The following is a 288,358-nucleotide window of genomic DNA, read 5'->3' on the forward strand; positions in this document are numbered from 1 at the left end:
TCTAATTCTAATTGAATCCATCTTTCTTTCACTAATATCTCGTTAGTACGGGAGTGCATGCTTATCATCCTTCCGTTTACACTTGATGACTAAAAATGGACAATTTTTGACCCGAATGTGCCTCAAAAACTGTATTGAGTAACACGAGTCTTCTCGTCTTTTATTTTTCGTTTTTATTGTCTTTTAAACTTCAATTATTTACGATCCTATTTTCATAAATAGCGGCTGTCATTAATTTGTTAGCATTTTGGAATTCGATTTAATTGATAGATCGTATTTAATTTGCTATTTTGCCTAACTCATTTTATAAGTCATTTTGGTCAACTTAGAATTAGTTAGTTTTACCTTATTTATTTTTTAAGTCAGATGTTTTTAACAAAACCTTGTTTTATTTAGTTAGACTTGGATAACGCCTAATTCTATAAAACTGAGCGATGTGCATGCAATACGAGGAATGACCTAAGGCCGATTCAGGCCATGAGCTGTCCCCCAAAATGAACGTTTTTTGAGGCCTAAGGCCATGTACCACATCGTGTGTCGTAGGTTATTTTCTACTTGTTTTTATGCGTTAACCACTAACATTTGCTCACATATCTTATGCTAAGCGTAAGCCTTTCTATCCCTCTCTTTGTTTGCGTTCTCTACTTTCTTATGAACTCACATGCTAAATCACTCGACAAGTTATGTGCATTAAAACGACTTAAAAACTCAATTCACATGTTAAGAATTAACACAACGGTTGCATTTCTCACATGTGCTTATAACCAAAATAGCCATCTTTTTCCATTAGTAGAAGTCGTTATTGCAACAGGCGGAGTTGGGTGTTTTTCTAATGAAATAATTTAAGCTTTCTAACACGTAATCTTACACGAATCCGAAATATCTAAAATTTGTTTCTAAATTCCATTTAAAAATTTAGTGGCGACTCTTTCAAAATGTAAAAAAATGATTTTTTTTTAAAAGAAACATTACGTGGATGAATTTCCCTTGTCCACATCTCCCATTGTTGGAGGAGTCAAGGATGTATCGAGACTCGGAATAACATCCATTGTAGAAGGTGACAGCCGAAAACCAAAGGTCTAAGCCATGATGAGGGAACTCTCTTTGCAATTCCTTATACCTCTCCCATGATTCAAATATGCTCTCATCACCCCCTATTTTAGCTCGTTTTATTTGAATATTACTCTTTTATTAGTGTATTTGTGAGCTAATTCCGTGTTCTAGTATCTTTGCTTGTTTTCATTGTATTTTGTAGGAAATGAAGCATTTTTAGCTTTTTCCCATCCAAAGTGCAAGAACTAAGAGTTCACGAGGCTAAAAGAAATGAGATCATGTAAAAGAAAGGGCATTTTGGAGAAATCCGAGTAAAGAAATCCCGAGCATGAAAGATGACATGGGTTGTTGCAAGAAAAAGAAATGACATGAAGCCCAAAAGAAAGTCCAAAAAGACCAAGTCAACTGGCAAGGATAGGATGCCAAATGATGCTCTAACTTAGGGAAATTAAGGAGCTTAATGACCAACTTTGGATGCCCTATGCTAATTAATCAATGATTAATAGATTTAACCGAGAAACAAGCGTCCCCGATCGGGGTGGTCTGTCCCCGATCGGGCTTTATCCCCCATTGAATTTTACGTTTCACCCATTTATCACTATTTATAGGGTGCTTAATCCGTCATTAAGGCATATCTTTTATCATCTTTTATCACATTCCTATACTCTTAAGCACACATATTCTCTTAGTTTTCAAATTAGTTTACATTTCATTAAGCAATTCTATTGTTATAAACAATTTACATAAGCACTTTGTTCTTAATAATACAAGCTTTCCATTCAAGTTATTTGGGTTTGTTATTTGAGTTCTTCTTATTAAAGTTCCAAGTTCTCTTGTGGCGGTAATTTCGTTTCTCGTTTATCTCGTTAAATCATTCTTCATTATCGTTATTTCGTAGTTTACATTATTGTCATTAGCATTTTCATATTAGTTTATTACTTTGCATTATCAAGTTACTATCACCATAGTTTATTTCTAGCAATTTCCTTTACATTTCTTATCATTAGCAATTACACTAATTCATATGTTATCACTATTTAGTTTACTCATAATTCTTATAATTTCATTTAGTTATATTTCGATTAGAATCATGTTTAATAATTCATACATCATTAGTTTAATTTCAAACATAAGTGAGTAGTCTATTTGTCTAGGGATTAGGGAAGCTATGAATAAATAATATTTGTAAATGTTAGATTAGGATGATATAATATTGTCTAATAGTTTCTATCACATGCTTGTTTTATTTGCTAATCTTTGGTAATTGATCACTATCTTATATTAATTTGTTAAGTCACTTTTAGAAGTCGAGAGGTACGAAAATGAATTTGTCTAAGCATGTTTTAGTAGACCGACCTAGCGATAGCGAGAGCTCGTTAGGACCCGTTATATGCTTGACAATAAGGCCAAGAGGTGGTGGTTATAAGACTAAAACAATTGACAATATTATCTAGTTCTAGTTTAGCGTGATCATCTATATGTTTGCATGTGTGACCCGACTCCCCTAGACTCTTTTATCATATTTAATCTACATCATTTTATTTACAAGTTTAACAACCAAACCAACCAAAAAATTGAATCGATCTAGATAGAATATGTAACACCCCCGTACGCCAGAATGCCTTACCAAGGACCATCCCAGTGTATGACGGTGTCACCATCTCGGTTTCCCGAGGAGGTAGATCAAATTAGACAATAAAAGAACAATTATAAATATTAATATATCTTATACAATACAACTAAATACAACGTCTTTATAATAAAGGTACAACCATAACACTCATGACACTGCCTCTCTAGACCGGTAGCGTGATGACTCGATCCCTCCAATCCTAGAAGCCACAATCATCAATACCTGCTAAGCAAACTGCTCACCATCCCCGAATGGATCACCGTAGGTTTTACAAAACAACAACAACGGGGTCAGTACTGACTAATCAAATATAAGACAGAGTAACAATGTCAACAGCTGATCATCCTCTATCCCAGTCTCATGACCTCGCACAGTAACCGACTACACCCCGAAGGGTGTAGCCCTGCCAGATTACCCATCGCAACAGGTAATCCTCGCCGCAGCCCATCCCACCTAGTCCAGCTCATCAACGAGCGACTAACAATCCCTGTCCCTTAATGTGCACATCCCCTTCCGTGGCGGGTTCCACGGAGGGCGAACTAGGGTGTGAAGTCACTCCCGCAAGTGACTCCACCACCATCACAACACACACAGCCTCACAGCTGTCACAATACCACAACCACACCACCGTCACCACTACACTAATACTCCGATGATCAGCAGATAACAATCATACACAGTACAATCACAATCTTAAATCAATTAACAGTAAACTGAGTAGGGAAACCCTACCTCATCGCAAAGCATGTAAGACTTCCATTTACAGCCACGCACGACTCTAATAAGCATCCTAACAATGATAACCATCTCCTATTACACGACTATACTCAAAGAATCACTCAAAAGAACACAAGGCAGAAACTTACCTAACCTTACACATCGGCGGTGACATAGACGACCACCACACACGTCATCCTTCCCCAGCGAATCCCGTCCTTCCCATGGTGGAGGTTTAGGCTAAAGCACTAGAGTGTGAAGATATGGGGTGATAGGAGAGGGAGATAGGCTAGGGTTAGAGAAAGAGAAACTGTCGAGGAAATGAGAAAATGAAATGAATCTCGCGAACTTGCGTTTATGTTAAGGTGTCGACAGCAGCCATACTCGGTCGAGTACGGGAGTACTCGGCCGAGTAGGCTCTACTCGGTCGAGTATGGGTGATACTCGGCCGAGTAGCCTCAGCTAGGTCGAGTAAACAATCCTATAAAACTCATGTTACAAACCTGATCCCTCACCCATTCATCCCTAAGGTCTGTTTGGTCAACAAGATCGGTCAACAGCGTTCTTAAATATCCTGGGTATTACAGTCTTCCCCCCTTAAAAAGAACTTCGTCCCCGAAGTTCAGCCCGCACGCCACTCCCCTCAGGGTTACGCACCGTGACACAACCACTTACACCAAAACGCACTACTCACACCAACCTGACATCACCGTCATACCACATTACCCAAAAAACAATCACCTATCACAGCTACTCCTCCAACAATACTAATCACCAGCTTTCACATATACTTACGGAAATTAATGAATTCATATGCATTCTTTTCCCAAAAGCGACACAACTACTATCAACCATACACAAATGCGAAGCAATACTCAAAACAGTACTCAACCACCACATTCCGTACGCTTATATCAAATATACAAATGCAAAAAAATACACAAATGTAAAGCAATACTAAAAAACAGTACTCAACCACCACATTCCGTACACCTATACCAATTATGATAAAATGAATTGAGACACCCGTGCACAGTACAATCTTCATATTACTTGAATACAACATGGATACAGCTTTAAGGAAACATAAATGTAATTCTGAATGCTAACATGCCTAACATACATGTGATTCCAAATATCATAGTTATAATTAAATACACATTTCACATAAATAAATACTTATTTCCGCGACATTACTCTTCCCCTCTTAAAGGAACTTCATCCCCGAAGTTCACCAGTAGCCACATCGCATGCCCAGAGCCAATACACATATGACATTACTCATAAACTCTTGTAGCACAACTTACTTTATGACATTATACGCTTGCGACTTGTATAGACAGAATTTCTATGTAGTGTATAAAAATAAAAAATTATGGGGTTAACACCAAAATAGCAGCTTAATTCGTGACCAGCTGGGGCGATTATAACCGTCACCAAACATATCCATGCATAAGGCTGGTGACAGTTACAGCACTGTATATTTATGGCAAACTACATCATTTTCTGAGATTTAGAGCCTTATAACTGGTGTCATTCATGACCAGTTCATTTAGAAATTTGAGTAGTTACTCCTTATGAGACATGTTACATAAGTATGCATAAATATGAACTTAATCTACTTAATACCTGTATGCATTCGGGTTCGTGGTTAGTTGACACATGTGGAAGAGGTCGCCCCTTATTCATTTTGCCCATAAGCTCCACACTGCCAAAAATAGCTTTTTTGTCCCGTTACTACATCCTACATTTAGCCTACCCTTGTCAAGCTAGTAGTTTATGTTCTCGGGATTTTTATTTCGTTTTTGGTAGCTAGTGCTCATTTTGAGATGATGTTGGGAAGATGAAAAGGTAAAGAAAATAAAAAGAAAGAAAAAAAAGAAAAAGAGTTCGGAAAAAAAGAGGTCAGTCTATCGACCGGCTACATTGGTCGATCGACTAAGTACTGCAGCAGAAAAAAGAAAATTCGAAAAATCACATGTTGCAATTGTTATGAGTTGGTGATTTTGTACTCCCATGTATTATATGTATCTTATGGGGAGTTTACTAATTGTGGAAATTGTGAGATTCGTGCTTACTATTAAGCACCGTTTAGATTGAAATCTTGAGCAAGAAGTCGGATGTTGTTATTAATTTGGTTCTCTCAGTTACTAGCTTGGCTTTTAACTCTGGTTTTATCCAAATTTATCTTAGCCCTTCCTGCCCATAGCCTCACATATCCATATTTACCTCGGCATGTGTCATGGTCATTAAATGGTTGGAATGCATATGTACGGTTGTAGAGATATTATTCATGTTAGATTGCAGGCATGTTTTTAAGGGTCGTATTTAGGTGAGAGACTTGTTTCGTTCATTCTTCTATCTTGCACAATTAAATTCTCACCCTATTCTTAAATTGAGTGAATGAGCGACCCGTGAGAGTCCGATATACACGAGTCTTGAAGGTCGAAAGTTTGGTAAATTCTTGAACATGTTCAACTCGTTTGCGCTTGACAAAATACTTTAATATTATTTGTTGCATTAAATTGGTTGGGCAAGATAATACGTTCTTGTTTTGAGAAAGAAATTCGTTCCATTAGGTGTTTATATTGAGTCTTAGTGCTTGCTTGGGGACAAGCAAGGTTTGGTTTGGGGAGATTTGATACGTGCATATTCTATACACTTTATTAGCGTTTTTGGCACGTATTTCTATGCGTAATTATTAGCTTTAAGCTATTATTTCTCCCGAAACGGTTTACTTTGTCTTTCCTATGTCATTATTGCAGGAATGACCGAAAGTACGCTAAATCGAGCCTTTATCCGTTCCCGGGGGCATTTTATGGAAACTATGAAGTAGAAGCTCGGAACTAGATCGTCTTGGGATGCGTGCATGAAGATTTGAGGCTGGAATCTGCTGCAGCGTCTCTGGTCAATCGACCAGAGACCCCAGTCTATCGACCGTGGAGTTCAGAAGAGGAAGCACTGTAGCCTGCACTGTACTGGCTGGTCGATCGACTGTGCCACCTGGTCGATCGACCAGGTCTCGAAACTGTGATTTCTTTTACGCGTTTGATCGAGTCCATTTCGTGTTCACAATTAAGCATATGTGGTCGTTGGTCAATGGTCGATACAAAACACAATTTATACTCCACAAACAATTCTACAATTAGTAAAGAGGCAAGTAAAGGTCGGATCCCAAGGGACGGGTATTGAAATGAGAATTCTATTGTAACTAGTAGTGTCTAGGGGGTGTCACAAATTGGGTTGATGTAGAAGGTTACTAAACTAAAATAGCAATGAAAATAAACTAGCAAGATGAATAAAATAAGGGGTGTAAACAATTGGTTAAAAGCACTAGGGTGTCATGGGTTCATAGGGGAATCATGGGATATGATCATACAAACATGTTCTCAAATTATAAGCAAGCAATTATTGTTGTGATGGATTGAGTTGGGTTATATCTTACAATCCTAGGAAAGTTTGGGTCCCGGAGCCGAATCGATTAGATTGTACAACACCTACAAGTCGACTTAATCTTTCCTACTCAACACATGCATGGTCTAACAAGACTCGAGTTGGGTTATGTCTTACAAGTCAAGTTGAAAGGATAGAAGATGATAGTAAATGCAAGGATTCATAGGCTTAGCATTTCATCAAATATAACATGTGCATGTATTAAGATCAAAACAAGCAAGCAAATAAGATATGAAAGCATATGAATTTAAGCATGAATCATTCCCCATGTTGGTTTCCCCTAATCACCCATTAAACCCTAGCTAAGAGACTACTCACTCATTATCATATTGATCATGCTAGAAAGGTTGTCAATCATACTAACATAATGAAACATGATGAATAAATGAAAGTAATTAGCAATAATTAAAAAGGGATTAAGAGATTATACCTACTAATGATTCCAATAATAAAGCAAGAATAATAGAAGTACTTGAATCCTAGATTGAGAGGTTGTCAATCTCTCAATAATAACCCAAATAATCTTCAATTACCCAAAATAAAGTAAGAACAAGAGAGAGATTAAAGAACTAAAACTTGGATTAAAACTTGATTAATACTTGATTACAATATTAAAGAGAGATTTGATTGATATTAACTACACTAATTATTGATAAGAAGAACATGCTCCTCTAATTAGACTAATGGGGTATTTATAGTGAAAATTAGGGAGGATGCATTAGGGTTAACTAAGGGCTAAACTAGTAATTACACTTTTTAAGTTGAGCAAGGAGACTCCGGTATTTTCTGAGATAAGGGCTTCTCTAATCGTAGCTTGAAGAATGAAAACGTCTTTGTCATCAAATCCGTGCGGATGGGAGTCGGGACGGCGGATCTGGGGCTGAGGAATCCGAGCGGATCCTTGGGCAAGACGCTCGGATTGGCGATGGGGAATCCGAGCGGATTCCTTTGAGGGACGCTCGGATTGGGCTGGACGGACGGGCGGATTGTATACAATCCGTTCGGATTGTCCGCAGCGTCAATTCTTCTTCTTTTCTTCCCTTTTCTTCATGAATTCCTTGGCGATTTCCTTGGGGACTCAAGGATCCTTTCTCAACAATGGTCTTCTACTATGCTATGTACAAAGGCCTTCTAGTCTTGTCTCTCCTTGATGCTTGGTCATTGAATACGATCAATTTAGCCTCGTTTTGCCATGAAAATGCAAGATTCTTACTCCTTTCCTACCAAGGGATCAAAATCTCAAAGAATATGCAAAACAAAGAACTAAAGATAAGAAATGACCCAAATAGGCACTAAAAAGCATGGAAACAATGGTAATTCGGGGGCTAAATATGCGCCAATTATGGTCACATCAAATATCCCCAAACCGAACCTTTGCTCGTCCCGAGTAAAGAGGTGACAAAGACTAGGACCAATACTAACCTAACCTAATAATAATAGCCGATATGAGACAATTAGCGGGTCTCACTCCGCCCCTTCAACTCACAACAAGACAACCATGAGGTAGGATGCCTTCTTGCAAGGCAAGGTGGGTCTTGCCAAAATGGCGACACATCCAAACATTAAGCACACAAAAATCACATAATGGATGCATCTACAAAAAGAATAGCCACTTTCCTCATCTAAGTGGCGGAAATTATCTACAAGGGAAGCAATTCAAGGGTACACAATCCTTCATAGATGCAATTTGTTCAAACTACTAAGCCTAGAAGGATACCAATAAATCACCTCCAAAAGGTGTCAAGCTAGGGTACCTTTGTCCTCAATCGTTAAATGCTTTTGTCAAGAGTAGACTCCCTATGGTGTTAGAAACACTGGAGGATCGCGGAATTCCCCCTCTTGCCTAGACAAGAAGAAGGGTCGTCCCCTCTCTACCATGCACAAAAATGGATACGATGGATAAAGGGATCGATAGATATTTGAGTTTCACTTTGGGAGTTTGCTTTTATTTTTGTTTTTTCCCCCAATTTCATTGGCATTTGACATTTGAGAACACTTTCTTGCCATTTCTTTTGATTTTTGGCATTTCAATACTTGACAACTTTTTGCATTTCTTTTTGAACATTTTCAAAGTCACCCCAATTAGTAACGAGGGTGCCTTGTATTTGAAGCTTTAGGAGTTCTATTTTTGCTCCTCTTTTCATTTGATGCATTTTTGCAAACTTTCTTTCACTTTTCATTTCATTGAACTCAAATTGATTTCTTTTTGTGCCCATTCCCTTTGATGACAAAAATGTGGTAGAACATGGATGAATGATAGAAGTATGCATGGTTTCAAGGATCACCTTGGAATAAACGGTAGCCAAGGAGTTATCACACCACAAGGTACTCTTGACTAGGCCTTAAACCATGGGTCAAAGGATACTAGCATGACACATCCTAGGGTGTTTTACAAGCATTCTAACAAGCAAAGTCTTAAGAATAAAAAGCATCTACTAGGGCCTATATACACTTGTCAAGCTTCCCAAATAGACGGTTTTGCAAACTTTTCCTAACATGCAAACTACATGCCGTGATGCAACTAACATATACACATCCTAATGCAAATGATTCTACCTACTAATATGACGTATAATCTAAATGCAAGTCCTAAGTTCACATTGTTTTTACCGCATCAATCAAAATAAAGCCACATAGTCATTAACATAAAGAGGAAAAAGGAGATTGGAAAGATCATACCATGCGGTCTTCAATATCCTCATGTCTCGGATGTGGCGTAGTCAATCAAAGTGAACAAGGATAAACAAACACAATATATACAAGACAATATATATAAAGGAAATGAACTTGTTTTTGGTTTTTCAATTTTTCAAATTTTTATGATTTTTGAAATTTTTCAATTTTTATGGGTTTTTGAATAAAAGTTAAGTGTTAGAATTCCCATCCCCACACTAATATGGGCATTGTCCTCAATGGCCAAAATGATGGAAATTATGCAAAGATGATGCATGATTTCTATACTAAATGCAATTCTACACAAAGCTATACTACATGATGCATGGTTTTTGTTATGACGGAGAGGATAATTTAGATTACCTCCCGTTGTGTATGCATTAACTTCCCCAAACCAAATAAGACACTATTGCTAATGTCAAAGCATGGGTATAGTTCATGCACACACTATGCTATGCATGAAACTAGATTGTCATTTTGGATTTTCAAAAATGGGAACAATAAAGAACACCTCAATGGAACCGAGGTGTGAGTCCTTTGATGTTGCTAGGACTAAACCAACAATGATCAAAATGAAATAGAATACAAAGAGATATAGACAAACCATGGGAGTGTAGGAGTCTCCAAGGCTAGTCTTCCATCATGCTATCATCATCACCACTTCCCTCATGAGAAGTGGTCACATTGCCACTTTCCTTGGCACTTTCTTTATTATCTTTCTCATCATCATCTTCACCATCTTCACCATCTCTTTCTTCATCTCCACTTGCTTCTTCCTCAATATTATCATCAATTTCTTCACCATTTCCAACAACCTCGTTGTCTTCCACCACGTCCCTAGATGCACCCGGAAACAAGGCTTCTCTATTCGCCTAACTAGGCAAAGGACAAGATTGATCAAGGAGTCCTTGCCTAGCTAGATGTAAGAGGGGAGGATATTGAGCCAAATAAGCATTCTTCCGATCTTCATAAGCTTGCTTGTGCATGGCTTGCATAAGAAGAGTGACATAGTCTTTCCCAATTTCAACTCCTTGCGGTTTGAACTCTTCATACACAAAGGGGTAAGGCGGTTTAACAATGGAAGAGGAGGGAATTTCATGATCACCCTTTTGTTGTTGAATGATGTACTCGGCTTCCTTGGATAGGGGAAGTAAATAGTTGGTCCGGTGGACACTTAGACGGCAAATCTTTGCGGGTAAAGTGAATGATCGAGCCTCACTAGTAAGCCACCCATACTTGGTGTCAAGGGGATTGTGAGCAACCCACTTGAACTTGTTAATCATGATGGACATATCAATAAGATGGCCACCTTCCTTTGCCTTGTACTTGTTATCCTTATTGAAATTAGGATCAAAGTGCTTGGCTAGGACCGTGACTAGGCCGCCATTAACAATAACGGTTGTACCCTTCTTCCCACTATCAACATGAAGCCATCTATCAACCAATAGCCTCAAAGAATTGTAAGGCTTGGTGTGAATTCTTCCAATATTCAAAGTTGATTCAAGGAGAATAAAATCGAGTCCTGTGAAATGATTGGTGTCTTTCCTAGCAATTATGGTATTTCCCACAACTTTGTGCCATACTCTTATGCCCGGATGATGGACCAAAAGAGCACGACAAGCATGGAAATCTTCAAATTTCTTTCCGGAGATTGCCTCCCAAAGAGGCTCGGGGTCATACTTCCCATATTGCTTATAATATTTATGTTCATCGCTAAGACCCAAAATTTCACCCAATTCCGGAAAGGTAATGCGTCTACTAGTGTTAGCTAGACGAAACTCAATATTTTCCCTATTCTCAACTTTTGTCACTTTTAAAGAACTTAAGAATTCCAAGACAAGGGAGGGGTATGTTACTTCCTTCATTTCAAACAATTTCTTCAAACCCATGGCATTGAAAAAGGCTTTTGTTTGTTCAAGAACACCCAATTTCTCCAAAGCATCTTTACATATGAATTTGGTGGATTGAATTTGTTTCATAGCAAACTTGACAAATGTATTTCTATGGGTATCGGAAATGAAAGTTACCTCCGGATAATGCAAGAGTTGATCGATTACCGGAGTAGAAGGTGATGCTTCCATAGAAATTTGTTGTTGTTGTACTTCCAAGTTTGGTGTCGATACCACCATTGCCAAAGCTTTCTTTGCTTGTAGAGCTTTTTGCCTTTGAGAGAGAGCCTTTGCTTTTGGTGCCTTTGTTGCCTTTGTTGCTCCCTTTGTTCTTGCCATTTGATGAACTAACCAAGTAAAGAGTCAAAAATCTTCAATTTGTAGAATGCCCAAATCGATCTTGAAGGTGAAAGGCTTTGCCTTTATGAGAACAAAAATCGACTCAAAGGGTGAAGATTTTGTGCTTGGTTTTGATTGTTGTTGAAGATGGAGTGATTGATTTGTTGTTTGAAGGATGGTTTGATTTGATTTTGGTGGATTTTGTTGAGGGTTTTTGTTTTTGAGATGGAGAGGATGAGGGTTTTGATGTTGTGGGTAGTGTTTATGAATGAATGAATGAAGGTGGGATGGGTTATAAAGAAGTCGAGATTTTTCAAGACGCAGGGACAATCCGTGCGGATTGGGCGCAATCCGTGCGGATTCTACAGCTTCAAAATTTTCAAAATCCCGCCTAGAGACGGGCGGATTCTGGGGAATCCGCTCGGATTCTTCTGTGATGGGACGGGCGGATTTCGTGCAGGACGGACGGATTTAGTCCAGAGATTTTTCTTTGTTTTTCTCAGCTGCAAAGACGGGCGTCTTCTCCAAAAGACGGACGGATTCTATGAGACGGGCGTCTTTCCAGAAATCCGCTCGGATTCTTTGACAGTCAAGAAAATTGCAATTTCAGCACAGCCCAAGACGGGCGTCTTCTCAGCAGGACGCTCGGATCTTCTTCAGACGGGCGGATTCTCAGGAATCCGCTCGGATTGGTCCTTGTGTACACGGATTCAGTTCCATCCGTGCACAAACGCATTCCCTTATCATTCCTTCTTTCTTTCTTTCAAATCTTGTGTTCTTCATTGTGGGGGCACTACTAAGGCATGAATAGCCTAGGCAATTGCCATCCCCACACTAAGGTAAAGCACTACACATCAATTAAAATTGTTAATCCCTCCCTCACTTTTCTCTTTGCGTGACAATTATTTTGATCAAAGTAAATAAAATCCAAAAATGACAAAAATGCAATACAAAAATTGAAAAGTAAGTTAGGGAGTTAGAAATATTTACAAGTGGTGGTTTAGGGAGGACTCCACCAAACTCTCATTCTTGATGAGATGTCAAGGGGGCATGTTCAAGGTGTTGTTGATGTTGCTCAACACCTTGAAGAAGTAATCAAAAGCTTGTTCATTGTTATGGTAGAGGTCCTCAATAGACCGTGGCCCTTGTTGTTGATCATGATCGATGGCATGCCCAATGTAGGGATTAAAGATCCCTTCAAATTCGTCGTCCCAAAGACCACAAACTTCATTGAGTTGATCATTGAAAATCTCTTGCTTAGATGGAGACAATTCTCCCAATTTCTTCTCTTGGCCAATGAGGCCATCCTCTTCTTCCTTGGTTGATTTTGATGAGCTTTGCAAGCTCTCCTTGTCACAATTCACTTGCTCTTTGTATGGAGCATCTTCAATTTTCTTCCTCCATTGGGGTTCCGATTTCTTCCTTTCATCTTTTCGGCTATAATGATCAATCATAAAACATGGCTCATGTAAACGAGGAGCTCTCATGGTCTTGTCAAGATTAAAAGTTATGCTTTCATCTCCCACTTCTAGAGTGAGCTCTCCATGTTTCACATCAATCATCGCACCCGCGGTGTGTAGGAAAGGTCTTCCTAAGATGATTGGAATGTTGGAATCTTCCTCCATATCAACAATGACAAAGTCCACCGGGATGAAAAACTTCCCAATTCGCACGGGGACATCTTCCCATATCCCTAATGGTGTCTTCGTCGATCTATCGGCCATTTGAAGTGTGATATTGGTGCATTTAAGCTCTCCCATTCCTAACCTTTTACTCACCGAGTACGGCATGACACTCACACTAGCCCCTAGATCACATAAGGCTTTGTTGATCGTTGTGTCGCCAATGGTACACGGTATTGAGAAGCTTCCCGGATCCTTTAACTTTGGAGGTGAACTCCCTTGAAGTATTGCACTACTCACCTTAGTGAAGGCGATAGTCTCAAGTTTCCGGATCGACTTCTTCTTTGTGAGGATATCTTTCATGTACTTTGCATAGGCCGGAACGTGATTGATTAATTCCGTGAAAGGAATTGAGACTTCTAAGTTCTTCACAATTTCCATGAACTTTCCAAGTTGATCATCAAATTTGGGCTTGGCTTGACGACTTGGAAAAGGAAGTCTAATCACAATGGGCTCCTTCTCTTTGGCTTTGTCTTCATTTTTCTTTGAACTTTCTTCTTTTGATGATTCCCCTTCTTTGGGACTTTGCACAATTTCTTCCTTTTCACTAGCTTTCACAACTTCATTCTCAACTTGCTCCTACGGTGCTTCATATCTTGTACCACTTCTCAAGTGACTGGCACTAACCGTTTCATGTCTAGGGGGATTACTTTGAGGTGGTAATTGCCCCTTTTGTCTTTGTGAGCTTGAAGATGCTAGTTGGGTCAATTGTGTTTCCAACATCTTGGTGTGAGCTAGAATGTTGTTGATGGTGGTGTCTTTTGCTTGGCTATCTTTTTGCATTTGAGTGAAAAATTCTTGTTGATTCTTTTGCATTTGGAGGACCGCTTTTTGGACATCAAAACCTTGGTCATTTTGGTGATTGTATGGATTTTGATTTTGGTAGCCTTGGTTTTGATTGTAAAAGGGTCTTTGATTTTGATTTCTCATGGGTGGTGGAGTGTATGTTGTTTGAGGGTTTTGAACATTTTGGCTTTTGTACGAGAGATTTGGATGGAACTTGGTGTTTTCATTGTAAAAATTTGAATAAGGGGTACCACTTTTGTAAGCTTGGAAAGCATTAACTTGTTCAGTTGTTCCCCTACATTCACTTGAGTCATGACCCAAGGTTCCACAATTCTCACATATCCCACTTGGGATTGATGAGGATGCCGTCATGGCATTGACATGATGCTTTGATGTTCTTGAGTTTTCCTCAAGTCTAGCCATAGCTTGTTCAAACTTCAAGTTGATTGTGTCAATGTGAGCACTAAGTTGAGCACCCAATTGAGTAACGGAGTCCACTTCATACTTTCCTCCTCTAGTAGCCTTGCGAGGTCTACTATATTGTGAATTATGGACCGCCATTTCCTCAATCTTGTTCCATGTTTGATTGTCATCAACTTCGGTGAACATTCCATTTGATCCCATATTGAGAATGTTCCTTGAATCTTCATATAAACCATTCCAAAATTGTTGCACTAAAAACCATTCGCTAAGTCCATGGTGAGGACATGAGCGACAAATACCTTTGAACCGCTCCCAAGATTCATACAAAGATTCTTCATCCCTTTGCTTAAAACCCGTAATTTGAGCTCTTAGCATGTTAGTCTTTTCCGGTGGGTAGAATTTTTTGTAGAAAGCTAGAGCTAACTTCTTCCAAGAATCTATTCCAAGGGTGGCCTTATCAAGGCTCTTCAACCATTGCTTTGCGGTGCCGATTAACGAAAAAGGAAATAAGACCCATCTTATTTGGTCTTGAGTCACGCCCGTTTGAGAGATAGCTTCACAATAATCGCAAAAGGTTTCCATATGAGAATGAGGGTCCTCACTAGGCATTCCCCCGAATTGGCTCCTCTCAACTAGTTGGATGAAGGCGGACTTGGCAATAAAGTTTCCGGTGAGATATTGTGGTGTAGGAGTACCATTTGGTAGATCCTCCTCGGTGGGTATAGAGTGTGACGAGAATTTAGGCATTGTAGGTGGATTTTGTGTGGTATTGTTTAATGGGTTTTCTTCTCCTTCTATTGCGAAAGGATTGACAAACTCACTAGTGGGTTGAACAACTTCACCAACACCTCCCAAATTCCTCCTAACAAGTCTCCTATTATTCGTCAAGGTTCTTTCGATTTCACGGTCAAAAGGTAACAAATCTCTTTGTAACCTTCTAGACATGCAAAATATCAAACAGCTCGAAAACAATTAGAACAAACCTTGAGGAGTTTTACTTCCCCAAGGTGAAAAAGACACAACTAATAACAATAAAAGAAATCTTAAATCAATTAAACACCGTCCCCGGCAACGGCGCCATTTTTGATCGAGTCCATTTCGTGTTCACAATTAAGCATATGTGGTCGTTGGTCAATGGTCGATACAAAACACAATTTATACTCCACAAACAACTCTACAATTAGTAAAGAGGCAAGTAAAGGTCGGATCCCAAGGGACGGGTATTGAAATGAGAATTCTATTGTAACTAGTAGTGTCTAGGGGGTGTCACAAATTGGGTTGATGTAGAAGGTTACTAAACTAAAATAGCAATGAAAATAAACTAGCAAGATGAATAAAATAAGGGGTGTAAACAATTGGTTAAAAGCACTAGGGTGTCATGGGTTCATAGGGGAATCATGGGATATGATCATACAAACATGTTCTCAAATTATAAGCAAGCAATTATTGTTGTGATGGATTGAGTTGGGTTATATCTTACAATCCTAGGAAAGTTTGGGTCCCGGAGCCGAATCGATTAGATTGTACAACACCTACAAGTCGACTTAATCTTTCCTACTCAACACATGCATGGTCTAACAAGACTCGAGTTGGGTTATGTCTTACAAGTCAAGTTGAAAGGATAGAAGATGATAGTAAATGCAAGGATTCATAGGCTTAGCATTTCATCAAATATAACATGTGCATGTATTAAGATCAAAACAAGCAAGCAAATAAGATATGAAAGCATATTAATTTAAGCATGAATCATTCCCCATGTTGGTTTCCCCTAATCACCCATTAAACCCTAGCTAAGAGACTACTCACTCATTATCATATTGATCATGCTAGAAAGGTTACTAACATAATGAAACATGATGAATAAATGAAAGTAATTAGCAATAATTAAAAAGGGATTAAGAGATTATACCTACTAATGATTCCAATAATAAAGCAAGAATAATAGAAGTACTTAAATCCTAGATTGAGAGGTTGTCAATCTCTCAATAATAACCCAAATAATCTTCAATTACCCAAAATAAAGTAAGAACAAGAGAGAGATTAAAGAACTAAAACTTGGATTAAAACTTGATTAATACTTGATTACAATATTAAAGAGAGATTTGATTGATATTAACTACACTAATTATTGATAAGAAGAACATGCTCCTCTAATTAGACTAATGGGGTATTTATAGTGAAAATTAGGGAGGATGCATTAGGGTTAACTAAGGGCTAAACTAGTAATTACACTTTTTATGTTGAGCAAGGAGACTCCGGTATTTTCTGAGATAAGGGCTTCTCTAATCGTAGCTTGAAGAATGAAAACGTCTTTGTCTTGAAATCCGTGCGGATGGGAGTCGGGACGGCCGGATCTGGTGAGAATCCGAGCGGATCCTTGGGCAAGACGCTCGGATTGGCGAGGGGGAATCCGAGCGGATTCCTTTGAGGGACGCTCGGATTGGGCTGGACGGACGGGCGGATTGTATACAATCCGTTCGGATTGTCTGGCAGCGTCAATTCTTCTTCTTTTCTTCCCTTTTCTTCATGAATTCCTTGGCGATTTCCTTGGGGACTCAAGGATCCTTTCTCAACAATGCTCTTCTACTATGCTATGTACAAAGGCCTTCTAGTCTTGTCTCTCCTTGATGCTTGGTCATTGAATACGATCAATTTAGCCTCGTTTTGCCATGAAAATGCAAGATTCTTACTCCTTTCCTACCAAGGGATCAAAATCTCAAAGAATATGCAAAACAAAGAACTAAAGATAAGAAATGACCCAAATAGGCACTAAAAAGCATGGAAACAATGGTAATTCGGGGCTAAATATGCGCCAATTATGGTCACATCAAATATCCCCAAACCTAACCTTTGCTCGTCCCGAGTAAAGAGGTGACAAAGACTAGGACCAATACTAACCTAACCTAATAATAATAGCCGATATGAGACAATTAGCGGGTCTCACTCCGCCCCTTCAACTCACAACAAGACAACCATGAGGTAGGATGCCTTCTTGCAAGGCAAGGTGGGTCTTGCCAAAATGGCGACACATCCAAACATTAAGCACACAAAAATCACATAATGGATGCATCTACAAAAAGAATAGCCACTTTCCTCATCTAAGTGGCGGAAATTATCTACAAGGGAAGCAATTCAAGGGTACACAATCCTTCATAGATGCAATTTGTTCAAACTACTAAGCCTAGAAGGATACCAATAAATCACCTCCAAAAGGTGTCAAGCTAGGGTACCTTTGTCCTCAATCGTTAAATGCTTTTGTCAAGAGTAGACTCCCTATGGTGTTAGAAACACTGGAGGATCGCGGAATTCCCCCTCTTGCCTAGACAAGAAGAAGGGTCGTCCCCTCTCTACCATGCACAAAAATGGATACGATGGATAAAGGGATCGATAGATATTTGAGTTTCACTTTGGGAGTTTGCTTTCATTTTTGTTTTTCCCCCCAATTTCATTGGCATTTGACATTTGAGAACACTTTCTTGCCATTTCTTTTGATTTTTGGCATTTCAATACTTGACAACTTTTTGCATTTCTTTTTGAACATTTTCAAAGTCACCCCAATTAGTAACGAGGGTGCCTTGTATTTGAAGCTTTAGGAGTTCTATTTTTGCTCCTCTTTTCATTTGATGCATTTTTGCAAACTTTCTTTCACTTTTCATTTCATTGAACTCAAATTGATTTCTTTTTGTGCCCATTCCCTTTGATGACAAAAATGTGGTAGAACATGGATGAATGATAGAAGTATGCATGGTTTCAAGGGTCACCTTGGAATAAACGGTAGCCAAGGAGTTATCACACCACAAGGTACTCTTGACTAGGCCTTAAACCATGGGTCAAAGGATACTAGCATGACACATCCTAGGGTGTTTTACAAGCATTCTAACAAGCAAAGTCTTAAGAATAAAAAGCATCTACTAGGGCCTATATACACTTGTCAAGCTTCCCAAATAGACGGTTTCGCAAACTTTTCCTAACATGCAAACTACATGCCATGATGCAACTAACATATACACATCCTAATGCAAATGATTCTACCTACTAATATGACGTATAATCTAAATGCAAGTCCTAAGTTCACATTGTTTTTACCGCATCAATCAAAATAAAGCCACATAGTCATTAACATAAAGAGGAAAAAGGAGATTGGAAAGATCATACCATGCGGTCTTCAATATCCTCATGTCTCGGATGTGGCGTAGTCAATCAAAGTGAACAAGGATAAACAAACACAATATATACAAGACAATATATATAAAGGAAATGAACTTGTTTTTGGTTTTTCAATTTTTCAAATTTTTATGATTTTTGAAATTTTTCAATTTTTATGGGTTTTTGAATAAAAGTTAAGTGTTAGAATTCCCATCCCCACACTAATATGGGCATTGTCCTCAATGGCCAAAATGATGGAAATTATGCAAAGATGATGCATGATTTCTATACTAAATGCAATTCTACACAAAGCTATACTACATGATGCATGGTTTTTGTTATGACGGAGAGGATAATTTAGATTACCTCCCGTTGTGTATGCATTAACTTCCCCAAACCAAATAAGACACTATTGCTAATGTCAAAGCATGGGTATAGTTCATGCACACACTATGCTATGCATGAAACTAGATTGTCATTTTGGATTTTCAAAAATGGGAACAATAAAGAACACCTCAATGGAACCGAGGTGTGAGTCCTTTGATGTTGCTAGGACTAAACCAACAATGATCAAAATGAAATAGAATACAAAGAGATATAGACAAACCATGGGAATGTAGGAGTCTCCAAGGCTAGTCTTCCATCATGTTATCATCATCACCACTTCCCTCATGAGAAGTGGTCACATTGCCACTTTCCTTGGCACTTTCTTTATTATCTTTCTCATCATCATCTTCACCATCTTCACCATCTCTTTCTTCATCTCCACTTGCTTCTTCCTCAATATTATCATCAATTTCTTCACCATTTCCAACAACCTCGTTGTCTTCCACCACGTCCCTAGATGCACCCGGAAACAAGGCTTCTCTATTCGCCTAACTAGGCAAAGGACAAGATGGATCAAGGAGTCCTTGCCTAGCTAGATGTAAGAGGGGAGGATATTGAGCCAAATAAGCATTCTTCCGATCTTCATAAGCTTGCTTGTGCATGGCTTGCATAAGAAGAGTGACATAGTCTTTCCCAATTTCAACTCCTTGCGGTTTGAACTCTTCATACACAAAGGGGTAAGGCTGTTTAACAATGGAAGAGGAGGGAGTTTCATGATCACCCTTTTGTTGTTGAATGATGTACTCGGCTTCCTTGGATAGGGGAAGTAAATAGTTGGTCTGGTGGACACTTAGACGGCAAATCTTTGCGGGTAAAGTGAATGATCGAGCCTCACTAGTAAGCCACCCATACTTGGTGTCAAGGGGATTGTGAGCAACCCACTTGAACTTGTTAATCATGATGGACATATCAATAAGATGGCCACCTTCCTTTGCCTTGTACTTGTTATCCTTATTTAAATTAGGATCAAAGTGCTTGGCTAGGACCGTGACTAGGCCGCCATTAACAATAACGGTTGTACCCTTCTTCCCACTATCAACATGAAGCCATCTATCAACCAATAGCCTCAAAGAATTGTAAGGCTTGGTGTGAATTCTTCCAATATTCAAAGTTGATTCAAGGAGAATAAAATCGAGTCCTGTGAAATGATTGGTGTCTTTCCTAGCAATTATGGTATTTCCCACAACTTTGTGCCATACTCTTATGCCCGGATGATGGACCAAAAGAGCACGACAAGCATGAAAATCTTCAAATTTCTTCCCGGAGATTGCCTCCCAAAGAGGCTCGGGGTCATACTTCCCATATTGCTTATAATATTTATGTTCATCGCTAAGACCCAAAATTTCACCCAATTCCGGAAAGGTAATGCGTCTACTAGTGTTAGCTAGACGAAACTCAATATTTTCCCTATTCTCAACTTTTGTCACTTTTAAAGAACTTAAGAATTCCAAGACAAGGGAGGGGTATGTTACTTCCTTCATTTCAAACAATTTCTTCAAACCCATGGCATTGAAAAAGGCTTTCGTTTGTTCAAGAACACCCAATTTCTCCAAAGCATCTTTACATATGAATTTGGTGGATTGAATTTGTTTCATAGCAAACTTGACAAATGTATTTCTATGGGTATCGGAAATGAAAGTTACCTCCGGATAATGCAAGAGTTGATCGATTACCGGAGTAGAAGGTGATGCTTCCATAGAAATTTGTTGTTGTTGTACTTCCAAGTTTGGTGTCGATACCACCATTGCCAAAGCTTTCTTTGCTTGTAGAGCTTTTTGCCTTTGAGAGAGAGACTTTGCTTTTGGTGCCTTTGTTGCCTTTGTTGCTCCCTTTGTTCTTGCCATTTGATGAACTAACCAAGTAAAGAGTCAAAAATCTTCAATTTGTAGAATGCCCAAATCGATCTTGAAGGTGAAAGGCTTTGCCTTTATGAGAACAAAAATCGACTCAAAGGGTGAAGATTTTGTGCTTGGTTTTGATTGTTGTTGAAGATGGAGTGATTGATTTGTTGTTTGAAGGATTGTTTGATTTGATTTTGGTGGATTTTGTTGAGGGTTTTTGTTTTTGAGATGGAGAGGATGAGGGTTTTGATGTTGTGGGTAGTGTTTATGAATGAATGAATGAATGAATGAAGGTGGGATGGGTTATAAAGAAGTCGAGATTTTTCAAGACGCAGGGACAATCCGTGCGGATTGGGCGCAATCCGTGCGGATTCTACAGCTTCAAAATTTTCAAAATCCCGCCTAGAGACGGGCGGATTAAGGGAATCCGCTCGGATTCTTCCGTGATGGGACGGGCGGATTTCGTGCGGACGGACGGATTCTAGTCCGAGATTTTCTTTGTTTTTCTCGGTACAGCAAAGATGGGCGTCTTCTCCAAAAGACGGACGAATTCTATGAGACGGGCGTCTTTCCAGAAATCCGCTCGGATTCTTTGACAGTCAAGAAAATTGCAATTTCAGCACAGCCCAAGACGGGCGTCTTCTCAGCAGGACGCTCGGATCTTCTTCAGACGGGCGGATTCTCAGGAATCCGCTCGGATTGGTCCTTGTGTACACGGATTCAGTTCCATCCGTGCACAAACGCATTCCCTTATCATTCCTTCTTTCTTTCTTTCAAATCTTGTGTTCTTCATTGTGGGGGCACTACTAAGGCATGAATAGCCTAGGCAATTGCCATCCCCACATAGGGGAGAAAGCAAATGAAGTGTATGGTCTATAGGATGATGAATATGAATTTGAAGGATTGGTTAATCCCTACATTGGGAATGCTATGACTCTAGACCAAGGGCTTGATGGATCCTTGCCAACACTTTGAATCGGATTACAACAATGAAGACAATAATGTACAAGGGTCTATGCAAGACCTTTACCATGAAAATGAACAAGCCTTTGACTACTTCTACAAGGTGTTGAGCAACATCAACAACACCTTGGCTTTGCCCCCTTGAAACCTCTCAAGAGAAGGAGAGTTTGGTGGATTCCTCCCTAAACCACCATTTGTAAATATTCTAACCTCTTAACTTGCATTTCATATTAACTTGAACATTACTCAATTTTTGCATTGCAATCTACATGCTTTGTTTGACGAATTTGTGTAACATGAGAGCAAGTGAGGGAGGGATTTTAATGTGCATTAAATGTGTAGTGCTTGATGATCAAGTGTGGGGAAGCACATGCCTAGCCTAAACCAAGCCTTTGTAATGCTACCCAAGAAGAAATGAAGAAAGAAAGAAGAAGATTTAACACGGGGAGAAGATCCCCACTAGCAGACCGGAGCTCAAGGGGACTGGGAAAGGGATACAATGTGAAGTTTTAATCTGGAAGTAATTCTGCCCGAGTCGACCTCAACCCGAGCGACCCACTGCTAAAGTCACTCGACCTCAGCTCAAGTCGTGGGGACTGCAAGAGCTCTCAATTGTCATATTTTTCACTGGAAGACAATCTACCCGTCTCAGGCACAAGTCGAGCGAGCCAAGCAACAATCCGCCTGACTTGCCCTCAAGACGGCCGTCTCCAAAGCCCTGCGGATAGTTGATTTTTCACTGGATGAAAATCCGCTCGACCCTAGCCCTGTCCGCCCGTCCCTACCTGTTCTATCACCAAAACACAGGACCAAACCCTCTTCTTCATTCCATTTCATTTCATTCAAACACAAACATAATATTTTCCCCCTCACTTCAACCTTCAAACCCTCATCCAAAAACAACAATCTCTCATCTAAATTCACCACAATCAAGTCCAAACTTGCTCAAATAAAAAACAAATCACTCCTTTATCAACAATAATACCATTTAAACAACAATTTCTTCTCAAAATCAATCAATTCCTCTAGGATTAGGAGAAATCCGAAAATCAAATTGATTGGGCATTCAATTGAAACTTGAAGAAAAAAGGAGCATTTAAGCATCAACTTGGCGGGCAAGCCAAGACCGTCATCAAACAACAACGAAATCCAAGAGAAGAGCCCTCCTCCTCCATTGTTACACCACCATATCGCTTTGCCTACCACGAGTTCAAATCGAGTAATGCTATGGCGGGCAATGACTAATTGACCCAACTAATGCAACATATGCATAAAGAAGCATACAATGATCAGGTGAATGCCTATTATGCCTAATATCCACCCCTTTACCATCTTGCTAGGCAAGGAATCCTTGATCCTTTGAGTTCTTTGCCAAATTGGGTGGATAGGAAAGTATTCTTTCATAATGCTTCTCAAGATGAAGAAAGGGATGATCGGGAAACAAGGAGAGAGAGAGGGAAGTTGATGATGAGAGCGGGGAAGGTAGTGGGTCTTGCCAAGATGATGAGGAAGAAGATCAAAGTTCAAGTGAAGAAGATGATGGTAAAAACTCTTGTTCAATGGAGGTAGATGATGATGAGGATGTCGCGATGAGCGAAAATTGATAGTTGACTAAGCTTGAAGGAGGGCACTACAATGCGGGGTTGATCACTAATGCTAGTACCAACCTATTCCATTGTGAGTCTCCCACCCCTCTTTTTTCTTTGTTTTTGTCTCATGTTTCCATGACTTGTATAATATTTAACTTGTATCTTTTAGAGAGTCACTTTGGACTCTTGGTAGTTTTGAGTTTGGAGTCCTAGCCCCACTCAAAGAACTCCCACCTCGGTCACATTGAGGTGTTTATCTTTTTGCTCCCACTACAAGAATCCAAAATGACAATCTTCATTTATGCGTTGCATTTCATGCCTTGTGAATGAACTTCCCTTTCTTTTTGCACTAACAATAGTGTTTTGTCCGGTTTGGGGAAGTTCACTCATAAGGAATGCGAGTTAATTCAACTTAGCTCTTCGAACAATAGAAAGTATGCACTATATAGTCTAGCTTAGTTTGCATCACTTGTATATCTTTATCACATGTAAATTTTTCACATATAGTTTGCATCTAGTGTAGAATCATGCATCTTTCATTTCATTGCATTTGCACAATTCGCTATTGTTTTGTCCATTTGTGACAATGTCCATTCTAAGTGTGGGGATGGGGAATTCTAACACTATCTAACTCAAAAAATTCAAAAATGATAAAAATTTTAAAAATCCAAAAACATGCTCTTCCCTTTGTAGTGTAGAAATGTTTATATTGTATATATATTTGTTTGTTTGTGTCCACCCCTATCACTTGGGACCGACTACGCCACATTCGAGGCATGAGAAATATGAATACCACATGGTATGATCTTCCCAAATCTCCTTTTTCTTCTTATATGTTAATGACAATGCGGCTTCTTTTTGTTTGATGCGGTACAAACCAATGTTATCTTAGGAGTTGCATTTAGATTATATGGCATACTAGTGATAATAGCATTTGCATTAGGTTGTATATATGCTAGTTGCATCATGGCATGTCGTTGCATTTTAGGAAAAAATTTGTGAAAATGTCAAGTTGGGAAACTTGGCAAGTGTATATAGGCCATTGTAGATAATTTTTCTTCTTGAGACTTTGTTTGCTAGAATACCCTCAAGACACCTTAGGATGTGTCATACTAGTATCTTTTGACCCATGTGCTAAGACCTAGTCAAGAGTACCTTGTGGTGTGATGACTCCTTGGCTACCGTTTATTCCGAGATGATCCTTGATGCCATGCAATCGTTCTTTCATTTCTATCATCATGTTTTGCCAATACAAAGGGAATGGGCACAATAATCTCCAATTTGAGTTCAAGTACCAAAGTGAAAGCCAACAAGTTTGAAAAACAAAATTGCATCAATGAAAAGAGGAGCAAAAATAGCCTCCTATGCTTCAATAAAAGTGCCCTTGCTACGAAATGGGGTTAATTTGAAAATGTTCAAAGAGAATGCAAAGAATTGCCAAGTATCAAAATTGCCAAACATAAAAAATGGCAAAGAAATGTTCTCAAAAGACAAATGCCACAAGAAATTGAGGGGAAAACAAAACAAAAGCAAACCACCATTGTGAAACTCAAAGCATATTGATCCCTTTTATCCATTAATGATTCTTTCTTTGTTGCATGGTGGAGAGGGGACGACCCTTCTTCTTGTCTAGGCAAGATGGGGAATTCCACGATCCTACAGTGTTTCTAACACTATAGGGAACCTACTCTTGACAAAAGCATTTAGCGATTGAGGATAAAAGTACCCTAGTTTGACACAACTTGGAGGTGATTTGTTGGTATCCTTTTAAACTTAGTAGCTTGGAGAAATGATATCTACAATGGAATGTGTATCCTTTAATTGCTTCCTCTTTAGATGATTTCCGCCACTTAGATGAGGAAAGTGGCTATTCTTTTGTAGATGCATCCATTACTTATCTTGTGTGCTTAATGCTTGGATGTCTCGCCATTTTGGCAATCCCCGCCTTGCCTTGAAAGAAGGCATCTTACCTCATAGATGTCTTGTTGTGAGTTGAAGGGGCGAAGTGAGACCCACTAATTGTCTCACATCGGCTAGTTATTAATAAGTGTCATAGTTTTAGTCACCTCTTTACTCGGGACGAGCAAAGGTTCGGTTTGGGGATATTTGATGTTACTCATATTTGTGCACATTTAGTCCCCGAACTAGCCTCGTTCCTATGCTTTCTAGTGCTTATTAGGGTCGTTTCTTATCTTTAGTTCCCTACTTTGCATATTCTTTGAGGTTTTGTGTCCTTGGTAGGAGAGGATTGCTATCCTTGCATTTATGTAGCAAAGTAGAGCTAAATGGAGTGCATCTAATGACCAAGCATCAAAGAGGAGACCATTAATAAAGACCTAAGTGAATAAATGAAGTACAATGGGCAATGATGAAGACCCCCATGACCTCCAAACGATCCCCAAGGATCCTTAGGCAGTCAAAGAAGAAGAAGACGAGCTGATCAAAGATCCGGGCGTCCCGAGCCCAGGTCAGGCGTCTCAAGCCTCAAACCGGGCGTCTCACCTTCACATCGAGCGGATCCCTGGGCAGCACGAGTTTGCTTCAATGTCAATCCGGACGGCTCCTTATGGGACTTGCAAAGCACTAATCTTCTTCTTAGGAACTTAATCGCCATTTAAGCCCTTAGTTACCCTAATACTTGTACTTATATAAATACCCTATTGTGTTAGGGGATTAATCACCAAGTTATAATTTAGCATTAATCAAGTTTAGAGATTACTAATTAAGTTGTATTCACTCATTTCAATATTAATCAAATCTTAATTCCTCTTTAATCATTCAAGTGATCTTAGTTTGAGTTGGGTAATTTGAAGACTATTTGGTTTTATTGAAGACTTGACAACTCTTCCTCATTCATCAAGTGTTCTTCTATTATTTTGCTTATTATTTGGACCATCCTTAAGTTGGTATAATTCCTTTTGCCCTTGCTTAATTAATTATTGCTTACTCATTCATCATGTTTAACTTTGCTAATATTTGAGAGATGATAAAATCTAGAGAGAGAAACGATTTAGGTTAACTTCATCTTTGATTAGCAATGGCTCGTCAAAAAAGAAATCAATCTAGATATAGTAGAGTAATTAGAGTAGTAAATCATAATAATCCTCAAAAAACTCCCAAAAAAACACAGATTAGTAATAGTATTTCACATAATAATAAATCTGGTTCTAGGTTTCAACATCTCGATCAGGAAATTGACGATTCTCAGGTTGATATTCAGGTTGAGGATTGCGTTCTTGATGAGGAATGGGGAAATCAGGCCATTCAATTTCAGTAATGGTATGGATTCAATCGTTGAAGAAGATTCAGATGATGGGAGCAATTGGACGGAGGTGAATTCGCGATCAAGGTCAAGTTCTGAAAGAGTAAGTCCTCTTCGTTTGACTTCTGATGATACTGAATCTGAGTTAGCATATTGGTCGACTGCTGTCTATTGTTCCGTGCTTGGTGCGAATCCTCCGTTTAAGACCATTGATGGGTTTGTAAAGCGGGTTTGGGTATATACTGAATATGATCAGATTTCTTTTCATTCCAATGGCATATTTCTAGTTCGTTTCAAACCTGAGGCTATGAAGTTACGAGTCTTACAGTCTGGGCCTGTCTTTTTTGATAACAAACCTGTGGTTGTCAAAGAATGGACACCGAATTCTAAGTTGATTCGTGAGGCTGTTGATATGGTACCAATCTGGATCAGGTTCTATGGATTAGCTCTCAAGTTTTGGGGGAATGAGTTGAACAAGATTGCATGTCTGGTAGGGGTTCATGTGAGGTGTGATAGCAATACACAACTGAAAACCTTCATAGGGCATGCGAGGGTGATAGTTGAAGTCAAAATGGGGGCAGATCTGCCTGATGTGATAGAATTCACTAATGAGTTGGATGTCTTGCACAGGCAGATTGTGCACTATGAATGGAAGCCTATCATTTGTACGGAGTGTAAGGGTGTGGGTCATGTGGCTAGAGATTGCAGGACTAAGCAGCACAAGGGGCAAAGGTAGGTCAGACAAAAGTGGGTTCCAAAGGGGAGGGTTCAGCAACAACATGTTGTTGTACCTGAGCCTGATGTGATTCCACCACCTGCTAGTTCTTTAAGGGTCCAACCCAGGAACAATTTTAGCCTTTCCAGAGGCTTTGTTACTCCAATCCCTGTGTCATTTACTCCTTTCTCTCCAGCAGGAGTTCTGACTAAATTTACTAGGCAAGGGGGCATGAGCATGGGTAGTGGCAGGAGAACTTTTTTGGAGGTTCTTGAGCATTCTGTGCAGTATAAAGTGATTGAGGAGGAGACAGGGGAGCAAGGCCTTGTCATTGAGAATGGGCAGTATTGAGTTCTGGAACGTGCGTGGTATGAATAGTGTAAATAAGCATAAAGGTATTAGGTGGTTTTTGCATTTAAATAATTTAGGAGTATGTGGGCTTTTAGAAACTAGAGTTAAAACTTTTGCAATTAAGAAAGTACATCAAGGGATTAGTTCTCATTGGTCTTTGGTTCAAAATAATGACAGCCATGATGGGGGCAGGATATGGATTCTCTGGGATGCAAGTAATTATGATGTGGAGGTTTTGAGAAGTGAGGCTCAGGTGGTGCATACCAGACTTACGTTTCTACCAACTGGGAATGTTTGGTGGTTATCAATGGTATATGGGTATAACAGATTGGTTGATCGTTCTACTTTATGGCAATCTATTAAGTGTATGAAGAATTCTATTAGGGGTCCTTGGGTTGTTATGGGTGACTTTAACAATGTGTTGGCTATGAATGAGAGAATTGGGTCAGAGATTACTGATGTTGAGGTAAGGGATTTTCAGGAGTGTGTTGACTATTGTGGTTTGTGTGACATTCCTACTCAAGGAGCTTGTTTCACATGGACAAACAAACATGAGATTGGGGACTTGAAATTCAACAGAATTGATAGAACACTAGTCAATGATAGCTGGCTAGTAGAGTATCCAAATACCATTACTATGTATCACCCTGAGGGAGTTTTTGATCATTGCCCGTGCACAATGAAGCTCACCTCTGAAGTAGGACTACAGAAAAGATGCTTTAAATACTTCAACATGTGGGGGAAGAATCCTGAATTTCTTGATACTGTTCAGGCTATTTGGAGGGTTCCTTTGTATGGGTATAAAATGTTTCAGTTAGTTAAGAAACTTAAACTATTGAAACAACCATTGAAAGAGCTTAACAGTGCTGGATATGCCAACATTGAGACCACTACTAAGGTTGCACTGAAGCATCTTCACAGCATGCAGACTCAGTTGCAGGTTGACCCTACTAATATTGGACTACAGCAGGCAGTTAAGGATGTTGATCTCCTCTATAAAGAACGTGAGATAGCTATGAGAAGTTTTCTTGCACAAAAGGCTAAAACTCAATGGCTTAGTGATGGAGATGACAATACTCATTACTTCCATAGGTTCATCAAAGCTCGCAGGATGCAGAATAGGATCCTTGGAATATATGACATGGATGGTAATAATCATACTACTCCTGCTTCTATTGAAGAAGCATTTCTAAAATACTACAAGAAACTTCTGGGAACTCAAACTAAAGTGGTTAAGGTGCATAGGGGTATAGTCCAGAAAGGCAACTTGGTAACTAATGAGCATAAATTGAGGTTAATTAGTGATGTGACTGATAATGAGATCAAAGAGGCTTTGTTCTCTATACCTGCTGATAAAGCACCTGGACCTGATGGGTATAACTCTCAATTTTTTAAAGATTCTTTTGAAATTATTCGAGATGATTTATGCTGTGCTGTGAAATAATTTTTTTCTGCTGGAAGAATGCTTAAGCAAGTCAACTCTACCACCTTGACTCTAATTCCTAAGAAGGACAGACCCTTGACAGTGGCTGATTTCAGACCAATTGCATGTTGCAATGTGGTCTATAAGATAATTTCTAAAGTGATATATGCCAGATTAGCAACTGTGCTGCCAGATATCATTAGTGAGAATCAGAGTGCGTTTTTAAAGGGGAGGGACATTGTTGATAACATTATGATTTGTCATGATTTGGTGAGGCTATACAAGAGAAAAGCATGTTCCTCTAGGCGTCTAATTAAGGTGGATCTCAAGAAGGCATATGACTCTGTTGAATGAGATTTCATTAGACAAATGCTGGTTGCTATGGAGTTCCCTCAGAAGATGATTCAGTGGATTATGGAGTGCATTTCTACTCCTTGGTTTACGTTGTCACTTAATGGCTCCACCTTTGGGTACATTCAGGGGAAAAGAGGGATTAGACAAGGAGATCCCATGTCTCCTCTACTTTTTACCCTTAGCATGGAATACCTTAGTATGATTTTGAATTCAGTGACCAGCACCTTGGAGTTCAATTACCATCCTATGTGTGGAGCACTTAGGTTGACTCACCTGTGCTTTGCAGATGATCTCCTAATGTTTTGCAGTGGGGATAAATATTCTATTTGCACCATTCTAAGAGCTTTTGCCACTTTCTCTTGGGCTTCTGGGATGGTAATGAATAGAGAGAAATCAGATATTTATTTTAATGGTATGAGTAATGAGGATAGCCAGTATGTGATAAGAGTTTCAGGTTTCAGAGAAAGAAATTTTCCCTTCAGGTATCTTGGTATTCCCATTTCTTATAAGAGACTGGCTGTAAGGGATTGTTCCAAGCTTGTTGAGAGGGTGGTTATGAGAATACGTGGATGGGGAGCTAGAAAGCTCAGTTATGCAGGTTGACTTGTACTTGTTCAGCCTGTTCTTTCCCAGCTGCATAGTTTTTGGTCTCGTATATTTATTATTCATGTTACTGTGATGGATAGAATTGAGCTTATTTGCAGGAATTATTTGTGGAGTGGGTCTGAGGAATTTCTTAAAACTTCCCCTGTTGCGTGGACTAAGGTTTGCACTGCTAAAAAGTCTGGTGGACTTGGTATTATAAACTGTAAACTGTGGAATGTAGCAATGCTGGGCAAATATGTATGGTGGCTAACATTGAAGGCAGATCATCTAGGGATTAGATAGGTGAATCACATGTACATTAAAGACCATAATTGGCTGGATTATGTGTAACACCCATGAATTTCCCATTTTGACATTTAAAATTTATTAAACCGTTTGATTACTTTATTATATGTTTTTGAATTATTCAATTTAATTAATTTTATGTCAAACACGATTTTTATAAAAGTAATATATGAAAGCTCATTTATATGAAAATATGTATTATTAAATTATAGTTTTGAGGCATAACTTATATAAGAATTTATGTATACATATTTTTAGTCGGACAGTAATAATAAGTGGCAGTAATAATAATAATCTCCGTCTTAATTTCCGTCTAAACCTTAGACCGTCACATTTCATTTTATACCTACTTTAGTCCGGACCAACCAAAAACCAACAACACATTCACCTACCTATACTCTACTTTTATACTTTATATATGTATATTATTATATTATTATTATTATTATTATTATATTATTATTATATATTATTATTATAATAAGATGTGTGTGGTTGTTGTTGTTGTTACACGCCCCCACCCCGCACTCCCTTCTTCCTCTTTCTTTCGAAAAACATGAGTAACAGCAGCAATGAACAACAGAGACCGTACAAACACCATTTTCGACCTCCAAAAACCCAGATTTCTCTCTTATTTCTCAACCTTTTCCTCTTATTTTTACACCATTAGCTTCCTCTCTTCTTCCTCCTCATTTCTAGGTAAGAAAGTCTTAATCTTGTTGAATTTTCGAAATGGACATCTTATGACAAACTCGGTTTTGGTGACTCAAACAACTCGTTTTTCCTCCCTTTTAGTTGAAGACCTCGAATACTGAAGAAAAGCTCGTGCTTTGGACGTTTTCCATCGTGAATTCAAGAGTTAAAGGTAACGGTGATAGGTTACTCGACAATGAGTCGATATTTCCGTCTTGTTGTGTCGTTTTATATGTTCCTTTCGAATAATGTTTAATTCTTTACTTTTATTTCGTTTGTATGATAAATTTTGCGTATCATTTTGGCGATGGATTGAGGTTGTTTGAGTCCCGAACTCCATCGTGAGCTTTGTTGGTTTGAGCTCGGATGATGGCTCTCAATGACGGATAAAAATTGGCTGCTTTACACGATAAACTCGAGTATTGTTGGAGTAACTGCAGTGACCGTTAATCATGTAATTGACGTGCTTTATTTCCGTCTCAACCCTGCTTTCATTTTCGTATAAACTTTGAGTCGACATGACTATTTTTGGGACTCTATTTTGTGGCCGTGAAAGGGCTGTTTGGACTCTATTTTGGGTGGTCGACATGGTGCTTGTTGGTCGGCTAGTTACGGCCTGCCCTGGGGCTCTTATAGCCTGCTTTTAGTGGTGGTTGTAGACCGTGTTGGCGGTGTTCGCAGCCGCTATGGTGACCTATTTCAACCTGCTCTTGGAACTGTTTTGACTCGACTTGTGGGACTGTTTTGCAGTCTGTGTGGTGGCCGTGTGAGGGTATTTGGGAGGACTGAGTTGCGCTGCCTTTGGAGGCTGAGGTGGTCACGGTTCACTTTGATTGTTCGGGGTATAGAATGGTTAATATGTGTGGTATAATTAGTGTATACGATATCCGTCTTAAGCTTGGCCATATGTCCGTCTTTTGGGTTCACATGTTGGATTCGGGTGAGTTGTGGTGGTTGTGAGGAGGGGCCTGAGGCCGGGCAGGAGCTGGCCGTGGGCTGAGATGCTGGCCAGGGTTGGTTGGGCGTAGTTCTGATCATGGTTGGTGAGTTAAGTGGTTGGCGCTAGTTAATTTATTTGAAACATTTGAATTTCCATCTCGTGTCTTTATAAAACGCAATTCGTTAAATTCGTTCGTTTAAATACTTTCCTTTTATGGTTTATACTTATATAATCCCATTATTTAATTATTTAAATTACCGTCTCAAATATGCTCATATACTCGTCTCGTTATTTAGTAATGTGTCAAATTGGGCTTGTTCTATATTATATGTTATTGGGCCATATAGGTGTGGTATGGTATTTTAATAGGGCTTGTCATGGTGATTTAGTTGGACTCGTTTACATATTTTTTGATTAATTGGGCCACATTTATATTATAGGAACTTTTGGAGCCAACTTTGCTTCATTTGTGTAATTAAATTCCCGTCTCATATTCTACATAACGTAATTAGTTAATATCGTGCATTTACTTATTTATTCAGTTGGGCTTGTTGCATCTTATCTATTGGCCTTGACTTGTTAAATCAATTGGACTTGTCACATGTTTATAATTGGGCTTATCCTAGTCCATTTATTGGATTTCACATGATTTACTTATTGGGCTCATGAATGAGTCATGTGGGCTTGGTCACATTTTATTCCGTAATTTTCATATAACGTAAATTATTCTTTATCATTCATTATATCTTATCTAATCGGCATGTTAAATTATAAAAATGGAATTTGTAGTAATATAACACAAGAATGAGACATTTATTATAAGTACTGGTAAGAGTAATATTCTTGACAATGTCTTGTATTGTTTTGTTGTGAGAGTCTTGGTCCTATCGGATACTAGAGGTGAGCTATAAGCCCTCTAGTTGCAATATGATCGTCGGGATTGATGTTCCCATCCGTTCTCATGGTGAGATGCAAGCCATAAGTATGAATGTGACATTAGTGATTCCGTGATATATGACATTCTATCGTGTTTATATTCGCATGATCATTCCTACTCTTATTGTGACTCAAGTGTGACATTTTACATTGTGTGACGACTTGACATTCCTTATTTACCTCTTTTGGACCTTTGGTCACGAGTGTGAGCCATGTTTCCGGATTGGGTTATCTTTCCCCTTTCGGACCTTTGGTTACGAGTGCGTGCCATGTTTTCGATTAGAGGTTACTCGACCTTTGGATACGAGTGCGTGCCATGTTTCGAGTCTTGGATACGATTTGGTATCGTATGTCGAATCAGGTGTCGCCCATCCCGAGAGTCTGGATCCAGGTTTAGACTAGGACCGTATTATGATCGTCGTCCTACCAAGAGGTTGGAGTCTAGATGTTTTGTCTTGTGAGTTCATACTAAGTATATATCTACACTTGTTGAGTCGAGTCAATATGAGTTGGTTGACTTGATTGTTCTATTTCTTTGAGTGCATATTTATTCTAATGTGTCATGCATATTTCATCAAGAAAGTATTATGTATATCTAATCATGATTAACCATTTTATATTCTCTTGTTCTTTATTGTCCATATATTTTGCATGATCAATATGTTAATTAAGTGTTTGTTTACTTGCATTTCGACATATTGTGGCTGGGAGAACCTTGAGTTACTCCCCACTGACTATGGCGTTCATGTTTACATGAATGACAGGTGGTGTAGATGCTTAAGTGGGGAAGACGTGTGGGCTATCTAGAACTAAACCCTTGGACCTTAGTTTGCTAGTTTAGAAACCCTTTATTTGTTTATTCGTGGGATATCTTTTCCCCGCTTTCTAGACTTGGGTTGTAATAACCTAAGTTTGCCTATTATTGTATTTGTTTCATTTCGTTTTTGGCACTCGCGTGGTAATCTTTAACTGGTAATTTAAAAGTTTTTAAAATCTCCTAAATTCCGCTTTAATTTATTAGTTATATTTTTCGCTTTATCGCAGGGTGTCACATTATGTCCCTACTTCTAGCTCAAGCTAGACATGGAGGAAGCTTTGCCAGGTCAAGGACCAATTCAAACCTGCATACTCTAATGGTCAGTGGAGGACTAATGCAGAGAGATATACTATCTCTAAGGGTTACTCTTGGCTTCAAGGAGATCAGACTAAGGTTCCATGGTATCCAGTTATCTGGAATCGTTTCAATGTGCCGAAGCACTCGTTTATTGGTTGGTTGGCTATCCAAGGCAGGCTACTGACTAAGGATAGACTAGTGCGTTTTGGTGTTATTCAGGATAGCACCTGTGATATGTGTCTAGTTTAACCTGAAGATCAGTCCCATCTATTATACCAGTGCAGTTTTAGTAGACAATGCTGGGAATTGCTTGCTGCTTGGTTGGGTATTGATCTGCCTGGCAATGGGATTATAGAATGGTGTAGCTCATGGAGATGTAGATCCTTAATGAAAAAGAGGATTGTAAATGCTGCCATTTTGGCCATGGTTTATCATTTGTGGATGGTACGCAATGTGTGCAGGGTGGATTGTCTTCTCCCGTTTCCTGCAGCTGTTGTCAAGACTATGCAAAATATAGTGCAAAGCAGAGGTCAAAAGTAGAAATTGACTTCTAAGTATCAATGTATGAGCTGGTCCCCTTGGATGTAAAAATTTATTTTTGGTAATTTGTAGTAGGGGTGCTATGATATTCTTCTATTGGTGAATGTACGACACTATTTTAATTATTAATATAATTTTCACATTTCACCCAAAAAAAAACTTTGCTTATATGATTCACACCTTTATTAGTATGTTTACCATAATCATGAGTGAGTAGTCTCTTAGATAGGGTTAATGGGGGATTAGGGGAACTAAAACATGGGGGTAGATCCATACTTAATATAATATATTTTCATAAAGATTGCTTGCATATTGTAGTGTCAACTTATGCACATGTTATGCTTGATAAATTGCTTGATTGAAAACCTTGCATGCATACATTTCTTATCTATTCAACAAGACTTGTAAGATATAAACTAACTCGAGTCTTGTTAGACCATGCATAAAAGTGAATAGGAAGAAACTAAGTCGACTTGTACGTGCTGTACAGTCTTGACCGACTCGGCTCCGGGACCCAAATCTTCCTAGGAATTGTAAGGCATAAACTAACTCGATTCCACTATAACAATAATTTGCTTGCAACTATGTAAACATGTTTGTATGATCACCACCATAAATCCCCTATAAACCCATGATACCCTAGTGCCTTAATATATTGTTTACACACCTCTACTTTACTTGCTTATTTTGTTTTCATTTCTTTACATTTCATTGTTAAGTAGTGTAGTTTGATACCTCAAATCTAAACCCAATTTGTGACACCCTAAGACATAACTTTCTACAACCGATAACTTAATTCAATACCCATCCTTTGGGATCCGACCTTTACTTACCACTCTAATAAGATTAGTTTGTTTAGTCTATAAATATTTTTTTGATTGGTTAGCTTAGAGGACAAAGTTTGGACCGAATTAAAGAAGTACGAATGCTTTTGCTCAAGCCCCGCCGCATAATACGTACATTATTCCTCCAAATCGTGGTAACCAACCACAAGGAAACTTTGTTCAGCAAAATCAGGGGGTTTTCAACAGATACAACCTCCTCCTCAAGCTCCAAGTAATGAGATGGCCGAGATGAAAACTCTCTTACAATAAAGTTTGTTGATTCAACAAAGGAAAATGGCTCAGATCTCCGAACTAATGGCTTATAACAAGATATTGCACACTCAAGTTGCTCAAATGGCGGCTCAAAACCCTTCAAAACAGTCCGGCAATCTTCCTCCTCAAGGTAAACAAGCACATGAACAAGTTAATGTTATTTCTTTGAGGAGCGGTACTTTTTATCAAAGTCCGAACGTGCCCACTAATGAAGATGAAGTTCCCTATATACATCCTAAGGGATTGGGTAATCTCGAGTTGAGTGATGACGAGAAAGAAATTTGCAAACATCAAACATGGGATAAGCAAAAAGACGAGAAAAAGGGGACTGACGTGCGTACTCAATCGAGCCAGTCCATGATTGCTCAAAGATCCAGCGTACTCGATCGAGTGCTACATGGGCTCGATCGAGGCACCCCCCATGTTGATGATATTTCACGTGTTTCAGCTACGGCATTAGACAAAAGTAGGTACCTCGATCGAGTACACCCAAGGCTCGATCGAGTCACCAAAGAACTCGATCGAGTGCCCACTGAACTCGATCGAGTCACCCCTATAGCTGACGACGGTGCTTCTAAAAATATTTCTAAAGCAAAAGAAGCTGAGCCAATTAAAATTCAACTACCTATTCCTCAAAGATTGCAGAAATCTAAACTTGAACAACAGTTTGGAAGATTCATGGAGGTAGTAAAGAATCTTCAAGTGACAGTGCCATTTACTGAATTGGTAACTCAAGTGCTGGCTTATGCTAAGTTTTTGAGAGAAATTTTGTCAAAGAAGTGGTCTTTTGATGAAATGGAGACTGCTGTGTTCCCTCATGAATGTTACGCCGCATTACAAGCCAATTCTCCACCTAAGCTTAAGGATCCATAGAGTTTTTCTATTCCTTGTAATATAGGCCCTTTAACTATTGACAATGCTTTATGTGATTTAGGAGCGAGCGTCAGTGTCATGCCATATAAAATTTGCAATCAATTAAACATGACTAAGATTAAATGTAATAACATGACTATTTAATTGGCTGACAGGTCTATTAAGCACCCTATGGGTATCTTAGAAGATGTGCCAGTTAGAATAGGGAAATTTTTCATTCTAGTTGACTTTGTAGTGATAGATATAGCTGAAGATTCTCTTGTTCCTCTTATTCTAGGGTGACCATTCTTGCATACAGCAGGGGCGGTTATAGATGTTAGGCATGGGAGTCTTACGTTCAATATTGGAGATGATACTATCACTTTTGGTCTTGACAAAGCATCAAGTCCTCCTGTTTTAAAAGCTTCTTGTCATATGATTAATGCTCTTGATCCTACAATTCGTGATTCCTTTGCTTATTGTTTTGACATGAATCCATCTGATGCTCCTACTGTTGCGTCATATCCATGGAGCAAGGAAATGGATAAGATAGAGAAGTTGATATATGGAGATGAGTCTCCTCCTGAGATGGTTTACAGCTGTGAGGAGAGTGTTGACTTGGAGGCCGAGTTTGATGCTTTGGAAGCAGAGATATTCATAGGGGAGCCAGTCAAAGTTTTTCATGAAGCTCCTATGACGGATGAAGTGCCTTATGTCCTTCCTCAAGATGATGACTTGAAGAACGATGAACATTGCTCATATATTACATTAGACTTAGAGTTTGATGAGCAAGAACTTTATTTCTCATTTATTTTCTCTTACACTATTTATTAGTGCTACTTATGCTTGTGTGTAGCACATGCACTACTTTTTGATTTACTATTACGTGCTTTCATTTATATTGATTGTGCCTTGTATGGGCATTTGTTTTAAATGCAGAATATTTGTTCGCCAGAAGAGTACTTGATCGAGTGCTGGCAGGCTCGATCGAGTACCTAAGTGTTTTGGGTCAGAAACGTGACCAGATGATAGGAATTGCGCAGTTGATTATTTTTCCCCTATTTTTGCAACTGGTTTGGGGGAACTTCTACGCTCTTACCCAGTATTCTCTTCCCTTGTATCTACTTTTGTTGTATTATCTCTATTTCTTTTTCCATTCCTTTTGTTAGTTGTGTCCTTTAGGTTGCTGGAACTTTTTGTTGTGTGATTGCTATGTTGTAGGGTTCAAAATGAGGACACTGTGACATTTAGGTTTGGGGGAGGAGTTTAATTATGTTGTGTTCTTTTAGTTTATTGTTGTGTTCATTTATATCAAAAATCCCATATAAAAATAAAATAAAAATCAAAATACAAAAACATGTTTTTCCTTTGTTTTAGGTAGAGTCTTGGTGAATTAAATAAAAATGATGTTAAATTGCATTGTTTTTGCATTTGAATCCCAATTAGTTATCCATGTACATTATTTTGACCCGTTATTCATGAAAACAAAGCTCATTTCAAGTCTTGACCGTATTGACATGCCTTATACTAATAGGATTAGACAAAATTATGTTGGTAAACTACTTAAATTCTGAGATCTAAAGAGCTTCCTAGGCCAGGAACATCAATAAACCGGTCTCATTATTATTTAGGCTTGAGTGTGGTTTCTAATTGTGGAATGTGTAATATCAAACTGCATAAGTGTGACATTGATTTCTTGATACTTTGATTGCTTTCATTTAACTAAGTACATGTGGATAGGTGGTTCTTACCATTCAAATAAGCCTTACATTACCTTTTGTTTAGCCTGTTTAAACCCTTGTAGCCAACCTTAAATTACATCCTTTGAGCTACAATCCAAGAATTTGCCTACCTTATCGGGACAGTCGCAGTTGCTTGTTTATCATGTCTATTTTACTATTATGGTTGGGATTGGAACTATTATTGTCAATTGTGGGTGTAGTAGAATTATTTAGCAATTGTGTTGGAAAAAGAAAAATATGAAGCAAAGGAGAAAAAGAAAAAAATTTGAAAAAAGAGATTTAAAAAAGAAGAAAAAAAAAGAAATTGATTGCTTCATTAGGTTTTGTCTGGATCAAAAGGATAGTCGTTAGAGTCTAATGCATATTAGGAGAGTACTTCATTCGCTCTCATGTGTTGTAAAGTTGAGATTATTTCTCTAGGTTGGGTTCATTTGTATTTGTTATCATAGATTTGGTTTTGGTTTAGCGCAGCGACTACCGTCTTAGCTCCACATATCCATAACGTGATTTGGCACAAACCATTTCTATCCCTTTAACCCATTTGCCACCCTTATTGTCCTTGATACATGTACTTTTGTCTACATTGTGAATGCATATTAGTTGCGGAGATCTCTATCACATTAGATTGCATGCATGTTTCATAAGTTGAATGAGTATTTCTAGTTCTTTCTATCTTCACATATAACTCACCCGTACATACTTATGAGTGCATGAGTGAAATCCGCGAGAATCCGACTAACTTATCTTGCAAGATCAAAAGGTATTTGCCATTTGTCTATAGTATGGCGACTTGAGACTTGAGCTACGTTTTCTATTTCCCGTACCTTTGAATTTGTTTTATTGGTACACTTTGGCCATTGCTTTGTTATAGATATGGATAGTTTGGGATTTGTATATGCATCAACATTAGCTCTGAGTTGTTTATTTGCCATTTGTATGATTGCCTTTTGTAATTGTGTGATACTTTGCTTGAGGGCAAGCAAAGACATGGTTTGGGGGAGTTTGATGGGTCATAAATATATACATATTTATGCCTCCCCTTAATTGCTTTTGATACTGTTTTCGTGCTAAATTATATTTGTTTACATGCCTTTTATGTTAGAATGTCGACACTTTCGCTATTTGATGTTTAATGCATGAATGATGCATTTGAGGATCCAAGGAATGAAATGGGCATCGTGGAGTAGGCATGAAGTAATATGTTGGACCATATTGATATATGTTTAAGTTTTGATAATGACAAGTGTGTGCTTCGTTTTATATATACTCTTGCTCGTAATCGTTTGTTTAGTCTTTACTAGATTGACTTAGGTTTACAAGTTAAGCAAGTAATGTTATAGCATCCGTGGCTATAACATTGAAGATTTGTGAAGCATCATTCAAGTAATGTTATAGCAGCTTGAGCTATAACATTGAAGATTCCTAAAGCATCATAGCAACTGTAACAAGTTTCAAGTATGATGATCACTCAAGCAAAATTCTCGATCAAGTCTATAACAAGATAAAGATGAAGAGCTTATGATCAAGATAAAGAGATGATTCTACTACTAAAGATCTCCAAGAAGATTAGCTAGTATAGGTCATCATTCGATAACGGTAATTTTAGAAGTAATCTTGACAAGTAATGTTATAGCTGTTTTACTTATAACTTTACTAGTTGAACTCAAAGTTATAAGTGATTCTACTATAACTTTGAGCTGCAATATAAAGAACACGATTTTAATGTTTTTAAAATATATTTTTCAAAGCTTAAATAATAAAATCTTTAAAGAAAAGTATGTTTATAGTAGAGTGAGATTTGAGACATGATTAGATCAAATGAGTTTGAGATTATCCTGTTGATTAGTAAAACAACTTATGAGTTGTCATGCTATCTAGGGTTTTCCTTTAATTCATATCTAAACCCTAATTATCTAACCTAATATCTTAGCTAGGGTTTCGGTTTGGGTGGTCGGCCTATGAGTCGGGTTTCCTCCTTATTCGAATACTCTTTGTGCAAGTTAGGGTTTGGAATAAATCTTAGTAATAATATTTGGTTAAGATATTTTATCTTCATATATTATTTGATTTATTCTTTTCCATTATATAAAGATATTATTAGGTTAAAATTAGATCTCCTACTTACTATATACTTCACACGTGATCTATATAGTATCTAGGGTTTTATGGTAAAGATCTTAAATAAATATTTGTTAGAGATATTTTATCTCCTTATATTTATTTTGTATCTTTTATCTAAAATAGTGTTGGATTAAAATAGGAAAAAGATAGATCTTATTCTTTTCCTAATCTACACGAGATCTAGGGTTTAGGTAAAGATCTTAGATAAAATATTTGTTAAATATATTTTATCTCCTTATATTTATTCCATATCTTTTGGTAAGATATTATTAGAATAAATAAATGGATTAAGATATTTTTCTTACTTGGATAAGAACTAAAATAGATCAAAATAATATTTGTTAGAGATTTCTTATCTCCTTATATTATTTTTATTCCTTCTTACTTTCCAAGATTAAGGAAGATTTGACCTAATCTCTTTCTTGCCTCTCACAACACACACACACACACACACACACACACACACACACGGCATCTAGGGTTTTCTTCCTAAACCTAGATCTCCTCTCTACTATAAATAAAAGCACTTATTCATTCTTTCAAATCACTTTTCAACTTTGAGCATTAAAATATCCTTGCAAACAAATTAAGTATATCATTATTTTGCAATCAAAAATTGTTTTGAAAAGTCGTATTTTTCTTTATTGCAATTACTTTCTAAAGTTACGTTATTGGATAATAGTGCTTCATATTGTTTCTTACTCGTTCAATTATGTGAACACCTAGAAGAACAATCAAGTGCTTTCTTAGTAACTTAAGATAGTCAAAACCGAATATCTAGTGATATTCAAATTGAGTTATAGTTAGAGTTAGCTATACGAGTGGGTTGATAATTTTGTAATCCGGATAGAGGTACTAAAATTATTAATCGAGAATAGTGGACGTAGGCTTCGACGTGTGAAGTTGAACCACTTCAAATATCGTGTGTCCTTGCAGTTTTTCTTTTCACTCATTTCATTACGTTCATAAGCACTTAGTTAATTAGTTAAAGTTTAATCAATAAACTTTAAGTAATTAATTATTGATATAAAATAAAAAGTAGGCATAAGTTTTTAAATACTCAATTCACCCCCCCCCCCCCCTTCTCGAGTATTTCGGGTGCGATAGACTCTTCAATTGGTATCAGAGCCTCGTGCTATTGATTGCCTAACCGAAAAGAGGTTAGATCCGTCTATCTTTTTATTTTATTCCGCTGCCTTACACATGTGAAATGGATTCCAAGTATCTTAAGTGTCCCGTCTTTGATGGAAAGAATTATGGACTTTGGAAAAACATGATGACACACTATATAAAAGGACATGATTGGGAGTGCTGGACGATTATCAAGAATGGACCAAACAAAATTTTATTTGCATCTTCGGAAGGCACTACCTATGAGAAAAAGGAAGAAGACTATATTGAGGTTGATTACAAGAAGGCTGAGAAAAACTCGAAAGCGATAAGCCTGTTACAAAACGGCATGACATCGACTGAATTCGATCGTTTTTCCTCTTGCACTTCGGCCAAGGAAATATGGGATGGTCTTGAGTTGGCCTATGAAGGAACGTCGACTGTAAGGAAATATCGCATTAACCTGCTGATTCAAAAATATGAACTTTTTAGAATGAAAAAGAATGAATCACTTGATAGCATGTCAGCACGATTTTCTACTATAGTCAATGAGCTCAAAAATCTTGGTAAAACTTTTGACTCCGAGGATATTGCTAGAAAAGTACTTAGGAGTCTAACCAAGAAATGGCGTCCCAAGGTCACGGTTATGGAAGAAGTCAGAGATCTCACTTCTCTTCCTTATGCAGAACTTATTGGTGCTCTCATGGCTCATGAACTCGTCTTGGAAGACGATGAGGCCGAGGCCAGTAACACTAAGAGCATAGCTCTACAAGATTCTGCTAAGGAAGAAGAAGATGTTGAAATAGAGGACGAAACGGTTTTGTTTGTTAAACGATTTAATAAACGCATCTTCAGAAATAAGCAAGCAAAATCGTTCAACAACAATAACAACAAGTTCTCTAATAAGAAAACTTCTGAGTCAAAGAATACGTTTGCTAATAGAGGATGCTTCAAGTATGGAGAATCCAGTCATATGATTAAGGATTGTCCCACATGGGAGAAAATTAAAGATAAAGCAAAACGTGAGAAGACCAAGAAGGAATTCAAGAAAGTGATGATGGCATCATGATGGGGAGATCTCGACCCTGAGGACGACAAAGCATCAGAAGAAGAAGAAGTTGCTAACCTATGTCTAAGCAACGTTAGTCTTGACCTCTTCTCAGACAATGATAAAGATAGCGTGGACTCCTACTGCAGCTTCCTAGGAGACTCCGATTCAGAAGAAGAAGAAGTAGAGGTAATTATCTTGAACTTAAGAAAAGTGTTAAGAAATTGCCTAAGAATGCTTTAATTGAATATTTTGAGCAATCTCTTGATAAGTGTCACGAACAAGAGATGGAATTGAAAGACTTGAAAGAACAAATTCTCGATATTGCTGAAGAGAATCATCTCCTTAAAGCAAAGGCCAAAAAGCTCAAATCTAAAGTTACAGCTAATATGGCTACAACTTCAGATACGACAAATGCTGAGAAGAAGGCTCTTGAGTCTAAAGTTATAGCTAATGAAGCTATAACCTCATACCTGAAACTCAACATTAAGCATCTTCAAGCCACAGTTATAGCTAGTGAAGCTATAACATTAGAATTGAGGAAAGTCAAGAAGCTTCTTGAGTCCAAGGCTACGGCTAGAGAAGCCGTGATCTCAGATCAAAAGAAGGAGATTGAGACTCTAACTCAGCAATTAAAGGAATCTAAAACCGTTCGTTTCAATACTAAAAGAACGCATACCGAGACGGTACGAGTTCTTAATGATAGATTCCAGAACTTTCGTGACAATTATGAAGAGACTCATCCTACCAAAGTCGTAGAGTCAGACCATTCCAAATGCAACAAAGAAATACAATCCTTAAAAGAATTACTCTTGCACGCTAGAAAGGTTCACAAAAAATGGGAACGTAGCACGCGTGTTCTAAATTTCCTAACTGAGCAATCAGATAATAACATGAAAATGGGATTAGGGCACGAGTGCTATGGTCATAGAGATCACTCTAAATGCAAATCAACCACTTCCAAACGAGATTTCAGAAGGAGAAAATATACAAATTTACCAGAATATTTGATTTGCAATTACTGTGGTCATACTGGACATATCCAAGAAAATTTTGTCAAATATGCTCAGGATTTAAGAAAAGGAATCAATTTTGTTAAAGCATCTGACACTGCTTTCGAGGAAAGTAATTGTACCCCATCTTAACCATGTACCAATGAAGAACGCAACAATGATCATTGTTGGTTCTACGATATGAGCTTCGATTTCAAGAAGGCTACCAAATCAAAACAAACACCTAAACCTAAAGAGCCCTTCAAAACCAAAGCTCCTCCAAAACAACCTGAAAGACCACGACATAAGGAACCCACAACTAAACCTAAGACGGTTCCTAAACAAACCCATTCGCATCCAAAACGTAAAGTTATAAAAAAGGTTTGGGTTAGAAAAGATCTAGTTTTTGTTAAGATTCATTAATCTCATTAGTATACATACTCATAGTATGATTTTAATTTATTCATAAAATTAAAACAAGATCTTATGCATGCAAACATAAAACAAAGTAGAGAAGAAATCGACACTTCTTACATTGGTGTTTCGGATTTATTGGGCACCAACAAGATCTCCTACTTGTTAGTTCTTGAGCTTTCCAATAATGGATGAACTAAGATTCAAATTAGAATCTCTCCCAAAAGTTTAAACCCAAGGAACACCCTTAATAACTAATATTATTACGAACTAGTAATAATACTAATCTTACTTAAAATTTGGACACAAAAATGGTGTTTTTGTTCTCTTGTATTTCGGTCAAGAGAAGAGGATTTTGTGAGCTTTCTTTCTCTAAAATTATTTCACAAATGTAGAGAGTTAATCATTTCTAACACTAGAAAATAATATAATGAAGTAGTGAATAATTATAGAGGAAAACCATTGGCATTCTTCTAGTGGAAAAACCGGTTGGGGGGTGGGATAAATGGGGAGCCAATGCATGCAAAAGATGCTCTTCATAAAAGCTTATAAGGTTGGATGGCTATAAACTAGAGTGATCATTGTGTTTTCTATTTAAAATAATCAACACAATTTAAAACCCTAACCCTCCCCATTTTCGGTACACCCATCATAAAATGGAAGGTCCATTTTATTTTGTCATTTGTCAATTTTGTCATGTGTCACATGTTACATGACATGTTACACAATAATGTATTTTTAACATATTAAAAATCAGCATGTTAATAAAATATTTCACATACAAAATTTAACTAGTAATTCTTGATTACTTGTACCAATATGGTTTATCAAATTATAAATTACAACAACTTGTATTTATAATAAATTATTCATTCTGTTTCGATTGTTTCGTAAACAATATTTTATTCTAAGTAATAAAACAATTCGATTACTTAGACCGTATCTAATTTAATCGAATTACAATAGGACACGTTAACTTTACTCACAAAATCATCCGTCAATTTTAAACAATTTAATTAACTCGTATCGGCATACGATTAATTAAATAATCAATTAAGAGTATTTCCCTATAGGTATGACCTAAGAGGATCAACTGATCACCACCGTTGCACGACAGTAATGTCAAACTCTAGTCAGCCAATCATTACCGATATGTGTGGACCAGTTGACAGTAAAATATTACTTCCCAATTGTATTCTTAAAATGAGACTTAAACATGTGATCATCATGATCGACAGTTGTGATCGCATTATTGTCGGAGGACACATATTTCAACAATCTCCCACTTGTCCTCGACAAGTGTGCATCACCAATTCTCTTGTCCTATTACTATCTCCCACTCAATGCAAGGTGTCTTTCAGGTCGTACTTGCAAGTGATCATATCGAGGGTGGTTTCCTCGATCTGGAGAATAACTGGTTGACCGGATTCATCTACCATAGATATCTTCCGAGCGTGGCCACGCATTTCCAGTTCATTACTCCTCGAGTGGCTCTGAGATATTTTTATAACCCTAACTAGGGGTGGACAATTCCTATCGCACTATTCCCTTCGATTAGCCACAACCATCATAACCCAAAATATGCCCATTTGACACCATTTACGAAGGTCGTAGTAACATAAATCAAAGTTAATCTGAAACTGTGCTACCTTAGGCAAATATTCTTTAGTCAAAGAATTGACTCATTAGAATACTATAGTAGCTCTCGCCACTACCAGGCTATAAAAATTTGGCAGAACTCTATAAGCGGTCATTAGCCCGACAAAGTGTTCCTAACAGTCTGTTAGAAATCTATATCTCATTATAGTCAACATATTCATATATGTTTCAAATTTAATTTAATCATAAAATTAATTGGATCTTATGCATGCAAACATAAGTAAATATAGAAAAGAAATCATCATTCTTACATTGATATTTCGGATCAAAGGGCACAAGAGAGTTCTCCTACTCACTTGTTCTTGAACTCTCCTAATATGGATGAACAAAGGATTCAAGTATAGAATCTCTCCCAAGGAATAATACCCAAGATAACCTCTTAATAAAATTAATATTATTAATACTAGATCAAAATTAATTTAAATAAAATTGACCCAAAATACTTTTGTCCTCTTGGAATTTCGGTCAAGAGGAAGAAGAAGAAGGAAGAAATTTTTTATCTCTCTAAAACTATATTTTAGATGTTATTTTTGAATGAATATTACACTAACTATTGAAGTAGTGTAATAGGTAAAATTATAGAGAAAACCCATGGCCTTTCTCTATAGACAAAACCGGGTGTGGGGGGGGGTTGTTATGACCAATGCATGAGCAAGGTGTTCTTAACAAGAGGCACTAGGTTTGCATGGCTAGGTTTAGGTAAAATGATTATGTTTTCCACTCAATTAATCAACAAAATTTTTATCCTAAATCACCCCATATTTCGGTCCATTTAAGATAAAATGGATTCCATTTTATCTTTGTCAATTTGTCAATTTGTCACATGTCACAAGTCATGTAAAATTGTTATGCATTTTGAACATATTAAAAATCAACGCATTAATAAAAATACGTCATATACAAAATCGACTTAGTAATTCATAATTACTTGTACCAAAATAATTTACCAATTATAAATCACAACATCTTGTATTTATAATAAATTATTCATTCAGTTCAATTGCTTCCGTAAACAATAATTTCATCTAAGCAATAAAACAATTCGATTACTTAGACCGTATCTCATTTAATCAAATTACAATGAGACACGTAAATATTATTTCCAAAATTGACCGCCAATTTCAAGTAATTTAATTAACCCGTATCGTCATACGATCAATTAAATAATCAATTAAGAGTGTTACCCTTTAGGTATGACCTAAGGGGATCAACTGATCACCACCGTCGCACGACAGTAATGTCAAACTCTAGTCAGCCAATCATTACCGATATGTGTGGACCATTGACAAAGAAAATATTACTTCCCAATTATATTCTTAAAATGAGACTTAAACATGTGATCATCATGATCGACAGTTGTGATCGCATTATTGTCGGAGGACACATATTTCAACAATCTCCCACTTGTCCTCGACTAGTGTGCGTCACCAATTCTCTTGTCCTATTACTATCTCCCACTCAATGCAAGGTGTCTTGCAGGTCGTACTTGCAAGTGATCATATCGAGAGTGGTTTCCTCGATCTGGAGAATAACTGATTGACCGGATTCATCTACCATAGATATCTTCCGAGCGTGGCCACGCATTTCCAGTTCATTACTCCTCGAGTGGCCCTGAGATATTTTTATAACCCTGACTAGGGGTGGACAATTCCTATCGCACATATTCCCTTCGACTAGCCACAGCCATCATAACCCAAAATATGCCCATCTGACTCCATTTACAAAGGTCATAGTAACACAAATCAAAGTTAATCTGAAACTGTGCCATCTTAGGCGAACAGTCTTTAGTCAACAGAATCGACTCATTAGTATACTATAGTAGCTCTCGCCACGACCAGGCTATAAAAATTTGCAAGAACTCTATAAGTGGTCATAAGGCCCGACATAGTGTTCATAACAGTCTGCCTATGTGATCGACTAGTCATTCTCATATGACTCCATGGCACTCGAACTTGCCATCAATCGCATCACATTCTAGTCACTTCGAGACGTCACCTCATACAAGTGACTATGGGCGAATACTATGTTAATCCGTGTTCACTTTAACGGGGTTCAATTGTCACTATAACCCGTTTGGATGTAACAATGTATAAAGAAAAGATAAAAGACAAATGCGATTGTGAATATGAACAAAAACAGCACTTTTATTTCATTTCAAAATCTAACATAAACTTGGTACACGTTTAAGTCCCATGGACGCAACATGTCCATCATGCTTGGCCTGCGATAAAGGCTTGGTGAGCGGATCAGCTATATTGTCATCCGTCCCAACCTTACAAATTGCAATTTCCTTTCTTTCAATGAAATCTCTAATTACATGATATTTTCTAAGTACATATCTAGATCTATTACTAGACTTTGGCTCTTTAGCTTGGAAGATCATCCCACTATTATCACAATAGAGACTGATGGGATCATTGGCGATAGGTACTACTCTTAGACCTTCCGTGAATTGCCTGATCCACACAGGTTCCTTGGCAGCTTCTTATGTTGCAATATACTCAGCCTCCGTAGTTGAATCCGCAATCACAGCTTCCTTGAAGCTTCTCCAGCTAACGGCACCACCATTGAGCATGAAAACGAAACCAGCTTGTGATTTTATGTCATCTCTATCCATTTGGAAACTTGAGTCCGTGTATCCATTAACACGTAGCTCGGTGTCTCCTCCAAACACTAAGATAGAATCCTTAGTTCTTCTCAAGTACTTAAGGATGTTCTTGACGGCGATCCAGTGACTCTCTCCTGGATTTCCTTGATATCTACTCGTCATGCTCAAGGCATACGAGACATCAAGACATGTGCATATCATGGCGTACATAATTGATCCAACAACGGAAGCATAAGGGATCATCTTCATGTGTTCAACATCATGGGGTTCGGAGGGAGATTGAGACTTGCTCAATATTGTCCCAGTTACCATAGGTACCAATCCCCTTTTTGATTTGTCCATGTTGAACCGTCGAAGAATCTTATCAACATAAGACTCTTGACTTAGTGCCAATATCCTCTTGAATCTATCTCTATTGATCCGGATACCTAATATGCGTTGTGCTTCTCCTAAATCCTTCATTTGGAAGTGGTTACCTAACCAATTCTTGACAGAAGACAACATCGGAATATCATTTCCAATGAGTAGTATGTCATCGACATACAAGATTAGGAACACAACATTACTCCCACTAAATTTCATATATAAACATGGTTCCTCAACACTTCTAGTGAAACCATTCTCTTTTATAACATGATCGAATCGATGATTCCAACTTCTAGATTCTTTCTTAAGACCATAAATGGATCTCTTAAGTTTGCACACTTTGCTAGGATTTTTAGCATCAACAAAACCTTCAGGTTGTATCATGTACACCGCCTCTTCTAAATGCCCATTTAGAAAAGCTGTTTTGACATCCATTTGCCATATTTCATAATCATGAAATGCGGCAATCGCTAAAAAAATCCGTATGGATCTTAGCATGGCTACGGGGGCGAAGGTCTCATCATAATGGAGACCTTGGACTTGGGTAAATCCTTTTGCCACTAGCCTAGCTTTGTAGACATCATCATATCCTTCTATGCCATTCTGGACTTTGAAGATCCATTTGCATTGAAGGGGTCTTGCCCCTTTAGGCAAATCTACCAAGTTCCAAACTTGGTTTTCATGCATAGAATTCATTTCGGACTTCATGGCTTCAAGCCATAAGGAGGAATTTGGACTAAAGATTGAGGCCTTGTAGGTGGCGGGCTCGTCACTTTCTAAAAGCGACACATCGAGTGTTCCATCTTCTTCGATAAGTCCCACATATCGATCGGGATGGCGAATAACACAGCCCGTTCTTCTAAGCGGAGGAGGGACAACCGCGTTAGATGGCGAAGGAACATCTTCTTGCGTCTCTACTTCGGTTTGTGGCTCTTGAACTTCATCAAGTTCAAAATTTCTCCCACTCTGTCTCTTAGAAATAAATTCTCTTTCTAAGAAGACAGCCTCGCAAGACACAAACACTTTGTTTTCTTGTGGTTTGTAGAAGTACTATCCTCGAGAGGTCGAGTGGTAACCTACAAAGATGCATTTTTCGGATCTTGGGGCAAGCTTGTTGCCGGTCTTTGCCTTGACGTAAGCATCACATCCCCAAATCTTCATATAGGATATATTGGGAACCCTTCCCGTCCACATCTCACATGGAGTCTTTTCGGTTGTCTTTGTGGGACTATTGTTCAAAGATCTAATTGTGGTTTGAATCGCAAATCCCCAAAACGAGTTTGGTAGCTCGGTTTGACTCATCATTGATCGAACCATATCAAGTAGGGTTTGATTTGTCCTTTCGGCAACACCATTGAGTTGTGGTGTTCCGGGTGAATAAAGTTGTGATATAATACCACAACCTTTCAAATGTGAATCGAATTCAAGGCTAAGATATTCTCCACCACAATCGGATCGTAGTGCTTTTATCTTTTTGTTCAATTGGTTCTCTACTTCATTTTGAAGGAATTTCTCAAAAGCTTCACTCTTATATTTCATTAAATATACATGCCCATGTCTACTCAAGTCATCGGTGAAGGTTATGAAGTAGTCATAATTTCCTCGAGCGGTGATACTCATTGGTCCACATACATCGGTGTGTATGAGTCCCAATAGTTCACTAGCTCGTGTCCCTTTACCACTAAAAGGATTCCGAGTCATTTTGCCAAGAAGGCAATATTCGCATGTACCATATGATTGATAATCAAATGGTGTAATCACATTACTTGAAATTAATCTTTTGATGCAATTCTCGTTTATGTGACCTAATCGACAATGCCAAATGAATGATTCACTTGGGTCACTTGATTTGAGTTTCTTTGATTGAATGTTATAGATATCATTAGTCGGATTCGAGGTTTCTAAAATGTAAATGCCATTAATGGAAGAAGCTTGGCCTATAATCAAGTCGTTCCTTGAAATAGTACAACGATTGTTCTTAATAACAAAACAAAATCCGTCCATGTCTAACATAGCGATAGAAATAATGTTTTTAGAGAGTGTAGGCACATAAAAACAATTATGTAAATACAACTCAAATCCATTTGGCAAAGCTAATACATAAGTTCCTTTGGATTCGGCCGCTACTCGAGCTCCATTTCCAAGGCGTAGATCCACATATCCTTTGCTAAGCCTCTTCACGTCTCTTAAACCCTGTAAATGATTACAAAGGTAAGAACCACAACTGGTATCCATTACCCATGTCGTAGTGGAAGTATAATTTATATCAATAACATAAATTTCCTTAGGAATTTTACCTTTTGGAACGATGATTCCTTCCCTTATATTTCGCAAATATACGGGACAATTCCTAAGCCAATGTCCCATGCCATAGCAATAATGGCACTCATTTTCAACTTGCTTGAAGTTTTTCACATTCTTTCCCTTCTTCTTGAACTTTTTGCCCTTTGAAGCAAGAACTTGATTGCTTGAGCTCCCACTAGTTTTGGCATCTTTATCTTCCAAAGACAAAGATCCTATAGATTTTATGAGGCAGTCTTCCTGAGACCGGCTCACAAGACATCTAGTACTAGTAGGTGGTGTATTAGAAGTGATGAAGTTAAGGTTTCCATCCGAACCTATCCAAAAATGAAGTTCTCTAGTAGTGTCGAAATCATTGTTGGAGCAAAGGTCGTCAAAAATATTATGGCATGACTCAATAATTATCGCTGCGGTAGCGTTTGATGGATTCATTGTAATGAACTACAAGTATTTAGGAAAAGGAAATATTAACATTTGTCTTTTTAGTCATACTTGTAAATAAAATTTAAACAAGATATGAGCAATTATAAAGTGACCTCTATCCAACTATTATAAATAATTCCAAGATCCAAATTCATATTAACTTGGGCACGGTAGGGCCGATTCATCCCTTATTAATATAACTCGGTGGATTAACACTTTAATCGATTCTACTTTTAGAACTCTTGGTCGATAAAATTACATTAACATTTATCTTTAGCTCGGAACACATGCGACTACGGTCACGAAAACTTCCGTTGAGCTCAATCCAAATTTCGAATAAATGTGTCCATGATCCAAATCCACATCAACTTGGGCACGGTATGGCCGATTCATCTCTTATCAACATGAATGGTGTATAGACATTTATCACCCACTTCCCCTACGTAACAAGGTTTGTACCCCGGTAGGTCCGAGTGAACTCCCTCGCGAAATAGGTTTTCATGGTTTCTACTTTTTGGTAAGGCTAAGTCTCAATTGTTTATTTTTAGCGAGAGGTCATGTCAATTTATTATCTATCACGTTTTAAGTGAACTAAAGCGGTGAACTACGATAATTATAATTGACACGGTCGATAAACTCGATTAAAATGACAATGCATGTTTTAGTTATGGCGATTTAGCGATGCATGCAACATATAAATAAAATGCAAAACATAAATAGAATCCTAGTATGACCTTCCTAAAATACAAAATCTAATTAACTATTACATATTCTGAAACAAACTCCATTGGTCCCTTGAACTTCGGTTTTTGGCACGCATCTCGAGGTAACACCGTCTTTAATGGATCGCCTTCTCGAGTGACACGGTCTTGAAGGATCTCCGGAATAAATAAATTACATAACAAATTACATAACTTCCTATTATACATTTGTAATTAAAATAAAAATAAATCTATTAAATTACAAAACGGTGATACGAGATCACAATAAATTACAACCGAATCGATATTCTCATACATTTCGGGTAATACCAACTAAAAAACTAAGGCCATACTAAGTAAAATTACATAATTCAAAATTTACATAAAATAAAATTATGACAATCATAAATAAAATGCAGCATTATAATATGTATGAACATGCCCAATTTTATGCTAAATCGCCTTTCAGGAGCCAATATCGTATATTAAACGATTTTTACGGATTTGCGTGATTCAACCTTTTAAAATCACAATAAATTACATAAAATCATATTTATGCACAAGTTAATTACCCTAACCAACTTAGGACTCAAAATTAGTCTCCACTAACATATTGACAATAATTAACTTATATTTCTTAAAATCGTTTATTAATGGACTCAAAATTATAATAAAATGCCATAAACTCATGAACATTCTGGAAAAATACCATGACACTCATAATGTTCATAAACTTAGGTTAAAAATTTCGAAAATTATCAAGGAAAAACTATGTTGCGATTTACCGGATTTATCAATAACAACCATAAAACAAAATGAGAAAAAATATATATATTAACTTTTCACTGTTATATCTAAAATATATGATAAAATGCAACATATGACGTTTTTCCTTAGTCATGAAGTATGTTTTAGCAATTTTCACTAATTAAAGTCACTATTTATGTTATTTTTCATCAAAAATTCATAAATCATGCATAAAGACTTCATTATAGCCTATTATTTTACACACATCTTGTAAAATTGCATGTGACAATATACTAAATTTTTATGACCAGATTCGAAATTTATCTCATATTAACCTATTTTTCAATTAAATTCATTTTTTATCATGAAAAATCCATATTCCGAGCATAAGAACTCAAAAAATTATGAAAATTTACAGGTCATATAAAAATAATATATGTGAAAACATATACAAAAACCACTGGAAAAATCAAAGCTTAGCTAATTTTAGTCCGAAAATAACATTTTTGACATAAAATCACATTTTTAATGCCATTATTATATAAAATGAACAATAAAAATCCATAAATTAACCAAAATATCCTAAATACATTTTAGGATCGGAAACTTTAACATGCAAAATTGATTTCTTAATATATCATAATAAACACAAATTTATAAGTTTTATATGTTAATCGTATAATTCGGAAAAACTATAACCGATTTGCATGCAAACAACCTAAGGCTCATGATACCGCTTGTTAGAAATCTATATCTCATTATAGTCAACATATTCATATATGTTTCAAATTTAATTTAGTCATAAAATTAATTGGATCTTATGCATGCAAACATAAGTAAATATAGAAAAGAAATCATCATTCTTACATTGATATTTCAGATCAAAGGGCACAAGAGAGTTCTCCTAATCACTTGTTCTTGAGCTCTCCTAATATGGATGAACAAAGGATTCAAGTATAGAATCCCTCCCAAGGAATAATACCCAAGATAACCTCTTAATAAAATTAATATTATTAATACTAGAACAATATTAATTTAAATAAAATTGACCCAAAATATTTTTGTCCTCTTGGAATTTCGGTCAAGAGGAGGAAGAAGAAGGAAGAAATTTTTTATCTCTCTAAAACTATATGTTAGATGTTATTTTTGAATGAATATTACACTAACTATTGAAGTAGTGTAATAGGTAAAATTATAGAGAAAACCCATGGCCTTTCTCTATAGACAAAACCGAGTAGGGGGGGGGGGGAGTTTTTTATGGCCAATGCATGAGCAAGGTGTTCTTAACAAGAGGCACTAGGTTTGCATGGCTAGGTTTAGGTAAAATGATTATGTTTTCCACTCAATTAATCAACACAATTTTTATCCTAAATCACCCCATATTTCGGTCCATTTAAGATAAAATGGATTCCATTTTATCTTTGTCAATTTGTCACATGTCACAAGTCATGTAAAATTGTTATGCATTTTTAACATAATAAAAATCAACGCATTAATAAAAATACGTCATATACAAAATCGACTTAGTAATTCATAATTACTTGTACCAAAATAATTTACCAATTATAAATCATAACATCTTGTATTTATAATAAATTATTCATTCAGTTCAATTGCTTCCGTAAACAATAATTTCATCTAAGCAATAAAACAATTCGATTACTTAGACCGTATCTCATTTAATCAAATTACAATGAGACACGTAAATATTAATTCCAAAATCGTCCGTCAATTTCAAGTAATTTAATTAACGTGTATCGTCATACGATCAATTAAATAATCAATTAAGAGTGTTACCCTTTAGGTATGACCTAAGGGGATCAACTGATCACCACCGTCGCACGACAGTAATGTTATACTCTAGTCAGCCAATCATTACCGATATGTGTGGACCAGTTGACAGTAAAATATTACTTCCCAATTGTATTCTTAAAATGAGACTTAAACATGTGATCATCATGATCGATAGTTGTGATCGCATTATTATCGGAGGACACATATTCCATCACAGTCTGCCTATGTGATCGACTAGTCATCTCACATGACTCCATGGCTTTTGAACTTGCCATCAATCGCTTCATACTCTAGTCACTTCGAGACGTCACCTCATGTAAGTGACTATGGGCGAATACAATGTTAATCCGTGTTCACTTTAACGGGGTTCAATTGTCTCTACAACCCGTTTGGATGTAACAAAGTATAAGGTGAGTTAATAATAACTCAAACGACAAATGTGGACATCACATTCGGATAGTCAATACCATATTACCACCTTGTGATGTATATTGTAAGTGTGTAAACACTAGTCATTTGCAACATGAGTTTAACATACCATGTGTCCATGTGTTCAAACTCTTGAATTGAATTTTCCTTTATTTTCATGTTTGTCTTACATGGCATGAATCTCACCAAGTACATATCTAGTTTCCCAAATTAGGTTTAGGATCTTTATTTTGAGAGAACTTTCTTGTTGTTTATCACATAACAAACGAATTATGGTGGGCGACATAACTTGCACTAGTCAAGTGTTCTTCCAACTCATAATGTACCAGGTATATGTTTTGAAGGATCTTGCAAAAATTGTTAAGATGATTAGCCTAGCACTTCTCATAAGTCCTAGCAAATTTGAAAATACTAATTTTGAGTAACTTCTTACTATAACCAAGTATCTTTTCAAACTTCTTATTTCTCCTTTTAGTTTAATAAGCTTAGGATTTTCATAAATCTTTACGCGTTTTCGAAACTTCAATATGTGCAACTTCTTGTCACATAACAGAGTGTTCTATCAAACACTAGAACAACTCATTTGTTCTTCTCGAGAATTCATGACTATTCTTATATGGCTTACCAATGACTCATCATGCTCTTAAGCATATGATTCATTATAGGACATGTGCATGATTATTCTAATGGCGGAAACATTAGTAATTTTTAATCATGTAATCAACCATTCTTAGGTTCAATGAATGACCGTGACTGCTTATGGTAATTCCATTTTCATCGATATGAATAACCTACGTTTTTCGTTGATTTGATGTGCATATCTCAATGCATATCCAACATCCCATGTTGTGATTGGATTCATCTTAGTCCATTTTCATCCAGAATTGAAAACTCAAATACTTCTTTGTGAAAGACAGTATTAGCTCGTCATTCTCAATGAGTAATGAGTTATAAATTTTACAAGATGATTGCTCCCACTAAATTTCATGTCTTCACATGAAAATTTCAAACTCCCACTCAATTCCACATGTTTCGAATTTGACTACTCAATCGAAACATTTCAAGAATTGAAATCAATTTTGCTTTGCCAAGTTATTAAGGTAAAACTATATATGTTTCCAACATATCTTTTCAAAATACCTACTTTGAAAAGGTTTCAATCTTAAACTTATGGAAAGAGATTTTAATCTCTAACTCATTCATTTTTATAATGATGCATAGCAATGTCTTTACTTAAATGTGAAATCCCATTTAATACACGTCCTTCTCAAAATACCCTTTTCGGAAGGAGGTTTAACCATTTCATTTTCATAATGAGGTTAAGTAACGACACTAGCGTGGTTAACAATTAACTTAGCCCTTGTAGACATCGGCATATATTTCTTTGCAACTTTTAATCATAAATCTCATTTATATTCAAGGATGCAACTTTGTTTCATTTAGGCTCTTAAGTAAATATCAATATTGAAACTCTATTTAAATCTAGGTCATAAACTAGCAAAAACTCTTGTTGAGACTTTTTTTTAGTCATTTTCTTTCAAGAACTTTCTTTTGGTCTCCTCGTGTAGTTATGTTAAGAACATACTCTTTTGATTACTTTACTTATCTTAAGAACATATTCTTTCGATTACTTCACTTGGTCTGTTTTGTCATGTAGATCTCATCTATTCATGTATACTATCTATTTTGGTATACAAATCATTCTTTCTTTCGTAGATGTCATTTCTCAAGCATACAAATTATTCTTTGTGTCTTCATTTTTCTCCCACTCTATCTTTAGAATAAAGACACTAGATATTCAAAGATAGCTTATGAGATACAAATAATGATTTTGAAGTAGAAGGAGGACTATCTCATAGATTGACTAATAGATTTTAGATTTGATGAGTGTACTTGGTAATTGACATTCCTTTAGGAGAGTTCATCAACTCAACATAACTTTATAATTGATCATACACAAGTTTCAAGCTTGTGGACATATAATGAATCCTATCATTATAATTGTCAATTGGTTCACTTTAAGTAGATGTTCATATGTTTCTATGTGCAAGCATATAAAGACGAATTTTTAGAACAAACAAATAAGCTAAAAGGGGTGACTTGGGTTGCAACACAAGCCACCAAAATCCAAAATACAACCATTGTTTAAAAGGATCACACATTTCTATGTCGAACACGGAAATCAAAATAGTTCTAAAATCCATAACATTAAAATAAAGACAAAAATAAAAGTCAAGCTTCATTGGTAGCTACTCCTAGCTCCTTCATGATTTCTTAAGCTTGCTTCTCTTTTCCCTTGTCTTTGCTTGGAGGAGGCCCTATTTACAATAAAAGGGGGATACATTATCATAACTTGTATCAAAATACCATAGTTGAATTAGAAACATAAAAGAAAGGATAGTCATTTACCTACTTGAGTGATCTTTCCAGCTTTGATGTCACCAAGATACTTGGAACAATTCCTCTTCCAATGTCCAACACCATTACAATAATGGCATTTATCAAGAGGACCCTTCTTGGGTTTGGAAGTGCTAGCTTCAAAAGTCCTAGCCTTGGTGTTCATGGGAGCTTGCCTCTTACTCTTTTTCCCATTCTTCTTGAACTTCTCCTTGCTCTTAGTGCTTATATTTAGCACATCCTTAGGTGGGCTAACATTTAGCCCCATGTCTCTTTCGGCTTGCATAAGTAACTTGTGCAACTCCTCAAGAGACACGTCCTTGTCTTGCATATTGAAATTCACCCGGAATTGCACATATGCTTTAACTTTGGATAAGGAGTAAAGAATCCTATCAACAATGAGCTCCTTGGGGATTTTAACCTTTTGAATTTTCAATGTCTCGACTAGCTCCAACAATTTGAGCACGTGAGGGCTAATCTTTTGGCCCTCCTTGAAATCGAGATCAAAGAATGCCGAGGACGCCTCATATTGGACGATCCTCGGTGTTTGTGAGAACATTGTCACAAGTTTGGAATAGATTTCATAAGCGGTGCCCATTTTAAAGGCTCTCCTTTGGAGATCCGCCTCCATAGCAAAAATCAACACATTTTTGATAGCGGCGGACTCTTTGTGGTAAGCCTCATATGCTTCACTAGTGGCGGCACTCGACCTAGCAATAGGTTCAGGTGGAGAGGCCTCAATGAGGTAACGAAGCTTGTCGTCAACTTGAGCGGCTAATTTGAGTTGGGCATCCCAATCGGAGAAATTTGACCCATTCTTTTCAACTTTACAACGATCTATGAAGGATTGGAGCCATGAAACATTAGTGAGACCGTGAGCGTTGTTGTTTGGTGCGGCCATTTGTTATGAGAAATAAAAGTGGTCTACAAAACAAAAATAAAAAGAATAAAATACTTGTCGTTTTTTAAATAATAATAATACTCGTAAATTTTAATTTAAACAAGTTTTATTGCATTTATCTAGTGACCTCTACCCAACTTTGATAAGTGATTCTAAGACCCAAATTCATATTAACTTGGGCACGCTTTGGCCATACATCCCTTATCAATATAACTCGGTGGATTAACCTTTTAATCGATTCTACTTTTAGAACTCTTGGTCGATAAAATTACATTAATTTTTATCTTTAGCCCAAAATACATCCGAGTATGGTCGAGAATACTTTTGTTGAGTACAGCCCAAATTTCGAATAAATGTGTCCATGATTCAAATTCACATTAACTTGGGCACGCTTTGGCGATACAACCCTCATCAACATGAATTTGGTGGATAGACATTTATCACCCACTTCCCCTACGTAACAAGGTTTGTACCCCGGTTTGGCCGAGCGCACTCCCTCACGAAATAGGTTTTCATGGTTTCTAATTTTTGGTAAGGCTAAGTCTCAATTGTTTATTTAACGAGAGGTCATGTCAATTTATTATCTATCACGTTTTAAGTGAACTAAAGCGGTGAACTACGATAATTATAATTGACAGGGTCGATAAACTCGATTTAAAATGCATGTTTAGCTATGGCGATTTAGCGATGCATGCAACATATAAATAAAATGCAAAGCATAAATATAAAGTCCTAGTATGGCCTTCCTAAAATAGTAAATCTAATAAACTATTACAAATTCGGAAACCAACTCCTTTGGTCCCTTGAACTTCGGTCTTGGTACGCATCTCGAGGTAACACCGTCTTCATGGGAAACTCCGAGAAAATTACAAATAATAAATAAAAATTACATAATTTCCTATTATACATTTGTAATAAAAATAAATCTATTAAATTACAAAACGGTGATACGAGAACACAATAATTACAACCGAATCGATATTCCCATACATTTCGGGTAATACCAATTAAAAACTAATGCCATACTAAGTAAAATTACATAATTCAAAAATTATATAAAAATAAAAAAACATGACAATCATAAATAAAATGCAGCATTATAATATGTATGAACATGCTTAATTTATGCTAAATCGCCTTTTAAGAGCCAATATCGTATAAGTTATCGGTTTTTATGGATTTGCGTGATTATAACTTGTTAAAATCACAAAATGTCTCATAAATTCATATTTATGTTCAAGTTAATTACCCTAACCATTTAGGACTCAAAACTTAGTGTTCACTAATATTTTGACAATAACTCAACTTGATTTCTTAATATTGTTCATTATGGACCAAAAATACAAAATTATGCTATAAACTTCAAATTAAATTATAAAAATTTCAAATAATTCCAAATTTTGAAATTTAAACTCATGAACATTCTGAAAAAATACCATGACACTCATAATGTTCAAAACTTCGGTTAAATATTTCGAAAAAATATCGAGAAAAACAATGTTGCGGTTTATCGGTTTTAACAAATATGACCATAAAATATGAGAAAAAAAATAATTCATCAACTTTTCACTTCTAGATCTGAAATATTTGATAAAATACAACATGTGACGTTTTTCTTTAGTCATGAAATATGTTTTAGCATTATATACTAAATAAAGTCACTATTTATTGAATTTTTACTCAAAAATTCATAAATCATGCTAAATGAGTCCAATACCTCAAAGATTTTTACACACACTGAGTAAAAATGCATGTGACAACATATTAAATTTCCATACCCATATTCAAAATATAACTCATATTAACCTAATAAACCCTTTAAATTCTATTTAAGCTTATAAAATCCATATTTCATGCAAAATAATTTAGTTTATCACGAGATTTAACATGCCATTAATAGTTAATATATCTAAAAACATATCCAAAAACCACTGAAAAATTTGAAGTTTAGCTATTTTTCGTCCAAAAATGACATTTTTCTCATAAAAATCACATTTTAATGCCAATAATATATAAAATGAACAATAAAATCCATAAATGAACCAAAATATCCCAAATACATTTTAGAACCAGAAACTTTAACATGCAAAGTAATTTCGTGATATATCATAATAAACACAAAATTACAAGTTTTACTTGTTAATAAGATTAACTCGGAAAAACAATAAACCGATTTGCATGCAAACAACCTAAGGCTCATGATACCACCTGTTAAGATTCATTAATCTCATTAGTATACATATTCATAGTATGATAGTTTAATTTAGTCATAAAATTAAAACAAGATCATATGCATGCAAACATAAAACAAAGTAGAGAAGAAATCGTCACTTCTTACATTGGTGTTTCGGATTTATTGGGCACCAACAAGATCTCATACTTGTTAGTTCTTGAGCTTTCCAACAATGGATGAACTAAGATTCAAATTAGAATCTCTCCCAAAAGTTTATACCCAAGGAACACCCTTAATAACTAATATTATTATGAACTAGTAATAATACTAATCTTACTTAAAATTTGGAAACAAAAATGGTGTTTTTGTTCTCTTGTATTTCGGTCAAGAGAAGAGGATTTTGTGAGCTTTCTTTCTCTAAAATTATTTCACAAATGTAGAGATTTAATCATTCTAACACTAGAAAATAATATGATGAAGTAGTGAATAATTATAGAGGAAAACCATTGGCATTTTTCTAGTGCAAAAACCGGTTGGGGGGTGGGATAAATGGAGAGCCAATGCATGCAAAAGATGCTCTTCACAAAAGCTTGTAGGGTTACATGGCTATAAACTAGAGTGATCATTGTGTTTTCTATTTAAAATAATCAACACAATTTAAAACCCTAACCCTCCCCATTTTCGGTACACCCATCATAAAATGGAAGGTCCATTTTATTTTGTCATTTGTTAATTTTGTCATGTGTCACATGTTACATGACATGTTACACCATAATGTATTTTTAACATATTAAAAATCAACATATTAATAAAATATGTCACATAAAAAATTTAACTAGTAATTCTTGACTACTTGTACCAAAATGGTTTATCAAATTATAAATTACAACAACTTGTATTTATAATAAATTATTCATTCTGTTTCAATTGTTTCGTAAACATTATTTTATTCTAAGTAATAAAATAATTCGATTACTTAGACCGTATCTAATTTAATCGAATTACAATAAGACACGTTAACTTTACTCACAAAATCATCCGTTAATTTTAAGCAATTTAATTAACTCGTATCGGCATACGATTAATTAAATAATCAATTAAGAGTATTTCCCTATAGGTATGACCTAAGGGGATCAATCGATCACCACCGTCGCATCTACAACGACATAATGTCAAACTCTAGTCAGTCAATCATTACCGATATGTGTGGACCAGTTGACTGTAAAATATTACTTCCCACATGTATTCTTAAATATGAGATTTAAACATGTGATCATTATGATCGACAGTTGTGATCGCATTATTGTCGGAGGACGCTTATTCCAACAGTTTTTAGAGTGACTAACGTCAAAGGACCCAACTTAGCTTGGGTACCTAAAAACTGTATCTAATTATTTTGCAGGTTGTGGTGAAACAAAATAACCTATGGTACCTTGATAGTGGATGCTCAAGGCACATGACTGGAGATGTAAATTTATTTCTTTCACTTGAACCCATCGATGGAGGTAAGGTCACATTTTGTGATAACAAGAAGGGTAAGATCATCGGTGTTGGTAAAGTTGGAATATCCTCTTCTCATGCTATTAGTGATGTTTATCTTGTCAGTGGTCTCAAACACAATTTACTGAGTATCTCTCAATTATGCGATAAAGGAAATAAAGTTGTCTTTCATTCAGATTCGTGTCGAATAATTATTGAAGGAACAAGTAGTGTTGTGCTTGAAGGACATCGTAGAAGGAATGTTTATATGATAGATCTAAATAATATTCCTACTAATTCATTCACGTGCATGAAAGTAACGACAGATGATCCGTGCCTTTGGCACAAAACATTTGCTCACATAAATTAAACAACGTTGAATAAACTAAAGAAATGGGATTTGGTTGAAGGACTTCCCTCAATCAAATTTGATCAAGAAACATTATGCGAATCGTGTGCTCGTTGCAAACATGTGAGATCATCGTTCAAACCCAAGAGAATGGTAAGTACCAAGGAACCACTAGAACTCGTGCATATGGATCTTTGTGGCCCAATGAAGGTAAGAAATAGAGGTGGATCCAGGTAAGTCTTCGTTCTAGTTGATGATTACTCTAGATATGTTTGGCCTATATTTCTCAATTCAAAGGATGAAACTTTCGAAGAGTTTGCAGTTCTAATGAAGTTGCCCAAAATAAGTATAAATCAAAATTAGTTTCCATTCGTACGGATCATGGCACCGAATTTGATAACCATGCTTTTATAGAATACTATAGAAAGAATGGTGTTGGGCATAACTTCTCAGCACCACGAACCCCACAGTAAAACGGTGTTGTTGAACATTTGAATAGAACATTGGAGGATATGGCATGCACGATGTTGTTGTGTAGCAGCCTACCTAGAAATTTCTGGGCCGAGGCTATTTGTACTGCATGATATGTTCATAATCGAGATTTGATTAGACCCATTCTCAAGAAGACTCCTTATGAGCTTCTTAGGGGACGTAAACCTAACATATCACATCTACGTTGTTTCGGGAGTAAATGTTTTGTCCATAATAATGACAATATAGATTAACCAAATTCAATCCCAGAAGTGACGAAGTGGTGTTTGTCGGTTATTCTAATCATAGTAAGGCATATAAGGTTTTCAATAAAAGAACCTTATGCATCGAAGAAAGTGTTCATATTGTTTTTGATGAGAATAATATGTTTGACAAAGCTGAACAGGATGAGGAAGAAGATTTGAACGAACCTGATTTCCGACTATCCAGGGATGAACTTCCAGAATTGGATGAAGTAGATAAAAAAATTGAGGGCACAAATGATGAACAAGGAAGTCCTTCGAATGATAAAGGAAAGAGAACTGAGAGTTTTGTTGATGATACTAAAACCTCTTCTCAATCTAAGCAATTGGAGGATAAAGTTATAACTGATGAAGCTATAACTTCAACTCCAAATCAACGAATTAGATCCAATGTTATAACTGATTCTGTTATAACTCCAGGATTGGATTCAGGGGGAACAATGCTTGAACCCCAATCATTCGAAGAAGGCGAGACTAGTTCAGATGAAGATGTGCCTCCTGTTTCTAAGAAATGGAAATATAAGGATTCTCATCCAATGGAAACCATCCTAGGAAATTTGAATGAAAGTGTTCGAACTCATAGAAGACTTAACAACTTTTGTTTGTTCTACTCCTTTCTCTCAACCATTGAGCCAACAAATATCAAAGAAGCACTTGCCGAACCAGATTGGATCGTTGCTATGCAAGAAGAGCTCCAACAGTTCGAACGGAACAAAGTGTGACATTTGGTTCCAAGACCTAAAGACCGAACGGTTATTGGTACAAGATGGATTTTTAGAAACAAGCTGGACGATACAGGAGTTATTGTACGAAATAAAGCTAGATTGGTTGTACAAGGGTTTAATCAATAAGAAGGAATTGACTATGATGAGACCTTCGCTCCTGTAGCCAAACTTGAAGCTATTAGACTATTAATAGCATTTGCTGCTCATAAAGAAATTAAAGTTTATCAAATGGACGTTAAGACAGCATTTCTTAACGGTTATTTGAATGAGGAGGTCTTCGCCGAACAACCTCCAGGATTTCTCGATAACAAGTTTCAAAACCACGTTTTTAAACTAGATAAGGCTTTGTATGGTTTGAAACAAGCTCCGAGGTCATGGTACGACAGATTGTCAAAATATCTTCTTAAATGTGGTTTTAAAAGAGGATCTATCGACAAAACCCTATTTCTGAAAACTGAGGATTCCGATTTATTAGCTGTACAAATTTACGTTGATGATATTATTTTTTGTTCAACTAATGGTCGTTTATGTAAGTATTTTTCAGAATTAATGACATCAGAATTCGAGATGAGCATGATGGGAGAACTTAAGTTCTTCCTTGGACTCCAGATTCAACAAACACCTGAAGGGATTATGATATACCAACAGAAATACATCAAGGAGCTAATAAAGAAATTCGGTATGGAAAACTCTAATTCTAAACCTACTTCTATGGGTATGGATAAGAAGTTGAGCTTGGATGAAAACGGTAAGTGTGTCGATGAGACGTCTTATCAAGGTATGATTGGCTCACTTATTTATTTAACTGCAAGTCGTCCGGATATTATGTTTAGTGTATGCGTATGTGCTCGATTCCAATCGTGCCCTAAAGAATCGCATATGATTGCAATTAAGAGAATCTTGAAATATTTAATCGGTACATGTAAATTATATCTGTGGTATCCTCTTGAGTGTAATTTCGATCTCATAGGGTATTCAGATGCAGATTATGCAGGTTGTTCACTTGACAGAAAAAGTACTTCCGGCATAGCCACGTTTGTTGGACCGTGTATCATTACGTGGGGGTCAAAGAAGCAAAATTCCGTTGCGTTATCTCAAACCGCCGAATCCATTCTTCTTTGGATTGGTATGTTCTCAACTTTTATGGCTTAAGCAACAATTATGTGATTACGGTGTCAATGTTGGGTGTATACCTATTTTGTGCGACAACACGAGTGCTATAATCATATCTAAGAACCCGGCACAACACTCACGAACTAAGCATATAGACATCAGACAGCATTTTCTACGTGATCATATAGATAAGGGCAACATAAGACTGGAATTTTGTAGTACAGAAAAACAATGGGCTGACATTTTTACCAAAGCATTGGCTAGAGAACGTTTTGAGATTTTACGGTTGGAAATTGGTTCAATTGGTGGCAACTAAACTTGTCACAAATATTTCATTTCCCGTATGACTGACTAGATTTGACGAGATTGTATGTCTATGTTCGTTTTTTCCGTTGCAAGTACATTCTTATATAGTATTTTATTATCCTATAAGAATATTCCGTTTGCTAGTATATTATATTTTGTGTTGTATACAACCCATATCTTTCATCACTTATATATTCTAAGGTTTAGAGCTTCATAAACCAATGACATTCATGATTGGTTTCATTTAGGATGTGAGTAGTACTCCTTACATGGCATGTAACATCAAATTGCATAAGCATGAAATTTGTCTCTTATTACCTGTATACACTCAGTTTGTGGTGGTGACACATGTGGAGAGGCAACCCTTCCCTTACGTTTTACCTACTAACCTCACGATAGCCAAATTTGCCTCGTTTTGACCCATTTATTCTACTACATTCCATATGGCCTACCCTTGTCAAGCTAGTCTTGTTGGTAAGTTTGGAAGTCTTGTTGTGGTTAATTTTGTTGATGTTATGATGGATATTGGAAGGAAGGAAGAAAAAGCTGAACTGAAAAAATGAACAAAAAAAAAAAAAAAAAATGATACTATCAAAGATGGAAAAGCAGAACTCTCTTATTACTCCTATTCTTATCATTTCCATATTACTTAAGGATAAGTACTTGTTGATGTGAGTAAGTTTATGCCATACTTGGCATGGTGCATCATCTTTCATGTTGGGTTGGAAAGTGGAATATGGCTACTTTTGATTGTGATCGGTTCTAGCTTGGCTTTTACCTCCACATATCCAATTATTCTGCCCCTTCTTACCCAATTACCTCATCTCACATTCATATGTAAGTCCTCGGCATGTGTTTTGGACCTCAATTGGTTGGAGTGTGTATTTACGGTCACTATAGATATCTATCATGTTAGATTGCATGCATGCTTTTGTAGGTCATAGTTAAGTGAGTGACTATTTACATTCTCTCTTACAAAAATCTATACTCATCTTGGTTTGTATTACACACTCTATATTTAGAGCTTGCTTATGTTGAAGTTGTTCTTATGCTATAATATATGCTTTGATTAATATATATTTCTTGCCTCGGTTGATATCATTCTAGTCGTTTTATGTCTGTTCTCGTCTTTTCGATGATGTCAAGAGGGGGAAGAAATGATCGTGACTTAAGTATTTGCCTAAGCTTGCTCCTTCTCAGAACCTTTAATCTCTTAAAGTCCTTAGATGCTATACTTTGTATATAAGTGGATTGTTCTTGCGTTCAACTGACTATGACTTTTATAGTATTATTTTGAGGGGGAACTTACACTTAGTCACAAATCGTAAGAGACTTGTCATCATAAAAAAGGGAATTTGTTGGACCATATTGATATATGTTTAAGTTTTGATAATGACAAGTGTGTGCTTCGTTTTATATATACTCTTGCTCGTAATCATTTGTTTAGTCTTTACTAGATTGACTTAGGTTTACAAGTTAAGCAAGTAATGTTATAGCATCCTTGGCTATAACATTGAAGATTTGTGAAGCATCGTTCAAGTAATGTTATAGCAGCTTGAGCTATAATATTGAAGATTCCTAAAGCATCACAGCAACTGTAACAAATTTCAAGTATGATGATCACTCAAGCAAAAGGCTCGATCAAGTCTATAACAAGCTCAAGATGAAGAGCTTATGATCAAGATAAAGAGATGATTCTACTACTGAAGATCTCCAGGAAGATTAGCTAGTATAGGTCATCATTCGATAACGGTAATTTTAGAAGTAATCTTGACAAGTAATGTTATAGCTGTTTTAGTTATAACTTTACTAGTTGAACTCAAAGTTATAAGTGATTCTACTATAACTTTGAGCTGCAATATAAAGAACACGATTTTAATGTTTTTAAAATATATTTTTCAAAGCTTAAATAATAAAATCTTTAAAGAAAAGTCTGTTTATAGTAGAGTGAGATTTGGGACATGATTAGATCAAATGAGTTTGAGATTATCCTATTGATTAGTAAAACAACTTATGAGTTGTCATGCTATCTAGAGTTTTCCTTTAATTCATATCTAAACCCTAATTATCTAACCTAATTGAAGGAAATGTAGATCTATATACATACTAACATACTCATATATGTTTTAATTTAATTTGTCATAAAATTAAAGTTGGATTTTATGCATGCAAACTAAAACAAAAGAAGATAAGAAAACATTTTCTCACCATATGAAATTCGGTCATATTGGGCACCAACAAGATCTCCTTCTTGTTAGTTCTTGAGCTTTCCAATAATGGATGAACATACAAAAATCCCAAAGTAGAGATTCTCCAATTAGTAGCACCCAAGACAATCCCTTAATCCCACAAATAAACATGTACTAGATGTTTGTATTGTAGTTTACCTTAAAATCTAATACTAATACTCATATACTACTTCTAGTAATCTTAGTAATTTATATGAACAATTTGAATCAAATACTCATCTTTTTAATGAATATTAAGGAGAGAGAAGAGAGAATATTCATGAACATTTTGCATGTTGATTGAATGGTAGTGTAAGAAGAATAGAAAAGAACCAACACTACTCAATTAAGAGTAGTGTGGCCGCCCAACTCAAGCCCAAGGAGCATCATTGCTTTTCTTTTTCTCTTATCAAAAATATAGGTGTGTAAGAAAGTGGTGTAGGTTGTAAGGCTAGTCAAGAGTAGTCATCATTATGTTTATTTTATCAAATAAAATAAAACAACCAAAACCCACTAACACACCCTCCATTTTCGGTCCAATTACTTAAAATGGACTACCATTTTATTTTGTCAATTTGTCATTTGTTACACAATATGTCACATGTAGTATGCTACATGTTATTAATTAATTTTAATGCATATTTATCACATAAATATCATTTCATGAATTAATTAAATTACATACAACAAATTGATTAGTGATACTTGATCACATAAATAAAAATGGGTCATATAGTTATAATTCACAACTTCTTGTAATTATAATTGACCATTCATTTTTATCTTTATTGCTTCTCAAACAATTTTTTAATTTTAGCAACAAAGCATTTTATTACTAAAATAAATCTTATTTAATCCCATTACAATAAGATATCAATATTCTCTTTCACAAATCGAATTGTTCAATTTTAAGGAATTAATTAATCTGTATCGGTATACAACTAATTAACCTTTTCAATTAAGGGAATCGTCCTTTAGGTGTGACCTCAAGGGATCAACTGATCACCACCGTCGCACGACAGTAATGTCAAACTCTAGCCAGCCAATCATTACCGATATGTGTGGACCAGTTGACTATATATGTAATGTATCATCCCTTTCGTATTCTTGGCATGAGATTTAATAATGATATTTAAATCATGTGATCGCACTATTGTTGAGGACACATTTCCCAAGAATCTCCCACTTGTCCTCGACAAGTGTGCGTCACCAATTCTCTTGTCCTATTACTATCTCCCACTCAATGCAAGGTGTCTTTCGGGTCGTACTTGCAAGTGATCATATCGAGAGTGGTTTCCTCGATCTGGAGAATAACTGATTGACCGGAATTTATCCACCATGGATACCTTCCGAGCGTGGCCACGCATTTCCAGTTCATTACTCCTCGAGTGGCCCTGAGATATTGTTCTAACCCTGACAAGGGGGTGGACAATTCCTATCGCACTTATTCTTCGACTAGCCACAGCCATCATAACCCAAAATATGCCCATTTGACCCCATTTACGAAGGTCGTAGTAACACAAATCAAAGTTAATCTGAAACTGTGCCATCTTAGGTGAACAGCCTTTAGTCAAAAGAATCGACTCATTAGAATACTATAGTAGCTCTCGCCACGACCAGGCTTTATAAATTTGCCAGAACTCTATAAGAGGTCACTGCCCGACAAAGTGTTCCTAACAGTCTGCCTATGTGATCGACTAGTCATCTCACATGACTCTATGGCACTTGAACTTGCCATCAATCGCATCACACTCTAGTCACTTCGAGACGTCACCTCATATAAGTGACTATGGGCGAATACAATGCTAATCCGTGTTCCCTTTAACGGGGTTCAATTGTCTCTACAACCCGTTTGGATGTAACAAAGTATAATAAAAGAGTTTTAAAGTAAAACTCGAACGACAAATGCGATTATCACATATGAATAGTCAATGCCTGATTACTATTTCATGTTCTATAATCTAATTTGATCTTGTACATAGTTGTTCATTTCAATTCAATTGAAATGACATGACTCATCATGTTTAGCCTTTGAGAAGGCTTTGGTTAGTAGGTTTTATCAATTTCTTGTACCTTACTCAACCTCACTACATACTCGTTTTCCTTTATAATGTATACATTTACATTACAAAACTTTCTGAGTACGTGTCGAGATCCAATCAAGACATAGGCCCTCTAGCCTAAGAATAGCTCCCACTGTTTTCACAGTGTGCGGGACTCATCTTTCTTGCACATCTCATGATCGCAAGTGTACTCAATTTCCGTTATAAAAATCTCTCATTGTTCTTTATTGCCTAGAACGATTCTAGAAAATCTACTTCTTAATTAACATTGCCACAATGGTATCTTAACCATCCTAGTGTGTTTTGATTATGGTTTTGTCGGAAACCATGCGCAATCTCAATTGTCAATTGTCACTTGTGTAACACCCTTACACAATATTGCATCATAAACACTTTGCTTTACTTCCTTAATGCTTCTGCAAGCAGCTAAGGGTAATCTTTATAGCTTACTTGGTAAAGATTACTTAAATTCGATTTTTGAAAACAATTCATCATACTCAAAGCATATGAAGTGTTATACATCATTTCTTTTTAATTGATTCGGCAGCGGAAGCAAATGAAATCAATCAAATATGTTCAATTTAATTGGACTAGTCATGAATCTTATCAACATAAGACTTCTTACTGACGCTAATATCATGTGGATTTATCTTCATAAATCCGGATATTCAAGATGTATTATAATACTCCAAAAGTCTTAAATCATACGCAATGATCAATATGTCATCCACATATCGGACTAATTAAAATTTCCGTAACTCCCACTAAACTCCATGTATAAACACAACTTCTCGACTTATCGAGAAATGTTTTATCACATGATCAAAATGTTGATTCTAACTCATTGATGTCCTACTTAAGACCCTCTCTCAAGTTTCACATTATCTTAGGGTTGCAAGAATCTACTAAACTCAAGACATGTATTGAATACATTCCTTCTATTGAAGAAGTGGGTTTTAGATTCACTCGCTATGTATTTCATAACCTCATAATGAAACACAATCCCTAAGAAGATCCAAATAGACTTAATCATTTCAATTAGTGCAAAACCCTTTGCAACCAATTTTGCTTTGAAATATCTCTTTATTAGTGCAAAACCCTTTGTCACTAATCAAGCCCTTTTGATTCGGATTTTTATGATTCTAAGCCTTGTATTGAGTTGTGACTTAAACACTCTTATGTAAGTCATATGTTCATTACTTTCTAGAAGTAATCAACTTGAATCAAACAATTTCTTTTGTAAGTTATAAGCTCTTTTCTTTCTTAAAAGTAGCATGAATTCATCATTTTTAACAAGTGACGAATTTAACCTCCTAGGTTTTAAAGAAACAATATTTTACACAAAACGTCTCATGTAGCCAAGAAATACCAGTTTCTTGCGACATAACATTCTTTGTGGCTCTTGAATAATTTTCTCCCACTCTGTCTTCTAGAAATAAACTTGCATTTTAGAAAGACAGCTTCACGAGCCACAAACCCGGTGTACTCGTGATAATTGAAAAGGGAAAAATGAGCATTTGTTTCTTGTGAAAACTTACAAACATGGTACCCTTACCATTTCATATCTCATATGATTCGATTTAGTGGAAAAATAATTTAGACAAAAATGATAAAATCCCCAAAAGAATCAAGTAACTCAAAGTAACTTGATTGAAGTCCAAACCATATCGAATAGCGTTTGATTTCTTATCCAATCACACATTATTTCATAATGCGTGCTAAGAGAGATTAACTTGTGATATCACATTTCCATTGGCTTATATCAAAGTCTTCACTTTGATAATCCCATCACGATTAAATCGTGATTTCTTTAACTCTTTAAACTTGTTTAAAGATTTTTTTTATTTACCTTATTAAGTTAACACATTAGCGTCAACTTAAATCGTTGGTAAAAGAGAATGATCAACCTATTATGGATCAATGATTTATAACCTCGATCTCCTTTTCAACCAAAAGGCACGAGACATCTTGCTTTGAATACAAGATAAGCATATACCATTAACAATCTAGTGGTTTCAAGAGTACTCGATAACTCTTGCGTTCATCATTCCAAAATTTTAAGGTTTAATCTTGGGTTACCAATTTTGAGTCTTGCATCATCTTCATGATATATTATTCTAGTTTGGTTTAGAATATAATCACCTTGATGATGGGCCAGCCATACATCAAATCATGGTGTATAGGGTCACAAAAGTGAAACCTCTTTTGTATCTTTAACAAATTGTATTCTTATTTAGAGTTTATGTACATAATAGTCACAATTAAGTACAACTCCAAACCCGAAAACTAGATTTAGTACACAATGACTCTATCTCTTGACTTCATTGTTGCTAGTCGTCATATTCTAATCATCCTATGTATCAAACATAATGATGAAAACCACCACCGGTTTCTAATATTGACGAAGTAATACTAGCAAAATTATGTTTAATCGAATAAACATTTAACGAAGAAGGTCCCATTAGATGTCCCACAACTAACTTGTTGATTCTTCAATAATTTGGGGTAGTTTCCTTTCTTGTGTCAAACATTTAGGACAATGGAAACTTTATCGGTCGGGATTGATAGGTTTAGTATCGTCATTCTCAACAACTTTACCTTTAACATTACCTTGTATCAATTCCATTATAATCCTTACTTCTTGAACCTCGTCCTCATATTAACGGTTTAAGAGAATGCTCCCATTTAATTCAATGAGTCTTTGCTTTGAGAAGCAAAATTGAATTCATGAAGATTCACTCTTCATTTGTTCGTTTTAGTCTTAAAACATTCATTGAAGTGGTTGCGTTATTTTGGTCAATTACGAATTCTTGACAAAACTAATTACCAAAACAATTTATCGCTTCAAGGTACTTAATTCATTTAAGTACATGAAAAATAATCCATTGTAAGTAGATGTGTTAGTCAAGAATCAAAAACCTGTTTGATAATGAATAACTTTAATCTATACTCTTTACAAGAGATCCTTAGCAATGGTTCATATGAGGTTTTAGAAGCAATTTCATATTTGTCTTTAGTTACGATGTTTTAATGGAGTTTTGAATAAAAAACGAAATGATATCGTATATGAATTGTGGTAAAGAAATAGAACAATATAATAACGGAATAGTGGGAAAAACTTAACATTTATCGTTTTATTAATACTTGTAAACAACAAGTAAAGCATTTACATAGTGACCTCTACCCAACTATGATAAATGATTCCAAGACCCAAATTCATATCGACTTAGGCACGGTGGGGCCGATACATCCTTTATCAATATAACTCGGTGGATTAACGTTTAATCGATTCTACTTTTAGAACTCTTGGTCGATAATATTACATTAACAATTATCTTTAGCCCAAAACACATCCGACAAGGGCACGGTGGGGCCGATACATCCCTTATCAAAAACTTTTGTTGAGTTCAATACAAATTTCGAATAAATGTGTCCATGATCCAAACCCACATTAACTTGGGCACGGTGTGGCCGATACATCCCTTATCAACATGAATTCGGTGGATTAACATTCATCACCCACTTCCCCTACGTAACAAGGTTTGTACCCCGGTGGGGCCGAGCGCACTCCCTCGCGAAATAGGTTTTCATGGTTTCTACTATTTGGTAAGGCTATGTCTCAATTAATTGTTTTAGCGAGAGGTCATGTCAATTTATTATCTATCACGTTTTAAGTGAACTATAGCGATGAACTACGATAATTTTAATTGACACGGTCGATAAACTCGATAAAATAAGGATGCATGTTTAGTTATGGCGATTTAGCAATGCATGTGACATAAAATAAAATGCAAGTATAAAGATAAATAAATCCTAGTATGGCCTTTCCTAAAATAGAAAAACTATTTAACTATTACATATTCGGAAACCAACTCCATTGGTCCCTTTATCTTCGGTTGTGGCACGCATCTCGAGGTAACACCGTCTTTATGTATCGTCATTCTTGAAGAAATCCGTCTTCGGGAACTCCGGAAGGAATAAAATTACATAATAAATTACATAATTTCCTATTATACATTTGTAACTAAAATAAAATAAATCTATTAAATTACAAAACGGTGATACGAGATCACAATAAAAATTACAACCGAATCGATATTCCCATACATTTCGGGAAATACCAATTAAAATCTAAGGCCATACTAAGTAAAATTACATAATTCAAAATTACATAAAATAAAATTATGACAATCATAAAGAAAAATGCAGCATAATAATATGTATGAACATGCTCAATTTTATGCTAAATCGCCTTTAATTAGCCAATATCGTATATTACTTCGGTTTTTACGGATTTGCGTGATTTCAACATTTTATAATCACAAAAATACATAAACTCATATTTATGCATAAGTTAATTACCCTAATCTCTTAGGACTCAAAATTTAGTCTTCACTAATAATTTGACCATAATTAACCCATATTTTATAAAATTGTTCATAAATGGACCAAAAAATTACAAAAATAAGCCACAAACTTCAAATAAATCACAAAATTTCAAATAAATTCAAAATTTGAAATTTAAACTCGTGAACATTCTGGAAAATTACCATGACACTCATAATGTTCAAAATCTTAGGTTAAAAATTTCGAAATTTTTCCCGGAAAAACAATGTTGCGGTTTATCGATTTTTAATAAAATAATCATAAAACATGGAAAAAATTATTTTCATTAACTTTTCAATTTTAGATCTGAAAAAGATAATAAAATGCAACATTAGACGTTTTTCCTAAGTCATAGATTATGATTTATTAATTTTCCACTAATAATGTCACTATTTATGCTATTTTTCTTCAAAAATCCATAAATCATGCAAAAAGACTTCTTTATAGCCAATTATTTTACACACATCTTGTAAAATTGCATGTGACAACTTATTAATTGTCTATGACCATATTCCAAATTTAACTCATATTAACTTATTTTTCACCTAAATCCGAATTTAATAATGAAAAATTCATTTTTCGAGCATAACACGTCCAAAAATTATGAAACTTTACAGGTTATATCAAAATAATATATGTGACAACATATCCAAAAATCAATGGAAAATTCGAAGTATAGCTAATTTTAGACCAAAAATGACATTTTTACTCATAAAATCACATTTAAATGCCATTATTGTAAATTATGAACAATAAAAATTCGAAAAATTAACCAAAATATCCTAAAACATTTTAGGACCAGAAATATTAACATGCATGGATTATTTTCGTGATATCTCATAATAACACAAATTTTACAAGTTTTATTTGTTATTCTTATAACTCGGAAAAACTTTTAACCGATTTGCATGCAAACAACTGTGGCTCTAGTACCAATTGAAGGAAATATAGATCTATATACATACTAACATACTCATATATGTTTTAATTTAATTTGTCATAAAATTAAAGTTGGATTTTATGCATGCAAACTAAAACAAAAGAAGATAAGAAAACATTTTCTCACCATATGAAATTCGGTCATATTGGGCACCAACAAGATCTCCTTCTTGTTAGTTCTTGAGCTTTCCAATAATGGATGAACATACAAAAATCCCAAAGTAGATATTCTCCAATTAGTAGCACCCAAGACAATCCCTTAATCCCACAAATAAACATGTACTAGATGTTTGTATTGTAGTTTACCTTAAAATCTATTACTAATACTCATATACTACTTCTAGTGCTCTTAGTAATTTATATGAACAATTTGAATCAAATACTCATCTTTTTAATGAATATTAAGGAGAGAGAAGAGAGAATATTCATGAACATTTTGCATGTTGATTGAATGGTAGTGTAAGAAGAATAGAAAAGAACCAACACTACTCAATCAGAGTAGTGTGGCCGCCCAACTCAAGCCCAAGGAGCATCATTGCTTTTCTTTTTCTGTTATCAAAAATATAGGTGTGTAAGAAAGTGGTGTAGGTTGTAAGGCTAGTCAAGAGTAGTCATCATTATGTTTATTTTATCAAATAAAATAAAACAACCAAAACCCACTAACACACCCTCCATTTTCGGTCCATTTACTTAAAATGGACTACCATTTTATTTTGTCAATTTGTCATTTGTTACACAATATGTCACATGTAGTATGCTACATGTTATTAATTAATTTTAATGCATATTTATCACATAAATATCATTTCATGAATTAATTAAATTACATACAACAAATTAATTAGTGATACTTGATCACATAAATAAAAATGGGTCATATAGTTATAATTCACAATTTCTTGTAATTATAATTGACCATTCATTCTTATCTTTATTGTTTCTCAAACAATAGATAATTTTAGCAACAAAGCATTTTATTACTAAAATAAATCTTATTTAATCCCATTACAATAAGATATCAATATTCTCTCTCACAAATCGAATTGTTCAATTTTAAGGAATTAATTAATCTGTATCGGTATACAACTAATTAACCTTTTCAATTAAGGGAATCGTCCTTTAGGGGTCACTTCAAGGGATCAACTGATCACCACCGTCGCACGACAGTAATGTCAAACTCTAGCCAGCCAATCATTACCGATATGTGTGGACCAGTTGACTATATATGTAATGTATCATCCCTTTCGTATTCTTGGCATGAGATTTAATAATGATATTTAAATCATGTGATCGCACTATTGTTGAGGACACATTTCCCAACAACCTAATATCTTAGCTAGGGTTTCGGTTTGGGTGGCCGGCCAATGAGCCGTTTTTCCTCCTTATACGAATACTCTTTGTGCAAGTTAGGGTTTGGAATAAATCTTAGTAATAATATTTGATTAAGATATTTTATCTTCATATATTATTTGATTTATTCTTTTCCATTATATAAATATATTATTAGGTTAAAATTAGATCTCCTACTTACTATATACTTCACACGTGATCTATATTGTATCTAGGGTTTTATGGTAAAGATCTTTTTTTTTTTTTGGTCGAATGTTAGTAATATTATAAGCACGGTCCAACTGGACAAACCATTACATCAATTGCTATATAGCAAAGTTTGTGACTTCAAACGAATCAGGCTAATAAGAAGCATACAGACATTATAAACTTAGACCTATGCCATTACACCATTGTCTATCTACTGCTTTCATGACTCCATGATACACACCCAACACTCTACGCTTGCACACCAATTTGACCTGTTGTATTAACTGCTCAGGAAGCTGGACATAACCATCAACCCTACAATGATTCCTATTTTGCCAAATTCCATAAACTACTCCTGCCACAGCAGCTTGGATGATTCTCTTACTCAGGAGTGAATGACTTCTCAACTTCAGTAACAAATTCAGATCAATGAGATTCCCAACTGGAATATGCAGCCAGTCTGCAAGAAGCTGAAAACATCTAATTGCATAAGTGCACTCAGTAAACAGATGAGTGTGATTCTCTGGATCCAGGCCACACACAAAACAGATATCTTGATCTGTGATGCCCATTTTCTGAAGTCTATCAAGAGTGAGCAGTCTCTGATGCTGCTTGAGCCACATTATAAAACACCATTTAGGAAGATTATATCTATTCCAAACCAGCGTGTGCCATGGAACCTTATGAGTAGTCCCCTGCATCAGCCAACAATAACCATCTGCAATATGATAAAGAGTATCAAGGCCTCTCCATTTACCATTCACATACCCCACTTTGAAAGTATCCTTAACATCGCAAATCTTCCTCCAGGACCAGGAACTGTATTCAGTAGGCTTATAAGACATCCAGGGCACTCCTTTCAAGTAAATATTATCCACCCACCGTATCCATAGATGATCTTGCTTTGTTGCTAACCACCAGACAAGCTTTCCAATGGCAGCAACATTCCAAATATGGCTATCAAGAAGTCCCAATCCCCCAGCATCTTTAGGCTTACAATGGTAAAGATCTTAAATAAATATTTGTTAGAGATATTTTATTTCCTTATATTTATTTTGTATCTTTTATCTAAAATAGTGTTGGATTAAAATAGGAAAAAGATAGATCTTATTCATTTCCTAATCTACACGAGATCTAGAGTTTAGGTAAAGATCTTAGATAAAATATTTTTTAAATATATTTTATCTCCTTATATTTATTCCATACCTTTTGGTAAGATATTATTAGAATAAATAACTGGATTAAGATTTTTTCTTACTTGGATAAGAACTAAAATAGATCAAAATAATATTTGTTAGTGATTTCTTATCTCCTTATATTATTTTTATTCCTTCTTTCTTTCTAAAATTAAGGAAGATTTGACCTAATCTCTTTCTTGCCTCTCACGACACACACACACACGGCATCTAGGGTTTTCTTCCTAAACCTAGATCTCCTCTCTACTATTGTGGACATGGGCCACGGGGGCGCTTGGGAAACAAGAGTTTGCATTTGTGGAGTCGCCACCAATTTTTATAGGAAATTGGAACAGTTCGAATACCTTGTGTCATGTCAAGACACAAAGTAGTGACATGAACACTAAGAACTCGTTACCCTTAGCATTCTATGTCTAGAATTACTCTCGTGGATGCCAATGAACACGGATGTTCACAGAGATCTGGAGTAAGGGGTGAGGGTACGTATTAGGAAGCTCTTTTGATCGAACACCTAATCCCGCCCGCCTCGATAGCGGCCTCTACTAATAATTAGTGAAAATCGTCTATACTCGTTATATCGTCGATTATATGCATGCAATGCAACATCCAAGTTTTAATCCTAACATGTGAAGATTTAACTAAGTCGGTGAACAATTAATTTAACAAACAATTGGGTCGAAGTTGGGATTAAGGTTCAATTACATGTGAAAAATACAAATGATACAAAATACAATGATAAATACAACAAAGAATACAATAATTACATCGGGTTTAGCGATTTATGTCGAAAATACTCCTAAAACGAATAATTTGAGAAAAAGAATAAAAGAATGAATCAACGAATAAATCAGTAGGCGATAATACGGTTAATAGTTAATTATACGTAAACTAATTAAACTAGGTCAAGGCAGAACGGAAGTTCAGAGACAGAAATCAACCTGGAACAGGCGCAACAGGACTGCGCCTTTTGGAAGAGGCGCAGCAGTTGCTGCGTGTGTTCCAAGGGTGAGTTCTGGCTGTGAAGCCAGAACTGCAAATTGTTAATATTCTTGGGTTAATTTAATGATTGATTACGATATTTGACTCGGATGAAAGTGACTTAATACATTAATTACATATGAATGAGTCATAAAAGCAATAAAACATGGATGAGACGAATACGAACGAATTATTTACATGGATGAAAGATTGATTAGTGACATAGGTGAACTAAATAGTTTAAACATGATGAATTAATGACGAACTAATGACGAATACGACAATAAACAGATGGAAATATATCAAAGGTCGAATTCCAGATACTCAATATGAACAAATTGAATTTCTACAACCCGGATTGAGTTTAATGACGAAAACTCGCAAATGTCGGATTATAAGGGATTTAAGTCGAATTTAATGATTAAATTACATGCTAATGAATGATAAATAGTGTACATGTGAAATTATTATGCTATTACGTCAAAGAATTGAGGAAAACAATCGAAAACAAATGAAAGAAAACGAATTTACAGAGGACGAAGGAGGAAGAAAGGAAGCAGGAACCGCGGCAGCCTCACGAAGAGGCGCAGCAGGTACCGCGCTTCTTCGAAGAGGCGTAGCAGTTGCTGCGTCCTTTCTCGACGGTTATCTTCTGGTAATCCGTAAAAAGGGTTTTAAAGCACGGTTTTAGAAATCGGTTTTAACAAGTATTTTCGACATAAACCTTACATTAATGATACAAAAGTAAATAACAATAAACAAAAGGAGAGATTTACACCCTCAGACTTACATGTTTGACGAAACGAGATGAACTAAGTTTACGATTAGTGATGCTCGACTCGAATGTAACGAAAGTGCCCTCGTAGGAGGAAAACGATTAAGATTAGTTAAGTTGATTAATGTGGAGTTGGTCAAATTGGTCGGTCATGCAAACGAGGCTGGTACTCTAAAAGATCCGAGCTTACGTGGTCGAATGTTCAAGCACGTAGACGCCAAAAAGTAAGAACGTGGTCAAGAATGCAAAGGGAGAAGAGAAGGGCGGACACTTGCATGAGAAATATGAGGAGCGAAGGCTCCTATTTATACTAATCACGTGAAGGAATAGGGTTTTCGGAGAGACTTTGGAAGTGAATCTCGAAAAGATATGAAAAAGATACGAAAAATACGCAGAAAAGGACCTAGGAAGAAGCGCAGCAGTCACTGCGTCTCTTGGAAGAGGGGCAGCACCTGGTGCGTCTGTTCCCAAGTGGTTTCCTCCTGCGGAAGAAATATTTCCGTGTTTGGTTTATGGAATGACGGGATAATCTTATTTTCCTTAATATTTTGTATGAATATTACGGGAAATTGTTTACCAAAGAATAAAAGATTGTGAAAGATTTATAAAATATGGAATAGAAATATCCGGAACATTCCAGAACATTCTGACTCGGGATTTAGCGGTTATCAGAAAATGAAGACGATTTTAGGCCCGGATTCCAAATGTACTCTAATTACTGTCAAAACGACCGTATCGGCGCGTAGATGACAACTAAGAGGTAGACATCAGTGTTTGAACAATCACTTGACGATAAACTTATAAACTGTCACAAATCGTTCCGCGTACCAAACATGCGGCCCAATCATCACCGAGTGGTTTGCGGGAGGTGCAGAAATGAGGTATCTACAGAGCCCTCACTTTGACTGAGGCTTGGACAAGGCGAAAGTCAAAGTATAGCTTTCAGGTCAATCGAAGATTACAACCTGACGACTATGGCGACGTGAGGCGGCTCAAGGGGTCTGAACCAAGGATCTGTCGTCGGGAACATTTTAGAGTCTGTCGACTATCGGGGAGGGTCGTTTAAAGTCCATTAGACTACGTAAGGAGGCTCGCCAGCCATAAGAAGAGATCATACCTAAAACTTCTTGAGAGACGCTTCTGGGGGTGCATAGGAGCTAAGGGTAAGCGTAGGAGCTAAAGGGTAAGATCTAAAAGATATATAAGGATTTGTGCTAGGGTGTGGGGCCCTACAATTTCAAACTAGGGGTAACTAAGGCTTGAGTGTAGGAACTCCACTGGTTTGGGACTTCTGGAGAACGACACTTTATCGCACTCCGCGAGGAAACAAGAAACATTGTAAGTAGCAGGACACGGGCGGGAACTGCTGGGAGAAATCTGCTTGGGTCGTCTTCAAACAAACTTCGGGGGGACTTGAGAAGGACGATTGTATGTCGTGAACTCTCGTGTTGGGAAACCTTATCAGGAATGTATCTCCATGTCTCGAGAGGGATTGTCGATCCGCTTACTCTCGCTGGGGGAATACAATGAAGGCGTGTCGAAACACCTGTGGAGGAATACCTCCTCGTTGTGACAAGAAAGGTCTTTGGAGCAATAAATAATGTATAATAGTCTACAGTTGGCTTAGAAATACGGGTCTGAACGAAGAATTATCGTCAAACGGACCAAAAAGATAAAATGGCATCGGGGAAGAGGCGCACCAAAGATGGCCCCACAAATAACGAACTCATAACGAATTTTTGAAAACTCTTATGGAGGGAAGCTAAGGAAGAGGCGCAGCAAGAGCTGCGTCTCTTGGAATAGGCGCAGCACCTGCTGCGTCTGTTCCTTAGTGTGTCTTTTCTGCGTAAAAACGCGATAAACAGAGGCTCATTTCATTTGTTCGAAATACAAATTATCAATTTCTCTCAAATTTCAACCATTTTTGCCAAACTTTGATCCAAAAGCTTGCATTCGCCATGACTAATCAAGGTATGTATATCATTCTTGCATTAATCTTCTATAAAGGACGAATTGGATCGACAAAATTAGGGTTCCCAACCCTAAAGTGTCGATAATTTGGGGCTTTTCCCCCAAATGATCTTGCCCTGTAAAATTGATCATGTAAATGGCTAATTGGTAGTATAAGGATCATAACCATGTATTTGTTTCGAATTTTCGTTGAGTTTTGAGCATTTGAGTGAAATTGAGACGGTTTCACAGTTAAACCGTAAATTGCTTCAAAAATGGCCTTAGGATTGCCCAATTACGATGAAACTTGATATTTGGAATCCTTGTATGATGGGTAAACTTCCTACCATCTCGAAATTTTTTTTTGTGACGGCTTTTTCAGGATACTTTTCTAGGGCATAATCGCCGTTATAACGAAATGCTGCCGAAATTTCGACTTGAACCCATGACTAGGCTTGAACTTAGGCTTGACTTGACCCAAATTACCACATGAGTGATCGGGTTTGTGGGAATACGGCCAAAGATGGCGAGAAAAGAGCGATTTCAGAGCGTTGAAAACTCGAAGCTCCTTAATCAAGGCCCGTCGTCACTTGACGCGGCCTAAAATTACTTTAATTTTGCAGGTGACGAGGCTTCTACTTCTGGGAGGGCTCCCATGGACGTAGACACCAATGTTGACGCTTCTCGTGCTCTCGAGGAGGCTTTTGCTGCGGCTAGGGCAGTCGGGGAGGTTGCTGAGGACGAGATCCTCGAGGAGCAGGTTTCTGAGGAGGAGGAGGAGGCCCCGAGACGGGCCAACGTGGGACGAGGAGGTCGTCAGCTGAGGGGAGCACCCGCGTGGGCTGAGACCTAGGATAGCCGGCACTTGCTTTGGGCTGCGGAGGGTCACCTGTCCTATAGGACGGTGAAGAGCTTGGTACTCTCGAATTCATTATTCATCACTCATATGCTTTCGTTTTACTTGCTCATATCTCTTCCAATTTTATTCACACTAAAGATAGCTTTTGTTTCAAATCACAATAAGAGACCGGGAACATCAGATCGTTCTCGGGCTACACGATGGCCATGGAGTGCTACAAGAGGCTGTCGGCGGAGGAGCGCGCCATGATCGAGCGGGGAGCGTTTGGTGCCTTGGTGCACGCTTGGAGGGATATCGCGAAGAGGAAGCTGCGGGCTAACCTTAGCCTGGTCCGCGCTTTCTTGGACCGATTCTGGGACACGACTTCCACTTTTCACATGCCTTTTGGTGAGATGGGAGTCACGTTGGAGGACTACGGCATGATCTCTGGTCTTCCGTGTGGGACCGAGGAGGTGGAGTGGCCGGAGACTGCCATGAGGGTGGACTCGGCCGAGGCTAGGAGGTTGATCGGTTGGAACTTGTCGCCGAAGGCTGTTACAGTGCCTGGTTTGATGCCAAGTTCTTATGTCCGAGACTACTTTGCGGGGAAGACCCCGGCGCTGGTGGTGATCGATGGGAGAGAGACGGCTCCTCCTCCTTGTACAGCTGAGCAGAGAGTCCGCTTGTGGCTCTGGTGGTTCTTATCTTCGATCTACCTCGGAGACAAGGGAGAGAGGCTGTCGACGAAGCGTCTTCCCTTCCTTTCTGACCTGAGCTCCCTAGGACGTTGGGACTGGGTCACTGCTAGCTTTGCGGTCCTCATCCGCTCCATGAGGGCCATGGTTCGTCTGGAGTTGATGGAGAAGGGGACTTCTCCTGGTGCTGTCGACCCTGGACTACTGTTGGAGGTATGAACCTTCATTTAGAATAATAATCATTTCTTTTCCTTACTGAATCACGAAATATCGTCATTGACTATCTTGCTTCAAAGGCGTGGGTGTACTCCTACTTTCCGAGCCTCTCGCTCAAGAGGACGGAGCCGCTGGAGAAGGCCTATCGCGTCGTGAGAGATTGGGTGATGTGTCGGACGAGGAGCAAGTGCTCCTCTCACGGTGTCTATCGGCGAGACGTGAATGCTCTTCAGCTGGACAGCGAAAGCATCACACTTATATTTGTTTTGCTTCTTTATCACTTTTTTAAACCGTTCATAAGAATGATTCCTTGTTTATCTTTTCCCAGTGGGTGCCCAGGCCTTGGGCGGAGTACGCTGGCGCACCTCCTTTTGTGGCTGAGGTCCTTCGACCTAGAAGCTCGAGCCGGCTGCTGTTGAGGACGTCGATGGGTCTTGTGTGGTACTTGGGCGAGCGCTTGGCTCGTCAGTGCTCTCGGGATGTTTTGACGGTTCCCATCGATCCTCCTAGGACGATGTTCAGGGAGCCTTCTGAGGCTGAGAGGGAGGCTGACTTGGCTGGCGTTGGTGGTGACGCCCTCCTTCTTCCTGGCGAGGACTACTCAGCGTTCCTCTACGGGAGGTTGGCGTACTGGCCGGTTGTGGTAAGTACTTTATCCTTCTTTATTTTTGCTGATTTTGAGAATACGATGAAAGATCATCGATTAAAAGGAATCATTTGACTTTGCAGAAGGTCGAGGCGGCGGGCATCGAGCCCCCAGAGTACCCCGAGACCCTTGAGTACACCGATGTGACCGGGAGGACGACGATCTCCGAGCAGCGTGACTTTGACGTAGCTATGACGGATGCTGGCCTGGATGACTGGCAGCATCTGATTCGGAGGGTGAGCCTCCAATTTGCATGGTTTTTTTTTGTGTAAGAACACGTTTGATTGCATTTATCCAATTATTGATAACCTCTTTTTTGAAAATGCAGGTTGCGCCGTCCAGGTTTGTGGCGTTATGGAGGGTGACCAACCGGTTGAGAGCTACTGCCATCGAGGCACTTGTTGGCGGTCGAGGTCGTCAGGTATGAACCTTTCGTTTATGTCTTTTCTTCCTAATTTTGATTTTTTAACTTTTCTTGTAATTGCTTGAAATGATTGACATGAGCCAATTTTTTTGCTTGCAGGGGAGGAGTGAGCTGGAGCGAGAGTTGGCCCAGTCTCGGGAGGAGACGGCTCGCTTGTTGAGGGAGCTCGAGGTTCGTGACGTCGAGGTTGCCGCTCTCGAGGCGAGAGTTGCGGAGTTAGAGGGCGACTGGCAGTAGCCTCGTTTTGTTGTTGTTTGTATCTTGCACATTTGTACATTTTAGGACCTACATTTTTGGACATTTTGGATTTTGTTTGGGGCTCGAGCCCCAAGTTTGTTGTACATTTCCTTTTTGCTGTATATATGATGACCTGAGTGCCTTTGCTGCTGGGTTGTGTTGCTTGTACCTGCAGGTTAGCTTTGGACAGGTTTGTTAGATGACGGTTTACGCCATCATGCCGCCGAAATTTACATAGAAATCACGCAAAATATACATTTGTATATACATATAGCCTAAATTAGCGCAAAACAAATGACTCAAAAGTACTAAAAATGTAGAAAAATGCAAAAATTTACCGGAAATGACCGGACGGTAAGGAGGGTTGCCCCTTAAAAAATAGAAAAATAGAAATCTATAAGTTAGAAATGTAGTATAGGATGGGAGCGAAATGATTCGCCAGAAAAGAAATAAATAAAAGAAATATATAAGTTTGAAATAGATTATATTAAATTGGAGAAATGATTCTCCAAAAAAGAAAAATAGAAATAACTATGTAAGTGTGCTAAAATGACGAAAATGCTGATATTGCCTCGAAATGCGCATCCGCGAAATTAGGAAACACGAATTATGGTAATTTTGACGTGTTTACCAAAACAATAACCCGTAGGAATAGGAAATTATTCGTTAAAGGATTTAGGAAAGATCCAACGCGGAAATTCACAGAAACAAAGCTGAGGAAGAGGCGCAGCAGGAGCTGCATCCCTTTAAAGAGGCGCAGCAGGTGCTGCGCCTATTCCCAAGTGTATCCGTTCTGGCGGATTTTTGGAAACAGATTTTAGTATAGAGACGTCGATGGAGGTTTTATTCACACAATTCTTCCGTCTCTTCTTCGTCTTATTACATAAAATTCTCAATATAATCACTCATCGTGAATACTTTGGAGATTCGTCTAAAAGAGTGGACCAACGAGTTTTCCAACATGGAGAAGCACGATATGGGTGCTTATAATCTTGGATCTTTGTTGAGTTTGAAGCTTATCAAGGTTGTCAAACCATTCCTAGATGCTTGTCTTGATTATTGGGACCCGAATTATCATGTTTTCGCGTTCCCCGGAGGTGACATTTGTCCATTTCCTGAAGAAATTGCTGCGGTTGGTGGGTGGGATCCAGAACACTTGCCTGCTATTCCTTCTACTTCACAAGGGTATAAGAACAAATTTAGAGATTTGCTTGGATTGTCTAGAATTGAGGTGGACCGTCTAGTGACCTCGAAAGAAGTGCGAATGTTGGACTTTATTGATCGATTCATTAACAAGGCCGACCCCACCGTTTCTTATGTTGCCAGGCGAAGGGCATTTGGATTTTGCTTGTTGCATGTATATGTCCTTCAAGGGCATGTTGATGAAGACTTGAGAGGTGATCCCCATCTCCTGGGCCTAGTTGAGCAAATGGAGCTGCGCAGGAGCCCAGCTTGTTTATGTTTAGAAGAGATCCTATTGGGCTTGGATAATAGGAAAGCCAATCGCGACCTACCGTATTTGGGAAGTCCCATTATTTTGCAGGTAAAAGAACACTTTTTCTTTTTCTTTCTTTCTTTTTTTGTTTCGTTTTTTTTTCGTTCGTTTTTTTTTGTTTCGTTTTTTTTTGTTTTTCGTTTTTTTTTGTTTTTTTAATACCCGCTTTTGGTAGGTCTGGCTTATGGAGCGCCTTCGATTGATCGAGCCCCCAGTTCATGTTCCTTCTTATCATGCTCGCTCGATTGTAATGAGGACTAGGCTTTACATGGTGGACTTCACTCGGGTCTGCAATTACTGGGAAAACAAACTGAAGAGTAATGATGGCCTTTTGATTAGATAGGTTGTACCATGGTGGCATCTCAAATTTGTCACTAGAGTATCTTCCTTGGATCCTACCCGGTCTGCGCACATTCCTGGCTTGGAATTCATGGTATGCATCTTCCCGAAGAGGTTGATGAGACAAGTTGGAATGAAGCAGATGATCCCAAAGCTTGACACTGTCCCGCAGACTGCCATGGCGCTTTCTACTGAGAGTCGAAGGGAGTGGGCCATTAAATGGGCTCAAAGAAATGTGTGGTTCTTGAACTCTTCTGTTAGTGCCTTATGAGTGTCGGACTCCTATCGGCGATGGAGGAAAGCTACTACTCCAGAGGAACGCGAGAGATTGAGGAAACGCGAGCCCGTTGACTACAAGATGCGCGAGGTGGAAAAGGAGAAAGAGAAGCATCTGACTGAGGGAGAGGAAGAAGTCGTGTTTCGAGTTGTTCATCCTTCGAAGAAACCGAAGACCTCTCCTGTCGTGGACAAAGTGGTTGACAAGAATGGTAAGGCTAGGCCTCGAGAAAGACTGTTGGTGATTAGGTCCGAAATGGCACAAGAGCGTCCGGCTCGAGGTCGTGACAAGAAGTATGACAAAAATGACAAGGGCAAAGGTAAGATGGAAGAATAGCACATGTCTTTATTATTATTTATTATTATTATTACTGTAATAAGAAGGTGGGGTTTTTAGAATCCTAGCCTATTTTTATTTTTTGTTTTAGCATTATTATTATTATGTGACGTATTATTATTAGAAATGAATAAAAGAGGTTAATTGGTTATGAAACCGTTGTGACTTTCCATTTATTATTCTTGTCGAATTCCAAATGCGATTGCAAATGTCCTTCTATTTACATTTTGAAATTAATGGGTTGTATCCTGTGAAGGATTGCCTACGTATTCATTTAAAAATGAAATCAAACCCTTGCGCATAGTTCGAGTAAATGTAAAAGAATAATTGTTCTAAGCAAGAGCTTGTAATGAACTTAGAAGATAAGCATGAGCTTTTTACTTACTCTTAAGGTGCAAATTTAGTTTATTTGATGATATGAGGTTGACAAATTGTCAAAATGCAAGAGCAGAGTGACATTACCTTATTTCAGCTTGGCCAGGGGCCGTTTATTTAGTGCCACAAGAGCGACACGTGAGGTTACGCGAGGCGCGTTTTTGTTCCTATTCTAGGCATAATACCGTTTTAGTTGGTCAAGGTTTGTCGGGTTGGCAATTTCATTCTCATCTAGGTCTGTAATTCTAACCGCACTCCCTGGATGTATGGACTTGACTATAAATGGCCCGGCCCAATTAGGTTTGAGTTTTCCCCGTGGATCGACAGGTAAAAGAGCTCCAACCGACTTGAGTACTAAGTCTCCTTCCTTGATGTTCCTTGGCTTGACCCTTTTGTTGAAGACTCGTTTGATACGTGCTTGATAGATTTGGACATTCTGCAATGCGCGTAGCCTACGTTCATCCAGGAGGATGAGTTCTTCATATCTATCCCTCTTCCAATCGGCTTCCGGGATTTGACTTTAGAGTAAGATACGTAAGGATGGTATTTCTAACTCGACTGGCTGTACAGCTTCCATGCCATAGGTCAAACAGAAAGGGGTGGCCCCAGTGGGCGTCATAACTGATGTGCGATACCCCCATAAAGCAAAGGGTATTTTGCTTGGCCAATCTCGATAGTTGTCAATCATTTTCTTGAGAATCGTGACAACGTTCTTGTTTGACGCCTCTACCGCGCCATTAGTCTGTGGTCTGTATGGCGAAGAGTGGTGATGCCTAATTTTGTACTTGGCTAGCAATTGCTCAGTCTCGGCTTGGAAATGTGATCCATTATCACTAATGATCTCATGTGGGCAACCGTATCGACAGATGATGTTGTTCTGTATGAACTTTGCCACGTTTTTAGCCGTGAGACTAGTGTAGGAAGCCGCTTCTACCCATTTGGTGAAATAGTAGATTGCCACCAATATGAAACAGTGACCTCCTGTTCCGGCCGGAGTTATCTTCCCGATTATATCAATTCCCCAGGCAAAAAATGGCCAAGAGATGTCATTGTATAGAGCAATGAAGGAGGGACATGCTGTACATTCCCGAAGATTTGGCAGTTGTGACAATGCCTTACGTATTTGATGCAATCGGATTCCATTGTGGTCCAATAGTACCCCAAACGTGTGATTTTCTTTGCCATCATGGGCCCACTCATGTGAGGACCGCATTCTCCATCGTGAACTTCTTCCATTACTTTACGCGCCTGTGAATGATCAAGGCAACGTAGGATTACACCAAGAGGTGTTCTTTTGTATAGTTCTCCTTGCATGAGAACGTATTGGGAAGCTAGTAGACGTATAGCACGTTCTCCCCTTTTGTCCATATCTGGTGGATAGGTACCGTTGAGCTTGAAATTTAGGATTGCTTGAAACCAAGGCTCCTCTGTGACTTCCTCTTCGTCGGTGATTTGGTGGACATAAGCTGGCTCTAATCGTCGTTCGATACACAAAGGCATTTCCACCATGTCATCTGGCATATTAATCAAAGATGCGAGTTTTGCAAGAGCATCCGCAAATTGATTTTCTTCCCGAGGTAGGTGTAGATAGGTCACATGATCAAAGAATTGGGCAACTTGGTCTATCCTGGCTTGATAAGGTGCTAGGCTTTCGCTTCAGATTTTCCAAGATCCCGTAACTTGATTGATGATCAGGGATTAATCCCCATGTACTTGGAGGTTTTTAATGCCTAAGCTTATTGCCGCTTCTAGTCTAATGAGACAAGCTTCGTATTCTGCAGCATTGTTTGTCACCTCGAAGTCGAGTTTGACAGAAATTGGTGTATGCTCGCCTTCAGGAGAAATGAGCAACACTCCTATTACAAATCCTCTTAAGTTTGATGCTCCATCGAAGTAAAGGTCCCAGGAGTCTACATCAGTTTGGAGTATATCCTCGTCTGGAAATGACCAAGTATCTATTGTTTGTGCATCATTGATGGATTTTCTGCAAAGAATTCGGCGACGGCGCGCCCTTTTATAACTTTCAGGGGCACGTACTTGAGATCGTACTCTGAGAGCATCAAAGTCCATCTTGCTAATCGTCCGTTGAGGACGGGTTTTTCCAAGAGGTATTTGACTGGATCCATATTGGAGTATATTTTGACGGAGTAGCTAAGCATGTAGTGGCGTAGCTTCTTCGTTGCCCACACAAGAGCGAGGCATGTCTTTTCGAGTTGGGAGTACTTACACTCGTACTCCAGGAACTTCTTACTAAGGTAGTAGATAGCCCTTTCTTCCTTTCATACGGTTTGAGCTAGCATGGCGCCCATGGCTGTTTCAGTCACTGTGAGATATAAACCAAGAGGTTGATCTCGTTGAGGTGGCATGAGCACGGGTGGGTTAGCTAATATCTCCTTGATTCGGTCAAATGCCTTCTGACAGTCCTCATCCCACATGGTGTGATCTGTTTTCTTTAGCTTCTTGAATATAGGTTCACAAATCATGGTGAGTTTCGATATGAATCGACTTATGTATTGTACTTTACCCAGGAATCCTCTGACTTCTTTTTCTGTTTGAGGTTGTGGCATTTCGATCAGAGACTTGATTTTGGAAGGGTCTATTTCTATACCTCGTTGGCTTACGACGTATCCCAGGAGTTTGCCAGATGTTACTCCGAATGCGCACTTCTGAGGATTGAGTCTCATGTTGTACTTTCGTAGCCTTGCGGAAAATTTGCGAAGGTTCGCAATATGCCCTTCTCTATCCTTGGACTTGACAATCATGTCGTCTACATATACCTCAAATTCTTTATGCATCATATCATGTAGGAGTGTGGTTGCGGTGCGTTGATATGTAGCTCCGGCATTGATTAACCCAAACGGCATGACCGTATAGCAATAGGTTCCCCATTGAGTGACAAAGGCGGTCTTATGCATGTCTTCTATGGCCATTTTGATTTGGTTATAGCCCGCGTACCCATCCATGAAGGATAGTAACGCGTGGTCTGCGGTATTGTCCACCAATATGTCGATATGTGGTAGAGGAAAGTCATATTTAGGACTTGCTTTGTTTAAGTCTCTAAAATCAACACAAACACGGATTCTCCCATCCTTTTTGGGTACAGGTACTATGTTGGCTACCCAGTCCGAGTACTCGGAAACTTTGATGAATCCATCTTTGAATTGCTTATCGACTTCTTCCTTGATCTTGAGAGCCCATTCTGTCCTCATTCGACGAAGCTTCTGTTTTACGGGCTTCAAACCTGGCATAATTGGGATTCTGTGTTCAGCGATATCCCTGTCGATCCCTGGCATGTCTTTATAGGACCAAGTGAAAACGTCTTTGAACTCGTTTAGGAGGTCTATGAAACTGGCCCTTTCGGTGGGGCTCAAGATAGTCCATATCCTAAGTTCTTGGGGTTCTAGTTCGGTTCCTACATTGATGGGTTCGGTGTTCTCTATTACTGGTCCCCCTTCCCCCTCTTGTAGTATTTCTTTGGCTATGTAGAGAGGTATCTCAATTGAGTCTGGGTTTGGGCCATCCTCAGTATCATCGTAAACAGAATTGCACTCAAGATAACACAATGAGTAAGCAGAACCTGATTTATTCATATTAAAGTTTGAGAAAAGTTCAAACAAAGAAGCCATCTGATCTGGGGTCAGTGGCGGTAAAGGGACAGTTGTTGGGACATTTCTCGAATTACTGTTACTATTTGAGACTAAGCTAGGAGAAACAAAGGGAATGGGGATGACGACAGGAGGAGACTCCTTAGTGACTTCTCTAGACTCTGACTCTGACTCCGACTCTAACTCTGACTCGAATTCATCGTCTTCTGGTTCTCCTTTGAACATCTCTCCTTCTCCAGTGGTGAGCTTGAAGAGTCTTCCTTGATTGTTGGTCCACTTGATTGACTTTCTCCATCCTTTCTGCTGATTCGCGTTTGTTTCTGTGATTAACGCGGCAGGGTTGAAGTGGTCGTCTTGAAGTATCATAGTAATGATCTCATCCTGCGCGGCTCTAACAAATCGATCTTCTCCAAACAATAGACTAACAGCTTGTTCGTCTAAGCAAGGTGCTTGACGAGCTTTGACGGTAGGAACCGTTTCTGGAGGAATGAAGTAGCAATAGTGAAAGATCTCGATTCCGGCTAGCTTCCTTTCGAGATAGTGCCAAGGTTTGGGAAATCCGTGAAAGAGTTATAGACTTCCTTCCTTAACAAAGTATCCATTTAGGGTAGGGAGATAGGGTCGCATTTGGACTCCTACGTACTTACGGTTTTGAACTTGAGCAAGCATCTCGAGAACTTCCTCTTTAGTGGGTTTGTACCCTAGTCCAAGTGGTATTCTTTTTTAGTTGCCCTCCTTGTAGGGTGCGAAGGTGTTTCTTCGGATAGGGTTCAAAGACATTCCAGGGAAGTATCCCTGGGATTTGAGTATGTGGTTGACCACCAAGTTGGAATAGGGATCGTAGTATAGGGGTGCCAATTCACTTTCTATGACACTTATGCTTTGAAAGCCCCCAAGTTCGTATACTGGATCCACAAGGACTTAATTATTTGACTTCTTTTCGATTATCGCCTTAATGGGTGACGAAGTGATCGTCACCACTTTGCCTTTTAGTGGAATTTTGATCTTTTGGTGAAGGGTGGATGTTACCGCTTTGGAAGCGTGAATCCAAGGTCTTCCTAGAAGTATGTTGAAAGAAGCTTCGATGTCCACTATTTGGAAATTAACCTTTCGCTCAATTGACCATGTGGCTATGGTTAGGTTAACCAGTCCTACGACCTTTCGTCGTGTTCCATCATATGCACGGACACCTTGATTGGTAGGGGTCCAATCCGACTCTTTCATGCCTAGTTTGTATGCCGTTTTGAGGGGTATGATGTTGACCGCGGAGCCATCATCAACCAAGGTCATTGGAACATTATTCTTTTGACAAACGACGGTGATGTAAAGAGCCAAGTTGTGACTAGCGCCAAAGGGTGGCAAATCTTCGTCCGAGAAAGTAATAGAATTACTTAGCTTCGGTGATTCTTGGAAGAACAAGTTGACTACATCGTCGGGTGTGGAGTTATGTGCTACATTTAGCTTGGCCAAAGCTTGCAGTAAAGCTTAGCGATGTGGGAATGAGCTTGCTACTAGTTGCCAGACTGAAAGATCAGCCTTTGTCTTCAGTAATTGCTTGAGCAAATGATTAGTGGAGTCATCTTCATTATCATTTGGTGTGATAACGTTAGTTGGACCATTTTGAGTAGTACTTTGATATGGACGCCCCGAACGAGTTAGGTGGTCCACATCTTGGTCTTCACCTTTTTGGACTATTTCCTTGACTAGGGAGTGTTCAATGAGATACTCGTTTTCATCATCATCGGCCCATACTCCATTGATTGTAGCTAGTTCCCTCATTCTTATGATCTCGTCCTCTAGTCGTGTGATTTGATCGACTAGTTTCTCAACCACGGCGACTATTTCTTGCATAATGGCATTTTGAGAAAAGATTAATGGCGCATGTTCTTTGGGTGTCGCATTGGGGTTATGTAAATTTGTTACCACATTTTCTAATTCCCAAACTTTCCTATCCACACTTCTTGCCCATGCGATGGAAGTCGGCGATGGTAGGGGAAATGGTAGAGTAGAACCCTTCATTCTCGATTGCGTGGATCTTGTCTTTGACTGGAGAAATGAGATGTGAATAATCTAAGGTAGATTCTTTACTTGTGATCACTAGAATTCCAAGAGGATTCTGAGTGATCGTGGGCTTACCTCCCGGCGGTATTGGTAGTCGACCATCCTCTATCATGTCTTGAAGCACATTTTTCAATTTGTAGCATTTTTCTGTGTCGTGCCCCTTGCCCCTATGATATTCACAGTATGAGTTCTCGTCCCAGAACTTGGACTTCTTTTCAGGTTCGGGAGTAGGTCCTATGGGTTGGAGTTTGCCTTGTTTCATTAGCCTTTTTAGAGCATTGGAGTATGTGTCCCCAAGATTTGTAAATTTCCTTGGTGGAGCACTCTTCTTGGATAGCTCGAGGAGGTTAACTTCATCGGTCTTGCTAGTGGAGCCGTAAGAACGACTTGTTGAGCCTTGATATCCTCGACCTACCGTTTTAGACAAGAGCCCTTTACGGATGTCATCTTCGATCCTTGTTCCTAGTACGGTTAAGTCCTTGAAAGTTTTAATGTTTTGGTACCTCAAATGGTTGGCATAGATGGGCTTTAAGTTGTCCACAAATTTCTCCACAAGGGTAGCCTCATCCAAGCGTTCAACTAGTTGGGTACTAGTCTTCCTCCACCTACTTAGGAAGTCGCTGAAACCTTCTTTGTCATTTTGGGTAAGAACCTCTAGAGTGCGCATGTTAACTAGGATCTCAGCATTACCGCATATTGCTTAGCAAACTCGATCGCGGCATCTTCCCAAGTAGCGATCTTCTTGTGTTCTAGAAAGTAGAACCATTGCTTTGGGATGGTGTCAAGAGATGAAGGAAAGATCCTTAAGAATATCTCGGGTTTGATGCCTTTTATAGACATGTAATCCTTGAAGGCACGGATATGGTTCAAAGGGTTCTCATGCCCCTTAAATTTAGGGATATCCATCATGTTGAAGTTGGTTGGCAACTTGGAATTTACGGCCTCATACTTGCGATTATTCTCCCTATAAATGTCATCCCCTTTAAGGTACATCAATTGCTCCTCTAAGTATTGGAGTCGTTTTTCAGCTGCAGTCACACCCAAGGGAGGGCTGTCGTCCCTGAAATCATTCACGAAGTCATCAACGACTTCACTTTCTCGAGGATGAATCCTTGTTTCTACAGTATAGATCCGGCCCTCGATGGTGTCAAGGCGATCATGCACTTGGTCTTGAGTAACTTGGATTTGAGCCAGCGCGGCTAGGATTCGATCATTACTATCTTGGAGTTGATTGAAGTTCGCGTCGCTTGTTTCAGGCATCTTGGAAACTGGATAAGAGATCGACGATGAATCAAAACACGATCGACCATTCTAGCACACTTACTAAGAAAGAAAAGTTTTGACTCGTGAAGTGGGTGTGTGCCACTTGTGTCAGTGAGCTTTTGAAGAAGAGACCAAGTTTGAAAATGTGTGTCCTAGTCAACTATAGTGTAGTTGTAGGAGTGGACTCGAAGAGAGGTTTTTGAAATGGGCTTGGGCCCGAAATTTGACTCGACAAATGGACAGAGTTTTGACTTGGTTTTGCGCTAATGATGGGCCTTTTTTCGAAATTTACAATTTAAAAGGGGTTTTGATTTTACAAAAATCGTCATGATTTTGTTTAGAAATGGTGATCACGTAAGGTACAAACATTTATACAAGCATTATAACGGGATGCTGAGTGCATTTAAAAGGGTTTTGGTTTAAAGGGTGGGTTGCCATACCGAACAATCAAACCCGAAGTCTGTGGAGAGGCTCGTACCAAACAAGAGTAAGGCCGATTCCTAGTCCATTTCCTCAAGTAGTGAAGGTCCTTGATACAAACAAGAGTAAGCATCATGGTATGGGTGGCGTCAATAGCTATCCATCCTTAGGCCCAAATAAGAATTAGGACCGTTTAGACGGGACGATTGGTTGAATGGGTTGGGTTGGGCCTAGGAAGGCCGAATGAAACGATCTAGGAAGACCGAGTTATGAAAACCGACAATTATCTTGTACAAACTATTCCCTAACCTTGTTCAAGTTTCACCCTTTTGGCTACACGTAAGTGTATTATCCCCAGCGGAGTCGCCAAACTGTGGACATGGGCCACGGGGGCACTTGGGAAACAAGCGTTTGCATTTGTGGAGTCGCCACCAATTTTTATGGGAAATTGGAACCGTTCGAATACCTCGTGTCATGTCAAGACACAAAGTAGTGACATGAACACTAAGAACTCGTTACCCTTAGCATTCTATGTCTAGAATTACTCTTGTGGATGCCAATGAACACAGATGTTCACATAGATCTGGAGTAAGGGGTGAGGGTACGTATTAGGAAGCTCTTTTGATCGAACACCTAATCCCGCCCGCCTCGATAGCGGCCTCTACTAATGATTAGGGAAAATCGTCTATACTCGATATATCATCGATTATATGCATGCAATGCAACATCCAAGTTTTAATCCTAACATGTGAAGATTTAACTAAGTCGGTGAACAATTAATTTAACAAACAATTGGGTCGAAGTTGGGATTAAGGTTCAATTACATGTGAAAAATACAAATGATACAAAATACAATGATAAATACAACAAAGAATACAATAATTACATCGGGTTTAGCGATTTATGTCGAAAATACTCCTAAAACGAATAATTTGAGAAAAAGAATAAAAGAATGAATCAACGAACAAATCAGTAGGCGATAATACGGTTAATAGTTAATTATACGTAAACTAATTAAACTAGGTCAAGGCGAACGGAAGTTGAGCGAAATCAACACTGAACAGCGCAGCAGATCGCGCCCTTTGGAAGAGGCGCAGCAGTTGTTGCGTCTGTTCCAAGGATGATTTCTGGCTGTGAAGCGGGAACTGCAAATCGTTAATATTCTTGGGTTAATTTAATGATTGATTACGATATTTGACTCGGATGAAAGTGACTTAATACATTAATTACATATGAATGAGTCATAAAAGCAATAAAACATGGATGAGACAAATACGAACGAATTATTTACATGGATGAAAGATTGATTAGTGACATAGGTTAACTAAATAGGTTAAACATGATGAATTAATGACGAACTAATGACGAATACGACAATAGACAAATGGAAATATATCAAAGGTCGAATTCCAGAAACTCAATATGAACAAATCGAATTTCTACAACCCGGATTGAATTTAATGACGAAAACCCGCAAATATCGGATTATAAGGGATTTAAGTCTAATTTAATGATTAAATTACATGCTAATGAATGATAAATAGTGTACATGTGAAATTATTATGCTATTACGTCAAAGAATTGAGGAAAACAATCGAAAACAACTGAAAGAAAACGAATTTACAGAGGACGAAGGAAGAAGAAAGGAAGCAGGAACTGCGGCAGCCTCACGAAGAGGCGCAGTAGGTACTGCGCTCCTTCGAAGAGGCGCAGTAGTTGCTGCGTCCTTTCTCTACGGTTATCTTCTGGTAATCCGTAAAAAGGGTTTTAAAGCACGGTTTTAGAAATCGGTTTTAACAATTATTTTCGACATAAACCTTACATTAATGATACAAAAGTAAATAACAATAAATAAAAGGAGAGATTTACACCCTCAGACTTACATGTTTGACGAAATGAGATGAACTAAGTTTACGATTAGTGATGCTCGACTCGAATGTAACGAAAGTGCCCTCGTAGGAGGAAAACGATTAAGATTAGTTAAGTTGATTAATGTGGAGTTGGTCAAATTGGTCGGTCATGCAAACGAGGCTGGTACTCAGAAGGATCCGAGCTTACGTTGTCGAATGTTCAAGCACGTAGACACCAAAAAGTAAGAACGTGGTCTAGAATTCAAAGGGAGAAGAGAAGGGCGGACACTCGCGTGAGAAATATGAGGAGCGAAGGCTCCTATTTATACTAATCACGTGAAGGAATAGGGTTTTCGGAGAGACTTTGGAAGTAAATCTCGAAAAGATATGAAAAAGATACGAAAAATACGCAGAAAAGGACCTGGGAAGAGGCGCAGCAGTCACTGCGTCTCTTGGAAGAGGCGGAGCATCTGCTGCGTCTGTTCCCAAGTGGTTTCCTCCTGCGGAAGAAAGATTTCCGTGTTTGGTTTATGGAATGACGGGATAATCTTATTTTCCTTAATATTTTGTATGAATATTACGGGAAATTGTTTACCAAAGAATAAGAGATTGTGAAAGATTTATAAAATATGGAATAGAAATATCCGGAACATTCCAGAACATTCTGACTCGGGATTTAGCGGTTATCAGAAAATGAAGACGGTTTTAGGCCCGGACTCCAAATGTACTCTAATTACTGTCAAAACGACCGTATCGGCGCGTAGATCACAACTAAGAGGTAGACATCAGTGTTTGAGCAATCACTTGACGATAAACTTACGAACTGTCACAAATCGTTCCGCGTACCAAACATGCGGCCCAATCATCACCGGGTGGTTTGCGGGAGGTGCAGAAATGAGGTATCTACAACTATAAATACAAGCACTTATTCATTCTTTCAAATAACTTTTCAACTTTGAGCTTTAAAATATCCTTGGAAACTAATTAAGTTTATCATTATTTTGCAATCGAAAATTGTTTTGAAAAGTCGTATTGTTCTTTATTACAATTACTTTCTAAAGTTACGTTATTGGATAATAGTTCTTCATATTGTTTCTTACTCGTTCAATTGTGTGAACACCTAGAAGAACATTCAAGTGCTTTCTTTTTTTGGTGAAAATGTGAATATCATTAAATCAATCATAGTACACCATACACCTTTCATACCCATCTTAATCAAAGCCACTAATTTATTACATCGATTTGTTTTAGCCAAGCCTTACATTTCACTCGTTCCTTATCAAAGCCTACTTTGTTCAATCGTATTTTCAACAACTGATGCACTCCTTTCACTACTCGGATTGGTTGGGTGATATAGTGCTCCAACCTACACTTATTCCTGCAATCCCAAATGCTGTAAATTAGTCCAGAGATAGCCGCCATTATCACCTGCTTTTTCAATAGTGATCTGCACCTCCAACGAAGAATCCAATCCAGCACATTCCCCTGCCACTGAACCTGTAACCTGGTCTGCAGATGCATCAGACACTGCAAACTAAAAGAGCAATCAAAAAACAAATGACTGTGTGTTTCCATATGCAGTCCACACAGATAGCAAACACCAACAGTGCTAACACCAAACTTCTGTAGCCTATCCTGCGTTAAAAACGATGTTGCACATATATCCAAGTACTGAAGTTGTGCTTGGGCACGCATACTCTATTCCAGACCATAGGTACCCAGTCCTTCTTCGGGTAGGGACCAAGTAACCACCGATAACCCATCTGAATAGAATATTTTCCATTCCAAGCACCATTCAAGAACCCTGACTTAAGAATGTCCTTAACTTTACAAATCTGTCTCCATGTCCAACTGGAATGCTGAGTGGGTTCATACATCCACCAATCACATTTCTTTATATAAATGTGATGCACCCATTGAACCCAGAGACTCTCCTTCTTAATATGAATCCACCACACATACTTGCCAATCAGAGCAACATTCCACAAATGGCAATTTATAATACCCAATCCCCCATGTTCCTTAGGTAAGCAACAAGTCTCCCAAGCAACAAAGGGAGTATGTTTAAACTCAGCATGCCCAGCCCACAGATAGTTCCTGCAAATGCTCTCCACCTTGTGAATGACTTCTTTTGGCAATAGAAAAATCCTAGCCCAATAAGCATGCATCTGAGTTAGGACAGCCTTAACCAAAACCAGCCTCCCAGCATAGCTTAAGTGTTTAGCTCCTCAACCTCTAATCCTTGTTACAATTTTGTCCACCACCCTGTTACAATCAGCAACACTCAGCCTCTTGAAGGAAATTGGGACACCCAAATATCTGATTGGGAATTGCCCCAACTTAAACCCTGCAAGCCTGACAATTTGAGTAGCTAAGTTGGCATCTACACCATTCAGGTACATATCTGACTTTGCCTTATTCATACAAAGACCTGAGGCTTCAGAGAAAGTCAGGAACGCTCTCAAAATGATTGTGATGGAAGCCATATCAGACCTGCAGAACAACAGCAAATCATCTGCAAATGCAAGATGGCTTAACTTCAATCCTCTACACAGAGAGTGATACTTAAACTCAGGTTTCTCAGTAACAACTCTGAGAATTCTTGATAAATACTCTAAGCATAATGTGAACAGCAAAGGAGACATGGGGTCCCCTTGTCTCAACCCCGTTGCCCCTTGAAATAGCTAAATTGTGACCCATTCAAAGAAATGGTGAAGGAGGTAGTGGTAACACACACCATAATCCACTTAATCATCTGATCAGGAAATTCAAGACCAATCAACATATCCCTAAGAAAGGCCCATTAAATAGAGTCATAAGCCTTTTTAAGGTCAATTTTAAGCAAGGCCGTAGGTGTGCAGCATTTCCTCCTATAAAGCCTCACAAAATCCTGACAAATGAGTATGTTATCAACAATCTCTCTATCTTTAACAAACACACTCTGCTTCATACTAATAATGTCTACCAGCACTCCAGAAAGCCTTTTACAAATGATTTTGGAAATACATTTGTATATGACATTGCAGCAAGCAATGGGACGAAAGTCATGGACAGAACTAGGACAGTCCACCTTGGGTATAAGGGTAAGCACAGTAGCATTAACTTGTTGTAAGAGTCTGCCAGTATTGAAGAATTCCTTTACAGAGTTGATCACATCACCTCCAATAATGTCATAAGAATCTCTAAAGAACCCAGCAGAGTAGCCATCTGAGCCAGGAGCCTTCTCCACAGGAATAGAAAAAAGACCCTCCTTAATCTCAGCATCAGTCACCTGCTGAATCAAACAGTTTGTATGCTCAGAAGTCACTACCCTTCCCCTTTTAACAACTGCAGGACACACTAGAACTACCTGAGTAGAACTACCTAACAGAACCTGGTATTAATCTACAAAAGCCTGTTCAATGGTAGCAACCTCAGAACAAATCACCCCATGCATATCTTTAATCTTAAGGACCTTATTCTGAGCACGTCTAGCCTTAATGGTACTATGAAAGTACCTAGTGTTGTCATCAGCTAAATTAACCCACTGAGATTTAGCTTTTTGTGCTAGGAACAAAAGTCTGGCATCATCAAGCTCTTTGTAGGTCTTTGCTGCAACTCTCTCCTCAGCTTGTAAATGCACATTCCTAGGATCATTATGCAACTGTTTTTGGATAATTTCCAGCAGAAATTTAGCAACCATAGCAGTGTTCTCAATATCCCCATACCCTCCATTATTCAGCTTTTTCAAAGGATGTTTTAGATGTTTAAACTTTTTAACCAACTGAAACATACAGCAACCATGAATAGGCTTTCTCCAAGTCTCATTAACAATGTTCTTAAAGTTAGCATGCTTCCCCCACATATTAAAATATTTATAAGAACCTTTCCTTCTCACAATATCCTCCCCTAACTCAATCAAACAAGGATTATGATCATATAGCCCCTCAGGTAGAAAAGTAACAACACCATTAGGACCATTTAGAATCCACTCATCATTTGCCAGTACCCTGTCAATCCTACTAAACACCCTAGCATCACCCTCTTGCTTATTATTCCAGGTGAAATAGGCACCAGTAGAGACCAAATCATACAAGCCACACACATCCACACAATTCTGAAACCCCCTTACCTGAGAATCAGTAACCTGAGACCCAATTCTTTCATCCACATACAAAACATTATTAAAATCTCCTATTACAAGCCAAGGACCATTGACATTAGCTTTTAGAGCTATCATAGAATCCCAAAGAGCAACTCTATTAGAATCAAAATTGCACCCATACACCAAAGAGCAAATACATCCAAACCCAGTCACCAAATTAGTAACCTGAGCATGAATGACCTGCAAATCCTTCCTAATACAAGTAACCGCAAACTGTGAAGAATCCCAAAGTAACCATATTCTACCACTATCTTTCACCTCACTATTGTCAATTATTTGCCAGGGACTACTAAACCCAGCTTGAATTCTATTTTTATTCTTAATTTTAACCCTGGTTTCTACCAAACCAAACAGGCCAATTTTATTAATGTGCAAGAATCTCCTTATATCACCTTGCTTATTCCATTTATTAAGGCCTCTTACATTCCAAAAGCCAATATTAACCATTTTGAAAGGTTGGTGATCTCCCCTTCCCTATACTATTCAATATGCTTTGTCTCAGAGATTGCTGAATGACCTCTAACACAGTAGGTCCCCCCTGGCTGCTTCCTCTCCCTAGTCTAGACATGCGATGAACCAGGCTACCTGGTGAAGCCATCAGATTGCTTCTGAAAGGAATGGGGGTAACCACCACAGAAGGATCAAGGTGAGGCAGCACCTCTGCTTCCTGCACAGGTTCCACACATTGAACAGGAGCAACCTGCACAGGCACAGCAGCTGGTTTAACTGGAGCCTGAGCTTTAGGCCTCCACACTTTCTGAGCAGGTTTCTTACGCACCTCAACAGCACGTTTCCTACACATAGCAACATCATGCCCAATGCCTAAACACTGAGAACATACAATAGGTTTCCATTCATAAGAAACCTCCTAAACCTGCACCACATCCTTATCATCAATGAATTCAATCTTATCAGGCAGTGTATGTCCCAGTTTCACTTCCACCATGAACCTGGCATATTCCAAATACTCCTTATTCTCAGTAGCACGATCAGGTCTAATAGGTTTACCTATCATGCTAACAATCTTAGGTAAGGCTTTCCCCAAAATTTAAGGTCCAAATTATACAGTCGTACCCAAATTCTCACCAAATCAGGCTTATCCTTCACACATTTCACATCAGGTTGTCAATCTCTAATAATAAAAGGCTTATTATCAAATAAAAGCTGTTCAGATTGAAGCACAGAATCCTTATCCTCTTGTTTACTTAATCGAACAATACAAATTCCATTAGCTTGGAACGCAACTTTATCAATCGATAAATCCTTCCAAATTCTTCTAACAAAGCCATCCATAACATGATTAGGAGGATTGGCTCCCAAAACAAAGCAGAATACAGACGTAGACCAAAACTCAAGCTCACCTTGAACATCCCCTGTTTTAATTTTGACGCGAGGTTGTTCCAATGGTGTACCTGTTTTCGCTCCAACTGTCTTCCACTCCGTATCATTAGTAACAGTAATTTCCGGCGATGAACTCACTTCCTTGCTCAAATTAAACGATCGTAATTCCGCTGTCTTAGAACACTCAGCTGCAGTAACTTCAGCAACAATCTCTCTTAATTCTGTATTATTTAACGTATTACTACTATTTTTGTGTTTATTATTTTATGAACTAATATTTTTGTGTTTTTGTGGAGTATTATTATTATTTACATTCAGTCTATTTCTCGCCATTGCTGAAGAAATCGTGGAACTGTAAGCTTTCTCTCTCTACTCACTTTCTCTCTCTATAAGCGTCTAACGTGTAATGAGTGTAATAATTGGTAATGAGTGTAATAATCCTCATCAATCAAGTGCTTTCTTTGTAACTTAATATAGTCAAAACCGAATATTGATGTGACCATAATTAGAGCATATTTAGTCCCCGAATTAGCCTTGTTCCCATGCTTTTTAGTGCATATTTGGGTCATTTATTGTCTTTAGTTCTTTGTTTTGCATATTCTTTGAGGTTTTGTGTCCTTGGTAGGAAAGGAGTGCAAACCTTGCATTTTCATGGCAAAATGAGACTAAATTGATTGAATCCAATGACCAAGCATCAAGGAGAGACAAGATTAGAAGGCCTTTGTACATATTATAGTAGTTGGGCAATGATGAGGAAAGATCCTTGCATCCCCAAGGAAATCCCCAAGGATTTTATGAAGAAAAGGGAAGAAAATAAGAAGAAACAAGGCTGAACAGCAATCCGTGCGGATTGCCCTGAAGACGTCCGTCCCCAACACCACAATCCGTGCGTCTTCCATACAAGACGCCCGGGCAGCAGCTACCAGAAGACGCCCGTCTTCTCCCAAAGACGCCTGGGCAGAGACTCACGAATCCGGCCGTCCCGAGCCTAAGACGCACGGATTCCAAGACAGCGCAAATTCGTTTCTTCAAGCTTCAAGAAAGATGCCCATCCTTCAGAAAATACCGGTGTTTCCATAAGTAGGGACTTAATCGTCATTTAAGCCCTTAGTTAACCCTTATGCATCCACCTAATTTCCACTATAAATACCCCATTAGTCTAATTGGAAGAGCATGTTCTTCTTATCAATTCTTAGAGTAGTTAATATCAATCAAATCTCTCTTTATTTTTATAATCAACGATTAATCAAGTTTTAATACAAGTTTTATTTCCTTAATCTCTCCTTTGTTCATCCTTTATTTTTGGGTAATTGAAGATTATATGGTTATTATTGGGAGATTGACAACCTCTCAATCAAGCATCAAGTACTTCTATTATTCTTTGCTTTATTATTGGAATCATTAGTAGGTATAATTCTCTTAATCCCTTTTTAATTATTGCTAATTACTTTCATTTGTTCATCATATTTCACTTTGTTGGTATGATTAACAACCTTGCTAGCATGTTCAACACGATAATGAGTGAGTAGTTCCATAGCTAGGGTTAATGGGTAATTAGGGGAAACCAACATGGGGAATGATTCATGCTTAAATTAATATGTTTTCATGGTTTATTTGCTTGCTTGTTTTGATCTCAACTCATGCACATGTTATGTTTGATGAAATGCGAGCCTATGAATCCTTGCATTTTTTACCCATCACCCATCTTTTCAATGAGACTTGTAAGACATAAACCAACTCGAGTCTCATTAGACCATGCATGTTGTTGAGTAGGGAAGACTAAGTCGACTTGTAGGTGTTGTACAATCTAATCGATTCGGCTCCGGGACCCAAACTTTCCTAGGATTGTAAGATATAACCCAACTCAATCCATCACAACAATAATTGCTTGCTTATAATTTGAGAACATGTTTGTATGATCAATTCCCATAAATCCCCTATGACCCCATGACACCCTAGTGCTTTTTATCAATTGTTTACAACCCTTTCAATTCATCTTGCTTATTTACTTTCATTGCTATTTAGTTTAGTGAACTTCTACATTAACCCAAATTGTGACACACCTAAGACACCACTAGTCTCAATAGAAATCTCATTTCAATTCCCGTTCCTTGGGATCCGACCTTTACTTGCCTCTTTACTAATTGTAGAGTTGTTTGTGAAGCTATAAATTGTGTTTTGGTCTAGGTGCTCCTAACGACAAGTTACCGAAAAGATTTAGTCCGACCAAAAATGGCGCCGTTGCCGGGGACGGTGTTATCTTGATTTAGATTTTCTTATATTGTTATTAGTTGTGTCTTTCTTTGCCTTGAGGGAGTAAAACTCCTCAAGGTTTGTTCTAATTGTTTTCGAGTTGTTTGATATTTTGCATGTCTAGAAGGTCACAAGGTGATTTGTTACCTTTTGATCGTAAAATTGAAAGAACTTTGACAACCAATAGAAGACTTGCTAGGAGAAATTTGAGAGGTATTAGTGAGGTTGTAGATATTCAACCAACTATTGAGTTCATCAACCCTTTTGCAAGAGAAGGTGAGGAGAACCCAACACAAAATACAACACAAAATCAACCCACAATGCCTAAGTTTTCATCACATTCCGTACCCACCGAGGAGAACCTACCCAATGGTACTCCCACACCACAACATCTAACCGGATATTTCATTGCTAAATCCGCATTTATCCAATTAGTCGAAAGGAGCCAATTTGGGGGGATGCCTACTGAAGACCCTCACTCTCATATGGAGACCTTTTGTGACTATTGTGATGCGATTTCTCAAACCGGTGTAACTCAAGACCAAATTCGATGGGTCTTATTTCCTTTTTCTCTAATTGGCACCGCGAAACAATGGTTGAAGGGCCTTGATAAGGCCACTCTCGGAATTGATTCTTGGAAGAAGTTGGCTCTAGCTTTCTACAAAAAATTATACCCACCGGAAAAGACTAACATGCTAAGAGCTCATATTACGGGTTTTAAGCAAAGGGATGAAGAATCTTTGTATGAAGCTTGGGAGCGGTTCAAAGGTATTTGTCGCTCATGTCCTCACCATGGACTTAGCGAGTGGTTCTTGGTACAACAATTTTGGAACGGTCTATATGAAGATTCAAGGAACATTCTCAACATGGGATCAAATGGAATGTTCACCGAAGTTGATGACAATCAAACTTGGAACAAAATTGAGGAAATGGCGGTCCATAACTCACAATATAGTAGACCTCGCAAGGCTACTAGAGGAGGAAATCATGAAGTGGACTCCGTTACTCAATTGGGTGCTCAACTTAGTGCTCACATTGATACCATCAACTTGAAGTTTGAAAAAGCTATGGCTAGACTTGAAGAAGCCTCGAAATCACCAAAGCATCATGTTAATGCCATGACGGCATCCTCATCAATCCCAAGTGGGATATGTGAGAATTGTGGAACTTTGGGACATGACTCAAGTGAATGTAGGGGAACAAATGAACAAGTAAATGCTTTCCAAGCATACAAGAGTGGTACCCCTTATTCCAACTATTACAATGAAAACACCAAATTCCATCCAAATCTCTCATACAAAAGCCAAAATGTTCAAAACCCTCAAACAACATACACCCCACCTCCCATGAGAAACCAAAATCAAAGACCCTTTTACAACCAAAACCAAGGTTACCAAAATCAAAATCCATACAATCAACAAAATGACCAAGGTTTTGATGTTCAAAAAGCGGTCCTCCAAATGCAAAAGAATCAACAAGAATTTTTCACTCAAATGCAAAAAGATAGTCAAGCAAAGGAAACTATCATCAACAACATCCTAGCTCACACCAAAATGTTGGAAACCCAATTGACTCAACTAGCATCTTCAAGCTCACAAAGACAAAAGGGGCAATTACCACTTCAAAGTAATCCCCCAAGACATGAAACGGTTAGTGCCATTCACTTGAGAAGTGGTACAAGGTATGAAGCACCGAAGAAGCAAGTTGAGGATGAAGTTGTGGAAGCTAGTGATAAGGAAGAAATTGTACAAAACTCCAAAGATGGAGAATCATCAAAAGAAGAAATCTCAAAGAAAACTGAAGATAAGGTCAAGGAGAAGGAGCCCATTGTGATTAGACTTCCTTTTCCAAGTCGTCAAGCCAAGCCCAAATTTGATGACCAACTTGGAAAATTTATGAAAATTGTGAAGAATTTGGAAGTCTCAATTCCTTTCACGGAATTAATCAATCACGTGCCGGCCTATGCGAAATACATGAAAGACATCCTCACAAAGAAGAAGTCGATCCGGAAGCTTGAGACTATCGCCTTCACTATGGTGAGTAGTGCAATACTTCAAGGGAGTTCTGTGGACAGCGGGCCGCCCACGGGGGCGCTTGGTGAAGGGGGCTCGAAAACAAGCGTTTGCATTTTGTAAGGAGTCGCCACCAATTTTTATGGGAAATTGGAACCGTTCGAATACCTCGTGTCATGTCAAGACACAAAGTAGTGACATGAACACTAAGCAATCGTTACCCTTAGCATTCTATGTCTAGAATGACTCTCGTGGATGCCAATGAACACGGGTGCTCACGGAGATCTGGAGTAAGGGGTGAGGGTACGTATTAGGAAGCTCTTTTGATCGAACACCTAATCCCGCCCGCCTCGATAGCGGCCTCTACTAATGATTAGGGAGTTTATTCGTACTTGATATATCGTCGGCTATATGCATGCAATGCAACATCCATTGATTTAATCCTAGCATGTGAGAATTAGACTAAGTCGGTGAACAATTAGTTTAACATGCAATTGGGTCGAAGTTGGAGTTAATATTGACTTACATGTGAAAACATACAAACAATAAAAGAAATATAATGACTATAAATTACAATAATGAAAATTACACTAATTACATCGGATTAGGCGATTTACGTCGAAAATACCTTTAAAACGGATAATTTGAGAAAAAGAATAAAAGAAATAAAAGAAATAAATTACGAACAGACAGAGTGATATTACGGATATTAGTTAGTTAATACGTAGACTAATTAAACTAGGTCGAGGCGAAAGGAGTTCGGGGACAAAATCACCGAACAAAGCGCAGCAGAACATCGCGCCCTTTGGAAGAGGCGCAGCGATTCTTTGCGTCTGTTCCAAGGGGTGAGTTCTCGGCCGTAAAGCCGAATCGAAACCGTTAATGTCAATTGTTAATTTTAATGGTTGATTTAAATTAATTGACTCGGATGGAAGTGATTTAATGTATTATTTACATATGAAGGTGTCATAAAAGCGGTAAAACATGAATGGTGACGGAAATTAGACGGATTAATTACATGAAGGGACGATGTTAATTAATGACGAATTGAAAACTAACTAAACGAATTATTAACTACACATGATGAATTGATGACGAATTAACAACTAAACAGGATACAAAATATATCAACAATGAATCCCAGAAACTCAATATGATGAAATTGAACCTCTAAAACTCGGATTGAATATTAATGACGAAAACCCGCAAATATTGGATTATTTGGGATTTAAGTCGGATGAATGACAATTAAAACATGAACATGATGAATGAATAATATACATACGAATTATTAATGATAAATAATTATACGAACGAATTAAAGAACAAACAAAAGAAAACAAATAAAACAAAAGACGAATTACAGAGGACGAGGAAGAAGAAAAGAGGCAGGAACTGCGGCAGCCTCACGAAGAGGCGCAGCAGGTGCTGCGCTCCTTCGAAGAGGCGCAGCAGTTGCTGCGTCTTTTCTCGACGTCTGTCTACTGGAAATCCGCAAAAAAGGTTTTAAAGACGGTTTTAGAAATCGGTTTTAAAGATGCTTTCGACGTGAATCTTACAATGGATTACGATAAGTAAATAAATAACAATAAAATAAATAAGAGATTATTACACCCTCAGACTTACATGTTGACGGAACGAGATGAACTAAGAAGATCGATTAGTGAATGCTCGACGCGAATGCAAGGAAAGAGTGCCCTCGAAAGAGGAAAACGATTTAACAAATTGATTAATTAGATTGATTGAGTGTAGTGGTCAAATTGGTCGGTCATGCAACGGAGAGGCTAGTACCCGGAAAGATCCGAGCTTACGTGGTCGAAGGTTCAAGCACGTAGGCGCCAATTAGTAAGAACGAAGTCTAGAATGCAAAGGGAGAAGAGAAGGGCGGACACTCGCGTGAGAAATATGAGGAACGAAAGCTCCTATTTATACTAATCACACGGAGGTTTAGGGTTTCGGAGACTCTTTGGAAGTGAATCTCGGAAAGATATAAAAAAGATACGTAAATCATGCAAAGAAGGGCCTGGGAAGAGGCGCAGCAGCCACTGCGTCTCTTGGAAGAGGCGCAGCACCTGCTGCGTCTATTCCCAGGAGGTTTCCTCCTGTTTAAGAAAGATTTCCGTGTTTAAGTTATGGTAGGACGGAATTGATTCGATTATCTTTTGAATATTGCGGGATATTATTTGCCAAAAGATAAAATTTGAGAAATATGGAATAGAATTATCCGGAACATTCCAGAACATTCTGACTCGGGATTTAACAAACTATCGAAAAATGGAGACGGTTTTGACCCGGACTCCGAATGCACTCTAATTACTGCCAAAACGACCGTATCGGGACGTAGATGACAACTAAGAGGTTGACATTAATATTTGAGCAATCACTTGACGATAATCTTACGAATTGTCACAAATCGTCCCGCGAATCAAACATGCGGCCCAATCATCACCGGGTGGTTTGCGAGAGGTGCAGAAACGAGGTGTCTACAGAGCCCCCACTTTGACTGAGGCTTGGACAAGGCGAAAGTCAAAGTATAGCCATCAGGTCAATCGAAGATTACAACCTGACGACTATGGCGACGCGAGGCGGCTCAAGGGGTCTGAGCCAAGGACCTATCGTCGGGAACATTTTAGAGTCTGTCGACTATCGGGGAGGGTCGTTTAAAGTCCATTAGACTACGTAAGGAGGCTCGCCAGCCATAAGAAGAGATCATACCTGAGATACCCCTGGGCGAAACGGGACTGAAGACGCTTCGGCAAAACTCTTTGGTCTGAAGATAACTTGGTGTCTGAAGGCATTAGGGGTCACAGGGAACTTTGGTCGAACTCTGCGGGGAACAAGAGATATTGAAAATAGCAGGACGTCGGTAGAAACTGCTGGGGGAGTCTGCTTGCGTCGGTCTCAAGCGAACTTTGGCGAAATTTGGAGGTTGAATCTGCTTGCGTTGGTCTCAAACAAACTCTTGTTGGGGAATATACTGATAGCTTTGGGGGAATCTGCTTGTCTCTGTCCTCAAGCAAACTCTCGTTGGGCTGACTATCTTGACGACTAGGAACATCTTGATCGTCAGGGGAGAAACTTCGAGTGAGCAGTACTGCAAAATACTACTGCGCCGGATAGAATAAATTGAGCAATACTGCAAAATACTGATGCGCGGGGTAAAATGGGTTTGGGACAATACTGCAAAATACTGTCGCGCTGGGATAAACATGGGCCGGAACGAAAGAAAATCGTCGAAACGGACCAAAATGACAAAATAGCATCGAGGAAGAGGCGCACCAAAGATGGGCCCACAAATAACGAACTCACAACGAACTTTTGAAAATTCGTATGGAGGGAACAAAAGGAAGAGGCGCAGCAAGAGCTGCGTCTCTTGGAAGAGGCGCAGCACCTGCTGCGTCTTTTCCCCAATTTGGCAATTCCTGCGTAAAAACGCGAAATCAGAAGGTTTATGTTCATTATTTTCGAAACTTATTTTCTTCAATTTCTCTTTCAAATCTTCACCATTTCCTTCACGGTTGGATTCAAAAGCTTGCTTGAAATATGACTAATCGAGGTATGTGTCTTAATCTTGCATTAACCATCCATTTTTGTCGAATTTTGAGTCGCAATAATTAGGGTTTTCGACCCTTTTGATCGAAAATTTGGGGCTTTTCCCCCAAATGGATTTGTCTTGCCAAATTGATGTTAGGAACGGATAATAGGTAATGTTAGGAACATAACCATGTATTTGCTTTGAATTTTCATCGAGTTTTGAGCCCTTGAGCGAATTTTGAGACGGTTTCACAGCTAAACCGCAAATTGCTTCGAAAATGGCCTTAGGATTGCCCATTTGTGATGAAATTTGATATTTGGGACCCTTGGGTGATGGGTAAACTTCCTGTCATCTCGGAATCTTGGTTTGCGACAACTTTTGCAGGACACTTTTCTAGGGCATAACCGCCATTGTAGCGAAATGCTGCCGAATTTCCGACTTGAACCCGGAACTAGGCTTTGACTCGGACTTGACTTGACCCAATTTGTCACATGAGTGATTGGGTTGGCGAGAACATGGCCAAGGATGGCCAGAAATGGGGAATTCCCGGGCATTTGAGGCTCGGAAATTTCTTAACAAAGGCTTGTCGTCACGTGACGCGGCCTGAATTCACTTTAATGCTGCAGGTGATGATGCTTCTACTTCGGGGAGGACCCCCATGGATATAGACGCTGCTGCTGTTGAGGAGGCTTTGGAGCAGGCCTTCACCGCTGCGGTGATGGCTGCTGCAGACGAGGTTCCCGAGGAAGAGGCCGCTGATGAGGAGGAGATTCCGAGACGGGCCCACCTAGGACGAGGGGGTCGTCAGCTGAGGGGAGCTCCCGCGTGGGCTGAGACTTGGGAGAGTAGGCACCTTATATGGGCTGCAGAGGGTCATTTGTCTTACAGGACGGTGAAGAGCTTGGTAAATAGGAATTCCCTAACTCATTACCTACCCCTTTCTTCTTTTGTTTAATTTACTTTCAAATTCACTCAAAACTAAAGATAGCTTTATTTTGAACCATAATAGGAGGCCGGGAACATCCGGTCGTTCTCGGGGTATACGACGGCGATGGAGCACTACGAGCGGCTGTCGGCGGAGGAGAGAGCCATGATCGAGCGTGGAGCGTTCGGTCCTCCGTCCAGTGTCGGAGGGATATCGTGAAGAGGAAGTTGCGGGCCAACCTTAGCCTGGTTCGCGCTTTCTTGGATCGATTTTGGGATACGACTTCCACGTTTCACCTGCCTTTTGGTGAGGTGGGAGTCACCTTGGAGGACTACGGCATGATTTCCGGTCTGCCGTGCAGGACTGAGGAGATGGTGTGGCCGGAGACTGGCATGAGGGCGGATTCGGCCGAGGCGAGGAGGTTGATCGGCTGGAACCTGTCGCCGAAGGCTGTTGCTGTGCCGGGTTTGGTACCCAGTACCTATGTTCGAGATTACTTCGCGGGGAAGACCCCGGCATCGGTGGTGATTGACGGGAGGGAGACTGCTCCTCCTCCTTGTACAGCTGAGCAGAGGGCTCGTCTTTGGCTTTGGTGGTTCTTGTCTTCGATTTACCTCGGAGACAAGGGTGAGAGGTCACGACGAAGCTTCTCCCCTTTCTTTCGACTTGAGTTCCCTAGGGCGTTGGGACCGGTCATCGCTGGTTTTGCGGTCCTCATCCGCTTTATGAGGGCCATGGTTCGTCCGGAGTCGATGGAGAAGGGGACTTCTCCTGGCGCCGTCGGGCCTGGGCTACTGTTGGAGGTATGAACCTTCCTTTAGACCAAAGTAAATTCTTTTCTTTGTTGAATCACGAAATATCGTCATTGATAATTATGCTTTGCAGGTGTGGGTGTACTCTTACTTTCCGGGCCTCGCGCCCAAGAGGACGGAGCCACTGGAGAGGGCCTACCCCGTGGTGAGGGACTGGGTCATGTGCCGGACAAAGAGCAAGCGCTCTTCTCACAACGTCTACCGGCGGGACGTGAACGCTCTTCAGCCGAGCAGCGTGAGTATCCCATTTGTATGCACTTATTCTTCTCATACTTTGTTTTAAATTGATCATAGGAATGACCTTTGCCTTCGTATCATCGCAGTGGGTGCCCAGACCTTGGGCGGAGTACACTGGAGCGCCTCCTTTTGTCGCTGAGGTCCTTCGACCTAGGAGCTCGAGTCGGCTGCTGTTGTGGACGTCGATGGGTCCTGTGTGGTATCTGGGCGAGCGGTTAGCTCGTCAGTGCTTTCGGGGCGCGTTGACGGTTCCCGTCGATCCTCCTAGGACGATGTTTAGGGAGCCTTCTGAGGCTGAGAGGGAGGCGGACTTGGCTGGTGCTAGTGGCGACGACCTTCTTCTCCCTGACGAGGATTACTCGACGTTCCTTTACGGGAGGTTGGCGTATTGGCCGGTAGTGGTGAGTGTCTTTTTATTTCTTGTTGGATTTTGATTTTCGAGAATTGCGACGAAAGATCATCGATTAACGAGAGCCATTTGTCTTCGTAGGAGGTTGAGGCGGCGGGCATCGAGCCCCCAGAGTACCCCGAGACCCTCGAGTACACTGACGCTACTGGGAGGACGACGATCTCCGAGCTGCGTGACTTCGACGTGGCTGTGACGGATGCTGGCCTAGATGACTGGCAGCATCTGATTCGGAGGGTGAGTTCTTATTTTGCGCAGTTTTCGTGCAAGAACACTTTTGATTGAACTTGTTCAGTTTACTGAAAATTCTTTTGAAAATGCAGGTCGCGCCATCTCGGTTTGTGGCACTCTGGAGGGTGGCCAACCGGCTACGAGCTACAGCCATCGAGGCGCTCGTCGGCGGTCGAGGTCGTCAGGTATGAACCTCACTTGTTTTTCATTGATCTTTGGTTTTAGTTTTGTTTGAATTGATTGACATGAGCCAATTTCTTGTTGTTCGCAGGCCGATCGAGAGCTGGAGCGAGAGTTGACCCAGTCTCGGGAGGAGACGGCTCGTTTGTCGAGGGAGCTCGAGTTTTGGGATGCCGAGATCGCCGCTCTTATGGCGAGGGTTGCCGAGTTGGAGGGTGCTCAGCAGTAGTCTGCCTGGTTTTGATTTTGAACATTTTTTGGATTTGTTTGGGGCGCAAGCCCCCAGTTTACATTTGGACTTGTTTGGGGCGAAGCCCCCAGTTTGCTTGTATATTTGCTTTTTTGTTGTATATACGACGGCCTGAGTGCCTTTTGTTGCTGGGTTGCGTTATCTGTACCTGCAGGTTAGCCTTTGAACAGGTTTGGTAGACAACGGTTTACACCGTTATGCTGCCGAAATTTACATAGACAAATCACGTAAAACATACATTTTTATATACACATAAGGCCTTTAATTAGTGCAAAATGAGACTCGAAAGGATGTGAAAGTGCAAAAATTTTGTCGGAAATGACCGGACGGTAGGGAGGGTTACCCCCGAAAAAAAAAAGAAAAAGAGAAATCTATAAGTTAGAAATTAGAATTAAAAATTAAGAAAAATGACTTAAGTAAAATGTTGAAATAAAGAAGAATTAAAATGAAAATTAAATATAAAAGTGTGAGAAAAAATGGCGGAAAATGTCGACGTCGCCTCGAAATGCGCGCTTGCGGATTAAGGAAACCTGAAGCATGGTAAATTACGGATTTACCAAAATAAAATCCCTTAGGAATAGGAAATTATTCGCTTATAGAATTAGGAAAGATCCAAACGCGGAAATCACAGAGATAAGGCTGGGGAAGAGGCGCAGCATGAGTCGCGTCCCTTTGAAGAGGCGCAAGAGTGTGCCGCGCCTGTTCCCAAGCAGGTCGGTTCTGACGGATTTTTGGAAACAGCAATTAGTATAAATAGAAGCGTCGACGAAGCTTTAAATCATATAATTCTTCCGTCTCTTCTTCGTCGATTCACACATAAAAACTCTCAAAAATTTTCAAGAGAAAATTATCATCATGAATACCTTAGAGGTTCGCTTGAAGGAATGGACTAATGAGTTTTCGAACATTGAGAAACATGACATGGGTGCTTATAACCTTGGGTCCTTGCTGAGTTTGAAACTTATTAAGGTTGTAAAACCGTTCTTGGACGCTTGCCTTGATTATTGGGACCCAAATTACCATGTTTTTGCGTTCCCAGGAGGTGATATTTGTCCTTTTCCGGAGGAAATTGCTGCTATTGGCGGATGGGACCCCGAACATTTACCTGCCATCCCTTCTACTGCTCAGGGGTATAAGAGCAAGTTTAGAGATTTGCTTGGACTTACTAGACTTGAGGTAGATCGCCTTGTTACTCCGAAGGGCGTGAGGATGCTAGATTTTATAGACCGATTCATCAACAGGGCCGACCCTACTGTCTCTTATGTTGCTAGGAGGAGAGCATTTGGCTTCTGCTTGCTTCATGTTTATGTCTTTCAGGGACACGTTGATGAAGATTTGAGAGGTGATCCTCGTCTATTGGGCCTTATTGAGCAAATGGAGCTGCGCAGGAGCCCAGCTTGTCTATGTTTGGGGGAGATCATCTTGGGTTTGGACAATAGGAAATCCAACCGCGATCTTCCATTTTTGGGGAGTCCCGTTATCCTACAGGTAAAAGACACCCATCTCTTTCTTTCTTTTTTCTTTCTTTTCGTTTTTTTTTTTTTTTTTTTTTTTTTTTTTTTTTTTTTTTTTTTTTTTTTTTTTTGGTGTCTAATACCTGTTTTTTTGGTAGGTTTGGCTTATGGAACGGCTCCGATTGCTCGAGCCCCCGGTTCATGCACTTTCCTATCATGCCCGTATGATTTCGATGAGGACACGGTACACATGGTGGACTTCACCCGGTCTGCGATTATTGGAAGAACAAGTCAAGAATGATGATGGCCCGCCGATCGGATGGGTCGTTCCGTGGTGGCACCTCAAGTCCATCACCGGGGTGTCTTCTTTGGATCCTACGAGGTCCGTCCGCATTCTGGATTGGAGTTTATGGTATGCATCTTTCCCGAGAGATTGATGAGACAAGTCGGGTTGAAGCGGATGATCCCTAGGCTTGACACTGCATTCCAGACTGCTATGGCGCTTACTACAAAGAGCCGAAGAGAGTGGGCTATGAAGTGGGCCCAAAGAAACATGTGGTTCTTGAACTTCTCCTCCAATGCCTTGTGGGTGTCGGACTCTTATCTGATGTGGAGGAAGGCCGCAACTTCGGAAGAGCGCGAAAGACTGAGGAAGCGCGAGCCTGTTGACTACAAGGTGCGCGAGGGAGAGAAGGAGAAAGAGAAGCATCTGACTGAAGGAGAAGAAGAAGCCGGATTCCAAGTCATTCATCCTTCGAAGAAATCGAAGACTACTCCTGTCGCAGAGATGATGGTTAGCAAGAGTGGAAAAGTCAGGCCTCGAGAAAGACCGTTGGTGATTAGGTCTGAAGTGGTGCAAGAGCGCCCGGCTCGAGGTCGTGACAGGAAATATGACAAAAATGACAAGGGCAAGGGAAAGATGGAGGAATAGCCCAAGTCTTATTTATTATCTGATTATTATTATTATTGTTGTAATAAGAAAGGAGGGATTTTTAGAATCCTAGCCTAGTCTATTTTTTATTATTTGCCGTATTATTATTATTAGAATTTAAATGAAATAAAAAGGTTAAGTGGTTATGAAACCGTTTGATTTTCCTTAATTATTCTTGTCGAATTTCAAATGCAATGCAAATGTCCTTCTATTTACATTTTAAATATAATGGTGGGTTGAATCCCATGAAGGATTGCCTACGTATTCACTTTAAGAAAGCGAAATCAAACCCTTGCGCGTAGTTCGAGTAAATGTAAAAGAATAATTGTTCGAAGCAAGAGCTTGTAATGAACATAGAAAATAAGCATGAGCCTTTGCTTACTCGGGAGGTGCGAATTTAGTTTGTTTGATGATACGAGGATGACAAGTTTGCCAAGATGCATGAGCATGGTGACATTCAAATGGGCCAGGGGCCGTTTGTTTAGTGCCACAAGAGCGACATGTAGGTTTACGCGAGGCGCGTTTTTGTCTCTATTCTAGGCATAGTATCGTTTTAGTTGGTCGAGATTTGTGGGGTTTGAGAACTCATTCCCGTCTAGATCTGTGATTCTAACCGCACCCCCTGGGAGTATTGATTTGACTAGATATGGTCCGGCCCGATTAGGTTTGAATTTTCCCCTTGGGTCGACAGTAAAGAGCTCTGACCGATTTAAGAACTAAATCTCCTTCTTTGATGTTTCTTGGCCTAACCCTTTTGTTGAAAGCTCGTTTGATACGTGCTTTATATGTTTGGACATTATGCAAGGCACGAAGCCTACGTTCATCCAGGAGGATGAGTTCTTCGTATCTATCCCTCTTCCAATCGGCCTCCGGAATTTGGCTTTCGAGTAAGATGCGCAGGGACGGTATTTCTAGCTCAACTGGTTGTACGGCTTCCATGCCGTAAGTTAAATAGAAAGGAGTAGCCCCAGTGGGCGTCCTGACGGATGTTCGATACCCCCACAAAGCGAAGGGTATTTTGCTTGGCCAATCTCTATAATTGTCAGTCATTTTTTTGAGGATTGTGACGACATTCTTGTTAGCCGCTTCTACCGCGCCGTTAGTCTGTGGTCTATAGGGCGAGGAGTGGTGATGCTTGATTTTGTATTTGGCTAGCAATTGTTCGGTTTCGGCTTGGAAGTGGGACCCATTATCACTGATGATCTCATGTGGGCAACCATATCGACAGATGATGTTATTTTGTATGAATTTGGCTACATTTTTGGCCGTAAGAGCGGTGTAGGAAGCCGCTTCTACCCACTTGGTGAAGTAGTCGATTGCTACTAGGATGAAACAGTGACCTCCTGTTCCGGCTGGGGTTATTTTCCCAATTATGTCAATTCCCCATGCGGAGAGCGGTCAAGGAGAGGTCATTGTATAGAGCAGCGAAGGAGGGACATGTTGTATATTCCCGAAGATTTGGCAATTGTGGCAATGTCTCACATATTTGATGCAATCGGATTCCATTGTGGTCCAATAGTACCCTAGACGTGTGATTTTCTTTGCCATCATAGGTCCACTCATATGAGGACCGCATTCTCCGTCATGGACTTCTTCCATCACCTTTCGTGCCTGTGAATGATCAAGGCAACGTAGGATTACACCAAGAGGTGTTCTTTTGTATAATTCTCCTTGCATGAGAACGTATTGCGAAGACAATAGGCGTATAGCTCGTTGTCCCCTCTTGTCCATATCTGGTGGATAGGTACCATTAAGCTTGAAGTTCAGGATTGCTTGGAACCAGGGTTCCTGTGCGATTTCTTCTTCATCAGTAATTTGATGGACATAAGCCGGCTCCGACCGTCGTTCGATACACAAAGGCATTTTCATCATATAATCTGGCATGTTTATCAAGGATGCAAGTTTCGCAAGAGCGTCTGCAAATTGATTTTCTTCTCGAGGTAGGTGTAAGTAGGTTACGTGATCAAAGAATTGAGCGACTTGGTCTATCCTAGCCTGATAGGGTGCTAGGCTTTCACTTCGGATTTTCCAGGATCCCGTAACTTGGTTGATGATTAGTGACGAATCCCCATGCACTCGGAGGTTTTTGATGCCTAAGCCGACTGCCGCTTGTAGTCCAATTAGACAAGCCTCATACTCTGCGGCGTTGTTTGTCACCTCGAAGTCGAGTTTGACAGCAATCGGTATATGCTCACCTTCAGGAGAAATGAGCAACACTCCTATCCCAAATCCTCTTAGGTTTGATGCTCCATCAAAGTATAGGTCCCAGGAGTCTACCTCTGTTTGAAGTATATCCTCGTCGGGAAATGACCAAGTATCTATGGCTTGTGCATCGTCGATGGGATTTTCTGCGAAGAATTCGGCGACGGCGCGACCCTTTATTACTTTCAGTGGCACATATTTGAGGTCAAATTCCGAGAGCATCATGGTCCATCTTGCCAGGCGTCCGTTGAGGACGGGTTTCTCGAAGAGGTATTTGACTGGATCCATTTTGGAGAATATCTTAACGGAGTAGCTAAGCATGTAGTGGCGTAGCTTCTTCGTTGCCCACACAAGAGCGAGGCACGTCTTTTCGAGTTGTGAGTATTTGCACTCGTATTCCAAGAACTTCTTACTTAGATAGTAAATAGCTCTTTCTTCACTTCCTACGGTTTGAGCTAGCATGGCACCCATGGCGGTTTTGGTTACCGTAAGATACAAACCAAGAGGTTGATCTTGTTGTGGTGGCATGAGCACTGGTGGTTTAGCCAATATCTCCTTGATTCGGTCGAACGCCTTTTGACAATCATCATCCCACATGGTGTGGTCTGTTTTCTTGAGTTTCTTGAAGATAGGCTCGCAAATCATCGTAAGTTTCGATATGAATCGACTTATGTATTGAACTTTTCCCAGAATCCTCCGACTTCTTTTTTCTGTTTGGGGTTGTGGCATTTCAATCAGAGCTTTGATTTTGGAAGGATCTATTTCTATACCTCGTTGGCTAACGACGTATCCTAGGAGTTTACCAGACGTTACCCCAAATGTGCATTTCTGAGGATTGAGTCTCATGTTATACTTCCGTAGCCTTGCGAAGAACTTGCGAAGGTTCGCAATATGTCCCTCTCTCTCCTTGGACTTGACGATCATATCATCTACATATACCTCAACTTCTTTGTGCATCATGTCATGTAAGAGTGTAGTTGCGGTGCGTTGGTATGTAGCTCCGGCATTGATCAATCCGAACGGCATTCTTTGTATAGCAATAGGTTCCCCATTGGGTGACGAACGCGGTCTTATGCATATCTTCCATGGCCATCTTGATTTGGTTATAACCCGCATACCCATCCATGAAGGATAGTAATGCGTGGTCTGCAGATTGTCCACCAATATGTCGATGTGAGGCGGAGGAAGTCATCTTTTGGACTTGCTTTGTTCAAATCCCTAAAGTCAACACAAACTCGGATTCTCCCATCCTTTTTGGGTACGGGTACTATGTTAGCTACCCAGTCAGAATACTCGGAAACTTTGATGAACCCGGCTTTGAATTGTTTATCCACTTCTTCCTTAATCTTTAGAGCCCATTCTGTTCTCATTCGTCGGAGCTTCTGTTTCACAGGCTTGAAACCTGGCTTAATCGGAATTCTATGTTCGGCAATATCCCTGTCGATTCCTGGCATGTCTTTGTAGGACCAAGCGAAGACGTCTTTGAATTCGTTTAGGAGGTCTATGAGGTCGGCCCGTTCGGTAGAGCTCAAGGTAGTCCCTATCCTAAGTTCTTTGGGTTCTAGTTCAGTTCCTACATTGACGGGTTCGGTGTCCTCACCATTCGGTCCCCCTTCCCTTTCCTGTAATATTTCTTTGGCTACGTAGGGAGGTATTTCGGTTAAGTCTGGGTCTTGGTCATCCTCGGTATCATCATAAACAGAATTGCACTCAAGATAACGCAAAGAGTAAGCAGAACCTGATTTATTCATATTAAAATTTGAGTAAAGTTGAAACAAAGAGGCCAACTGATCCATGGTCAGTGGCGGTAAAGGAACAGTAATTGGGGCATTTCCCGAACTACTGTGACTACTAGATGCTAGGCTAGGAGAAACGAAGGGAGTGGGGATGATAACAGGAGTAGACTCTCTAACGAGTTCTCTAGACTCCGACTCTGACTCCGACTCCGACTCGAACTCGTCGTCTTCTGGTTCTCCTTTGAACATCTCTCCTTCTCCAGTAGTGAGCTTGAAGAGTCTTCCTTGATTGTTGGTCCATTTGATGGATTTCCTCCATCCCTTTTGCTATTTTGTGTCGGTTTCTGTGATCAACGCGGTGGGGTTGAAGCGATCGTCCTGAAGTATCATAGTAATGATTTCATCCTGCGCGGCCCTAATGAATCGGTCCTCTCCAAACAATAGGCTAACGGCTTGTTCGTCAAAGCAAGGTGCTTGACGGGTTTTGACGGTAGGAACCGTTTCGGGAGGAATGAAGTAGCAATCGTGAAAGATCTCGATTCCGGCTAACTTCCTCTCAAGGTAATGCCAAGGTTCGGGAAACCCGTGAAAGAGTTCTGAACTTCCTTCTTGAACGAAGTATCCATTTAAGGTGGGGAGATATGGCTTCATTTGGACTCCTACATACTTGCGATTTTGGACTTGGGCGAGCATTTCGAGAACTTCTTCAGCTGTGGGTTTGTACCCTAGTCCAAGTGGTATTCTCGACGAGTTGCCTTTCTTGTATGGCGCGAAGGTGTTCTTCCGAATCGGGTTCAAAGACATTCCAGGGAAGTATCCCTGATTTTTGAGCATGTGATTGACCACCAAGTTAGAGTAGGGATTATAGTATAAAGGTGCCAACTCACTTTCTATGACATTTACACTTTGGAAGCCCCCAAGTTCATATATGGGATCCGTAGGGATTTGATTGCTTGATTGCTTCTCAATTATTGCTTTGATAGGCGATGAAGTGATCGTCACAATTTTGCCATTGAGTGGGATCTTGATCTTTTGGTGAAGGGTGGATGTTACTGCTTTGGAAGCATGAATCCAAGGCCTTCCCAGAAGTATGTTGAATGAAGCTTCGATGTCCACTATTTGGAAGTTGACTTTTCGCTCGATTGGTCCCGTGGCTATGGTTAGGCTAGCAAGTCCAACCACTTTTAAGTCGTGTACCGTCGTATGCACGTACACCTTGATTGGTGGGAGTCCAATCCGACTCTTTCATGCCCAATTTGTATGCCGTTTTGAGGGGTATGACGTTGACCGCGGAGCCATCATCTACCAAGGTCATTGGCACATTCTTCTTTAGACAAATGACGGTGATGTATAGAGCAAGGTTGTGACTAGCGCCAAAAGGTGGCAAGTCTTCATCCGAGAAAGTAATAGGATTACTTAACCTTGGTGATTCTTGGAAGACCAAGTTGACTACATCTTCGGGAGTAGAATTATGCGCTACATTCAGTTTGGCCAAAGCTTGCAGTAAAGCTTGGCGATGCGGGAATGAGCTTGCCACTAGTTGCCGGACCGAAAGATCACCTTGGTTTTCTCGTAATTGCTTGAGCAAATGATCGGTGGGGTCGTCTTCGTTGTCACTTGGTGTGATGACATTGGTTGGACCATTTTGAGTGGTGCTTTGGTATGGACGACCCGAGCGAGTTAGGTGATCCACATCTTGGTCTCCGCCATTTTGGACTATTTCTTTGACTAAGGAGTTTTCGATGAGATATTCGTCCTCGTCGTCATCGGCCCAAACCCCATTGATTGCAGCTAGTTCCTTCATCCTTATGATGTCACTTTCTAGTTGTATGATTTGATTGACTAGCTTGTCGACCACGGCGACTACTTCTTGCATAGTGGCGTTTTGAGAGAAAGTCAACGGTACGCGTCCTTTAGGCGTTGCCTTGGGATTGCGTAAGGTCGTTACCATGCTTTCTAATTCCCACACTTGTCTATCTACACTCCTTGCCCATGCGATGAAGTCGAAAATGGTAGGGGAGATGGTAGAGTAGAGTCTCTCTTTCTCAATTGCATGAATTTCATTTTCGGTGGGAGAAATGAGATGTGAGCAATCTAAGGTAGATTCGTCACTTGTAATCACTAGAACTCCAAGAGGATTCTGAGTGTTGTTGGGTTTACCTCCCGGTGGAATTGGAAGCCGACCGTCTTCAATCATATCCTGAAGCACGTGTTTCAACTTGTAGCATTTTTCTGTATCGTGCCCCTTGCCTCTATGATATTCACAGTAGAAATTTTCGTCCCAGAATTTGGACTTCCTTTCAGGTTCGGGAGTAGGCCCAATGGGTTGGAGTTTACCTTGCTTCATTAGTCTTTTTAGAGCGTTGGAGTATGTATCTCCAAGGTTTGTGAACTTCCTTGGTGGGCTAGTTTTCTTGGATGGTTCGAGAAGGTTAACTTCGTCGGTCTTGCTAGTAGAGCCGTATGAACGACTTGTGGACCCTTGGTACCCTCGACCTACCGTTTTGGACAAGAGTCCTTTACGGATGTCGTCTTCAATTCGTGTCCCTAGTACAGTTAAGTCTTTGAAGGTTTTGATGTTTTGATATCTCAAATGGTTGGCATATATGGGCTTGAGATTATCCACGAACTTTTCCACAAGAGTGGCCTCATCCGGGCGTTCAACTAGTTGGGTACTAGTCTTCCTCCACCTACTTAGGAAGTCGGTGAATCCTTCTTTGTCATTTTGGGTAAGAACCTCTAGAGTGCGCATGTTGACTTGTATCTCGGCATTATCCGCGTATTGTTTCGAGAATTCGATGGCGGCGTCCTCCCAAGTAGCGACCTTTTTGTGATCTAAAGTGTAGAACCATTGCTTTGGGATGGTGTCAAGAGATGAAGGAAAGATCCTTAAGAACATCTCGGGTTTGATGCCTTTGATAGACATGTAATCCTTGAAGGCGCGGATGTGGTTCAAAGGATTCTCTTGTCCTTTAAACTTAGGGATATCCGTCATGCTAAAGTTAGTGGGCAATTTGGAATTGACGGCTTCATACTTACGATTGTTCTCCCTGTAAATGTCATTCCCCTTAAGGTACATCAATTGCTCCTCTAGGTATTGGAGTCTTTTCTCAGCTGCGGTCGTCCCTTGGAAAGGGTTCTCATCTTTAGACTCGTCATCAGAAAACTGTAGTACTTCTTTTTCAGGAGGAGGTAACTTTCCCTCTACATCAAAGATGCGGCCTTCGATAAGTTCGAGGCGGTCATAGGTTTGTTCTTGAGTGATTTGCATTTGGGCTATCGCGGCTAGGATTCGATCACTATTTTCTTGAATTCGCTGGAGGTTTGTTTCATCACTTGACCCAGGCATCTTGGAAACTGGATAAGAGATCGATGACGAATCAAAACACGATCGACCATTCTATCACACTTGCTAGAAAAGAAAAGTTTTGACTCGTGAAGTGGGTGTGTGCCACTTGTGTTGAGTGAGTTTTGAAAAAAGACAAGGTCTTTGAAAAAGTGTGTCCTAGCCAACTGTAGTGTAGTTGTAGGAGTGGACTCGAAGTGAGATTTGAAATGGGCTTGTGGCCCGAATTTTGACACGACAAACGGACAGAGTTTTGACCGGATTTTGCGCTAATTAAAGGCCCCTTTTTCGAAATTTTTGATTGAAATTGGGTTTTTATTTTTTTGAAAATTCGTCATGATTTGTTTTGAAATGGTGATCACGTAAGGTTTACATATTTATACAAGCATTATAACAGGATGCTGAGTGCATTTAGAAGGGTTTTGGTTTAAAGGGTGGGTTGCCATACCGAACCATCAAACCCGAAGTCTGTGGAGAGGCTCGTGCCAAACAAGAGTAAGGCCGATTCCTAGTCCATTTCCTCAAGTAGTGAAGGCCCTTGATACAAACAAGAGTAAGCATCATGGTATGGATGACGTCAATCGCTATCCATCCTTAGGCCCAAATAAGAATTAGGACCGTTTAGACGGGACGATTGGTCGAATGGGTGGGGTTGGGCCTAGGAAGGCCGAATAAACGGTCTAGGAAGACCGAGTTATGAAAACCGACAATTGTCTTGTACAAACTTATTCCCTAACCTTGTTCAAGTTTCACCCTAGCTACACGTGAGTGTATTCCCCAGCGGAGTCGCCAAACTGTGGACAGCGGGCCGCCCACGGGGGCGCTTGGTGAAGGGGGCTCGAAAACAAGCGTTTGCATTTTGTAAGGAGTCGCCACCAATTTTTATGGGAAATTGGAACCGTTCGAATACCTCGTGTCATGTCAAGACACAAAGTAGTGACATGAACACTAAGCAATCGTTACCCTTAGCATTCTATGTCTAGAATGACTCTCGTGGATGCCAATGAACACGGGTGCTCACGGAGATCTGGAGTAAGGGGTGAGGGTACGTATTAGGAAGCTCTTTTGATCGAACACCTAATCCCGCCCGCCTCGATAGCGGCCTCTACTAATGATTAGGGAGTTTATTCGTACTTGATATATCGTCGGCTATATGCATGCAATGCAACATCCATTGATTTAATCCTAGCATGTGAGAATTAGACTAAGTCGGTGAACAATTAGTTTAACATGCAATTGGGTCGAAGTTGGAGTTAATATTGACTTACATGTGAAAACATACAAACAATAAAAGAAATATAATGACTATAAATTACAATAATGAAAATTACACTAATTACATCGGATTAGGCGATTTACGTCGAAAATACCTTTAAAACGGATAATTTGAGAAAAAGAATAAAAGAAATAAAAGAAATAAATTACGAACAGGACAGGAGTGATATTACGGATATTAGTTAGTTAATACGTAGACTAATTAAACTAGGTCGAGGCAGAAAGGAGTTCAGGGACAGAAATCACCCTGGAACAGGCGCAGCAGGCACTGCGCCCTTTGGAAGAGGCGCAGCAGTTGCTGCGTCTGTTCCAAGGGTGAGTTCTGGCTGTAAAGCCGGAACTGCAAACCGTTAATGTCAATTGTTAATTTTAATGGTTGATTTAAATTAATTGACTCGGATGGAAGTGATTTAATGTATTATTTACATATGAAGGTGTCATAAAAGCGGTAAAACATGAATGGTGACGGAAATTAGACGGATTAATTACATGAAGGGACGATGTTAATTAATGACGAATTGAAAACTAACTAAACGACTTATTAACTACACATGATGAATTGATGACGAATTAACAACTAAACAGGATACAAAATATATCAACAATGAATCCCAGAAACTCAATATGATGAAATTGAACCTCTAAAACTCGGATTGAATATTAATGACGAAAACCCGCAAATATTGGATTATTTGGGATTTAAGTCGGATGAATGACAATTAAAACATGAACATGATGAATGAATAATATACATACGAATTATTAATGATAAATAATTATACGAACGAATTAAAGAACAAACAAAAGAAAACAAATAAAACAAAAGACGAATTACGAGGGGCGAGGAAGAAGAAAAGAAGCGAGAATCTGCGGCAGGCCTCACGAAGAGGCGCGGCCCAGTGCCGCGCTCCTTCAAGAGGCGCGCGATTCTTTGCGTCTTTTCTCGACGTCTGTCTACTGGAAATCCGCAAAAAAGGTTTTAAAGACGGTTTTAGAAATCGGTTTTAAAGATGCTTTCGACGTGAATCTTACAATGGATTACGATAAGTAAATAAATAACAATAAAATAAATAAGAGATTATTACATGATACGTGCCTAATGTATAGTCTTTTTGGCCTATTTTAGCACGTATTTCTATGCATTTATATACTGTTTTTATAGTATTTTGCCCCGAATTGGGTACTTTGGTGTATTTTGTCCTTTTTGTAGGAATAATCGCGGAAGTAGCGAAACCATGCTCCATTTCGTCCTTTTTGCATGCATTCAGAGGAGACGGGATTGTCCCGGAGTGAGATGCTGCACTTGAAGTGTCGTGGCACGCATTACGAAGCATTTGGGTGAAGACGTGAGCTGAATTGAAGACCCAAGTGGTCTATCGAGTTGACTGGTGGTCTATCGAGCTATTTGGAGGTCGATCGAGTGGTCCCTGAAGCTCCCTGAGCTCGATCGAGAGGTTCCTTCCTCGATCGAGTAATCTGCCTTTGATCAAGTCCTCGATCGAGAATCCTGCTGTTCGATCGAGGAGTTCCTGCTGAGACATTGGTCGATCGAGTGGTCTAATCCACTCGATCGAGAGGATTTCGTCTGTGGGCTTTAATTAGTCCGTGTTTTATTAATTACGCATAAACACTTAGGCTTTTCGGATATATAATCTATGTTTAACTAGGTTATTAATCATCTTTTAATCTATTATGATCCTGGGAACGATACTTTATTCTATTATTCCTTTTACTCTCTAGTTTCTAGACATTAGACTACTCACTTGACGTTGGATCGTTTTCACTCGGATTTCGAGTTCTTTACGCCGGAATCGCTTAGATTGTAATCTCCTTTCTTCCTTAATAATAATTAACCTTCTATTGCTTTCAATTATTATTGTTATTGTTATTTTTCTTCTGCCCTAATTTTTATCATTGCTTATTATTATTATTTCGCCATGTTATCTGCTGGAAATTTATATGCTGCTAGATTAATTACTAGTATGAGTAGCTAATCTCCCCTCATGTTGGGATTAGGGGATCTGCGGTAGAATAATGACGACGTAGTAAATGAATTAGACGATTTGATTTAAGAGACTCTGTCACTATAGCAATATAACTGTAATTATCGACCTAGTTGAGTGCACGCTTCTATGTCACCCATTAATCTGGCTACAGTTAGTCCTGGATCGAAAGATTGGATTAAATAGGCCTGCTATAAACAGTAGACTGCCCTAATGAGGACGAAAGTTAAGTTAGTGGTATTTTAGGGTGGGAAGTGGACCGAAAGGACCTTCTAATATCCGTCTCGCATTAGTTCGTCTGAGTCATTTACTGCTAAGTTGTTAAACTACCGTAGTGAACCGAGTTCCCGACATGTCTCCCTCTTATTGATAGTCAATTCGTTTTCTGCTTATTTGCTCTCGCTTTATTTCTCTTCCCCTTCATCTCCGTAGTTTAGAACCGAAAATTCAATCAACCCCCATTGTTACCATAAGATTAGAAGTAGACAGCTGTAGTTGCATTACCTCCCTGAGGATTCGATACTCGACTGCCTCTACTACATATTTAGTTGAGACCGTTAGGTTTTATTTTTGACAGGTACACGACAGGCGTGTCAAATTTTGGCGCCGTTGCCGGGGAGGCAATTGTTCCAATTACTAGCTGTTTTTATTTTTAATTCTTTTTAGTTTAAGGAACATCGTTCCTTAAACTGTTCTCACATCTTGTTTGTAGTTTCGTCTTATGCGCAGGTCGCAAGGTGGTCCACTACTACCTTTTGATCCCGAGATTGAGAGGTCTCTGCACGTAAAAAGGAGACTATTTCAAGAGCAACAGAAGAGGAAGAGCCCGGTTCTCGCGGCGGTTTTTACGAGAACGAGCTTTTCAAGACAATCCACCGTCTTCTCCGCTTTCAAATTCATCACTTGAGTCCATCACTTTCCCAGAATTTCAAGAAATGGCCGAGGAAGCAACCATTGCTAGTCACTCCGAGCCCACAGCTGACAATCTTTATAAAGGGTTCGAACTGCCGGGAGATGCCAGAAAGTTCGAACCGAAACCGTCTTACATCAGCATGGTAGAGAAAAACCAGTTCGGGGAGTGCGAAAGAAGATGCAACAAAGATATGGAGACTTTCATTGATTACTCGCTGCTCCATACCTCCCCCCGGTGTCACAGCTGATCAGATCAAAGAGACTATGTTCATTTTCTCACTCCGCGATGCTGCAAGGGAGTGGTACAGGGATTTGGACCGAGCTGCTCACGCCATAACGGATTGGAATTCGCTAGCATTGGCGTTCTACAAAAAGTATTTCTCTGCTTCGAGAACCATAGCCATCAGAGCCCAGATAACCGCCCAAACAAGGGCCCGACGAGAATTTCCATGAGGCATGGCTCCGTTTTAAGAAACTAGTGCGAACCATACCGCACCACGGTTTCGAGAAATGGAGCCTATGCAACCATTTTTACAATGGTTTATATGATGATCAGAGAGCCATACTAGATGCGGCAGCCAACGGTCGATTTTCTGACAACTTGGGGCCGACGAAAGGATGGAAAATCATAGATGATTTAACCACTCATAGGGCTGAATACGGGAATTCAAGGGGAAACCAAAGGAGAGCTGCTGAATCCTCTTCAGTAGCCGCATTAGAAGCCCTTACTGCTAGGTTCGACAAGTATGAGCTAGGGGGAGCTTTCAAGCCAGGGATGTACCAGGTTAATGCTATGACAGACGGCCCTTTCGTCTGTACGAGGTGTGGGGTAGAAGGACATGTCTCTGATTTCTGTCCTAGTCCTTATGAGCAATGTGCTGCCTTCCAACATTACAGGCAAAACAACGCTCAATATGAGCCGAATATCCACCCCAATTTGAGGTGGAGTAATCAGAACAACGTGCTTAACCCCACCGCTCCTCCAAATCAGCAGCAGCCTTACATTCCGCCACACCAGAAGCAACAAGGCTATCAGAAGCCTCCGTCTTTCAACCCTCCTAACCAAGGTGCTTCGTCATCTAGTGGGGTGAGTGAGATAGGTGAGCTAAAGACCATGATGCAGTCCATTGCAAAGCAGTTACAACAAAAGGACACGGCATTCAAAGCACTTGAGACTCAAGTTGCGCAATTGGCTGAAAATCAATCCTCCAGGAAGCCCGGTCATTTACCGACTCAAAATGACAAGAACCCGAACGAGACGGTACATTTGATAGAGTTGAGAAGCGGTCTCTCTTATGAGGGACCAGAATTGAAGAAATCAGACCTGGAAGCTGCTGTGACTGATAATGAACAGTGTCCTGTTAAGAAAAAGGGACTCACGACGAAGCAGTTACTCGATCGACTGAAGTCTGGTGCTGAACCAGTTCGATCGAGTGGAATTGGTGAGGAAAGCCCTCGATCGAGTAGTCACCCTGCTCGATCGAGTGAATGGAAGCTGAAGATGGTCGATCGAGTGGTACTGTTGCTCGATCGACTAAAGTTGATGAAGAAACAGGTCGATCGAGTGGACCCATTGCTCGATCGTCTGATATTGTTGACGGGAAGCTTATTCGAGAGCCTGCTAGTGCTCGTTTAAGCGATGAATTACCAGAAAGGCCTCGTTCGAGAGGTAAGAAGCGCCCAAAGGACACGGAACTTGCTCCGGAAGACACTTTGGAGGCGAGAAACAAGGGACTTGAGATTCCAATTACAGTTCCCTTCCCGAGGCGGCTGCAGAATACCAGGATTAATCAACAGTTTAGCAAATTTGTTGAGCTGTTGAAGAGTTTGGAAGTTTCTGTACCGTTCACTGAGTTGCTTACTAAGGTACCCTCTTATTTACGATTTATGAAAGATATTTTAGCACGTAAGAGGACCATTAATGACAATGAGACTGTAGGTTTGACTGAGATGGGGTCAGCCCCGTCTCAAAATAAGCTACCTCTCAAGCAATCAGACCCGGGTAGTTTTTCGATCCCTTGTCACATAGGAATGCAATTGATTGATAATGCGCTATGCGATTTAGGCGCTAGCGTAAGTGTTTTACCTTTGTCTCTAGCTAAGAGACTTGGTGTGACAAAACTGAGTTGCGCCAATATGACTGTCCAGATGGCCGACCGTAGTCTATCACGGCCACTAGGTGTAGCGGAAGACGTGCCTGTTAGGATCGGGAAGTTCTTTATTCCCGTTGACTTTGTCGTCCTAGATATCCCCGAAGATGTGCATACCCCTATCATTTTAGGGAGACCATTTTTGTCCACTGCCCGTGCAAAGTGATAGATGTCGGGGAAGACTTTGACCTTCCGGTAGGGGATGAGGAGCTGACTTTTCATCAGTCCAAGTTCCGGAGGGCTCCCATGCAGGCTCAGCCTTGCAATGCCCTTTCTTCTGTTGACCCTATTATTGACACTCCAATTTTGGAGAATATTGCTATTATTGCTGACCCTCCGCCTCATACTGCGAGCAAAAAGGAGGGAAATTACCGTTTTCCTTATGCAGTGCGATGAAGGCAAGAAAGGAGTCACAAAGGACGTGGTAAGACCATTATCAATCAACCTGGAGCAAAGGATGCCAAGGAAGATGACAGAGGGGCGAGAACGAAGGCGATTCGGACCTACATAGACTCGGAATTATGTTCCTCCTCCTCTCAGAAATTCAAGTTCGTGGAAGTCAAAGAGGACGGTCAGCATCGCTGAAGTGACATCCTCCAGTCAGAAGCCCACGAAGGGGCTACTGACAGCTAATAGGAATTAAACGGGGAAATGCCCCGTGTAACAAATTGTAACAAATTTTAGTTTGAATTTCTTTTAAATTTATTTTCTTTTATTACGTTTTTAATTAGGACAATTAGTTTAGACATTTATTTTTTTTTTAGCGTGAGACTAAGACTATAGACTGTGTTCTGCATATTTGGTATTTTGGGATGTGTTTTATGCAGGTTTGGGAAAATGCACGCATTTCGAGGGAGTAAAGACGGAAATTCAAAGGAATGTATACGAGGAAGTCTTCGATCAAGTATTTTTTGTACTCGATCGAATGGCAATTGGGTCGATCGAGCTTGCTTGTTACTCGATCGAGGAAGACCAAAAGGAATCAGGTCGATCGAGAGGCATCGTACTCGATCGAGCAAGGGGACATCAAAAAGTCCTCGATCGAGTGATTAAAACCACTCGATCGAGTGGAATGAACAGGGACACGGGAGTTTTTCTTTCTTAACTCTTATTTTCCTAATCTTTTTTTCATTTATCCCTAAACTTCCGTCTAAACTCTCCCCTTATTGCGATTGATTTTCCCCCAAATCCCTAATTTTTGCCCAAGTTTATCAAATCCGCAACCTACATTCTATTGCTAGCTAATTATTCTTCAATAGCCCCTTGTTTTTCCCCTCTTTGGTGTTCATTTTCACGGTTTTTGAGGGTAATTAGGGTTTGCGGTTTTTCAATCGAAAAATCCGTCTTGCTTGCTTGTTTTTGAAGATTAATTGCTTGTTTTGGGATAATCATCATCAAGTAAGTGTTTCTATCACACTCTTTGCAATTTCTCTTGATTTAACTCGAATTTTTGAGGTGATTTTGAATTAGGGCTCGAAAATTCCATGTCTAGGTGAGTTGTTTCGATTTATTTATGTTTATATGCCCTTAATTAACTTAATTGATGATGATTTAGCGACTCCTCACTGTTTTTGCATGATAAATTCGAATTTTGCGCGATTTCCGCGACTAGGGTCCCTGTGAGTCGGAAATTTCGACTGTCAGACGGTTGTTTTGCTTTGTAATTGCGGTTATCGCCTTCTTGTTACTGTTATTAACCGCTGTTAACTGTTTTTCCGTCCCCTATCGCCATTACATGCTTTGAATTATTAGGAATCTCGCGCTGTGAATGGTCACTGTCGACTGCCCGGAGTAATACATGCTCCCATTTTCGGTTTTCATGCTGTATTCACCCCTTTGCAGTCACTGTTTTATCATATCATCACCATTTACATGCTGTTTTTCGAAAATTTTTGAGGAATTGCTTGGTTTTGTATGCTGGAAGTCGAATTTTCGACTAATAGGGCTACTCTTTTTTGCTGTCACATGCTGGTTAACGCTTCATTTTAGCCACGGTTAGCAGCCTTTCTTACTTATCGTGCCCTTTGATAATTTGCAGGATGGACGCGAGTTCCTTGTCTTCTACTAGCACGTCCTCCAGCTCGTCCAGCTCGTCCGGGAAGGAGTTAGTGGTCCCTGCTGTCACCACTTCCGCCTTGGTAACCACTCTAGCCCCTGCCGTTACCAGCATTCCTAAGCCCTTTTCTTTGCTGGACTGCGGATTCAGGCCCCGTTTCCAGCAGCCTGGTATGCTCCCACCGAGACCACACCAGCAGGCTAGCCAGTTAGCCGTTACTTCCAGCCCTTCTGAGGCTGTTTCCACGAGGGAGGGCGCTCTCACACCTCTACCGAAGATGCCTTCGGTACGTTTCACTTCAGAGGCTCACCGGACACGGTTAGCCGCTTTACTTCGTTGCCCCCTCTCCTCCACCCGTTTCCTTGCACGTACCGACCTAGAGACCTTAGGCATTTACGAGGAGGTCTGTAGTTTGTTGAACGGGACGGGTATGTCTGGTCTGATTCACATGCAGGAGGCTACTATTCGTACCCTTACTTACGAGTTTTTTAGCTCCTACTCTTTTGACACCGACACCTACCAGGCTGACCACTCCAGTGCCTGCATTCACTTCCGACTCCGTAATGAGTCACATCACTGGACCTTGGCCAAGTTTGGGCAGGTTTTGGGACTAGTTAGTGATGGTCCCACTGCCCCACCTCGAGAGCTCCTTCAGCCACTTTGGACTGCTCTCTCTCACACTCCCTTCCAGACACGGAAGGGAGCTCATGTTCACTTACCTGCGCCCCGTTACTACTTGCGTTTGCTAGCAGAGACCATTTTTGGGCGCCCTGAGCCCAATAACGTCACCAACACTGAGCTAGCCATTCTCGCGGGGTACCTCAACATTGACTACGGTACCTCGTTTGTTCTGAACATTGCCTTTCTGGTAGCTCAGCATTGGAACGGTATTGGGACTCGGGTCAAGACCGCAGTTGTCTGCGGCGGGCTGGTGACTAGGATTGCCCGCCACCTTTACCCCACTGATCCCGGTCTCAGTGCACCTGATGAGGTGGCTTACCTTGACCTGGATGCCATGGTTACCTTGACCTGGTTTCCCAAGGCGAAGGGGAGTACGAGGACGTGGAAGATTTGTGGTTCCACGTCTGTTACCTTGCCGTGCTCTACCCTTCCCCCACTTTTACCGCTCTCATCTGCTGTTGAGGGAGCGAGGCCACCTCCACCTTCTTACCACCTTACCTTCACCCCTCCCTCCTCTACGAAGAAGAGGAAGCGGGAGGCCGGAGCATCTTCTAGCTCCCAGGCTCAGACTCAGGCCCAGGCTGGACCGACACCCACGCCTCAGCCTACACCCACACCCACTCAGTCTCTCACTCCACCTCCACTTGACCCTCCTTCTGGTTCGGTTTTTCCGGCCAATTTTGTTTGCCCTCCCGCTTTAGAGGCGCCCGCGGTCACAGACCAAGGGCGTCGTGATGCCTTGCCTCCAGAGTTGTACAGGTACCTTACTGAGATGAGACGGGATATGGCTTTGGCTGTATTCCCTCTCTACGAGTTCCACATCCGGGCCCGGCGACCGATTCCAGAGGGGTGGCCGCATCCTTCCTTCTACCGATACCCAACGGACGGGTACCCTCCACTATCCTCTGACTCAGATGAGGAGCCGGAGGAGACAGCGGTAGCTAGAGAGGTGCGGTTACGGGCAGAGCAGGCGGCTGCGAGAGCTGCCAGAGAGGAGGCGAGTGACCCTCCGTTCGTACCTGGTCCGGAGGATCAGGCTGGAGATGACGACTGAGTCTCCCCCTTGTTTGTTGCTGGTTTGGGGAGACCATTTTGTTGAGTCTGAGTGCCTGAGAGACAGCGGTGCCGACGACGAGTAGCTACTGGTCTACTCACTTCCCCAGTTTTCTGGCTGGTTTGGGGAAGTTCGCGTTTTGTATGTTCTCTCACTCTTTTTATTTTTCGTCTCCTTTATTTTTCTTTTTATTGGTTGTATACCCCCATCCCCCATTTTTCTGCTGGTGTATGCTGGAGGACAACGAGGGCGTTGTCCGTTTTGGTTTGGGGAGGGTATTGCATCCTTTTGAGTCTGCATCTGCATTTGTTTTGCATTCACGTTTAATTTTTCAGTTTGCATTTGTTGTTTATTTTCATTAAAAATCAAAAAATCCAAAAAATTAGAAAATGTCAAAAATCAAAAAAAATTTCACGTTTATTTTTGCATTTAGGTTGAGTCGGAACGGTAGATTCCCGTGATGAAATTGCACTTAACTTGTCAATTCACTTGAGCCTTGCACTTTATTGATGGTTTTTAGCTTTGTCAATTCGCATAGTCTACGAATTTCTGTTCAAATAATAGCTGACTGTTTAGACTTGACCTGATAAACTGGCAAACTACTTAAAAATTCTGAGTTTTTAGAGCCCATAACTGGTGACATTCATGACCAGTTCATTAGGAATTTTGAATAGTACTCCTTGCATAGCATGTTCGTCTCTTTTGCACATTTATGACATTCAATTTCTTGTCAAATGCACATATTCGGGTCTGCGGTTGGTGTCACATGCAGGGAGGGTCTTGCAAATTCCCCTTTCTTTACTTTTTACACCCATTTAGCTCCACATTGACCAAAACTTGCCTTTTTGACCCATTAGCCACATTCCAAACTAAGCCTGCCTAGTCAAGCTAGTTAGTCTGTCCTTTTGTGGTATGTTTTCAGTTGCAGTTTGGTCCGTAATTCCCGTTTGGAGTTGGTGTTTGAATTAAGGAAGGAGAAGAAAGAAAAAGAAAAAGAAAAAAAAGAAAAAGAAACGTGAAGAAAGAAAGAAAAAGAAAAAAAAAAGAAAAAGAAAATGAAAAAAAATGATGTGATTCACGAAAAAAAAGAAAGAGATAGATTGTGAAAAAAAGTTGTACCCTCTTGTCAGAGTTGAGAAGATGTTTGAAGATGTACAATCGACAAGAGGGTTGGTTGTTTCAGTTAGTTGTCTCAGACGGTGTTTAAAAAAGGGAACTTTGTGACCGTCTAGCTCCTCCACTCTTATTTTATATTTTTTGAGGAGATTGTGTTTCCAGTCTAGTGAGTTTTGTGCCAAGTGAAGGGCACCTGTGTTTAGTCTTTCAGACAGTTGAGATCCGGATGGTTTATCATGGTCCTGTTAGGAACTAGCTTGACGCTTTTACCTCCACATTTCCATAACTTGTTTGGCCTTTTCTCACCTGAACCTCACTATTCCCATATTATTTGCAAACCCTCGGCTGTGACGGACATTATTGGTTGGAGTGTGTGCATTAGTACTTGAATTGTCTTTCATCTTTGTTGCATGCATGCTATGTAGGTCGCAGTTAGGCGAGTGACTGTTTTTCTTCTCTCTTTTACATATAACATTTGCCCTTTGCTTCATGAGAGAAGAGTGACCGCGTGAGAGTCCGGTTTTGTTGGTCTTGCAAGGTCGATAGGTCGACTTTATTTCGAACGACTTATAATTCGTTTGCGTATTGACTGTCTAGCTTTAACTGTTAATTTCTGTTGCATTAAAGTGGTTCAAGTGGACAAGTTAGGCTAGCTCTGAGTTATCATTTCCGTTCCATTAGTTTAGTTTTGAGTTTACTCGAGGGCGAGTAAAGGTTTGGTTTGGGGAGATTTGATACGTGCCTAATGTATAGTCTTTTTGGCCTATTTTAGCACGTATTTCTATGCATTTATATACTGTTTTTATAGTATTTTGCCCCGAATTGGGTACTTTGGTGTATTTTGTCCTTTTTGTAGGAATAATCGCGGAAGTAGCGAAACCATGCTCCATTTCGTCCTTTTTGCATGCATTCAGAGGAGACGGGATTGTCCCGGAGTGAGATGCTGCACTTGAAGTGTCGTGGCACGCATTACGAAGCATTTGGGTGAAGACGTGAGCTGAATTGAAGACCCAAGTGGTCTATCGAGTTGACTGGTGGTCTATCGAGCTATTTGGAGGTCGATCGAGTGGTCCCTGAAGCTCCCTGAGCTCGATCGAGAGGTTCCTTCCTCGATCGAGTAATCTGCCTTTGATCAAGTCCTCGATCGAGAATCCTGCTGTTCGATCGAGGAGTTCCTGCTGAGACATTGGTCGATCGAGTGGTCTAATCCACTCGATCGAGAGGATTTCGTCTGTGGGCTTTAATTAGTCCGTGTTTTATTAATTACGCATAAACACTTAGGCTTTTCGGATATATAATCTATGTTTAACTAGGTTATTAATCATCTTTTAATCTCTTATGATCCTGGGAACGATACTTTATTCTATTATTCCTTTTACTCTCTAGTTTCTAGACATTAGACTACTGTTACTTCGACGTTGGATCGTTTTCACTCGGATTTCGAGTTCTTTACGCCGGAATCGCTTAGATTGTAATCTCCTTTCTTCCTTAATAATAATTAACCTTCTATTGCTTTCAATTATTATTGTTATTGTTATTTTTCTTCTGCCCTAATTTTTATCATTGCTTATTATTATTATTTCGCCATGTTATCTGCTGGAAATTTATATGCTGCTAGATTAATTACTAGTATGAGTAGCTAATCTCCCCTCATGTTGGGATTAGGGGATCTGCGGTAGAATAATGACGACGTAGTAAATGAATTAGACGATTTGATTTAAGAGACTCTGTCACTATAGCAATATAACTGTAATTATCGACCTAGTTGAGTGCACGCTTCTATGTCACCCATTAATCTGGCTACAGTTAGTCCTGGATCGAAAGATTGGATTAAATAGGCCTGCTATAAACGATGAGACTCGCCCTAATGAGGACGAAAGTTAAGTTAGTGGTATTTTAGGGTGGGAAGTGGACCGAAAGGACCTTCTAATATCCGTCTCGCATTAGTTTGTCTGAGTCATTTACTGCTAAGTTGTTAAACTACCGTAGTGAACCGAGTTCCCGACATGTCTCCCTCTTATTGATAGTCAATTCGTTTTCTGCTTATTTGCTCTCGCTTTATTTCTCTTCCCCTTCATCTCCGTAGTTTAGAACCGAAAATTCAATCAACCCCCATTGTTACCATAAGATTAGAAGTAGACAGCTGTAGTTGCATTACCTCCCTGAGGATTCGATACTCGACTGCCTCTACTACATATTTAGTTGAGACCGTTAGGTTTTATTTTTGACAGGTACACGACAGGCGTGTCATTACACCCTCAGACTTACATGTTGACGGAACGAGATGAACTAAGAAGATCGATTAGTGAATGCTCGACGCGAATGCAAGGAAAGAGTGCCCTCGAAAGAGGAAAACGATTTAACAAATTGATTAATTAGATTGATTGAGTGTAGTGGTCAAATTGGTCGGTCATGCAACGGAGAGGCTGGTACCCGGAAAGATCCGAGCTTACGTGGTCGAAGGTTCAAGCACGTAGGCGCCAATTAGTAAGAACGAAGTCTAGAATGCAAAGGGAGAAGAGAAGGGCGGACACTCGCGTGAGAAATATGAGGAACGAAAGCTCCTATTTATACTAATCACACGGAGGTTTAGGGTTTCGGAGACTCTTTGGAAGTGAATCTCGGAAAGATATAAAAAAGATACGTAAATCATGCAAATAAGGGCCTGGGAAGAGGCGCAACAGCCACTGCGTCTCTTGGAAGAGGCGCAGCACCTGCTGCGTCTATTCCCAGGAGGTTTCCTCCTGTTTAAGAAAGATTTCCGTGTTTAAGTTATGGTAGGACGGAATTGATTCGATTATCTTTTGAATATTGCGGGATATTATTTGCCAAAAGATAAAATTTGAGAAATATGGAATAGAATTATCCGGAAAATTCCAGAACATTCTGACTCGGGATTTAACAGCTATCAGAAAATGGAGACGGTTTTTGACCCGGACTCCGAATGCACTCTAATTACTGCCAAAACGACCGTATCGGGACGTAGATGACAACTAAGAGGTTGACATTAATATTTGAGCAATCACTTGACGATAATCTTACGAATTGTCACAAATCGTTCCGCGAATCAAACATGCGGCCCAATCATCACCGGGTGGTTTGCGAGAGGTGCAGAAACGAGGTGTCTACAAGTTCACCTCCAAAACTCAAGGATCCGGGAAGCTTTTCAATACCGTGTACCATTGGCGACACCACGATCAACAAAGCCTTATGTGATCTAGGGGCTAGTGTGAGCGTTATGTCGTACTCGGTGAGTAAAAGGTTGGGGATGTGAGAGCTTAAATGCACCAATATCACACTCCAAATGGCCGATAGATCGACGAAGACACCATTAGGGATATGGGAAGATGTTCCCGTACGAATTGGGAAATTTTTCATCCCGGTGGACTTTGTCATTGTAGATATGGAAGAAGATTCCAACATTCCAATCATCCTAGGAAGACCTTTCTTATACACCGCGGGTGCGGTGATTGATGTGAAACATGGAGAGCTCACTCTAGAAGTGGGAGATGAGAGTATAACTTTTAATCTTGACAAGACTATGAGAGCTCCCCGTTTACATGAACCATGTTTTATGATTGATCATTATAGCCGGAAGGATGATAGGAAGAAGTCGGAACTCCAATGGAAGAAGAAAATTGAAGATGCTCCATTCAAGGAGCAAGTGAATTGTAACAAAGAGAGCTTGCAAAGCTCACCAAAGTCAAGCAATGAAGAAGATGGCCTCATTGGCCAAAACAAGATAATGGGAGAGTTGTCTCTATCAACTCAAGAGATCTTTAGTGATCAAGTAGATGAAGTTTTTGGTCTTTGGGACGATGATTTTGAAGGGATTTTCAATCCCTACATTGGTAATGCTATCGATCAAGACCGACAACAAGGGCAAAGATCTATTGAAGAACTTTATCACGACAATGAACAAGCTTTTGATTACTTTTTCAAGGTGTTGAGCAACATCAACAACACCTTGGACATGCCCCCTTGACATCTCATCAAGAATGAGAGTTTGGTGGAGTCCTCCCTAAACCACCATTTGTAAATATTTCTAACTCCCTAACTCGCATTTTAATTCTTAATTTGCATTTTTTGTCATTTTTGGATTTTTTTATGCCTTGATCAAGAAAATTATCATGTTTGAGAGAAGTGAGGGAGGGACTAATAATTTCAATTGATGTGTAGTGTTTTAGCTTAGTGTGGGGATAGCAATTGCCTAGGCTATTCATGCCTTAGTAGTGTCCCCACAATGAAGATCACGAGATTTTGAAGAAGAATGAGAAAAAATGACAAGGGATATGCAAGGTACACGGATGGAACTGAATCCGGGTAAAAGGGGTAGAATCCGAGCGGTTTCAAGAGAATCCGCCCGTCTTCAGACAATCCGGGCATACTGGGCAGAAGACGCCCGTCCTTCTGAGCTGAATTTTTGAAATTTTGTGACTATTAACGAATCCGGGCGTCCTGCAATAGAATCCGCCCGTCTTCATAAAGACGCATGTCCTGCAAGAGAAGACGCCCGTCTTTTGGCTGAGAAAAAACAAGAAAAATCCCTGGAAAGGAATCCGCCCGTCTTCTCTGAAAGACGCCCGTCCCGTATTTTCAAATCCGTCCGTCTTTGCTGCAATCCGCCCGTCTTTAAGCGAGAATTCCTGAAGCCCATCCAGATAGAATCCGGGCGTCCCGAAGGAAAGCCGCCCGTCTTCCCCCCTGCATTTCAAATTTTTCGGGTTTATTATAAACCCCATCCCACATTCATTTCCTTATTCCTTCATTCAAAACACTACCCATAAACCCCATAACTCCAAAACCCTCATCCTCTCCATCATAAAAACAAGATTCCTCAACAACATTCACCAAAATCAAATCAAAACATTCTTTTAACAACAAATTAATCACTCATCTTTCAACAAAAATCAAAACCAAGCACAAAATCTTCAACCTTTGAGTCGATTTTTGAATTCATAAAGGCAAAGCCTTTCATCTTTAAATCGATTTGGGTACACTATAAATTGAAGATTTTCACTCTTTTCTTGGTTTATTCATCAATGGCAAAGACAGAGGGAGCAACAAAGGCACCAAAGGCAAAGGCACTCTCATCAAGACAAAAGAGTCTTCAAGCAAAGAAAGCATTGGCTATGGTGGTAGCTAGCCCAAACTTGGAGGTGCAACAACAACAACCTCCCATGGAAGCAACAACATCTACTACTCCGGAAATTGCTCAACTTTCGAATTATCCGGAGGTAATTTTCATTTCCAGATTCCATAGGGACACTTTTGCCAAGTTTGCTAGAAAATCATTTCTATCCACCAAGTTTATTTGTGAAGATGCCTTAGATAAGTTGGGTGTCCTTGAGCAAAATAGAGCCTTCTTTAAAGCCATGGGTTGGAGAAATTGTTTAAAACAAAAGAATTGACATACCCCTCCCTTACCTTAGAATTTTTGAGTTCTTTGAAAGTTAACAAGGTTGAGACTATGGAAACCATCGAGTTTCGCCTAGCTAATATTAGTAGGCGCATCTCCTTTGAGAAAATGGGTAAAGCTTTGGGTCTTAGTGATTCACCGAGTTATTTCAAGAATATTGGCAAATATGACCTCGACCCTCTTTGGGAGGCGATTTCCGGAAGGAAATTCGAAAACTTTCATGCTAGTCGCGCTCTATTAGTCCACCATCCGGGCATTAGAGTGTGGCACAAGGTTGTAGGGAACACCATCATTGCAAGAAAAGACACCAACCATTTCACCAAACTCGATTTTGTTCTTCTTAAGTCGGCCTTGAACATTGGAAGGGAATTCACCAAGCCTTTCAACTCTCTAAGGCTTTTGGCGGATATATGGCTAAATGTTGGTTGTGGGAAGCAAGGCACTACCGTTATTGTGAATGGAGGTCTAGTCACTCTTTTGGCTAAATACTTTGATCCTAACTTCAACAAGGATAGCAAGTATGAGGCAAAGAAGGGTGGTCATCTCATTGATATTGATACTATGATAAACAAGTACAAGTGGGTCTCTCATAACCCTCTTGACACCAAGTATGGGTGGCTCACTAGTGAGGCTAGATCTTTTACTTTGCCTTCGAAGATTTGTCGTTTAAGTGTCCACCGGACCAACTATCTCCTTCCCCTTTCAAAAGAGGCCGAATACATTATCCGACAACAAAAGGGTGAAATTGAAATACTCTCCTCTTCCATTGTCACACCACCCTATCCTTTCAAGTACCAAGAGTTCAAACCCGAAGGTGTTGAAGCAAGCAAAGATTATATGACTCTTCTTATGCAAGAGATGCACAAGCAAGCCTTCAAGGACCGGGAAGATGCTTACTTAGCCCAATATCCACCCCTCCTTCACTTAGCTAGGCAAGGACTACTTGACCCTTCATGTCCTTTGCCTAGTTGGGCGGATAGGGAAGTCTTCTTTCTGAGTGCATCTAGGGGTGAGTTTCCGGGTGATAATGAGGTTGTCGGTGATGAAGAGGTTGATGATAACATTGATGAAGAAGCTAGTGAAGAAGGAGAAGAGGATGATGAGCAAGGTGAACAACAAAGTGAAGAGGGAAGTGGTGATGAGTCCACTTCTAGTGAGGAAGGTGATGATAGTGATGATATGATGGAAGATTAGCAAGCTTTAGAGGCTCCTACCCTCTTGAGGTTTGTCTGCTTCTCTCTTTGTTGTATTTTATTAATCTTGATCATTGTTGGAGTAGTCCTAGCACCATAGAGGACTAACACCTCGGCCCCATTGAGGTGTTCTCATTTTATTGTTCCCACTTTTAAAAATCCAAAATGATAAAATTAGTTTCATGCATTGCATCATGTGTGCATGAACTACACCCAACCTTAGGACATTAGCAATAATGTCTAACTCGGTTTGGGGAAGTACATACATACACAACGGGAGGTAATCTAAATTATCCTCTCCGTCATAAACAAAAACCATGCATCATGTAGTATAGATTAGTGTAGCTTGCATTTAGTGTAGAAATCATGCATCATGTTTGCATAATTTTCCATCATTTTGGCCATTGAGGACAATGCCCATATTAGTGTGGGGATGGGGAATTCTAATCTAACTTTTATTCAAAAATCCAAAAAAATTGAAAAATTTTGAAAAACCATAAAAATTTGAAAATTGAAAAACCAAAAACATGTTATTTTCCTTTATAGTGTAGTCATGCATATATTATTGTATATATTATGTTTGTTCTATCCTTGTTCACATTGATCGACTACACCACATTCGAGACATGAGGATATTGAAGACCGCATGGTATGATCTTTCCAATCTCATTTCTCCTCTTTATGTTAATGACTATGTGGCTTTATTTTGATTGACGCGGTATAACAATGTGAACTTAGGACTTGCATTTAGTTTATATGTCATATTAGTTGGTAGAATCACTTGCATTAGGATGTATATAATAGTTGCATCATGGCATTTAGTTGCATTTAGATGAAATATTTTGAAAAGTGCCTAATTGAGAACTTTGACAAGAGCAACTAAGCCATTACAAATACTTTTTCAATTTAAGACTTCGCCTACTAGAATGGTTGTAAAACACCCTAGATTGTGTCATACTAGTGTCTTTCGACCCATGACCCAAATCCTAGTCAAGGGTTTGCATGTGAGTCACCTATCCAACCCCGTGATGCGATGTGGACTTGGTTAACTTGTCTAGGTGACCTTGATTGACCTTGTGGTATGGCAACCCAAAAATACTTTGTATCAATAAGTTTGAAGTGCTCATTTCAAAGATTTTGTATGTGGAAACGTTTTATTGCCAAGGAAACCTCAAATGTTATGAAATGTTGAAATATTGAGAATTTTAGTTGTTTTGATGGAGGCGTACCACTTCGATGTGCTTTGGAGAGGGATCCATTGAATTGGGCCCCCACACGGTTGTGAATTCAACCGCCCAGAGACAGAGTGACTATCACCCCGAAAAGCTATTGTCTAGAGGTTAACCGGTTGCCTAATAAGTGATTGGCGAAAGCAAAGGACATTAGCACGGTGTAGATACCTCATTTCTGCACCTCTCGCAAACCACCCGGTGATGATTGGGCCGCATGTTTGGTACGCGGAACGATTTGTGACAATTCGTAAGATTATCGTCAAGTGATTGCTCAAATATTAATGTCTACCTCTTAGTTGTCATCTACGTGCCGATACGGTCGTTTTGACAGTAATTAGAGTACATTTGGAGTCCGGGCCTAAAACCGTCTCCATTTTCTGATAACCGTTAAATCCCGAGTCAGAATGTTCTGGAATGTTCCGGATATTTCTATTCCATATTTCACAATATTTATCTTTTGGTAAACAATTTCCCGTAATATTCACATAAGATATTAAGGAAAACCGAATTATTTCATCCTACCATAACTTAAACACGGAAATCTTTCTTCCGCAGGAGGAAACCCCTTGGGAACAGACGCAGGCGGTCTGCGCGCCTCTTCCAAGAGACGCAGTGACTGCTGCGCCTCTTCCCAGGTCCTTTTCTGCGTAATTTTCGTATCTTTTTCATATCATTCCGAGATTCACTTCCAAAGAGTCTCTGAAACCCTAATTCCTTCACGTGATTAGTATAAATAGGAGCCTTCGCTCCTCATATTTCTCACGCGAGTGTCCGCCCTTCTCTTCTCCCTTTGCATTCTAGACCTTTGTTCTTACTTTTTGGCGTCTACGTGCTTGAACATTCGACCACGTAAGCTCGGATCCTTCTGAGTACCAGCCTCGTTTGCATGACCGACCAACTTGACCAACTACACATCAATCAACTTAATTAATCTAATCGTTTTCCTCTTACGAGGGCACTTTCTTTGCATTCGCGTCGAGCATCACTAATCGATATCTTAGTCCTTCTCGTTTCGTCAACATGTAAGTCTGAGGGTGTAAATCTCTCTTTTATTTATTGTATTTTAATTATTGTATCACTATTGTAAGGTTTATGTCGAAAATACCTCGTTAAAACCGATTTCTAAACCATGCTTTAAAACCTCTTTTTTACGGATTTCCAGAAGACTAACCGTCGAGAAAGGACGCAACAACTGTTGTGCCTCTTCGAAGGAGCGCAGTACCTGTTGCGCCTCTTCGTGAGGCTGCCGCAGTTCCTGCTTCCTTTCTTCTTCCTTCGTCCTCTGTAAACTCGTTCGTTGTTTGCTTTTTATTTGTTTGTTCTTTAATTCTTCGTCATAATAGTCTGACATTTCACATGTATATTAATTATCATTCATTAGTACATAATTCATCATAAATTCGACTTAAATCCCAAGTAATCAATATTTGCGGGTTTTCGTCATTAAACTCAATTCGGGTTTTAGAGATTCAGTTCATCAATATTAAGTTTCTGGAATTCATCATTGACACATTTACATCTGTTATTTGTCATATCTATCATATATTCGTCATTAATCCGTTGTATTTAACCCAATTAATTGATTTAGTTTGTTAACTTGTTAATAATTCTCATTAATCTTATATTAATTCGTTTAATTCCGTTTCATCCATGTTTTATTGTTTTATGACCCTTCATCACATGTAAATAACCTACTAATCACTTTCATCCAAGTAAATAATTTAATCAATCATTAAATTCACCAACGAGTACTAACAACACGCAATTCCGGCTTCACAGCCAGAATTCAGGTCAGGAACAGACGCAGCGTCTGCTGCGCCTATTCCAAAGGACGTAGCTCTGTTGCGTCTGTTACGGGTTGAATTATGTCCCTGAACTCCGTTGTTGCTTGACCTAGTTATTTAGCTTACGTATAATTAACTATTATCCGTATTATCACCTTCTGATCTGTTCGTAATTTTATTCTTTTATTCTTTTTCTCAAATTATTCGTTTTAAAGGTATTTTCGACGTAAATCACTAACCCCATTGTAATTATTGTAATTTTTCATTATTGTAATTTTCTTTATTGTATTTATCATTATTTCTTGTATCATTTGTATGTTTTCATATGTAATTGAACTTAAATCCTACTTCGACCTAATTGTTTGCTAAATTAATTGTTCACCGACTTAGTATTAATTCTCACATGTTAGGATTAAAACTTGGATGTTGCATTGCATGCATACAACCGATGATATATCGAGTACGAATAACTTCCCGAATCATTAGTAGAGGCCGCTATCGAGGCGGGCGGGATTAGGTGTTCGATCAAAATAGCTTCCTAATACGTACCCTCACCCCTTACTCCAGATATTTGTGAACACCCTGTAGGGAAAAATCCGTAAAATTCCCTTAATTTTAAGGATTATAACGTAAATATAACATGCGATTTATAGTCATAAACGAAATACAATAGAAAACGATAAAGATTAAGAATCAACCTCGGGTCCTTTGTAGTGCGGCGTAAAGAACAGAAATCAACAGAGATTTCCTCCTAATCGTTGCACCCAAGACCGTCTGAGACTATGCCCTTGTGCTAGAAATGTATTCTCTAATTGCCTTGCAATATCGAGAGAATCGTTTTGTGAGTTTCTGATGTGAGATCTAGGTTTCCAGAGAAAAATACTCTCAAAACCTAATTTTTCGAGACAAATGAATTGCTTAGGTCAAAAGGAGAGAGGCTCTCTCCTTTTGTCTTGTTCGGCCAAACCGAGAGCCCAAGGAGAGGGAGTGGGCTTTCACTTCCTCCTTGTTCTAACTCGTAGTTCAGCTCGAAATTACTAAAATGTATATGACGGGTTTTCAATTATAAATCGTCATCGGTTATCGGTTATTAATACATCGACTAATAACACGGATTAGTTGAAATATTAATACATGTCCGACAAAGACAATATTGTATAATTAATTCAATATACATTAATCAAATATAAATCGTTTATATTCAATTTACGAATTAACTGCTTAATTCGTCTTAGCCATTATTATTTAATCCGTATTAAATAATTGTCTCAACATCGCGTTTGACTAATTACTAGTCAATAACTCCGACTAACTGGTTAGTCAAATTTGGCATCAACATGATCGTATTTTCATCTTGTCACATCTCTCAAACGTATCCTATAGGTGTGACTTTAAGGGACCAGTTGATCACCGCCATCTGTATGACAATAACGTCAAACTTATCTAGCAAGCCAACCGTTATTGATAAACGTGGATCAACTAATAATAATACCAAAAGTATGCCCTTTGATCCTTTTAGAGATTTGTAAGTCCTTGCACTAACTGTAAAGGACACCAGCCCCAACAAGCTCCCACTTGTCCGTACAAGTGTACGTGCAATGACGTTATCCGCACTAACTGGAGGACACCACCTCCAACAAACTCCCACTTGTCCGTACAAGTGTATGTGCGATAACCGATTCTCATATTCATTTAAAATTTCTCCCACTCAATGTAAAATAATTTGCAGATCCGGATCCGCAAAGGTCGTATTTTACAATCGATCTGATCAAGAGTGGTTTCCCCGACTAGAGAGTAACTTAACCGATAAAACGAATCCGTATCCGAGCATGGCCATGCATTTCGATTCTGACTCCTCGAGTGGCCCTGAGAAATATCGAGTACCCGATAAAGGCTGAATATTTCCTTCAACTCGACTCCTTCCGATCTAAGCACGACATGAAATGACCCGAAAAAAAATCTACTTGGCCCCTGTTACGGATGACCGTGAGAAAGAAACCAAAGTCACCCAAAATCTGCCTTAGTCTCAAGAGACAATCGATAGTCAAAAGAATCGACTCTTAGGATCACCATGGAGGTCCTATCCACGACCCGGCACCGAATGTTATAAAACATTTAGGACTCCACGTCGATGTCACAATTGTGTCCTACGAGATATCCGTATAACTCGCCTCTGTGATTGGTCAGTCAACCTTTTGACTTATGGCTCGTTGAACCCACCATCAACCAACGTCACAAAATAATTGCCTGAGTTATCAGCTCACGTGGGCAATTAAGGACCAAAATATAATGTTTGTTCAGTTCACTTTGTGGTGTTCAAAATTGTCGTACAAATCCACATGAAAAACAAAATATATAAATATCAAAACGATGATGTCGTATAGAGTACATAAGGGAATGAATCTAATCCATAAAAGAGTACTACAACTTAGGAACACGTTTAATTCCCATGGAATTAACGTGCCCTTCATGCTTATCTTGTCGTAATGGTTTAGTGAGAGGATCTCGCTATGTTATCATCTCAGTAGCAATCTTTTCTATCACTACTTCCTTTTGCTCCACGTAATCTCGGATTAGATGAGCTTTCCGTTGTACATGTCTAGACTTGTTGCTAGACTTTGGCTCCTTAGCTTGGAAGATGGCTCCACTATTGTCGCAATAGATGGTGATCGGGTCATTCGAACTAGGCACTACAGATAGTCCATGTAAGAATTGACGCATCCATATCGCTTCCTTTGTAGCTTCGTACGCGGCATAGTACTCGGACTCGATCGTAGAATCTGCTTGTAACAGTTTGTTTGGAACTCTTCCACCGATCTGCAGCGCCATTAAGAGTAAAAACGAATCCAGACCGAGATTTCGAGTCATCTCGATCCGTTTGGAAGCTAGCATCTGCAGAATCCGGTTGCGCATAGCTTTTGAGGGCCTCCATAAGTCAATGCCCAATCTTTAGTCCTCCGTAGGTACTTAAGAATGTTCTTGACAGCCAGCCAATGTGATTCACCTGGATGCTGTTGGAATCGACTTGTCATACTCAATGCATATGCCACGTCCGGACGTGTGCATATCATGGCATACATGATTGATCCTATAGCCGAGGAATAAGGAATCCGTGTCATGCGCTCTTTCTCTTCCGGTGTCTCTGGTGCCTGAGACTTGCTCAAATGCACCCCTGGAGCCATAGGAAGAAACCCCTTTTTGGAGTTAGTCATGCTGAATCTCTCTAGGACTTTGTCTATGTAAGACTCCTGGCTGAGAGATAACATCCGACGTGATCTATCTCGATAGATACGGATGCCTAAAATTCTTTGTGCCTCACCCATATCTTTCATCTGGAAATGGTTTTTCAACCATACTTTCACCGAAGTTAAGAGAGGTATGTCATTCCGAATCAGGAGTATGTCGTCAACATACAATATTAGGAAGATAATCTTGCTCCCACTCGACTTGATATATAGACATGGTTCCTCGACCGATCGAGTAAATCCATTGTCTTTTATCACTTGGTCGAAGCGATGATTCCAACTCCGAGATGCTTGCTTAAGTCCATAAATGGAACGCTTAAGCTTGCACACTTTCTTAGGATGTTGTGGATCGATGAAACCTTCGGGTTGTACCATGTACAACTCTTCCTCCAAAAAGCCGTTTAAGAAGGCGGTTTTCACGTCCATTTGCCAAATTTCATAGTCATGAAAAGCGGCAATCGCTAAGATAATCCGAATGGAACGCAGCATGACTATGGGTGCAAAAATTTCATCATAGTGCAAACCTGGCACTTGGGTGAAACCTTTAGCAACTAGTCGTGCTTTATAGATATCTTGTTGACCTTCCACAGAATGCTTTATCTTGTAAAGCCATTTGCATTGAAGAGGACGAACCTTAGCAGGTAAGTCAACAAGATCCCACACGTTGTTCTCATACATGAAGTCCATTTCGGATTGCATGGCCTCAAGCCATAGCTTTGAGTCAGAACTAGTCATGGCACCTTTATAGGTTGCGGGTTCACTACTCGTTAAGAGTAGGATGTCATCTATGTCATGTTCCTCGACCATACCAATGTATCTGTCCGGAGGAATAGAGACTCTACCCGACCCCCTAGGTTCCTCAGGAATATTTACCGCAGCCGGGATTGAAGGAATTGGTTCCTCCAATGGTTGCTCGGTGTTTGGTTCTGGAATCTCCGACAGGTCGAAAGTTCTATCACTCTTTGCATTCTCGAGAAAATCCTTCTCTAAGAATGTCGCACTAGCCGCAACAAAAACACGTTGTTCGGTTGGCGAATAGAAGTAATGACCAAGTGTTCCTTTAGGATAACCTATAAAGTATGTCTTGACCGATCGCGGGCCGAGCTTATCCTCGTGTCTCCACTTGACATAAGCCTCGCAGCCCCAAACCCGTATAAAGGACAAGTTAGGGACCGTTCCCTTCCATAGTTCGTATGGAGTCTTGTCAACAGCTTTAGACGGACTTCGGTTAAGTATTAGAGCGGCTGACAAAAGAGCATAACCCCACAATGAGTCAGGCAACACGGTGTGACTCATCATAGATCGAACCATATCCAAAGAGTGTTCGATTTCTCCGTTCGGACACACCATTCAACCGAGGTGTTCCGGTGGAGTTAATCGTAAGGCAATCCCACAGTCTTTAAGGTGTTGATCAAACTCGTGAGAAAGATACTCGCCACCACGATCCGAACGTAGTGTTTTAATCTTTCTACCCAAAGAGGTTCTCGTACCCGATTCTGGTATTCCTTGAATTTCTCAAAGGATTCACTTTTGTGCTTCATTAAGTAGACATAGCCATATCTACTTAAATCGTCCGTGAAAGTGATGAAATACCTATAGCCTTCTCGTGCGGTGATTGACATAGGCCCACACACATCATCGTATGTATGAGTCCTAATAGGTCGTCAGCCGCGCATTCCAACACCTTTGAAGGAAATACGAGTCATCTTACCGATGAGACATGATTCACACGTGCCAAATGATTGAAAATCAAAGGCCGAGATAGCTCCATTTTTTATGAGTTGTTTTACGCGTTTCTCATTAATGTGTCCCATACGGCAGTGCTATAGATACGTTTGATCTTTGTCACCAACCTTTAACTTTTTATCCATTACGTGTAATATTTCGGTGGTCTGATCTAAAACATAAATTCCGTTCATGGAGACTGCCTTGCCATAAATCATATCGTGTAATGAGAAAATGCAAGAATTATTCTCTTTACAAATGAAAAACCAAGTTTGTCAAGTGCAGAAGCTGAAATAATGTTTATAGAAAGACTGGGTACATAATAGCAGTTATATAAAGATAACTCAAATCCGCTAGGAAGCTGGATCACATATGTTCCCCTCGAGACGGCAGCCACTCGTGCTCCATTCCCGACACGCAGGTCCACCTCACCCTTTACGAGGGGTTCGATGTTTCGGAGCCCCTGCACATGATTACACAGATGAGAACCACAACCAGTATCTAGTACCCAAGTTCCGTAACTTGCGTGGTTAATCTCAATCATATGAATAAAAGTAGAAGAGGAAGAAAACATACCAACAGGTTTAACGCGACCTGCCTTTATGTCCTCATGGTATACGGGACATGTACGCCTCCAATGCCCAGTCTTGTGGCAATGGTGACACTCCATGTTACCATCCTTGCTCTTTGTCGCGCCTGATGAGTTGCTCGACTCACCAGGACCACTCTTACCTGAACCCGACTTCGAACTTCGCCTTACCTACTGCTAGGTCTGCTTTAGCTTTGCCCTTACCCTTGCCCTTGTTTGACACAACGAGAACATCCTGTTTCATGCTCCCACTGAACTTCATGTCCTTCTCGGTCTGTACGAGAAGAGAGTGCGATTCATGGGGACTTTTCTTCAAATCATTCATATAGTAATTCGCTCTAAAAAGCGCAAAACCATCGTGGAGTGAATGAAGCATGTGGTCAATAACAATGTTCTCGCCGATCTTACAATCAAGCGTCTCCGACTTCTCGACATTCTCAATCATGCTTTGAGAATCGTGGGCTAACCGGTTGGCCCTTCTCGAGTCTCGCATCAAAGAAGCGAGTGGTATGCTCATAGGTCACGATTCTCGGTGCTTTCGAGAATTCCTTAGTGAGCGTGGTGAAAATCTTGTTTGCACCATGGGCTATAAAGCGTTTCTGCAAATTGGGTTCCATTGCAAAAATGAGTACGTTTTTAATCGCACCCGCTTCCATACAGAAATCGTTAAACTTGGTGATCTCATTAGCTCTAGCCGTGGGACCTGGGTTTGGCGGGATGGGCTCTATTAGATATTTGAGCTTCCGTCGGCGGCGGCGAAGATTCCGTAATGCCGCCCCCCAGTCCGCGAAGTTTGATCCATCATTCTTCAGTCGAGTAGACTGATTCATCTGATTCATGAAGATCCGAAGCCATGACTCACGGTCCAATGTGGCACTTGGCATTGGGTCGTTAGTGGGACCAGCCATTTTGTTATAGCAGTTTAATTGATCGTGTTCTACACTAAAAAGGAAGAAAAACAAAAACGAAATAAGCAACTCATCGAGGTGATTTAAGTCTATTTAAAATTCATTTTAACGTGTAGACTCATTGCACTTGCATAATTGATCTCCCTCAAGAATGATACAAGTGATCCCAAGACTCAATTTCTGTAAATTGATAAGCCAACTGTTTAGCTAATTCTTCCGTAAGAACTCTTGGTCGATAGATTTCCGTAAATCCTATATATAGTCCACCATAATCACAGGATGGTATGAGTGACCATAGTGTTGAGATAAAATAGGTCAATCGGTTCCAACTTACCCGACGTAGAAGGGGTCATATTATGCCTACCGACGAAGAAGGGACTCATTGGAGTTTGACCTATAAAGACCATTCTCAATTTTGGTTTATACGAGGAAGATCCCATCAACTTAATTTTAATTCATTTTAAGTGAACGAAAAACTAGCATTACGTGAATGAATTGATTCAGGTGATGGCTTAAAATGATCGTGTGACATGAGAATGTCATAGAAAACTAACGCGTGACCTCTATATGAGTCAGTTTTCATGCAATTATTAGGTGGTTTGGTTTTTAGGCGGAATATGATGCATATTATCGTAACAAAAAATAAATAAAATAATGGAATACGTAAATAAAATTCCTAGTGTGGCCTATCCTAGTAAAAAGAGCATAATACAACTTTGGAATCCACCGTTGGACCCGAAAAGCTTGTCTTGATGTTCCATCTATGTCCATGCAGCGGGAGTGAGCATCCGGTTCTCCGTCTTTGGTCTTCTCAAAAATTACAATTTAAAATTTACAAATATAAACCTATTTACATTCTAAATACAAAAACTGTAATTACAAGTGAAAAATCCAAAACGGAGATACGAGATCTCAAAATACAACCAAGACCGTGTTCCATCATTACGGTAACACGTTCTACTAAGGCCACACTAAGTTACAACCGTTTGTAAAATAAATAAATACGTAACAAAAGCATTCAAGACATTCAAAATTAACGATAAATAAAATGCATCAACTAAAAAAAAATTTATTCGTGACATAATTCTGTAATTATGTTAAATTTATCCAAACCACCTTTTTAACGATTAAAATTTATGTGATAAAACCGCTTCTATCAGTATATTTTAATCTATTACAATCCGTTACTTTAAATACGCTTTAAAATAACTCAATGGTACGTGTGTGAACCGTTTCACAATCATAGCGAGTGTACAATATCCGTATAAAGTACATATTATGGCCAAAAGAAAATTTTAAAACAAAAGAGTTAAAAATTTACACGCTGCCAAAACGAATTCCCTCGATCTAGGGACAAAAGCTCTCGATCGAGGAAGAAAAGGGCTCGATCGAATGAAGCTGTCATTCGATCGAGGTGGTTTGCCAATCAGAAAGTGCTCGATCGACTAAACACGAGGTCGATCGAGGACCTTTATCAGCAAAACTGTTCGATCGAGTACGAGGAGGTCTCGATCGAGCAGTCAGGGTTTTAAAAGTGGTCGATCGAGTACAGCAAGGACTCGATCGAGTAAAAACAAGACAGAAAACGTCTCGATCGAGTAAGAACATGCTCGATCGAGAAGAAAAGTTTCTGGAAAAACAAAACCCTCGTGAAAACAGTTTTGTCGAAACAAAACAATTGCAATTTTGATTAAAACCGAGTAAAATTAAATCAACAAATTGCAAAACATGAACATATTGCTATAATGATCGATAAAATAACAATATGCAAAAAGAAATCATCCGTGTATCACATGGCACGGTTTACAAAACATATAAAAACAGCCGTGTAAAAAAAAAATTACCAGCCGTGTAGTTTTTATACAAAAACAAAATCGTTTCAAATTCGATTTATGAAAAATCACAATGAAAATTTACGTGGCCTCGCTCTGATACCACTTGTAGAGAAAAATCCGTAAAATTCCCTTAATTTTAAGGATTATAACGTAAATATAACATGCGATTTATAGTCATAAACGAAATACAATAGAAAACGATAAAGATTAAGAATCAACCTCGGGTCCTTTGTAGTGCGGCGTAAAGAACAGAAATCAACAGAGATTTCCTCCTAATCGTTGCACCCAAGACCGTCTGAGACTATGCCCTTGTGCTAGAAATGTATTCTCTAATTGCCTTGCAATATCGAGAGAATCGTTTTGTGAGTTTCTGATGTGAGATCTAGGTTTCCAGAGAAAAATACTCTCAAAACCTAATTTTTCGAGACAAATGAATTGCTTAGGTCAAAAGGAGAGAGGCTCTCTCCTTTTGTCTTGTTCGGCCAAACCGAGAGCCCAAGGAGAGGGAGTGGGCTTTCACTTCCTCCTTGTTCTAACTCGTAGTTCAGCTCGAAATTACTAAAATGTATATGACGGGTTTTCAATTATAAATCGTCATCGGTTATCGGTTATTAATACATCGACTAATAACACGGATTAGTTGAAATATTAATACATGTCCGACAAAGACAATATTGTATAATTAATTCAATATACATTAATCAAATATAAATCGTTTATATTCAATTTACGAATTAACTGCTTAATTCGTCTTAGCCATTATTATTTAATCCGTATTAAATAATTGTCTCAACATCGCGTTTGACTAATTACTAGTCAATAACTCCGACTAACTGGTTAGTCAAATTTGGCATCAACATGACTGTATTTTCATACTGTCACATCTCTCAAACGTATCCTATAGGTGTGACTTTTAGGGACCAGTTGATCACCGCCATCTGTATGACAATAACGTCAAACTTATCTAGCAAGCCAACCGTTATTGATAAACGTGGATCAACTGATAATAATACCAAAAGTATGCCCTTTGATCCTTTTAGAGATTTGTAAGTCCTTGCACTAACTGTAAAGGACACCAGCCCCAACACACCCGTGTTCATTGGCATCCACGAGAGTCATTCTAGACATAGAATGCTAAGGGTAACGATTGCTTAGTGTTCATGTCACTACTTTGTGTCTTGACATGACACGAGGTATTCGAACGGTTCCAATTTCCCATAAAATTTAGTGGCGACTCCATACAAAATGCAAACGCTTGTTTCTCTTCTCTCCCAAGCGCCCCCGCGGGCCCCCGCTGTCCACAGTTTGGCGACTCCGCTGGAGATAATACACTTAAGTGTAGCAAGGGTGAAACTTGAACAAGGTTAGGGAATAGTTTGTATAAGACAATTGTCGGTTTTCATAACTCGGTCTTCCTAGATCATTTTATTCGGCCTTCCTAGGCCCAACCCAACCCATTCGACCAATCGTCCCGTCTAAACGGTCCTTATTCTTATTTGGGCCTAAGGATGGATAGCGATTGACGTCATCCATACCATGATGCTTACTCTTGTTTGTATCAAGGGCCTTCACTACTTGAGGAAATGGACTAGGAATCGGCCTTACTCTTGTTTGATACGAGCCTCTCCACAGACTTCGGGTTTGATGGTTCGGTATGGCAACCCACCCTTTAAACCAAAACCCTTTTAAATGCACTCAGCATCCCGTTATAATGCTTGTATAAATGTTTGTACCTTACGTGATCACCATTTCTAAACAAAACCATGACGATTTCTCAAAAATGAAAACCCTTTTTCTTAATCAAAATTTCGAAATAGGCCTTCAATTAGCGCAAAATCCAGTCAAAACTCTGTTCGTTTGTCGTGTCGAAATTCGGGCCACAAAGCCCATTTCAAAACCTCACTTTGAGTCCACTCCTACAACTACACTATAGTTGACTAGGACACACATTTTCAAAAACCTTGTCTTTCTTCAAAGCTCACTCAACACAAGTGGCACACACCCACTTCACGAGTCAAAACATTTCTCCTTTTAGCAAGTGTGTTAGAATGGTCGATCGTGTTTTGATTCGTCGCCGATCTCTTATCCAGTTTTCAAGATGCCTGGATCCAGCGAAACAAACCTCCACCAACTTCAAGATGGTAATGATCGAATCCTAGCCGCGCTAGCCCAAATGCAAGTTACCCAAGACCAAGTCTATGACCGCCTTGAGCTCATCGAGGGCCGTATCTATGCCGTCGAGGGAAGGTTGCCTCCTCATGAAAGTGAAGTACTAGGTGACTCCGATAATGAATCCAAGGATGAAAATCCTCTCATGGGGATGACTGTAGCTGAGAAAAGACTCCAATACTTAGAGGATCAATTGATGTACCTTAAGGGGGATGACATTTATAGGGAGAACAATCGCAAGTATGAGGCCGTCAATTCCAAATTGCCAACCAACTTCAATATGACGGATATCCCTAAATTCAAGTGACACGAGAACCCTTTGAACCATATCCGTGCCTTCAAAGATTATATGTCTATCAAAGGCATCAAACCCGAGATGTTCTTAAGGATCTTTCCTTCATCTCTTGACACCATCCCGAAGCAATGGTTCTACTCCTTAGATCACAAGAAGGTCGCTACTTGGGAAGATGCCGCAATCGAGTTTTCTAAACAATATGCGGATAATGTCGAGATCCAAGTAAACATGCGTACTCTAGAGGTTCTTACCCAAAATGACAAAGAAGGATTCACCGACTTCCTAAGTAGGTGGAGGAAGACTAGTACCCAACTGGTTGAACGCCCGGATGAGGCTACCCTTGTGGAGAAGTTTGTGGATAATCTCAAACCCATCTATGCCAATCATTTGAGGTACCAAAACATCAAAACTTTTAAGGACTTGACCGTACTAGGGACAAGGATTGAAGATGACATCCGTAAAGGACTCTTGTCCAAAACGGTAGGTCGAGGATATCAAGGTTCAACAAGTCGTTCATACGGCTCTACTAGCAAAACCGATGAAGTTAACCTTCTCGAGCCATCCAAGAAAAGTACCCCACCAAGGAAATTCACAAATCTTGGGGACACTTACTCCAACGCTCTAAAAAGGTTAATGAAGCAAGGCAAACTCCAACCCATTGGACCTACTCCCGAACTCGAAAGGAAATCCAAATTCTGGGACGAGAACTCGTACTGTGAATACCATAGGTGTAAGGGGCACGACACAGAAAAACGCTACAAGTTGAAAAACGTGCTTCAAGACATAATTGAAGATGGTTGATTGCCAATACCACCGGGAGGTAAACCCAACAACACTCAGAATCCTCTTGGAGTTCTAGTAATTACAAGTGATGAATCTACCTTAGATTGATCACACCTTATTTCTCCAATCGAAAATGAAGTCTACACAATCGAGAATGAAGGGTTATACTCTACTATCTCCCCTACCATTTCCGACTTCATCATATGGGCAAGGAGTGTAGATGGGCAAGTTTGGGAATTAGAAAATATGGTGACAACTTTACGCGATCCCAACGCAACACCCAAAGAACATGTGCCACTAATCTTCTCTCAAAATGCTACTATGCAAGAAGTAGTCACCGTGGTTGATAAACTAGTTGACCAAATCATACGACTGGAGGATGAAATCATGAGAATGAGAGAGCTAACTGCAATCAATGGAGTTTGGGCCGACGATGATGAGGACGAGTATCTCATTGAAAACTCCCTAGTCAAAGAAATAGTCTAAAATGGTGAAGACCAAGATGTAGACCACCTAACTCGCTCGGGTCATCCATATCAAAGCACTACTCAAAACGGTCCAACCAACGTTGTCACACCAAATGATAACGAAGAGGACTCCACTGACCATTTGCTCAAACAATTACAGAAGACGAAGGCTAATCTTTCAGTCTGGCAATTAGTAGCAAGCTCATTCCCACATCGCCAAGCTTTAATGCAAGCTTTGGCCAAACTAAATGTAGCACATAACTCGACACCCAAAGATGTAGTCAACTTGGTCTTCCAAGAATCACCAAAGCTAAGTAATCTTATTACTTTCTCAGATGAAGATTTGCCACCTTTTGGCGCCAGTCACAATTTAGCTCTTTACATCACTGTCATTTGTCTAAAGAAGAACGTGCCAATGACCTTGGTAGATGATGGCTCCGCGGTCAACGTCATACCCCTCAAAACGGCATACAAGTTAGGCATGAAAGAGTCGGATTGGACCCCTACCAATCAAGGTGTGCGTGCATATGATGGTACACGACGAAAGGTGGTAGGACTTGTTAACCTAACCATAGCCACAGGGCCAATTGAACGAAAGGTTAACTTCCAAATAGTGGACATTGAAGCTTCCTTCAACATACTTCTGGGAAGGCCGTGGATTCACGCTTCCAAAGCAGTAACATCCACCCTTCATCAAAAGATCAAGATCCCACTAAATGGAAAAGTAGTGACGATCACTTCGTCACCCATCAAGGCAATAATTGAAAAATAGTCGAACCATCAAGTCCTTGCAGATCCCGTATACTAACTTGGAGGCTTCCAAAGTGTAAGGGTCGTAGAAAGTGAGTTGGCACCCTTATACTATGATCCCTACTCCAACTTGGTGGTTAACCACATGTTCAAAACCCAGGGATACTTCCCTGGAATGCCTTTGAACCCTACTCGAAGAAACACCTTCGCACCATACAAGGAAGGCAACTCAAAGAGGATACCACTTGGACTAGGGTACAAACCCACTAAAGAAGAGGTTCTCGAAATGCTTGCCTAAGTCCAAAACCGCAAGCATGTAGGAGTCCAAATGAGACCCTATCTCCCCACTTTAAATGGGTACTTTGTTCAAGAAGGAAGTCTAGAACTCTTTCACGGATTTCCCGAGCCTTGGCATTATCTCGAGAAGAAGCTAGCCGGAATCGAGATCTTTCACGATTGCTACTTTATCCCTCCAGAAACGGTTCCTACCGTCAAAACCCGTCAAGCACCTTGCTTAGACGAACAAGCCGTTAGCCTATTGTTTGAAGAAGATCGATTTGTCAGGGCCGCGCAGAATGAGATCATTACCATGATACTTCAAGACGATCGCTTCAACCCCACTGCGTTAATCACAGAAACCAACGCAAGACAGCTGAAAGGATGGAGAAAATCGATCAAGTGGACCAACAATCAAGGAAGACTCTTCAAGCTCACCACTGGAGAAGGAGAGATGTTCAAAGGAGAACCAGAAAACGATGAGTTCGAGTCGGAGTCGGAGTCAAAGTCGGAGTCTAGAGAAGTCATTAGAGAGTCTCCTCCTGTCGTCATCCCTACTCCCTGTATTTCTCCTAGCTTAGCCTCGAGTAGTCACAGTAGTCCGGGAAATGCCCCAACCACTGTCCCTTTGCCGCCACTGACCATGGATCAGTTGGCTTCTTTGTTTCAACTATACTCAAATTTTAATATGAATAAATCAGGTTCTGCTTACTCTTTGTGTTATCTTGAGTGCAATTCTGTTTACGATGATACTGAGGATGACCAAGACCCAGACTCAATCGAAATACCTCCCTACATAGCCAAAGAAATACTACAGGAAGGGGAAAGGGGACCAGTAATAGAAGACACCGAACCCATCAATGTAGGAACCGAACTAGAACCCCAAGAACTTAGGATAGGGACTACCTTGAGCTCTACCGAAAGGGCCGATTTCATAAACCTCCTAAATGAATTCAAAGACGTTTTCGCTTGGTTCTACAAAGACATGCCAGGGATCGACATGGATATCGTTGAACATAGAATTCCGATTAAGCCAGGTTTCAAACCTGTGAAACAGAAGCTTCGACGAATGAGGACAGAATGGGCCCTCAAGATTAAGGAAGAAGTTGACAAACAAATCAAAGCCGGGTTCATCAAAGTTTCCGAGTATTCTGACTGGGTAGCCAACATAGTACCTGTGCCCAAAAAGGATGGGAGAATCCGTGTTTGTGTTGACTTTAGGGACTTAAACAAAGCAAGTCCAAAAGATGACTTCCCTCTACCTCACATCGACATATTGGTGGACAACACTGTTGACCACGCGTTACTATCCTTCATGGATGGATATGCGGGTTATAATCAAATCAAAATGGCCATGGAAGATATGCATAAGACCGCCTTCGTCACTCAATGGGGAACCTATTGTTATACGGTCATGCCGTTTGGATTGATCAACGTCGGAGCTACATATCAACGCACCGCAACTACACTCTTACATGACATGATGCACAAAGAAGTTTAGGTATACGTAGATGACATTATTGTCAAATCCAAGGAAAGAGAGGGGCATATTGCGAACCTTCGCAAGTTCTTCGCAAGGCTACGAAAGTACAACATGAGGCTCAATCCTTAGAAATGCACATTCGGGGTAACATCTGGCAAACTCCTGGGATACGTCGTTAGTCAAAGAGGTATAGAAATAGATCCTTCCAAAATCAAAGCTCTGATCGAAATTCCACAACCTCAAACAGAAAAAGAAGTCAGAGGATTCCTGGGAAAGGTGCAGTATATAAGTCGATTCATATCGAAACTTACAATGATTTGTGAGCCTATCTTCAAGAAAATCAAGAAACAGACCACACCATGTGGGACGACGATTGTCGGAAGGCGTTTGACCGAATAAAAGAGATATTGGCTAAACCACCAGTGCTCATGCCGCCACAACGAGATCAACCTCTTGGTTTATATCTCACAGTAACCGAAACAGCCATGCTGGCTCAAACAGTAGGAAGTGAAGAAAGGGCTATCTACTACCTTAGTAAGAAGTTCCTGGAGTACGAGTGCAAATATTCACAACTTGAAAAGACATGCCTCGCTCTTGTGTGGGCAACGAAGAAGCTACGCCATTACATGCTTAGCTACTCCGTCAAAATATACTCCAAAATGGATCCAGTCAAATACCTCTTCGAGAAACCCGTCCTCAACGGACGCCTAGCAAGATGGACCCTGATGCTCTCAGAATTCGACCTCAAATACGTGCCACTGAATGTTATTAAAGGGCGCGCCGTCGCCGAGTTCTTCGCAGAAAATCCCATCAATGACGCATAAACGGTAGACACCTGGTCATTTCCAGACGAGGATATACTCCAAACTGATGTAGATTCCTGGGACCTTTACTTTGATGGAGCATCAAACTTGAGAGGATTTTGAATAGGAGTGTTGCTCCTTTCTCCTGAAGGCGAGCATACACCAATTGCTGTCAAACTCGACTTCGAGGTGACAAACAACGCTGCAGAATACGAAGCTTGTCTCATTGGACTACAAGCGGCAGTGAGCTTAGGCATTAAAAACCTCCGAGTACATGGGGATTCATCACTGATCATCAACCAAGTTACAGGATCTTGGAAAATTCGAAGTGAAAGCCTCGCACCTTATCAGGCTAGAATAGACCAAGTCGCTCAATTCTTTAATCACGTAACCTACCTACACCTACCTCGGGAAGAAAATCAATTTGCAGACGCTCTTGCGAAACTTGCATCTTTGATTAATATGCCAGATCACATGGTGGAAATGCCTTTGTGCATCGAACGACGATCAGAGCCGTCTTATGTCCACCAAATCACTGATGAAGAAGAGATCGCGCAGGAACCCTGGTTCCAAGCAATCCTGAATTTTAAGCTCAATGGTACCTAGCCACCCGATATGGACAAGAGGGGACAACGTGCTATATGCCTACTCGCTTCCCAATACGTTCTCATGCAAGGAGAATTATACAAAAGAACACCTCTTGGTATAATCCTACGTTGCCTTGATCATTCACAGGCGCGAAAGGTGATGGAAGAAGTCCACGATGGACAATGCGGTCCTCACATGAGTGGGCCCATGATGGCAAAGAAAATCACACGTTTGGGGTATTATTGGACCACAATGGAATCCGATTGCATCAAATATGTAAGACATTGCCACAATTGCCAAATCTTCGGGAATGTACAACATGTCCCTCCTCCATTGCTCTATACAATGACGTCTCCCTGGCCATTTTCTGCATGGGGAATTGACATAATCGGGAAGATAACCCCGACCGGAATAGGAGGTCACTGTTTCATTCTAGTAACAATTGACTATTTCACCAAATGGGTAGAAGCGGCTTCCTACACTAGTCTTACAGCTAAAAATGTGGCAAAGTTCATACAAAACAACATCATATGTCGATATGGTTGCCCACATGAGATCATTAGCGATAACGGATCACATTTCCAAGCTGAGACCAAGCAATTGCTAGCCAAATACAAGATTAGGCATCACCACTCTTTGCCCTATAGACCACAGACTAACGGCGCGGTAGAGGCGGAAAACAAGAATTTGGTTACGATTCTCAAGAAAATGATTGACAACTATAAAGATTGGCCAAGCAAGATACCCTTTGCTTTGTGGGGGTATCGTACATCTGTTAGGACGCCCACTGGGGCTACTCCTTTCTATTTGACCTACGGCATGGAAGTTGTACAACCAGTCGAGCTAGAGATACCCTCCTTGCGTATTTTACTAGAAAGTCAAATCCCGGAAGCCGAATGGAAGAGGGATAGATATGAAGAACTCATCCTCCTGGATGAACGTAGGTTACACGCCTTGCATAATGTCCAAACATATCAAGCACGTATCAAACGAGCTTTCAACAAAAGGGTTAGGCCAAGAAACATCAAAGAAGGAGACTTAGTGCTCAAATCGGTTAGAGCTCTTCTACCTGTTGACCCACGGGGAAAATTCAAACCTAATTGGGTCGGACCATTTCTAGTCAAATCCATACTCCCAGGGGGTGCGGTTAGAATCACAGACCTAGATGGGAATGAGTTTTCGAACCCGACAAACCTTGACCATCTAAAACGGTACTATGCCTAGAATAGGAACAAAAACGCGCCTCGCGTAACCCCATGTGTCGCTCTTGTGGCACTAAATAAACGGCCCTTGGCCAAGCGAAATAAGCTAATGTCACTGTGCTCTTGCATTTTGATAAATTTGTCATCCTCATATCATCAAATAAACTAAATTTGCACCTTCAGAGTAAGCAAAAAGCTCATGCTTATTTTCTAAGTTCATTACAAGCTCTTGCTTAGAACAATTATTCTTTTACATTTACTCGAACTACGCGCAAGGGTTTGATTTCATTTTTTTAAGTGAATACGTAGGCAATCCTTCACAGGATTCAACCCGTTATATCTAAAATGTAAATAGAAGGACATTTGCATTGCATTTGGAATTCGACAAGAATAATAAATAGAAAATCACAACGGTTTCATAACCACTTAACCTTTTTTTATTTCATCCATTTTCTAATAATAATAGTAAGCTACATAATAAAAATAGAATAGGCTAGGATTCTAAAAACCCCCCTTTTATTACAACAATAAATAATAATAATGATCCAATAATAAATAAAGACTCGGGCTATTCCTCCATCTTCCCCTTGCCCTTGTCATTCTTGTCATATTTCTTGTCACGACCTCGAGCCGGACGCTCTTGCGCCACTTCAGACCTAATCACCAACGGACTTTCTCGAGGCCTAGACTTTCCATTCTTGCTAATCACCATTTCCGCGACAGGAGTAGTCTTTGGTTTCTTCGAAGGACAAACAACTTGAAACCCGGCTTCTTCTTCTCCCTCTATCAGATGCTTCTCTTTCTCTTTCTCTACCTCGCGCACCTTGTAGTCAACGGGCTCGCGCTTCCTCAATCTCTCGCACTCTTCCGGAGTAGTAGCCTTTCTCCATCGCAGATAAGAATCCGACACCCACAAGGCATTAGCAGAGAAATTCAAGAACCACATGTTTCTTTGGGCCCATTTAATGGCCCACTCTCTTCGGCTCTCTGTAGTAAGCGCCATAGCAGTCTGCGGGACGGTATCAAGTTTCTGGATCGTTTGTTTCAGCCCAACTTGTCTCATCAGCCTTTCCGGGAAGATGCACACCATAAACTCCAATCCAGGAATGCGCACGGACCTAGTGGGATCCAAAGAAGACACTCCAGTGACGGATTTGAGGTGCCACCGCGGTACAACCCACCTAATCAACGGGCCATCATCGCTCTTCAGTTTGTTCTTCCAGTAATCACAGACCCGAGTGAAGTCCACCATATACAACCTCGTCCTCATAGCAATCGAGCAGGCATGATAGGAAAGAACATGAACTGGGGGCTCGATCAATCGGAGCCGTTCCATAAGCCAAACCTACCAAAAGCGAGTATTAGACATCAAAAAAAACAAAAAAAACAACAAAAAAAAAACGAAAAAAAAAAACGAAAACGAAAAACAAAAGAAGAAGAAGAAAAAAAAATGTCTTTTACCTGCAGAATGACGGGACTCCCCAAATACGGTAGATCGCGGTTGGATTTCCTATTATCCAAGCCCAAAAGAATCTCTCCTAAGCATAAGCAAGCTGGGCTCCCTGCGCAGCTCCATTTGCTCAACAAGGCCCAGAAGACGGGGATCACCTCTCAAGTCTGCATCAACATGCCCTTGGAAGACATACACATGCAACAAGCAAAAGCCAAATGCTCTCCGCCTAGCAACATGAGAAACGGTGGGGTCGGCCCTGTTGATGAATCGATCTATGAAGTCCGGCATCCTCACGCCTTTCGAAGTCACTAGACGGTCCACCTCAAGTCTAGTCAACCCAAGCAAGTCTCTAAATTTGCTCTTGTACCCTTGCGAAGTAGAAAGAATGGCAGGCAAGTGTTCAGGATCCCACCCACCAATAGCAGCAATTTCTTCAGGAAATGGGCAAATATCACCTCCAGGGAACGCAAAAACATGGTAATTTGGGTCCCAATAGTCAAGGCAAGCATCCAAGAACGGTTTAACAACCTTGATGAGTTTTAAACTCAACAAAGACCCGAAATTATAAGCACCCATATCATGTTTCTCCATGTTCGAAAATTCGTTGGTCCATTCCTTCAAACGAATCTCCAAAGTATTCACGATGAAAAAAAATTATTTTGAGAATTTTATGTAATTAGACGAAGCAGAGACAGAAGATTTGTGTGAATAAAAACTCCATCGACGTTTTTATTTATACTAATTTCTGTTTCCAAAAATCCGTCAGAACAGAACACCTTGGGTACAGGCGCAGCACCTGCTGCGCCTCTTCAAAGGGACGCAGCTCATGCTGCGCCTCTTCCTCAGCTTTCCTTCTGTGATTTTCCGCGTTGGATCTTTCCTAATTCCATGACGAATAATTTCCTATTCCTACGGGTTATTATTTTGGTAAATACGTGAAGATTACCATGTTTCAGGTTTTCTAATTTCACGAGCACGCATTTCGAGGCGACATCGACATTTTCGCCATTTTACCGCACTCATACATTCTCATTTTAGGAAATAATTTTGATTCATCATTTTAGGAAATAATTTTCGTTTTAATTCATTCTAATTTTACATTTCTCATTTAATTCATTTATTTTAGAAAATAATTTTCGATTTACCGAATTTCAACATTTATATATTAATTTCAATTTCTTAATTTCATTTCTACATTTCTAACTTATAGATTTCTGTTTTTTTTTTTTCTTTTTTTAGGGGTAACCCTCCCTACCGTCCGGTCATTTCCGGCAATTTTTTGCATTTTTTTGCATTTTTGCATCTTTCGAGTCACTCGTTTTGCGCTAATTGAGGCCATATGTATATACAAATGTATGTTTTGTGTGATTTCTATGTAAATTTCGGCAGCATGACGGTGTAAACCGTCATCTACCAAACCTGTTCAAAGCTAACCGGCAGATACAAGCAACACAACCCAGCAGCAAAGGCTCTCAATCCATCTTATATACACCAAACAAGGGAAATGTACAACAAACTGGGGGCTCTCGCCCCAAACAAAGTCCAAAAATGTCCAAAATCAATGTCGAAATGTGCAAGTCTACAAAAGCTACACAAAACTACTGCTGGTCGCCCTCCAGCTCTGCAACTCTTGCCGCAAGAACAGCAATCTCGGCGTCCCGAACCTCGAGCTCCCACAACAAGCGAGCTGTCTCCTCCCGAGACTGGGTCAACTCTCGCTCCAGCTCGCGGTCACCCTGTAAACAACAACAAAATTGGCTCATGTCAATCGTTTCAAGCAAAGTTGGAAAATCAAAATTCAAAAATGGAATAGGCATAAGGTTCATACCTGACGACCTCGACCACCGACAAGTGCCTCGACGGCAGTAGCTCGCAGCCGGTTGGCCACCCTCCACAACGCCACAAACCGAGACGGCGCAACCTGCATTTCCAAAAAGAAATTCTCAACAATGGAACAAACTCAATCAAATGTGTTCTTACACAGAAGTTATGCAGTTAGAGGATTTACCCTCCGAATCAGATGCTGCCAGTCGTCCAGGCTAGCATCCGTCACAGCTACGTCAAAGTCACGCAGCTAGGAGATCGTCGTCCTCCCGGTCGCGTCAGTGTACTCGAGGATCTCGGGGTACTCTGGGGGCTCGATGCCCGCCGCCTCGACCTCCTGCAAAGTCAAATATTTCTCATTAATCGGTGATCTTTCATCATAGTTCTCAAAAGGAAATCAAGTCAAGAGGAAGAGTAAAAGATGCTCACCACTACCGGCCAGTACGCCAACCTCCCGTAGAGGAACGCCGAGTAGTCCTCGCCAGTAAGAAGGAGGGCGTCACCACTGGCACCAGCCAAGTCCACCTCCCGCTCAGCCTCAGAAGGCTCCCTGAACATCGTCCTGGGAGGATCGACGGGAACCGTCAACACGTCCCGAGAGCACTGACGAGCCAAGCGCTCGCCCAAGTACCACACATGACCCATCGATGTCCTCAACAGCAGTCGGCTCGAGCTCCTGGGTCGAAGGACCTCAGCCACGAAAGGAGGCGCTCCAGCGTACTCCGCCCAAGGTCTGGGCACCCACTGTGACAAGATAAACAAGGATCATTCCTATGATCAATTAAAAGACAATATAAGAAGCAAATGAATATAAGTAAGATACTTACGCTGTCCAGCTGAAGAGCGTTCACATCCCGCCGGTAGACACCGTGAGAAGAACGCTTGCTCTTCGTCCGGCACATCACCCAATCCCTCACCACGGGATAGGCCTTCTCCAGCGGCTCCGTCCTCTTGGGCGCGAGGCCCGAGAAGTAGGAGTACACCCACGCCTGCAAAGCAATATAGTTAATGACGATCTTTCGTAATTTGATAAGGAAAGGAATTGATTTCTGTCTAAAGGAAGGTTCATACCTCCAGCAGTACTCCAGGTCCGACAGCACCGGAATAAGTCCCTTTCTCCATCAACTCCGGACGAATCATGGCCCTCATGAAACGGATGAGGACCGCAAAACCAGCAGTGACCCAGTCCCAACGCCCTAGGGAACTCAGGTCAGAAAGGAAGGGAAGAAGCTTTGTCGACAGCCTCTCGCCCTTGTCTCCGAGGTAAATCGAAGACAGAAACCACCAGATCCACAAACGAGCCCTCTGCTCAGCTGTACATGGAGGAGGAGCCGTCTCCCTCCCGTCAATCGTCACCAGCGTCGGGATCTTTCCCGCAAAGTAGTCTCGAACGTAGGAGCTGGGCACCAAACCCGGCACTGTGACAGCCTTCGGCGACAAGTTCCAGCCGATCAACCTCCTCGCCTCGGCCGAGTCCACCCTCATAGCAGTCTCCGGCCACTCCACCTTCTCAGACCCACACGGCAGACCAGAAATCATGCCGTAGTCCTCCAGAGTGACTCCCACCTCACCGAAAGGTATGTGAAACGTGGAAGTCGTATCCCAGAATTGGTCCAAGAAAGCGCGGACCAGGCTAAGGTTAGCCCGCAGCTTCCTCTTCGCGATGTCCCTCCAGGCCTGCACCAAAGGACCGAACGCTCCGCGCTCGATCATGGCCCGCTCCTCCGCCGACAGCCGCTCGTAGTGCTCCATCGCTGTCGTGTAGCCCGAGAACGACCTAATGTTCCCGGCCTCCTATTGTGATTTGAAACAAAAGCTATCTTTAGTTTTGAATGAAATTTGAAAGAGATGTGAACAAATGAATGAAAGAGGATGAGTAATGAGTAGTGAATTCCTATTTACCAAGCTCTTCACCGTCCTGTAGGACAGGTGACCCTCCGCAGCCCACAGCAGGTGCCTACTCTCCCAAGTCTCAGCCCATGCAGGAGCTCCTCTCAGCTGAAGACCTCCTCGCCCAACGTTGGCCCGTCTCGGGGCCTCCTCCTCCTCGACAGCCTCCTCCTCGTGGACCTCGTCCCCAGCAGCCATCACCGCGGCGGTGAAGGCCTGCTCTAAAGCCTCCTAAACAGTAGCAACGTCTATCTCCATGGGAGCTCTCCAAGAAGTAGAAGCTACATCACCTGCAATATTAAAGCAAATTTAGGACGCGTCACGTGACGACAAGCCTTGGTTAAGAGATTTTCGAGTTTTCGGAAGCCCTAAAATCGCTCCTTTCTCGCCATCTTTGGCCACATTCTCACCAACCTGATCACTCATGTAGTAATTTGGGTCAATTCAAGCCTAATGTGAAGCCGAGTTCCGGGTTCAAGTCGAAATTTCGGCAGCATTTCGTTATAACGACAATTATGCCCTAGAAAAGTGTCCTGAAAAAGCCGTCACAAACCAAAATTGCGAGATGGTAGAAATTTTACCCATCATTCAGGGATCCCAAATATCAAGTTTCATCGCAAATGGGCAGTCCTAAGGTTATTTTTGAAGCAATTTACGGTTTAGCTGTGAAACCTTCTCAAAATTCACTCAAAGGCTCAAAACTCAACGAAAATTCAAGACAAATACATGGTTATGTTCCTAATATTACCAATTGTCCATTTCTAATGTTAATTTGTTAAGGCAAATGCATTTGGGGGAAAAGCCCCTAATTTTCGATCAATTGGGTCATAAACCCTAATTTTTTCGATCCAAAATTCGACAAATATAGACGATTAATGCAAGAATGAGACACATACCTCGATAAATCATGATTAATGCAAGCTTTTGGATCAAACCTTAGCGGAAATGGTGAAGATTTGAGAGAGAATATGTGAAATTATGTTTCGAAATAATAATGAACATAAGCCTTTGATTATCGCGTTTTTACGCAGATGAAACACTTTGGGGAATAGACGCAACAGGCGATGCGCCTCTTCCAAGAGACGCAGCTCTTGCTGCGCCTCTTCCTTGTGTTCCCTCCATACGGATTTTCAAAAATTCGTTATGAGTTCGTTAGTTGTGGGTCCATCTTTGGTGCGCCTCTTCCCCGATGCTTTTTTATCCTTTTGGTCCGTTTGACGATTTTCTTTCATTCCGGCCCGCATTTCCAAGCCAGCAGCAGACTGTTGCATATTATTTATTTCTTCCAAGACCTTTTGCTTGTCACAACGAGCATTTATTCCTTCACAGAATTCGACACGCCTTCATTATGTTTCCCGACGAGAGTAAGCGGATACACTTTCCCTCTCATGACATGAAGAATAATTCCCAATCATGTCTCCAGCGAGAGTAAGCGGGCGTACTGTCCCTCTTAAGACATGAAGATTAACATCTACCTAAGCAGATTTCTCCTCAGCAGTTCCCGCCTCTGTCCTGCTACTCGCAATTATTTCTCGAAGACTACCCAAGCAGCCTTCTTTCGGCGGTTCCACTGTGTCCTGCTACTCACCTTATTTAGTCCTTACGCCTGTTCTTCGCTCAACATCTCCCATGTACCTCCGGAAACATCTCGAGAAAGAAGTCTCAGGTATGATCTCTTCTTATGGCTGGCGAGCCTCCTTACGTAGTCTATTGGACTTTAAACGACCCTCCCCGATAGTCGACAGACTCTAAAATGTTCCCGACGACAGGTCCTTGGCTCAGACCCCTTGAGCCGCCTCGCGTCGCCATAGTTGTCAGGTTGTAATATTCGATTGACCTGATGGCTATACTTTGACTTTCGCCTTGTCCAAGCCTCAGTCAAAGTGGGGTCTGTAGATACCTCATTTCTGCACCTCTCGCAAAACCATCCGGTGATGATTGGGCCGCATGTTTGGTACGCGGAATGATTTGTGACAATTCGTAAGATTATCGTCAAGTGATTGCTCAAATATTAATGTCTACCTCTTAGTTGTCATCTACGTGCCGATACGGTCGTTTTGACAGTAATTAAAGTACATTTGGAGTCCGGGCCTAAAACCGTCTCCATTTTCTGATAACCGTTAAATCCCGAGTCAGAATGTTCTGGAATGTTCCGGATATTTCTATTCCATATTTCACAATCTTTATCTTTTGGTAAACAATTTCCCGTAATATTCACATAAGATATTAGGAAAACCGAATTATTCCGTCCTACCATAACTTAAACACGGAAATCTTTCTTCCGCACGAGGAAACCCCTTGGGAACAAACGCAGCAGGTGTTGCGCGTCTTCCAAGAGACGCAGTGACTGTTGTGCCTTTTCCCAGGTCCTTTTCTGCGTAATTTTCGTATCTTTTTCATATCTTTCCGAGATTCCCTTCCAAAGAGTCTCCGAAACCCTAATTCCTTCACGTGATTAGTATAAATAGGAGCCTTCGCTCCTCATATTTCTCACGCGAGTGTCCGCCCTTCTCTTCTCCCTTTGCATTCTAGACCTTTGTTCTTACTTTTTGGCGTGTGCTTGAACACTCGACCACGTAATCTCATATCCTTCTGAGTACCAGCCTCGTTTGCATGACCGACCAACTCGACCAACTACACATCAATCAACTTAATTAATCTAATCGTTTTCCTCTTACGAGGGCACTTTCTTTGCATTCGCGTCGAGCATCACTAATCGATATCTTAATCCTTCTCGTTTCGTCAACATGTAAGTCTGAGGGTGTAAATCTCTCTTTTATTTATTTTATTTTAACTATTGTATCACTATTGTAAGGTTTATGTCGAAAATACCTCGTTAAAACCGATTTCTAAACCATGCTTTAAAACCTCTTTTTTACGGATTTCCAGAAGACTAACCGTCGAGAAAGGATGCAGCAGCTGCTGCGCCTCTTCGAAGGAGCGCAGTACCTGCTGCGCCTCTTCGTGAGGCTGCCGCAGTTCCTGCTTCCTTTCTTCTTCCTTCGTCCTCTGTAAACTCGTTCGTTGTTTGCTTTTTATTTGTTTGTTCTTTAATTCTTCGTCATAATAGTCTGATATTTCACATGTATATTAATTATCATTCATTAGTACATAATTCATCATAAATTCGACTTAAATCCCAAGTAATCAATATTTGCGGGTTTTCGTCATTAAACTCAATTCGGGTTTTAGAGATTCAATTCATCAATATTGAGTTTCTGGAATTCATAATTGACACATTTACATCTATTATTTGTCATATCTATCATATATTCGTCATTAATCCGTTGTATTTAACCCAATTAATTGATTTAGTTTGTTAACTTGTTAATAATTCTCATTAATCTTATATTAATTCGTTTAATTCCGTTTCATCCATGTTTTATTGTTTTATGACCCTTCATCACATGTAAATAACCTACTAATCACTTTCATCCGAGTAAATAATTTAATCAATCATTAAATTCACCAACGAGTATTAACAACACGCAATTCCGGCTTCACAGCCAGAATTTAGGTCAAGAACAGACGCAGCGTCTGCTGCGCCTATTCCAAAGGACGCAGCTCTGCTGCGCCTGTTCCGGGTTGAATTATGTCCCTGAACTCCGTTGTTGCTTGACCTAGTTGTTTAGCTTACGTATAATTAACTATTATCCGTATTATCACCTTCTGATCTGTTCGTAATTTTATTCTTTTATTCTTTTTCTCAAATTATCCGTTTTAAAGGTATTTTCGACGTAAATCACTAAACCCATTGTAATTACTGTAATTTTTCATTATTGTAATTTTCTTTATTGTATTTATCATTATTTCTTGTATCATTTGTATGTTTTCACATGTAATTGAACTTAAATCCTACTTCGACCTAATTGTTTGCTAAATTAATTGTTCACCGACTTAGTATTAATTCTCACATGTTAGGATTAAAACTTGGATGTTGCATTGCATGCATACAACCGACGATATATCGAGTACGAATAACTTCCCTAATCATTAGTAGAGGCCGCTATCGAGGCGGGCGGGATTAGGTGTTCGATCAAAAGAGCTTCCTAATACGTACCCTCACCCCTTACTCCAGATATTTGTGAACACCCGTGTTCATTGGCATCCACGAGAGTCATTCTAGACATAGAATGCTAAGGGTAACGATTGCTTAGTGTTCATGTCACTACTTTGTGTCTTGACATGACACCAGGTATTCGAACGGTTCCAATTTCCCATAAAAATTCGTGGCGACTCCATACAAAATGCAAAAGCTTGTTTCTCTTCTCTCCCAAGCGCCCTTGTGGGCCCCCGCTGTCCACACACAGAAGGGACAAACCCCATCTCTAATTTTTGAAATGTGAAAGTTGAATGAGGTCAATTTTTGAATGCTAGTCATATCCACCCTTGTTTATAACGATTTGAGCATGTCATTCCCAAAAAGCCTTTTTGTCAAGCCACTTTGTCGAGCTTGGGACGATCCATGACCTTTACTTTTGTAGAGAACTCGAGACTTGTCATGTCATATGCTATTAGCATCATGGGGATAATCATTCCACACCATCCGATCGCTCTTGACGAAAGTATTTGGAAATTGAGGACGAAAGTAGTCTAGTTTAACACCATTTGGAGGTGATTTAGTGCCATCCTCTTAGCCTTAGTGATTTGTTGAACTAGTATTTGTGACGGAATATATGCTCTTAAATTTGTTCTCTTTTAGTTGACTCCGCCACTTGATGAGGAAGTGGCTATTCCTTTTGTAGATGCATCCATTATTTGATTTTGCGTGCTTAATGTTTGGATGTGTCGCCATTTTGGCAAGACCCACCTTGCCTTGCAAGAAGGCGTCCTACCTCATGGTTGTCTTGTTGTGAGTTGAAGGGGCGGAGTGAGACCCGCTAATTGTCTCATATCGGCTATGTTATTAGGTTAGTTTAAATAATGGTCCTAGTCTTTGTCACCTCTTTAATCGGGACGAGCAAAGGTTCGGTTTGGGGATATTTGATGTGGCCATAATTAGAGCATATTTAGTCCCCGAATTAGCCTTGTTCCCATGCTTTTTATTGCATATTTGGGTCATTTATTGTCTTTAGTTCTTTGTTTTGCATATTCTTTGAGGTTTTGTGTCCTTGGTAGGAAAGGAGTGCAAACCTTGCATTTTCATGGCAAAATGAGACTAAATTGATTGAATCCAATGACCAAGCATCAAGGACAGACAAGATTAGAAGGCCTTTGTACATATTATAGTAGTTGGGCAATGATGAGGAAAGATCCTTGCATCCCCAAGGAAATCCCCAAGGATTTTATGAAGAAAAGGGAAGAAAAGAAGAAGAAACAAGGCTGAGCAGCAATCCGTGCGGATTGCCCTGAAGACGTCCGTCCCCAGCACCACAATCCGTGCGTCTTCCATACAAGCACCCGGGCAGCAGCTACCAGAAGATGCCCGTGTTCTCCCAAAGACGCCCGGGCAGAGACTCGCGAATCCGGCCGTCCCAAGCCTAAGACGCACGGATTCCAAGACAGTGCAAATTCGTTTCTTCAAGCTTCAAGAAAGATGCCCATCCTTTAGAAAATACCGGCGTTTCCGTAAGTAGGGACTTAATCGTCATTTAAGCCCTTAGTTAACCCTAATGCATCCACCTAATTTCCACTATAAATACCCCATTAGTCTAATTGGAAGAGCATGTTCTTCTTATCAATTCTTAGAGTAGTTAATATCAATAAAATCTCTCTTTAGTTTTGTAATCAACGATTAATCAAGTTTTAATACAAGTTTTATTTCCTTAATCTCTCATTTGTTCATCCTTTATTTTTGGGTAATTGAAGATTATTTGGGTTATTATTGGGAGATTGACAACCTCTCAATCAAGCATCAAGTACTTCTATTATTCTTTGCTTTATTATTGGAATCATTAGTAGGTATAATTCTCTTAATCCCTTTTTAACTATTGCTAATTACTTTCATTTGTTCATCATGTTTCACTTTGTTGGTATGATTGACAACCTTGCTAGCATGTTCAACACGATAATGAGTGGGTAGTTCCATAGCTAGGGTTAATGGGTAATTAGGGGAAACCAATATGGGGAATGATTCATGCTTAAATTAATATGCTTTAATGGTTTATTTGCTTGCTTGTTTTGATCTCAACTCATGCACATATTATGTTTGATGAAATGCGAGCCTATGAATCCTTACATTGTTTACCCATCACCCATCTTTTCAATGAGACTTGTAAGACATAAACCAACTCGAGTCTCATTAGACCATGCATGTTGTTGAGTAGGGAAGACTAAGTCGACTTGTAGGTGTTGTACAATCTAATCGATTCGGCTCCGGGACCCAAACTTTCCTAGGATTGTAAGATATAACCCAACTTAATCCATCACAACAATAATTGCTTGCTTATAATTTGAGAACATGTTTGTATGATCAATTCCCATGAATCCCCTATGACCCCATGACACCCTAGCGCTTTTTATCAATTGTTTACAACCCTTTCAATTCATCTTGCTTATTTACTTTCATTGCTATTTAGTTTAGTGACCTTCTACATCAACCCAAATTGTGACACCCCTAAGACACCACTAGTCTCAATAGAAATCTCATTTCAATTCCTGTCCCTTAGGATCCGACCTTTACTTGCCTCTTTACTAATTGTAGAGTTGTTTGTGAAGCTATAAATTGTGTTTTGGTCTAGGTGCTCCTAACGACAAGTTACCGAAAAGATTTAGTCCGGCCAAATATCTTGTGATATTCAAATTGAGTTATAGTTAGAGTTAGCTATACGAGCGGGTTGATAATTTTGTAATCTAAAGAGAGGTACTAAAATTATTAATCGAGAATAGTGGACGTAGGCTTTGACGTGTAAAGCTGAACCACTTCAAATATCGTGTGTCCTTGCAGTTTTTCTTTTCGTTCATTTCATTACGTTCATAATCACTTAGTTAATTAGTTAAAGTTTAATTAATAAACTTTAAGTAATTAATCATTGATATAAAATAAAAAGTAGGCATAAGTTTTTTAATACTCAATCCACCCCCCCCCCCCCCCCCCCCCCCCTCTCTCTCGTATTTCGGGTGTGATAGACTCTTCAGAATACACGAAGCATGGCACGAGAATCCATAAGAATGAAGGAAGAGAAGTTAAGAAGACAACACGAAGAAAAAAGCAGAAATAGAGTGATTCCTCGATTAATTAAGAATGGGCTCGATCGATAAAGTTGGTGACTCGATCGAGTAAGACCAGGCTCGATCGAGGAACCACTTATTTCTAGATTTTACGCAATTTTCCTTAAGTCGGTTATGTTTTATTATAAATACCTAAATCGTACCCTAGTTTATTTTACGTATTATTTTACCTAGTTTCATATAGCTACTCTAAAAACTCTCTTAGAATAATTTTAGTTTAGTTTATTTATTATTAGCATCGGATCTATTGTTCTTCATTACGGAATTATTCTAATCTTTTCTCAATTATTAATTCAATTACTTGTTCATCTTTTATGCTTTTAATCATGTTGTTCATTAATCTTATTGTTGTTATTCTCATTATCATGAGTAGCTAAATCTATTATCTAGGGTGAAAGGGGATCTAGGTGGTTAGAAAAGGGTTAACTTATGAATTGATTGTTAAATTGCTTTGAATTGTTGTCCAATTATTGTCTTACTTCTAATTAGTTAATTACTGATCAGAATTGATTAATTAGTCTTGCATAAACTAGGATTTTCACCGACCGGGTTAAGACTAATATAGGCCACGATAATTTAATTAGACCGACTTAATAATAGCGATTGCATGTTAAGTTTAGATCTAAAAAGTCATATTGGAATCGATCGATCATATGACTTTCAACAATATAAATTGCTCAATTCAATGAATTAAACCTTACCCTTGGATGACTACCTAGTGAACCCGATCCATAGACTCTTTTAATATATTTGAGTTCATCTTTTATTTACATTGCAATTAGTTGTTAGATATCAAACAAACAAAACCCCCATAAAATTGGTTACTTTAAGACGATCTAAATATAAACAAATTAGATTGATTACCTCGCCTCCCTGTGGATACGATACCTTACCGCTAGCTATTTGGTAGTAGTATTATAGGATTTATTTTGATTAAGGCCTAACGACTGAAAATAACCTTATCAATTATCATTGTCGTCCTACTAGGGGAATTATATTTAATGAGTAGTAAAGGTCTTGCTTAGTTATAGATATTGTCATTGTTTGGATGTGAGAGTCTTGGTCCTATCGGATACTAGAGGTGAGATGCAAGCCTTCAAGTTGCGATATGATCGCCGGGATTGATGTTCCCATCCATTATTATGATGAGATACAAGCCATAAGTATGAATGTGACATTAGTAGCCATGTCCCGTGCAATGTTTGTGAAGAGGTTTTCAAAGTAATGGTTATGGTTTCTATTCTCGTAATTTATATTGGTTGATCCCTTACTTATCTACTTTATACGATTCGATGCCTAATCTCATATCTATGTTATTCCCTTGAAATGCGTGCCTTTGTATAAATGACTGTATTCTTATCTATCATATTATTTAATTATCTCACATGAATAGTTGAGTCTTTATTATGCTAATGTTGATATATCTCGTTCTATCTCATTTAATTGTCATGTTTAAATATAAATCTTGATGTTCATGTCCTTTCTAGGTTTCTTACATGATTTACCTATTTGAGATCTATGTTATGCTTGTTTCGACAATTTGTGGCTGGGAGAACCTTGAGTTACTCCCCACCGATAGTGGCTTTCATGTTTACATGAATGACAGGTTTGTGAAGATACATTTGTGGGGTTTAGACGTGTGAGCTAGCGAGCACCTTGGATTAGTAGTTTGCTTACTAGGATAGCTTAGACTCACCTTTTATCATCTTGTCATTCGAGGGATATATTTTCCCTCATCTTCGACTATCATGATTGTATAAACTTAACTTTATTCCCGCATTCTTTATTTATGTTTTAGGTTTTAATGAACCCGCGCTTTAAACTTTAAAAAGTTTCAAATATTTCCTAAAATTCCGCATTTTCTTATTGTATTTTCTTAGCTTTATTGTGGGGGTTTACACAGTTATTATACGTTTCGTGGTTGGTGATTCGGTTCTTTCATCGTTGATTTTAAATGATTAGTCATGTTTTCATGTTGTGTTTATATCTTCACATGTCACTTGTCTACTTTCAGTTGTTATTAACTGTTGGTTAATTCATCCTATTGTAAACATGACTAGGAGAGCATCTAGTTACTCATGACTGATTGTCACCCCCTTCTGAGGTTGTTCAGGTTGTTGTTGATTGGATGTTATCTTGCTTGGGGAGTATTGTGCGGTGAGATGAATAAATTATTTAGGAATTTAATTTACGTTTGAGAACCCTTTTAATAATGTTGTAGCTTTTTATTTTGGATTTAGTATCGATCCGAATTGGTCAGGTGTTTCCAACCCTAGACCTTATATTTATTGTTAAACTTTGATTACTCATTTATTCTATGGTATTTCCTTTATTATATAATCCGCATTGTTACAATTGATACGTCAAACCTATTTTACCACCACTGTATTTTACGAGGACACAATAAAAACAAACTGCGTCCAACTCCTTGTTTACTTAAGTAGGTGAGAAAACATAAGGTGAATAAGATTTTGGCTGCGGCGACTCGAACAGAAAAAAGGAAACAGTTAACAATTTCTGGCGTAGCCGGGAACGATACACACAGATCAAACCACAATTGTTGCTAACGCTAGTAAGATAATTGCTCCCGAGAAGGGGCGAACCCTGGATTTTTCATTCGGTGTAGCAAAATTCTAATATTGATAATATTAAAAAAAATGTCAATTACAATAAAAATTAAACTATTCTACACTATGCGAACTCGTCGAATAGTGTAGAATAGTTTAATTTTTATTGTAATTGACATTTTTTTTTAATATTATCAATAGTTTAAAAATTAAACGACTATTCTCGTTTCGTCGTGTCCATTTTTTAGTAAGTCTCGATCTTCGTCCTTTATTCATTTTATTTTGACTTAACCCTAATTTGGGTAATTTAGGGGATTTGATAGAGATTGTTATAGAAGTGTTATAGTATTATAGTCATATTGTTGTAAGTGTTGAAGTGGTACTCGTTTTGTATTTGTATGATTGGCTGTAGTTACGACGGATTCGTTAAAGTTAGGGTTTCTCTAGTCAGTACAGTATATGTTTATTTGATTGATTGTAATTGGGTGCTATTATGATTGTTTGATTATCATATTGCACATTAATGAGCTTGGGTTCGCGGTGCGATGAGCGGGGATTTTGGTGACAAGGCTGCGGTCTACCACCGGCAAGGTGGGTTACCCGGCAGGGCTACTCGCTGCGGTGAGTAGTCGTGTCCGGGCTGCGATTCAGACACTGGTTACTTGGCGTTTGGGAGTTGATAGTGATCAATATTATTGTGTTTACTTATGTTGTTCTTCGTACTATCATATTCTGTTACTGACTGTGTGTGGTGATGTGTGCTTTTTGTTTTCTCTTATGTGTCTGCGGTGATCCAATTGATATTGCCAGCAATTATTAGGTATTGTTGATTGTTGAGCTTTGATTGGGATCCTTGGACGGAGCGAGTCACCGCTGAGTTCACTTAGTTCAGATTACATTTAGTTTGATCAATTTGTACTCTTCCACTGTTAGGTAGTTAGTTTTGTATCGAGTTATAATCAGTATCTTATAAAGAAGTTAATAAAGTTATTTAATTTGTTCTTTTATTGTCTATTTAATATGACCTAACTCGGGCAATCGAGATAGTAATGCTTCCATTTGCTAAGGTATGCCTTGGTAAGGCTCTTTATTAGATAGAGGTGTTACAGATAGTGTGATTGTTTAATTCTTTAGGATTCTTGGTTGAAGGAAATAGTGATTCAATGAGAGTGTGTTTGATGAAGTTTTTCTTTGGAGAGAGAGAGAGAGAGAGAGAGAGAGAGAGAGAGAGAGAGAGAGAGAGAGAGAGAGAGAGAGAGAGAGAGAGATGAGTGACCGATGAATTTCTAATTTTGTTTTTGAAAGTTTATTGGATGTAAACATTTCAGAGGAGCAAATCTACCATATTCTTTTTTTTTTCGGAATCACTAAATAAGAGTAATATTTAATTAGAGTTAATTGTTGTGGGGTAAGTTTCGAAAATATTATATAAAAGATAAGTTTCAAAAATTGGACTTTATAAGGGAATAATTAATTTGTCCTGAAATTATTAAGATTTTTGTTTGTTGTAATCAAATAGTGAAATAGTCCAAATTACCATGGAGTTATTTTCTTAATTAACACTAACTGATTATAAGAATTTAATTTTTAAAATTATCTATCACAAATCTATCTATCTATATCTATATTAAAACTATAAAAGAATAACCACTACACATCAAATTGGACACATGTCACCTTCACAATAAAAATTTTCCCGCTCAAGACTTATACTCTAAAATTATATTTGTTTAATATATTCTCAAAAGATTTCTTTCCCTGGCAAAATTATCAATGAAGTATTCCATGTCCATGCATCCTATCATTCTCACCATTTATGAAAATCTAATATCATTCTCACTTTTTATTCTTCAGTGTATATAATGTAGAGTTACGCTATTTGGCCTTAATTTAAGTATTTACCTTCCTAATTTATTTATTTATGATTTTTTATTACATGATTGAGTATTATAACCAGGCCATCATCTGAATTTTACATGCAGTGTTTCGTATTCAATATCCATGATAAAAGTATAATTTGAGACTACAAATTGATTGAAAGTACGTGAAATTTGCGTTCTATTTTTCTCATTTACTACCTGATTCAAATGTATAGGAGAGTCTGAATTTATTTTCTACAAAAAATTTCTTTAATGAGTTTTTATGTTTTTTTAGACTGAGTTTTGAATTTAATCCTGAAAATCGCCATATATTGATAACCTGTAATCTCATTAAAAGTACCCCTAATAATGATTCTTCAGCACAATATGCAAATAACACACCGACAAATTCTGACATAACCGACTCGATTTCATGGGGATGCTTCTCATATATTTGAAAAACTTGGGTACGCAATTAAATTAATTGATTTATATTTGCTCTTCTTTTTAATTGATCTGTTTCATTTTTCATTCTTATTTATATGTACTAAATTACATATGTTTCTTTTCTTTGCTTGGGTTTTATATTATGAATTGATGAGTTTCGATCCATAACACTTGATATTGTTCAATGTATTATCTATGAGACTTACATAAATAACTTTCCCAACTGAGAGTATTTTTTTTTTTATCAATCCACTCATAATATTTTCTGTGTATAGCTCTGGTGTTCTAACAACTAACCACCTGCAGCCTTTTTCGATTCTTTTCTTTATTTCTGTGTTATCTTTATTTGTGGATTTATTTCAATGGAATTTAACTTAGGCTAGGTTATATGTACATAGCTTGTAAAAGTTAGCCATCTTGACTATACACATGACGAGTCGTTAGAGTCCTTTGAAATGTCTGGAAGATCTAATTGTGCGTATAATAATGCATCAGTTAGTTTCATTAGAGTTTTATAGAATTTTTTTTTTTTTTGAAAACCCAATTGGGTTAATTCATATTCATTAAATCCTCATTCGCCTTACACAAGATCCCATTCGGTAGATCAGAAACCCAACTACGTCTACCAACAGTCCATAGCACAGCATGAGCCAACCCGTGCGCAACCGTATTAAAGTTCCGACTAACAAAAGAGAAAGAAACAACATCAAAACAATTACACAAAGAAAAAATGTCATCATAAATTAGAGCAAGCTCGCTTCTTCCGCTTTTCCTAGCCTTCAAATCAGCAATAACACCACGACAATCGCTCTCGACCTCTACCTTGGCATGTCCCGAGCATCTAGCTTCCTTGAGGCCTTCCAACACCGCCAAAGCTTCAGCTAACTCCGGAGTCAACCCAGCCACGCTTTGAATAGTGACGCACCACTCTATACTACCCGAGGCATTGCGACATACAATACCCAACCCCGTCCCTATCCCCTCTACCACTCATGCATCAACGTTTAGCTTGACAAAGCCAGCTCTCGGTCTAGACCAGCCCCTTCTGACGATTGCCCCTCCAACACACTCCCTCCCCTGTCCTCTGTCTTCTCTTCCCACCGTATCATTCCCAGCCCTACTCCTCCCATCATAGTCACCACTCTGCACCCTCTCCATCTCCCATATCAGCTCGTGCGTGCGTCGAATAACCTCCTCCTCCCTCCACTCTCCCTGATCGAAAAGAGCCTTGTTCCTTTTTTCCCAAATTGCCCAACATCCGGTCATAAAAGTCACACACTCTCGCTCGCAAAGGCCCCTGAAGACTTCTTCAACCCACTCCCTCACCCTCAGAAACCCCGCCTCAGGTAGGACATCCACACTCAATCCCTCCCATATCCCTTCCACGCACCCACAGTCCCTAACAACATGAAGACAAGTCTCCACGTTGCTTAAGCATCGAGGACAAGTATCATCCGTCAAATGCAAACGGGCTGCAATGTTCTTTTTAGTAGCTATCGCATCATTACAAAGCTGCCAAAAGAACACTTTGACTCGGGGTAAAACAGGCGTACGCCAAATTTTACTCCAAAGCCATTTCCCCTCACCATAATCCGACCTCCCCGCATTGCCCCCTTCAATCTCCTCCATCAGTAGTCGATGCACGGATTTTACCGTGTAATTCCCATATTTCTCCGCCTCCCAACACCAAGTATCAGCAGGTTTCGACTCACTCAATCGAATGCGTAGAATACGGTCACATTCAAAAGGAAGGAAATGAGAGTGTACCTTGGCCGTGTCCCAGGTATTACTAGTTGCATCAATTAGCTCTGAAACACGCATCTCCTCACTCGCCTGCCCCGTGGAGAAATAACCTTCATAGACTTAGTACCCGGAATCCAAGGGTCCTTCCACACCTTCGTATCAAACCCATTGCCAATTCTTTTTCGGGCTCCAAGTCGGACCACCATTCTTGCCTCCAAAATACCGCGCCAAGTAAAGCTCGGGTTAGAACCAAGTTCCGCATCCATGAATGATTTGCCATAGAAGTACTTCCCCTTCATTACCCTAGCCATCAAACAATCCGTATTCATTACCAATCGCCAAGCTTGTTTACCAAGCAAAGCGAGATTGAAGTTCTCAAAATCACGGAAGCCAATACCCCCACGGCTTTTATGACGACACATTTTATTCCACGCGACCCAAGGTATCTTCCTTCTTATTTTTACCTCATTTCCCATACTTTTACTCTTCTCAATTATAACTCGACAGGTGGATTCTCTTTTTAAAATCATCAACATTATATGAGATATGAGGATCGGCCACATGATGACTTGCTTAAACATAATATGAGACAGAGGTATAAGCAGGTCATTAAAAGTAAGGGTGTTATGTGATGACTTTAAAAGATCCAAAGTTAATTAGCATAGTCATTCAGATATTGATTATTATACCCGTTGCTAGACGATTAATGTTATAAACGTATCGCACACATTTTTTTTGCATTTGTCCATTGTAATTGTTATCTCGAGTTTAAAATGAATATATATTTATCTAATAATGTAGACCGTTTGCGTAAAATGTTATACACACAAACTACTACAACGATATAACAATAAAGTTATAAAAGCTTATTTATATATGCCCGTGCAACTTTGCACGGGTCCTAAGCTAGTTTGATTGATATTTAAAGATTATGTGGAAAAAAATTAACAAAATTTCAATTATAGGGATGGTACACAAATTGAATACCACTCAATTGTCCCTATCACATTTCTCTTAAGTTATTGTGGGTCTCTATTTTAAAATTGTCATTTTGTATTGGCCCCTATCAAGCCATGAGGTACCGTTGCCCTAATATGATAGACTCCTACAAACAATACTAACCTCATTGTTTCATTCTAGTCCTGATTACTGCGGCTGCTTGACAATTTCGAGTTTTATTTGACAAATAGATCACTCACTCAAATTGGATCAGCCACGTGTATTAGTTTGATGATTTGATTATGCTTAAAAATCATTTGTTTATTATACCCTTTCGTACCGGTTAATAGTTTACACTTTTTTATTTAAAATTTATCAGTTAATAGTTTATTGTTAGACTAGCATAGATCATGTACTACAATACATTATTTTTAAAGGGATATGTAAGAACAAATTGCAATTAAAATATTGCTATTAAATATTTTTACATTTAATAAATCTAGTATTATACAGTTTTGTATTAAAACGAATTTTGAATCACATATAGTAGTTGAAAATTCATTTTTTGTGTTTTTTGTGAAGGGTTTTTCTAAAATGTGCCTAATAGGCACATGTTAAGATGTTAAGAAAGGGAAGATTTCCATCAATATATCAATGAGAAATTGAATCCGAACTCATTATTACCATACTTGGAGAAAAACCCATGTATGAAATTTGGCCTACATGAGAGTTACATAAAAGGTATATTTTAGATATTTATAGTTTTTAGGAAGTTGATTTGGAAAAAAAATATTTAGAAATTGATTTATAAAATTTAACAAATTACATCTCTATATTTCTTCATTTTTAAGATAATAAATTTTTTTAATAAATAGAATCAGATTAGTCAGAAAGATTTTCAAGAATAACACTGAGTGAGATTTTTTAGCAATATTTTTACCAATTATTGGAACCAATTAATAGAATAAATTAAAAGTGGGCACACTTCATTAGTTAGAATTTGTCAAGAGTAATAATAACATTGAGGGGAATTTTTAAATAGTGTTAATCTTTTAGTATATATAAGAAATTGTACATGGGCCATGGGCATGCCCGTTGAGGAGGACAGAGTGTCCACTTTACAAGTTTAAGGATGTTCGATCCCAAAATCAATTGATAATGTGTAGGTAGAGTAGCCCATTCCCTATTTACTAAATGAATAGGCGAACTCTATCATTTTCCCGCCAAAAAGCATATTCTCAAAAAAGGAAACTAACAATACTTATGTTCATTCACTAAATAAGGAAACTAACAATTACAATTTAATTCATCTATTATATTTTCATTAAAATTAATCTTTTCACCAAATTATATTATTTTCATTAAACTCTAAACTATATTATTTTAATTAAAAAAAAAATTGATATAAAACTATAATAAATTGATAAATCTTTTATAAGTCATATTATTAGATGATGAGTTGACCCATATTTTAATTGAAACTCATTAGTTTTATTCTATAAAAATATTTTCATCCGAATATATTTCAACTCATGACTCAATTCTCTTAGCTAATTTTCAGTTCTAACTTTTATTTATCCAAATAAAATATAATGATGACAAATATAAACAATCATAAGGTATCAATATTATATAAATAATTTTATAAATATATTAAACTTTAAATACCGTGCATTATATGCACAGGGTCTAAACTAGTTATCTTATAAATTAGATTATACTTCTATGTTTCTCCGATATGGGAAACATAACATCTGGTTCGTCATATCTACACTTCTCTATTCTAGTAAATAAACGAACTAATTTAAGTGAGAATCATTAAATTTTCGGGCCTTTTCAAGTTGTTTTTTTATTTTTTAATAATTATAAACTCATTCTCTCTGCTTAGCTTAATAAGTTGTTTTTTATTTTTTTTAATAATTATAAACTCATTCTCTCTGTTTAGCTTATTAATCGTCTATAAAGCAATTTTAAACTATTAATTAAGATGAAGGGATAACTTATAAACACTTAATCAGACACCCAATACAAACCAGTAGGTCTCATGAGAGACCGTCTTCCACTAATTTAGTGAGACACATAATAGGGAAAAAAAGAAATTCAGTGGGTCTCTCACCCCATCATGTGAAAGGTGTCTCAATAACACTATTGATAGATTGTCTCTTTGGAGTTTTTGTGATACAAATATTAGGTTTTTCATCTCTCATGTAATTTAATAATAACTAGTTTTAAACCCGTGCAAAATTGCACGGGTACGTATTTGAGCTGGTATTAATATTTTTTGATGTATTTTTTTTTTTTGCCATTTCTATTGTACTTATTTAGTTGGTCTAAATCAGCGATCTACATAATTAATGTTTAAACTCGTTACAAATACTTGTTCACGTGCAATGGTTTAAGGGGAAATACAAATGATATTTTTTTAAAAAAAATATATCGTATTATCTCGTTTTTAAAAATTATGCATGTAATTTATTCGCATTATATGTAATTCAATCCCGTAATTAAATGTAATTCCTTCTCGTAATTATGTAATTTTATTATTATTTTTTTAAATTATGTAATTCATTTATTTGTAATTAGTTTCATTTATTCCGATTTGTAATTCATTCCGCTTATATGTCATTAATTTCATTTATTCGGAATGTATAAAATTATTTCATAGTATTTCTTCTAAGACGGAATTTGTCGCATGTTTGTATAGCCGAAATTTTGAAGAAATAAATACATTGCACACTAACGGGCCCCACCATAACATGTATTTCCAAAAAAAATGAATTAATGACGTGACACACCCTAGATTAAGTATTGTCTTCTAAATTAATAAAGATAAGATATTCTCTTTTGTGTTTGTTATTGAGTGTCACCAAAATGAGATAATGTTGCAAGTGACTGAAACTTGATTCAACTCATTTGGCCACACTTTTTTAGGCATAATACTACTAGTCTTATCGGTCAATAGTCATTACAAGTCAACAAAATGTTATTCCTTTATTAAATTAATTAAGTCAATATTTTTATGTGTCTTTTTAATGAAAATATATTTTAGAATACGGATTGAGTTATAACCTAAGTTACATATGAAATATAATTCATAAGTCGATTTTAAGATTAATTCACCCAGACAGGAAAAGAAATATAGAAAACTTATTCTTTTAATTAATAGAGAATTTCATGAACTCTATAGGGTCAAATTCTAGGTTGGTACAACATGAATTAGTTGCTTCAGTAGGTCTCTTGAGAGACTAATGGGATATAACATGGGAAATTAATTTTAAGTAACTCTCTCCCCCATCACGCGAGAGGTCTACGTCTCTCTGAACTTTTTGTGTAGTTGCTATATGTTGTCACCAAATTGTCATTTCATCATAATATCCTTCATTTAAGTATTACAACAATTGAAATGATATATCTAAATCTGATTTTAAATTTAAAATGCGAAAAAACAACTTATGGAGTACTAAAGAGTAAATTCATACGCATTAGTTTTGAAATTATTACTCTTACTTATTTTCTATTTTCTTCTCACGTTTTGAATTTTATCGCAAATAATTTGAGGGGAGTGTTGTTCTTCAATTTGGATCCTCTATATTAGCTCCTCATTCCATTTTTTCAACGACTTCGACTTTGACTATTATAATAAGATTAATAACGAGTAAGGATTCTTTCCATTTCTATTATCTATTTTCACTTTTATTTTATTTAAATACGAGAGCCGTATTAAGTTAAGACGGTTATCATTCCACCGGAATTGCTGGCAGATGGAGGCGTCGCAATGCTGAGATCACTAGTATCACAGTGTTGCAAGTTGCAGCTCCCTGAATCTAAAGGGCTAAAAAAGCACCTTGTCTTTTTGTCATGTTAGACTACAGTTTTAGTAGCATAAGCTACGGCACCACATTTCCATAATTCCAATCATATTGTAATCATCTATAATAAATTCTGATTTTGGGGCCGGATTATCTGGAGAATTACGCAAAATTAATGTACGGCCGCCGTATATACGACGAGAAAATTATCATTTTGGCAGCTTAAACGCGAGTTAGATCATTTAAAATTGTCTTACAATCTTGGGTGTAAGTACTTTAAGCCACCTACTAGTCAGAACAAATCAATTTTAGTTATCGTATTTTAAGCACTCGATATGGTGGAAATATCGGATCAATTATTTTCATTCATAAGTAGTAAAACAGTATAATTCCCACTCCTAATTTATAATGATAAGTAATTTACAATTTTGAACTCAAATTTATTTTACAGAGAAAGATCTATCTATTACCTATTAACCGGACCAATCACAGTTCTACAAATTTCATTTTAATATCAATTAATTAATTAGGAGTTGACTTGTATTCTTTCCTTGGAGAAAGGGTTGGTCCAAGCATATTAAAAAAAATCAAAAACTAAACTAGCAAAGTCTACTCAAAAGTCATCTAGGCTCTCCTTCTTACATGCTTGCTCTTTCCCTTTCAAATCTTCCTTTATTTTCAATTTTTTTTTACCATGATATATACTAAAAAACTTACCAATGTAATCATTTTGATTAAGCCACCTTTACTAGGAGAATCAACCATGAAGCTTCCTTTAATGTCTTGGGAAAGTCCTAGGAAAGTTGCATCCACTTAAGTCCTCAAAATATGACAGTATATCAATGCTTCTTACTGCTAGTGTATAACTATGGCAAGAGACACATACACAGCAGCTACTTCAACTTCATTCTTCGCGATAAATCATCAACTCCCTGCTCTGACGGATATGAACCACCATACCAACATAAGCCCGATGACAACTACTACAAACACTTCCCTTGAGTCCTCAGGAAGTGATCCTTGGGTTGAGTGTTTGGAAGTTCAGGATTCTGACTTCTTCTCATTTGAGCATTGGCCATTTGAGCATGAATCTGGTGGGTACGAACAGAGTGTGCAGACTTACGGGTTCTCAGGAAATGTATCACATGATGTCGGAGCAACTAGTCACCACCAAAATGAAGGTGAAAATAGCAGTAAGCCCTTCTGCCTATAAACATACATCCCACTCTTCATTTTGTATATTGTTTGGGATGCAATTTCTAATTTTTTGTTTACTCATAGTATTAAATATAAATATAAGTATGTGGCTACATTATTTTTAATGCACAAAGTAAATGACATTCATTTTTTCTGTTAGCAGGAGGCAATATAACTAGCAGAGACAGGAAGGAAAAGGTTGCATTCAGAATGATGTCAGATATAGATGTGGTAGACGACGGTTATAAATGGAGGAAATATGGAAAGAAGATGGTCAAGAATAGTCCGAATCCAAGGTTAGTTAGAAACAAAATACAGCCACCACCACCGTTAATCCAGTGCCTGAAAGGCAATTCCATAGGCAACAGGAGGTCGAATTTATGCAGTCTTACACGCTGCATAAGGAAAATTGCATCGATTTAATCTTACATAAAAATTTAATGAGTAATTTTTCTTTATTCCATCATATTGAAAAAGCTAATAACTTATGAATCTTTAGCATAACATTAACCACACAGAAGAAAATAAATCTTAGATAGAAACTTAACGAAAACTTTCCTTGAATTTTATGCTTAGCAGGAATTACTACAAGTGTTCAATAGACGGTTGCCCAGTAAAGAAGAGGGTCGAAAGAGACAGGGATGATATAAGATACGTAATAACTACATATGAAGGAAATCATAATCATCAAAGCACACATTAATAAAGCTCAGCAAGGTTGCAATAATTTCTGAGAAATTATACACCTGAGTACTAGTAGTGCTGAACTCGGCTGATGTTCTGCCTCCTCCTTCACAGACGTAGGCCATCGCAGACAAGCGCAACTGGCAGAAGTTTTTTTCTATCACAATCGTCTTTGTGCTCTACCTTTGCCAAGTGACTTAGATCTGCAAATCAATTATCGATAAAGTAATTAATCAATACAATATACAGTAGTTACCATAGCTATGCCTATGTTGATGTTCCGAAACATGTAGTTTCAGTCTCTTTAAGCAAACACTATATACAAACAGTGAAGCATACATTTTATAGGCTTGGTTTAGTAATGTAACCATCTAAAAGGTAATTTCATCTGCGTTCTTCATTATTCCGACTCTTCACTTCTAGAGTTATGCCCATGCTCAAGGACATGCATACGGGATCCATACCCAACCTTACCATTCTGATGCTTCTCCTAAAAGAGCGCGTTATGGAGGCTCGCATGCCAAAAGTAGAAGAATAGACTTTGTATGAAGTAATCTGTATGATATTTATTAACTTGTAAGATTATTTCACAAATATCTCTTTGTTTCAGTCTAGAAACTCTGAGAATTACTAGTATTTTTACATAAATTTTCATGACATCATTCGGCTGATGGAGATTAGGACCGTAGTTGCATCATCAACAAAGTATGAACATACATCAGCACCGGGAACAACAAATTTCATCCACAGAAGCATCAATCATAGAAACAGATAGTGACAAAGTTTTGTTGACTTTATAGGTTTTCATGTGGCTGCTACAAAACCTCATTCACCTTATCATCAGATACCAGTCGTTATCGTGAAACGGGCCTATACAAGTCATGTTCAACTCTAAAAACATATCTTATGAGAATAGAATATCAAAGAAGCCATTGCTTGCTTATACTTGTACAGCAGAACATCAAACTATTCTCAAGGAAATTTCATTTCATGTCAGGGTTTCGAGTGTGTAGGTCCCATGTTTACAACTGTATTTCAGCTTCAACTTCTGGAATAGGAGAAAAGGATCTTACAAGAGGCAATAATGAAAACCACATCTCTTGATGATTCAGAGGCAATAATCAGTCATCGAGATAGTGTGATCATTAATGTTTGTTTGATACCCAGCTGCTTGGGTATGATGAAATTCCAAATTCAATCATTCCAGACATGGAATTCTTTCAAAAATAGGAAACCTGTTTAGTACTTGTCACATCAGGTAAAGAATCCCTTTGAGCTAACATATGATCAGTGGCTGCAAAGTCAATGATTCATGTTAATTATACTCGTATAAAACTGTTTGATTACCCAGAATCAGGTATTTCCAGGCATTCCATGATCAAAGTGACAATTGAGTCAGAAAGTCAGAAACATTATGAACTTTAGTGGTAAGCTTTTGAGTTTCAATTTGTTGCACAAATGAGTTACTTAACTTGCTTTTTAGCAACTGACATCTAGTCTTATGCATCACAAATCTCACAAGGAATGGGAATTTATTTATTTTTTTTCCTTTTCAAACGTGCGTCATCTAGTATTTTCTTGATCATATTGTAATTCCACAGGTACAATCAGGGAAACTCGAGATCATCAACATCATGCTACTCCGTCCATCCCAATCATTTGTTTACTTTTGTTAAATACGCCTCATAAGGAATACAAATGGTAAACAAATGATTGAGACGGACTGTTGAGTTTATGGATTCAAGTACCTAAGAGGGGGAGGGGGTGAATTAGGTACTATTTCAAAATTTATAACTCCAACTTTATTGAATTAAAGTGAGTTACGAGAACAAAAGAGATGAGAAGATACTTTGAATAATATTAAAAGATTGAACAAGTATCACGATGAATGTTTCTTTGAAGTATGAAAAAGAATAATCGTTATCAGATCTATTTGTCTCCGACTTGTGGAATACGATTTGCAGACCAAATGTGACAAGATGATGAATCACATTTTAAGGTTAAGAAAGAAAACAAACAAACAAAGTAAATTGCGAATGAAATAAAGTAAAACAATTGAACACAAGATTTTTGAATTGGTTCGGCAAATACTCAAGTGTCTACGTCCAATCTACCTTTTTATTGCTTTCTTTTAGTGATCTACTCCGACAACTAAAAGACCCTTACAATAAAAGACATCAACCTACTCCGGTTGTAAAGCTAGTACAAGAACTACTCCGTTCTTATGACAAGCTAACTCGCAACCTACTCCGGTTGCCAAGAGTTAAAGACTACTCCGTCCTAAACTCTACTAACACACTTAGAATGTTATAGGATCAAGTTTCCACTAACATATTCTTAGCAAAGAATAGAGATGGACAACTTTTACAAGATCAACAATTCTTAAGCGAGAGAGTTTAGTATTATAAAAAAACATGATAGCCACGACTGTAACAACTTGAAGACTCTTTAAAGGTTTTGCAAATGACACACGGCTTAAAGCTTTGAAAAACAAATTTGCAAACTTAAAAATAATTTCAGAAAGAAGTCTTAGGTTTTATGAGGAGTATGGCACGTCTTATATAGAGGAGGTGAGTGAAGGGGTTGCTAGGGTTTTGAAGGGTCAAAGACCACACATGTGAAGGACATTTGCAACCATCCAAAACTTGCACCAAAGATGGCTCTTTTGCAAAGGCAAGAATAGAGAAAGAGTGTTTGAAAGATATCCTTAAAAGCTCATGCAAATTCAGAAAACAAAGAGAGAAAAGACAAGTTACATGATGACAAGTTAACACTAAAATGGCAAAAAGCAATTTTTGTTTTCCAAAAGACCAAAGGGTTGAATTTGCATAAAGAGGAAACATTTTGAAAATAATAATAATTCAAACCACTCTTTATTGAAGACCAACTCCTTAATAAAAATCTGAATTTTATCTTTGAAAAATAAGAGTCACGTGAAAACTTTTGAAAGATAAAAAGAGACTTCAAGTTTTACGAATTGTGGCAACAATCCAAGCAAATTGTTTACTAATGAAAGCAACGATCGTGCTGATCAAGCTTCTATTACTCTAAGATACTCTACTTTCTCACTTGTACATAAGATGACACTAAGACTCAATACAATGGGATGATTAACTACTTCAACACTTCTTAATCCATGCTGCTTGATTACATCAATAATCCTGAAAAGGTAAACTAAGATAACACAAATCAAATGGGCATGTCATCATCAACCATAAGGAACCCAACACGGACAAATTATATGGTTGAGCTCGCTAAAATACGCCATCGAGACACATTCCGGAGTTTCATCGATATAGCAAACCTTTCAACAATCTCATTCCAAAGAAATTAGGCAGATTTTGAGGACATTAATCGCTCTACAATTCCACCTATCTTATACTAGTTGATAATTCAGCATCTTAAATTCTTAAGTCTTAACCATAACCGGCAACTCAATCATGTAATATAGTGTACAGCAAAAGTTCAAATCCAAAAATGGTGGTTCTTGATCTTGGAACCTAAAGCCATTATAACACGATTATTAGGCCCATATATATGTTGTGCACTTGTGCTAGGTTGTTATGTGCTAATACGCATTTGACATTTCTTAACATGATATCAGACAACCAAACAGAAAAATCATCAACCCTAACTAGCCGGCAGTCATGCCCGACGCCAAGACCCCTACCAAGATTGATACGTCCTTGTTAGAGAATATTACAGTATCCGTATCGTAATATACCATAATCAGAATAAAATAATTTATATTATTATGGTTTCTTAATATAGAAAACCATAGTAATACATTTATTCTAAGATCTCCTAATATAGGAAACCATAATAATAATAATAATAATATAATTTCTAAGATCTCCTAATTAGGGATGGCAATGGGTCGGGTTGGATCGGGTTTTGCAAGATCCAAACCCGATCCACTTACTTATTGGATCACAAATCCATATCCATACCTGATCCATATCCAAAATTTTAAAATCCATACCCGGTCCATTATATTTTTTTCAAACCCATACCCGCTCCAAATCCATACCCGATCCACTACATAATCCAAAACCCAATCCGAAACTTGATTTGACTACATAAAAATTTAATCTTATATAAGAAAATTTAAATTTCAAGGTTAATAAAGCCTAAATTTTCAAAAATATCCAATTGGATCGGGTTCGGGTATGAATGGATCGGGTTTGGGTTTGGTTTGGGTTTTTCAATAGTGGATATGGATATGGGTTTTTAAACAGTGGATCGGGGATGAGTTTTTAAAAGGTGGGTTTGGATCGAATATTTTCCTTCGGTTCGATTCGGGTTCGGTTCGGTTTATGCCATAATTGTCATCCCTACTCCTAATATAGGAAACCATAATAATATAACTTATTTTATTCTGATTACGGTATATTACGATACGCTACCATAATCTGCTCTAACAGTCTTCACCCTATTTTAGGGTGTCAGTGTGCCACAAGATAAAACGGGTGATTTCATCACCTCCGTTCGTTTCAAGTTAAATAATTTTGAGGATTGGGCACATCCGTCCCACCGCCCGTATTGTGCTGCGTACTCGTCATAAGTATGGGTTTGTTAACGAACCAAAAGCACCGTGTACAAGTGATGATTGGGAAACAATTCACTCTATGCTCTTGTCTTGGTTGATGAATACAACGTAAACTTAATTCTTAATCATGTATATTCTTATTACCAAATGAATATACGACAAATAAAATAGCGGAAGCGATAAAATAAGATCGGATTTAAAACCTCTCGCCATTGCTTATTGGATTCCTGAACAGCTTTTTTCCGAATTCCGATTCTTAAACCCGTCTTTGTATACCCGTCTACTTTTCTTCTGATTTCAGTTCCAAACCCTCACACTCACTATATAGATAGTGTATTTCTTAATGGAGAGCCAATTCAGTAACCTTTTTCAATGAAGTTTTTTTATTTTCTTATATACTACTCTTGCCCTCACAGAGCAGTTAACCTTTCAAAGTGTGGTGAGTGGGTTACTGATAATATGGGGAGAGAAAAAAAAGGTTGTTTTAGTCCATGGTTAAACTGCCAAGATAAATGAGCCACAAAATAGGATTTTCTAAACTGACTTAATATTACTATTAACAATAGTTTTACTTACTTCAGGAGGAGATTGAATATTGGTCTCTAGCGATATATGGGTATGTAAGGGGAGCGAATCCTCCATGGGGGGCTATGGAAGGCTATCTGCAGCGTGAGTGGAGAGACTATGAAGTCACGAAAATAGCTTTTCTACCCAATGGACTCTTTGTGATGAGGTTTGCTACTTTAGAACACCAGAAATTAGTTTTGAAGAAGGGTATGTTCTTATTTGATGATAAACCTCTCATAATAGGGCCATAGGAAGCTAATACTAAAATAACCAAAGTATCGGTCAAAACTGTACCAATATGAATCAAGCTGGTATGATTAGACCTGAAATTCTGGGGCTCCAAATGTCTTGAGAAACTGGCCTCTATAATTGGAAAATTTGTTCGTATAGATGATCTTACTCTTGAGAGAACATTGTTGGGATTTTCCAGGGTGATGATGGAGGTTGATATTGACCAACAGTTTCCTGATAGAATAAGCTTTATGGATGAATTGGGTCAGAATATCACTGTACAGGTTAATATGACTGGTTACCAATCACTTGTCTGAAGTGTAAAGGAATTGGCCATAAGGCAACACAGTGCATGAAGGGGAACGGTTGGGTGAGAAGACCTACACAACCTGTGAGACAGAATCCTAACAAGCAGATATGGAAGAGGAGAGAACCCGTGGAATTAACTCTAAACCGTATAGAGTGCCCAAACCTATCTAAACCTGCTACATGGGATCAAAGTGCTGAGGTGGTCATGCTAGAGGATAAGGCCAAGGAGGGTGGGCTTGGAATCAATGCAGGTTTGACTACACCAGCTAACACTCCAATGCCTACTACTGTGGGATCAATATTTACACCAGCCAGGATCCTTACTAGAACGACAAGGTATGAATCAAGATTACCAGGGGGACTGAAGGTGAGTTTGTGGTGAACTTTAATACTAAACTTGCTAAATCTGAAGAAATGGTTGATAAAGAGGGGAAGGGGAGGCCTCTTCCGCTTATGGGTAGTATAGGAGTATGGAATATTAGGGGCTTAAATAGTTTAACTAAACAAAAAGATATAAAATGGTGTCTAAAACAAGCTAATGTGGACCTATTTGGACTCCTTGAGACCAGGGTAAAACCTGCGTCTCTAAATAAAGTAGTGAATAATATGTCTGTTGGATGGTTATATATTAATAATCACTTTCATCATGAAGATGGGAGGATCTGGTTACTTTGGAAGGAACAGAAATATAAGGTCACTCTCATGGATATGGAAGCTCGATTTATTCATGTCAGGGTTAAAGATGTGATTAATGATAATGAATTTTATGCCACTTTAGTGTATGGATTTAATAGAGTAGAGGAGAGGGTCCTATTATGGATTGCACTTATTAGGTTGGCTGTGGTGGAACCTTGGATTGTCTTGGGGACTTTAGTAATGTAATGTATTCGGATGAAAAGATAGGCTTGCCTGTTAAGGACACTGAGGCGATTCCCTTTCAGAACACAGCTGAAATGTGTGATTTGCAAGATATGAAATGCACTAGTTCTTTCTTTACTTGGAACAACAAACAACCTAGTGTCACCAGAGTTTTTAGCAGAATTGGTAGGGTACTAGTGAATGATGGATGGGTTAACAAATGGCCCGACTGTTATGCACACTATGCACTTGAGTGAGATTTTGATCACTGTCCTTGTTTCATAACCTGTGGTGATAGTCAACTGATAAGGAGGAAACCCTTTAAGTTCTATAATATGTGGACATGAGTGGCTAAGTATAAAGAGGTTGTGAACACTGGATGGCTCATTAAGGTTCAAGGGACTCATATGTATAGACTGGCGAATAAGTTGAAGATGTTGAAACCTAAACTTAAGGAACTGAATAAAGAGTTATTCTCTGATATTGAAAAGAATGCTGACATTGCCTTTGAGTTGCTCATTGATACTCAGAAGCAACTTCAGCTTGATCCTAATAATAGGGATGTAATGGACAGTGAATATAACATTAGGGCTAGCTATCATATGTTGGCCCAGGCTAAAGAAGAATTTGTCAGACAAAAAGCCAAATGTGCTTCGGCCAGGGATGGAGATACAAACTCTGCTATGTTCCACATAATCATTAAGCAAAGATAAATGCACAACAAGGTCCTTCAAATTGAAGATTCTAAGGGAAAATTGTGTAAGAAACCTGAGGAGATTCTCCAGGCATTTGTAGAATACTATGAAGATTTGTTAGGGACTCAGGCTTCTACTACTGGTTTCTACCACAATATTGTTGCTAAAGGAAAAAAGGTGTAAACCGATGATTGGGATGCTATTAATATGGAACCAAATGTGGAAGAGATCAAGAATATTGTGTTTTCCATTCCTAATGACAAAAGCCTAGGGCCAGATGGCTACTCTAGCTGCTTTTTTAAGGCTGGATGGGAGATAGTTCAAGGAGAGGCATGCAATGCTGTAAAATATTTTTTTAAGAGTGAGCAACTTTTGAAGCAGGTGAACAACACTAACTTGGTTTTGATTCCAAAAATTGTGAACCCTATCTCTGTGAAAGAATTTAGAACCCTGGCCTACTACAATATCATACCAAAAAATTTGTGTGCTAGACTGGCTAATATTCTTCCTAAAGTTATAAATCCTGCACAATCTGCTTTCATTCAAGGGCATAGCATCATGGGTAAGATCCTAATTAGCCAGGACTTAGTGAGGTTATACACCAGGAAGAGTGTGTCACGTAGGTGTATGCTCAAAGTGAACCTAAGAAAGGCGTATGATTCCATAAAATGGAAGTTTGTCCATCAAATGCTCAAGAGTTTAAATTTACCTCCAAAGTTCATTAGCTTGGTTATGCAGTGTGTGACCACCACTACTTTATCCATAGTGCTGAATGGACACACTCACGGCTTCTTCAAAGGGAGACGTGGCCTTATACAGGGGGGCCCACTATCTCCATTATTGTTCACCCTTTGCATGGAATATCTGAGCAGATTGTTAGAAGAAGTATGCATTGGTCCAAGATTTAATTATTATCCCTTATGCAGAGGTCTCAAATTTTTTATGTGGCATACAGAATGAAACACTTGTTTGTAAAGTGTCAATATACCAGAAAATGCTATGAGAGGTTGCTTGAGTGGTTAAATATCAAGCTGCGTGGGGTTGTCAGTGCAGAGGAGATGCTTAAACTGGGGAAATGCTCGGGGTTTATCAGAAAGGTGTTATGTTCAGTGATGGTTGCCACTCAATATCAGGTCTGGCAAGCAAGAAATGTAAGCAGTCTTGAACATTATGTGATTCAACCCAGGAAACTTCTCTTAACAGTGAAAGAGGAGTGTCGATTGAAGCTAATGAAATGCACTAAAGATAATTGAAGGCAGGACGATATTACTTGGTGCAGACAAAGAGGTCTGATATGATGTATTTGTTAGGCTAAGAGAAAGAATGTTGTATAACCTATACTTTCACCAATGGTAAAACCCCCTTATTGCGTCTGTTGTAAAGGGCCTTTTACGTCGGTTTGGACTGACGTATATCGAGGGGTCGTATTTGCTATGCGTCAGTTGTGGAACTGGCACAAAAGGTTCCCCATTTGTGTCAGTTGTGTTTTAAAAACTGACGCAAAAAAGAACCATTTGCGCCAGTTATGTTTTAAAAAACGACGCAATTGTATATATAACCTACGCAAATGTTTCAACATTTGCATCTCTTCTATAAAGAACTGATGCATTTTCTTTATTTTTTGAGTCATTTGTTATCATAATTGATGCAATTGTTATTTTTTTAGGCAAATTTAACATAAATAACCCAACGTTTATAAAGTCTTCCAAAAATAACCCGACCTTTTAACTTTAACAAAAATAACCCAACCTTTATGTTTGTGTTACAAAAATGTCCCAAACTATTCCATATGTAGAACTGTTTACCTAATTTAAGATTTTAACAATTTAAAATGTGATTGTATATAATTTAGGTAAAATAATTGTAAATTTTTTTAATAATGTATTAAAAAATCTGAAAAAACCAGAAAATTTATAAATTTGAACATTTTAAACTTTTAAACACTTTAAATTGGGTTATTTAATGACAATAATCCAAAGTAAGCCTCTCCTTCCCCATTTAATCCAACATATTGATTATCCCATATTAATCCTATCTTTACTATCATTTAACTTATTTTACACCAGCTCTCATATTAACTTGTTGTAACCGGTGAAACTAACTATTTAGAAGGTCTTAAGGCTTCTACTTTTATCTTTCATCTCTCCTCCTTTTCATCATCTTTCTGGGTTCTGCATTGATCTTCTCTTATATTTTGGTTAATTTTTCCCATATCCATTTATCTTCTCCATTATTTTTACGAGACTTCCCATAACAATGAAGAAGGAGGTCTTGTCCTCATCTTCTTCAACAATTTCAAGCTGTAAAAATCCCAAAAATTGATGTGGGGAAATTAACTGATAATCAATCTTGAACAATTTCAAGCTGTAAAAATCCCAAAAATTATGGGGGATTAACTGACAATCAATAAACGGTAGAGAAAAAAATGGAAACCCTAAACAGTTAACGAATCAGTTTGTGTCATTTGCATCCTCCTTGTTACGCGTCATGATGGCAGATTTGCGGCTTGAGTACTGCCTGGTAACTTGGCGGTGATCTTGTGTTTGTGCTCCCACTTCAGACAATAATTAGGCTGCGCTCCTTAAAAATATTGCAGGGATAGGAGCAAAACTCATCAATTTTATTCAATACACTCAATCACATTAAAACAGAATAGGTTTAAGTAAAATTACAGGCTAGCGAAACTTGCTATGTCCATCTTTTATTTTGCTCTCAAAATAAGTGATGTCATTATTAATGTGATTGACTAGCGTGTTGAATATATGAAGATGATGGTGGATGTAGAAGAAGCAAAATGAAGAAAGATGAAGAAACATGAAAGAAGATGAAAAGGGGATGTGAAAGGTTAAATGGTGAAGATGAGTGGGTGAAAGGTGTGTGTTCAGGAAGTCAAAAAGGAGTTTAACATAAAAGGGTGACCTGTTTAACAGGTTGCCCTTCCAGCATATCAATATAAGTTAAATGATATCAAAGATAAGATTAATATAGGATAATCAATAGGTTGGATTAAATGAGGAAGGAGAGGCTTAGTTTGGATTATTGTCATTAAATAACCCTTGATTTTATTGCCATTATCTTTTTCTCTTCAACTTATCACTAGTTTTTAACACGTGCCAAATTGCACGGGTATGTAATTTAATATTTTAGATTAGCAATATTTATAAAAAAACATAATTACATTTTCTATGTAGATTTGAATTATAAATTAAATTTGTAATAATCAAGCGGGACGTAAAATACATGATGTTTTAGGTTTATTGTCCGAGTACTGATTAAATTATGATTTGTCCTCTTGATAGCTAAAGTATGATGCCTACTTAACGTAGTAATCGAGAGACTGGATAAAATCCGAGAAATAAAATGAAAGGAGATTTTTTTTATGAAGATTAACATCTTTTAATGAATTTATGTGAATATGCGTGAAAATTAATTAGTGATTTTGTTTATTAAAAGATTTATAATTGACAAAGTTAAACAATAAAGCATGTATATTTAATTAAACTGAATCTATTTTTTCCTGGGTCTTGACTTGTGAAGCTTGATATGTCGATTAACGCGAAGTAACCCGTTAACTTATGTAACACCCCGTAAATTTGAAGACCTTTATTATATTTTAAAAGTCATATTTTAATCCATTTTAATTTAATATTAATTTATTTTGAAATAATAATAATTTGATAAAATATAATCTTATTTTATTTTGAAGAAATGTAATTATTTTTGATAGTTTAAAAATGTTTAAAAGTGATTTAAACTATATTTAAACCTTTTCCTTTGATAAAATAGATTTCGGATAAAAGTCGTAATATTGGGATTTTCCTATTTCTTACGGTCGTTGGGTAAACGAGTTTGGATATTGGGCATATGAGTACTTAATCTTTTAGTAAAATCGTGTTTAAGAACTTTAATATTCTCGGAAATCGCGTTCGACGAATATTTCTAATTTCCGTCGAAACGAACCAAAACGTAAACAATTGAAACTCACCCAAACACCCTACCCCAAACCATGCACCCTCCATCCTCCATGGGTCTCTTCTTCATCTTTCATTTCCTTCATAATTCACTCTCTCTCTTCCTTTCATCAAAAAAAAAATCTATCAAAATAACCCCCTTACAATCCCTAAATCCTTCATAAATCCTTCATTTCTCCACCAAATCTCATAAAAATTATATATTTGGAATCCTCTCTTCAATCCTCATCTACTAGTAAGATTTATTTTCATTTCCCCCAATTTTGTTTTAAGACTCATCTTTTAGGGTTTCGAATTTAAAGCTTAATAATTGTGTTTTTGTTGTTCTTATAGGTGAAGAATTTGAAGATGAGTTAGGTGACTCATATGTTGTTGAAGATGAAGAGTAATTTTGGGTTTTAGAAGCTTTCTGAAGTTATTACTTGTCTCTTTGCTAGCTTAAGGTAACTATTCCGAGTTACTCAACGAATTAATGTCACATTAATAGTTGTATTTGTTGTTTGTTGTTGTTTGAGACGATCTTGTTGATAAATAAATGAATGGAGTAAGATGAGTATGATTATGTTTAATTTATGTTACCCATTTGTATATTATTGTTTGGAACAAATTTGGATGAGGAATTATGTGTTGTGACAAGTCCGGTGTTTTGGGTGAACGCGTCGATCTGGACCGAGATGATTTCCAATGTTTCCAAAAATATGACCATTTGACGACATCGAAAAATTAGGTGGTTTAGCCACTTGAATCACTCAATTCGGAGTCCGTATGAGTAAATGGCATCGTTTTATCGATTAAAAATTTATAGAAAAGTTTACCCTTGTGTGAGACGGTTATTTATGCTATTTTATTATGCGAGAATTTTGTGGAATTAGTTATTTTGTAAGTATGAATATATTTCCTTATGTTAATAGTTTTTCACATGATAGAAATTGGAAATGGTATGAGAATGATATTGTGATGAATTTTGTGATTTGGGCCAAAGTAGGCCAAGACTACGAGTGGGCAGTTGACCGAACGAGTTTGGTCAAACTAGGTTTAAACCTGTCAGCCTCGATTTAACCGATGACCCGTCGCGGGACTCGGGTCGAGGGTTTGTCTTTGAGGTGAGATTGGTTGTTATTGGATGTTTTATGTTATGCCTTGATATTTGTGATTATCATTTCACATGTTGGTTGTTGGATGCTTTGGATGCCTTACGCTTGAGTCTTGTTGCCTTTCTGTCATTTTGGCTTGTTCTCATGGATTATGGTACTGTTGGTTAGCTGGAATTTGGATTATTATTGATATTGGAGATATTGTTGGATTGTTAGCTGAATATGCTCTTGTGTAGTCTTTCATATGCTAGGGTGTGTATGATCATTTGTGTGTGTGCAAGTTTGGACTCTTTGCCCCTCTTATGGTTAATTGGGTGTCCTACTTGTCTTGTGTGGTGTGGGCTAAAGTATTCAAGCTGGGACTAGGTCCTAGGTGAGTATTTCGGCCTTCGTCATAGATAGGCCCTTATAGTCTTTGACGAGTGTATGTTCACAGCTTAATAGCCTTTGTGTCTTAGCTTGGTGGGCTTATATCCAAGTTAGGGCATGACCTCCTGACATACTCTTAGAAGTTTGTGGTCAGCTTAAGTACTAGCCAACCCTTTGGTGGACTCCTTAGGGGTACTCATGTGTGTGATCATGAGTCTTGGATGCGGTACTTTTCGCATGTCGCTAGGTCTGCGCAGGTTTAGGACTAGGATGTTTACCTTACCTCGTGGTATAGACTCGAGTTAGAGAGTGACTATTGACTGTACTAGGAACTTATGCCTGTCTCTAGATATATTGTCCTTTCTTGTTGATGATTCTATGAATCATAGAAGGTGAGATGTAAGCCGGCTATGGTTGATAGAGTTTGGATTCCTGGATGTTATGTGATTCACATGATAGTGTAGTATGAGTCGGTCTAGTATTCATATGCTAGGACTATGTGTTGTTATATTGTTGTTCACATGATGAGTACGATTGTCTAGCATCTATATGCTAAGGCTATGTGTTATTCATATTCATATTCTTATGTTTACATGTTATATTAATTATGACATTTCGTGGCTGGGAGAACTCGGAGTTAGTCCCCACTGACTGTGGCTTTCGTATTTGTATAAAATGCGATTGACAGGTAAGTGATGCATATATGGGGTACATGGACGAGCTAGCGAGCAAAGTAACCTTGGCACCTAGATTGGCTTTATTTTATTGTGACCCTTAAACACTTTTTATGTTATATACTTTTTAGGGACATATGTCTCCCTTTTTCATATTTGGGTTGTATAACTTTGTTTCGCGACTTTAGCGATGTTTTATTTATGAGATTCATTTTAGACCTTGCATGTTTGACACCTTCCCATTTGGATATTTTAATAACAGGTTCAGGTTTCGTTTTCGACTTTTTGAAAATGACAGGTTTTTACCCAAATGAACCTATTACAAACATATCCATGCAGTTTTTATCTAGAATTATGTGTTTACTTTTCCGCAATGAATGAGGGTGTCACAGCTGGTATCAGAGCATATTTGCTCCCGACGCACGTTTGTGCACCCCCAATATAAATAACTTGACCTTAAAATTATAAACTTGAGAGATGGGTAGGATGGGTAGACTTAGGACCTTATGTTGTAGTCTCTTTGTGTATGCTTCGTGGTAGGTTCTAACATGTTTGTTGGTTGTCAATTATTTTTGTACCCTTGGATCAATGACCGCGAGCTTACCTACATGAAGATCAAGATTTGGTGCCTATTGCCGAGGACTGAAGATTTGTTCACCTTTGAAGAATACTTCTACTTCCTCGAAGATGTTTCTCATTCTTTGTGTACCTTGCCTTATTTTTTTTTTATCTCTTGGCGCCTATTCTTCTTCTAAACTCCCTCTTATCTTTCCTTGAAAGTTACTCTTGTACCCTCCTAACTTGTCCGTTGTTCCATGCTTATCCTCCCTTAACGCCTTTTGATAGTACTCTTTATTTTGAGAAATGTTGGCCTTGGTTGGAAAATTCGACTTTTGAGGAGATTGTTTGTGGTTGACCCATAACCCTGGTTTTGAGAGGTTGTGATGTTAGGAAGACTGAGGTAGGATAATGAGACACGCTTGGTGATTCCTATACCTAGTTCCTTGATAAAGTGAGTATTCTTGATTGGTGGATTTTGTGTTGTCAAGTGTGAGTTGCGTTTGTTCCTAAGGCTAAAGAACTTGGCTTTATTGTTTTGGTTTGGGATTTGAGAGCCTTGGGGAGTGTAGTGAGACATATCTTGGGATACTAGTGCTTGGTACTTGACTTTAAATGGATGGAATTCAATGGTGGAATATTTGAGGAACCCTTTCTGGGAATTTATAGCTTGGTATTTGGATCTTTGATTGAAGATTTTACTATTTTGAGAAACCCATGGTTGACACTAGTTGGATATGAGTATAGCTTTGTTGGAACTTTGACCTTGATCTTGTGGAAGTTGTTTGTGGATGTTTGAAGATTTGGAGTGGTGAAATCACACTTATAGTGGAGTACCCTGTTTCAGAGAATAGATTAGGATGAAGTAACATGAGCGTTTTGAGGAAATCCTTGGGAGTGATGTGGTTATAAGTTTTGTTGCTAAGAATTTTTCGGAACCGCTTAGGTTGATGTTGTTGTGTGAGATTTGAGTACCTGGCGTTTCCTTGTTGTCTAATTTTCTTTCTTTTTTGACCATAAGCGTTACCGTTCATACCTTCTTTCCTCGCTTCATCTTGCTCATGATCTTGAATTAGCCGCCGTAGTGCATGCCTTGAAGACATGAAGACATTACCTTATTGAAGTTCATTGCCGCATTTATACCGATCATAAGAGTTTGAGGTGTATCTTTACCCAGAAAGAATTGAATATGAGGCAAAGAAGATGGCTAGAGTTGGTGAATGATTATGATGCCGAGTTGATCTATCATGAAGGGAAAGCAAATGTGGTGGCCGATGCCTTGAGTAGGAAGACTACTCACTCTTTAAGCACTATCCGTGTGTTACCTGATGAACTTACCACGGAATTTCAAAAGTTAGGGATAAGCCTTGTTGGGAAGGGCTTTGACTATCTTAGTGCCATGAGTGCAGAACCCGACTTTTACCGTGAGATCCGTACTTGCCTACCTGAGGATGCTACTTTCAGGTCTATTCGAGCAAAAATCCAACTTGGGCAAGCTAAGGATTGTGTGGTGGATAGTGATGGATACCTTCGTTACCAAGGTAGGATGTATGTTCCGAGAGTAGCTGAGTTGAGGAAGGAGATCCTTGATGAAGCTCACCTTTCTCCTTACTCTATTCATCCTGGTGGTGACAAGATGTATAAAGACTTGAGATTATAATTTTGGTGGCCTAGGATGAAGATTGATGTCCTAGAGTATGTTAGCAAGTGTCTTACCTGTCAGAAAGTGAAGATTGAGCATCAGAAACCCGGGGGTTTACTACAACCTTTGGATGTTCCCCTTTGGAAATGGGAGTCCATCTCCATGGACTTTGTGATGGCTTTACCTAAGACTGCTAGCAGAAAAGATGCGGTTTGGGTGGTTGTAGATCGATTGAACAAATGTGCTAGGTTTATACCTATCAAGGAGACATGGAAATTAGATGTCCTAGATGGTGCCTACGTGAAAGAGATAGTACGCTACCATGGAGTGCCTAAGGATATAGTTTCAGATCGTGACCCTAGATTCTGTTCCCGTTTCTGGACTGCTTTGCAAGAAGCCATGGGTAGTAAGCTACTGATGAGTACCGCTTTTCATTTCGCTACAGATGTGCAGACTGAGAGGACTATCCAGACTTTAGAGGACCTCCTCCGTGCTTGTGCTTTAGACTTCCACACTTCTTGGGAGAAATGTTTACCTCTTGTCGAATTCTCCTACAACAATAGCTATCATTCCTCTATCAAAATGTCACCTTATGAGGCTTTGTACGGTAGGAAGTGCCGTAGTCCTATTTGTTGGGATCAAGTCCAAGATGCTCATGTGTTGGGACCCGATTTGGTGATCGAGACCATCAATCGAGTTCGAGATCATTCGAGAGCGTATGAAAACCGCTCAAGACCGACAGAAATCTTATGCCGATGTCCGTCGTCGACCACTTACCTTTGAGGTTGATGATCGAGTGTTTCTTAAGGTATCACCTATAAAAGGGGTGAAACGGTTTGGTGTGAAAGGAAAGCTGAGTCCCAAATACATTGGACATTTCCGTGTGCTTGAGAAGATTGGCCCCGTTGCTTACCGTTTAGAGTTGCCCCCGAATTTGAGCAAGGTTCATAATGTCTTCCATGTATCTCAGTTGAGGAAGTACATTAGTGATCCGAGCCATGTTATTCAAGAAGAAATCCCAGATTTGGAACCCAACTTGGCTTTGGAAGAAAGGCCGATCCGAATCCTCGAAAGGGCAAACAAGCAACTTAAAAACAAAGTGGTGCCCCTAGTTCGTATACTTTGGCGTTGTGGAAATGTCGAAGAAGAAACTTGGGAGCCTGAATCCTCTATGTTAGCTAAATATCCCGAACTTTTCTCGTGAGGTAATTCTTTCCTTTATCTAATTCTTGTGAGTTTTAGCTATCCTTTCGAGTGTTCCTCTCCTTCTCTTAAATACCCTCCGCGTTAGTAGTCCTTGCTTAGTTGTTTAAAAGTCGTAGTTAGAGTTTGGTCATAGCTAGTGGAGTTATTATCCTTTTTATAGAGTTTCGAACTAAAAATTTTTGAAAATGTTTTACTGTTTTCCACTGGTTTTAACGCCAATGAGTGGTAAAGCTCGTTATTGGAGACGTCCGATAATTGGTTTTCTCATTTGTTGGTGTAAAAATATATATTTTTATGTCTTTGATTTGGAATGTTGATGTTCTTGAACGTAAACGAGAATATTCCGTTCCATTGAAAAGACACTTATATTTCATACGTTCATATTTTGAAGACTTTGTTTACTTGATTTTAAAGAGATAGACCTACATATATACAATGTTCCTTCTTCTAAGTTTTGGGGACGTAACTTCTTAAAAGGAGGGATGATTGTAACACCCCGTAAATTTGAAGACCTTTATTATATTTCAAAAGAGATATTTTAATCCATTTTAATTTAATATTAATTTATTTTGAAATAATAATAATTTGATAAAATATAATCTTATTTTATTTTGAAGAAATGTAATTATTTTTGATAGTTTAGAAATGTTTAAAAGTGATTTAAACTATATTTAAACCTTTTCCTTTGATAAAATAGATTTCGGATAAAAGTCGTAATATTGGGATTTTCCCATTTCTTACGGTCGTTGGGTAAACGAGTTTGGATATTGGGCATATGAGTACTTAATCTTTTAGTAAAATCATGTTTAAGAACTTTAATATTCTCAGAAATCGCGTTCGACGAATATTTCTAATTTCCGTCGAAATGAACCAAAACGTAAATAATTGAAACTCACCCAAACACCCTACCACAAACCATGCACCCTCCATCCTCCATGGGTCTCCTCTTCATCTTTCATTTCCTCCATAATTCACTCTCTCTCTTCCTTTCATCAAAAAAAAAATCTATCAAAATAACCTCCTTACAATCCCTAAATCCTTCATAAAATCCTTCATTTCTCCACCAAATCTCATAAAAATTATATATTTGGAATCCTCTCTTCAATCCTCATCTACTAGTAAGATTTATTTTCATTTCCCCCAATTTTGTTTTAAGACTCATCTTTTAGGGTTTCGAATTTAAAGCTTAATAATTGTGTTTTTGTTGTTCTTATAGGTGAAGAATTTGAAGATGAGTTAGGTGACTCATATGTTGTTGAAGATGAAGAGTAATTTTGGGTTTTAGAAGCTTTCTCAAGTTATTACTTGTCTCTTTGCTAGCTTAAGGTAACTATTCCGAGTTACTCAACGAATTAATGTCACATTAGTAGTTGTATTTGTTGTTTGTTGTTGTTGTTTGAGACGATCTTTTTGATAAATGAATGAATGGAGTAAGATGAGTATGATTATGTTTAATTTATGTTACCCATTTGTATATTATTGTTTGGAACAAGTTTGGATGAGGAATTATGTGTTGTGACAAGTCCGTGTTTTGGCTGGAACGTGTCAGTACCGGACCGAGACGATTTGCAATGTTTCCAAAAATATGACAGATTGAACGACATCGAAAAATTAGGTGGTTTAGCCACTTGAATCACTCAATTCGGAGTCCGTATGAGTAAATGACATCGTTTTATCTATTAAAAATTTATAGAAAAGTTTACCCTTGCGTGAGACGGTTATTTATGCTATTTTATTATGCGAGAATTTTGTGGAATTAGTTATTTTGTAAGTTGGAATATATTTCCTTATGTTAATAGTTTTTCACATGATAGAAATTGGAAATGGTATGAGAATGATATTGTGATGAATTTTGTGATTTGGGCCAAAGTAGGCCAAGGCTCTGAGCTGGGCCAGATTGACCGAACGAGTTTGGTCAAACTAGGTTTAAACCGGTCAGCCTCGATTTGACCGATGACCCGTCGCGGGACTCTGGTCGAGGATTTGTCTTTGAGGTGAGATTGGTTGTTATTGGATGTTTTATGTTATGCCTTGATATTTGTAATTATCATTTCTCATGTTGGTTGTTGGATGCTTTGGATGCCTTATGCTTGAGTCTTGTTGCCTCTCTGTCATTTTAGCTTGTTCTCATGGATTATGGTACTGTTGGTTAGCTGGAATTTGGATTATTATTGATATTGGAGATATTGTTGGATTGTTAGCTGAATATGCTCTTGCGTAGTCTTTCATATGCTAGGGTGTGTATGATCATTTGTGTGTGTGCAAGTTTGGACTCTTTGCCCCTCTTATGGTTAATTGGGTGTCCTACTTGTCTTGTGTGGTGTGGGCTAAAGTATTCAAGCTGGGACTAGGTTCTAGGTGAGTATTTCGGCCTTCGTCATAGATAGGCCCTTATAGTCTTTGACGAGTGTATGTTCACAGCTTAATAGCCTTTGTGTCTTAGCTTGGTGGGCTTATATCCAAGTTAGGGCATGACCTCCTGACGTACTCTTAGAAGTATGTGGTCAGCTTAAGTACTAGCCAGCCCTTTGGTGGACTCCTTAGGGGTACTCATGTGTGTGATCATGGGTCATGGATGCGGTACTTTCTGCATGTCGCTAGGTCTGCGCAGGTTTAGGACTAGGGTGTTTACCTTACCTCGTGGTATAGACTCGAGTTAGAGAGTGACTATTGATTGTACTAGGAACTTATGCCTGTCTCTAGATATATTGTCATTTCTTGTTGATGATTCTATGAATCATAGAAGGTGAGATGCAAGCCGGCTATGGTTGATAGAGTTTGGATTCCTGGATGTTATGTGATTCACATGATAGTGTAGTATGAGTCGGTCTAGTATTCATATGCTAGGACTATGTGTTGTTATATTGTTGTTCACATGATGAGTACGATTGTTTAGCATCTATATGCTAAGGCTATGTGTTATTCATATTCATATTCTTATGTTTACATGTTATATTAATTATGACATTTCGTGGCTGGGAGAACTCGGAGTTACTCCCCACTGACTGTGGCTTTCGTATTTGTATAAAGTGCGATTGACAGGTAAGTGATGCATATATGGGGTACATGGACGAGCTAGCGAGCAAAGTAACCTTGGGACCTAGATTGGCTTTATTTTATTGTGACCCTTAAACACTTTTTATGTTATATACTTTTTAGGGACATATGTCTCCCTTTTTCATAGTTGGGTTATATAACTTTGTTTCGCGACTTTAGCGATGTTTTATATATGAGATTCATTTTAGACCTTGCATGTTTGACACCTTCCCATTTGGATATTTTTATAACAGGTTCAGGTTTCGTTTTCGACTTTTTGAAAATTACAGGTTTTTACCCAAATGAACCTATTACAAACATATCCATGCAGTTTTTATCTAGAATTATGTGTTTACTTTTCCGCAATGAATGAGGGTGTCACAACTTAGGTCGAAATCCTGTCCACTATATAACTATATCTGACCGGTTAAATATAAATTTATCTTAATATAAAATATAGTATAAGTCACAACTATTATTAAAGTATTAATAGAAAATTACTTTTTCATAAAAATAGCTTTCCTATTTTAAAATGGGATTTTGTTTTTTTACAGTAAAAATTAAACGGCAAAATAAAAACGCCATAAACTTACTTAACTTGTTTACTGACTGTAACCCGTCCCCGTCATGTACTCATATAACTCATATTACAAATTTGGCTCATGTTATAGAGTTCTCAAATTTTGAGTTTTGACCCAACCCGAATTGTTTATATTTGAGTTTAAATAAACTGATTAATTATTTATATTTGTGTTTACATTTTTAAGTTCATAATGTAGACCTCTAAAAATTTGACTTGACCTGAATTAACCTGACATGTTATTTCCAAAGTCAAAACCCGTAAACCTTGACTCACAACTCGAAACGAACGTAAATGATTTGTTATTTTAGAGTCGAAACCCTATCCAACCCGACCTACTCGACTCGATATGTTATTAATAAGTTGGTGGTAAATATGAATACAAAAAAAATATTAATTTTAGTACTTTAAATTTAACAAAATTTATATAACTTTAATATTATTTGTTGATAAAATAGCTATTTTTAAAAAAAAAAAAAAAATAATTCACTTGCAAAACTCAAAACAAACCCTTTCAATTTTAAATCAAACTATTATGTAACACTATTTTTTTTTTATACTAATCAGAAGTCTTTTCAATATTTCTTTTTAAGAATTGGTGAAAAAAGCTTTGTATCCGATTTAATGTAATTCAAATATTTAATAAATATAATAGCAACTTTTAGTAGGTAATTTATTATCAAGTTTAATGTACTTTAGATGTATTATGACAATAAGTAATGAAAGCACATATATCTTTAGTGATATTAAGTGTCTGTTTAGTAATATTGACTTTATTAATTAAAGGCCATAAGTTCAATCGCATTTCAATTTCAATTTTCTTTAATGTATTTGCTACTTGCTACATGCATTATATAAACATTAGGTCTCGTGAGAGACCATCTCCCAATAAATTAGTGGGAGACATAACATGGAAAATAGGAAATAAGTAACTCCCTCTCCTCATCATGTGAGACGTCTCTCAATAACGTTATTGAGAGACTGTCTCTCTAAAGTTTTTGTGTTATATAAAAGTTAATGAATTATTCTTGATTTAATTATTCATTATTCGTTATTCAATAATATTTATGTACGTATAAAACATAATCGTAAATTTTACGTACAAAACATAAACATGGAGTTTTTCAGAAATTAAATCCAAATTCTTTGTCGCAGGTCCCATATTTATTGTTTTTTTTTTTAAAAAAGTATGTGATGATGTGGCTTCATGAGGATGGGTTAAATGTTCTTGCTTTTATAAAGATAAGATGCTGTGTGTTTTCATTGCTTGACAATTAGATTTTAGAGGAGAAGGCAAAGGCTAGGTGTTTTAAAGTATCAAATGCGCCGTTTTTTTTTGTATTTCAAGGTTTTTAATACATATTGAAAAGTTTTACAATTTTTTTACATAAATTATATACAATTACTTAATTGTTAAAATTTTAAATTAGGTAAAAAGTTATAGATATAGAATAGTTTGGGACATTTTTGTAACACAAACATAAAGGTTGGGTTATTTTTGTTAAGGTCAAAAGGTTGGGTTATTTTTGGAAGACTTTATAAACGTTAGGTTATTTATGTTAAATTTGCCATTTTTTTAAGGCCAATTCATTTTTCTCATTTCTTTCAAGAACCAACGCAATTTATTAATGCTTTTTTTTATATAAAATTTTGCTGCCGAAATTATATAGAACTCACAATCCGAATATCAAAACTTAAAAACCTGCAACAATAAATCCAACCAACCACTAATACATCTCATGTAAAATAACATTACATCTTATTCAACCCAACAACGTTCCAAATACACCAAAGTACAAATAATCCCACAAACGTCTTAGTTACTAAGCTAATCTGTACTAAATGTCACTACTACAATAAATTGAATAAGTAACACTAGATAGAGAACACCTTAATTGGATAAGCGTCTTCAAGATTAATAGAGAACGCTCCATACACAAAACTGTTATTTAAAAATAAAATATAGAACACCTATGGTAACAACCATTATCTATATCATTGGTAGTTTGGTACAAGGAAGCCCATATCCTATTATTATATTAATTTATTAATTGAATATCGAATAATTGAATAATAAGAACTAACTAGGTTTGGTGCCCGGCTTTGCCCGGGTTACCTCTATTTACCGTTAAATTTTATTTTCAATGAAATAAACTATGTTGGAGTTGTCTAACTCAAACGTTTACTATTTGTAATATATTTTTCTACGACATATCTTGTAATTATGATGAAATGTAAAATTTATTTTCAAATTATGAGCCACGTTCACTACCCCGCTATTAATATTATTACTTTCACGACATTCTTTCTTAATATCATTACCTTCACTACTCCCATGGTTACTATTGTTTCTTTTACTAATTCCTTCTGTTAAATTCATTATTCCCGTTAATTTTATCCGGCCTATATTTAATTAAATAAAATATTTTCTTGAGTCGATTGGTTATTTAATTGTTCATAATTTTTCTCATTGTTACCACTATTACTTTCATTACATTCGTAGTTACTTTCACTATCCCACTATCATTATTATAACTGTCACTACTCCCACATTAATACCGTTAATTTTATTAATCTCGTTGCTGCTACTATTACTTTTACTACATTTATTTATTTATTTTTTTGGTGAAAATGTGAAAATATATTAATAATAGGAATAATTAAGGTTTTACAAGATCACCAAACTACAAGAAACATTTTCAAAATTTAATTACTTTAATTTAATGTAATTTCCATAAATATTCTTCATCAAGGCATCTTTATATTAGACTTTTAACCAAAATTATATAATATTTACATTGAGATCCCTTTATCAGGTCCATCACACGGTGCTATCGATTTAAAATTATAATAGTATAATTAATTTATATAGATTTCTTTGATTACATTGAAGTCCCTTGATTTCTGGAATTAATATATAGTATTAAAAAGCTAAAATTTTCCTTGATTAAACATCCATACTACCGTGCGCACAACACTTCATTAGTTTAGTTTATTTATTTTTTACTTCTTTTTTATGCGGTTACTTTCCTTCGTGTTTATTCTAGAAAATTTCGCGCGCTGCTTCGTCTTCCTGCTCATTCACTGTGCTGCATTACGTCGTCTCCTTCATCATTTTTGTTCTCTTCAATTGGTAAGTTGGTTACTCTTGTCTAATTTTTTATTTTCAATTTCTGTTTAAATAAACCCTAATTCCCAATTTCAGTTTTCAATTTGATAACCATATTGCTCCTAATTTAAAAGCAGTAATAATGATTGTGTTGTTGATTTGATGATGGCTAGGGATTACAAAGTAGTTGCTCTTAGATTTGTGAATTTGGCATGCTTTCGCTGTGCCTTTTCTTATGCTTGATTTGGTATTAATTTTGGTCTCTATCATCAAATTATGGAGTTAAGAGTTGTTCATAATTGCTTATCACTTAGGGTATAACTTAATTTTGATGGAAGAAAATTTTATGGTTAACTCTTGATGCATTCAAAGAATGTGACTTCTTTCTTTCCTTTTTTGATGTCAAAATTACCTTAACCTTTGACCTTAACCTTACCTTTAGTTTGCGGAGAAGAACTCTGAAGAGTCTATCACACCCGAAATACTCGGGGGGGGGAATTGAGTATTTAAGAATTTATGCTACTTTTTATTTTATATCAAGGTAATTAATTACTTAAAGTTTATTGATTAAACTTTAGGCAAATTTAACATAAATAACCTAACGTTTATAAAGTCTTCCAAAAATAACCCAACCTTTTGACTTTAACAAAAATAACCTAACCTTTATGTTTGTGTTACAAAAATGTCCCAAACCATTCTATATCTATAACTTTTTACCTAATTTAAAATTTTAACAATTAAGTGATTGTATATAATTTAAGTAAAAAAATTGTAAAAATTTTCAATATGTATTAAAAACCTTGAAATACAAAAAAAAAACGGCGCATTTCATACTTTAAAACACCTAGCCTTTGCCTTCTCCTCTAAAATCTAATTGTCAAGCAATGAAAACACACAACATCTTATCTTTATAAAAGTAAGAACATTTAACCCATCCTCATGAAGCCACATCATCACATACTTTTTAAAAAAAAAAAAAACAATAAATATGGGACCTGCGACAAAGAATTTGGATTTAATTTCTGAAAAACTCCATGTTTGTGTTTTATACGTAAAATTTACGATTATGTTTTATACGTACATAAATATTATTGAATAACGAATAATTAAATAAAAAATAATTCATTAACTTTTATATAACACAAAAACTTTAGAGAGACGGTCTCTCAATAACGTTATTGAGAGACGTCTCACATGATGAGAAGAGGGAGTTACTTATTTCCTATTTTCCATGTTATGTCTCCCACTAATTTAGTGGGAGATGGTCTCTCGCGAGACCTAATGTTTATATAATGCATGTAGCAAGTATCAAATACATTAAAGAAAATTGAAATTGAAATGCAATTGAACTTATGGCCTTTAATTAATAAAGTCAATATTACTAAACATACACTCAATATCACTAAAGATATATGTGCTTTCATTACTTATTGTCACAATACATCTAAAGTACATTAAACTTGATAATAAATTACCTACTAAAAGTTGCTATTATATTTATTAAATATTTGAATTACATTAAATCGGATACAAAGCTTTTTTTCACCAATTCCTAAAAAGAAATTTTGAAAAGGCTTCTGATTATTAGTATAAAAAAAAAATAGTGTTACATAATAGTTTTATTTAAAATGGGAAGGGTTCGTTTTGAGTTTTGCAAGTAAATTATATTTTTTTATTTTTAAAAATAGCTATTTTATCAACAAATAATATTAAAGTTATATAATTTTTTGTTAAATTTAAAGTACTAAAATTAATATTTTTTTTTGTATTCATATTTAACAACAACTTATTAATAACATATCGGGTCGAGTAGGTCGGGTTGGATAGGGTTTCGACTCTAAAATAACAAATCATTTACGTTCGTGTCGAGTTGTGAGTCAAGGTTTACGGGTTTTTACTTTGGAAATAACATGCCAGGTTAATTCAGGTCAAGTCAAATTTTTAGAGGTCTACGTTATGAACTTAAAAAATGTAAACACAAATATAAATAATTAATCAGTTTATTTAAACTCAAATATAAACAATTCGGGTTGGGTCAAAACTCAAAATTTGGGAACTCTATAACATGAGCCAAATTTGTAATATGAGTTACATGAGTACATGACGGGGACGTGTTACAGTCAGTAAACAAGTTAAGTAAGTTTATGACGCTTTTATTTTGCCGTTTAATTTTTACTGTAAAAAACAAAATCCCATTTTTAAATAGGGAAGCTATTTTTATGAAAAAAATAATTTCCTATTAATACTTTAATATAGTTTTGACTTATACTATATTTTATATTAAGATAAATTTATATTTAACCGGTCAGATATAGTTATATAGTGGACAGAATTTCGACCTAAGTTAATGGGTTACTTCGAGTTAATCGACATATCAAGTTAATGGGTTACTTAAGTCACAGTAATTTTCTTCCCCCTCTTGACATCATCGAAAAGACATAAAACAACTAGAATGATATAGATCGAGACACGTATTAATCATGCAAAGAAAGATTATAAAACGAGAAAATAATCTACATTAAGCATGCCAAATATAAAATAAGAGTACGACAAACCAAAGTAGTCTAATTGCCAATTGGGCCGAATAAGGAGACAAGTGATAAAGCCAAATGGGCCGAATGGAAGAGCAAGCCAAAATGGGCCGAATTAGACAATTATTCAAAACAGAAATTCTAATAAAAAGAGAAGCAAGGAAGGTATAGTGATGGGTTAAGGGTAGTCGCGTTTCACGACATTCGGGTTCACATAACCGGGACGAGTCCTAAACTCAAGAGAGTCAAGACGATCAAAAGATGAATGGACATGGTTAGCTTGTGCCGTGAGACACGTCTCGAAATTGAGCACTTTCAAAGACAAGGCTTTAGTAGCCTCGTAAACAACCCGCATATCCTCATGCATAGCCTTCCCTTCACGCCATATTGCCCCTGCTTGGCTAGCTAATTTGGCCAATGACCCGGAATGACGAACACACTTCTTAGCCGCCCTAGCCGCATCCTTAGCCATAACATCAACCCGAGCTTCCAACCCATGCAAATAAGTCAAGACCTCGGCAAGATCCGAACCCTTCGAACCCGAAGCCCCATTCCTATCTTGACCCAAACCCGAGACCAAGTCCGCAACCATCTTATTTTGTGCATCCATTTTCTCACAAATACTCGCCATAAACGAGTCCAACTTTTGTTTAACAACCGAGACCACATCCGACGATTTTTCCACCACATTCCCCTTAGCCAAGAATACCAAATCGGGTCCAATTGCACCAATTTTCATGAATTTAAGATGAGTGTCACACATCTCATCCTTGACAATTACACCATAGCTAGAAGACCCAATAACCCCTTTTTGTTCCAAAAGCCGAGAGACCCACATACCATACGGCAAATCCAAAGTAGTATAAAACTTCTCCTCGGCGACGGAAATACTTGTTTGGACGATTTTATGAAATACGAGAAGAGGGAGATTAACTTTGGACCCTTCAATCCACTTAGACATCAATACCATCTCATAACTCGATAATTTATCACGACCACCCCTCCTCAGGGCAACCGAGTTACAAACGAAATTAAGAAAGAATTTCAATTTTGGAGTGAACGACCCCGCAAGCATATTACTTGACCCCGTAGCATCAACATCAAAAGACTTCTTAATTTTAAGCTTTTCTTCCTCCGTCACATCTCCCCATTCCGCACTGTTTATTTCGATCCCATCATCGGGGACCGAAAGAGTACAAAAATCGGCAAGGGAGATTTTGACTTCGGAATCATTCACCACCGCATGCAACACGTTATTTTTTATGGAGACGGAAGAGTAAAATTGGATTACCTCAATAGGATAAACCGGACCAACAAAAGAACAAACTTTCTTTCATTCTTGAAAATTCAATAAATCCTTAAAGAATTGTAAAGCTTCGATTTTTCCATACCATTTATCGGAGTAGGAACGACCACCATGAATACCATACCGCATAACATAGTTGACTCGGGTTCTTTCGTCCGCGGTAAGTCGAAGCTTATCAAGTCCCGATGATGTTGCATTTGGCATATACTCTCAAAACATTGCTCTTTGATGACCTTCTCGAGTATCTACGACCTCGGTTTCCTCCACCGAGCCTTCAAACCCTACGACCTTCTTTTTCCCCTTATTTAACTTCCGTCTTTTCCCTTCTAAGTTAGGATCAACCCGGTTATGATCGGGATTAGTTGATTTTTGGTTTGATGAAGGTGAGGGAGTTTTGAGAGGGATATAGGTTTTGTTGCATGGTGATTTGGAGGACTCGGTCCGAGTTGTGGACCGAGTTGAGGGTGAGTGGAGACGAGTTGAGGGAGGAGTCATGATGATGATTTGATTTTGGAGGTTGAGTGTGGAAAGGTGTAGAAAAAGTAAATATTGAGAGTTGTGTGTTGATTGTGACGGTAGAGGTGGGTATTTATGGGGAGTGTTAATTGAATTGTGGTAAAAGAGTTGAAGGGAGGTAAGGAAAGTGGAGGTGGCGTGTGGAAGTAGGTAAAAATATTTTCCCTTTTTTTATTTACTTACCAAAAGATAAAATAAGTGGTTAGGGTAGATTGTTTATAAGATATGGCAAGAGATATAATTTTGGTGGAGAATTTCGATTAAGGCAAGATTACGGAAGCAATATGTTACGACTTTTTGGTTCGTAATAAAACTTAAGATATACTTGACTAAAAAATGGAATATTCTCATATTATAAAATATCATTTGACATAAATAAACTTGCAACGAAAAATACGGACACAGTCATACAATCTCGTCAAATCTAGTCAGTCTTACGGAGAGTAGAATATTTGTGACAAGTTTAGTTGCCACCAATTAAACCAACTTCCAACCGTAAAATCTCAAAACTCTTTAGCCAATGCTTTGGTAAAAATGTCAGCCCATTATTGTTTTTATGTACTATAAAATTCCAGTCTAATGTTGCCCTTATCTACATGATCACGTAGAAAATGATGTCTGATGTCTATGTGCTTAGTTCATGAGTGTTGTGCCGGGTTCTTGGATATAATTATGGCACTCGTGTTGTCGCACAAAATAGGCATACACCCAACATTAACACCGTAATCACATAATTGTTGCTTAAGCTGTGACACCCTCATTTTTAGCATTAAATAAACACGTAAATTCTACAGAAAAACTGACAGGATATGTTTGTAATTGGTTCAACTAGACAAAACCTGTAATTTTTAAAACTTTTCTAAACCATTCACAAACATTCCCAAATGAAGAGTGCCAAAACCTGCAAATACTAACAAACTAATTTACATAACAATACTAAGTCGTGAGAATAAAGTGATACAAACCAAAGTAAAAGAGGGAGACATATGTCCCTCCAAAATATAAACACAACCATATGTTTAAAGGTTTACTACAAAATATAACCAAACTAAGTCCAAGGTTCTTTTGCTCACTAGCTCGTCCGTGTACCCCATCTAATCATCATCAACCCACAATCGCATTTTATACAAACACGAAAGCCACAATTCAGTGGGGAGTAACTTCGAGTCCTCCCAGCCACGAAATGTCATATTTAATGTAACATGTAATGTAACATGTAAACAACATCATAAATCAATTAATTATCGAATATTCTAACATATGAACACTAAACTGGCCAAATTAAACTATCATGTGAAACATATAACAAGCAGTAATCCAAACTTTATCAATTGTAACCGGCTTGCATCTCACCTATTACAATTCATAAAATCACCATACAAGAAAGGGCAATATATCAAAGACAGGCATAAGTTCTTAGCACCGTCAATAGTCACTCTGTAACTCGAGTCTATACCACGAGGTAGGGAAGGTAATCGAACCGGTATCTTGGCTCAGAGGTTCTATCAAAACATGGCCAAGACACAACACAACCCTAGTCCTAAATCTGCGCAGGCCTAGACATGCGGATACACACCACCGCACCCAAGACCCACAATTTTTCTAAAACAAAGTGAGTACCCTAAGGAGTCCACCAAAGGGTTGGCTAGTACTTAAGCTGACCACTTACCCTCAAAATAAGTAACGAGGTCATGCCCCAACTTGGATATAATCCCACCAAGTCAGGAACACAAAGGCTATTAAGCAGTGAACATATACTCGTCAAAGACTATAAAGGCCTATCTATGACAAACACAACAACCTGCAAGAAGTATTCAATACCAATTCCATTTCAAGCAATATTATCAATATTAAAGGTTTCGGGGAATCTAAGGCCGTTTCTACAATATAATAACCCATTCAAAACAACCAACCACATGTGTGACATAAAAACATAATTAATGGCCTAAAACAAGAATAAGGCCAAATATCCACTTTTCACAAAAACTCATCCAACCGAATTTTTACCCGCAACCCCAGTCCTGCGACAGGTACGGGTTCAATCGCGGCTGACCAATCACACAATTGACTGACATCGATTCAGTCAAAGGGACCAAGGGCTCAATTTTCGGCATAATCATCCAAACATTGCAATTATCGCTATAAAATTCATTTTAAGCCTATTCCTTACAATTTCATATCATAACCTATCCTAACATGTGCAACTACCAATATAAACATAATTTTACCATCAACATTATATTTACTACTAACATGATTCATTTCATAAGACTACCCTTATGTTACTTATACTAAATATAACATTAATTCATCCGAAACGACAAACAACGCATGGAAAATCGCGAAAACAAGCAACGGGCCAACCCGGGCCTGCCGTGGGCCTGCACGGGCCTGCAGGGCCTGCTGGGCCGCCACCCCAAACCCTCCATTTCTCCATTTTTGTTTAGTTTAACATCGTCTGAAGCATCAATTAATCATTCCCATTTCATTTCCATACTAATATGTGAACTTAAACATACAAAAGACATGAATTTAACACATATTTTCATGTGAACTAAACTACTCAAATAATATTCACAAAATCATACAAAAAGCAAAGAATGTGACATTAATTCGTCGAGTAACTCGAAATATGTTACCTTTAGCAACAAAATGAGCAATTAGCACCTTGAACACCAAACCCTAATATGCCAACTAGCCACTATCTTCAACTATATACGAGTCTCCAAACTCGTCTTCTAAATCTTCACCTAAATAAACAATAAAAACACAATTATAAGCACTAGTAATCAAAACCCTAAAAATGGTGGACAAAATAAATTTAGGGCAAATGAATTTAGAACATACTAGGATGTTGGAAATGAAGAGAGGATTCCAAATATGTAATCCTTATGAAATTTGGAGTAGAAATGAGTGAATTATGATGAACATTATCTTAAAAAGGTAAGAAAATGGTGTTTTATGTTTAGAAAGCTTTAGAACATTCAAGGGAGATGAAGTTGGAAAAGAAAAATGCAAAGGGAAGGTGAAGGAAGGGTGTGGCGTGGCTAGGAGAAAGGAGACGGGATTTTTTCCGCGGAATTTCATTAGTCGGTTTTGGCTCGTTACGCCGATAATTAGAACCGTTTGTCAAATGCAAATTCCGACGATGCCAAAGTTCTTAAACACGAGATTACAAGAAGATTGAGTACTCATATGACCCATTTCCAAAATCGTTTGCCCAATTTTCAAAAGAATTGCCATTTTTCCCGATATGCCCTTATTTCGAAATAAAAGGTTTTTACATGGTTTAAATTATTTTTAAACATTTCGAAACTATCAAAATAAATACTTTACTTCAAAATATAATAGAATTATATTTCATTGAATTATTATTACTTCAAATACATTAATATTAAATTCAACTTGATTAATAAATTACTTTCGCAAATTAATAACGGTCCGAAATTACGGGGTGTTACAATCACCCCTCCTTTTAAAAAGTTTCGTCCTCGAAACTTAGAAGGAGAAATTATAGTAAACAACATCTTAATAATATAATCATAAGAAAAGTATAGGTATCTTTTCAATGAAACGGTGATACTCTTGTTGATCAGACAAGAACATCCACATTCCATATCAAAATATAGAAATATTTCTACACCAATGAATGAGAAAAACCATTATTGGGACGTCACCAATAACGAGATTTAACACTCATTAATGTTAAAACCATTAAAAATCACAAAAGCATTTTTAAAATTTTAGTTTAAAATTCTATAATAAGAATAATATCTTTACTAATTATGATTAAATACGGCTTAGTAACGCGGAAAAAGAGTAAGAAAAAGGAATACCTTACGAGAATAATTCAGGATATTTAGCTAACATAGAAGCTTCAGTCTCCCAAGTCTCCTCTTCGACATTTCCACAACGCCAAAGAACACGGACTAAAGGTACAACTTTGCTCCTAAGTTGCTTGTTGGCTTTTTCAAGAATCCGAATTGGCCTTTCTTCAACCGCCAAGTTAGGCTCCAATTCAAGAATCTCTTCTTGGATGATATGGCTAGGGTCACTAATGTACTTCCTCAACTGAGAAACATGGAAGACATTGTGAACCTTGCTCAGATTTGGGGGCAATTCTAAACGGTAAGCAGCAGGACTAACCTTTTCAATCACCCAGAAAGGTCCAATATATTTAGGGCTCAGCTTCCCTTTTACGCCAAACCGTTTCACCCCTTTCATAGGTGACACTTTAAGGAACACTTGATCATCAACCTCAAAAGAAAGTGGTCGACGACGGACATCAGCATATGATTTTTGACGGTCCTGAGCGGCCTTCATCCGCTCCCGAATGATTTTAACTTGCTCAATGGACTCGGTCACCAAATCAGGTCCTATCATTGGAACATTTTGGGTTTGATCCCAACAGATTGGAGTATGGCATTTTATACCGTACAGAGCTTCATATGGAGCCATTTTAATGGAGGCTTGATAGCTGTTGTTGTAAGAGAACTCAACCAGAGGTAAACATTTCTCCCAGGAAGTTTGGAAATCTAAGGCATAAGCACGAACAAGATCCTCTAAAGTTTGAATTGTTCTTTCGGTTTGACCATCAGTAGCGGCGTGAAAAGTAGTGCTCATTAATAGTTTACTACCCAAGGCCTCCTGTAATGCAGTCCAGAAACGAGAACAAAATCGAGGGTCCCGATCTGAAACTATATCTTTAGGAACCCCATGATAGCGCACTACCTCATCCACATAGACACGAGCTAGAACTTCTAAACTCCAGGTCTCTTTGATAGGAATAAACCGAGCACACTTAGTCAATCGGTCCACAACCACCCAAAGCATTCTTCCCAGTGGAAGTCCTGGGTAAGGCCATCACAAAATCTATGGAAATAGACTCCCATTTCCAAAGAGGAACATCCAAGGGTTGAAGCAAACCCCCGGGCTTTTGATGCTCTATCTTTACTTTCTGGCAGGTGAGGCATTTACTGACATACTCCACAACTTCAATCTTCATCCTAGGCCACCAGAATTGTAATCTCAAGTCTTTGTACATTTTGGTACCTCCCGGATGAACGGAGTAAGGAGAGAGGTGTGCTTCATCAAGAATTCTTTTTCTCAAATCACCGCCTCCGAACATAGATTCTACCATGATAACGAAGATACCCATCATCATCAATCTTACAATCCTTAGCTTGCCCAAGTTGAATTTTAGCTCGAATGGATTTGAAAGTAGGATCATCGGGAAGGAAAGCACGGATCTCACGGTAGAAGTCAGGTTCGGCTGACATGGCATTAAGATGATTAGAGCCCCTTTTTACAAGACTTATTCCCAATTTTTGAAATTCTAAAGCAAGTTCAAGAGGTAATTCCCGAAAAGAATTCAAAGAATGACAGGATTTTCTTCTAAGAGCATCGGCCACCACATTAGCTTTTCCTTCATGATAAATTAGATCGGCATCATAGTCATTCACCAATTCCAACCATATTCTTTGCCTCATGTTCAGATCTTTTTGGGTAAAGAGGTATTTCAGGCTTTTGTGGTCGGTGTAGATGTTGCAATGGACTCCAATAAGGTAGTGTCTCCAAATCTTCAAAGCATGCACCACCGCAGCTAATTCAAGATCATGAGTCGGGTAGTTAACTTCATGAACTCTAAGCTGTCGAGAGGCATACGCAATGACTTTTCCTTTTTGCATCAAAACACAACCTATACCATGCTTAGAAGCATCACAGTAAACATCAAAGTCCACTCCTTCTTCAGGTAAGGTCAACACCGGAGCGGTAGTCAACCTCTTTTTCAATTCCTGGAAGGCATTTTCACACTCCTCGGACCACACAAATTTAGACTCTTTCTTGAAAGAATCGAGTCATCGGCCTAGCAATCTTAGAAAAATCCTTCACAAACCGCCGATAGTAACCCGCCAAGCCAAGAATACTACGGATTTCAGAAACATTGGTCGGACTTTTCCAATTAACAACGGCTTCGATTTTGGCAGGATCTACCATAACGCCCTCTTTCGAAATAACATGCCCAAGGAAGGTCACTTTAGATAACCAGAATTCACATTTAGAGAATTTAACATACCATTTTTCACGGCGCAGAATCCCCAAAATAGCTCGAAGGTGTTTGGCATGTTCTTCTTCAAATTTAGAATAGATCAGGATATCATCAATGAACACCACAACGCATTTGTCAAGGTGTTCTCTCAAAGTACGGTTCATCCGATCCATGAATCTGCTACCGCTTGGAGCATTGGTCAATCCGAATGGCATCACCGTAAACTCGAAATGACCATATCTAGTATCAAGGCGTTTAGGAATGTCGACTTCTCGGACTGGAATCTGATGATAGCCCGAACGAAGGTCAATTTTAGAGAAAGTGGAAGCACCTCGGAGTTGGTCGAAAAGATCATCAATTCTAGGAAGAGGATATTTATTCTTGATAGTAACCCTAAGTTAAGTTCACGATAATCTATGCATAACCGCATAGATCCATCCTTCTTTCTTACAAAGAGAACAGGAGCACCCCAAGGTGAAGAGCTAGGTCGGATAAAACCTTTGGCAATCAAATCATCCAAATGAGTCTTGACTCTTTCATTTCGCAGACAGTGCCGGCCTATAAGGAGCTTTAGCAATAGGGCCGGTACCGAAATAAGATCAATAGTAAATTCAACTTCTCTTCCGGAGGAATTCCGGTAGCTCATCGGGAAAAACATCAAGAAATTCACATACCACCGAACGTTCTCTTTAGAAGGCGAGAGAGAAGAATCAAGGAGTCACCATACACAAGAAGGCTTGATGACCCTTTTTCATCGCATTGACAAACTTCATAGAAGAAATTAATTTAGCACCGGTTTGTCTTTTAACCACTTGATAAGACACACGGTGACCTGAAGGGCTTGTAAGAATTATTTTCTGGTCCCGACATTCAAATCGAGCATGATAAGTATGTAACCAATCCATGCCCAAAATGACATCAAATTCTTCAAGCGGAAATCGGAAAAGATTTGCTGGAAATATAGATCCCGCGATAGAAATAGGAACTCTCGGATAGATTTTAGAACATGAAAAGACATCACCAGAGGGTAAGGATATAGATGTGCTTTCTTCATGTGATGATTCAAGTGATAACTTATCGGAGAGTTTCATTGAAATAAAAGATAAAGAGGCACCCGTATCAAATAGTACAAAACAAGGAACATCGAAAATAGGAAATGTACCAGTAATGATATCAGGGTGTGCCTCAGCTTCTGCTCGGCTCATAACAAAAATCCGGCCTTTCGGCCTCTCTGGGGCAGCAGGAGTAGTAGGAGCCGTCACCTTCTTCTCCGGGCAAACATTAGCCTTGTGGCCCGGTTTGTTGCAAGAAAAGCATATGATAGGATCAACGAAGCATTTACCGAGAATGTCTTTGGTTTCTTCTTTGTTATAGCACACTCGGTCTTTAGCACCTTTATTGTTGTTAAAAGCTGAAGATTGGCCACCCCGGTTAACTTGCATAGTAGGATCAAATCTCCTCTTGTTTGGGTAAGAGGGAGAAGAGGTGAACCTGGGTGAAGGAGTATAGGGCCTAGAAGATGGATATAAAGGCCTCTTGCCAAGACTGGAACTGGTTGCACGACCTTCATTTTCAATGTCTTTCAGTGAATTCTCAGCCCATAAAGCATCATTGTAAATTGAAACAAAGCTAGTGGAGTCCCGACGGACCATGCTTTTGATTTTAGGAGAGAGCTTTTCAAGATAAAAGAAGGCTTTTTCGTTGTCATCCTTCACCAATCTAGTTGCATAATGAGCCAACTCGTTGTATTTATCGAAAGGCCTGAACAGAAGGCTTCCTTGCTTTAATTCCATGAATTCCTTCAACTTCTGCTATTTAAGTTCTTGCGGATAGAATCGGGCCTCCACTAATTCCTTGAAACGTTCCCAGTCAAAAACCCGGTTCGGATGAAACAGAGGGCCCATCATAGACCACCATCGATCTGCTTCTCGTACTAGGAAGTGAGATGCCAGCTTCACCTTATGTTCCTTCTGGACATCATACAACGCAAAGCTTTTCTCTAACTCTCGAAACCACCCCGCAAGAGCAACTGGATCAATTTCTCCACCATAAGTGGGAGTGTTGTTTCGGGTTAATTGATTAGCCACCCAAGTATAGGTGCCTGGAGTACCCTCAAGAGGCGGAGGAGGAGGAGGAGCTTGTTGATTCTGCTGATTTTGTTGGTTTTGGAGGATAAGAGTAAGAGCTTGTAAAATAGCATCATCAACTCTCCTTGGTGGAGCCATCTTGCAAAAGAGAAAATTTAATTAGTACCTAACAATTAGCAAGCACAAACAGGCTACCATATAAAATCCTAAATCTACCCATCCTACCCATCTCTCAAGTTTATTAGTTAAAGGTCAAGTGATTTTAAGTGGGGTGCACAAACGTGCGTCGGGAGCAACAAGCTCTGATACCAACTGTGACACCCTCATTTTTAGCATTAAATAAACACGTAAATTCTACAGAAAAACTGACAGGATATGTTTGTAATTGGTTCAACTAGACAAACCTGTAATTTTTAAAACTTTTCTAAACCATTCACAAACATTCCCAAATGAAGAGTGCCAAAACCTGCAAATACTAACAAACTAATTTACATAACAATACTAAGTCGTGAGAATAAAGTGATACAAACCAAAGTAAAAGAGGGAGACATATGTCCCTCCAAAATATAAACACAACCATATGTTTAAAGGTTTACTACAAAATATAACCAAACTAAGTCCAAGGTTCTTTTGCTCACTAGCTCGTCCGTGTACCCCATCTAATCATCATCAACCTCAAATCGCATTTTATACAAACACGAAAGCCACAATTCAGTGGGAGTAACTTCGAGTCCTCCCAGCCACGAAATGTCATATTTAATGTAACATGTAATGTAACATGTAAACAACATCATAAATCAATTAATTATCGAATATTCTAACATATGAACACTAAACTGACCAAATTAAACTATCATGTGAAACATATAACAAGCAGTAATCCAAACTTTATCAATTGTAACCGGCTTGCATCTCACCTATTACAATTCATAAAATCACCATACAAGAAAGGGCAATATATCAAAGACAGGCATAAGTTCTTAGCACCGTCAATAGTCACTCTGTAACTCGAGTCTATACCACGAGGTAGGGAAGGTAATCGAACCGGTATCTTGGCTCAGAGGTTCTATCACATGGCCAAGACACAACACAACCCTAGTCCTAAATCTAAGCAGACCTAGACATGCGGATACACACCACCGCACCCAAGACCCACAATTTTTCTAAAACAAAGTGAGTACCCTAAGGAGTCAACCAAAGGGTTGGCTAGTACTTAAGCTGACCACTTACCCTCAAAATAAGTAACGAGGTCATGCCCCAACTTGGATATAATCCCACCAAGTCAGGAACACAAAGGCTATTAAGCAGTGAACATATACTCGTCAAAGACTATAAAGGCCTATCTATGACAAACACAACAACCTACAAGAAGTATTCAATACCAATTCCATTTCAAGCAATATTATCAATATTAAAGGTTTCGGGGAATCTAAGGCTGTTTCTACAATATAAGAACCCATTCAAAACAACCAACCACATGTGTGACATAAAAACATAATTAATGGCCTAAAACAAGAATAAGGCCAAATATCCACTTTTCACAAAAACTCATCCAACCGAATTTTTACCCGCAACCCCGTCTGCGCGATGCGGGTTCAATCGCGGTGACCAATCACACAATTGATCGACATCGATTCATCAAAGGGACCAAGGGCTCAATTTTCGGCATAATCATCCAAACATTGCAATTATCGCTATAAAATTCATTTTAAGCCTATTCCTTACAATTTCATATCATAACCTATCCTAACATGTGCAACTACCAATATAAACATAATTTTACCATCAACATTATATTTACTACTAACATGATTCATTTCATAAGACTACCCTTATGTTACTTATACTAAATATAACATTAATTCATCCGAAACGACAAACAACGCATGGAAAATCGCGAAAACAAGCAACGGGCCAACCCGGCCCGCCGTGGCTGCGGGGGCCTCGCGGCCTTCTTGGACCGCCACCCCAAACCCTCCATTTCTCCATTTTTGTTCGCTTTAACATCGTCTGAAGCATCAATTAATCATTCCCATTTCATTTCCATACTAATATGTGAACTTAAACATACAAAAGACATGAATTTAACACATATTTTCATGTGAACTAAACTACTCAAATAATATTCACAAAATCATACAAAAAGCAAAGAATGTGACATTAATTCGTCGAGTAACTCGAAATATGTTACCTTTAGCAACAAAATGAGCAATTAACACCTTGAACACCAAACCCTAATATGCCAACTAGCCACTATCTTCAACTATATACGAGTCTCCAAACTCGTCTTCTAAATCTTCACCTAAATAAACAATAAAAACACAATTATAAGCATTAGTAATCAAAACCCTAAAAATGGTGGACAAAATAAATTTAGGGCAAATGAATTTAGAACATACTAGGATGTTGGAAATGAAGAGAGGATTCCAAATATGTAATCCTTATGAAATTTGGAGTAGAAATGAGTGAATTATGATGAAAATTAGCTTAAAAAGGTAAGAAAATGGTGTTTTATGTTTAGAAAGCTTTAGAACATTCAAGGGAGATGAAGTTGGAAAAGAAAAATGCAAAGGGAAGGTGAAGGAAGGGTGTGGCGTGGCTAGGAGAAAGGAGACGGGATTTTTCCCGCGGAATTTCATTAGTCGGTTTTGGCTCGTTTCGCCGATAATTAGAACCTTTTGTCAAATGCAAATTCCGACGATGCCAAAGTTCTTAAACACGAGATTACAAGAAGATTGAGTACTCATATGACCCATTTCCAAAATCGTTTGCCCAATTTTCAAAAGAATTGCCATTTTTCCCGATATGCCCTTATTTCGAAATAAAAGGTTTTTACATGGTTTAAACTATTTTTAAACATTTCGAAACTATCAAAATAAATACTTTACTTCAAAATATAATAGAATTATATTTCATTGAATTATTATTACTTCAAATACATTAATATTAAATTCAACTTGATTAATAAATTACTTTCGCAAATTAATAACGGTCCGAAATTACGGGGTGTTACATAAGCCATAAAAGTTGAGAACATACCAATCCAGCAGCAATGTATTCGGCTACATGGTCCAACAAATGTGGCTATGCCTGAAGTACTTTTTCTGTCAAGTGAACAACCTGCATAATCTGCATCTGAATACCCTATGAGATCGAAATTACACTCAAGAGTATACCACAGATATAACTTAGATGTACCAATTAAATACATCAAGATTCTCTTAACTGCAATCATATGCGATTCTTTAGGGCACGATTGGAATCGAGCACATACGCATACACTAAACATAATATCCGGACGACTTGCAGTTAAATAAAGAAGTGAGCAAATCATACCTCGATAAGTCGTCTCATCGACAGACTTACCGTTTTCATCCAAAGTCAACTTCTTCTCAGTACCCATAGGAGTTGGCTTAGAATTAGAATTTTCCATACCGAATTTTTTGATTAGCTCCTTGATGTATTTTTGTTGGTGTATCATAATTCCTTTTGAAGTTTGTTGAATTTGGAGTCCAAGGAAGAACTTGAGTTCTCCCATCATGCTCATCTCGAATTTTGAGGTCATTAAATTTGAAAAATACTTATATAAACGATCATTAGTTGAACCAAAGATAATATCATAAACGTAAATTTGTACAACTAATAAATCGAAATCCTCAGTTTTCAGAAATAGGGTTTTGTCGACAGATCCTCTTTTGAAACCACTTTCAAGAAGATATTTTGACAATCTATCGTAGCATGACCTCGGAGCTTGTTTTAAACCATATCATGCTTTATCTAATTTAAAAACATGGTTTTGAAACTTGCTATCGAGAAATCCTGGGGGTTGTTCGACAAAAAACTCCTCATTCAAATAACCGTTAAGAAAAGCTGTCTTAACGTCCATTTGATAAAGTTTAATTCCTTTATGAGCAGCAAATGCTATTAATAATCGAATAGCCTCAATTCTGGCTACAGGAGCGAAGGTTTCAATGTAGTCAAATCCTTCTTGTTGATTATACCCTTGTACGACCAATCTTGCTTTATTTCGTACAATGACTCCTGTATTGTCCAGCTTGTTTCTAAAAACCCATCTTATACCGATAAACGTTCAATCTTTAGGTCTTGGAACCAAATGCCAAACTTTGTTCCGTTCCAATTGTTGAAGCTCTTCTTGCATGTCAACGATCCAATCTGGTTCAGCAAGTGCTTCTTTGATATTTGTTGGCTCAATGATTGAAAGAAAGGAGTAGAATGATCAAAAGTTGTTAAGTCTTCTACGAGTTCGAACGCCTTCATTCAAACTTCCTAGGATGGTTTCCATTGGATGGGAATCCTTATATCCCCATTTCTTTGAAACAGGAGGCACATCTTCATCTGAACTAGCTTCGTCATCTTCGAATGATTGAGGTTCAAGCCTTGTTCCCCCTGAATCCAAGCCTGGGGTTATAACAGAATCAGTTATAACATTGGACTTAGTTCGTTGGTTTGGAGTTGAAGTTATAGCTTCATTAGTTATAACTTTATCCTCCAATTTCGTAGATCGAGAAGAGGTTTTAGTATCATCAACTAAACTCTTAGTTCTCTTTCCTTTATCATTCGAAGGGCTTCTTTGTTCATCATTTGTGCCCTCAATTTCTTTATCTTCCTCATTCAATTCTGGAAGTTCATCCCTGGATAGTCGGAAATCAGGTTCGTTCAAATCTTCTTCCTCATCCAGTTCAACTTTGTCAAACATATTATTCTCATCAAAAACAACACGAACACTTTCTTCGATGCATAAGGTTCTCTTATTGAAAACCTTATATGCTTTACTAAGATTAGAATAACCGACAAATACCGCTTCGTCACTTCTGGGATCGAATTTACTTAATCTATTTTTGCCATTATTATGGACAAAACATTTACTCCCGAAGCAACGTAGATGTGATATGTTAGGTTTACGTCCCCTAAGAAGCTCATAAGGAGTCTTCTTGAGAATGGGTCTAATCAAAGCTCGATTATGAACATAGTATGTAGTACTAATAGCTTCAGCCCAGAAATTTCGAGGTAGGCCGCTACATAACAACATCGTGCATTCCATATCCTCCAATGTTCTATTCATATGCTCAACAACACCGTTTTGTTGTGGGGTTCGTGGTGCTGAGAAGTTATGCCCAACACCATTCTCCCTACAATATTCTATAAAGGCATGATTATCAAATTCGGTGCCATGATCCATACGAATGGAAACTAATTTTGATTTATACTTATTTTGGGCAAGCTTCATTAGAAATGCAAATTCTTCGAAAGTCTCATCTTTTGAATTGAGAAAGATTGGCCAAACATATCTGGAATAATCATCAACTAGAACGAAGACATACCTGGATCCACCTCTACTTCTTACCTTCATTGGGCCACAAAGATCCATATGCACGAATTCTAGTGGTTCCTTTGTATCTACCATTCTCTTGGGTTTGAATGATGATCTCACATGTTTGCATCGGGCACATAAATCACATAATGTTTCTTGATCGAATTTGATTGAGGGAAGTCCTTCAACCAAATCCCACTTCTTTATCTTATTCAATGTTGTTGAATTTATGTGAGCAAATCTTTTGTGCCAAAGGCACGGATCATCTGTCGTTACTTTCATGCACGTGAATGAATTAGTAGGAATATTATTTAGATCAATCATATAAACATTCCTTCTACGGCGTCCTTCATGCACAACACTACTTGTTCCTTCAATTATTATTCGACAAGAATCTGAATGAAAGACAACTTTATTTCCTTTGTTGCATAATTGAGAGATACTCAGTAAATTGTGTTTGAGACCACTAATAAGATAAACATCACTGATAGCATGAGAAGAGGATATTCCAACTTTACCAACACCGATGATCTTACCCTTCTTGTTATCGCCAAATGTGACCTTACCTCCTTCGAAAGGTTCAAGTGAAAGAAATAAATTTACATCTCCAGTCATGTGCCTTGAGCATCCACTATTAAGGTACCATAAGTTATTTTCTTTCACCACAACCTGCAAAATAATTAGATACAGTTTTTAGGTACCCAAGCTAAGTTGGGTCCTTTGACGTTAGTCACTCTAAAAACTAGATCTTTTCTAACCCAAACCCTTTTTATAACTTTTCGTTTTGGAGACGAATGGGTTTGTTTAGGAACCGTCTTAGGTTTAGTTGTGGGTTCCTTATATTGTGGTCTTTTAGGTTGTTTTGGAGGAGCTTTGGTTTTGAAGGGCTCTTTAGGTTTAGGTGTTTGTTTTGATTTGGTAGCCTTCTTGAAATCAAAGCTCATATCGTAGAACCAACGATGATCATTGTTGCATTCTTCACTTGTACTTGGTTCTGATGGGGTACAATCATTATCCTCGAAAATAGTGTCAGATGCTTTAACAAAGTTTATTCCTTTTCTTAAATCCTGAGCATATTTGACACAATTTTCTTGGATATGTCCAGTATGACCACAATAATTGCAAATCAAATATTTTGGTAAATTTGTATATTTTCTCCTTCTGAAATCTCGTTCGGAAGGGGTTGATTTGCATTTAGAGTGATCTCTACGACCATAGCACTCATGTCCTAATCCCATTTTCATGTTATTATCTGATTGCTCAGTTAGGAAATTTAGGACACGTGTGCTACCTTCCCATTTCTCGTGAACTTTTCTAGCATACAAGAGTAATTCTTTTAAGGACTTTATTTCTTTGTTGCATTTGGAATGGTCTGACTCTACGACTTTGGGAGGATGAGTCTCTTCATAATTGTCACGAAAGTTCTGGAATCTATCATTAAGAACTCGTACCGTCTCGGTATGCGTTCTTTTAGTATTTGAAAGAACGGTTTTAGATTCCTTTAATTGCTGAGTTAGAGTCTTAATCTCTTTCTTTTGATATGAGATCACGGCTTCCCTAGCCGTAGTCTTGGACTCAAGAAGCTATTTGACTTTCCTTAATTCCAATGTTATAGCTTCACTAGCTATAACTTTGGGTTGAAGATGCTTAATGTTGAGTTTCAGGTCTGAGGTTATAGCTTCATTAGCTATAACTTTAGACTCAAGAGCCTTTTTCTCAGCATTTGTCATATCTGAAGTTGTAGCCATATTAGCTGTAACTTTAGATTTGAGCTTTTTGGCCTTTGCTTTAAGGAGATGATTCTCTTCAGCAATATCGAGAATTTGTTCTTTCAAGTCTTTCAATTCCATCTCTTGTTCGTGACACTTATCAAGAGATTGCTCAAAATATTCAATTAAAGCATTCTTAGGCAATTTCTTAACACTTTTCTTAAGTTCAAGATAACTTACCTCTTCTTCTTTTTCTGAATCGAAATCTCCTAGGAAGCAGCAGTAGGAGTCCATGCTATCTTTATCATTGTCTGAGAAGAGGTCAAGACTGACGTTGCTAAGACATAGGTTAGCAACTTCTTCTTCTGATGCTTCGTCGTCCTCAGGGTCAAGATCTCCCCAGCATTATGCCATCATCACTTGCTTGAATTCCTTCTTGGTCTTCTCACGTTTTGCTTTGTCTTTAATTTTCTCCCATGTGGGACAATCCTTAATCATATGACTGGATTCTCCACACTTGAAGCATCCTCTATTGGCAAACATATTCTTTGACTCAGAAGTTTTCTTATTAGAGGACTTCTTGTTATTGTTGTTGAACGATTTTGCTTGCTTATTTCTGAAGATGCGTTTGTTAAATCTTTTAGCAAACAAAACCGTTTCGTCCTCTATTTCAACATCTTCTTCTTCCTTAGCAGAAGCTTGTAAAGCCATGCTCTTAGTGTTACTGGACTCAGCCTCATCGTCTTCCAAGACGAGTTCATGAGCCATGAGAGCACCAATAAGTTCTGCATAAGGAAGAGAAGTGAGATCTGTGACTTCTTCCATAACCGTGACCTTGGGACGCCATTTCTTGGTTAAACTCCTAAGTACTTTTCTAGCAATATCCTCGGAGTTAAAGGTTTTCCCAATATTCTTAAGCTCATTGACTATAGTGGAAAATCGTGCTGACATGCTATCAAGAGATTCATTCTTTTCTATTCTAAAGAGTTCTTATTTTTGAATCAGCAAGTCAATACGATATTTTTTAACAGCCGACGTTCCTTCATAGGCCAACTCAAGACCATCCCATATTTCCTTGGCCGAAGTGCAAGAAGAAAAACGATCGAATTTTGTTGATGTCATGCCATTTTGTAACAGGCTTATTGCTTTCGAGTTTTTCTCAGCCTTCTTGTAATTAGCCTCAATATAGTCTTCTTCCTTTTTCTCATAGGTAGTGCCTTCCGAAGATGCGACCAAAATTTTATGTGGTCCGTTCTTTATAATCGTCCAGCACTCCCAATCATGTCCTTTTATGTAGTGTGTCATCATGTTTTTCCAAAGTCCATAATTTTTCCCATCAAAGACGGGACACTTAAGATACTTGGAATCCATTTCACACGTGTAAGGCAGCGGAAATAAAATAAAATAAAAAGATAAAAAGATAGACGGATCTAGCCTCTTTGCGGTTAGGCAATCAAGAGCACGAGGCTCTGATACCAATTAAAGAGTCTATCACACCCGAAATACTCGAGAAAGGGGGGAGGGGTGAATTGAGTATTTAAGAATTTATGCCTACTTTTTATTTTATATCAAGGTAATTAATTACTTAAAGTTTATTGATTAAACTTTAACTAATTAACTAAATAATTATGAACGTAATGAAATGAACGAAAAGAAAAACTGCAAGGACACACGATATTTGAAGTGGTTCAGCTTCACACGTTGAAGCCTACGTCCACTATTCTCGATTAATAATTTTAGTACCTCTCTCCGGATTACAAAATTATCAACCCGCTCATATAGCTAACTCTAACTATAACTCAATTTGAATATCACTCGATATTCGGTTTTGACTATCTTAAGTTACTAAGAAAGCACTTGATTGTTCTTCTAAGTGTTCACACAATTGAACGAGTAAGAAACAATATGAAGTACTATTATCTTATGACTTAACCTTAAGAAAAATAAGCAAATTAAAGAGCACGACTTTTCAGAAGATTTTCCAAACGCAAAACAATAAGAATAGCCAATTAAAAATTAAACTCAATTTTGTTTGCAAGGGATTTTTAATATTTCGAAAAGCTTGACTAGAATAAAGAATGATCATATGTATTTATAGTAGAGGAAAGAACTAGGGTTTGCACGAAACCCCAGGATGCCGTGAGATAGGCGGCTTATCTCGCAAGAGATAAATCTCTATCTCTTTCCTAATTCAATCCAAGATATGTTAGTTTAGGTAAATAAGATAAAAGTGAATCTTATTTTTTCTATAACTATATCTTTAAGATTTTCAGATAAGTAAACAAATTAAATCATGTATATATTTAAGATAAGAAAATATCTTATAAAAATATAAGCTAGATTTAATTAGATATGTTACTTGTACTAGAGGACTTGTAAAACCTAAAGGTTCAAAGCCAGCGGCCGAAACCCTAGGCCCGTGTCCATCTAGACGAAAATATCTCTTCTTGGATTAGGGTTAGGTTAAAATAAACTAGCAAACCCTAGGTAGCATGATGACCCATAAGTCGTTTTACTAACCAATAGAGACATGCAAGTTATCCATTATAACAATCCATATATCAACTCCACTATAGATACATATGATTTCGAAATATGTTTAAAGAATTTTATCCTTTGAAAAATGATTTAAAACCATTAAAATCGTGCCATTTAAAATGCTACTCAAAGTTATAGTAGAAACAGCTATAACTTAAAGTTTGGTAAGTAAAGTTATAGGTGAAATAGCTATAACTTTACCTTCCCAATATTCTTTTCTTAATATACCGTCATTAGATAAAGACCTACACTAGCTAATCTTCCTGGAGATCTTCAGTGATAAGATCTTCTCTTTATCTTGACCAAAAGCTCTTCATCTTGACCTTGTTAAAGACTTGATCTAGCCTTTTGCTTGAGTGATCATCACACTTGAAACTTGTTACACTTACTGTGACGCTTTAAGAATCTTCAATGTTATAGCTCAAGCTGCTATAACATTACTTGAATGATGCCTCACAAATCTTCAATGTTATAGCTAAGGATGCTATAACATTACTTGCTAAACTTGTATACCTAAGTCAATCTAACAAAGACTAAATAAACGATTACGAGCAAGAGTATATATAAAACGAAGCACACACTTGTCATTATCAAAACTTAATCATATATCTATATGGTCCAACAAACTCAACTTCTGAAAGAAAATAAGGAAAGCAAGTTAGGTCTGATGACAGACTTAGCCTGAGCGCCTTCTTGTTTAAATTTACAAACCACATTTAGATTGGAATCTTTTCAACTACACTGCCCTCTCTTAGGGTAAAGTTTTTATCCATATAGTATAGGTTCTTGGGTGGGCTAAGAGTACTGCGGTGGAAAGGCAACTTTCTTGACTTGTGTTGTGGTTAAGGTACCTTAACATTATGCCTAACTTATCTCGCTTGCTCTTGTCTTGACGGGTCAAGTATATATCACTTGTGTACATAAAAATCCATTGAAAAAAGCAATATATTTGTCTTATATACATAAGTTGTTTGATACTTGATCCGTCTTAAGCTTAGAACGGATAATGTCGTCTTAAATGATTGGGCTTTATCTAGGGGCGGAACCTGTAATTCAATTTTTCTAGGGCTATATTTTGTCGTTTTAGAACGTTCTAATTTTTTTCATGGATATGGAGTACGGGAGTACAATATAGGCTTGGTAAATCGACACTTTATTGAAACGTTTTTATAGATATTGCATTTAATTTATCAATTTTGTCGTCATTTGACCCAAATATGTAAGTAGTTATACTAATTAATACAAGTTATTACATATCATCGTTACTAAAATATTTACGCTGAATGGAGCTAATTTGTAATTGTTCTAATAATTTTAATGGCAAACTATTGAAATTGTGCTAACAGTTTCAGTCAAATTCAGTTAAATTGATGTACTCCTACTCCACTGCCAAAAAAAATGTACATATTTTTTTAAAAATTATGAGAAAAATTTTGAAAAATATTTACACTATATTTAATTTCTAATGGAGGAAGTAAATACATGTAACATTTTTCATATTATATTTCACTTGTTAGCCATGAAGGTGTAAAATGATTGATAATTGATGAAAAAAAAAAAAAACTTGGTAATTAAATTAAGAAATAAAATGGGGATTATCTATAGTGGCAATTGGCAAGAAATAAATTACTTGGCTATAATATAGTTGTGCGAAATCATTGGAAAAAAATTATCTTAGTAGAGAATAGAACCCGGGTGGGTTGTGTGAAAACTACATACTAGGCCACCAAACCACAAGTCTCTTACTTATTCTCTACTAGTTTATATGGTATATATTCTTTTTCCTCTCAAATAGTACTTAGGCAATAGCCCTAGTAGTCCAACCTTGATTCCGCCCCTAGTTTTATCTATTCGTGTTAATCTTGTCAGTTGTATTTTGACAAGCTTTGTCTATATGATACTATATTTAATTTACTAATAAATGACGACTCTACTTTACTTTAAATTTATTAGTATATCACATGTTTAACACACATAGAACTCAATAGTTATACTCAGTGCCTTACTGCTGTTTTTCTTTAACAATTTTTTTAAAACTTATAGAGGTTAGAATGGATCAAAATTGGATAACAACGTCTAAATTAGGGGACACAAAATATGATGCTGGAGTTATGGAATTCATTAGATTTGCTGTGGAGAATAATAGTGAAGGTCGTGAAAATTTGCCATGTCCTTGTTATGTGTGTCATAACCTTATGTATTACAAAGTTGATTTAATACTCCATCATTTGAGAAAATGGGAATTTGATAGAACATACACTTGTTGGCATCGTCATGGTGAAAAACGTGAACAAACTTCATCGAATACTCAACAAGGCCATTCTTATAATTATGGTAATAGATTAGAAGACATGATGAATCAATTTGAGAAAATAGTTGATAATGATCCTAATATGGTAGAGGAACTATTGAGTGATCTTGAAAAGCCCTTATACACAGGCTGTATCAAGTACAATAAATTGCCAGCTCTACTTAAGCTATACAGTTTGAAAGTGTGTGGGTCATAGTTGGATGGGTCAGAGTTTTACTGTGTTACTTGAGTTGTTGATGGACATTCTCTCACCTGATAATGTTTTGCCTAATAATACATATGAGGCCAAAAAAATATTGTGCACTATGGGGTTGCGTTATGAAAAAATTCATGCTTTCCCAAACGATTGCATATTATATCTAGATGAATTTGAATCATTAAAAAGTTGCCCTGAGTGCAATGTGTCGAGGTACAAGAAAAAGGAAGGAGTTCCAGCTAATGTCCTGTGGTATTTTCCTATAATACCAATGTTTAAACGGATGTAATCAAATCCTGGAGTTGCAGAGAAGTTGTCATGGCATAAATTCGGTCGAAAAAAAGATGACGGGTTACTAAAACATCCAGCTGACTCTCCACAATGGAGATTTATTGATGGAAAATTCCCTGATTTTGGCAAAGAAGAATGAAACATACGCCTTGGATTGTCCACTGATGGTAGGAATCCATTTAGATCCCTTAGTAGCAGCCACGGTACTTGGCCGGTCATGTTGGTAACTTATAACTTGCCTCCTTCCTTGTGCATGAAAAGAAAGTTTATCATGCTATCAATGATTATCTCTGGTCCAAAACAACCAAGAAATGATATTGATGTTTACTTAAAACCACTCATTGATGACTTAAAGTTATTGTGGGAAAAAGGGGTAGAAATGTTTGATGCCAGTCGGAATGAAATGTTCAACTTAAGAGCAATGTTGTTTTGCACCATTCATGATTATCCAGCATATGGTAATCTTTCTGGTTATTCGGTCAAAGGGGAATGCAGTTGTTGTATATGTGAAGATGGCTGGAAAGGGAAGTGGTTAACATCATCGAGAAAAATGGTCTACTATGATCATCGTTCGTTTCTTCCTGATGATCATGAGTATCGTAGGCTAAAAAAAAAAGCTTTTAATGGACAAACAAAATTTTAAAACTCGGCCAAAAGTCTTTTCTAGCGAAGAAGTGTTTGAAAAGGTAAAAGACATTCAAATTACATTTGGGAAGTCGCAAGTTAATAAACGTAGAGTTCCTAAAAAAGGGTACAAGAAGTGTTCATGTTTTTGGCGCCTTCCTTACTGAAGATTTCTATTTGTGAGACATTCTCTAGATGTGATGCACATTGAGAAAAATGTTTTTGATAGTTTAATTGGGACGCTACTGAATATCCCTGGGAAGACAAAAGATGGTCCTAACGCTCGACATGATCTGAAGAAAATGAATATTAGAAAGGAACTTCATGTTGTTGAAAGTACTGGAAAAAGGATGTATTTGCCCCCTGCAACCTATACACTATCTAAAAAGGACAAAGTTGAGCTTTGCACTTCATTAGCCGAAGTAAAAGTGCCTTATGGTTATTCTTCGAACATTTCTTCCCTTATTTCAATGGAAAATTTGAAATTTATGGGACTGAAGTCTCATGACTGCCATGTTTTGATGGAGGATCTTCTGCCTATAGCTATTCGTTCAGTATTGCCTAAAAATGTACGATATGCCATTACTAGGTTGTGTTTCTTCTTCAAGGCAATATACAGTAAAGTCATTAACCCTAGAGAGTTGGATTCTTTGGAGACTGAAATTACTGTTGTTTTGTGTCAGTTAGAGATGTATTTCCCCCCTGCTTTTTTTTGATATCTCAATGCATTTGCCTATTCACTTGGTAAGAGAGATCAGGTTTTGTGATCCTGTGCACTTGAGAACTCAATGGGCTTTTGAAAGGCAAATAAACACGTACAAGGGGTATGTCAAGAATGCTTACCGGCCCGAAGCTTGTATTGCCGAGAGGATGCTTTATGAGTTAGCTGTGGAATATAGAACTGAGCATCTGGGAAATATGAAGACAATAAGGCTTCCTAGAGCTCGACATGATGACCAAATCGATGGTAAGGGAACCATAGGCTGTAGAGAAGTTGACATGTCTTTTGACAATTGGCACAACGCTCACACATATGTTCTGTTCAATGAAGATGAAGTTCAACCTTATGTCAATCGCCACATATCTTTCTTGGAAGCTCAAAATCGGAAGGCTAATCTGAAATCATTAGCTACTGAACATAGCAAATCATTTCGCATTTGGTCCAAAGATGAAGTAATGAAGGAGCTCCAAGTATCATCACAACCCATTTCTGACCGTCTTAAGAGTTTAACCTATGGCCCAAATTTTTCTGCCTCACATTACTCGGGATATGTCATTAATTGCAGCACATTCTACACAAGGGATCAAGATAGTAAAAGTACTATGCAAAATAGCGGGTATCTCTTGAAGCTGAAGCAATGCATTTTTCTAGTGCTAAGGTCAATTGTCCTGTGTACAGTAAAATGCAATACTATGGGGTGATTGAAGAAATTTGTGAGTTGCATTATTTGGGGTTTTCAATACCTGTTTTTGGTTGCAAATGGGCTGACAACAACAACAATGTTATTTGTGATAGTTTAGGGCATATTTCAATGAATTTAAACAAAATTTGGTCATAAGGAAGATTCTTATAGTTTGGCTACTCAAGCTAAGCAGGTCTTTTATATGACTGACCCACTTGATAAAAGAAGGTCAGTTGTTATAACTTCTAAACCTTGAAATGCCATCAATGACCATGATGACAATATTATGTATGAGGAAAAATAAACACCATGTGAAATGAAAAATATAAATGATATTCTTGAAGATACATCAACATATGTACGTAGTGACCACGAAGAATGGATTTGTTTTGATGAAGGAAATAGTAATGCAAAATGTTCCAAAAAGCGTCGCCGTGCAGGTCTTTATTACTTAGTTTAGTCTTTATTACTTACTTTAGTTACTACTGTATAATTTATCAATGGATACTTATGTGTATATATATGTTTATCTTTGTACAATGAATATTTTGATATATAGTAAATATTCTTTGTTTTCAGATTGATGGCGAAGAAGAGAAAGCAAAGGAGGATTTCTAATAATGATGTAGTGAACTCTGGATCTGATGACACACTAGATGAATGTGAGAATCGTAGAAGTCTTACAGTACTTAAAATAGTTGGAAAAGCAATTGAGAACAAGACTAAAATACCTTTACAATGGAGTCGCAATAAACTACCTACAGGGGATAACAGGGAAACGTTCGCTGGTGTGGTTGTTCGTGAACGTGTGAGTATCAATTATCGTGAATGGGACGATGTGCCAGAAGATAAGATTGATGAAGTTTATCATTTCATCACGGTAAGATTGTATAATTCACTAGATACTTTCAGTTACATTTTGTGTCAGTATTTCTTTTCACATGGATTATAATTTTCTGAAACCTTAAATCCTTGATTGTTGTCTGTTTGCCAAAGTCGTTCAAGGTTTCAGGTTAAAAATTGCTAAGTATAGAGAATTATTCGGAGAAAACGAGATGATAATATATGTAGTACTCCGTGGTAGTTTAGGGTAATTGGCTGAGGGTTCATTCCGTTTAATGCCTTAAGGGTAATTGGCTGAGGGTTTATTCCGATTAAGTAAACATAATAGGTTACCGCAACTTGCAACTTGCAGACTAACCTGATGAGCTCAGATAAGCATGTTAGACACTGAGATCACACTTAAGGTAATAAATTAAATATTTTTGATATATTGTAAACTAACCTGGGTATTTACAGATTAAAAACATTAATGTACAACACCAAAAAAAACTAAGCCAAAATTTTTGAGGAGAAAAGCTTCCTTGATGTTGTAACTGTAACACCCCATATTTTTCTTAATAATTAAATATACTAGGGTTTGTGATTGATTTTGGAAGTATAATGGGTTGATAATGAAACTATCGATTACGACAATTTGTTCATGTAGGATACTGTAATATTGCTTGAATTGAGTTTCTTGTCGTGCTATAACCTTACGAACAAACGACCTTTGTTTCTCCCGCTATACTCGTGCTCTCTTCACTTGCAGGTACAACAGGCCGTCAGGACTTATGATTTGAGCCACTCTATTTTTATCTTGTTTGTCTATTCTTTGTTTGTTAAGTGAGCTACTTGTACCATTACTTATACTTGCACTCAATAATGGTGGTAGTGGATGTAATATGTTGGTATTAACTTGTAAATAGTGTGGTCACATGTTAAGAATGAGGTTCCTGACTTGTGTTGTGTCTTCTTGTGTAATTGTTCATTTGCTTTATAATAATTACAAACCCACTTAGTATGGATTATTGCTAAATGAATTGACGATTCAAACTTGTAAATGCTGTGGTGACTTGTGAATGATGGACTTACGGGTGAATTTATTCACCTCTTTTCTTATATGGTTATAAGTAATTTTAGTTGGTCTATTTCAGTTGGTCTATTACAAACCCACTAGCATTTTCTTGAGTTATGCAGAAGGGATTCGAAGTGCCAGGCGAACGTAGAGATTTTGTGTTAAGGAAAGTTGGTGTGCAATGGAGAAGTTTCAAAGCTCGATTAAGAAGAGACTGGATGTATGATTCCAAGGGAGAGAACAAAAATCAAATAATAAGGAAGCCACCTTCAATATATTCTTGGATAGATCAAGATCACTGGGATAAATTCATTGAAGCATCCACTGATCCTAAGTTTAAGGCAATCACTCGATAATCTATATTACGAATGCATATTTATTTTAAGAATATCACTAACATTTATGTACATCCAATGGAAAGTAACTAAGTGAGTTGAATCGAGAAAGAGCAAAAAGAAGAGTTTCAAGATATCAAGGAGGTCGAAAAGGATACTTATATTATGAAGGAGAGCTTGTAAGTTTATTTAACATAATTGACATTATCGACACAATTATATATAGACATTTATTTTTGTTATAATTATATTATGAATTGTTAGACTAAAGAACTTCGGAGACAAAAAGTCCCATCGAAAGATGTACCTCGACATTTGGTTTGGATAAGAGCTCACTCTAGACAAGAAGGCGATAAGACATAGTTTGACAATCCCGCTGATTTTGAAGTTGCTCAAGAAATAGTAAGAAAAATTTATATAAGTTCAAGTCAAATGATTCATTTTGCTGTCACACAATTACGCTAATAGTTTTACTTGTTGTTCATTGAAATTGTTAGAAAGCATTAGAGGCTCAACAACTTCATGGAGAAATTGATGCCACAGGGCGAAATGATATACTAGGGAGAGCACTAAAAACTCCAGAACATGGTGGTTCTGTTAGGGGTGCCGGATCATCTGTTACAAACAAGCAATACGTTGGGTATAACAAACCAACCATCCAGCAAATTGCAAATTGAACTTAGTATCGTTAAATCACAATTAGCTGATGTGGTAAACAATCATAAATTGTTGTTGTCTTGCTTAACGTCTGGTGAAATTAACACTGAACAATTGAAACAATTAGCTGTTATACCTGGCGTCCAAGTCTCTGGTGATTCTAGTGGTGCTGGAAATAGGTTGAGTAACTATGGGTCTGATGATGGTCATTATCAAGGGCTTCAGGATACCCACTTTCAACTTTGCCAAAAGAGTGACTTGGGTGGTTTTAGTGGTAATGTTCATTCTGAAAAACAACTTCAAAGTTCCCACGACCAACTTCCACCAAAAAATAAAAAAGTTCAAAGGAAAGATGTACAAGAGGAGACATATAAGGTTCAAGAGAAAGAAGTTCAAACTGAGAAATATCGTGTTGGTTGGCCTGAGCATAAGGATGATATGCTGCGAAATGATAAAGTTGTTACGGATTAACCATTTCCGAAGGTAAAGTGGAATGTTAATTACATAGCATTGTGTTCAAATCTCATTTTTTTCCAATCTACTATATGATACTAAAACTAATAGTGTTACTTGGCTCGGGTGTTGATAGTCTGTGTTCTTTGGCAATTGAGAGTGGAACATGTGTCCATATAGTTGCCGTTGGTGATGTGTATGTTCCAAATGAAGGAGAAGTGGTCAAGCATCATTGCAAACCAGTACCAAGTGGTTTTTATAGAGTATGTATTAGAGAAGAAATTAACCCAAATGCTCTCTTGCCATGTCCTGAAGGGGAAATAAAATTTATTTGCCAAAGGAAAGGTTATTTTCTTATCTGGCCAGTGCACTTGATTTTCCCGATACAAAAGGTAACGTAACTATAAATCGTCTCTTCTCCAGCTTTTGTATAGAACTAATTGCTTTTGTATAGAACTAGTTAACCACTGGGAATGCTCTGTTCCACTTTCTCTGCTTGTTTTACACCTAGTCCTAGTCCCCCTTCTGTTATGAGACAAGCTTGTCTTTTGTTAATGTTCTATATGCTTATTTTAGTGCAACCATTCTTATATTCTAAATAAATGTCGTGGGAAAACAATGCCATATTTCGAAATTATGATTGGATGCTGCTTGTAAACTCGTCTTCCTTAAGAAAGAGACCTAAACCATTATATGAGATGTTCGAGACTTGGCTTTCTTAGCGCTGCTGTCATTAGCTGCACGTGTGTATTTGCAAGTGCTTAGAAACAGTTTGAGCGGTAATTATTAAGAGTTGGTTGTTAGTGTTGTGACCTAACGATCCTAGATGGTTGTTGTTGTAGATTTGCAGATTTTCGCCTAATATAGTTATGTTTGGATGGATAATAATGTAGCTTATAATTCTTTGGAGAGGCTCAATGTCTATTGTAACCATTCTTATATTCTAAATAAATAATTTTGTATATATGTTATATGCAAGGAGAATGAGCAAGTCTGGATGGAATTCAATTCAACACATTCACGCTGTCCATCTTCACAAACATCATCCACTCGAAAGTACCCAATCACTCATGCTGATAAGTTAAAGGTGACCACTCGTTTACTTCAAGTTTTCAAGGATGTAGCTATTGGCATGAAAAAGAACGAAAAAAACAAATCTTTCACAATTCCGTCTAGAGTTTTTCAAATCGAGCAATGTCTTAGTCTGGACTATGAAGACATGCTTGATTGGTGTTTTCAAAGGAAGATTGGATCATCTCATATATCTATTTTAATGATGTAAGTGTATGTATGTTGTATTTCGATATTTACACTTAAATGTATAAATTATTATTTTTTGGACGGGTTAAATATTTTTCAATGTTCAAGGTATCTGAGTGAGATGGTTCACACCGAAGGAATCTCGGGGCTATATGGATTTTGTGACTCGAACTATCTATCCTCGCTAACTCCGATGGAGAATGAAGATGATCGATCAGATTATCTATCTGGGGTCTTTGCGTGCAATAATGGCAAAAACAAAAACCAACTCTTTTTTGCGCCTTATCATGAAAGGTAACTAATTTGCTTTAGTATTTGTAATAATTATATATTCTATTGCTATTTTCTTGACATGTTAAATTTATATGTGAGATGAGATGGGCATGCTAATAACTAGCCCGATTTCTTTTCTCCTTTTGTTTTATATCAATTATTTTTGTTTTTATGTGTAGTCTACATTGGATGTTGGCTGTTATTTGTCCAAGGGTTGGATTGGTGCATTCGCTAGATCTAGCAGTAGTAGAAAATAAACCTCGTGAATTTGCTCAAAACATAATCAACAAGTATGTTAGATGTTTGACTTATATCTCAATATTACCCCAAACCCCCTAAATTGCTGTATTATTTATAGTTGAGTTTAAGTATAATTATTATTTTTTGGCTTAACATTTGAAAATCAAGGGGGATCATTAAGTTTAGCATGGAACACATAAGGGATATCATAAAAATGAAGAAGAATCCCTACATTAAGTGGAAAAAAAATTGAGGTATTGTATTTCACATGCATTTTTATAGTACTTGGATTACCACAATTTATATTAGCGATGAATGACAAATTTTTTTCTTGTGAAATAGTGCCCTCGTCAACCACTAGATACAAATAATTGCGGATATTATGTGTGTCGCTAAATGATTGAGATAATAGAATCCAGGCAGCTATTTGTTCCTGACAAGGTATTGTACACGCTCCTTGCTTTGCATACAAGTGTGAGTATACCCCTTTTTTTAGTTTTCTCACAATACTTTTGTTTTGAATTATTGTAGTATTTTGATAAAGACCCTTCCACTTATTCTCAACAAATGATTGACGAGCTTAGGGAGATGTGGATTTTATATGTTATTGAAAATCATCAGCCGGGTAGCGACGACGACGATGATGATATTTTTGAGTTGTAGCTTGATAGTATTTTTTTTTGGGTTCTATACTATCATAGAACTTTTTTTCTCAGTAGGAAACTTCGAGTTTATTTTTCGTACTAAGTATGTTGAGATGCTTTATTGGCCGATGATACACTTTTTTGGTGATCAAGAATATAAAATATAGCCGCTTTGGCAAATTGCTTGGATTGGTGACAATGTTGTGAGCATGCATTAGCTCAAATTTGCCTCAATGGAATTTTTTTATGATTTTTGAGTTCAAGGCTCTTGCTGGGTGACTTCTTCACAATTTACATTATCGTACAAGTTTTCGTCTCATCACATGACAACATACATGCATGATTAGATCCTATCATATAATTTACTTTTATTGGGTATATAATATTAAAAATATTTTTTTTTAAAAAGGAAAAAGTTAGACAACAGTGATCTATCTCGACTGTTCTCTATTATATGGAATAGAGAGCTATCATCTTTCATAACCGTTCTCTAAGGTACAGGAAAGATAACGCCTCCCAATTGTAAGTGTTCTCTATAGTACATGAAAACAAAACGCCTAACACAATAAGCGTTCTCTAATGTATAGCATATGAAACGCCCCCTAGCCCGTTCTCTATACAATAGAGAACACTGAGTTAGAGAACGCCTAAGGGGCGTTTTCTAAAGCCTTTTTCAACGTTCTCTAAGCCTTTTTTTTGTAGTAGTGTGTTCTCTAAACATCTAGCTAGTTAACTTATATAAAAGTATAAAACTATATTACTTGTGTCTAGATTACAAATGACTGAGTAATAAAGCTAACTTATATTAAGATACACATGCCATTCCTCTGGTAAAATAAAGCTAACTTAACATGAACACCCCCAACTGAAGCAACCAGGTACAACACTCACTTTTGCGAGCTCCATCCAAACTCCAATGTGTGTTGTATGGCCTTTTTTATTTCCTATAGCATGATTTCAGGTTCTCAAATCTATGTATAAGCAAACCTGCAACCATTCCTCTGATAACGTAGTGTAGCAAAACATGTCATATCACATACCTTCTACAAAGATGCCTCCCCCTAAGCCTCAACGCCATTTTTTAAAGAAACTACAATCATAAATATTGTTATATTGCATTGACCTTAATAGGTGTCAAATTCACATAAATTTACTTGCAGAGAACTAATTAAAATGCCTTGAGCTAACAAATTTTAGTTGCCACAATATAAGCTCAATAGCTGAATGATTACAGGGTTTACATAATTTGATTAGAAATTAGAAGGAAGAGTAATTACCTTTGCTGCTCAAAAATTGTAAGAAATCACAATAATCATCTATGAATGAAAATGAGGGTATGCATTTTAATGTTAATCGTAAGTTTCAGCAAATGGGAAAATTCACTCGAAAGTCTAGTGGTTTTAGGGGACTGGAGTTATGTTGGTTAGCTATAAAAACCTATTTTCATTTGTAAGATGAGTAAACTGGCAAGTAAATAAAATCAATTTTTTCCTTTTCCCTGCCCACGTAATAAAATTAACTAAAAAACTTTGTAAAAACAGAAAGACACATGACCAGGAAGCTCACGTTTCTTTCTCCAAATGCTTACGAATAAACTCCGAGGAATGTGCAGACACCTTTTCAGTTTTGTTGCAGACTATCTGTACAGGAAATTTCCGCTTTACAATGTTTGCCTTGGTTAGAATATCATACAAGTACCTTCACATGACAGAATGATAAAGTCGGTAGTATATAATTGATGGAGGAATAGCAATAAAAGAAATATTAGCAATTACTCTGCAGCTCCACGTCAATTAGGCAAGAATTCCAATGCAACAACAAAAACAAGGCCCGCAGCTTGAGTCAAATATTCATCTAGTTTCGGTTGAAGATGGCCGTCACCAGGAACATCCACCAAGTGCACGGGTTTAACCTTCTGCCAGGATGATAAAGCATACAACAGTCACAACTTTATTTCCTCTTCAATCAAGCCCAAATTAAAGTTTATAATACGGTTTACTAAAGTTGAGCTATCCTGAAATATTGAATGAAACTAGTACAAAGCTACAAAGATTTACCGGATTAAGTTTGTTTGATATGAAATAGAAACGGCCTTTAGATTATTAAAATATCAATTCAAAATTTCAAATAGAATGCGTCAACTATCAATGAATGATCATCCCAAAAAAGCACAAGTGCCATTAATTCAGAAAAAGAGTTTACTATAGTACCTTGGCGGTCTCAGAATGCAGCCCAAAGGTACCCTCATTTGGATCCATTGATGTCACAGTTCCATGATGTGTGGAACCATCACACTGCTGGCATACGTGAGAAAACAAGATTGATCACTTACAACGGACTAGAGAAGTAACACGCAACCCCAATACACGTCACTATAAAAGTCACTCCCAAGAACTTAATAAACATAATAAACAATAAACATACTCTTACTAAGATGTTAACAAGAGTTTAAGAAAATAGTTCAACGAATGTGAGAAAACAAACAAGTTGATGGGACTAACAAGCTCGTATAAGCAATATAGTCTTTAAGAAAATGAGGTTTTACAAACAGTATAGTTTTATAATAAATCAACATAAATGACAATTTTAATAGAAAATCAATTAAATAAGTATAAATGATGAAGATATAATCAGATTAAGCAGCTATATGTGCCATTACATGTTAGATCTTTAGCTTTTAATTGTCCTATAAACCATAAAACATTGAAATAAGGGGAGTGAAAAAAGAATGGGAGACCTGGTGAGTGCTAGAAGAAGGCAAGATAGCAAGAGCATCAACTTTTCGTTCCCTTAAACAAGTAGAAGAAGAAGAAGAACAATCCATGGACAACTGAAAACATGGCCATAGATGTCTTGGTCAGAGAACAATCTAGGCTGCCTGCATAGTTACTATGTTATCAATGCTATGTTCCTCTTTTGACTTCATGAACTCTACTTTAAGATCTATGCGCACTGAAATGGAATAAAAACCCATGAAACACCAAATTTATGAATTTAATTATACACATTTCACCCCTGTTTAACTCCAATTCAGACTCTACTCCAAATTCCCCAATTTTTATCCCAAACCCTAAATTATAAATTATCTAGTTTCAAATAATTCGTAAACACAACCACCACTTCTATCATTGTCATCATCAAATAATAATTATTATATGCTGTATAACAAAGAAACACAAACACTATTTGTATAATTATTCAAAATTAATACCTTTTACTAATAAAATTTGGGCAAATACCTTTCACATGGAGAAAAGAATGGGGACAACGACATATAATACAGTAGTCGTCGAAAGGAAAGATATGTCGGCGGTTGATGGCGGCAGGGTGGTCGAACAGTAGCAGCGTGAGGGTGCGTTTTGAGTAGGTGGAGATAAGAGAGAGAAAATGTAGGCCGAGTTGAGCGTTTATTTAAAAAAGGGTGTGAGTGTATAACATTTATTTTTTAATTAATATCAATTGCATCGCTTTTAGGTACAATTGATGCAAAAACGTAATATTAAATAAGTCGTTTTAGTAACATAACTGATGTATTTGATCAAATACATCAGTTTTTCTGAGAACCGACGCATTATATACATCAGTTTCTTCCAAGAACTGACGCATTAAGCTTTCCTATGAGGCGAAATTGCATTCCCGCCAAAAGTGACTACTTTTTGCGTCGTGTTTTTTAGAACCGATGAATTCAATTGACGCAATAGGGGTTTTTTCTACTAGTGTTTTGAGCTAAATACTGAATAGGTTGTAATATGGGTGATAACCTATTTGGGTGGTGCTTAATAATACTTACATTTCCACCAAAAAAATATTTTTACTTAATTAATTTATGAAAATCCAACATTCTCCCACTTGGCCCATTTAAGCAAGAGAGACTTCATATACGAATCATAGCGGCGAATTCTCTAGGGCGAGAATTAATCTTCCATATATTACGATACACTTAGTCTCTCACCACTCATACTTAACTTAATGAATAAACCATATGTTTACTCTAGGTCAAAACATAATGATATTTCTCAATATAACTTCATAAATATGTGCATAAATCCTAATGAGAAATATCCAAAATAATAAAAGTTTCTACAAAAATTTAATAAATGTACTACATGATGGGACCAAGTCCTATCCTCACTACATGATCCTTTAAATTCTTAATTGGCATGCCTTTAGTCAAGGGATCTGCAATCATCAACTATGTGCTAATGTGTTAAATAATCACTTTTTTTTCCTGAACACGCTCTTTTATGGCTAGATACTTTATGTCGATGTGTTTAGTTTGACTTCCACTATTATTATTCAAAGCCATAACACAGCAGCTGAATTATCACAATACATTTTTATCGGGCGACAAATAGAGTCAACAACTCTGAGCCCAGGAAAAAAACTTTTCAACCAAAGACCATGTGAGCTAGCCTCAAAACAAGATACGAACTCAGCCTCCATATTAGAAGTAGCCGTCAAGGTTGCTTCACACTCCTCCACGGCACAGCTCCATCAGTTAGCATAAACATATATCCTGATGTGGATATACATGAATCTATGCAGCCAGCGTAGTCGGAGTCGGAGTAACCTACTACTTCAAGATTTTTAGTCTGTCTATATATAAGCATGTAATCCTTAGTAACTTGAAGGTATCTCAACACTTTTTTTGTAGCCTTTTAGTGATCAAGACCCTTGTTACTTTGATATCTTCCTAACACTCCAACTGCATATGCAACGTCGGGTCTGGTAAAGACCTGAGCATACATAATGCTACTAACAACTGAAGCATATGGAATATTCTTCATTTGTTCTCTTTCAATGACGTTCCTGAGGCACTGGTCCAAGCAGAACCGATCACCTTTTACAATTGGTACTACACTCGGTGAACAATTTTCATCGTGAATCTTTCAAGTACTTCATTGATATAGGCCTCTTGAGACAATCCCAAAATGCCTCGAGATCTATCTCTATGGATCTTAATGTCAATGACGTAAGATGCCTCACCTATATCCTTTATATCAAAATTACTTGAAAGGAATTGTTGCACCTCACGTAGCAACCCTTTATCATTGGTTGTAAGCAAAATATCACCCACATACAATACTAGAAAACAAACTTTACTCCCACTGACCTTAAGATATATACACTGACCCATGATATTTTCTTCGAAATCGAATGAAGAAATAACTTCATGGAATTTCCTATACCATTGGCGGGAAACCCGTTTTAAACCGTATATGGATTTATTTAACTTACAAACCAAATGCTCACCATATTTAGAGAAGAATCCTTTAGGTTGTTGCATATAAACCTCTTCCTCTAAATCACCATTGAGAAATTTTGTTTTTACATCCATCTGATGTAATTCTTAATCAAAATGAGCTACTAATGCCATGACAATTCGAAGAGAATCTTTCTTTAATACATGAGAAAAAGTCTCCGTGTAGTCAATTCCTTCACTTTTAGTGAAACCTTTAGCAACGAGTCTTGTCTTATGTCTCTCGATGTTGCCAAGTGAATCTCTTTTAGTCTTATAAACCCACTTGCACCAAATAGATTTTACACCATTAGGCAATACAACGAGATCCCAAACCCGATTAGATGTCATATAACTATCTCATCTTTCATAGCATTCATCCATAAGTTTGAATCTGTAGAGCTTATGGTTTGTGAAAACGACATAGGATCATTATTTGCTTCAACATTATAATCCAATTCTTTGTAGATACGTAACATAGTTATCGGGAATAGTTGATCGTCTTTCTCTAGTAGATCTCCTTATAGGACCTTGATCAATATTTTGATCAGTTGGATGATCCTCATTTACTTCATGATCTACTTGATTATTATCAGCATCTTGTGGATTTTATATGATTGGTTCTCTAAAACTAGATTGAACTTTAGGAGTGTGAATGGCAACCAATCTGTCACTTGAATCAGAGGATGGAACTTCATGATATCCCTCTCTAGGACAATGTCCTAAATTAGGTCACTCCCACTGATCAAGTCATTCTCAAGAAATTTAGCATTCCTTGATTCCACAATCCTTGTAATGTGATATGGACAATATAATCTACATCCCTTAGGCTTTTCGGCATGTCCAATAAAATAACCACTGATAGCCGTTGGATAAAGTTAATTGTCTTGTGCATTATACACTCTCACTTCCGACGGGCATCCCCTAATGCGTATATGTCTCAAACTTAGTTTCCATCCTTTAAATAGCTCAAAAGGTGTCTTAGAGACAACCTTGGAAAGAACTCGATTAATATATACGCTGTCGTCTTAAGAGCATCAACCCACAAAAATAAAATAAAATAAAGGAAGTTTAACATTACTTCGCATACATCGCACCATCTCATTAATGTCCTATTTCTTCTTTCTGCTACACCATTCTGGTTTGGAGAACTAGGCATAGTGTATTGGGTAACAATCTCATAATCTTGAAGAAATTTAGCAAATGGACCAGGTGCTTGACTGTTTCAGTGTATCTACTATAGTATTCACCACCCATATCTGATCTCACATCTTGATGCGCTTACTGCATTTATTCTCTAATTCAGCCTTAAACAATTTGAAGGCATCAAAAGCCTTGTCATTAGAACAAAGTAAGTAAAGATACATATAACGTTAGTAATCATAAATAAAAGTGATAAAATATTTTGGATCATTAGCATTCATGTCCGGACAGCAAATATCCGTGAGTATTGTCTCTAATAAGTCATAACTCCTTTTAGCACCTTTCTTAGATTTGTTAGTTTGCTTTCCCTTAATGCAACTAATACAAGTATCAAAATCGGTAAAGTTTAAAGTACCAAGTACCTATTCTTTACCAATCTCTTAACCCTCTCTATGGAAATGTGTCACAATCTCCGGTGTCATAAGATAGAGGAATTTTCATTCATAATACAACATTTTAAACCAACATTGACATGCATAGAATTATGAGTTATATCATTTTTCAATTCAAGACTATATAAATTATCAGACAAAGTACCATAACCAATAATTTCAGGATTTTAGAGAATACTGAATCCAGTGTCTTAAAAATTAAAGGCAAAACCCAAAGGTACAAGTCTTGATACTGAAATCAAATTTCTCGAGAAATTTGGAACATAAAATGTCTTTTCCAAATGCAAAATAAAACCACTACTTAATACTAAGTTGCATGTCCCAATGGCCTCCACATGTGAACTAATTTGGTTTCCTGAATAGATTGAGAGTTCACTGCCCACTGGTTTCCTTAGGTTTGTCATACCTTGTAAGGTATTCGAAACATGAATTGTAGTTGCAGAATCAATCCACCATGTATTATGATTAAAATTAACCATATTACACTCATAACGAGCAAACGCATGACAATTACCTTTCTTCTTTATCCAAGTCTTAAACTTATTGTAGTCTATCTTCATGTGTCCCTTCTTTTTACAGAAGAAAAATGTAGACTCCTTCTTAATGACTGGCTCAACTGAAATCTTTCCCTTTTCCCTTATCTTTAGTGTGACCCTTTTGCCTCTTTTGAGAAGAAGCAAGAGTAAGGTTCACCTTTTCACCTTCCTCCATCAACTATGTGCCCTTCTCTTGAAAACACATGGCCATAGGTTCATTAGTTGACCATTTATCCTTATGTGTGTTGTAAGAGATCTTAAAAGGAGCATATTTTGGAGGAAGAGCGCATAAAATGAAGAGCACAAGGAAAGAGTAAGACATGGTAACTTCCAAAGTCTTTTGTGACACCCCCGGATTTCTACGAAAATAAAATGCAAACTTTGCAGCGGAAAAAGCGATATTTTAAAAACTTTGATATTATAAACCATAGCCATTACTTTGGAAATATTCTAATAAACATTGCACGGGACGTGGCTATTAACGCCATATGCGCACTCATGGCTTGCATCTCACTATAAGAACGGATGGGAGCATCAATCCCGGCGATCATATCGCAACTAGAAGGTTTGCATCTCACCTCTAGTGTCCAGTAGGACCAAGACTCTTACATTCAACCACATAAGACGTAAACTCTCGTGTAGAAAGACATATGCCAATGACCATAATCAAGCAAGACATTTTTCACTCTTAGACTAAATTTTCCCCGGGAACGACTACGATAATAATACGGTCCTAGTCTAAACCTGGCCAGAGTCTCGGAATAAATATTTTTCGATTCATCATACGGCAGAGCAGCCCGTATCCAAGACTCGATGACAAAATGGAAATCGAGTACCTCAATCGCCAGAACAACACGAAAGTGGCGGAAAAGACTAAGATAAAACTCACTTGCGAGAACAGCACAAGGCAAACCTGTACTTGCCAAAACAGCATAAGTAGGGCGTAAATATAAGTCAAGCAAGAAGGCATAGCATTATGGCATTATCACAATAATACGACACATTACAAGTAGTTACTTAGAATAAATCACTCATACTTGAAATATGATGAAAACATGAAAAGGAGCAAGTAATAAACCATAAGTGAAATATACTATACCATTTCATTCTTTTATAACATGAATAAATATTATATATCATATATACATGTTACATAAGCATAGTATAAACACACGATGGCAAATGAGTTAAGTAATGCGAAACACTGGGCAAAATGTAAACAAACCTAAACCAAACCACATTTAATCTTAACAACCAAAACCGATGTTTATCATGTGAATGAGACATAAGCAAGGGGCTCCAATGATAAACAAGTGCCAACATACCATACACAAGCATTAGAACTAAGGTTAATAAGCATACCCATCAAGAAACCAAAAACCCCAATTCAAAACAACAAGTTTAGATCTCGATTACAACAAGGGTCAACTTGAAATGATCATAACTCGAGTTCTATACATGAAAATGAGGTGAAACTAATTGTAGGTGATAGATTATCCTCTTGCTGTTCTAACGCTAGGTCATAAGCCTAAAAGGAACAAGTAATGAAGGAGTTATGGCTATTTTACCAAAAATGGTCAGGCTGAAACCAAAGCCTGCGGCAGTGGCCGAAGCCTGCGGCAATGGGCTGCTTCCCACGACATTATCCCCAAATAAATATTATCTTATCATTACAATCCAATTACATAAGAACATGTAATTAACAAGGAATTTCATATGCATACTTGAGACGAAAATCAATAGTTTACATATCCAAGCAATCAACTTTACCCAATTGTTCTCAACTCAATAGTTTACAAACTAACAATTTCATGACATAATTAAACACAAATTTTAAGCATGAACAAGATGTTTTACTCACTAATTCATCCATGTAGCTAACCTAATTCATCCATGTAAACACTCATGTAACCAAAAGACTAGAAATTTCTCAAACAACTATAAGATGGTTTCACATACAATCTTATTCAACAATAAACATGTAAAACATGTAAAGATTCAAACTTTAACACACATATGAGTATACTACAACACATAAGCACACAAATTTGACATAATGTCGAGTAACCTATCACTGTTACTTTTTAGGTCTTCTATGAACATGATTCCGACTCAATACCACCCCGGAATGCTAAAGCTTCATCCTAGAACAAGTTTAAGGCCAAAAGGGTGAGAAAACTCATCTCACAAAAAGATGTATTTTTCTAAAAAATGCAAAAGGCTAGAACTTTCTTACCTAGAAAGATGGAGGATGGAAAGAGGAAGAATTATTTGGCGCGAAAATGATTCGATTCGGGGGAGAATTGAGCAAGGTATGGTGTTTTGAAGATTTGTAAGAGAAATGTGTAAAAATGGTGATGGTTGTTGAAGAAGAGTATGTTGAAATTTTAGGGAAGAAAGAGTTGTTAGGGTTTACTCCATGTGTTTTATAAAGAGAAATGAATGGTAGGTGAGCCCAATAGACATACTAGGCCCAACATCACTAATTGTGTCGATTTTCGCTAAAAACACGTCCCAAAGCTAACTATATACCGTAGACGGTTATTATTATCATCATAATTATTATTATACATATAAAGTAAAATTGTTATAAAAGTGGGTTTAAAATATAAGTAGAATGATAAAATAGTTAATTAAATTATAAATGCCAAAACGGGAATTTCGCGGGTGTTACAATCATCCCACCTTTTTAAAAGTTTCGTCCTCAAAACTTGAAATTTGAAATCGAAAAGTTATAAAGATAAAGTTGGATTCTTTTGAAATCGACAACCAAAACATTTACAAGAACGAATATCGTAATTCTTCCAAAAACTTTTAAGAAGAGTTTTTCAAAAGTGTATGTCTCCTTCCATGGAACGAAATAGCTCTTGTTGTGTACACAAGAACGCAAAATTTCCAAATCAAAGACAAGATCAAATACTAAATTATTCGCCAATAAGCATAGAACAAGATATTAAACTTCTCCAATAACGAGTCCTAACATCCCATCAACGTTAAAACTAAATTAAAACGATAATCTACTTAAATTTTCTTTTGAAAAAGCTAAATTGAAAGTAAAAGATCCATTTTCAAACTCCAAAAGAAGTCAATTCTTGAAAATGTTACGTTAAACTTTGACATTGAATCAAAAATAAACTAAAATTAGTTAGAAATCAAGCAAAATGAAAAGCAACACGGGCATCATGATCACGGATCACGATAAAGAAGTCTACACATAACATACAAAAAGCAACTAAACCGAACTATTAAGAGTATAGAGCCACGATAAGGTCAACAAGGAGGTTAAAGAACATAGAGTTTTACAAGCCACTAACATCAATCTCAAAGGAGGAGCACGATGAAACGAATAAGAGGAGGGGAAACTAGGAAACACCACACACTCAAATCACAAACAACAACGTCATCCTAAACGATTCCTGAAACATCTCTAGAAAACTAGTCTTATAACCACATTACCTCCAAGGATTTCCTAAATCAACTTACGTCACTTTACTTCTAAGCTATTCCATGAAACAAAGTACTTCACCACACTTGTGATTCAACAACTCCCAATCATTACACATCCACAAACGACTTCCACAAAAACAAGATCAAAACTACTAACAAAGCTATACTTATATCCAACAAACGTCAAAAGACAACATTAATTGATGTATGGTTATCAACATCCTAAAGGTGTTTTCTTCCAAGCTCACATCATAAACTTTACTCCATGTTTACTCCTAAAGTAACAACGCTCAACCTACTAAGCTTTCAAATCCCAAACATAAACAACAAAGCCAAGTTCTACAACCTTAGTAACATATACAACTCAAACCTTACACAAGGATTCCACCAGTCAACCACACTCACTTCATCTCAAGCAACTAAGCATAAGAATCACCAAGGTATGTCTTACCACACTAGTAAAGCTTTCCCAACAACACAACCTCTCAAAACAAGGGCTACGAGTCAACCACAAACAAACTCCACAAAGCCAAATTTTCCAACCAAGGTTAACATCCCACAAAAGAAGGAGAGCTATCAATGAGGCGTCATGGGAGAATAAGCAAGAATGAAAGATAAGCATCAAGAGTTAAAGAATAAGGCAAGGTACACAAAGAATGATAAATATCTCTGAGGAAGTACAAGAATCCTTCAGAAGGTTGAACAAATCTTCAGTCTTCGGCAATAGGCACCAAGACTTGATTGCCACACGGGTAAGCTCATGGTTTTTTGATCCAAGGGCACAAGAACCAATTATTAACAATCAATAAACATGTTAGAACCTACAAAGAACAAGCACACTAAAGACTACTACCTTAGGTCCTTAAATCTACCCATCTCTCATCAATTATTCAAGGTCAAGTTCGAATTTAAGTTTGGGGTATACGAGTGTGCGTCTGGAGCGATATAGCTCTGATACCAACTTTGATTATGGTTCCCGAGATTTGATGATCCACGGGTTTGAAAATTGTCTTGGAGTCGCCACCAAATTTATGGGAACCATTTTCAAAAACGAGATTTGAGTTCGTTGTTGAAACTACGTGATGGGAAGTTCCTTAATAAAACACCCACCCCCGCCCGTTGCAATAACGACCTCTACTTGGGACTATGATGGCTAATTGGCTAAGACTATGATCGTTGTATGAGAATGCAAAACACCATTTTAAACCTAACATGTGATCTTGGTTCTTAATTGTTTAATGCATCTAATCTACTTTGTCCAAGTGATTTAGCATGTGAGGTTTATTTGAACTATGTAACAAGCATTCACAAAAATGGCTTAGATGGAAGTGGGGGAGCCGTGGGGAACTAAGCTATTACAACCCAGACGATTCTCGTCGAATCGATTTACAAACAATTGAATTAAAAATACAACTCGATCTAAATACAATTGCTAAACATGACATACGACACACGACACAAAATAGCCTACTTAGGCGTTGGAATTCGTGCCATATGATGAGGCCACGGCCCACATGGACTTCGTCTTTAGCCTCATCATCGTTTTGGACACTCGCTTCGATTTAATTGATTAAGTACTTCAATTTAACCAACTAAAGAAAAGGTTTTGTAAAACCGTTTTGACTAAAAATAAAGGACTAACTTGACCCATATTTTAAAGTACAAATTACATTACTTGGAATAAATTACAATAATTACAACGATTAAATTACAATAACAATTGAAATAAAATCGCGATAATTAAATAAAACAAAATGAACCAAATTGGCACAAAGACCGAGACAACATACGACCATACACACGGCCAAAACGGGTGGTAAATGTTGTCTATTCTAGTCATCAAGTGTCATGAATTGGATGCTAAGCATGCGCAATTCAACTAGCGAGAAATCGTTATAAGAAGAGATGAATTCATTTAAATTCTTTAAAGAAATTCATTTAAATCGTCCTATGTCGGGTTTTGTATGACCTATGAATGTCTAATTCATTTAACATGTGACGCGTGCATTTTATATGCTTTTATTCCATTTTTTTGCACGCATTTCTATGCATTGTATTTGCTATGTCATTGCTATATTCCCCGTGTTTGCTACTTTGGGTACATGTTATGGATTTGACAGGTTATTCGCCCAAATGTGAAAATATATGCCAAATCCTATCATCAAAGGTGAGATGAGATCCCGTTCCTAGTCTTGATCTAAACGAGCTCGTAAATCATTCTTTTGGAGTTCGTAGCGAAGTAAGGAAACTTATCGAGCAAAAGAAAAGCTTCACATTACTAGTGCCTAATTTGAAGAGACATAACTCAATTTATACAAATGATAATGAAGAGATTCAAATTTAGGATGAAAGCTTATCTTGTTAGCTTTCCAACGCTACCGAAAACGCTCAATTTGCCCAAATAACTTAGAAATGGTGGCCATTTGAAGTTCAGTGCGCGTTGTAGGAAATGCACGATGACAAAAAGTCGATCGACTGGTGTTTTTGGTCGATCGACTTATTTCATCTCGATAGCTCTTTTTAGTCGATCGAGCGTTCTGCTTGGTCGATCGAATGAATGTTATTTTTGCCGAGATTTCCAGCTTATGTTTTCAGCCCAATTAGTCTCTTGTTTAGTTTTATTTTGGACTTAGTATAAAATAATAACTTGAAAACTTTATTAGGTTACATCTTTTTACACTGTTAAAACTCTCTTTACGTTTCTATGCTCTAGATTTTTGGATCTGAAAATTGGTAATTCATTCTTTCATTCGGTAATTTAATTTACTCTTGTTCTTCCTTTATTCCTTCTTCTTGTCCTTTCCTTTCTCTTTTAATCTCGTTTATTTCATGCTTATTATTCTTGTCAATTACTTATCATGTTTGAATCAATTATCATTTTTGTTATTGTTATCATAGATTTAAATATGCATAGCTAAATTCCTTTTGCTAGGATTTAGGGGAGGCATGAGAATAAGACGATCTTAATTAGGTGATTAGGTCTGGCATTAATATAAATCTGTGTTGTTAATTGTAGCATCTAATAACATTTAATTGGTTAAGTCGATGTAATTAATTATTTGACCCGGGAAACTTTGACCTAGATCGAGAGATTGGAAGAAGTTAGATCTGCTACAAACAATAGACCATCCTAATTAGAGCGAAAGCTAAATTAGTACTCTAGGGCGAATAGCGGACCGGAAGGACCTTTTCATTACCCCTCGACCGTATTTATACCAACCATTGACCTTACCTTTGATCGTTTTGACTGTGGTGACCCGATATCCTATCTTCTTTTTTCCTATTATTTGAAATCCTTTTTCTACATTTAATTTCTCTTTGCTTGCTATATTAGTTAATAGACAAACCAATCAACCCCCAAAATTTGTGACTCAAACGGACTTATAATTAGCAAATAGAACACAATTGTCTCCTTGTGGATATGATCCTAACTTCCTCTACTACACTAGTTTAGGCCAGTTGGTTTATCTTTGATAGGTGTGCGATTTATCCTGTCAAATTTTGGCGCCGTTTATAATAACAATTGAAATAAAACCGCAATAATTAAACAAAACAAAACCGAACCAAATTGGCACAAAGGCCGAGACAACACACGGCCATACACACGGCCAAAACAGGTGGTCAATGTTGATTATTCTAGTCATCGAGTTTCATGAATTGGATCTTAAGCATGCGCAATTCAACTAGCGAGAAATCGTCATAAGAAGAGATGAATTCATTTAATTTCTTTAAAGAAATTCAATAATTTAAATCGTCCTATATCGGGTTTTGTATGACCTATGAATGTCTAATTCATTTACCATGCATTCTACATATTAATTTGGCCAAGGTGTGATTTAACAATGATAAACGATACAAATAACATACATGCATCATAAATCAAATAAATCTAACATATGAATTAATCTTTTAACTATTTCATAATTAAAATTAAAACAAAACATTAAACATGTGAGTTAAACTAATTAATTCGTAATTAAAATTAAACATATGTAAATCATGTGAGAACAAATTAAACTAACTAAAATTTCATTTTAATCAATTTAAAACATGTTATCGTCATACAATTAACAAATTGTTTCATTTTATAATTTAAACATGCGATAATTATTCTAACTAACATGTTATCGTCATAAATTGAAAACAAACATGTGATTAGCATACTATTATTCTAAACAACAATTAACCCATCATTAACATAATAATTACAAAACATATTAACTAAACATGAGATGAAAATTAAAGACGATAAAAAACGAGCAAAAAGGCCCTTAGGCCGTGACATACATGAGCAAAAGGAGAAGAAAGACACGGGATTTTGTGCACCCTCAACTTACATGTAAACTTGGATACCACTCGGGATCCCGTTTGCAAGTGTTTCTTAGAAGGCGCTTCTTCAGCGATCCTAAAACAAAAATCAAAACAATTTAACGAAAACAATTTCGAAAAAAAAACAATTTCTCGCGTAAAAAAGCACTTCGTGCAGCGATTTTCAAATGAAGATTGTGACTTCGTTTCTTACTCAAATTTAAATACGAAAGATGTTATGGAATCCTTAGACTCCAAAGATTCAAACTTTAGCAAAAACACATAGGTAAAAAAGGTTTAAAAATGACGAGAATTGGATGTGAACATAGGCTGTCCAAAACGCGGGAGAACACGAATAAGAGAGCAAATTGATGCTCTAATGTTCATCTAATCCTTTGTATGAACTTTGTACTTTGTTTCTGGGTATGAGAGAAATTTTGGGTTGCTTTATTACATGATATTGATGGTGGTTTGCTAGGGTTTCAAACCGGGTATGAGTGTTGTGTGTTTCGTCTCCTTTTTCGGTGTAAATGAGCTTGTTTATATAGGAAAACGAGATGGGGGTGCTAGAGTTCGGTTTGTTAGATGGTATAGAGGCTTAGGAGTTGGTTTATGGAAGGATTTGAGATGTGGTAGGATTTTGAAAAAGATATGGAATATAATCGATTTTGGAAAGTGATAGAATTTGAAAGAAGATTTGAATCGGTTTTGGGAAGTGTTTGAGCTGTTGGGATGAGGAAAAGACTTCTCTTACTTTGGAATAATCATAAAAGGATAGGGGAAGTATTTGGCTTGGTATGGGACTCGAAAAGCGACTGAGAGCTCCCTATTTTGACTCACAAAAACAGGGACTCGGGTTGTGGGTTTGGGCACGGGTTTGGTGCGGGTTTTGATATAGGTTTGGGCTAGGATAGATGCTGGTCTAGTGAGCTAGGTGATGGGTGGATGGCTAGGCTAGTTGGGGTTGGGTTTGGTGGTGTATGGTAGCGGGTTGGGCTCGGGAAAAACAGGGGAAGGGGTGTTGGGGGTCGGGTTTGAGGAAGGAAAAAGGGAGGGGGAATGGTGGGTGTATGGGGAATCGAACTCGGGACCAATGGAGATGGGGGGTGTGCCAAAGCTACCTCAAAACTCGTGTCAAAACCCGTGATACGTGCATTTTATATAGTCCTTTTAGGCCTTTTTATGCACGTATTTCTATGCTATTATCGTAGTTTTATGCTACGAAATGCCCCGAATATGCTACTTTGGTTTGTTTTGTTCTATTTGCAGGAATGGACTAGAGAGTAGTGAAATCAAGCCGTTTATCGTCCGTTTAGGATGCATTTGGAGGAAGAGTGAATTTGGAGCGGAAATATAGCTGTCTTGGGATGCGTGATGCTATTTCGGGAGCTAAATAATCAAGTCAAAGCTGAAACTAACGAACAAGTAGCTGCTGGAGTCATATTTCACTCGATCGAGTACTTTACTAGTCGATCGTGTGGGATTTATCTGTATGCATCCCTTTAATATAAGAATTATAACGAATCATAAAGTGATGAATACTAGTCATAAAACTAAATTGGATAAACAAAAACATAAAGGATTAAGAAATAACCTTCGGTCCTAGCAAAAACGGCCTAAGAACAATATCAAAGTTGATATTCGCCTATGAATTGCACCCAACACGATATGAGAAATGCCCTTTGATTATGCTAGAATCGATCCAAAAATTAACTGATTAATTTTTTAGGTTTTTTTTGTGTTTTTCGTAGAGATGAGAGGCAAGAGTGAGATAGAAAAATTAGGTTAAAAAATTTACTCCTATCTCTCCCTTTAACCGTGTATGAGAGAGAGATTAGGGTAGAATTTTATTACTAATTACTCGGCCCATAATCCGAAATTAGGAGAGTTATTTCTCTTATTTTCGGTTATTCCAAAAATGTATAAAATGTGTAAATTGTCATCTAGTGAGGATCGAACCCATGACCTCTTGGTTTGAGTACCCTCACTATTACCACTATGACACATTCATCTTGTTGATATTAAATATAACCGATTACATTTAATTACGAATTAACATATTAATTCGTCCAAGCTAACATTACATACATTTAATTAAATATAACTTATTATATTCAATTTAGGAATTTACAGTTAATTCGTCTCAACTAATATTATTTAATCTTCATTAAATAATTGTCTTATAAACACATTGACTAACTGTTTAGTCATATAAGGCATGAATGTGATTATATTTCTATAACCACATCTCTCAAACACATCCTATAGGTGTGACCTTTAGGGACCAGTTGATCACCGCCATCTGTATGATAATAACGTCAAACTTTCTAGCAAGCCAACCGTTATTAGGTAATCGTTAATCAACTGATTAAAATACGAAGTATACCCTTGTGAACCTGTAAGATATTTACAAATGTTATCACACTAATTTGTGGAGGACACAAGCTCCAACAAACTCCCACTTGTCCTAACAAGTGTATGTGCGATAACCGATTCTCATATCCTAAAATTTCTCCCATTCAATGTAAAACAATTTGCAAAATCTATATTCACAAAGGTCGTATTTTACAAGTGATCTGTATTAAGAGTGGTTTCCTCGACTAGAGAGTAACTTAACTGATAAACGAATCATCATTCGAGCATGGCCATGCATTTCAGTTACAACTCCTCGAGTGGCCCTGAGAAATAACTATACCTGATAAGGGTTGGATATTTTCCTCAACTCGAATCCTGCAGATGTAAGCACAGTATGAAATGACCTAGAAAAAATCTACTTAGCCTCCAGTTACGGCAGACCGTGAGAAAGAAACCAAAGTCACCTAAAAACTGCCTTAATCTCAAGAGACAGTCGATAGTCAAAAGAATCGAATCTAGGAAGACAATGGATGTCCTATCCACGACCTGACACCGAATATTTTTAAACATTTAGGACTCCATTACGTTGTCACAAAAATTTGTCCTACGAGGTATCGTTATAATCTCGCATTTGTGATCGATCAGTCAACAGTTTGACTTATGGCTCGTTGAACCCACCATCAATCGACTGCACAATATAATAGCAAGAGTTATCAACTCTTGTAGGCAATTACGAACCAAAACAAAATATAATGTAATTCAGTTCACTTTGTGGCGTTCTAAGTTGTCAGTACAATCCACATGAAAAACAAAATATTATTATAAAACGATGAAGTTATAAATAGTATATGAAAAAGATAATGTATCAAATCCATAATCGACTACTACAACTCAGGAACACGTTTAATTCCCATGGAAATAACGTGCTGTGGACAAGGCCCTCGGGAACTGCGTCCGCGGGATCCACACTAGGCATAATCGACTCGAGGTTCTTTCGAATCGAATTAAGACAAATTAGAGTCGCCACCAAGTTTTTTGGGAACTTGGAACCGTTCAAGTCAACTTTACACCTTTCATCGAAAAGCATAAAGCCAATCGACTACGAGTGATTAAAGATAAAGACTTGTACCCTATATCACTCGATTTGAAAGACTCTCGTAATCCAATGGTATTTAGACGAATCCACAAACCATAGATCTTGAGTAAGGGGTGAGGGTACGTGTTGGGAAGCCCATAAGGACACCCAACCCCGCCCGTCAATAACGGCCTCTACTAAGTCAAGTATGGATTTCAAACAAGGTCATAGCTACTACGATATATGAAATGCAAACATCGTTTTAACCCTAACATGTGAAGTTTCTATGTCGATTTAGATGCAACTAAACTAACTTTGTCAAAGTTGTAATTTAGCATGTGGGTTGATTGATCTAAGCAACATATAAACGAAAGCAAACAAGGCTTAGGGGGAATGGGGGAGCCGTTGGGATCTACTTATTACAAACCAGGCATTTCATGCCGACACAACGACAAATTAAAGATACAACTCGATCTAAAATACAATTGCTATACACAAAACCGTACACGACGCAAATACACGGCCATTCGGCCTAGGATACCGTGCACAAGAGGGGTGGCCCACGGCTTACATGACTCACGGCCTTGGGTCACTCCTCGTGATGTGTGCTTTCACTTAATCTCATCGAATTAGACATAGGGCTATGCATCAAAGCATGTATTAGCATAAATCGGGCCAGGTTGCTTTAAACAACATGCGATTTAATACGCTCTTACATGCATTGAGGCACAACCATCTAACCAAACAAGACTAAGGTTTTTGAAAGATGTTTTGACTCGATAAAAGAAAACTAACTTTAAAATTACAACTCGATGAACAAACGGTAAATTACAAGTTATAAAGCAATAAAGAACAAGCGATTCATAAAACGGACGAAACCAGAAGGACCAAAAGACACGGCCAAATCACGGCTAAACCAAACACGGCTACTCTAGGTCCTAGGTCAGGTTCATTAGTTAGATCAATTGATCGCAAAACGGGATAGGAAACAAATTAGAAAACGAATTAGAAACAACGTTGATCGATTGGAAGGATGTCGCGCAAAGGTGTATTCTACACGGCCAAAAGGGTCAAATTAGGTCAAGTTTGCTAATTAAGTTAACTCATCGAGTGTTAATAAGAAGGTGCTAATCACGCACTCTTATACTAGCGAGAAATTAGGTGAAAGAGAGAGATGCGTTCATTAAGTTACAGAATTGTTAGTTGATTTTAAAAGCTATGTCGATGTACCCTAATGTGTCTAATTAGGTTATCAAATTGATCTAATGTCATCTAAATGAGTTATATGTTAACAATCAGAGGTCATACTAACATGTGACGGGTCCTAAGGTGGGTCGAATCACACGAGAGAAGAGGAGATGTCAAAAGCGAAGAACGAAGTTAAAATCGTTTTATTAATGCCCTACCTTGAACACGAGGATATGTAAATGAGACGGGGGTGTACGACCGACTGATGTAGCGGTTTCTTTCCCATCTCAAGTCAACGCAGGTGTTCATGGTGGTACTTTAACTCATACTCGGACTAAACTAGTTTCATAGTTAATTTAAACGATAAATAAAAAGCGATAAACAAACAAAACATACTATAAGAAAAACAAACATAAAAACGAAATAAAAAAAGGAGAAAGAGGAGGATTTGATGCACCCTCAACCTACATGTATCGTTGACACCGTCTTGGGTCGTAATCAATGGTAGATTTTATCTCGAGAGGCCGTCGTCGACGGAGAAACAAAGCAAACACGCGTTTTTATCGAATCTGGACAGCAACTTTCAAACAGCGATTTCTCCCTCGTTTCATGATGAAAATTCGATTTAAAAGATGTTTTGAAAACTAGAAATAGAGGAGAACAGAGATCTTAAAGCAACCCCTGTTCGTTTTGAGTTATTGGGCACGAAAAACGAGCACAAACAAGAATGACAGACAGAACAAATCACAAAACAGAGTGTATAACACTCTGTTTTTCGATGGATTTCGTGTACTCTCAAGGGAAATTTGGCTCGTAAATCATTGTCTAATGTGTAGATGGATGTTATATGGTTAATTAGGAACAAGAAACTCGAGTTTTGATGGAGGTTTGAGGGAGGAACGAATTGTTTTTCGAGGAGGACACACAAACAGTTTCAGTTTGTATGTCGGTTTTGTGGAGGGTTTTTGAGAGGCAATTAGGGTTTGTTTCTGAGGTTTAAAGCTTGTGGGTGATGGTAGGATCTGGGGAGAACTTAGAGGAATGAATGTATGGTGAAGGGGTGGTATTTACAAGGGGTTAAAGTAGGGTAAAAGAGAGGGAGAGGCAGTCGGGCCTGCTCACGCATAGCTGCTGTCCAGCAGCTTTTGGGAGGGTTTGAGAGGGGTTTTCTTGGTGATTAAGCTAGGATAATATGGGTAGGATACTAGGGTATGGGTTAGGGTTAATGGGTACGGGTTTTGGTGGTATTTGGAGCGGGTTTTGGGCTCGGGATTGAGCTGCCAAAACAGGGGGGGCAGTTTGTATGCGCGGGCTGGTTGGGGGGTGTTTGGGGATGGAATTTGGGCCGTGGATAGGGGGTTCGAACAAGGGTGGATGGGTAGAGGCTTAGGTTGGTTAGTGTACTCGAGATTCGTGCCAATTCGTAAAGAAAACGGGCTCAAAAACCGAGCTAAAATCGAGCTCAAAAAACATGTTTAAAAACGAGTTTTCTTCGCTTTTAAAATCGATTTTTCAAATCAATTAACCCATTAAAATAAATGACTTTTCAAATCAAATATACTCATAAAATGATTTTTCAAATCAAATATTTATTTTATTTTCAATAAAATAAACTTGGGAAAATAAATTCAAAATAAAAAAAATTAAATTGAAATCACTTTAAAAAGACTTTAATTTAAATATCATTTAAATTAATAAAATGAACTCACTAAAAAAAACATTAATTTAAATATCATTTAAATTAATAAAATACTTCATCGTCGACGCCCATTCTACATCGTAAAACGAACCCAAATAATGACAATGACAACTAAAGAATACATGTGTCCTATCATCATCGGGTGTTTGTCGGGTTCTCTATAAATTCCAATATCGACGGATACGGGTATCTACAGAGCCCCCACTTTGACTGAGGCTTGGACAAGGCGAAAGTCAAAGTATACCGCAGGTCCCTCTCGATCTGAGGATTCTTCGGGTCGTTTATAGTCCATTAGACTTGCGTATATACGCTCGCCAGCCATAAGAAGAGATCATACCTGAAACTTCGTTGGGGATTGACTCTTGATTCTCTTGTGTCGAATTATCGTTGTTGGTCGTCGACCCATAAATTGCATATATGGTGGATTGAGCCTTATCCTTAGGCGCCTACGTATCCGTTTCTGACGGAATCAAACCCGCGTCGTAGTTCGGCAACTGCTGACACTTGCCCAAAGTTTATCATCTGCTGGCGTTTGTCCGAAATTCATCATCTGTTGACACTTGCCCAAAGTTTATCATCTGCTTTGGCGGCAAAGTGCCAAAATGGGACGGACTTTCCAAGGAGGTTGCCGCCGCTTTCATCATTTGCTTTCAGCTACGGAATTCTTCCATTTCATACTCTTGTATTGAATTGAATTCTTGGTGGATGTCATCCTTTACATCTTGATAATGGTCTCTCGAAGCCAACGGCTTGAGCCCCTGATTTGAATGGCTCTAAAGTCGAAGACTTTAGAGCCCCCAGTTGAAGCATATCCTGCTATATTTGAAACATAGAAAATGTACGAGCGATAATCATCACATAAGCACATTTGGATCATCGATCTTGAAATTGGATTATTTGAAATACTGGGTCATCGACCCGAAAATTGAAGTTGAAAATTTTGAATGATTGAGTCATCGACCCGAAAATTGAATTTGAAAATTTTGAATGATTGGGTCATCGACCCAAAAATTGAATTTGACATCACTTGGAATGTTGGGTCATCAACCCGAAATTTGAGTTTGAAAGACTGGGTCATCGACCCGAAATTTGAACATGTTGAAAATTTTGAATAATTGGGCTATCGACCCAAAAAGATTCTACTACTTGGATCATCTATCCACAATTCGCAAAAAGTTTTTGAAATTTCGAAAGTTTTTGAAATTTTGAAATTTTGAAATTTTTGAAATCGAACCTTGACGGGTGAGCATGAAATACGACTCAGACACTCCGTATGACCCGTAAACAACGTGGGCGTAGCCCGCTACCGTAAAAAAAAAAGGGAAAATAAAACCGTAAGTGTGCACGGGCTTTAATTCGATTATTGACTTATTGGGGGTAGAAATGTAAATTGGCCATTATGGCGACAAAAGACGGCAAATGGGAATCACAAGGTCGTCGAACTTGGGATGGGGATATCGTATGGCATGGGCGTGCTCCTGAGGGCACATGGGAATCAAGATCACTTGGCATTGACAAGGTGGATTAAACTCACAGAGCAACAACGTTGGCTTCGCCCGACACTAAACACAGACTGATCTTATGAGAACACTTAGACATCACACATCACTCTTGTTGGGAACATTCTGTCACTCTTCTCCTCGCCTCCTTTCTTTTCAGCGAGTATTCATCATTTCTTGCCACCGCCTTCTTTCTTTTCAGCGAGCTTTTATTATTTTTTCTTCCACGCCATCTTTCTTTTCAGCGGGTTTTTCATATTTTCTGTTCCCAACACAAACCCACATCTATGTGACTCAGCATCATTGTCTACACCGTTAGATAAAGCTCATTCCGAGACTTGACACTACTCATCTGAACCTATATCCTTATCCTAGCCTACATCGAGTGCTAAGACCGACTCAAACAAAGGTGGCTTCATTTGGACTTGGTTAGGATCCGTAAGAAACCGACAAGATGACAACTTGGTTGATGAGTGGATTGAATCCCTTATTCTAAAGGACTGCCTACGTAGTCGCGTGGAGCGAAATCAAATCCGACGTAGTTCGATCATGGTGCATAAACATGGCATTTTGATTGTGTGTACACACTCGAAGGTTTCACCTAAGGTATCATGTCGTATCCCATTCTAGCCTGTAAAGTACCGTTAAATCCCGTGTTTGGGGTTAGGTGTAAAAGGCTTGGATCTTTTGGGATGTGGAGCTTGGTAATAACAAGTTGGAATGGTTAACCATCATTCTGAAGGTTTGTTTTGTGGTGCTAAGGCCAAGAGCTATGGATGCTGATGTGGTTGGAATGGGTGTCTCGGGTTTGATGAACCACGAGTGCAAATGGGTTGAAAAATGATGTGGGTTCAAATTTCCATGTCTGGACCCTAAAGGCTGGGTGTAACAACACAAGCGAAATGATTCTCAAAATTCCTGAGTATCCCCTTGTAACTATCTCAGGAAGGACTTAGGGGTAAAGAGGTTACTACTTAAGCTTTTGGGCTTCGCCCATTGAACTTCAACTATGGGTGCTTGACTTGACTTCTGGCTTCTGTAACTTCGACATTCAACCAAAAGCGTTCTGCAACAACTTCAACATCTTTTTTCTTTTTTTCTTTTTCTTTCATCTTTTTTCATTTTTCTTTTTTTTTTTTATTTTTTTTTTCATTTTTCCAATTTTTCTCTTTTTTTGATTCTTTTTCATCTTTTTTTTTTTCTTGGAAAATGATCTTCTATTCATTCTCTTAGTCATAAATGGATACACCTTGAAAACTGGGCTTCGCCAACTAATTTGGATAGGAACTAACAATTCTTTGTTAGAACGGGTTGATATCTTCTCTCTTCGAGATGGGATGATTTTGTTGGGGAAAAGGCTTGCCTTCCGTCATCAATATGGAAAACAAGGAGCTAGTCCGGGTTCATCCTAGAATCATCTAAAGGCTTGTCCCAAGCACTGATTCTGATGGAGGTTTTCTACCGCCAGACATGGAATAGGTAAAGGAATCAAACACGGAATCCTATTGTACCTTACATTTTGAAACGGGACATATTTCTACCCCAGGGATGCCTTTGAGTGTGTTGTGCATTTTATCATGTTTCGGAATGATTGAGGATTGGAAACAAGACATATTTGGAAATGAAACTGCAACTTTTTATTGGAATGAGAAAAGCTTAGCAGACTCGAAGAAACGATTCCTAGGACACATCCTAGGTCATCGCGGGACAAACGACTCAACTTCAGGAAAAGAAAGTCCTAGACTCGACTCGACTAAGAAAAGAAAACAGATCCCGACTCATAATTTTTCAAATCTGGTCTTGAGCTTTCCCTTGTTCAGCTGTCAGCTTAGATGCTCGGCTCTGGTCCTTAATCCCTTTGATGGTCTGCCTCCATCCCGAGGTAGTCCTCTGAGGATCTACGCCAGTGATAAAGGTTGGTGAATCGAATTGTCTTTTATTAACTTCGTTAATGAGAGGAGTACATTCTAGAGCAAGACTCCCGACTTGAATTTCATTCTTCGGGTTCGGCAAGAATTCAGAGCAATCCACAAATATTTTCCCGATAAACACTCCTTTGCGGTGACATGGGCGGATAAGATGGGAATAATCGACATTGTCTTCGACAGAAACAAAGTTGGCGTGATCGCCAAATGGATTGGTGATGTTATTGGGTTTAACAGTTGGGATCGAGAGTGTTCCATTCTCGATCATGTCTTGAATTTCGTGCTTCAGTCGATAGCACCTTTCAGTATCATGGCCTTTCCCTTGATGAAAGGCACAGTAGGCATTTGGTTTATACCATTTACCTTGTTGCTCAGCGGGTGGGTCCGGAGTTGGACCAATAGGCTTCAGCTTTCCTTGGGCGATGAGCCTTTGGAGAGCGTATGTATAAGTGCATCCAATATCGGTGAATGCCCTAGGCGTTTGGCGCTGCGACTTCTTCGATTGCCCTTCTAATAGATTGATGCCTTCATCTAAATGGGTTGCTTTGCTTGGGCCTTGCCCTTAGACGATGAGGCCCCTTGGTACCCTTTCGGCTTTTCCGCCTCTGCCCTTATGACATCATCTTCTACCTTTATCCCGATTCTTATCAATTCTTTGAAAGAACCAAAATTCTAGTATTTCCGAGCATTGCGGTAAATAGGTCGTAGATTCTTTACGAACTTATCTACCATTTCAACTTCATCAGGCTTCTTGGCTAATTTCACGCTTTCAAATAACGCCATCTTGCAAGGAATTCAATAAAGCCTTCTTTGTCTTTCTGTGTCATCACCTCCAATGTTCTTATGTTGGTTTGAATCTCAACATTATCAGCATAGTGCTTACAAAACTCCACCGTGATATCTTCGAAAGTAGGGAAGTTCTTAAGGTCCAGATTGTAGAACCACGCCTTCGGGTGTTCATCCAGAGATTGAGCGAAAATTTCGGAGAGCATGTTAGCGGTACTCCCTTCATGCTAAGTACCCCTTATAGGCCTTAACATGGTGGACCGGATCTTCTGTGCCCTTAAACTTTGGGATATCGGTGAGTACCATGTTTGTGGGCAACTTATCCTGAACTGGGGCATAGGCCCTAGCATTTTCGTAGTGGATGTTCTTCCCCTGGGAGAGTTTCAGACGGTCTTCGATGAACTTGAACCGTTTCTCCAGATCGGTCAGAGGTGGGGTAAATGGAGGGGAATCTTCACCCAGCTTATATTCAATTGTATCCATGCGGGTCATCATGAGGTTCACGGCCTCAGTAAGCTTGTTAACAACATCTTCCATTGTTTGACGTCGGGTTTTTGGCGGCCTTTCTACAAGAAAACCCCGTACTGAGTCAATATTCGAATGTAAGAGCCCCTGTACACTTAAGGACACAACCCCAACCTGACTCAAACAAAGACTCGACTTGAGATTGACTAAACAAGGGTTCGACTCACGGTTTGATTTAGACCTTGGTTCATTTTAGACTCGGCAAAACAACATGACTCAAACTGTCATAACTCGATTCTAAACTGGACTTGGTGTGACTAAACCCGTGATTGGGCTAACATAGCCCATGGGTTCATATGAAACGTCCATAATGGCCTAGCTTGGACGTTTCTGTGGACTATCCTAGACCAAATGGTCGACCAACATGACTCAAAGCCCAAGAGGTGAGCTTGGGTGACCCAACAGGGTCATGTTCTAGACTCTTAGAACGAAACACACCCGGCCTAACACGGCCATGACCCGGACACGACTCGACGCATTTCATGCTTGGTTGAGGTTCGAGAGGCATTTTGGATTGACTTTGAAAAACGAATGATCGATTTGAAAAAAGAGATTTGAAATGGGCAGCATGCCGACTATAAAAGCTTGTTTTGGGCCGAAAATTCTAGTCCTATTTGGGCAGCATTCCGCGTTTTTAAAACCATGCTATTTTGAAAGTAAGTTGTTCAAAAGTTCGGTTTTGAAAAGGACATGGGAAATTTCGAAAAAGACTCAGGAAAACAAATTGCACATTGTCATTCTCATGTTATAAGGATGTATGCTCCTAGACATTTCTAAGTCTCGGCAAGTCTTCTACAAGAAGGTCTATGCCCTCCATCCTTTTGCGGTCTTATAGAGCAAGGTGTCTTAAGGTAGAGTACCTAGAAGATCGTCCCCACCATCAAGAACCACGCGAGGTGAAGTGGAAGCGAGCAATGTGCAGCTTCCTAGCATAGTGGGACGTCGCCCCCCACGCATCACGAAGAAACGCTGGGACGGCCCGGGCAAGTCCTTAAGGGTTTATGCATGAATCGTAGCACTATGAGTAATGTTTTACTTTCCAACACTTTCTTTTCCAGTTTCACCTCGGAGGAAAAGACCCTAGAAACACAGTGTAACTAGTCCTCTTTTACCCAGCGGAGTCGCCAAACTGTGGACAAGGCTCGTTGATCTCAAACGTGATCTCAAACGGCAAGTCCCAGTTGGGAGGCTGTATAATCGGCGCGGAGACTAAGGCCTGCTTTAACCTGTTAAAAGCAGAAAGACAAGCATCAGTAAACACAAAAGGGGCATCTTTAAGCAACAAATTTGTGTAAGTGGTTTAGCAATTTTGGAGAAATCCTTGATAAACCTGATAAAAGCCAGCGTGACCAAGGAAGCTCCTCACCCCCTTAACATTAACAGGAGGTGGTAATTGTTGAATCACTTCCACCTTTGCTTTGTCAACTTCTATTCCCCTATCGAAAACTAAGTGCCCTAGGACAACTCCCTCGTTGACCATGAAGTGGCACTTCTCCCGATTCAAAGACAAGATTAACCTCAATACAAATAACAACACTTTCTCAAGGTTAGACAGACAGTTAGAAAAATCACTTCCATATACGCTAAAGTCATCCATAAAAACTTCCATGATAGACTCAATATACTCTGAAAATATCCCCATCATACACCTTTGGAAGGTGGCAGGGGCATTGCACAAACCAAAAGGCATTCTGCGGTACGCAAAAACGCCCTTGGGACAGGTAAATGTAGTCTTGGCTTGATCGTCTGGGTGGATAGGGATCTGAAAGAACCCTGAATACCCATCTAAATAGCAGAAAAATTTATGAGAAGCTAACCTTTCTACCATTTGATCAATAAAAGGAAGGGGAAAGTGGTCTTTCTTAGTGGCGGCATTCAGCTGTCTGTAATCAATGCACATCCGCCAACCAGTCACTACTCGGGTGGGTATTAATTCATTCTTTTCATTCTTAACTACAGTTGTCCCTCCTTTCTTCGGGACTACCCGTGACTTTGGCTTACCCATTTAGAATTACCTACGAATAAATAATACCGCATCCAAAGAACTTCATTACCTCGGCCATCACAACATCCTCGCATCTTCTCGGTTCAGGCCGACGCCGACCCCCTCGCAAGGCTTGTGATCCTCCTCCAGCTCTATCCTATGCATACAAATATCGGGACTAATCCCCGTGACATCGTCCAGTGAATAGCCCATTGCTTTCCTGTTTTTCTTAAGTACAGCTAACAAAGAAGTCAGCTGATCATCACTAAGCTTGGCACTAACGATGACTGGATACTGCTCTGTATCGTCTAGAAAAGCATATTTAAGATGAGATGGGAGAGGCTTACGTTCCGGTACCTTTACCTCAATAGAGCAAAGAGTGCTGATCATTTGTTCCACCTGCTCCCCGTCATGCTCATCTAAATCATCGACAAGCAGATCCAACGCAGCGTCATCGTCCTCTGGACTATCTGCACACTCATCAAAAAGCATGAGAGCTTCCAGTGGGTCCTTCATAAAAGAACCCGACCAGAAGTCATAAATAGACTCATCAATGATATCGACCGAATAGCATGTGTCCTCTATCATTGGGTGGGCTAAAGTACTGGGCAAACTAAATGTGATAGCGTCATCCCCTACTGCAAGAGTCAGACGCCCTTGTCTGACATCAATAACGGCCCCAGCTGTACAAAGAACCGGTCTTCCTAAAATAATTTGGGTCCGGGTGTCCTCAGCTATATCCAAGACAATGAAGTCCACTGGGATGTAAAGCTTGCCTATTTTCACAGGCACATCCTCCAAGACACCTAAAGGTCTCCTAACAGATCTATCAGCCATCTGTAGGGTAATGTTAGTCACTTTGAAGTGACTTATCTTCAATTTCTTACAGACAAGAAGGGGCATGACACTGACACTGGCACCTAAATCGCAAAGGGCATTATCAATAATCATATTACCTATGACACATGTGATAGAAAAGCTGCCCGGGTCTTTCATTTTTGGAGGGGCCTTATTTAACAACAGGTTACTAGACTCTTCCATGAATGAAATCGTCTCAAATTCGCTCAGATTTCTCTTACGCGTCACAATATCCTTCATAAACTTGGCGTAAGTAGGAACCTGAGTAACAAGTTCAGAAAAAGAGACAGTTACCTGAAGGTTCTTCACGATGTCCACGAACTTACCGTACTGTTGCTCGATCTTTGCGTCCTTCAGACGACTTGGGAAGGGTACCCTGGTAGCAATGAGTGGTCCCGCAACCTTTTCCTTACCCTTATCGATGCGTGACGTCTCCACAGCAGGGGAAGATGACACGGTGGCGGTGTTAGATACTGAATTAGGAATTCCGCCACTTAATGCACTGGATCGAGTACTTTTACTGGTCGATCGACCAGTTTCTTATTCAATTTCACTCGATCGTCCTGTCTTGTCACTCGATCGAGTGTCTTCTTCAGCATAGTTACTCGATCGACCGCCATTGTCACTCGATCGAGTGACTTGATGATTAGAACCGCTCGATCGAGTAGATTGGTTGCTAGATCGAGTGGTTACTGCACACGCAGCAAGTATTTCCTGCAAGAACTCGTCCAGATCATCGTCTGAATCATCATTGGCTGCCAATACCTTGTCTTCTTCATGAGGAGGGTCATTTTGGAAGTTTATTGTACTGACTGGATCGCAAATTGGAAGAAACTTGGCTTGATCCGTCGTCTGTGTCAACTGCGCGACCTGCTCCTTTAATTCTGATATAACCGTATCAGATTTCTGTGACATACTGGCGTAATCTTTTGACATACTCATCATAATGGATTTCAACTCGGCGATCTCTTCTCTTGCAGAGGGAGAGGCCGGTCGTGATACTGGCGAAGAAGGGGCAGAGACGCTCTTTATCTCCTCGTAAAGCTGAGAAAAAGGGACCCCTTGCTTGTACTTCTTGTAAGCAAGAGCACGCTCTATACTCGCTACACATTCATAGAGGTCATGTCCCTCCTCGCCACATCTACCACATGGCTCTGTATGCTCTGTAATCGTAGGCATTTCGTCAACCAACTTTTGAAGCAACAGCTAATCTGCAAAATGTCAAAACTTGCAGAAAATAAGATCAGCCTCAAGGAATAAATTCCTTGAGACGAATGGCAAACTTAATTAAAGCAACAAAATTGCGCCACCTCCCCGGCAACGGCGCCAAAATTTGACACGTCCTACGAGGTATCGTTATAATCTCGCATTTGTGATCGATCAGTCAACAGTTTGACTTATGGCTCGTTGAACCCACCATCAATCGACTGCACAATATAATAGCAAGAGTTATCAGCTCTTGTAGGCAATTACGAACCAAAACAAAATATAATGTAATTCAGTTCACTTTGTGGCGTTCTAAGTTGTCGTCAAGATCAAATCCACATGAAAAACAAAATATTATTATAAAACGATGAAGTTATAAATAGTATATGAAAAAGATAATGTATCAAATCCATAATCGACTACTACAACTCAGGAACACGTTTAATTCCCATGGAAATAACGTGCTGTGGACAAGGCCCTCGGGAACTGCGTCCGCGGGATCCACACTAGGCATAATCGACTCGAGGTTCTTTCGAATCGAATTAAGACAAATTAGAGTCGCCACCAAGTTTTTTGGGAACTTGGAACCGTTCAAGTCAACTTTACACCTTTCATCGAAAAGCATAAAGCCAATCGACTACGAGTGATTAAAGATAAAGACTTGTACCCTATATCACTCGATTTGAATGACTCTCGTAATCCAATGGTATTTAGACGAATCCACAAACCATAGATCTTGAGTAAGGGGTGAGGGTACGTGTTGGGAAGCCCATAAGGACACCCAACCCCGCCCGTCAATAACGGCCTCTACTAAGTCAAGTATGGATTTCAAACAAGGTCATAGCTACTACGATATATGAAATGCAAACATCGTTTTAACCCTAACATGTGAAGTTTCTATGTCGATTTAGATGCAACTAAACTAACTTTGTCAAAGTTGTAATTTAGCATGTGGGTTGATTGATCTAAGCAACATATAAACGAAAGCAAACAAGGCTTAGGGGGAATGGGGGAGCCGTTGGGATCTACCTATTACAAACCAGGCATTTCATGCCGACACAACGACAAATTAAAGATACAACTCGATCTAAAATACAATTGCTATACACAAAACCGTACACGACGCAAATACACGGCCATTCGGCCTAGGATACCGTGCACAAGAGGGGTGGCCCACGGCTTACATGACTCACGGCCTTGGGTCACTCCTCGTGATGTGTGCTTTCACTTAATCTCATCGAATTAGACATAGGGCTATGCATCAAAGCATGTATTAGCATAAATCGGGCCAGGTTGCTTTAAACAACATGCGATTTAATACGCTCTTACATGCATTGAGGCACAACCATCTAACCAAACAAGACTAAGGTTTTTGAAAGATGTTTTGACTCGATAAAAGAAAACTAAATTTAAAATTACAACTCGATGAACAAACGGTAAATTACAAGTTATAAAGCAATAAAGAACAAGCGATTCATAAAACGGACGAAACCAGAAGGACCAAAAGACACGGCCAAATCACGGCCAAACCAAACACGGCTACTCTAGGTCCTAGGTCAGGTTCATTAGTTAGATCAATTGATCGCGAAACGGGATAGGAAACAAATTAGAAAACGAATTAGAAACAACGTTGATCGATTGGAAGGATGTCGCGCAAAGGTGTATTCTACACGGCCAAAAGGGGTCAAATTAGGTCAAGTTTGCTAATTAAGTTAACTCATCGAGTGTTAATAAGAAGGTGCTAATCACGCACTCTTATACTAGCGAGAAATTAGGTGAAAGAGAGAGATGCGTTCATTAAGTTACAGAATTGTTAGTTGATTTTAAAAGCTATGTCGATGTACACTAATGTGTCTAATTAGGTTATCAAATTGATCTAATGTCATCTAAATGAGTTATATGTTAATAATCAGAGGTCATACTAACATGTGACGGGTCCTAAGGTGGGTCGAATCACACGAGAGAAGAGGAGATGTCAAAAGCGAAGAACGAAGTTAAAATCGTTTTATTAATGCCCTACCTTGAACACGAGGATATGTAAATGAGACGGGGGTGTACGACCGACTGATGTAGCGGTTTCTTTCCCATCTCAAGTCAACGCGGGTGTTCATGGTGGTACTTTAACTCATACTCGGACTAAACTAGTTTCATAGTTAATTTAAACGATAAATAAAAAGCGATAAACAAACAAAACATACTATAAGAAAAACAAACATAAAAACGAAATAAAAAAAGGAGAAAGAGGAGGATTTGAAGCAACCTCAACCTACATGTATCGTTGACACCGTCTTGGGTCGTAATCGATGGTAGATTTTATCTCGAGAGGCCGTCGTCGACGAAGAAACAAAGCAAACACGCGTTTTTATCGAATCTGGACAGCAACTTTCAAACAGCGATTTCTCCCTCGTTTCACGATGAAAATTAGATTTAAAAGATGTTTTGAAAACTAGAAAGAGAGGAGAACAGAGATCTTAAAGCAACCCCTGTTCGTTTTGAGTTATTGGGCACGAAAAACGAGCACAAACAGAACTGGACAGACAGAAACAAACCGCGAGAGTGTATAACACTCTGTTTTTCGAGGGATTTCGTGTACTCTCAAGGGCAATTTGGCTCGTAAATCTTTGTCTAATGTGTAGATAGATGTTATATGGTTAATTAGGAACAAGAAACTCGAGTTTTGATGGAGGTTTGAGGGAGGAACGAATTGTTTTTCGAGGAGGACACACAAACAGTTTCAGTTTGTATGTCGGTATTGTGGAGGGTTTTTGAGAGGCAATTAGGGTTTGTTTCTGAGGTTTAAAGCTTGTGGGTGATGGTAGGATCTGGGGAGAACTTAGAGGAATAAATGTATGGTGAAGGGGTGGTATTTATAAGGGGTTAAAGTAGGGTAAAAGAGAGGGAGAGGCAGTCGGGCCTGCTCACGCATAGCTGCTGTCCAGCAGCTTTTGGGAGGGTTTGAGAGGGGTTTTCTTGGTGATTAAGCTAGGATAATATGGGTAGGATAGTAGGGTATGGGTTAGGGTTAATGGGTACGGGTTTTGGTGGTATTTGGAGCGGGTTTTGGGCTCGGGATTGAGCTGCCAAAACAGGGGGGCTGTTTGTATGCGCGGGCTGGTTGGGGGGTGTTTGGGGATGGAATTTGGGCCGTGGATAGGGGGTTCGAACAAGGGTGGATGGGTAGAGGCTTAGGTTGGTTAGTGTACTCGAGATTCGTGCCAATTCGTAAAGAAAACGGGCTCAAAAACCGAGCTAAAATCGAGCTCAAAAAACATGTTTAAAAACGAGTTTTCTTCGCTTTTAAAATCGATTTTTCAAATCAATTAACCCATTAAAATAAATGACTTTTCAAATCAAATATACTCATAAAAGATTTTTCAAATCAAATATTTATTTTATTTTCAATAAAATAAACTTGGGAAAATAAATTCAAAATAAAATAAATTAAATTGAAATCACTTTAAAAAGACTTTAATTTAAATATCATTTAAATTAATAAAATGAACTCACTAAAAAAAACATTAATTTAAATATCATTTAAATTAATAAAATACTTCATCGACGACGCCCATTCTACATCGTAAAACGAACCCAAATAATGACAATGACAACTAAAGAATACATGTGTCCTATCATCATCGGGTGTTTGTCGGGTTCTCTATAAATTCCAATATCGACGGATACGGGTATCTACACGTGCCCTTCATACTTATCAAAATTCAACTGTTTAGTGAGAGGGTCCGCGATGTTATCATCCGTCGCAATCTTGTCAATCACTATCTCTTCTTGCTCCACGTAATCACGGATCAGGTGAGCTTTCCGATGTACATGTCTAGATTTGTTGCTAGACTTTGGCTACTTAGCCAGGAAGATGGCACCTCTATTGTCACAATAGATGGTGATCGGGTCATTCGAACTAGGAACTATCGTAAGTCCTTGTAAGAATTGACGTATCCATATCGCTTCCTTAGCTGCTTCCGAAGCGGCATAGTACTCGGATTCAGTAGTAGAATCTGCTACAACACTCTGTTTAGAACTCTTCCAGCTGACCGCAGCACCATTAAGAGTGAAGACGAACCCGGACTGAGATTTTGAATCATCTCGATCCCTTTGGAAGCTAGCATCTGCGTAACCGATTGCGCATAGCTTAGTATCGCCTCCATAAGTCAATACCCTATACTTAGTCCTCCGTAGGTACTTGAGGATATTTTTAACAGCTATCCAGTGTGTTTCACCTGGATTCTTTTGGCACCGACTCGTCATACTCAATGCATATACCACGTCCGGACGTGTGCATATTATGGCATACATGATTGATCCTATTGCAGATGCATAAGGAACACGACTCATGCGCTCAATCCCTTCAGGCGTCGTGGGTGACTGAGACTTGCTCAACTGCATCCAAGACGTCATTGGAAGGTTCCCCTTCTTGGAGTTGGTCATGCTGAACTTCTCAAGAATATTATCTAAATAAGACTCCTGACTAAGTGATAACGTCCATCGTGATCTATCTCGGTAGATAAGGATTCCCAAAATGCATTGTGCCTTACCCAGATCTTTCATCTGGAAATGGTTCTTCAACCATTCTTTAACCGAAGATAGGAGAGGAATGTCATTCCCAATCAGGAGTATGTCATCGACATACAATATCAAGAATACAATCTTGCTCCCACTCGACTTGATGTATAAGCATGGTTCTTCGACCGATCGAGTGAAACCATACTCTTTTATCACCTGGTCGAAACGATGTTTCCAACTCCGAGAAGCTTGCTTAAGTCCATAAATGGAATGCTTAAGCTTGCATACTTTCTTAGGATGTTCAGGATCTATGAAACCTTCGGGTTGCACCATGTACAACTCTTTCTCCAAATAACCGTTTAAGAAGGCGGTTTTCACATCCATTTGCCAAATTTCATAATCATGAAAAGCGGCAATCGCTAAGATTATCCGAATGGATCGTAGCATGACTACAGGTGCAAAACTCTCATCATAATGCAATCCGTGCACTTGAGTGAAACCTTTTGCCACTAGTCGTGCCTTATAGGTGTCTGGTTGCGCGTCTACAGAACGCTTTATTTTGTAAAGCCACTTGCACTGTAGAGGTTTTACCTTATTAAGTAAATCAACTAGATCCCATATGTCATTCTCATACATGGAGTCCATCTTGGATTGCATGGCTTCGAGCCATAGCTTTGAGTCGGAACAGGCCATAGCACCTTTATAGGTAGCGGGCTCATTACTCTCAAGGAGTAAAACGTCATTCTCCTCGACCATACCAATGTATCTGTCCGGAGGATGAGAGACTCTACCCGACCTCCTAGGTTCCTCAGGAATATTAACCATATAATCAGTTGGAGGAACAACTTCCTCCATCTGTTCCTCGGTTGTTGGTTCTGGAATCTTCGACAGCTCGAAGGTTCTATTACTCGTCTTGTTTTCGAGAAATTCTTTCTCTATGAACGTCGCACTAGCCGCAACAAAAACTCGATGTTCGGTAGGCGAATAGAAGTAATGACCAAATGTTCCTTTTGGATAACCTATAAAGTATGTCTTGACCGATCGTGGGCCGAGCTTATCCTCGTGTCTCCACTTGACATAAGCCTCGCAGCCCCAACCCGAATAAAGGACAAGTTAGGGACCGTTCCCTTCCACATTTCATATGGAGTCTTGTCGACAGCTTTAGTCGGACTTCGGTTAAGTATAAGAGCAGCTGAAAAAAGAGCAAAACCCCATAATGAATCAGGCACTACCGTGTGACTCATCATGGATCGAACCATATCAAGTAAGGTTCGATTTCTCCATTCGGACACACCATTTAATTGAGGTGTTCCAAGTGGAGTTAACTGTAGAACGATTCCACAGTCTTTAAGGTGTTGATCAAACTCATTTGAAAGATATTCGCCACCCCGATCTGAACGGAGTGCTTTAACCTTTCTACCCGGTTGGTTCTCAGTACCTGTTCGGTATTCCTTGAATTTCTCAAAAGACTCACTTTTATGCTTCATTAAGTAGACATATCCGTATCTACTTAAATCGTCCGTGAAAGTGATAAAATATCTATAGCCATCTCTAGCGGTAATTGACATAGGTCCACATACGTCAGTATGTATGAGTCCTAATAGGTCACTAGCGCGCATTCCAACACCTTTGAAGGAAATTCGAGTCATCTTGCCAATGAGACATGATTCACACGTGCCATATGTAGAAAAATCGAATGCGGGAATAGTCCCATTATCGACGAGTTTCTTCACGCGTTTCTCATTTACGTGTCCCATTCGACAATGTCATAGATAGGTTTGATCTTTGTCACCAACCTTTAACTTCTTATTATTCATGTGTAATACTTCCGTGGTTTGATCTAAGATGTAAATTCCATTCATGGAAACTGCTTTACCATAAATCATTTCATTGAAAGAGAAAATACAGCTATTATCCTTTATTGAAAATGCAAAACCGTCTTTAGCAAGTACGGAAACAGAAATAATGTTCTTAGACAAACTGTTACATAGTAACAGTTATTTAAAAATACTCAAAACCACTAGGGAGTTGGATTACATATGTTCCCTTCGAGACATCAGCAACTCGTGCTCCATTCCTGACTCGCAGGTCCACATCACCTTTTTCGAGAGGTATGATGTTCTTTAGGCCCTGCAAATGATTACACAAATGAGAACCACAACCATTATCAAGTAACCAAGTTCCGAAACTTGCATGGTTAATCTCAATCATATGAATATAAGATGACATACCAACAGGAACGACGCGGCTTGCTTTGATGTCCTCACGGTAGACGGGACAGTTCCTCCTCCAATGTCCAGTCTTGTGACAATGGTGGCACTCAATGTCACCACCCTTGCTCTTTGCCTTGCCATGTGAGCCACTAGTCTCACCGGGCCCACTCTTACCGTTTCCTGGCTTTTTAAACTTTGGCTTACCTACAGCTAGGTCGCCATGAGCCTTGCCCTTACCTTTACCCTTGTTGGAAATCGTGAGAACATCCTGCTTCATGCTCCCACTCAATTTCATATCCTTCTCGGTCTGTACGAGAAGGGAGTGTAGCTCATGAGGACTCTTTTTCAAGTCATTCATGTAGTAGTTCGCCCTGAAAAGGGCAAAACCATCGTGAAGAGAATGAAGCATTCGGTCTATGACAATGCTCTCACTGATTTTAAAATCAAGTGCCTCCAGCTTCTCGACATTCTCAATCATGTGAAGAATGTGTGGGCTAACCGGTTGGCCCTTCTGGAGTTTCACATCAAAGAAGCGACATGTATGCTCATAAGTAACGATTCACGGTGCTTTTGAAAACTCGTTAGTGAGCGTGGTGAAAATCTTGTTTGCACCTTGGGCAATGAAGCGTCTTTGCAAATTGGTTTCCATTGCAAAGATGAGTACGTTCTTTATCGCACCCGCTTCCATGACGAAGTCACTATAAGCAAGTGTCTCGTTAACTCCTCCATTGGGGCTTGGGTTTACCGGTATTGGCTTAGTTAAGTAGACCTACTTCTATTTGTGATGGTTGAAGTGTGACCACTAACTGCAGGTGGCATAAAGGGGGGAGAATCTGGTTTTTTTGGAAATATGATTGTTTTGATATACAGTTCTTGGCTTATAATGCTCAATATATCCATATGTTTGTACAGTCTCAAACTGATGGTGAGAAGTTTTATTTGACAATGATTTATGCTTCTAATGACTTACATGAAAGAGTGGAGCTGTGGGATTTTCTTAAACAAGTGGCTACTAATTGTACTGACCCTTGGCTCTGGCTTGGTGATTTTAATACTGTTCTTTCTCCTGTTGAAAGACTTGGTGGAAACACTACTGAGATTGAAATGGAACAGTTTCAGGAATGTGTATCTTTATGTTGTATGGATGATATTTCTGCTACAGGGGCACTTTACACCTGGTCTAATAAGCAAGCTGCTTCTAATAGAGTGTATAGCAGATTGGACAGGGCAATGGGGAATCTTGAATGGATGGCTATGTATGGTGATTATATTGCACATTTTCATCCTGAGGGTCTTTTTTATCATTGTCCTTGTACAGTGGTGCATAGGAGAGCTGATTTGGGAGGAAAAAGAAACTTTAAGTATTTTAATATGTGGGGCACAACTGCTGAATTCAAACCTAGTGTGCTTCATGTTTGGAGTAGATCTTTCCCTGGCACTAAAATGTTCGGAGTAATTAAGAAGTTAAAAGCTCTCAAACCAGTTTTGAAGAGGTTGAATATTGCTTGCTTTTTTGATATTGAAAACACTACTACTATTGCTAGTTTGGCTCTGGCTAATATTCAGCAAGCTTTGGTGGACAATCCTGAGGATGTAAATCTAATTCAACAGGAATTTGACTTAGCTAGGGATCTTAAGGAGCTTACTGTGGCAAGGGATAGTTTCTTATCTCAGAAAGCTAAAGTCCAGTGGTCTATTGAGGGTGATTTAAACACTGCTTATTTCCATGATGCCATTAAAAAGAGAACAATGATGAATAAGGTCTTCCAAATTGAGGATAAGGATGGGAGGCTTTGTACTGAGGGAGCTGATATCCAGATGGCCTTCTTGGATTATTACCAGGTTCTGCTGGGTTCTCATACTCATACTCTTTCTATACAGCAGCATGTGGTGACTGGGGGTCCTTGTTGTACTGAGGAACACTGGCTCACTCTAGCCCAGCCAGTTACTATAGAAGAGGTAAAACAATGCATTTTCAGTATTCCTAATGGTAAATCTCCTGGGCCTGATGTCTACTTAAGTCAATTCTATAAGGATGCATGGGATATTATAGGAGATGAGGTTGGAGCTGCTGTTATCAATTTTTTTGAGGCTGGGAGGCTTCTGACTCAGGTAACTCTACTGTGATCACTCTCATCCCTAAAATTGATAGACCTACTAGTGTTAAACACTTCAGACCAATCTCTTACTGTAATGTCCTCTATAAGGCAATTTCTAAGGTTATGTACAATAGACTAGCAAGGATTTTACCTGACTTTATTAGTAGGAATCAAGGAGCTTTTGTTAAGGGGAGGAGTATACTTGAAAACATACTCATTTGTTAAGATCTATTAGAATGTATAATAGAGGTATGGTTTCACCAAGATGTATGTTCAAGCTTGACTTACATAAGGCCTATGATTCAATTGAGTGGCAGTTTGTGGACCAAATGTTAGATGCTCTTAACTTTCCCGAGCATTTTAGGAAGTTGATTATGTTGTGCATTACTACTCCATCTTTCCCGAGCATTTTAGGAAGTTGATTATGTTGTGCATTACTACTCCATCTTATACTCTTAATTTAAATGGTTCACACTTTGGATATTTTCATGGCAAAAGAGGATTGAAGCAGGGAGATCCTATTTCTCCACTCATTTTTTGCATTTGTATGGAGTACTTGACTAGGGTTATGGAGTATGCCACTAGAAGATGGTACTTTAGATATCATCCTCTTTGTAAAAGCCTGAAGTTGACAAATCTTCTTTTTGCTGATGATTTGCTAATGTTCTGTAAGGGTGATATCAGGTCAATTATGCTACTACTGAGGGCCTTATCTACTTTCTCTGCAACTTCTGGCTTGAGGGTCAATTCTGCTAAGTCAGAGGTAGTGTTTAATGGGGTCCCTAATGAAGTGAGAATGGATGTTGTTCAGGTTTCAGGATTCCAACAAGGGGTGTTACCATTCAAATTTTTGGGAGTGCCCATCCAACCAGGCAGATTGTCTAAAGCTGATTGTCATATACTATTGGGTAAGGTGGTTCATAAGATCAGAGGTATTGGTGCAAGGAAATTAAGCTATGCAGGCAGGCTTGTCTTAATCAACTCTGTGTTAAATACTCTCCATAATTGTTGGGCTTCTATATTTCTTATCCCTAAAGGTGTTATTAGTAGAATTGAAGCAATTTGTAGAAACTTCTTTTGGAGTGGGGAGTCTGAATATCACAGGGTACCTCTAATAGCTTGGGAGAAATTTTTTTGTAGGAAGAAGGAAGGTGGACTGAATATAAAAAGTGCAGAGGTGTGGAACAAAGCTACTGTTGGTAAATTAGTTAACTGGATACATACTAAAGCGGACAGGTTGTGGGTTCTATGGATTGATCATGTCTATCTAAAAGGAGCTGACTGGCATAGTTATCAACCTCCTCCTGATGCCAATTGGAACTGGAGGAATATCTGTAAAGTTAAGAATCTTCTGAACTCTGGTTTTGTGGGTGGTTACTGGCAGTCTGATGCTAGGGGCTACTCCATTCAGTCTGGTTACTACTGGTTGCAGGGTCCACACCCCCTAGTCCAGTGGTATAATAGTGTTTGGGCTACTTGGAACATACCTAAGCATTCGTTAGTTGGATGGATGGTAAAGCATAAGGGTTTGCAGCTGAGGGATAAGCTGTTCCAGCTGCAGATTTGTGACAGTAACAGTTGTGTGAATTGTGAGCAAGCTACTGAGACACATGAGCATCTGTTTGGCAGCTATGTGTATAGTTCACATATTATTGATGGAGTTGAACAATGGTGATGCAGGAGGATATCTGGTTCTAATCTGAACTGTACAAAGTTGCAGAAACTTGTGGTTAGGATGACATTAATGACTACTTGGTATTGTATCTGGAAATACAGGAATGAATGCAGACTCTACTTAACACTAGCTACACCAAGAAGAGTGATTAAGGAGATCCAATCTATAGTCAAGGCACGAATTCTTCAGAAAATTCAGACTGTTATGCCTCAAAGGGATAAGGAGTGGCTACTTAGTTTGGATATTCATGTTTAGTATTCAGCTTTTGTAGCTTCTGTTTGTATTAAATCATATTGTAATATTGTTTTATTTTAATGAAAAGCTCACATTCTACCAAAAAACAAAGTACCTGAGCTTACCGTTAGCAATGGCAGCATTCCGTAGTGCTGCCTCCCAGTTCGCAAAGTTGGACCCGTCGTTTTTCAGACGTGTGAACTGATTCATTTGGTCCATGAATATTTTCAGCCAGGACTCGCGTCCAAGTGTGGCACTAGGCATTTGGATTGCGTTATTTCCAGACATTTTGTTGTAACAGTATTATCAAAATAAACGTGTTCTACACTGCGAGAAGAAGAATAAATAATAAGCATGTGCATCGATTTTAATTTAAGTCTAATGATCTAATGTCATAACGCGAAGACTCAAAACATTTATACAATTGACCTTCCTCAAGAATTATATAAATGATCCCAAGACTCAATTATCTGTAAATTGATAAGCTAACCTTTTAGCTAATTCTACCGTTAGAATTCTTGGTCGATAAATTTCTGTAAATTCTATCTTTAGTCCATCATAATCACGAGAAACTCTTCGGACTATGATGTTGAGGTAAACTAAGTCAACACAACTACTTACCCAACGTAGAAGGGGTCATATTATGCCTACCGATGAAGAAGGGATTCGTAGTTGTTTGCCCTCATAAAGACTAATCTCAATTTCCGTCTTAGAGGAAAATCCCATCAACTTTATTTTAATTCATTTTAAGTGAACTAATATCTAGCATGCGTGAATGATTAAACTAAGATGATGGCTTAATAAACATGTGACATCTCTATGTCTATGAAAACTAACATACAACCTATATGTGTCAATTTTCATGCATTTTAGTAGGTGGTTTGGTTTTAGGTGGAATATGATGCATAAACTATCATGTGAATGAAAAGCAATAGGAATGAAAAACGTAAAAGCAATAATAAAGTCCTAGTGTGGCCTATCCTATCAAAATGAACATTAAATACGAGTTTGGAATCCATCCTTGGACCCGCGAAGCTTGTCTTGATGTTCCATCTTGATCCATGTAGCGGGATTGAGCTCCAATCTCCATCTTTAGTCTTCTTTTGAAAAATTCAATAAATAAAATTTACATAATAAACCTATTTATTACATTCTAATTTCAAAACCCAAAACTAAAGAAAAATAAAGAAGATTCGAGATCTCATAATTACATAAAAACTATGTTTCTTTCATTACGAAAACATAATTAACTAAGGCCATACTAAGTATTACAAATTACAACCGATTGCAAAAAAAAAATACGTAAATAAATTCATTCAACGATTCATTCAACAAAAATAAAATGCATCAACTAAAAATAAATTAAACATACATGTCACAATTCCTTAATTATGTTGATTAAATTTATCCAAACCACCTATTTAAATCAAATTAAGTGACAATTCCTCAATTAATCACATTAAATTTAATCTTAATTCATATTAAACTTGTAATATGAATTTAATCCATCAATATTTTAAACTGCTTTAAAATAATTTGGTATCTTAAAATTGTGAACCGTTTCACAGAAATTAATCATACAATGTAAAGGTAATGTATAATTAATATTGGCCAAAACAAACAAAAACAAAACCCCTTTTTTTTATATGTCTCGGCTAATCAAGGAAAAACAAAACAAGCCTTTTTTTTTTCGGCAATAACAACAAAAACAAAAAAAAAAACAGCCCGTTTCTTATTTTGTACACGGTTTTATCTGTAAAAACCGAAACAAGACAATATTTTTTTTTTTTTTAAAACTGTCCTCTGTGAACAGTAACGTAACGTGAACAGTAACAGGAAAAAAAAAAATTCTTACTTTTCTCGGATGCTTTTCAAATCGGCATAAACAAAAATAGCCGCAAAAAAACTTTAATCGGTTTTTCCTACAGTTTTTTTTTTTTTTTAAAAAATACTGTTCATCCGTGAACAGTAACGGAAACGAAAAAAAAAATCCACGACTCAAAAAAATCCAGCCGATTATATTTTTTTCTGGCAAACCCTAATTATCGTTTACAAACAATTTTATGAAAATCATCAAAATTAAAATTCGTGGCCTTGGCTCTGATACCACTTGTGGGATTTATCTGTATGCATCCCTTTAATATAAGGATTATAACGGAACATAAAGTGATGAATACTAGTCATAAAATTAAATTGCATAAACAAAAACATAAAGGATTAAGAAATAACCTTCGGTCCTAGCAAAAACGGCCTAAGAACAATACCAAAGTTGATATTCGCCTATCAGTTGCACCCAAGACGATATGAGAAATGCCCTTTGATTATGCTAGAATCGATCCAAAAATTAACTGATTAATTTTTTAGGTTTTTTTGTGTTTTTCGTAGAGATGAGAGGCAAGAGTGAGATAGAAAAATTAGGTTAAAAAATTTACTCCTATCTCTACCTTTAACCGTGTATGAGAGAGAGATTAGGGTAGAATTTTTTTACTAATTACTCGGCCCATAATCCGAAATAAGGAGAGTTATTTCTCTTATTTTCGGTTATTCCAAAAATGTATAAAGTGTGTAAATTGTCATCTAGTGAGGTTCGAACCCATGACCTCTTGGTTTGAGTATCCTCACTATTACCACTATAACACATTCATCTTGTTGATATTAAATATAACCGATTACATTTAATTACGAATTAACATATTAATCCGTCCAAGCTAACATTGTGGGAAATAAATCTGTATACTTCCCTTAAACTAGAAGGATTATAACGATTTAATAAAGATGATCAATGGTCATAAAATAAAATACATAAACAAGAGTAAAGGATTCAGAAATAACCTTTGGTCCTAGCAAATATGGCCTAAGAACAATATCAAAATTGATATTCGCCTATTAGTTGCACCCAAGACGATCTGAGATATGCCCTTTGATTATGCTAGAAATCAATCTAAAATTTTCTGTAAAATTTAATTGTGTTTGTGTTCATGTGATGAAAAAGAGGAGGCAAGGTCAAGAAAAAGCATTAGGTTAGAAATAATTCTCCACCTTTCTTTTTTATATAGACCGAAATCCGAAATTAATTAGGAAAGATTTATATCTCCTAATTTCGGCCAATGTGATCCGAAATAAGGAATTAAATTTCCTTATTTTTGGTCTTTCCAAAAATATATAAAGTGTGTTAAATTGTCATCTAGTGAGGATCGAACCCATGACCTCTTGGCTTGTGTACCCTCACTATTACCACTATGACGCATTCAACTTGTTGATATTAAATACAACTGATTATATTTAATTACGAATTAACAGATTAATTCTTTCAAACTAACCTTATATATATTTAATTAAATATAACTTATTATATTTAATTTACGAATTGACAGTTAATTCGTCTCAACTTAATATTATTTAATTTTCATTAAATAATTATCTCATCAACACATTGACTAACTTTTTAGTCATTTTGGGCATCAATGTAATTATATTTCTATAACCACATTTCTCAAATACGTCCTATAGGTGTGACCTTTAGGGACCAGTTGATCACCGCCATCTGTATGATAATAACGTCAAACTTTCTAGCAAGGCAACCGTTATTAGGTAAACGTTAATCAACTGATTAAATATACGAAGTATACCCTTGTTAACCTGTAAGAGATTTACAAATGTTATCACACTAATTTGTGGAGGACACCAGCTCCAACAAACATTACATACATTTAATTAAATATAACTTATTATATTCAATTTACGAATTTTACAGTTAATTCGTCTCAACTAATATTATTTAATCTTCATTAAATAATTGTCTCATCAACACATTGACTAACTGTTTAGTCATATAAGGCATCAATGTGATTATATTTCTATAACCACATCTCTCAAACACATCCTATAGGTGTGACCTTTAGGGACCATTTGATCACCGCCATCTGTATGATAATAACGTCAAACTTTCTAGCAAGCCAACCGTTATTAGGTAATCGTTAATCAACTGATTAAAATACGAAGTATATCCTTGTGAACCTGTAAGAGATTTACAAATGTTATCACACTAATTTGTAGAGGACACAAGCTCCAACAAATCGAGTGCTTTTGGATGGAATAATAGGTCGATCGAGTACTTTCTTTATACGATCGAATAGTGTTTATTTAGGGTTTACTCGAACAAGTAGATTTTGTAATTTTATACTCGATCGAGTGGCTTGAGCTTAGTTATACTCGATCGAGTGGTTTGAAATCATTCGATCGAGTGGTTTCTCTAATGGGCTCGAGCTTTTTTGTTTTTATTTTGTCATTAGGTTTAATAAAATCGCCTTTCCTATAAATAGGAAGACGATAGAACAGTTTAGGGGCATCGAACGCTGCTTTTCTCCTGTTACTTTATTCTTCTCATTATTTCCGGATCTACTGTAACTATTTCTCTTTCCCTTTTCTCTCATTTTATTTAATGTTTATTTCCCTCCCTTTTATTTCTGTTCTTCCCTTTACCATGTTTAGTGATGCGTGTCTTTTATATGATGTTTTATACCTCATTTTACACGCATTTCAGAGCTCATTTGTGTAGTTTAAGCTACCATTTCCCCTATTTCCATCTACTTTCGTGTTTTAGTACATTATTGCAGAAATGTGAAGAATTCAACGGAAATTGAGCTAAATCCGTCCCCGAGTATCCTGCATTGCATTTTGACGTGGAGTATTCACTTAAGAAACGAGCTTGGTGCGCATTTCAAGGCTCGAAAGACAAATCCACGAGATCATAGAAGTTAAGTACCAGCTAAAGTAGTCGATCGACCAGTACCCTTGGTCGATCGACCAACTCACGGGTTCCAGAGGCTACTGTACACAGCCAGTCAGTCGATCGACCACACCGCTACTTCAGACGAGAATTAAAAGATCGAGGAAAGGCAAGCCCATTATGTTTAGGTTTTGGAAATAAAAGTTACATAAAAGTTACGTTGGTTTGCTATATAACGTAACCTAGAAACATTAGAATGATCATCGAATTATTAACTAGTTTTACATTCAGTTCTTTAGACAATAATTAGGGTTTGGAATATTGGTTTGCATTGGATTTTCGTTCGTACTTTCAATCATTCCGTTACAATTATTCTGCGATTTTGGGTATTCTTCTTATTCCAGTTTATTACTTTATTTGCATTCATAGATATAGAATTGTTAGTTAGTTCCCGAAACCGTAATTATCGCTTTATGCTAGCCTTTTGTTCCGT

The 288,358-nt window shown here is 38.3% G+C and overlaps 4 protein-coding genes, 1 long non-coding RNA gene, 2 other non-coding genes and 1 pseudogene across 12 annotated transcripts; 5 read left to right on the forward strand and 3 right to left on the reverse strand.

Moving 5' to 3' along the window:
• The first annotated feature begins 1,081 nt into the window (after nucleotides 1–1,081).
• On the forward strand, nucleotides 1,082–1,198 carry LOC141616051 (small nucleolar RNA R71; annotated as a pseudogene).
• Nucleotides 1,199–14,916: 13,718 nt separating this feature from the next.
• LOC141615443 (small nucleolar RNA R71) lies at nucleotides 14,917–15,023 on the forward strand. Its single transcript, XR_012529864.1, has one exon. It is a non-coding gene; the product is annotated as a small nucleolar RNA R71 (small nucleolar RNA).
• Nucleotides 15,024–76,702: 61,679 nt separating this feature from the next.
• LOC141614344 (uncharacterized) lies at nucleotides 76,703–99,150 on the reverse strand. The gene is made up of 5 exons (XM_074433096.1): nucleotides 98,755–99,150; nucleotides 98,224–98,673; nucleotides 98,111–98,140; nucleotides 97,934–98,039; nucleotides 76,703–77,538 (listed from the first exon to the last, which is right to left on the reverse strand). Exons 1-5 carry the CDS (start codon nucleotides 99,148–99,150, stop codon nucleotides 76,703–76,705), a joined length of 1,818 nt encoding a protein of 605 aa, XP_074289197.1.
• A 2,624-nt stretch (nucleotides 99,151–101,774) lies between these two features.
• Nucleotides 101,775–179,868, reverse strand: LOC141614345 (uncharacterized). The gene is made up of 4 exons (XM_074433097.1): nucleotides 179,599–179,868; nucleotides 178,843–179,536; nucleotides 178,324–178,686; nucleotides 101,775–102,211 (listed from the first exon to the last, which is right to left on the reverse strand). The coding sequence occupies exons 1-4, from the start codon at nucleotides 179,866–179,868 to the stop codon at nucleotides 101,775–101,777; spliced, it is 1,764 nt and encodes a 587-aa protein (XP_074289198.1).
• LOC141616520 (small nucleolar RNA R71) lies at nucleotides 104,936–105,042 on the reverse strand. The gene has a single exon (XR_012530864.1). It is a non-coding gene; the product is annotated as a small nucleolar RNA R71 (small nucleolar RNA).
• Nucleotides 179,869–184,930: 5,062 nt separating the features above from the next.
• Nucleotides 184,931–186,478, forward strand: LOC141612066 (putative WRKY transcription factor 51). Of its 6 annotated transcripts, none has more exons than XM_074430766.1 (3): nucleotides 184,931–185,387; nucleotides 185,555–185,687; nucleotides 185,968–186,478. In XM_074430766.1, exons 1-3 carry the CDS (start codon nucleotides 185,063–185,065, stop codon nucleotides 186,092–186,094), a joined length of 585 nt encoding a protein of 194 aa, XP_074286867.1. In that variant the 5' UTR covers nucleotides 184,931–185,062; the 3' UTR covers nucleotides 186,095–186,478. The 6 variants fall into 6 exon arrangements, with proteins under 6 accessions (XP_074286867.1, XP_074286868.1, XP_074286869.1 ...); XM_074430767.1 differs by having other exon boundaries at nucleotides 185,069–185,387; nucleotides 185,552–185,687; XM_074430768.1 differs by having other exon boundaries at nucleotides 185,069–185,387; nucleotides 185,552–185,687; nucleotides 185,971–186,478.
• Nucleotides 186,479–187,090: 612 nt separating this feature from the next.
• Nucleotides 187,091–199,618, forward strand: LOC141612067 (uncharacterized). The gene is made up of 3 exons (XR_012528973.1): nucleotides 187,091–187,848; nucleotides 197,589–197,698; nucleotides 199,407–199,618. It is a non-coding gene; the product is annotated as an uncharacterized LOC141612067 (long non-coding RNA).
• A 72,522-nt stretch (nucleotides 199,619–272,140) lies between these two features.
• On the forward strand, nucleotides 272,141–283,157 carry LOC141614346 (uncharacterized). Its single transcript, XM_074433099.1, has 4 exons — nucleotides 272,141–272,232; nucleotides 279,941–281,240; nucleotides 281,901–282,898; nucleotides 283,004–283,157. Exons 1-4 carry the CDS (start codon nucleotides 272,141–272,143, stop codon nucleotides 283,155–283,157), a joined length of 2,544 nt encoding a protein of 847 aa, XP_074289200.1.
• The last annotated feature ends 5,201 nt before the right edge of the window (nucleotides 283,158–288,358 follow it).

Source organism: Silene latifolia, chromosome 11, assembly GCF_048544455.1.
Source record: "Silene latifolia isolate original U9 population chromosome 11, ASM4854445v1, whole genome shotgun sequence".
Lineage (NCBI taxonomy): Eukaryota > Viridiplantae > Streptophyta > Magnoliopsida > Caryophyllales > Caryophyllaceae > Silene > Silene latifolia.

What these genes read in the sequence shown, in the direction of transcription:
- LOC141614344 (XM_074433096.1), bottom strand. Translation starts at nt 99,150, where the DNA reads ATGTCTCCTTTGCTGTTCACATTATGCTTAGAGTATTTATCAAGAATT. An exon ending in AGAAGTTTGGTGTTAGCACT is followed by an intron (nt 98,040 to 98,110) that starts GTTGGTGTTTGC and finishes TTGCTCTTTTAG; the next exon opens with TTTGCAGTGTCTGATGCATC. An exon ending in GATCACTATTGAAAAAGCAG is followed by an intron (nt 77,539 to 97,933) that starts GTGATAATGGCG and finishes TATTTATTTAAG; the next exon opens with ATCTTTACCATTGTAAGCCT.
- LOC141614345 (XM_074433097.1), bottom strand. Translation starts at nt 179,868, where the DNA reads ATGTGTCGTCATAAAAGCCGTGGGGGTATTGGCTTCCGTGATTTTGAG. An exon ending in GCAATGGGTTTGATACGAAG is followed by an intron (nt 179,537 to 179,598) that starts GTGTGGAAGGAC and finishes TCCACGGGGCAG; the next exon opens with GCGAGTGAGGAGATGCGTGT. An exon ending in GCTATGGACTGTTGGTAGAC is followed by an intron (nt 102,212 to 178,323) that starts GTAGTTGGGTTT and finishes TAAATAATACAG; the next exon opens with AATTAAGAGAGATTGTTGCT.
- LOC141612066 (XM_074430766.1), top strand. Translation starts at nt 185,063, where the DNA reads ATGGCAAGAGACACATACACAGCAGCTACTTCAACTTCATTCTTCGCG. An exon ending in AAATGAAGGTGAAAATAGCA is followed by an intron (nt 185,388 to 185,554) that starts GTAAGCCCTTCT and finishes TTCTGTTAGCAG; the next exon opens with GAGGCAATATAACTAGCAGA. An exon ending in AAGAATAGTCCGAATCCAAG is followed by an intron (nt 185,688 to 185,967) that starts GTTAGTTAGAAA and finishes TTTTATGCTTAG; the next exon opens with CAGGAATTACTACAAGTGTT.
- LOC141614346 (XM_074433099.1), top strand. Translation starts at nt 272,141, where the DNA reads ATGGATTTCAACTCGGCGATCTCTTCTCTTGCAGAGGGAGAGGCCGGT. An exon ending in GAGACGCTCTTTATCTCCTC is followed by an intron (nt 272,233 to 279,940) that starts GTAAAGCTGAGA and finishes CACTAACTGCAG; the next exon opens with GTGGCATAAAGGGGGGAGAA. An exon ending in ATTGATGGAGTTGAACAATG is followed by an intron (nt 282,899 to 283,003) that starts GTGATGCAGGAG and finishes CTGGAAATACAG; the next exon opens with GAATGAATGCAGACTCTACT.